The sequence below is a fragment of the Myotis yumanensis genome, unplaced genomic scaffold, assembly GCF_028538775.1.
Source record: "Myotis yumanensis isolate MYYU_CA2020_CCGP unplaced genomic scaffold, mMyoYum1.0.hap1 SCAF_13, whole genome shotgun sequence".
In the NCBI taxonomy this organism is placed as follows: domain Eukaryota; kingdom Metazoa; phylum Chordata; class Mammalia; order Chiroptera; family Vespertilionidae; genus Myotis; species Myotis yumanensis.
In genome coordinates this window covers 33,712,633-33,951,454 of record NW_027223764.1, presented here as the reverse complement: position 1 = coordinate 33,951,454, position 238,822 = coordinate 33,712,633, and the positions used below count along the sequence as shown (strand labels likewise).

Here is a 238,822-nt window from a genome sequence, read left to right as displayed (position 1 = left end):
AGTCAGGAAACTGAAGGCAGGGTTGTTGTCCAGTGCTTTCTCTGGTGCTTAAGACTATTTCTATTGTACCACCTTCAATGTGGCAGTTTTCACTCCAGGGGCATTGGAAAGGCACCGCTTAGCTCAGATACCCTCTGTGATCTTGAGCAATTCTCTTTCCATGTGTGGATGGAATACTAACCCTGCCTTGCAAGGGTATTTGAGTATTCAAGATCATAAATGTAAAAGCATTTGTCCAGTAATGGCAACTACTATTATCTTAATCACAGACAGAATTTTGACCAAGAATTAAAGCATCATGGCCCTAGTTCAACACTGTACAGACACAGCAAACGTATCATTTTAAAGGTTCCTTGTGCTGCAGCAGGAATGCAGCCTGGTTGGATAGTAACGAAAGGAAGGGCTCTGTGAGAGGCAGGAGTCAAAAACATTCCCTCTCTTTAAATGTGCCCCCATTATGATTGTTCTGAAAACATTTTGTCCTAAAGACGTATGTTTCACATTGTTTATAGAGAAATTAAATTGGTTTTTAAAAGAGAGGTCTTTCCATTCTTGATAAGATGAAACTGAACATGTCTACCTTTACCTCCTCCCCCAAAGAGGGAGAAAAAAAGAAATTTACTTTTGTCTTAGAAAATGCATAATGCTTAAGATACCTCATTACTAAGTACATTTTCTTGAATTCTAAAAATGAGCTCTGTGGGCAGGTATAAAATCAGAGGTATACTTATTGCCTGTACTGTAGGGAAGAAACATTTTAAGTACCTTTGTATCCCTTTATTTGTCTAAAATCCTAAACGTCCTGTTGTCATGGAAACACATTCCCTGAGCATCATATATTAGGTATGTTTGTATTCTGTCTAAAGAGATTTCCAGTATTTGTCACACTTGCCAAACACCTATACAAGAAAGCTGATTATGCAGGGTTCAGTTATAATACCAGCATCTGGTATAATTAATCCACTAGACTGAACTGAAATGGAGTTGAAAGAAGGTATTGATAGCTACAGCATGATACGGCGGCGGTGGCGGCGGCGGCGGCGGAAGCGGAGGAGGAGGAGGAGGAGGAGGAGGAGGAGGAGGAGGAGGAGGAGGAGGAGGAGAATGATAAGTGTAAAATCAAAGAGGGAGACTTGGGTAAGAAGCACCACAAAATAAGACTGAATTTTTTCTCTCTCCACTTTTCTAATGCTGATAAGGAAGGGTTATCAGTCGGGGTTCTTAGTTGAAAACAAAGGAAATCTACCTGGCTAACTTGAGCAAGAAGGAGTTTACTGAAAAAAAATGTCAAACAGCTCACAGAATCATGGGAAATGCTGGAGCTCTGGAAAACTGGTAAAAACCAAGAGAAGCTGGGAGGCTAGAATTGGAGCCAAGGTCATGTCACAAGAAAAGCCTGGTTAGGAAGTCCTTACAATGCCAGGGACACTCAATGCCACCACTGCTGGCAGTGGTGTGAACACCAACCAGTCCTTGCTTCACTGTGACACTCAATCTAGATACACCATTCTGGGTGGAATGGTCTTACAGGCTGAGCTCAAGTGGCATCCCTAGTGGCCAGGGGTCAAAAGGACCCAACCTTTTCAATTTCCACAGTTGGAAATGGAACCCCTACCTCCGACCAGACTCACCAAACAGAAGGAGGCTTAGATGTTGGGCAATCTGCCAAATACAAAGGTTCAAGTGCTTTGGTGGGATGAGTCTTAGCCTGAGTCATCAAAAAACCTATGTTCTAGTCCAAGGTTTTGCCTCCCAGAGGTGAAATGACCACAGGAATCCCACCTAACCACCTTGGTGCACAGAGAAGCTAGAGTGACAAAAGATTTTATATTACATATGAAAGCAGAAACGTGTTTGGATTTACTATTTATAAGGCTTTTAAGCATTTATTAAAAGCAGTATAAACAGTTTTAATGAATGGTGGGAATTACCCCCAAAATAGGGAACTATATCTCAAAAAAGGCACAGGAAAGTAGAAGCTACGGTGACAAGCCCAGCCCATTGGCCCTGTATGGTAGATGCAGGAAGGGTGAGCTGTAAAGGCCTGATCTGATGACTTGTTTTCCTGCCCAGTCATACATTCCTCCTTCTAGTGGTAACGTAGTGGTTTCTCTTTAGGAAACTAACCCTACATCATTCAGAGTCTCCTTGGTTTGGGATGGACATTCCCTAACCATCCATCATATGGGCATATGAGCCCAGCCTGGTCAATCACAGGATTCCATTCCCTTGGCTACAGCAATTGATTTGGTGATGAGTCCATAATCCAAACCAGACCAGAGAAACACTATCTAGATTTTTTTTATGTTGTTTTGGTTCTGTATGAGTTGGGTTGGGTTTGTTTTGTTGTGTTTTTAGAACTTTAGAGTTCCTTACCCCTGGAATTACTAAGCTTGTAGGAGATATGCCTAGGGATGCTGGGGACCACCAGATGCAGACCTGCCTGGGATTAAGGCCAACACAGAAGAAAGCAGAACTGAGAGATAGAGAGGTGAGCAGAGGAGAGAAGAGCAAGACTAGGTTCTAATGACATCATTCCAGCACCTGAAGCCAGACATAACCATATACTTTTTAGTAAAATCAGCCAGTATATCCTCTTTATTTTTATTTAAGCTTTTAGGGTGGTTTTCTGTGTCTTCTAATGTAAACAGCCCTGGTTGAAACAGCAGGTGGAGAAATATGTGAGGCAAACCAGTTCCAGTGCAGCCTTATTCCCAACCCCATCAGTTGACCAGTAGTTTAGGAACCTTCTCATCCACGTCCCTCAAGGGACTAACTCATTGAGGAGAAACTATGAGGAAACTTGCAGAATTTTAGCAGCTTGGCCCTGAGCCAGAACCATACTGTTGCTGGTGGATAAAAGTTTCTGGGAACCAGCCATGGAGAACAGAGATACAACACAATTTCTAGAAATCCTGGAGCAAGGACTTCTGACTGCTGCTATTCTGCAGGAATTCAAAGACCAGGCCACCCTTTTCTGCCAGAATAAGGGCAATTACCATAAGAAAGAGAATTCCTAACCCCTGCCACTCTGCAATTAAAGTGGATATTAGGGCTTCTATGAATGGTTGTGCAAGCCAGGCGGTGCTCAATTCCAGGGCACCAAACACATTGCAGTTTTGTGAACAGCACCCCCTGAGGTTGTGCCCTATTCAACCTGCACAGCCATATGCAATCATCCTGGCAGACACTCACTCATTAGTGGGAACATTAGCATCCCTGGATCATATGCACAGAAAGAGTATGCATCTGTGTAAACCACAGAGCAGGGTGAGAGGAAAGAAAAGAAGCCATCTGCAGCAGCTCAGACAACAAGAACTTATAGCATTTCAGTTCTTCAAAAATGAGCCAGCTAAGTGGCCTGTGTGAAACCACCTCTTCCCACTCCTCTGAGCTGAGTATGAGGCAGGATCTATGGCCAAGATAACTCAACAGTCCATCCTGGTCTATGCTCCTTTTCCCAAGGGGACAGAGTTAAGCAAACACTGAATGAAATAGTTGTTTCTCAAGAAGGCACATGGATTTTAAACAAATGTTACTGAGCCCATTTATAGTAAATATAAAATAGGTAGACCTAATTTAAATGTGGGCCACAGTCAGAGTTTTGGGCCTTTTTTTAAATCCTCAGGAATCCATGGTGCCCCTTCCTCTTCCGGATATGGGACATAGTGAAATCAGGTTGAGACAACCTGCTCCTATGTAAGCTCAGATAAGAACAGCCCCACATCTTTCCAAGGCCTGATACTGAGTCCACCTTTCATGGTGAGAACAGTATATCCAATGAGACCTCGATACACATCTTTGTTCTTCATCAATTCCATGTGGGAAGTTAAAGAAATTGTCTCTAGCTCCCCAAAGGAGACCAAAGTCACAAAGACCAAGCAATCAACTTTAAACCACAATAAGAGCAGAATTCTGGTAAGAATGCTATGCTTTTCTTTTTCACTCAGAAAAACTAAAATCAAAACATTTTTCTTAATGTCTTTTGTGAAGCCTCAAAAGATTAAGAAGTCATTTTCTCCCTAACTGTCATCACCATAGGCAGTCTATTTGCACTCCTGGTACAATTCGATGGGAGTTTTCTTTTTTAAAACCAGTGAGAACATCTACTTGTAGCAAATGATCCCTTCGCCTCACTTGCATCTTTTCTAAGTCAAAGAAGCTTTCACCTTGGATGATCCAGCCCTTAGAATTCTGGACTACGTGTTTCTAAGGAGGTACTGTTCCCAAATGAGAACTGCATTTCCAAATGGCAGAGGTCCTTGTCTTCTCTCTGTCTCACTTAGCATGATGAGCTTTTCCAGCCCAACATCAAATATTCTGCTACTTTACATTTGAATAAGTCAAAGCTCTTGGTTCCCTTTAGTATTTCAAAGGTAGGGATTTTGATTAGAAGATCATAGTAAGACCAGATACATTTATTAAGCACCTAAGATGTGCTTTACAGATACTATCTTCAATCTTAGAATAACCCAATAAGGCAGGTAAGATAAGCCACATGGATAATTATTTGGTATTACAGATGAGATTTAAACCCATATCTACCTAAGACTAAAGCCTGGAATCTTAGGCCATTTACTTGCTAGGTCAAGTCAACCACAGAAAAGAAAGGCATCTTTAGCCCTGGCCAGGTAGCTCAGTTGGTTAGAGCATTGCCCCGATACACCAAGGTTGTGGGTTCGATCTCTGGTCAGGGAGCATACAAGAAGCAACCAATGAATGCATAAATAAGTGGAACAACAACTCAATGTTTCTTTCTTTCTCTCTCTCTCAAAAAGTAAATGAAATAAAAAAGTTAAAAAGGAAAAGCATCCTTAGCTCATGGAAAACTGGAACTTTAACCACTTGGCATCACACAAAGCACAGTTCCTATGGTGACTTGTTTGGAGATTCTGATTATACCAAAGAAATGGTGACCATTAGATATATGATGATTATGCATTAAGGCAGTGTTTCTCAACCTTCTGGCCCTTTAAATACAGTTCCTCATGTTGTGACCCAACAATAAAATTATTTTCGTTGCTACTTCATAACTGTAATGTTGCTACTGTTATGAATCGTAATGTAAATATCTGATATGCAGGATGGTCTTAGGCGACCCCTGTGAAAGGGTCTTTTGACCGCCAAAGGGGTCGCGACCCACAGGTTGAGAACCACTGCACTAAGGGATGCGGCTTCACTGGTTTGGTCAGCAAGCCCTGGTGACACTGTTCACAGCAAGGACAGAGAAGAAGGTGACAGCCTATAAACAGATCAACACAGCAACAGGAAAAAGCAGATGCCAGTTTCATGATGGAATCCAGAGGCTGAAGGCAGCCAAGTATACAATATGCAACATAAAACATTAAGTCAAAGAATGAAGCACCTAAGTGGATGCTTGTACGGCCAAATATTTCCTACCCAGAAATAAGAAGCAAGATTTAGATAGCTATAACTGCCTGCCAATGACAAAGCACCTTCTAGAAACCATACTTGTAAGTCTATCATTGTAAGCATGTATAAGTTAATGGGAAATAAAGAATCCTTTATACCTCCAGTTCAAACAAGTTAACATCAGTTTACCAAAAATATCTGGCCAGTTATGGTTCTCATAAAACTTTTAATATAGTGCTAGGAGATAATTAGGTGGGTAGAATAACTGGCATTTTATTACACTGCAGGCAGATTAGTTGAAGTATATTCAAATTTAAGTTGGGCAAAAACTAGACTAAACTGGATTTTAGTTTTTAAACAGTCTTATAGATTTTGGAATACAAACACCATGTCCAATTCTAAATATGAGCTATACAATATTAAGACTTGAGAAAGACGGGTGTCCTAAAATAAAATTAAATCTTGTTCTGTAAAAACATTCAGCTGATTTTATCATCACATAAAAGACAAGGTCTCAGTGAAATAATGAATCTTCTATTTGGGGAAGAAAGCAAAATAAATTATAAGACTATCAAACATATGCTTTTACAAACCACAGGGAAAATATGATCTAGTAAGAGAGATGCATGGGCCTGTAAAGAGTTGAGGAATGGGTGCTCAGGGGATTCATGAACACTCTGAAGTCTTTTGTGTGTTTGTGTATAAGTACAGTTGGTGGTAGAAAAGGGAAGGGAGTTCATAACATCAGATTCTCAAAGGAGTGACCCAAACAAGGGTTATGATTGACTGTAGTAAAGTCTGAAAAAAATTTAAAATCTTGTCAATTACTGGAAGCTACGACTATCTCTGATTAGAGTCCAAAACAAGAGCCAACTAAAATATAAGTACAAAATCTATGAACGCCAACATTCATACGAACAAAAGACCCTTCTGGGGCAATAAAAGAGTCAACTGTATCTGTGGTCCTCAGCAGCATCCAGAGAGCCAATAGTCTATCAGGTCATTGTTTCTCTCTATCCCCCTACAAAGGACCAAGCCCAAAATGTGTAAGATATTTGCTTTGTTTTTCCAACTGCAGGGCCCTAGCTGTTTACAGCAGGTGGAGCCAGTCCAAGCAGCATGCTGGAAAGGGATGGGCTGAGTATTTCATTTTTATAGACCAACTGGCTTCTCAATAATTTATCAACTGTGTGATGGAGAAAAGTAGCAATAAAACATGATTGTACAACTCCACCTTCTTCCAGGATCAAGGAAAGAACTAAAGATAGCTAAAAAAGAAATGACAACACAGTTTTGTGAGCTAAGAATAGGTTCTCCAAAATCGAATGCTGCCCATTTCTTGAATTAAATGTCCTTGAGGATGCTGACTTTGAAACACAGGGGAAATTGCAGCAGAGAGTGTAGCAGAATTGAGCATGTCTGGGAAGTCTATTGAGTAAAATCTTCCTGAGGTAGTCTCTGATAAGAGTCCCTTGTGGGACATTTTATCTGCTATTTCCTGTGAACATATAGAGCTGCATCACATTTTGAGCCCCTTATTCCAAGAAGGATATACCTATTTGTTTGGGTTTCTTGTTTGTTTTCCTTGCTCAAGGAGACAAAAAAGAAATCATGAACATAAGGAGGATGGGGTTTATTTACTAATGGCTATAAGAAAGAAATCCTTAAAAATAGACTGTAAAATAAGAAAATTATGTATCACCAAATGGACCTCACCAGAATCTATTTCTAGGATTGCTCCCATTTACACATTTGTGGCATTTTGTCCCTAAGAATATATCTCATTATAAGATTTTGTTTTTCTTTTTCAGCAAAAATTTGTGGCACTGGGTTCCCTCAACTGTTACATTAAATGGTTAGCTGTGGTCTCTAAACAGCCTCCACACTGCTCCTGAAAATTCAGAAGCCCATCAGAATTCCAGCCTGCACTGAATAACCAGGCTGGAGAATGACTCTCTTTCCTACCTTATCAAAGTTCCAAAAAAGTCCAATGTACACAGGTGGCTATAACATATTCAAAGAACAGCAACAAAGCTAACATTTACATAGAGCTTGATACATAGAGCTTACTATGGGTGCCAGGCACTATTCTAAGCACTTTATCTCTCAAAAATCCTATCTATATAGTGGGTACTGTAATTCCCCATTTTACAGATAAGAAAATTGAGCCATGAGAAGCTTTAATAACTTTACGGAGGTCATACACTTAGGAAGCGGTGTAACTGTGATTTCATTCTATTAATAATCCAATGGTGTACAAGTCATTTTTTAAATATACTTTGAACAAGAAATATGAACCTCAAATAGATCAAATGACTAACCCAAATTCACACAAATAATAAGCGACAGAATTCCAAAATGACATTACAAAAAAAAAAAAAAAGGAAATTACAGGCCAATATCCCTGCTGAAAATCAATGCAAAAATCCTCAACAAAACAAGAGCAAACCAGAGGAACCAAGATGGCGGCATAGGTAAACTTGCTGCCTGAACTTGCTGCCTCGCACAACCACATCAAAACTACAACTAAAAGACAAAACGGATATCATCTAGAACCACAGGAAGGCTGGCTGAGTGGAAGTCCAACAATTAGAGGGAAAGAGAAAAGCGCATCTAGACTGGTAGGAGGTGCAGAGGTGCGGAAGAGCAGAGGTACGGAGGCGCCCGAAACGAGCTGACAACTGGGTACACTGTGGTCTTTTTCAATCAGGAGGGAGATACAAACTCCTGATTGCTCTGAACTCCAGTTCCAGGCGGCGAGACTCTGGGGACCCAGACTCATATGGGGAGAAACTGGATTGTCTGGCATACGGCCAGAACATGAGAGCAGCTTTCTCTCAGAGGTGCTTGCAGCATTCATTATTCCTGCATGGGGCTGTGGAACAGAGACCCAGGGACCTATCCGAAACAGGGCCCACGGGCAACCATTGCTGTTTGCACTGCCCAGTGATTCCCTGAGAACCCGCCCCACCCAATTTACAACCCCACCCAAGCTGTGTGCAGAGGCTTTTGCATAGGAATGGCCTGGCCTTTTGCAATCTAAAACCTAACAAACTGCAGCTTGGTCAAAGAACTCCAGAGCTTCCAAAAGAAGGCCTAAGGCTCGTCAGCAGCTTGCATTGCTTCACAGCTGCACATCATCTGGGCACCTCCAAACTCCAAACAAAGAGAAGGAATCTGCAGATCTCTCTGGGTGGCCTCAGGCAGTGGCTGACTTTGCACCTCCAAGAGCATCCACCTCAGGTGACTGGAGAGGCTGAGCCACTGGGCTCTATAGGACACCTAGCACACAAAACCACTCTACCAACACAGGGAAGCAGCCAAAATGTGGAGACAAAGAAATATGTCACAAATGAAAGAAATGGAGGAAAGCAAACTACTGGATATAGAGTTCAAAACCATGGTTATAAGGTTACTCAAGAATCTTCTAGAAACCTCCAAGAAATTTAGTGAGACCCTCAAGGATATGAAAAAGGACCAACTAGAAATTAACCATACAGTGACTGAAATAAAGAATAATATACAGAGATCCAACAGCAGACTAGAGGATCCCAAGAATCAAGTCAAAGATTTGAAATACGAAGAAGCAAAAAACACCCAACTGGAAAAGCAAAAAGAAAAAAGAATCCAAAAATATGAAGATAGTGTAAGGAGCCTCTGGGACAACTTCAAGTGTACCAATATCCGAATTATGGGGGTGCCAGAAGAAGAGAGAGAGCAAGATATTGAAAACCTATTTGAAGAAATAATGACAGAAAACTTCCCCCACCTGGTGAAAGAAATGGACTTACAGGTCCAAGAAGCGCAGAGAACCCCAAACAAAAGGAATCCAAAGAGGACCACACCAAGACACATCATAATTAAAATGCCAAGGGCAAAAGATAAAGAGAATCTTAAAAGCAGCAAGAGAAAAACAGTTACCTACAAGGGAGTACCCATACGACTGTCAACTGATTTCTCAACAGAAACTATGCAGGCCAGAAGGGAGTGGCAAGAAATATTCAAAGTAATGAATAGCAAGAACCTACAACCAAGATTACTCTACCCAGCAAAGCTATCATTTAGAATTGAAGGTCAGATAAAGAGCTTCACAGATAAGAACAAGCTAAAGGAGTTCATCACTGCCAAACCAGTATTATATGAAATGTTGAGGGGTATTCTTTAAGAAGAGGAAGAAGAAGAAAAAGGTAAAGATAAAAATTATGAACAACAAAGTGACAACAAATACATATCAACAAGTGAATCTAAAAATCAAGTGAATAAAAAATATAATGAACAGAATAAACTGTTGAATATAATAGAATCAGTGGCATAGAAAGGGAGTGGACTGACAATTCTCGGGCGGAAGGGGGTGTAGGGGGTATGGGAAGAGACTGGACAAAAATCGAACACCTATGGACAAGGACAAGGACAAGGGGGGTAAGGACATGGGGTGGGGTGGGAACCGGGTGGAGGGGAGCTATGGGGAGAAAAAAGAGGAACAACTGTAATAATCTGAACAAAGGCTTATTTAAAAAAAAAAAAAAGAGCAAACCAAATTCAGTAGTACATTAAAAAGATCATACACCATGATCAAGTGAGATTAATTCCTGGAATACCAGGTTGACTTGATACACACAAATCAAACAACATAACAGACCACAAAACAAAATGAAGAATAAAAATCATCTATAATAATAAAAGCGTAATATGCTAATTAGGCTGGACAGCTGAACGACCTTCTGGACGTCCTTCCAGATGACCTTGCGGATGAAGCCGGGGCTGCAAGGGCCAAGGCAAGCTGCCGCAGCTGTGAGGACCAAGCCCCGTGCACAAATTTCGTGCATCGGGCCTCTAGTCTATATATATATAAAACCCTAATATGAAAAAGGACCGAACAGCAGAACCAAACAACTGGACAACTGGTCACTATGACATGTGCTGACCACCAGGGGGCGTGCACGGAACATGACGGGCATTGGCAGCAGGCAGCAGAGCGCAGAACATGGTGGGCGTTGGCCATGGGGGGATGGTGGAGCAGGTGAGCAGGAGCACCAGACCAAGGCGGGGTGCCGGTCGCTATCATCAGGGCAAGCCTCTGGTGGTTACTGAAAATTCTTTGCTCCCGCATGCTGCAATCCCACCTGGCGCTCCCACCTGCTGCCAGCACCAGCCCTGCTCGCACCCACAGCCGGCGCCAGAGCTGATGCTCACACCTGCTGCCGGCGCCTGGTGCCAGTCCCGATCTCTCGGCGCCGTCAGTGGGTGCGAGCGGTGGCTGCTGGCCCCGATTGCCCCTGAGAGCTTCTCCAGCTCCCCCTGCTCCTGAGGGGCAATTGGGACAGCAGCTGTCGCTCCCACTCGCTGACGGGGCAGGCCCTGCTTGCACCCACTGCTGGCGCTGGCCCCAGTGGCTCTGCACCATCAGCGGGTGCGAGCGGGGCCAGCGCCATCAGTGCATGGGAGCGGCGGCAGTGGGAGTGGGGTCTGTGGTGGGAGGGGCTGGGCAGGGGGGCAGAGGATGGGCCGAGACCTGCCCCTGTGCCCACCACAGCCTCATGACCCACAGTTCCTTTCAAGGTGCACACATTCGTGCACTGGGCCCCTAGTATGATCATATCAATAGATGCAGAAAAAGCATTAGATAAAATACAGCATCCATTTATGATACAAACTCTCAGCAAAGTGAGGATAGACAGAATATACCTCAACATAATAAAGGCCATGTTTGACAAACACACAGCTAACATTATACTCAACAATGAAAAGCCAAAACTGTTTTCCTTAAGATCAGGAACCAGACAAAGATGTCTGCTTTCACAACTTTTATTCAACAAAGTATTAGAAGTCCTAGCCACAGAAATCAGATAAGGAAAGTAATAAAAGGCATCCAAATTGGAAAGGAAGAAGTAAAATTGTCATTATTTACAGATAACATGATACTATATATAAAGAACCCTAAAAATTCCACCAAAAAACTATTACAATTGATAAATGGATTCAGTAAAGTAGCTGGATACAAAAGTAATATTCAGAAATTGGTTGTATTATTAAACACCAATAGCAAACTATCAGAAAAGAGAAACAAACAAAAAAAAACCACGCCTAGGAATAAATTTAACCAAGGAGGTAAAAGACCTATAACTCAGAACACTATAAGACATTGAAGAAAATAATTGGAAAAAAACACACAAAAATAAATAGAAGCATATACTGTGCTCATAGATAGGAAGAATTAGTATTGTTTAAATGCCCATACTGCCAATGTACTCAAAGCAATCTCTACCAAAATACCAATGGCATTTTTCACAGAACGAGAACAAATACTCCTAAAATTTATATGGAACCACTAAAGATTCCAAATAGCCACAGCAATCTTGAGAAAGAAGAACAAAGTTAGAAGTATCATGCTACCCAATGTCAAACTATACTAAAAGGTCATAATAATCAAAACAGCATAGTACTGGCATAAAAAACAGACACTTAGATCAAAAGAACAGAATAGAAAGCCCAGAAATAAATCCATTCCTATATTGTCAATCTGTGACAAAGGAGGCAAAAATATACAATGTGGTAAAGACAGTCTCTTCAATAAATGATGGTGGAAAAACTGGACAGATACATGCAAAAGAATGAAATTAGACCATTTTTTTACACCATACATAAGAATAAAATAAAAATGGATTAAAAACTCAAATCTAAGACCTGAAACCATAAAACTCCTAGAAACAAACATAGGCAGTAAACTATATACCATGGCCCTTAGTAATATTTTTTATCTCCTTGAGCAAGGAAAACCAAAACAACAAACAAATAGGATTACATCAAGCTCAAAGTTTTAGCACAGAACCCTAGCTGGTTTGGCCCCCGGGTTTGATTTCAGTCAAGGGCACATACGTCAGATGTAGGCTCAATCCTCGGCCCTAGTTGGGGTGCATGCAGGAGGCGACCATTGATGTGTCTCTCTCACATTGATGTTTCTCTCTCTCTCTGTCTCTCCCCCTTACTTCTGCTCTCTCTAAAAAGCAATGGGAAAAATATCCTCCAGTGGGGATTAACAAAAAAATGTTTGAGCACAGCAAAGTAAACCATAAAAAAACGAAAACAACCTTCTGAATAGAAGAAGATATTTGCCATGATACATCTGATAAGGGGTTAATATCCAAAATTTAAACACTCCAATTAAAAAATGGGCAGAGGGCCTGAATACACACATCTCCAAAAAGGACAGATAGCCAATACACATATGAAACGATGCTCAACATCGCTAATCGTCAGAGAAATGCAAATTAAATCCACAATGAGATATTGCCTCACATTTCTCAGAATGGCAATAATCAATGTACCAACAAACAACAAGTGTTGGCAAGGATGTAGAGAAAAGGGAACCCTCATGCACTATTGGTGGGATTACAAATTGGTGCAGCCACTATGGAAAACAGTATAAAGAGTCTTAAAAAAAACAATTAAAAATAGCTCTTCCTGAAAACAGCCTGTGGTTACTTCTGAAAATGATTCACTTGACCAGAATATCCCCCAAATTCATGCAAATCAAGAAGTTTAAATCTTTGTGTTCACTTTACGAACACTCATGGAACTGCCCAGGCCATCAAGGGTATGCATATCCGAAAATCCACCAAGTGTCTGAAGGATGTCACTTACAGAAGCAATGTGTGCCCATTCTGCCATTACTATGGTGGAATTGGTAGGTGTCCCAAGGTCAAATAGTGGGGCTGGACAAAGAGTCAATGGCCCAAAGAGTGCTGAATTTTTGCTGCACTTGCTTAAAAATGTGGAGTAATGCTTAACTGAAGGATTTAGATGTATATTCTCTGGTCATTGAGCACATCCAGGAGTGAAAAAAAACTCCCAAGATCCAGCACAGAAGTTAGAGAGCTCATGGGTGGACTAACCCATACATGAGCTCTCCCTGCCACACTAAGATGATCCTTACTGACAAAGAGCAGATGGTTCCTAAACCAGAAGAGGAGGTTGCACAAAAGAAAATAATATCCCAGAAGAAATTTAAGAAAACAAAAATTTGGGAGTAAATTCAGCATAAAATAAATGCTGATAAAAGTTTTTAAAAATTAAACTTATGACTCAGCAATAAATCCAAAACACTAATTTGAAAAGATATATGTGTCCTTACATTCATTTAGGCATTACGTACAATAGCCATGATACAGAAGCAACCTAAGTATTCATAAATAAACAATTGGATAAAGTAGTACCTATATTCAATGGAATATTACTCAGCCATAAAAAAGAAAAAAATATTGCCATTTGTTCAACATGGATGGGCCTCGAGGGTATTATGCTAAAAGAAATGTGAAACAAAGAAAGACAAATACCATATGATTTCGCTTATATGTGGAATCTGAAAAATAAAATAAACAAACAGAAACAAACTCATAGACACACAGAACGAACTCATAGTTGCCAGATGGGAGGGGACTGGGTGAAAAAGGTGAAGAGATTAAGAAGTACAAACTGGCATTTACAGAACAGCCATGTGGATGTAAAGTACATAGAGAACATAGTCAGTAATACTATAATAGCTGTGTACGGTGGCAAGTGGTTCCTAGACTTATCAGGAGGTGACTTCCTAAGTTATATAAATGTCTAACCACTATGCCACACCTGAACCTAATATAATATTTAATATCACCTGTAATTTAAAAATAAAAAATTTTAAATAGAATAAAGTGAAGATTTTAAAAATAAGCAGCAGTGCCAGAATGAACCCCACGCCAGTCAGTGCTCTTTCCTTGTGCCTTTGTGCAGCTTTAGAAGCATTGAAATCAGTTATGAAACTTCTCACTTTGGTTCTTATTGACTTAGAGGACATCGAAGGCCATACATTCCACAGAAAATAAGGGATCTAGAAATAATCCCTTATTTCTAATAATGTCAGGAGTGAAAATGCTCTCTAGATTTCTTGCTCTCTCCATATGTGAAAGGTTGATACAGAAGATTAATGTGCCGGATTACTTCAAGCTTCACTGGCAAGAGCAAACAGGTTTAAAGGGCTGTATACACTCAAAATACCAACAGCACAGAAAAGCAGTTGAAAATACATATCAATGTCGTGGCAAGAACAAAGGAATTTCAGCTTACTTCACTTAAATTCAGTTAAGGGTGAGATATATTGGCTCGTTGTTTCTAATAAATGAACTGTTTACCTTGGCAAACACCGGAGAAGAACTTGCTTTCTGAAGCACAATGTCATTTGTAAAAAAAAAATGTACTCTCTCTGCATAATAAGGGTATTTGCACTGACTTCAAATGTTTATCATCTTAGAAAACAAAATGTTTTTTGAAAAGTTTTTAGGCTTAAAGTTAGAATTAAAGGAATCCGTGGACAAAGAACTTGCTCTTGGCAGTTCTTTGTGAAGAAGCCACATTTTGCTGTCAGCAGCTCTCCAGTTTACCTACTGTCCCTGCCTCCGGGTGTGTTCCTGGGACTTAGGTGCTAGTCCAAGGATATTCACCATCGTTCCACAGCTATTAACAGTGCCTCCCTGCAAAGTCTAATGTTGTACAACATGAGATTCACTTTTCTCCCTTACGTAGACAGGATGTATTTTTTCTAGGGCAGGGGTGGGCAAACTTTTTGACTCGAGGGCCACAATGGGTTCTTAAACTGGACCGGAGGGCCGGAACAAAAGCATGGATGGAGTGTTTGTGTGAACTAATATAAATTCAAAGTAAACATCATTACATAAAAGGGTATGGTCTTTTTTTTTTTTTTAGTTTTATTCATTTCAAATGGGCCGGATTCGGCCCGCGGGCTGTAGTTTGCCCACGGCTGTTCTAGGGGATAGGTGTGAACCAAAAGAGTGGAAGATATTGCTAAATATCTCCCCAATATCCATTCATCCTTTCTATATTTTTGAAATATAGTGCCCCTGCTCAATAGAGATTACATAGCACATCCTTCCTTGTAACTTGACCATGGCATGCAACTGACCTAAGTACTGGCCTATAGGATGTAAGCAGGAGTGTTGCATTTAACTTCTTAAGACTTCTTCACATTTTAAAAGTTAGTCACTGGCCTTCATTCCTCTTATCCCCGTCCACGGTTGCTGGTAAGGCACCTTCACATATGTGGTGAGGATAAAGCCTCAGAAAATGGCAGAACAACAAAATAGAAGGAGCCTGGGTCTCTGGGTGTCCTCAAGGAACAAAACTGCCTACAAGCCCAGGACCATCTGCCTACCAGTATCACTGTGAGAGAAAAACTTTAATTCTGATTGAACCTCTGTTACTTCGATTCTGAAAAGGAGTCAAACCAATATCTTCAATAGTATAGGCAAGAAGGGAAAGAAAACACAAGAAGTCACACACACACTCACACACACCTCCTCCTCTTGTGTCTCGATTTCTTCATCTATAAAATGAAATAATATCTCTGTTTCAAGTTATTATGAGGATTAAATTAAATAATGTATTTAATGCAGTAAGTAAATATCATAAGGTTTCAAACATGATAACTTAAAAACAAAATTAAAGTCTTCTCACTTGAGGCATTAAGGCTTTTTTTCCCCCTCATATATCCAAGAAAAAAATGTATTTATCAAAGGATTCTGGGAAGATGGTGGATGTTGTCACCCCACCTAGACAACAACTGCACTGGCAGAAGGTGTCTGATATAACCATCTTGGAACTCTGGAGTCTATTGAAGGCTTGCAACTTCCAGGGGGAAGCTTGGTCTGTAAATTGTGGTTAATTTTGGTCAATTTTCGCTTTTAGCACAGTAGCAACTACCCATGTTCTACCCCATGGCAGGAACTAGAATGGATATACAAGACCCTGTTTTCCAATACCAGGGATCTGGGCTCTCATCACTGATTGCTGCTTCTGATAACTAAGGAACAGACAAAAAAAAGTAAGCAACTATTGTTATTGCACCTCTCCCCACTGTTGCAAGCCTCTCTTCCTCCAACTGACATCACTGCCAGGGGATTTAAAGGTTGGCACACTCACAAATAGTAGAAAGCAGGAGTGGCTATACTAATATCAAACAAAATAGATTTTAAATAAAAAAGATCACAGGAGATAAAAACATTAGATAGTACTAAAAGATTCAATACAACAATAAGATATAACAATTACAACGCCTAATAAAATCCATCAAAATATATAAAGCAAAAATTGACAGTATTGCCTTAGCCAGTTTGGTTCAGTGGATTGAGCATTGACCTGAGGACTAAAAGGTCTCAGGTTTGATTCAGGTCAAAGGCATGTGCCTTGGTTGCAGGCTTGATCCCTGGCCCTGGTCAGGGCACATGCAAGAGGTAACCAGTCAATGTGTCTTTCTCACATTAATGTTTCTGTGTGTCTCTCCCCCTCTCTTCCACTCTCTCTAAAAAAAATTTTTTTTTAAGTCAGTGGAAAAATGTCCTTGGGTGAGAATTAACAACAACACAAAAACACTGACAGTATTGGAGAAAAACAGTTATATAATAATAGTTATAGACATCAATACCCAATCTCAATAATGAATTGAACAACCAGACAGATGATAAGGAAACAGAATACTTAAATAACACAATAAGCTACTTGATCTAACAGATGTACACAGAACTCTTTACCCCAAAACAACAGGAAATACATTCTTCTCCAGTGCACGGGATAGCACTATATGTTAGGCCACAGATTAAGTCTCAATAAATTTTAAAAGATAAGACATCATACAAAATATCTACTCCAACTAGAACAGGACGAAGTTAAAAATTAGTAACAGAAGTAAAATTGGAAAATTCACAACACACGCTTAAACAACCAATGGATCAAAGAACAAACAAGAAAGGAAATCAGAATATACTTAGAGATAAACATACTAAAATTTTGCAACTCAGCAAAAGCAATGCTAAGGGGAAATGGTTACATTAAAAAAGCTCTCTTATTACAATGAACAATCTCCAAATGACAACCTAAGTTCAAAAAGTAGCCAAAGAAAGGAAATAAAGATAAGAGCAGAGATAAATGAAGTAGAAAATACAAAATCAACAAAGAAAATCACAGAAATAAAAGCCATTATAAGAGAGTGCTATAAACAACTGTATAACAACAAATTGGATAGCCTAGAGCAGTGGTTGGCAAACTCATTAGTCAACAGAGCCAAATATCAACAGTACAACGATTGAAATTTCTTTTGAGAGCCAAATTTTTTAAACTTAAACTATATAGGTAGGTACATTGTTGTTAACTTAATTAGGGTACTCCTAAGGCTTAGGAAGAGCCACACTCAAGGGGCCAAAGAGCCACATGTGTCTTGCAAGCCGCAGTTTGCCGACCACGGGCCTAAATGAAATGAACAAATTTCTAGAAACACAAAACCTACCTAGATTAAATCACAAAGTAACAAAATATCTACATTGACCTATTACTAGTAAGTAGATTGAATCAATAATCAAAAATCTCCCAACAACAATAAAAGCCCTGAACCTGATGGCTTTACTGGTAAATTGTACCAAACATTTAAAGAACTAATACCAAACCTTTTCAAGCTTTTCTTTAAAAAAAAAAATGAAAAGGAACATGTCCTAACTCATTCTAGGAGGCATTACCCTGATACCAAAGCCCGACAATGATACTACAAACAAACAAAAAACCCTACTGACTAATATCCCTTAAGAACACTGGTTTGGCTCAGTGGATAGAGCATCAGCCTGCGGACTCAAGGGTCCCAGGTCGATTCCGGTCAAGGACATGTACCTTGGTTGCAGACACATCCCCAGTGGGGAGTGTGCAGGAGGCAGCTGATCGATGTTTCTCTCTCATCGATTTTTCTAACTCTCTATCCCTCTCCCTTCCTCTCTGTAAAAAATCAATAAAAAATATTAAAAAAAAAAAAAGAACACTGATGTAAAAACCCTCAAGAAGATACTGGAAAATCTAATTTAGCAGCACATGAAAAGAATTACACAACATAACCAATTGAGACTTATTTCTAGATTGTAAGGATGGTTCAACATATGAAAATTGAACAACATAACACCACATTAACAAAATAAAAAGAAAAAAACACATGATCACCTCTATTGCTGCAGAGAAAGCATTTAACAAAATTCAACAACATCTGTAATAATAAAAGCGTAATATGTTAATTAGACCGGATGTCCTTCTGGACCACCTTCCAGACGAAGCCAGGGCTGCAAGGGAAGCCTGGGTCCCAGGTACCAGAGGGAAGCTGGTGCCAGCAGCCAGGGGAAGGAAGGCCTACTCTTGAATAAATTTCGTGCATCGGGCCTCTACTATTATAATAAAAACACTAAAAAATAAGGTATAGAAAAAAAACTGCCTCAATATAACAAAAGCCATATTTGAAAACCTCACAGCAAACATTATATTTAATAGTGAAAGAAAAGCTCTCACCCTAACATCAGGAGCAAGGCAAGGTTTCACACTTTAGCTATTTCTATTCAACACAGTATTTAAAATTCTTGGCAGAATAATTAAGCAAGAAAAAGAAATAAAAAGCATCCAAATTGGCAATGAAGAAATAAAATGATCTCTCTTTGATGATGATATACTAGTAATCTTACATACCAACAATCCTAATAATTCCACAAAACACTTTTAGAACTAAATAAATGAATTCAGCAAAGTAGCAGGATACAAAGCTAACACAAAAAAATTAGGTATATTTCTATATGCCAACAATGAACAATCTGAAAAGATAATTGCAAAACTAAGTCCACTTCAATAACATCAAAAAGAATACTTATGAATTAATTTAACCAAAAATATAAAAGACTTGTACAATGAAAACTACAAAACACTGCTGAAATAAATTAAAACAAGTAAATGGAAACACATCCCATATTTATGGATTGGAAGAATTAATATTGTTAAGATTTTATACTACCCAAAGCAACCTATAGATTCAATGCAATCTCTATCAAGTCTCAATCACATTTCTTACACAAATAGAAAAACCCGTATTAAAATTCATATGAAATCTCGAAGGACAACTAATAGTAAAAACAATCTTGAAATAGAAGAACAATGCTGCAGAACTCACACCTCCTAATTTCAAAACTTAGTACAAAGCTACAGTAATCAAAACAGTGTTTCTAACAGCATTTTTTCATAAAACAAATATTCTAAAATTTATATGAAACCACAAAAGATACTGAAAGCCAAAGCAATCTTGAGAAAGAAATTTGGGGGGATCACACTCCTTAATTTCAAACTATATTACAAAGCTACAATAATTAAAATAGTATAATATTGGCATAAAAAGGAGACAGATGGATCAATGGAACAGAATAGAGAGCCAAGAAATGAACCCCACATATATAATCAATTTATTTATGACAAAGATCTGAAGAGTATACAATGGGGAAAGAAAGTCTCTTCAATAAATGGTGTTTAAAAAACTGGGCAGCCACATGCAAAAAAATGAAACTGGACCACTATGTTACATCATACACAAAAAGGAACTCAAAATATATTAAAAACTTGAATAGAAGACCTAAAACTAGGGGTCCTCAATCTATGGCTCGTGGGCCACATGCAAATACAAATATTGTATTTGTTCCCGTTTTGCTTTTTTACTTCAAAATAAGATATGTGCAGTGTGCATAGGAATTTGTTCATAGTTTTTTATTAAACTATAGTCCGGCCCTCCAACAGTCTGAGGGACAGTGAACTGGCCCCCTGTTTAAAAAGTTTGAGGACCCCTGCCTAAAACCATAAAACTCCTAGAAGAAAACATAGGCTTGGTAAGTGCCTTGAAATCAGTCTTGAGGATGATTTTTGGGTTCGACACCAAAAGAAAAGGCAACAAAAGCAAAAATAAACATCAAACTAAAAAGCTTCTGCACAGCAAAGAAAACCATCAACAAAATGAAAAGACAGCTTACTGAACAGGAAAAAATATTTGCAAATCATTCACCTGACAAGAAGTTACTATCCAAAAATATATAACAAATTCAGATGATTTATAGCAAAAGAATAGTCTGATGAAACTTGGGCAGAGGATCTAAATAGACATTTTCCTAAAGAAGACATACATATGGCTAACAGTGTTTCCAATGGCATGAAAGGATGCTGCTCATCATTAATCATCAGGGAAATGCAAATCAAAATCACAATGAGGTATCACCTCATACCTTTTAGAATGCCACTATCAAAAAGACAAAAAAAATAACAAGCGTCAGCAAGGATGTAGAGAAAAGGGAACCCTTGTGCATTGTACGTGGAAATGTAAGTTGGCTCAGCCACTATGGATAAATGTATGGAGGGTGCCCTCCAAAATAAAAATAGAACTACCATATGATCCAGCAATTCCATTTCTGGGTATTTATCTGAAGAAAACAAAAACACTAATTTGAAAAATATATATGCACTCCCATGTTATTGCAGCCTTATTTACAATAGCCAAGATACAACCTAAGGAAATAACCTACGCATCCATCAATAGATGAATGAATAAAGAAAATGTAGTATAGGGACTTCGGGTAAGATGGCAGAGAAGGTAAATGCTGTGCTAACATCCTCTGTGACCACATCAAGATTGCAACTAAATTATGGAACGACCTTCATTGAGGACCACCTTAGGAGTAGCTAACAGAATTCCTGTAACTAGGGATATAAAAAAGAAGCACGATGAGATTGGTGCGGGAGGGGGGGTGGGGAGGGGCAGAGAAGTGGAATAGACAGGTCCCACACCCACAGTGTGGCGGTTAAGAAATGGGAGGGATATCTTGGCTGTGGAACCCCCCCTGAGGGGCAATGTGTTCCAGCCCCATACCCAGCTCCCTCACCTGGGACACCAGTGCCTGGAAGAGGAGAGTTCCCATTACATCTGGCTTTGAAAACCAATAGGGGCTGCATCCAAGTGAGATGGAGGGCACCTGGAGTGCCAGGCATTCCTCTTGAGGAGCCCAGGCATGGAATTGCTCACTCACAGACTCACTCAATCTGGCTTCTAGCACAGCAACAGCCACTCAAAAAGATTCAGGGACATCCAGAGAGGAACTGAATTGACTAACTTCAGGACAATGGCGGGAGGGGCAGGGGTCAGGGCAGCTCTTTCCTGGGATGGAAGCACTGGCAGGCACCATTGTTTTTTGTTGAGCCCTCTCCCAACCCAGCTGCCAAGCTCAGGCAGTTGCCAATATGCTCTCCATTAACCCTGGATAACACCATTTGCCCTGCCCTGGTAATTCCCTGAGACACCACCCCAGCCAACTCACGTGCAGAGCACAAGCTGCTACCATGAGCTCTTCCACACAAATAGCCTGTCTTGGCTCACACTGCTGACTTTCCTAAAATCTCTCAAAGGTCAAGAAAACTCAAACAAGCAGCGTCTGGCCTCAGGGTGTCCTGTACCCCTTGCTAAGTGGCCCTAAGCCTTGCACAAGTGGCAACTGGTCTCAATTTGCATTGTATCTCCCAATCAGGATCACAGTGTTGTCTCTCCCAAACATCTCCAAGCCCAGCACAAGCAGCAACAAGCACATCACTTTGTAGCTTGCACCAGGCAGTGCCAATCAGGCACAAATGGTAGCTGAACTTGGCCTGAACTGGAACCCCTCCTCAGAGGATCCAGAACCAACACACCCAAAGGCTGGCTGCAGACCATATCAGAACATCACCCAACCAGCTCCATAAGGGATATACACAAAGGCAGACTCAGCTGCCACCAGAGCCTCACTAAACATGCTTGGTGGTTAGAGCGTTGGCCTGTGCACCAAAGGGTCGTGGGTTTGATTCCCAGTCAAGGGCACAATCCTAGGCCCTCACCCTACCCCCTGCCCTCTAAAATCAAACAATTTTTTAAAAAAAATTTAAGACCTAAAACTATAAAACTCTTAGAAGAAAATATAGGGCAAAAGCTTCACAATATGGACTTAGCAATAATTTTTCAGATATGACACCAAAAGCATAGGCCACAAAAGGAGAAATAGATATATTGAACTTCATGAAAATTTTCAAATTTTGTGCATCAAAAGACAATATGAACAGAATAAAAAGGCAACCCACAGAATAGTAGAAAATATTTTCAAATCATATATCTGCTAAGAGATTAATATCTAGAATATATAAACTACTCCTAAAACTCAACAACAAAACAACCCCATCCAAAAATGGGCAAAGGCCTTCAATAAACCTTTCTGAAAAGAAAATATGAAAATGTCCAATAATCACATGAAAAATGCTCAATAGCACTAATCATTAGGAAAATGCAAATCAAAGCTACAGTGAGATACCACATCACACCTATTACAAGAGCGGGGAGAAACAGAGGGAGAAAGAGAGAGAAAAGAAGGAGGAGGAGGAAAGGTGGAAGAGAAGACGTCGTAGTAGTAGTAGTAGTAGTAGTAGTAGTAGTGGTGTTGGTGAGGATGTGGAGAAATTGGAACCTTTCTGAATTCTTGGTGGGAATACAAAATGGTCCAGCCACTACGTAAACCAGTATGGAGGTTCCTCAAAAAATTAAAACTAGAATTACCATATGGCCCAACAATTCCAGTTTTGGACTTAAACCAAAAACAATGTAATATGTAAATGAAATACTGTTTAGCCCTTAAAAGGAAGGAATTCTGACATATGCTACAACATGGATGAATCTTGAGGACTCCATGCTAAGTGAAATAAACCAGTCACAAAAAGACAAATAATGCATGATTCCATTAATATGAGGTAATTAGATTAGTCAAAATCATACAGACAGAGGTATGGTGCTTCTCCGGGGCTGGTGAAAGTGGGGGAATGTTATTGTTTATTGTGTATAGAGTTTCAGTTTTACAAGATGACAGAATCATAGAGATGGACCGTGGCAATGCTTACACAACATTATGAATGCATTTAATACCACTGAACTGTACATTTAAAAATGCTTAAGATGGTGAATTTTATATCGTGTATTTTACCAAAATAAAACAATTGGGGAAAATATGTTTATCATCTATCCTTTTCTCTTAATTCTCACTGTTGTTGCTTAAGTCCAACCAGTGGTTATTAACAGACTATTCATAGACTGAAACCATGCTGGAGCTATATTTCTTGTTTAATTAGGTACCAATATAAAAGCCAGGAGTCTCCAGATACCATTTTCCACTACCAGGATGTCTTCGAGAAACAGACAATTCCAAGTGTGGGCAGGAAGTTTTAAAAGGTGAGCTGGGACATCATGTCATACAAGACAATAAAGAAGTTATCAAAGACTACTTAGGGTTGTGTCAAATGACAAGGAGCAAACTTAGAGGCTCAGACAGATCAAAAGTGAGATGATTTTATTATCAACAAAAAGAACTATAGTGGATTAAAAACCATCAAATATATTTAATTCTGTGAGTTCATTATCATAATAAAAAAATTAATTGATAGCCATGGAAGATGCCTGGAAACCAACTCATTGTTTTGAAAATGTGTAAGTTAAAGAATCAAGAAATTAGAACCTTCTGCATTCTTGGTGGGAACATAAAATGGTTCAGTCACTCTGGAAAATTGTATGAGGGTTCCTTAAAAATAGAACTACCATATGACCCAACAATTCCACTTGTGGATAAATGCCAAAAAGAACTGAAATTCATCCTGCATCTCCTAAGCAAAGTATACTGCTAAGTAACCAAATAATATCTGAGGGAAATTTTCTTTCTAGAAATATTCTAGCTAATAAATAAAGAGGTTTACACACAGAGACACACACCCAACATACATACATATGTGTAACCAATATAATAAAAAAAAACCCACGATTCTGAACCTCTAAAAAGTAGGTGAACCAAATAGTCAATATGAATGGCTGCTAATAATATACAAAAAAGAGACCATCATGTGTCTCCAAGCATATGGAAGAACACAATACCACCTGAGTAGGTTTGGGAAAAAAAATTGAGCTGAAATCTAATCAAGTTTCTATATCTGACTACCAATTTATAAAAAATACAGAGGAAAGGTGAAAATAAATGACACTTTACAGATGCAATCAGCAAAATGCAAACTCTGAGAAATTTTACTGAACAAACATCCCAGTTTCGTTAACAAAAAATTACAAGAAAATGATTCAATATAATAGTGCAGAATTATCTCCTAACACTCAACAGCACTGGGATTTAAAATACAGACTTTAAGCATCAGAGAGACTTACAGTCATATGCCATTTATCTGCTATTTGCATGGAGAAATTAATTTAACCTCTTTAAGCTTACGTTTCTTTACTTGTAAAATGGTAATACTGATAGTACCTGTCTCATAGGGTTGCTGTGAAGGGAGAATGCACATGAAATATTTAGCTCATTGCCTATCTTATGTTATATTCACAATAAAATAATAATTTATCGTTATTAAGAAATGTATGTTGAATGAAGGCTCATTCAACATACATTTCCTAATGACGCGAGAATTAATCTGCTAAAAATACTGAATGTGAATGAACTATTCTTAGCTAATAATGTCCACCATGTCATCACTCATTATTTATTGGGCAGTAGAGCTGTTGCAGGAGGTACAAGAATGAATAAGCTATGACCTCCACTTTTGTACCTTCGCCTTTTCAAAAAGAAATCATCCATGTCTTACCCCCAAGGAATACAACTAATGAAGGTGTCAAGGCCCACTCCCAGTCTGCTGGGAAGAACTTTTAGTAAGGAGGGCCACCAAATGGCTGCACTTTCATATAGAACCTGATTGCTCCCTGTCATGATCGTTTACTCTGCCTTATGGAAGAATTTCAAAATCACTTAACATTCTTACAGGTACTGGCTACTCCTACCTGGCTCTCTTCTACTCTAGCTACTCCCACCTCTTCCTCTTTTCCATCCACAAGGTTTTTTCTTTTACTCCATATACCTCCTGAGGATCAAAGGCCTAGAACATTCATCTGTATGACTTGGATGAGGAAGAGAATAAACGAGTTTGGCAGAATGTTAAGAGAACAAATACCTCCTCATTAGAGAAAAGACAACTGACCTACTTAAGAGTTGCAATACAAATGACTAATGTAGTACAGTTCCCACCTTATAAACACTTAACTTAAAAATGACTCAGACATACACTACTACCCTACCCCAGCCCCGACCCAGTAAGCTGCTGTTGCCATGGGAACCACTAGAGGCAGGGAGGGGAAAATAAACTAAAGGTTTTAGAGAATCAGGGGTTCAAAATAAAAGGAAAGAAACTGAGCCTGTCTTCCCAAGCATATCTCAAGTTTGTTTGTGGAATTCTGTTTTACTGAAATTCCATATTTATCGAGAGCCCTGGTTAGCAAGCAGAACTTTTTAAAAGGACAACTACTTCTAATGGGAGCTTTTGCAATAATACTCAATTAGGTTCGGGTTAACTTTTCAATAATGATGTAAGAGATTCATTTTTAAAATTTTTTTTAATTTAGTTTTTTATTGTTGATGCTATTGCAAATATCCCCTATCCCCCATGACCCCCCTTGGAGAGATTATCATCAGTGTTTTTATCAGTGACAGAGCTGGCCCTCACTTTGAGCATCCTTGGCACAGCATCCTCAGCCAGAGGCACTCACTCATAAGGATAATTCACAGCCACCACACATATGTAAGACAATGCCAGCCACTGCTAGCACATGTAATTCAACAGACAAGAAGCGCCCTGGAGCTATTGTTCTTTGGGGTCTCTAAGATAGATGACAGAAACCTGGGACAGTCCATAGCAAAGCCTGCCCCTTGGAGGAAGGCCAACACACAAAGAGAAGTTCATCTGAAATATGAATAAAGAAACTGAAGAGGGAAGAGAAGGGGTGAGGTGGAGTGAATGGGGGAGAAAGAGGGTGAACAGAAGAGAGAGGGTGAGCAGGTGAGAGGCAGTGAGTGGGGAGAGAGGGAGAAAGAAGAAGAAAGAGGGGGTGAGGAGGCTGAGGGGAATAAAGGGAAGTGGATTTAGATGAAGTCATTTGAGTTCCTACAAATTGTGTACTTCCTAGTTACCTAAGCTAATACAGTCTCATTATGCTTAATATAATCTGAATATTTTATATTTATTTTTTGTCCCTTACAAACAAGAGTCCCACCTAATATAGCTTCCGGCTCAGATTCACTGATTTATTTCCTGGCTTGTCTCCTCCCTGATCACTCAGCAGGCTTCCACCTGTGCTTCTAGGTGCAGCAGCCCTAACTAGTTGTGTGATCAGGGCCCTCATTTCCCTCACTGTGTTGTTGGATACACCTTGAACAGTACTAAATCTAATTGCAAATATTGTTGAACAGCTTTCTTAAACAGTTGGAGATACATTTGTAAGGGCCACAAAAGGTAGGTCGCAAATATTGACATTTGCAGAATAAATGAAGTTGAACAGTGAAATATTTTGTGTAACCAGTAGGCATTTGTTTATTTCAGGTTTTACTGGGGTTTTTTAAATATATTTTTATTGATTTCAGAGAGGATGGGAGAGGGAGAGAGAAATAGAAATATCAGTGATGAGAGAGAATCATTGATTGGCTGCCTCCTGCATGCCCCACACGGGATCAAGCCTGCAACCTGGGCCAGTTAAAGAATAAGTAACATGGATATAAAGCACAGCACAGGGGATATAGTCAATAGTATTGTAATAACTATGTATGGTGTCAGATGGGTACTGAACTTATAGGAGTGGTCACTTCATAAATTACATAAATGTCTAATCACTATGTTTTATGCCTGAAACTAATATGATATTGTCTATCAACTATAATTTTAAAAGAAAAATTTAAAAGTAATAAAAGCAAATAAATGAAGATCTATGTTAGTCCCTCCCTTCTTTCTCTGGCCTCTACCAGTCTAGAGCTGCTGCAACGTGCCCACTCTGCATTGCCCATACATAAACTCCCCTTTCAAGATCTGGCTTAATATTTGAGATTGGAAAGCCTTACCTTAAAGAAGCTGCACACCACAAGTATTCCTAGCAGCCCAAATTGAGATTTGATTATTGGAACTGCAGCTCAAAGGGTGTTTTTTCCCCCCAATAACCAATTTTATCTTTCATATATATTAACCAAGAAACTACTGAGCAAACAACATTTGAACAAAAGAACTGACTTTCCACCAGAAAGAGAAAAACGTATGGATAAGAATGGCGCATCATTATTCACACATTTTTTTTAACTGAAACACTTTTCCACCGCGCAGCACTTTTCTATGCTCATTTTCCTCCCCTGAAAGTCTGTATCAGTGTCTTCTGTCAACTTTGGTCAAGTGAGGGGCTGGCTCTCCTGAGGTTAAAACAGCCCAATTCTAGTTCTCAGTACAGTCCTCACCCATGAGAAAGAAATTAGACAAACCTTACCTTGAACTGGCATCCAAGGGCTGCTTCCTGAAATCTCCAGCAACTGGGATCAGACCAGCACAGGATGCCTCACCTAAGACAGCAGGTGAGGAGGAGGGGCCAGTTCCAGGCTTTGGCTGCCCTCACTCCCACCTGTGTGATTGCTTCACGAGCCAGCAAGGGCAGGCATTTGATTTCCAGAATGGTCTCCTTGTCTTAAATGAAAAAACAAGTCTGTTATTGTTCTGCAGCTCTGTCCCTAAGACACAGATCTTAATTTTTTAGTTTGGCAAAACATCAACTACAATGAAGTACTTCAGCTACAATGACGTCAGGGAAAAGAGCCCAAAAATGCCATACCTAGAACCTTGTTGGATCTTTCTGATCACAGCTTAAAGAGATAACCCAGGAGGTCTCCTTAACCAGACTCACTTGGGATCATTTAACTTTAAGAAGTAATTCAATGGATAACAAGTTTTGTCTTGTTTTTAAACAACATACAGTCATCAAGAAAGAATTATCACCTGGAGTGCTTGTTAACGGAAGATTCTTTCAGATTCCTTGGGTTCTTTTTCGGTCTGGTAAATTCACTGATCTAAAGCAGGGGTCCTCAAACTACGGCCCGCAGGCCACATGCAAATACAAATATTGTATTTGTTCCCGTTTTGTTTTTTTACTTCAAAATAAGATATATGCAGTATGCATAGGAATTTGTTCATAGTTTTTTTTAAAACTATAGTCCGGCCTTCCAATGGTCTGAGGGACAGTGAACTGGCCCCCTGTTTGAAAAGTTTGAGGACCCCTGATCTAAAGCCACAAAAACTGTGTTTTAACTGAAAGAAATGCCAAAATGTGACATTGGGACTTTAGCACATAGTGAGGAGAGGTTTTAGTGGCAGCCCCTGCCCTCACACCTAGACAGGTTTTCAATTCAATTTATGTAAGGTTAGCCCTGCTTGTTGAGAGCGTTAATTACACAGCTGCCAATGATATGGACCCCTATTGGCTATGTGTAGAAGCGACGAGAGAACAAGAGAGATCCTGGGTCAGTTTTAAACAATAGAAAACCAAAAATTAATTTTGCATCAGTAGGATAAAAATGTGTCTTTCCCAAGCAAAGCAGATGCCCCAGCGGTGCCTGGCCTGCAGTTGCTAGAGGATCTGCTGCTTGTGTCTGGGCCATGTGTGTGGGTGTTAAAGAATCCATATGGTAAGATGCTCATTCCCTGCATTCTAGGCAAACAGCAGGTGGACTGCGTTCCTACTGTCTTTTAACAGGCAAAGCCACTATAAATTCCAGAATTTGGCAAGTAATGTAAGTCCATGGCAAAGGTGGAAGGGCATTGAGGGAGAAATAGACACTTCCACACGATAAAAAATACTATAATGGGGCAATCTCCAAGTAGATAATGTCAAATGTCTTTGTGTTCCTGACTTGAGTTAACTGACTTGTACCTTATATCAAGAGCCATGTAGTTTCTTTATCACATAGAGATTGTACCTCTCTGTTGTTAAAGTTGAGCCAGGAGGCTCAGTGGTATAAGCCAAGTCCCTGTAGACAAGAAGTTGAAGGAGAAAGCCTGTCTCAGTCAACACCTGAAAATTATAGACAAGGTGGGATGGTGAAAAAGTAAGCTGCATTACATGTGAACTGACTTTGGCCTGAGAGGCAGAAGATTATAGCATGGGTTTGAATAAAAAGCTAATATCAAAGGGGTTTTGACCCACTGCCCATTTGGAATCCTGGAATGAGACATCCATGCACGGTACTCTGCCAACCTCTGGCAAGGGGTTAGGGTGGATGGGTTGAGCAAAAGTAGGAGAGGCTCCCTAAGGTCTGTGCATGATGTGCAAAGGATCTAGAAAGTTCCTGTGGCCCTAGTGATGATCTTGGGATCTGGGGAGAGACTGGGAGAACCACTGGACTTTGCAGAGGTCTGGAGGTGGAGAAAGGAGGCCTGCAAGGTCAAGACCTTCAATGGCTGGAGGTCAAGTCAAGTCACCAAGAGACAACAGTGGGTAACACTGCTCACCAAAAGATCAAATGGAACTAGTTTTCCTGAAATGGATGCTGGTGCAGACTAAACAATCCAGTCAGGGCAAGACAAGTTAAGATGCCTCATAAGCTTTTTCCCTACACAGGGAAACCATCTGGGAGATAATAGAAATTATATATATTGATCTCTTCCCCACACCACTTCCTGGCACAGGACTCCTAAAACACTTGTAGTTTCCTAAGTGATAAGAGAACTAGGAGCAACTTTTAATCTAACATTTGGTCTTTGACCCTTGGGATTTCCTAGGTGATAGCAGTACCTTTTGTTCCAAAGAGGTGACTCTGGGTGGGCTTCTAGATGGGAATTGGTCCCCAGAAAGACTTAGCTATGATTAGAAGAGTGGACTTTTAAGCTCCACCCCTCCCATTCTCCAGAATGGGGAGAGGGACTGAAAATGGAGGTAATGATGGATCATGCCTGTGTGATGAAGCCTCCATAAAATCCCAGCAGAAGAGGTTTGGAGAGTTGGTGAACCCAGGAGGTGTCTGGAAAAGGTATGAAGCTCTACACCCCTTCCCACATACCTTGTACTACACATCTTTTCCATGTGAACATTCATCATATCCTTTATCATATCTTACCTAATAATAGGCAAACAAGCAAATTGACTGTGCTTTCGCTATGCCTTAAGCCATGCCCATCAGCCAATCAGAGCGACTATATACAAATTAACCCAACCAAGATGGCAGCCGGCAGCCACAGAGCTGGAGGGAGCAGGAGGCTTGCTTGCTCCAGTGATGGAGGAAGCCAGCCTGCCGCCAGCTCTGAGCTCCACTCAAAAGTAACACATTTTCAATTATAGAAGGTAAATAAACCCCAGATACCTGCTTTCAGCAGGCCATGGCCACACAGCTGGAGTGAGCAGGAGGCTTGCTTGCCCCTGCGATGGAAGAAGCCAAGCTTCCCAGCGGCTGCTGTCTCCTCTCAAGGCAACAAAGTTTCAATTATAGAAGGCAAATAAACCCCAGATACCTGCTTCCAGTCACCGTGGCCATGGAGCTGGAGCAAATAAAAAAAAAAGGAAAGGCTGGGAGCTTCAGTCGCCAGGAGGCTTGGTCAGTCTGAAAACAGCCATCAGCCCTCACCCAGGCTGACCAGACACCCCAGCGGGACCCCCACCCTGATCCGGGACACCCTTCAGGGTAAACCAGCCAGCCCCCACCCGTGCACCAGGCCTCTATCCTATATAATAAAAGGGTAATATGCAAATTGACCCTAACAGCAGAACGACTGGGAATGACTGGTCACTATGACACACACTGACCACCAGGGGGCAGACACTCAATGCAGGAGCTGCCCCCTGGTGGTCAGTGTGCTCCCACAGGAGGAGCTCTGCTCAGCCACAAGCCAGGCTGATGGCTGCCAGTACAGCGGTGGTGGTGGGAGCCTCTCCTGCCTCCTCAGCAGCGCTAAGGATGTCTGACTGCCAGCTTGGGCCCGATCCCCCAGGGAGCAGGCCTAAGCCAGCAGGTGGACATCCTCTGAGGGGTCCCAGACTGCAAGAGGGCGTAGGCCAGGCTTAGGGACCCCCCTGAGTGCACAAATTTTGTGCACCGGACCTCTAGTTCTTTTATAATAATCTAGTAAACAGTAAGTAAACTATTTTCCTGAGTTCTATGAGCTGCTCTAGCAAATTAATGGAACCTAGGGAGGGGGTGGTGAGAACCTCTGATTTATAGCTGAGAGGTCAGAAGCACAGGTGACAACATGGACTTTTGACTGGCATCTGAAGTTGAGGGGAGGGGTCTTGTGGGACTGAGCCCTTAACTTGTGGAATATTCAGGTAGATAGTGTCAGAATTGAGTTCAATTGCAGGACATCCAGCTAGTGTCACAGAGAAGTGCTTGGTGGTGAAAAGCCCCTACATATCTGTTGTCAGAAGTGTTGTGTGATAGTAGTGTAAGAGTAAAAGATACATAGGAGGAAGACTGAGGCTCTCTTTGTACCATCTTTGAGGGAATCATAAGGGAAGAGAACAGCATTATGAAGATGGACTTTAGATTGACTAAATACTTCTTGAAAGTCTTTTAAAACAAAAGGTAGCATAGTTTCTTCCACCCACAAAAGCAGCACTCTGCTGTCCAGCAGGGGGTTGTAAGAAAGATCTCTCGGAGGCAGTAAAGAAACTATATTTCTTTTGCACATCTGGTATCACAACTAACATTTATTGAGTGTTCACTATATGCCAGGTATTAGGCAAAATGTTTTACAACCCTATTTCATTTAATTCTCACTGTGAAATACTAGTATTACCCTCCTTTTACAATTGAAGAAATTGAGACACAGACTTGCTCTGTGGACTGTGGGCCGCTGGGGTGGGTGAAGGATCTCAAGATGGCTGGGCGAAAACTTGCTCTAAAAACCACTGACTGGGTAGCTTTTGGGGAAATCATACCCCAAAACCAGAAGACCATTGCTAACACCCTGAGGAATCAGACCCTCACCTCCAGGTTGGCTACTCTATCTAAGAAACCACCTGCTATTGACTGGGCTTACTTCAAGGCCAATGTAGGGAAGGCCGGCTTAGTAGATGACTTTGAGAAGAAGTTTAATGCCCTGAAGGTTCCTGTGCCAGAGGATAAATACAGTACCATGGTGGATGCTGAAGAAAAAGAAGATGTGAAAAGTTGTGCTGAGTTTGTGTCTCTCTCAAAGACCAGGATTGAGCAATATGAGAAAGAGCTGGAAAAGATGAAGAACGTAATTCCATTTGACCAGATGACCATCGAGGATTTGAATGAAGTCTTCCCAGAAACCAAATCAGACAAAAAGAAGTATTCCTATTGACCTCACAAGCCAATTGAGAATTTATAAACTTGAGTCTGAGAGGAAGCTCTGGTTCTTGTATTATAAATTCTGGATATTAAAAATAATCAGATAGTGGGGGAAAAAAGAAATTGAGGCACAGAAAAATGAAGTAACTTTCTCAAAGTCAGTGATGGGGTGAGGATTGGATCTCAAGCACTGAGATGTAGAACCCATACTCTTATCCTCTATGCTACATGTTCTTAAAACCTTCTTTTTGTGTTATATACAGGGTGTCCCCCCAAAAATGTATACATACTTTAACAGCTGATAGCTCAATTTTGACAATGAAGTGCATTTTAATAAACTCTGCCTTTATAATTATGCATAATGTGTATATACATTTTTGGTGGACACTCTATATTTCAAAGAGTTTCCTACATAGGTCTCTATCACTTGACCAAGAATGTTTTTTGAAATTTTATTTGATTATTAAAGAGAAAAGCTACCAGGAAATTGAGTGTGGAACTTTTATATAAATACTAGAGGCCTGATGCACGAAATTAATGCAAGGGGCTCAGCCCTCACAGCCCTGCTGGCTTCGTCCGGAAGGTCGTCTGGAAGGTCATTCTGCTGTTTGGTCTAATTAGCATATCAGCTCTTTATTATATAGGATAAATTGTGTGTATTTTTGTATACACAGAATTATCTGGAGTGATATTCACCCAAAGATTGAGAATTGCTGGCCCTGGGTAGTAGGATTTGGAATGATTTTTACAATTTTCTTTATTCTTTCCTGTTTAATTAAAATTTTTATAAGATTATGAATTTACTTTATAAGCAGAAAAATACAGTGAGTTTGCATTAGTCAGGACAGAATTGGCTTCAAGCAATAACAAACCCCAAAATCTCAGCCTTAACACATGCAGTTTTTTATTTTGTTTTTTTCTGCTCTGGCCTTGCATCTTTACAAGGAAGCTTTCTTTTGAATGGTAACTCAACAACTGAATCTACTTCTATCTTATAGTTACACTATTTCAACCTTTGGTTTCTAGGGTCACAGAAGTAGGTGATAAAAGAGAATGAAAAATTGACAGCTGCTGTAAAATGCCTCCATGGCCCCACTTTAACTTTAAGGGGTGGGAAATGTGGTTCATTATGCATCCCAGAGAGAACTGGACATAGGCAAACACAAGTAACCACTCTAGCACATGTGATTTCTATTTTAAAGACTATAAAAAAAATTAAAAAGAGCATGTTTTCCAGAGTCAAGCTGCCTGAGTTCATATCCCAGCTTAGACACTTATTGACTATGTGACTTTGAGCAAGTTATTCAACCTCACTGTGCCTCAGTTTACTCATCCTCCAATGAGATTAAAGGGTTGCTGTGCAGATTGCATGAGATTATATGTTGACAAGCACAATAGATTGTTCATAGAGATGACTATGATAACTCCTCCTATCCTTATAACCTTGCCCATTTGCAATGTGATTTTTTTTTCCTCCCATAAAAAGGTAGAGTTTACCTCTCTATTCTTGTGTCTGGGTTGTACTGTGATTTGTTTTGACCAATAGAAGGTGGTGAAAGTACTATGTGGGACTTCCAAGCCTAGAACTCAGTCAGCCTTGCAGCTGCTGCTGTCACCTCTTGGAATTCTGCCATGAAACTCCCACATGAAGAAGCCCAGTCTAGCCTAGTGGAGAATGAGAGGTCAATGGAGGAGAAATAAGCTGTCCCAGTTGAGGCCCCTTAGACCAATCAGCCAGCAACTACCACAATTGCCAGACATATGGGAGGGGACAAGTTAGGCCATCAGAGCTGCCAGATAATTTGCAGCCACATGCATGACCACAGGCAAGAAAAGCAGGAAGACCATCCAGTTGAGTCCAGCCCAAATTGCTGACTCATAGAATCATGAGTAAATAAAATGGTTGTTGTTTTAAACCACTGAGTTAGCACAGTATCTATCTTAGTTTCATTACACTGCTTAGCACAATGTCTAGCATATAAGAATCTATATATATAAAAGCCTAAGTGACGACCCGACAGAAGCTATGACACGCACTGACCACCAGGGAGCAGATACTCAATGCAGGAGCTGCCCCCTGGTGGTCAGTGCACTCCCACAGCCAACCTCCCATGGTCCCTCCCCTTGGCTAGTCGGCCCTGATTGGCCCTGATTGCCAGCCAGGCCGAGAGACCCCACCCATGCACGAATTCGTGCACCAGGCCTCTAGTCCTATATAATAAACAGCTAATATGCAAATTGTTCCCTCAGGAGTTCGACCACTCACTATCATGTGCGCTGACCACCAGGGGGCAGCAGGGAATGAAGGAATGCCCTGGCCGGCCCTGATCGCTGGCCAGGCCTAGGGACCCTACTCATGCACAAATTTCATGCACTGGGCCTCTAGTTATTTAATAAATGTCAAGTGGTGTCATTGCTATTATTTTCATCTCATTTAAAGTTGATAATATTTACATAAGGCAGACAGGGCAAGCATTTCTAATCTTATCTATTCATTTATTTATTTTTAACTGAATTTTTGGGGTGACATGGTAAATAAAATTATGTAAGTTTCAGGTATATAATTCTATAATTCATCATTTGTATATTGTATTGTATGTTCACCACCCCAATCTAATCTCCTTTCATAGGTGATAAAATGAAGGCCTAGAGCTGGTAAATGATTTATCTGATATCACAGAGTCCTTAAGGAATCAACTGAGCATTTAAGACTTGTCTTTGTGAATCATTCTCCAGTGCAGACATATTCTCCACAAATGAATCCCTTCATGAATAGAAACAATGAACCACAGTCAAATATTTGCTTCTACAGTTTTCAAATTACTAATCTCCCATAAAAGTGCAAAATCAGCCTCCCAGTACCCAAGTCTTTCTTGTTGATGATCTTCAGTACCTGCAGTGTCAGGTTGAACTTATGAACTTGAGAAAAAATAAGTAAAGCAATTTATTTTTTTTAATGGCAAAAAAATAGTTTCCTTGGAGCAGATTTTAAAAAGATGTTCTTCTCTTTGAAATCACAAATAAGATTTTCAGGGTATCCCCGTGTTTGACTATTTGGCAAAATGATTTCCAGCACTTAACGTCACCAATGCCACCTTACAAAGCAAGCTAACCACCAGTTCACTCCAGGAGGGGTGGGCCTGTATCACCTGAAAGGAATATTCTTACATAAATAACTGGGCACATTAAGTTGTTTACTGCTTTGGATTATATAGCTAACAAGCACATGCCATATGACTGCAAGCCACCTGTGCTAGCCTGTGGCTACAAGCCACCTGTGACACTTGATTAAAAGCCACCTATGTTGGCACATGCCACTTGGCTACATATAACAAAGCCCCATGCCCTTTTGGGTATGCAGATCTTCCACCTTCCTACTGCCCAAGACTCTGCTTCTGTCCATAGGTTCTCTTGATAAATTCTTTTTTCTTTTTTTAGAGAAAGAGAAAAGAAGGTGAGGAGAAAAAGAGAAAAACATTGATTTGCTGTTCCACTTATTTATGGATTCACTGGTTGCTTCTTATATATGCCCTGACTGGGGATCAAACCTGCCACCTTGGCATATCGAGAGGACTCTCTAACCAACTGAGCTACCTAGCCAGGGCCTCTCTGAATAAATTCTTGATGTAATTCTGGAATTGTCTGCCTCTTTCTTCAGTATCTGGGCCCTGGAAAAAAATTCCCAAAAGACTCAGCAGTAACCAAAATTCCCTGAGAATGAGTCCCATCATTTTAGTGATAGACCCCACTGACCCTTGAATCACAGATATTTACAAGTTCCAAAAGCCACCAGTTCCACACAAACTCCTACAGGCATTTGGGGGGGTGGGGGTGGGTAGGGGCGGGAATATATGTATCTCAGTGATTTTTAAAAGGTTCTTGCTCTCTTAGAGGTGAAGGATGAGTTCTATCCCATTGAGCCAACAGAGATCTGTTTCTTCTGCATGTAAACATTTTTAATCTTACCTCCCCTGAAGTGGGCCTGCAAACAAAAACCAATTCACCTCTTTTCTTCATTCCATCATAAACAAGTCATCAGCAAGTCCAGCTTGATTTTGCCTTCAAATTCTACTTCTCACCAGCTCTCCTGTTACAGCCCCTAGTCTAAGCTATCAGTATCTCTCACTTGAACAAAAATAGCAGCCTCCTAACTGGTCTCCCTGTTTCCATCTCTGAACAACACCGTCCAACAGAACTTTCTGCAATGCTGAGAATGTTCTGCATCTACACCAGTGGTTCTCAACCTGTGGGTTGCGACCCCTTTGGGGGTCGAACGACCCTTTCACAGGGGTCGCCTAAGACCTTCGGAAAACATATAATTACATATTGTTTTTGTGATTAATCACTATGCTTTAATTATGTTCAATTTGTAACAATGAAAATACATCCTGCATATCAGATATTTACATTACGATTCATAACAGTAGCAAAATCACAGTGATGAAGTAGCAACGAAAATAATTTTATGGTTGGGGGTCACCACAACATGAGGAACTGTATTAAAGGGTCGCAGCATTAGAAAGGTTGAGAACCACTGATCTACACTGTCTAATAGGGTTGCCTATTTGAAATGTAGCTATTTGAAATGTGTCTGGTGTAACTGAGGAAGTAAAATTTTAGTTATTTTTCATCAACTTAAATTTGAATACCCCCATGAGGCTAGTGACTACTATATTGAAAAGCACAGATAAAAAAACAAAACAGTCTAATCACATGATTTATCTGTTTAAAATCCTCCACTGCAATTAAAATGAAATATGAAATCCCTGCTTGGCCCACAAGGTCCGGTGCCTCATGGTCTGGCCCCCTAACTACCTTCTCCCCCTAGCTCAGGACACTCCAGCCTCAAAAACCTTCTTCATGTCTCTCAAACACGTCAAGTTCACTTTCTCTGGCATTTTCTGTTCCTTCTTCCATGGATTCTCATATAATGGACTCCTTTTCATTAAGTTTTCTGCTCAAATGTACCTCTTCAGAGAGCCTTCTCTAACCATCATCCATAAAGTTTGCCCTAAATCCTATCACAGTGAACACATTATAAATCACGTTTATAGCATGTATTATAAACAGAAGCTATCTCATGTGTGTATTCGTTCCCATGTATTTGTTTACAGTTTGATTGAGTCCTCCACCAGAGAAAAAGGCCACAGAATGTAGGAATGTGGTTTATTTATCACTATCCTAGTATCTTGAGTGAATCAGGGATCCCTTGAGGTGAGAGTTCAGTGGCAATACCAGTGGTACAACATTTTTTTGAATAGGAGGGTAGTGCCTGTTTTTCTATGATTTAGCATTTACTGAGCACAGGCAACATGTCCTGAAAGAAAATGAACCAGGCTATGGATGATGGGTTTAGAATTACTCTTGGAAGGTACAAACTGTAGAAATCATTTAACCTTTCTTTCTCTTTCTCCAGCAGATTCAGTTTCTTCTTGCTAGTGTCAAAAGAAATAACTTCCAGTGAGTGTGAAGGAAATGATGACGGGTCTTTGAAATTCTCTCATCTCTCTGAACACAGTGAATGTGAATTTTTAAAATCGCGTAAAGATTTTTCATAAAGCTTGTTTTTTCAATCACCAGCCTCTGGGAGGAACTGTGGATTGACTACTTGCTGGGAAAGGTCATCAAGAAGATGTGACTGCTGGGTAGACCCATGAGTTGGACCCCAGGCAACTGGAGGCTCCACAGCCCCTCCCCTGTGCTTGGAATGTGCATCTGTTTGCCTTCCCCACACTAAGCTGCCCAAGGACACATCCTTGAGATAGAAATGTAGTGATGAGACTATCTGGACTGGGTATGTGACTAAATCCTGTTAAGGGCCCCTGTGTACGTGACTGACCCCAGCTAAGGCCTCTATATAAACTTTAAAGATTTGGTCAGTGAATGCGGAAAACTACTCATCTTGCCGCTCTTGGGCCTCTCCCTGCCCCCTCCTATGAGGGCTGGTTTCAGATTACACCTGGGGAGCTCCAGGCCAAGGTTGTGACCCAGCAGGGCTGCCTGAGATAAGGACACCAGAAACTGCCCTGGCTTTCCAGTCAAGCACATGTTGCTTAGTAATGATGAGGAAGTGAGACCCAAAGCTGCATTTTAGCCCCAACCTCAGCAATGACTCAGCTTGAAACTCAGATGTCCTGAAGGATCATCTTTCTTGACCTAACAAACCCAAACTAAAGATGAAGCCAAATAAAACCTAGGCATTTATGATTTTAATCATGTTCTTTCATGTGTCAGTACCTTTAAGGTAGGCTCACACAGAGTGGCCATGAAGCAGGTAAACAGCAAAATCCCTGACTTGCGTAGGCAGTGAGAAATGTCTGAGAGAGTGTCACAGTCAGGACTCCTGTGCAGAGATGGAGACATTTCAAGTCAAAACTTCATTCATTCATTCATTTCCTTCAATAAATGTTTAGGAAGCTCCTGCTATGTGCAATAGAGGAGGCCTGGGGAAACAGAGACAAATACCATGAGGTCTACAGTTTTTGACCTGGGACAATTCCCCACCACCTTTCTAATAACACAGAAACCACAGGGTTGGCCAATCACAGCGCTCCACCCCCTGGCCTCTGCAGAAGCCTTTCCTCCTCAGGCATTTTCCTCTGGGACTAACAGGAAAGACTGTCATTTGCCTCTAGGGACACCATCCTGGAAACCTAATACCACCTCGGCCAAATTATCCATCATGTGGAGGGAAAATGTCTGCAGTAGGAGTGAAGGGAGCCACCATACAGAGCGAAGCAGAGAGAAGGCAGAGAAAGAAGAGGAAAAGATGATGAAGGCAAGGAAAGAGAAGAGGGAGGGGGAAGGGGGTGTAAGAAGGGTAAAAGGGAGACCATTTGGCATTGTTTGCTGTCTGACCCAGTCCTGTCAAACACCAGTATCACGCCACCCTTTTTAAAAAATCAATTTCATGATCCTCAGGCAATAAAGATTGCTCTCCTCCCATGCATACTTTTTCTTTTTGCTTACACTGATTTAAGCTACATGCAATTGAGAATTTAGATGAAATCAAAGAATTTGAGGTCAATTTAGTAGCAGAACAATCACATAAATAATTGCAAAAAAATATGTGATATAGGCATAACTATAATACATAGTCATGGCACAAAAGAGAGAAGAATCAACTCAGCTTGTGTGGTTCCTCGCCCACCAGCCATGGCTTGGTTTATTCATTTTTAGGGCATGTGGCCTTGCACTCAGTAAATGATAAATCATAGGGGAAAAAAGCATGCAGTTGCCCTCTTACTCAAAAAAAGCTTTGTGACACCAGAGTTAAGACTGGAAAGTCATGAATCTGCCAAGCTGAAAAATTAGGGAGAATGCAAATGGAATGATATTAATAAAATAAATAGACCTGTGTTTCATTCAACAGATGTGATTGGTATACTTGTTGTGGTAGATTAAAGACATCCACAAATTCTTTGCTATTCCTGCTAATGAGAGGTGGGGGTGGGACTCCTCTCCCTGGGACTGGCCTTACTGACTTGCCTGAAGAGTAGAAATGATCCTCTGGGAGTCATAGGTCATAAATGGTTGTTGTTTTATGCCACCAAGTTTTCAGTTAATTTGTTATGTAGCAATATATAACAAAAATACTTGACATAGGAGGAGAGTGGATTTCATGTGTTGCAGTTAAGGCTAGGACAAGGCTAGGAGGGCCATGTAAAGAACTTGAATTTTATCTTGTGGGGCCATTAAATATATGCATTGTAAAACAATCATTTTGATGGTATTATGGAGACTGAATTGAAGGGGAACCAATCTACAACTAGGATACCTAGATTACTGCAGTAATTTAGGCAAGAGAGGATGAGGACCTGCCCTAGAACAACAGCAATGGGGATTGAGAGGAAAGAGCAGTTACAGGATACAAGGTGCAGGCAGAAATGGGGTACTAGTTACTGACTGGATGAGAAGTATAAAGGAGAGAGAGACAAGGCTTGGATTATTGAAGTGGCCATTAACCCCATAGGATGAAATGATTTGGCAGGAGTGAGAGTTCAGTGTTTGGCACAATGAACTTGACAATACTGAATGGATATATATATCTACTAGACACTTAACTTGAAACCACAATTAAATGATTACTCATACAATGTTTGGTTTAGCATCTCTCTCTCCCAGCTAGATTTTGAGCACAGACTATTTTTGTCTTATTGACACTAAATAACCAACACCTGACAGTGTGTCTACCATAGCTGACTTTCAATAAATGTTTGTTCATTTAATGAATAAATGGAATGAAGTCCAGCCAGGGACTCGACCACCGTGGGTCTCAATTTTAGCTAAATATTGGAATTATCTGTATAGTTTTCAAAATCAATGATGCCTGGGTGTCCCCTCTTCCCCTAGAGATTCTGATTAAATTGGTCTTAGCTATAGCCTTGACATTAGCCTTGAGTTTTAGAATCCATATCTGGTTTTGATGAGCAGGTCTAGGCATGATCTGTATACAAACAGCTAAGACCTTAAAGTTGTTCCTGTCCCAACAAAAAGGTAAGGTGGAATAAAACTCTTCCTAACATAAAATTATGGACTATAGAACTCTTCCCAATATGAAATGATTTTCCACAGTTTCTGTCCACAAAACATAAAGCAGAGGAGCCCTTACCAGGGATCCAGGAGGCAGCAGCACACATTTTGTCATGTGTCCATTAAAGGATCTAAACCTCCTTAAGTTTCAAAATTACAAAGAATTGTGCACTGGACAATAGAAACAGCATTAGCCAGATCTATAGAAATCATAGAAATATGGTTTGAGACTTCAAACAACACCATAAAAGAAAAAGAAAGAGAACCCACAGACTGAGAGAAAATATTTGCAAAACTCGATAAGGGGCTAGTATCCAGAATACATAAACAAATTTTACAACTCAGTATTTAAAAAAAACAACCTAATTAAAAGTAGGCAAACAGTTTTACTATCATCTATATGGTGATGACTCTTTCATCTGTATATCCAGCCTGGATCTCTCTTTTGAGCTCTGGCCTCCTATGTTGAACCTTGCAGGGCATCTGCAGTAGGATGACCTGTGGGACAATAAATCCTACAAACCCCAAACTGAATTAATTATGGGTCCCCACAAAATTGTCTAAGTCATAATCTTGAGAGTTATCTTCTGCCTTTTTCGTCTCCTATATCTAATCACTGAGTTCTAGTTAATTACTCTTAAGATGATATAATTCTACCCAATGCCCCTGCCTTAATGCAAAAGTTCACCTTTTGTCCTTTTTCTCCTAGTTAACTTCTATTGGTTGATCTCTAAGGTTTTGCTCAGTAGTCATGTCTTCACAAAAGCTTTCCTGAATGTCCCTACCCTACTCCACAAGGTTGAGGAGGTCTCCCTTCTCTGTTTTTCTAGCTACAGTGTGTTATCCTCTATAGCCCTCTTCATATCCTCATAACATAGACTGCTTTTTAAATCCGTCTCCCCTACTAGACTAAAAACTCACTGAAGACAGAGAATTTATTCTATTGTGGGCCTGTATTACATATAGCACCGCAGACCTAGCATATAGTCACTGCTGAACTCAATTTTAAGGAAGACTGGAAATAAAGACCACATTAGTACATGTGAGAGCTTACACATGAAAATTTTCCCAAAGTGTATTCCAAGAAAAACTATTTCCTTGGAGGTGGAGGGAATAAAGCTTCTAAGGTCAAATAAGTTTGGGAAACAGAACATACTATACCTTCCTCTTGAAGATTTGTGAAGATTCACAATGTTTTCTAGCTTATCAACTACTATGAGAAGTCCAGCAACACAGAAGTCTTTTTACATTTTGCTATCTGGTTTCCCAAGCATATTGAGCATGGATGGGGTAATTTGTTGATATTCTGTGGAACTGGTGGTCTGCAGATTTCTTTTAGGGTGGCAGACCTGTTCATCTCTCCCTTTTTTTTTTAAGAAACTACTCCCCTCCTCCTAAATTGGGATGAGCAAACTTTTTCTCTAAAGAGTCAGATAACAAATATTTTAGACTTTTCTGATTACATACATTCTTGTCACATATTCTTTTTTGTTTGCTGGTTTTTGTTTTTGCTTAAAAATGCAAAAAACATTCTTTGCTGAATGGTTGCATAAAAAAATATGTTCCAGAGGGTCATAGCTGCCAACATCTGCCCGGGATCCACATGGTTATCATAGGGGCTACCGCCTTCTTGGCACAGTTGTTTGGTCTAGGGGTGAGTACATAACCCAGTTGGGACAATTAGAATATTTTCCTAGGAAATTAGAATACAGCTAAGAGATATCTGATTGCTCTTTTACTATGAAGAGAGGGAAACCTAAGAATAATTAGAAATAACTTTATCTGGTCTGACATGGGAAAGCCAGACCTTGAAAAGAGATAAGAATGAATGAAGCAACTGAGAAGGAGAAATAAAGAGGATTGCCTGGATATTCCACAGTATCCAGTATTTGTGTCCTGTGTTGCCTGCATTTCATTGTATTGTGCCCTTAGATAGCCTCATAACAAATTCTGTTCTTTCATTTTAAGCTAGAAAGAGGTGGTTTCTGTCACATGCAACCAAAAGAGATCTAACAAATATACTTTGAGAAATTTGAGAAAAGAAAATAGGCAATAGATTTCAAGAGATATTTCTCCAAAGAAGATATGCAAATGGTCAATAAAGCCCCAAAGATGCTCAACATCATTAGTCATTAAGGAAATGCAAATCAAACCACAATATGATAGTACTTCACAAACACTAGAAAGGCTATAATTTAAAACACACACACACAAAATAACAAATGCTGACAAAAAATGTTGAGAAATGAGAATACTCAGATATTGCTAGTGGCAATGTAAAACAGTACAAGTCACTTTTGAAAACAGTTTCACAAAATGTTAAACATGAGCTTCCATATGACTCAGCAATTCCATTCCTAGATATCAACAGAAGAGACACGAATGTCCATACAAAGACTTGTACTTAAATTTGTTCATAGTAGCATTATTCTTAATAGGCAAAAAAGTGGAAACAACCCACATAGCCCTCAACCGGTGAATGGGTATATAAAATGTAATATATATCTGTACAATGGAATAATATTCAGCAATAAAAAGGAAGAGAGTAGATTTTTAAGACAATGAAAATACCCCATATTATAACATATTGATGGCTATACATTATCATACATTTGTTCAAACTCTAGAATGTAAAAACCAAAAGTGAACCCTAAGGTTAACCCTTGGACTTAGTGATTATGTGTCGATGTAGATTCATCCTTGGTAACAAATGTACCATTCTGGTTAGTGATGTTGGTAATGGTAGAGGTTGTGCATTTGTGGGGACAAGAGGTATATGAGAAATCCCTATTTTCTTCTCAATTATGTTGTGAACCTAAACTGCTCTAAAAAATAGTCTTTTAAAAATATATTGTTGATTAGGAGCAGATCCAGAACGATGCATTCTACATGATTCCTTTTTTTTTTTTAAGTTCAGAAACTGTCTAATCTATGCTATTACTAAGGATATTGGTTTCTTGTAAGGAAAGGGTCAAGTTAAGACTGGGACATGAGGGGGTTTCTAGGGTCTAAGTAATTAATGGTCTATTTCTTGATGTGTCTGGTGGTTTTATGGAAGTGTTCACTGTAAAGATATTTTACTGTGCTTAAAATATGCAGTTTTAAAATGCACACTTTTCTGTATATAGGTTCTACTTTTCAATAAAAGTAAAAAATTTATTTTAAAAAGTATAAAAAGGAACTACTAATACATGCTACATTATAAATCAACCTTAAAAACATTATACTCATTGAAAGAAGCCAGACATAAAACACCCCATATTTTATGATTCCATATTTATGAAATGTCTTGAAAAGGCAAATCTATGGAAACAGAAAGTAAATTAGTGGTTACCTAGGCCTGGGGATGGGAATGGGAGTGACTGCAAATGGGCATGAGGATTCTGTCTGGACTGATGGAAATGTTCTAAAATTAGGTTGTGGGATAGTTTCACAACGTTGAGAATATACTAAAAAAATGAACTGTACTCTTTAAATGAGAGAGTTTTAGGGGATGTTAGTTATACTTCAATAAAGCTGTCAAAAATGTAGGTGAAATGGACAAATTCCTTCAAAAACACAACTTATCAAAGCTAATACAAAAAGAAATAAGAAATCTAAATGAAATTACATACCAATGACATTGCATTCTTAAATAAAAACCTTCCTAGTAAAGAAAACAAAATAGCTTCAATGGTGAATTCTTTTGAACATTTAATGAAAACAATAATGCCAATCTTACAAAAAACAAGCAAAACAAAAAAAAACTCTCCCAGAGACCAGAAAAAAGGAGGGAATAGTTTCCAACTCATTTATAAGTTCAGCATAACCGACTTTCCTTCTATTCCTAGATCACTATAGTTCATAAAAAAATGTTAATTATGAAAAATTTTCTGTCTCTATTGAGATGATTACAGTATATGTTTTTTTCTCCTTTAGTTAAAAAGGATGATATATTATGACCAAGTGGAACTTATGCCAGAAATGTAATCTTGAAATAAGCATGAAAAGCACAAATTATATAAGACTGTTAAACTTAAATAAAATTAAGAATTTCTATATAAAAAAGATAAGAAATAACAAGTGCTGACAAGGATGCAGAGAAAAAGGAACGCTTGTGCACTATCAATGGCAATAAAAATTAGTGCAGCCACTATGAAAAATAATATGGAGGTTCCTCAAAAAATAAAAAATAGAATTATCATATGATCTAAAATTTTCAATTTTGGGTATTTATCAAAAGAACACAAACTTGAAAAGATATATGAACCCATCACCCCACCACCACCACCACCACCATGTTCATTGTAGCATTTTTTACAATAGACTAGGTCTGGAAACAACTTAAGTGTCTACAATGGATAAATAAAAAAATATATGGTATACATATTCAATGAGATATTATTCAGCCATCTAAAAAATCCTGTCATTTGGGTCAACCTCAAGGTCATTATGCTAAGTGAAATAAGTCAGAAAGAAAGATAAATTCTATATGATTTTACTTACAGGTGGAATCTAAATTTTAAAAAGAAATTAAAAACAAAAACAAGCTCATAGATACAGCAAACTGATTGGTGGTTGACAGAGGACTGTGGTGGAAATGGGTGAAGGGAGTAAAAAAGTACATTAAATTAATTATTAATTTATTAGTTATTAATTATTAAATAAATAATTCATGATGATGTAATGAACAGCATAGTGACTATAGTTAATAATACTGCATTGCATATTTGAAAGTTGCTAAGAAAAAATCTTAAAAGTTCTCATCACAAGGAAAAAACTTATAACTATGTATGGTGACAGATGTTATCTAGCCTTATTGTGGTAATCATTTCACAATATATTCAAATATCAAGTCATATTATACACATGAAATTAATATAATGTTATATGTCAATTATACCTCAATAAAAACACACACAAAGAATGGAAAGCTATACTAAGGGTGAAAAAACTAGCCCTACTGGAAATCAGTATACCTACATTAATAGGAAACATATAAAAATTTTAAAGATTGCTAGAAATAGATACTGTGCAATGAAAAAAAGTTCAATTAATTAGTAAGATATAATAGTCTCAATACTGTATGCATCTAACATTATAGCTCCAAAATATGTAAAGCAAGAAATGAACACAACTTACAAAAGGATAAACACAACATTATGTTGAGCAGTTTTGACCTGGCAAACTCAACCTTGCCCAGTGATCAAAGTTAACATCACCAGTGATGTCACATTGCTATTCTGAACTCCTGATATGATGTGATGAGATGGGCATTTCAGCTTTGTGGCCTTCCCCGCCAAATCCATAACTACAATCTCACCATGAGAAAAACATCAGACAATCCCAAACTGAGAGACATTCCACAAAATATGTCAAAGTCATCCAAAACATAGAAAGACTAAAAAAACTGCCCTAGCTGATTTGGCTCCATGGATACAGTGTCAGCCTGTGGACTGAATGGTCCTGAGTTCAATTCTGGTCAAGGGCACATGCCTGGGTTATAGGCTCGATCCCCAGCAGGGGGTGTACAGGAGGCAGCCAATCAATGATTCTTTCTCATCAGTGATGTTTCTATCTCTCTCCCCCTCACCCATCCTCTCTGAAATCAATAAAAATATATTAAAAATAAATAAATAAAAAGAAAGACTAAAAAACTGTCACAGAACAGAGGGTACTAGGAGACAGGATGACTAAATGCAATGTAGAATCCTGGATTGGATTCAGAAATAGAAAGAAATGGCATTAGTGGGGAAACTAGTTAAATTCAAATAAAGTCTGGAGTTTAATTCATTGTAATGTATCAATGTTGGTTTCCTAGCTGTGACAAATGTATTATGGTAATGTCAGATGTTAATATTAGGGAAAACTGGGTGAGAGATATATGAAAACTCTGTGTAAAAACTACCTTTGTAACTTTACTGTATATCTAAAACTATTCTAAAATGAAGTTTCTTTAAAAAAAAAAAAAAGAATTGCTGTTCATTAAAAACACCAAGATAAGGAAAGACAAACTCCTGGGAGAAAATATTTGTAATAAATACATCTAATAAATAACTCATTGTAAAAAATATGTATATAAATATATATATATACAAATATATATTTATATTGTATACATATACATATACATACCAGTATAACATCTAGTGGTATACCAAGGATAGGGCAGTAGGAAAGTCTGTCCTGGGTATAAAAATAAAAGGGTGGAGAATGTCAAAGCAATAATAAAACTGACTAAAAATGAGTCTGCACTTTATTACCATGAGCTAGAAATTCTAAACAATATCATAATAAAATACTCATCTAGAAAAAACTATATTTTGTTGGTGTAAGTTAAAGTATGATCCACAGACTTGGAGTAACTGAGCTCTTTCCAAGAATATATGGGGTAAAAATATTTTCATAACAATATATAAAACATGACTGGCTTTCTCACTGTGTTTGGTTATGTGCACTGATGGTCCTGAAACAATGGCGAGTCAACAGCTTGAGTCAGGCAGTGGCACTAATTATACAAGTACATGTTGTATTCTTCACTACCACACACCAAGTTAACAATAACAAAAACCTTAGGAATATCCCTAATGAAACAGTAAATATTTGATTAAATCTTGACCGTTGCGCACCCATCTTTTTATGTGTGTAATGAAATGGAAAATAAAGCACTTCTGCTGTCTCAAGAAGCCCTTTAGAATTACTGAATTGTGAGCTGATCTAGCCATTATTTTAATGGAACACCATTTTCACTGGAAAAACAACTGATAGTTATTCAGCTCTGGTTATTTAGCAGACATGTTCTCAAAAGTGAACAAAGTGAGCCTGGCATTTCAAAGAAAACAGCTTAAGTATTTGCTGCCTCAAATTTGAGCTATTAAACCAGAACTGAATGTTAGAAGCTACTGTGAGCTTACAGACTTTTCTGATGAGATCAGTGATGATATTAACAACTGCAATGTTTCTGCTATTATAAACTGAAATGTGTCAACACTTAGAAAAGCTGAACTAACTCAGGGAAGTAATATTTTCCAAATCAACAATGCATGATGCTACAAAGTCATGCATGAGTTTCATTCAGAATGTAAGATAGGCCAAACAATTTTAATGCAACAGTATGAAAAGTTTATGGTGGTTTCAGAACACATTTTAACTAAACTGTAAAAAACTACTTCTCTGTCAAGTTTTGTTGAAATACCTACAACTATTTAAAGAGGCTATTAAAATACCTCTCTTTTCCATCTACATATTTGTGTGAGGCCAGACTCTTTTCACATACTTTAACTAGAGCAAGATATTGCAACAGATTGAATGCAGAAAGTCGTATGAATCTCCAGCTGCATAAACATAAAACAATGTCACTAAATTATCACTAAATTTTGTTTTGTTTAGAACATTAATTATTTTTATAAATGTCTATTATATATGTTAATATGCAGTGAGTTTAAGTATTTTTAAGATGGAAATTTAATTTAAAATATATATATTTTTCCTCAGTTTTAATTTCTAATAGGTAAGTATTACTAGATATAATATATAAACAAAAGCAAAGAGCTCAGATGCAATGAAGTCCTGAGAATAAAATGTTTGGGCACTGCTGTTATAAGTTTTAGTAACAAATGTACATATTAAACTAGCACCTCTTTATTATTTTCTCTGTAATTAGCATTTTTATCTATATGGACGTTAAGAACTTCACTTCTGCAATGAGCTCACTACACACAGACTCAGCCATATGCATTTAGTTCAGAGAGGAAGTTCTTAACAATTCAGAATCGTTTAAGCTTGCTTCATGAAAAATTCTGTGTCCATCTCCACTATATTACATATTCCTACATTTAAATGGTGAATTCAAAATAAAACAATGGAACAGTGATGTAAAGACACACACACACACACACACACACACACGTTACTTCAACTCCATAATTCTATGTGACCATTTAGAGCATTTGTGTTTTAAATTAAAAACAATGAAACTATGTGAACTGTGAAGTGTAATTTTTTGGTAAGTGAAATATTTTGCTGAATTTTAATAATGTCTATAAAACTGAAATGTAGTATTTTTAAATTGATTGTTATTTTTCACCTAAAGAACAAATCAAGAAAATAATTCTTTTTACTAATTATTACATTATTATTGGAAATAATTTTGTCATGTAGAGGTGGGCTGTGTTAACAAGTGATCCTCTGGTGGTGTCATATACACTAGGTATTCATTACTAACACTACACTGAATAATGAGCTATAGAATACTTTCCTCCCAAGTTCAGCATCAAGGGCTTTTTTTTTAAGTATGACCCTAGCACCTTTATTCATATGTCCTCTTTTGTGTCTGATTTTTATTCCATTCAAAATTACGACTGAGATTCATTCATCTTATTAGATGTATCAGTAGTTCAATCTTCCCAATTTGGTGTCATTTTTCACAAGCCTGATCATGTCAACTCCTAAGTGAAGCCCTAATGATTCCTGATGCAATTAAGTCCTCCATCTGTGGTCTCATGGCATTTTCTAGGTATGTCACTCCACCAGAGTACTTATCACAGTGAAGTTAGTCTATCATCTCTTTTAGCCAGAGAGCTGGGGAGCCCAACTCCTCGTCTAGGGCCTGACATATAATAGGGTCTTATTTATTGTATTAGTCAGGGTACTCCAGAGAAACAGAACCAATAGGAATATATCTTATATATACCTGGAGACACAGGAAAGCTAAAGATGTAGTTCCAGTCTGAGTCGGGAAGCTTCTAAGAAGGAGCAGGAGAACCAATGGAATAGTTCTAGTCCAAATCACAGCAAGCTTAAAACCCAGGAGGGGCCAATGTTTCAATGTAAGTCCTAGGTCAGAAGAAAACTTATGTCCCAGCTTGAAAAGCAATCAAGTAGGAGGAGTTCCCTCTTACTCAGCCTTTTTCTTCTATTCGGGCCTGCAACTGATTGGATGGAGTCTGCTGATGTCAGGGAGAATAATCTGCTTTACTCAGTCTACCAATTCCAATGTTAAACCCAATGAAAAGTACCCTCACAGAAAACCCAGAATAATGTTGAACAAGTATCTGGGCACCCCGTGGCTAAATCAAGTTGACACATAAAATTAACCATCACATTTATTAATGTTTCTCTGTCTGTATTTGGCTTTGCCATCCACATACATGTAAAGATCATACTTATAAAGCAGAAAGAAATCGAGTTAGTGATGGGGTGCAGAGGATTCAAGCTTTACGTGCCATTTAAGAGTTAATTTCTTATCTGAGGAGCTAGGGATAAGTAAGATTCTGATGGGAAGAGATGGGTAGTGGGGGCAGGATCTTACAGACAGAGGAAGCTTCTTCACAGAAGGCTTTTCCCAGTTTGGATTCAGATCACATTTCTAAAGCAAAGACCTTGGCTAAAGAAGGCTCCTGAAATTGTGGCTCATTACTAAACACACAACGTGCTCCCAACCTGGGAGAAATCCAAAAAATTTTCCAGTGCTGGAATATCCACTGTTGTTATCCTCAGGATCAGTCTTGGCTCAGAGTTAGTTACCATAGAGACCATCTAAATCTTATGCTTTTCCTTAGTGATGTCCAAGAAAACCCAGACAGATACCTATTCAGAAGATATTCTAATATATGGCTTTCCACCAACATAGATGACTAGGTCCTTTGTAGAAAACAAGAGCAATGATGTTTATGCAAGAATGTGGAGGCAAGCTTCTAAAAAAAAAAGCATATTTGGATGAGTAACTATAATCATTATTTATATTTTATTTCACTTTTCTGATTTCTAAGTAAAACATGCTTATTTTAGAAAATTTGAAAAATACAATAAAAAGGGAAGAGAAAAAAGGAAACAAAAATCAAACGTTTTTACCTTTTATGGTGGGAAAGAGTATAAAGTAAAACAAGCAAGCCTTTTTTTCTTCCCCTTCAATCTCACCAACCCCATCCCTGAGATAAACACCTTTATCTGTCTGGTCTGGATTGGGCCCTGCTAATTGCTTTCTTGCTAATTCATTTATTGATTCAGCAAAGATTTTCTCAGTGGACACCTTGGGCCAACCTCTATTCTAAACATAGCTGTTTTGTTGGTAAATGAATCTGATATGATCCCTTTTCCCATGGGTTACATGGTAGTAAAAGGAGATCCACAGTGAATCAGTAAACAAATGAATAAATAGAACAATCCAATGAGTAGTAAGTGCTATGCAGAAAATAAGATGGCAATATTAAATCTGAGACTAAACTCTGAAGATAAAATCAGCCCAGGGAAGACTGAGGGAAGATATTGCAAGTACAGAGAAGAACAGAGAAAAGGCATGGTGGAAGTGAGAGAGAGAGAGTTAGGAGATGAGGTTGGAGAGGGAAGCCTCGAATACCTCATGGAGGGCTTGTGGGGAGGGCTTCTGAATGTCAAAAGAGGCTGGCCTTTTAAGTCAAAAGGAAGCCACTGGAGAATTTTAAGTGGGGAGTGATAGGCTCTGAACTATATTTTTTAAAATTTCGCTCTGTGGAGAATATATTTAAAGCAAAAATTCCCAACATGAAGTCCACAGACTCTCCCCAAAAAGTCCATAGCCAGAATTCAGGGAGTTCAGAATTAAGAGCGAAAATTATCTGGCCCAGCTCTTAAAGAAGTAAAAATCTCAAAATTGTTCTATTTTGTCTATCCTCCAATTTCTCTTCCCGAAACATCAAAACAATCCTTTCTAGATGCCAAAGTGCCATGTGGCAGGAGTCTCAACTTGACAAGAAGGTTCTTCCTTTTGCTCTTAAGACAGTGTTTTAAATCTAAACCTTCCTGGAGGCCTACTAACTTCAGAGACTTAGATTCAAACCTGGCCCAATATAAAGTGAGCAGATTGAGAGTGACTTCGGGGTTAGGGTGGGAGAGTCCCCACTCCTTGAACCCAGTACTTCCATAGCCCCCCTCCCCCAACTCATCTCAGATTCTGGTTCCCTGCTGCCTACTGATAAAGGGAAACAGATGTAAATTAAATTAAAAAGCAAACAAACAACAACAAGAAGAAGAAAAAATACACACACCTTGTAATGCAGCAGGAAAATGGTCATGGGAAACACACCTGCAGCAAAAGAAGAAACCAAATGCTTCTTAAAACTGTTTGCTTAGAGGTAGTTCCCAAACATGGGCACTAAATAAAAATACAAATTCTTGTGTTCCACCCCAGACACACTGCCTGGGTTTCTGAAGGTGCACCCTCTGGAGATTATAATGATCAGCCAGTTTGAAAAATACTATAACTAACTGTGGGGGGAAATCCAGAAAACCCCATGGAGCACAATGCTTAGCACCCCCAGACTCAGAAAGCACCAACTTACCCCTTTAACTGCCACACATGGTTTTTGGCTGAAATAATGATAAGCATTTCCACTGGCAGATTGTTAGAAAGGTGACTAGCATATTAATAAACTAAACAATTTATATTCAATAAAACCACGGAGACTACTGACATTGAAAGAGAGAATGACTTAATGTGTCTTCCATTGTACCCTTCAAGATGTAAAATTATTTCTTTTCATGCTGCCAGAACAAATGGACTCCATTTAGTATGGCCGGGGACCATACAATTTATTAAATGACACTTGGAAGCCCTCATCAAAGTGATTAATATGTGTGCACTCAGAGCTCTGAGTACAGTCATTTTTCAGATAGTCTATTGTTCCTACATTTAGAGAACCAACTTGTGTGTGTGAGAGAGAGCTTTGTAGGAGGTCTGTTTTTCACAAGAAATCACAGACTATGAGGGAATTACAGTTGGTGACCTCACCCAGTCTCACGGCTTTAAATGTTATCTATACACTGCTAGCTTCAAGTTTGTATGTCTAGCCCGACCTCTCCCCTGAACCTCAGATTCTTACATCCAACTGTTTACTTGACATCTGCACTTTCTTTAATATGCATCTAAAACTTTGCAGGACTAAAACTGAACTTTGGATCTTCTCCTGCATCCCTCATTCTTTTTCCATCTCAGTTGATAACAATTCCTTTTTTCCAGTTCACAGTCATCCTTGAGTCTTATTTTTCTCCCATTCCACATCCAAAACTATTAACCAACCCTTTCTACTTCCCCTTAATAATATATCCAGAACTGACCACTTCTCAGAACCTTCATTTTAACTATCACAAGCCACCATCCACTCACCCCTAGATAAGTAACTTCTAGCTGGTCCTCTGCTTCTACAACTACCCCTCTTCCATCAACTTTTAACACAGCAGCAGAAGGGTTCTTTTTTTGTTTGTTTAACTTTTATTATGGAAAGTTTAAACAAATACAGAAGAAGGGAGAATAACATAATGAAGCCCTGTATCTATTCATCACCCAACTTCAACAATTTTCAATGCATGGCTATTCCTGTTTCATCTATATGCCAATCTACTTTCTCCCCACTGTAAGGGAATCACTGTTCAAACCCTCCAATGACTTCCTATCTCGTTCTAAATAAAATCCAAAATCCTTTCAGAGGCATACAAGTGTTCCCAGCCTCGCTCGCTCGTTTCTCTGCCCTCACCGTACTCTCTTGCTCCCTCTCTGTCCCATTAGCTCCTTGCTATTTCTCAAACACATCAGGATATTCCTGTCTCAGGGCCTTTGCACTGGATCCCTTTGCCAGGAAGGCACAGGATATTCCCCAGATAGCCACCCTCGCCCCTCCCCCCCACCCCACCCCCCCCACCCCCAGGAAATGTATGTTCCCTCTCTTCCTTCAGGTCTTTTCTTATAGTTTCCCTATAGTCTGGTTTTGCTGACTGCCCACACATGGCAAGATTCAAATACTCCTCTGGCCTTTGAGATCCTATAAACTGGCTGCTGTGAGTTGTAGTTTAAAAGTCTGCACTGTTCACCCCTCAGCTACTCATTTTTCTATAACTGTGTATGCAAACTTCCATTCAGTGAGTTTTACCTAATGAGATGCAACTATCCTCTTTAAAAAGGCATTCTCATCCTTTCTCTTGGATGACTGATATTCTCCCCATTGACTTAGACTGCTGATCAACATATACACTTATTTAAAGAATAAATATGTCCAATCCTTCCTGAAGGTCAAAGCAACTTGTTGGTAGACCATAGTAAGAACTTTGAGTTTTATTCTTAGTGCTGCAGTACAACATGGTAAGAATTCAATAAAGGCTGTTATTAAAATTGATTTTAACAAATAAAATTTGGTTGTACAGTAAGATCTCAACATAATGGATTAATTCAAGTGAGGGGGTGTCCTTTAAAGCAGAAAGTCCGTTATATAATAAAGGAGGTTTTCCAAATGTCTATGTTAAAAAATTGACACATTAGCTAGTTTACCTGTTTCTACTTATGTAGACACATTTGCGTCATTAAAGTTAAGTATGGCTCTGGCCGGTTTGGTTCAGTGGATAGAGCATCGACCTGTGGTCTGAAGGGTCCCAGGTTCGATTCCGGGCAGGGGCATGTGCCTTGGTTGCGGGCATATCCCCAGTGGGAGGTGTGCAGGAGGCGGCTGATCAATGTTTCTCTCTCATCGATGTTTCTGACTCTCTGTCCCTCTCCCTTCCCCTCTGTAAAAAATCAATAAAATATATTTTTTTAAAAAGTTAAGTATGTATGAGAAGTTTAATTTCACAAAAAAGTTTTCTATATGTGTTACAGGGATTTTAAATGAATACTGAATAGGTCTAGTAAATGCCTGCATTCACCAGTCACCACATGTAAACAAATGCGCAGGGGAGGGCGTGGGTAGTCACACCACTCCCCAACAGAACCCATTACCCCATGCTATGCAGCGTGATCATATGCTAATCAATCACTGAACATTGTCTACTGTGGTGACTCTTGGGTTTAAATATGTAGACCATAGCTGTAGATATGTAACATTTATGTTGGCGAAATTACTACAGTGTTTTTTCCAACAAACGGCCTCTTCGCTAAAATTTGTTAAAAATAAGTGATTTAATAACAAAAAATAACCTGTTAATTTAATTATAAGCAAATCTTGGTTAAAAGTATTTAAAATTAACAGGGTGTTAATTTTCACATATAACATACAGACGGGAAAATCTGTCCATTAAATCCGAAGTCCGTTAAGTCGAGGCCCACAAAATCCAGGGTGTACTGTGAATATATTTAATGACACTGCATTACACACTTTCAAATGGTAAGAATGGTAAGTTTTATGCTGTTTGAATTTTACCCCCCAAAAAAGCTTCCCAGGGGTCCCGAATCAGGCACCGCAGGAATTCGGGTTTGGCGGGCAGTGTGCGGCCTCAGGGATGCCCTGGACTCTGACCTCAGCCCTGCGTGTTTATTTACTCTGATAGATTCACTCACGTGGGGACTCACCGCTGTCTGACCTCAGCACCCAGAGGAAGCAGCGGCAGGTCAGCTCTGAGGCACTAGAATCTGCAGGGGGCGCAAGGCCTTCTTCGGTGCCTGCCGTCCTCTGGGCGCAGGGCCTTCTGGGAGCGGTCGCCTAGCTCGCCACGGCGCCTGCGCGCTCTCTGCCCTGCCTCGCTCACTGGTACCCCCCGCGCTGGATGTAGGTTCATGGGTCAATGCTCAATCACTGAGCCACACTGGCCAGGCTGGAGTTAATATGTTTAATAAAATGTGTATCATGAGAGGATTTCAGCAGAGCATATGACAAGGAGTATCATAATATTTATTATTTTGACAAAATGGTAAAATGTGGTTTGGATTGTGGTACACGGCAGCGACTATATAAATCCTTGGTCAAAAAATACTCAGTTAGTGGATGGTTATTAGTTAACACTGACCACTTGCTATGGGCTAGTGCCCGTGGCTGGCAAACTGCAGCTCGCGAGCCACATGCGGCTCTTTGGCCCCTTGAGTGTGGCTCATCCTAAGCCTTAGGAGTACCCTAATTAAGTTAATAACAATGTACCTACCTATATAGTTTAAGTTCAAAAAATTTGGCTCTCAAAAGAAATTTCAATCTTTGTACTGTTGATATTTGGCTCTGTTGACTAATGAGTTTGCCGACCACTGGTAGTCACCAGACTAAATGCTTTACCTGCTTTAACTTCATCTAATCCTCACTGCAACTCTACAGGAATGTTAGCATTCCTTCTCTGTTTTACGAAGGACAAAGCTGGGGCACACACTAGTAAAACAACCCCACAGCCATACACCCAGTAGTAGACAGAGATGGAACTAGAACTCCAGTAAATTCACATCAGTGCACCATTCTTAACCACCACGCATACTGCCTCACAGTAACCTGACCGGAGTACTCCATCCCCAACCACTATCAATTTTTATTAATAATTGGAATGAAGATGTAGATGGCATGCCTATCGAATTTAAACATAATCTAAATTCGATTTAGATTTAAAACATAATCTAGATTCGAGAAAGGAGGCTCTAAAAGATTGGAGGTCAAAGTCAGGATTCAAAATTATTTCAACAAGCTTGTTTGGTGCTAGAACATATAACTGACATTTGCAACTTAATGCAGGGTTTCTCAATGTCACTGCTATTAACATTTTGGGCCACATAACTCTTTGTCGTAAGGAGCTGGCATGTGCTTTCTAAGATGTTTAACAGCATCCCTAGCTTCTGCCTACTAGATAGTAGTTACGACTCCCAGTTGTGATGACAAAAAATATCTCCGAATATTGCCACATGTTACCTGGGAAGTAAAATCACCTTCGGTTGAGAAACAAAGATTTAGTCTTTTGCCACATTTAAAAAAATTAATTCTCATAATTCGGGTAAGAGGTAGGTAGAGTTGAAATGGAAACAAAAGTTATCTGGTTCTGGATGTCATGCTCTCATCAAAATGCAATTAATGAGAAATGAATGCAAATTCCTGCACTTAGAGCCATACAACAGCAAAAACATAAACCCATGATGAAGAATTATGAAAGTTATCACATGTGGGAGAAAACATGTTTTTAAATGAGTAAAGACTCATCTAAATAATGGTAGCAAACATTTGTTGAGGGCTTACAATTTTTCAGATTCTGCTGTGTGCTGTGTATACAAGCTCAATCATCACAGGGATCCCCGTGAAACAGATACTATTATCTATATTTTAGAATATGAGACATTTAAATTTAAGTAGCATATCATACTGGCAGAGGTAACATGACACCTCTATGATTTCAATTCAAGCAGTCTAATTCAAGTCAGTGCTTTTAACTATTAAATAATACGTCACTACAAATACACACACAGGGATCATCAGTATAATGTGGCTAAGAGAAAAATACTAGGTTATAATTGATGTCCAAAACAAGGGAGCTTAGATTAAAAATGGTGGCAGAGTAAGTGGATGCTGCACGGACATGCTCCCAGGAACAAACTGGAATTACAACTAAAATACAGAAAAACTTCTTGAATAGTCCATGGAAAACTCGTAGGAGAGGACCGAAAGTATGGTTAGGTCATTCATAACACACAGATGTCAGCTGGGATTGCACAGGCTCTTAAGAATCTGATCAGATTAGTTTGAATATATAGTCCACATCCCATGGAAGGTTAAAACCCTCCATAAAAGTTTTGTGGATTCCAATGTCTCCAGGCTCCTGTTGTGCCACAACCTGTTTCTACAACAACCCAGATGAGGAACTGAATCCCTTTTTAAGTTCACAAGTCCTACAACCTGTTAAAGAACACAATTCAACCTAGTGAATCTGCACATTTAATTGGCTTTATTAAGTGATTTATGACCTGGGCAGCATCCCATTCGCCAAGTTGAAGGACATTCTGATGGGCTGTACAAAATGGAAGGTTTTTATAGGAAGAAGGGTTTGGAAGGGGAGTTATTAGCAAAAGAAAACAAAGGATTCTTTTTAGACCAAGACATCTTTTTTGAGGAAGGAGGGTAGTAAAGGATCACAAGGGTTTTATCACTCCAATTCCTTTGGTATGGAGCAGATGGAGAGGACTCATGTGACAGATTACTGGTTCTTGACCAGAAAATTTCAGATTAGTTAAAATTGTATTTCTGTTAAAGGTTAAAACTACAATTAAATCAGGTATTAAACCTATGTTTGGCATCGTGGCCTTTAGCACACGTGACACTTTGGGCCTGTGGTTTTCTCTTTAGCACATCTAAATCAAAGCTTTCCAGGATACAGTAAACGTCTTTGAAGTCTGTTACTGAGTACATATGGCAGCAGATTCTAAAATCATGTATTAGATGTGTCGGATCTCTTCAGGCCTAGACCTCTTCGGGGGAGTATGTTTCCTCTCCAAGCTCTCATTCTCACCCTCTCTCTTCTGAACTACAGATAATCCTTCCTTTATTATTCAGAGCAATTCACTTTTCTGAGAGTGCAAGGGTCTCTTGTTTTTCAACTAGAAACTTTGTCTTCATTATATTTGCAATTTTTTCTTTGTTCTTCTTTGGCGGCTAGACCAGTAGTTGTCAATCAAAGGCAATTTTGCCCCCAGGGGACATTTGTAGACAATCTTGTTTGTCACTACTGGGGGTAAAGGGGTGCTGTGTTACTGGCATTTAGTTCATAAAGGCCAGGGATATGCTGCTAAACTAACTGCAATGCACTGGACAGTCCCTATAACAATGAATAATCTGATCCAAAATGTTAATAATTTCAAGATTGAGCAGCCCTGGGCCATTGAAGAACAGTAGCTCCTCCAGAGGAATTCAAAGATGACCATGAAAGAACTTAAAATTGTATCCAATGAGTTATGGCTCGACTGTTTAACATGGAGAAGGAGGCAACAGGAGAACTGCTTTTTAAAATTTGAAGAGAGACAAGGGCCAGACAGATCACTAAGAGAGAGGGTGGTACTTACAGAGTGGCAAGTTTCAAAGGCCATCTGAAAATGAAACGGGCTTCCCTAACCTTTCCATTGTGTATGAAGGACAGGGTGGCCCTTTGGCAAGGATATATAAAGGAGAGTCAAGTCATAAGTTGAGCCATATCAAATTTCTATTCTTTTTTGTCAGAAATGGTCATTATCAGCAATTTCATAGGGCTCAATTTAATGTTATTTAAGATTTCTTCACTCTGGGATTCAGTAAGCTTCAATGATACCTATAGCTTTTCTCAACTCAGAGCTGGCCAGGATGCTCAATATTTCACAAGCTGAACAAGGATCCACAACAAATGGATCATTTGAAGATGACATCTTAGAGTCTTGGGCTTGTCTTTCCTTCGTGTGTATTTATATTGAAATTGTTGAATAATTTTAGCATCTTAGAGAATTCTTTTCCTTCGGTGGGCACCTGCCTGAGATAGCACTCAAAAAACTCTCCCAGCTCAGGCTTCTGGTTCTAAGCAAGGAGCTTGGTTCATAGCATGTGTGATGCTAATAGACTGAATCTTGTACCTCCCTTCCACTTTTCTTCTGGGCTCCTAAGTTCCTACATATTCTTAAGTCTCTAATATGGTTATAAAGGTTGTAATAACATCCAGCTCACTGAAATAAAAATTGAAGTTTTCCCCACCTCACCCATGTTTTAATTATGAAAAAATTTAAATATGCAGAGAAGTTGAAAGAGTAATACAATAATCAGACATATACTTACCATTTTATTCAGCATTTTAAAAAACATGTTGTTGTTAAACATGTATTATATGCACTTTTTTACATATATTTTGCTAAACGATTTGAAAAGAAGTTGCAGACAATGTATCCGTTTACTTCTTAATACTTCAGAGCACAGCTGCTAAAAAATAAGAAATTATCCTAAATAACCGCAATGTTAATATCATATGTAAAAAAAAATTAGCACAATACCCTAGTGTCAAACAACACCCAGTAAAATTAAAAATCTTTCTAATAATTCTAAAAAGTCTTCCATAGCTGGGGTGTTTTTTTTTTTTCAACTTAGGATTCAACCAAGTCCATCCATTGCATTTGGCTCTTGCATATCTTTTGATCTAGTCTAGAATATTGTTCCAATTCTTCGATGGTGTTGAGTATTTTATAAGATCAGGCACTTGTGTTGTAGAATGTTCTACCTTCTCAATTTGATTTATTGTTTCTTGATAGTGTTTTCAGCTTGATCCTTTATCACCTGTATTTGTTATAAACTGGAAATTAGATCTAAAGGCCTCGTTCAATTTGGGCTAAACATTTGTGGCATATATGTGATAAGAAGAAAATTCTGAGATGTCCTAAATTGAATTACAGTGGCTGGAAAATGAGAGAAAGAGACAGAACTGCTAGTCTGATAATGGCAGCTGACCAATGAAAGAAAGACTTCTCACATCCCTGTGTTGCCTGTTGGAAATTCAGATTAATTTCCAGGTGGCTACTTCTGCAGATTATTTTAGCCAGGCACCATCTAACTCTAGGAGCCTCCACTTGTTTATGTGTTGGGCTTTCCTGACTGCTGCCTCAGCTAATCCACAGAAGCCAATAGAACTAGCTCCTTCTTCTCCTTTGCACATACTGGATGTATAAAATTGCTTGGGAGACCCTGGGATGGCTGACATGCTGTCTTTCTACCTAGCCATGCTGCTGGTAGTTTAGGCTCCATGCCCCAAGACCAGTCTTTTGGCTAGCATTTTTTAAAAATATATTTTTACTGATTTCAGAGAGGAAGGAGGACGGGGGAGAGAGAGAGAGAGATAGGAACATCAATGATGAGAGAGAATCATTGATCGGCTGCCTCCCTGTACACCCCACACTGGGGATGGAGCCTGCAACCCAGGCATGTGCCCTGGCCAGGAATCAAACCATGACCTCCTGGTTCATAGGTCAACACTCAACCACTGAGCCATGCAGGCTGGATTTGGATAGCATTTTTTACTCAATAAAACTTCTTTACAAAAAATACTTTAGGAAGTTGAAAATGTTTAGGTTAATATACATATTTATTTCATAGGTGGCATTCATTATACCTGTCATATCACATCCTATCAATATGCACACAATTTCTGTCTATATCACTAATTGTATTTCTAAATTTGTTGACTATGTTATGGTAGTAACTGCCAAGTTGCTTTAGATACATTTCCCCTTTATCTGGGGTAAATGCTTTGGCACCAAGAGAGTATTTTGCTTTTCAACAGCCTTCCACCAAATTATTTAGCACCTACTGATGACCGACCCTTGCCTACATCAATTATTTCATGGGGACAGGGATGAAGAATTCTGACATTCTAACTATATCATCTCATCTACATTTGTTAGCTGATGTTCCTTTGCTAAGGGGCATTGATCCCATTAACTGGGGCTAAACTACATTCCCTCCTAAAAAGGTACAGTAAATACTTAATTCTTCCCCTTTAGTTAAAAAAAAAAAAAAGTTCTTTTAATGGTTGTTACCAAAAAGACAATTTCTACTCTTTGAAATAGAGTAAAAATTCTCAAAAGCAAAAGCAAAAAACTGTTTCTAAAAAAAGGAGAGGAAAACAGAACTTTAATTACCATCAACAAAATGAAATTTATTTCTGTAATTATTATGTCACTACATAGGAATTAAACTGAAAATTCACCATCTTTAACAGTAGTTTCAAAAGGCAATAATTAAGTGGCTAAAAACTCATTATCATATATTAATAACCATTACAAACATTATTTTAAGAATCATATTATAATATCCTTCATTAAAGGAATGAAAAATTAATTGGAAGAAGTGGAGGTTTATTTGCAAAAATGTGAAGTTATTAGACAAAAATTATATTTATTGCCCTTTTATAGTCCAATAAGTTATCTTACTTAAAAAGCCAAATTGCAAACTGTTGTGTGAGAAAATAATATACATATATGAAGATTAAAAAGTGAATTATTACTTCTTTAATAATTAATTGATCACTTCACATAATTTTTTCAAAAATTTAAGTAGGGAAGAATATACTGTCTCTAAAAGTTATTTGGAGTACATTCCAGGGAATGTTATTGGACCTGAAATTATATATCTTTTATAATAATTTTTTTAAAACCTACATACTCGTAAACCAATTTCCTAGTACCATTTGGTATCTTTTCCTGTACTGCCCCATTCCTTCCCAAATTACAGAAATATAAACAAACTGTCATAATAAATTTGCTACTCTAAAAAAATACTATACCCAGCCCTAATCAGTTTGGCTCAGTGGATAGAGTGTCGGCCTACGGACTGAAAGGTCCCGGGATCAAATCTGGTCAAGGGCATGTCCCTTGGTTGTTGGCCAGCTCCCCAATAGGGGGTGTGCAGGAGGCAGCTGATCTATGTTTTTCATTGATGTTTCTAACTTTCTATCCCTCTCCCTTCCTCTCTGTAAAATCAATATAAAATATATTTTAAAAAATAAAATAATACTGTACCGATATTGCCAACATTATGTATGTTTTATCATCTTTCCCCCTGTGAGGGATAGGGAACTCAAGGCCTTTAAAATTTTTCATTAGTAGTTTCTTACACAAAAGAAATATATTCCTAAGTGGTTAATATTCCTGAGAATCTTAGTAAAATTTCTTTTAAAATTGATGACCTTTGGGAGAAGGTAAAGAAAAGAGAAACTAAAGTGCTCACAGTGAACAACCTGGAAAATCAAAGAATAACAGCAATTCACCAGATGTTTTAAGCACCTCTAGAGAATTCCCTTTCAGTTTTAACCTCAAAAGCTAATATCAAAGGCATGTTTGATTCTACCTCATTCTTTTTGACAAACATGTAAAAATTGATCAATGCATATGCACATCAAGAAAATGAGTTGAGGAGAGACCAAGATGGCGGCGTAGGTAAACACCGGAGACCGCTGCCGCAAACAACCATTTCAAAAATACAACTAAAAGACTGAACGGACATCACCCAGAACCACAGGAAAGCTGGCTGAAGAGAGACTCTACAACTAGAAGGAAAGAGAACAGCAAACCGAGGCTCAGAGGAGGCGCAGTGTGGAAAATACAAAGGTACCGAGGTGCGCGCGAAAGCGGGCTGGTGGCTGAGGGCGCGGTTGTCGTTTTCGGTCGGGAGTGAGTCTCAGACTCTGGGCTCCAGATCCGGGCGAGTCTCTAGGGACCCAGACTCAAACGGGAGAAGCGGGATTATCCCGCATCAGTTGGAACCTGAGGGCAGCTTTCTCTCCGAGGTTTGCAGCGGCTGCCGGGGTTCTGAGAAGCAGAGCCTCTGGGAACAGGACTGAGAGCGGCCATAACTGCTCCCTCCGCCCGCCCTGTGGATCCCGCCCCGCCCAAACCCTGCGCACAGCCATTTGCCAATCGCCTCAGGCAAAGGCTGGATTAGCGCCTCCCCAGAAGGCAGACGTTTTCCACACAGCTGTTTCCTGCAGCCAGTCGGCCTGGTGGTCAAATCCCTCTAGTGTTAACTACAACAATTAAGGCTTGGCTAGAACAAGACTGCGCACAAAGACCACAAGGGGGTGCACCAAGAAAGCATAAAAGATGCGGAGACAAAAAAACATGACAGAAATGGAGGATATGGAGCTAAGAATCGCAATTTTGAGGGCTTGCCATAAATTTGTGCAGAGCCTCACGAAAACTAATGAGACCCTCGATGCTACGATAAAGAAATTAGAAAGTAAGCATACACGGACTGAAATAAAGAATATTATACCCAATAGCAGACCAGAGGAGCACAAGAATCAAACCAAAGATTTGACAAAAAACACCCAACTGGAAAAGCAAAATGAAAAAAGAATCCGAAAGTGTGAAGATAGTGTAAGGAGCCTCTGGGACAGTTTCAAGCGTACCAACATCAGAATAATAGGGGTGCCAGAAGATGAAAGACAGCAAGATATTGAAAACCTATTTCAAGAAATAATGGCAGAAAACTTCCCCCACCTGGTGAAAGAAATGGACTTACAGGTCCAAGAAGCGCAGAGAACCCCAAACAAAAGGAATCCAAAGAGGACCACACCAAGACACATCATAATTAAAATGCCAAGAGCAAAAGACAAAGAGAGAATCTTAAAAGCAGCAAGAGAAAGAGACTCAATTACCTACAAGGGAATACCCATACGACTGTCAGCTGATTTCTCAACAGAAACTTTGCAGGCCAGAAGGGAATGGCAAGAAATATTCAAAGTGCTGAATACCAAGAACCTACAACCAAGATTACTTTATCCAGCAAAGCTATCATTCAGAACTGAAGGTCAGATAAAGAGCTTCACAGACAAGGAAAAGCTAAAGGAGTTCATCACCACTAAACCAGTATTATACGAAATACTGAAAGGTATCCTTTAAGAAGAGGAAGAAGAAAAAGGTAAAGATACAAATTGTGAACAACAAACATGCATCTATCAACAAGTGAATCTAAGAATCAAGTGAATAAATAATCTGATGTACAGAATGAACTGGTGATTATAATGAATCAGGGACATAGAAAGGGAATGGACTGACTATTTTTGGGGGGGTAAGGGGAATGGGAGATTCGGGAAGAGACTGGACAAAAATCGTGCACCTATGGATGAGGACAGTGGGTGGGGAGTGAGGGCGGAGGGTGGGGCGGGGAACTGGAAGGAGGGGAGTTATGGGGGGGGGGGGAGAGGAACAAATGTAATCTGAACAATAAAAATTTAATTAAAAAAAAAAAAAAAAAAAGAAAAGAAAATGAGTTGAACTCCAGCTCAGGAACATCTATGGCACACAATCTCTCCTGGAGTACCTGGTAACTCACCAGGCTCCCGTAGTTTTCCACTGTGGTTTTTCATTGCTACTTGAAGGGAAGGTGGAGATATCTTTTACTCCTCTATCAGTTCTGCTTATAACGCTTGTTTTGAACATAAGAATTTATTCCAATGCAATTGATTTATTAGGGAATGATTTAAGCCTAATGCCAATGTTGTGTTTGTTTATGTGCAATTGTGTCTGTGAAACCGCTAGGTGAACATAGAAAACTGCCTTCAACTGAATTGAGCTTTGAAATAGATCCAACATCAGTTTAAGTGGAGGCCATACTTCTCAAGGACCATTCCCAGCCAATGATTGAGTGCGGCAGACATCGAACGCAGGCCATTCCTAGGACACATTGCCTTGGCTTAAGAATTTCCCGTCCTTTGCCCTGCCGGATCAACCCTGGTGCCTCCCGGTGTAACGTGGCGTGGTGTGGTGTGGAGTGGAGTGGACGGCGTGCCTCCTCTTGGGAACTGTTAAGGACCTTACTTGTGGATTTGAAGACTCATTGCCCTAGAACCTCACCCTCATTCTCTTCTGAAATATGGTCTACAAACAACAGCAACAGTCCTGCCAAAGAGATGAAAATCCAATAATTCGAAATTAAGGCAGACTGGATCACAAATACGGTCTGCTTTAAAATCAGGACTGTGATTTACAACACGGAGGAACAGTGTAACGCAGGGAAATTCAACACTCTCCTAAATACCTGGCAGGACTAAGGCGAACCAGGCTGAAGAGTAGAAGAACCGAAAGACCATCACTACTGCAAATTTTTTCTTTTTTTTTTCTTTTTTCGCCTTTTTACTAAGAAACCAATTTTTTTTTCTTTTTCTTCTTTTTCCATCACCTGATTTTACCCTTTCAATTACTACATTTTTATTTTTAACCAGTATTATTACTGCTACCATTTTACCATTTTTTAAAGTGCCATTTTATTTTCTCTTTATTTTCTTTTGGGATTAGTGTTCTTCATTCTATTTTCATCATTCCTTTAGCATTAATTTTCCCTATCTCAATTTCACCTCTTTGCTAAAACCCTCTTCCTCACTTTTCCCCTTTTGGTGTCCTGTTTCTCTTACCCTATTCCTGCTTTAGATTTCCCCAATTCCGTCTTTTTACCCCCTGTCTAATTCCACCCTACTTATATATCCTATTTCCAATCCACTGCTCTAAATCCTTATACACCTATTCTTTATCCTTCTTCACTTTCCAAACATTTTTTTCTCTTATCTTTCTATTGTTTATTTGATTGTTGAATATATTGGGGTTTTTTTTTATTTGTTTGTTTGTTTTGTTTTGTGTTTTTTTCTTTTTCTTTTTTAGGACTGGATGTGAGGTTGTTTTTCTTTTTCTTTTTCTTTTTTTTTTCTGCTGGTTTTTCCCTTCCTTCCCTCTCCCCCCGCCCCCGCACCCCCCCAGTTACTTTTGTGCTTCTGTTTTCCCTTGCCCCTCTTGATATTATTGGTGGTTTGTAGTTTGCATTCATCTCCAGGGATCTGTTGCTGGAATTTGTTGAGATTAGTGGCAGTTCTATTGGAGTTTGCTCCTCATACAAATAGTCTCTTCCTCGCTTCTACTTCATTCTCTCTTTTCGCTCTTTTTTTTTCTTTCCCCCCCTTTTTTCCCAATTCTATTTTTGCACTCCTTTTTTGTTTGTTTTTTTCTTATTTTTCTTTTCTTTTCTCTCTTTTATCTTCTTCTCTTCTTTCTTCCTTATCCCCTAATTCTCTTAATTCAGGTGGTCACCTTTATTTGGGGTTATTAATATCGTGAATATACTTGTGTTCAGTGCCTGGTACGTTGTGCCTTGTTGTGTTGTATTTTGTGCCTTTAAATCAATGCAGCAGATCCAAGCAACAGCAGCCCCCTGATCACCGCAGCCTCCTGATCACCACACCCTCTGTCTGAGGAACAGCAGCTGTACGTGAAGCCTCCCCCCACCAGCCAGAAGAGCCACCACAGCTGTGAACAGCACCCACCAGAGGCGCTGCTGCCAACTGGGAAGCAGCTGCTACTGCAACCGTCCGAGCAGCAACCACAACCCAAGGAGCCCCTGCCACCCAGGGAGCAGCCACTGAACGACTCAACATCTACATATGTCAGCGAGATCAAACATGGGTAGGCAAAGAAAGCCCAAAGGAAAGAAAAGGAGGACTCACCAGAAAAGCAGCTAAGTGATACAGAGGCATGCAACATGACAGAAAAAGAATTCAGAATAAGGGTCCTAGAGTGCATACACCGGACAGAGGAAAAAGTCAACAACTTATTCAAGAAGCAAGAAGAAACAGATGAAAAAATCAACTACTTATGCAAGAAGCAAGAAGAAACAGATGAAAAAATCAATAACTTATGTAAGACCCAACAAGAAATGAAGAGCAATATAGCTGCAATAAAAAACACCATTGAAAGCATCAACAGTAGACTAGGAGAAGCAGAGGACCGAATTAGTGAATTAGAAGACAAGGAAGCAAAACACACCCAAACTGTACTGCAATTGGAGAAAAAAATTAAAAGACAGGAGGAGAGCCTAAGGGAGCTTTGGGACAACATGAAGCGAAACAACATACGAATAATAGGGGTGCCAGAACAAAAGAAAGAGGAACAAGGATTAGAAAACCTATTCGAAGAAATAATAACAGAAAACTTCCCTGAGGTGGGGAAGAAAAAAGTCACACAGCACAGAGAGTCCCAAACAAGGTGAACCCGAAAAGACCCACTCCAAGACACATCATAATTACCATGGCAAGTGTTCAGGACAAAGAGAGAATCTTAAAGGCTGCAAGAGAGAGACGGAAAGTTACATACAAGGGATCTCCCATTAGACTATCAAATGATTTCTCAACAGAAACACATCAGGCCAGAAAAGAATGGACAGAAATTTACAAAGTGATGCAAAGCAAAGGACTGAATCCAAGAATACTCTATACAGCAAGGCTATCATTCAAATTTGAAGGGGAAATAAGAAGCTTCACAGACAAAAAAAGTCTAAGGGAGTTTATCACCACCAAGCCAGCAATGCAAGAAATGCTAAAGGGACTGGTGTAAAAAGAAGAAACAACAAGCTCAGAAAGAAAACAGCCACACACAAAAAAAGAAATGGCTACAAACAAGTACCTTACAATAATAACTTTAAACGTAAACGGACTAAATGCTCCAACCAAAAGACATCGAGTGGCTGAATGGATAAAAAAAATGACCCATATATTTGCTGTATACAAGAGACCCACCTCATTAGAAGGGACTCACACAGACTGAAAGTGAAGGGATGGAAAAATATCTTCCAGGCAAATGGAAAGGAAAAGAAAGCTGGGGAAGCAATAATTATATCGGACAAAATAGACCTCAAAGTGAAGGCCATAACCAGAGATAAGGAAGGCCACTTCATAATACTAAAGGGATCAATACAACAAGAAGATATAACCCTGGTAAACATTTATGCACCCAATGCAGAAGCATCCAAATACATAAAAACACTCCTGGAAGATATCAAAGGAGAGATCGACAACAATACAATCATAGTAGGGGACTTTAATACACCACTGACATCTCTGGATAAATCCTCTAGACCAGGGGTGGGCAAACTTTTTGACTCGAGGGCCACAATGGGTTCTTAAACTGGACCGGAAGGCCGGAACAAAAGCATGGATGGAGTGTTTGTGTGAACTAATATAAATTCAAAGTAAACATCATTACATAAAAGGGTACAGTCTTTTTTTTTTTAGTTTTATTCATTTCAAATGGGCCGGATCCGGCCCGCAGGCCGTAGTTTGCCCATGGCTGCTCTAGACAAACAATCAGCAAAGAAACAGCAACCCTAAATGACTCACTTGATCAGATGGACTTAATTGACATCTTCAGAACACTTCACCCCAAAGCCACGGAATATACATTCTACTCAAGGGCTCATAAGACACATTCAAAAATAGACCACATATTGGGTCACAAACAAAGTCTCCCCAAATTCAAGAAGATTGAAATCATACCAAGCATCTTCTCAGATCACGATGGCATAATATTAGAAATGAACTACAAAAAAAACAACCCAAAATACTCAAACACTTGGAAGCTGAATAGCATGTTATTAAATATTGATTGGGTTACCAATGAGATCAAAGAAGAAATTAAAAGCATCCTGGAAACTAATGACAATGAAAACACAACAATCCAAAACCTATGGGACACAATGAAAGCAGTTCTGAGAGGGAAGTTTATAGCTCTACAGGCCTATCTCAAAAAGCAAGAAAAAATGGTAGTAAATCATCTAACTCTACAACTCAAAGAATTAGAAAGAGAGCAACAAGAAAACCCCAGAGTGAGCAGAAGGAAGGAGATAATAAAGATTAGAGCAGAAATAAATGACATAGAGACCAAAAAGATAATACAGAAAATCAATGAAACCAAGAGCTGGTTCTTTGAAAGGATAAACAAGATTGACAAACCTCTAGCCAGGCTCACCAAGAAGCAAAGAGAGAGGACCCAAATAAACAAAATCAGAAACGATAGAGGCGAAATAACAACAGACCCCACAGAAATACAAATGATTGTTAAAAAATACTATGGACAGCTCTACTCCAACAAACTAGACAACCTGGAGGAAATGGACAAATTCCTAGAAAAATACAACATTCCAAAACTCAATCAGGAAGAATCTAAAAATCTCAATAGGCCAATAATTATGGAAGAAATTGAAGCAGTCATCAAAAAGCTTCCAGCAAACAAAAGCCCAGGACCAGACGGCTTCACTGGGGAGTTTTACCAAACATTCAAGGAAGAACTAAAACCTACTCTCCTCAGACTACTACAAAAAATTCAAGAGGAAGGAACACTTCCAAGCTCATTCTATGAAGCCAGCATCACCCTAATACCAAAACCAGGTAAAGACAACACAATGAAAGAGAATTACAGGCCAACATCCCTCATGAACATAGATGCCAAAATCCTCAACAAAATCTTAGCAAATCGTATCCAGCAGTACATCAGAAAGATCATACACCATGACCAAGTAGGATTTATCCCAGGGATGCAAGGATGGTACAATATACGCAAATCAATAAATGTGATACATCACATAAACAAATTGAAAGAAAAAAACCACATGGTCCTATCAATTGATGCAGAAAAAGCATTTGACAAAATCCAACACCCATTTTTGATAAAAACTCTCATCAAGGTGGGAATAGAAGGATCATACCTCAACATAATAAAAGCCATATATGACAGGCCCACAGCCAACATCATACTCAATGGACAAAAACTAACACCATTTCCCCTAAGAACAGGAACAAGACAGGGATGTCCACTCTCACCACTCCTGTTCAACATAGTCCTGGAAGTATTAGCCATTGCAATTAGACAAGAAGAAGAAATAAAAGGCATCCAAATTGGAAAAGAGGAAGTAAAACTGTCCTTATTTGCAGACGACATGATATTATACATACAAAACCCTAGAGACTCCGTCAAAAAACTACTAGACTTAATACATGAATTTGGCAAAGTAGCAGGATACAAAATTAATGCCAAGAAATCTGAGGCATTTCTATACACCAATAGTGAACTTTCAGAAAGAGAGATTAGAAAAACAATCCCATTTACCATCACACCAAAAAAATTAAGCTACCTAGGAATAAGCTTAACTAAAGAGGTAAAAGACCTCTACTCAGAAAACTACAGGACGTTGAAAAAAGAGATAGAGGAAGACATAAACAGATGGAAGAACATACCGTGTTCATGGATTGGTAGAATCAACATCATTAAAATGTCCATACTACCCAAAGCTATCTATAAATTCAACGCACTTCCCATTAAAATACCAACGGCATACTTCACAGATCTAGAACGAACTCTCCAAAAATTCATCTGGAATTAAAAAAGACCCCCGAATAGCTGCAGCAATACTGAGAAAGAGCAAAGTAGGTGGGATCTCAATACCAGATATCAAGCTGTATTAAAAAGCCACTGTTCTCAAAACTGCCTGGTACTGGCACAAGAACAGACATAGATCAATGGAATAGAATAGAGACCCCAGAAATCGGCCCAAAACAATATGCTCAATTAATATTTGACAAAGGAGGCAAGAACATACAATGGAGCCAAGATAGTCTCTTCAATAAATGGTGTTGGGAAAATTGGACAGATATATGCAAGAAAATGAAACTAGACCACCAACTTATACCATACACAAAAATGAACTCAAAATGGATAAAGGACTTAAATGTACGACAGGAAACCATAAAAATCCTAGAAGAATCCAAAGGCAACAAAATCTCAGACATATGCCAAAACAATTTCTTCACTGATACAGCTCCTAGGGCACTTGAAACTAAAGAGAAAATGAACAAATGGGACTACATCAAAATAAAAAGCTTCTGCACAGCAAAAGAAACCATCAACAAAACAACAAGAAAACCCACTGCGTGGGAAAACATATTTGCCAACGTCATATCTGATAAGGGACTAATCTCTAAAATTTATAGGGAACTCATACAACTTAACAAAAAGAAGATAAACAATCCAATCAAAAAATGGGCAAAGGATCTAAATAGACACCTTTCAAAAGAGGACATTCAGAAAGCCAAGAGACATATGAAAACATGCTCAAAGTCACTAATCATCCGAGAGATGCAAATCAAAACAACAATGAGGTACCATCTCACACCTGTCAGAATGGATATCATCAACAAATCAACAAACGACAAGTGCTGGAGAGGATGTGGAGAAAAAGGAACACTTGTGCACTGCTGATGGGAATGGAGACTGGTGCAGCCACTATGGAAGACAGTATGGAGTTTCCTCAAAAAACTGGAAATGGAACTCCCATTTGACCCCGTGATCCCACTTCTAGGAATAGATCCCAAGAAACCAGAAACACCAATCAGAAAGGATATATGCACCCATATGTTCATAGCAGCACAATTCACCATAGCTAAGATCTGGAAACAGCCTAAGTGCCCATCAGTAGATGAATGGATTAGAAAACTGTGGTACATCTACACGATGGAATACTATGCTGCTGTAAAAAAGAAGGAACTCTTACAATTTGCAACGGCATGGATGGAGCTGGAGAGCATTATGCTAAGTGAAATAAGCCAGTCAATGAAGGAAAAATACCACATGATCTCACTCATTCATGGGTAATAGAGACCATTATAAACTTTTTAACAATAATAGATACAGAGGCAGAGCTGCCTCATACACATTGTCAAACTGCAGTGGGAAGGCCGGGGAGGGTTGGGGGGCAGGAGGGAGGGGGGTAAGAGATCAACCGAAGGACTTGTATGCATGCATATAAGCATACCCAATGGACATAAGACACTGGGGGGTAGGAGAAGCCGGGGTATTGTCAAGGGCAGGGAAAAAAAAGGACACATATGTAATACCCTTTGTAATGCTTTAAGCAATTAAAAAAAAAAAAAAAAAAAGAATTCCCCATTGGCTTTGCTGAACGTTTCTTAAAACCATGCTGAGGTCAAAGACTCAGTAGGATATCCAACCTTCATCCCTCCCTTCCCTTCTCCACAGGGGCTGGACTTTGCATTGCAGTCTGATAGCTCATTTGTAAATGAACGTTTTATTTCTTCCTTTTCAATCCAAATGCCTTTTATTGCGTGTTCTTGCCTAATTGCTCTGCCTACAGCCTCTAATACAATGTTTCTGAGTCAATGTGAGTGAGTTTGTGGGTTGGCTGAAAAGCTCTGCTTCAGGCTTTAGTTTGGCTGTGCTTGTCTGGACTCAGCTGGATTCAGCTGGACTTGGCTATCTCCCAGTTCTAGAGAGATGCTCCAGACTCCAGGATGCAAGTTGGGTTTATGTCCACACCATATGCCTCCACAATTTGTTAGAACTTGCAGCTACCAATGATTGGTGGGTCACAGGAGAGTAAGAGGCTAAGCCGAAATCATGAAAACACCTTTAAAGACTCTGCTCATGTCAATAGGACAGCAAGTACACCCTGCTCATGGAGAAAGAACATTACAAAGAGGTGGATGTATATTTTTATTAGAGGGGAATGAGTACCTGGGACCAATAGGCCCAATAAAAAAAATCTAGGCATACAGGTGGAGTCAGGAATAGGTTAGAGAAAGCATGTTAGATCCATAGATCTCTTTTTCTGCTTATGTATTTTGTATGGGCAGATTTTTTTCAGAATTACTATTTAACAAATTAGTTCATTCATTCATTTGCTCATTTATTCATTCATTCAACAATGAATTTACAGGTTCTATCTGGTAGCTGCCTTCATACAGCTCTCACCTTACAGGTCCTAGGAATGACTCCCTTTTCCCTTCAGGTCTAGGAGTGGTAGGCTCCTGCATCACTCTGTGTGTGCTTCCTTACTCTGTTCACACTTCTGTAGTGTTTTATTAAACTCTCCTCAAATTATCTTCATTTGAGACTGTTTCTTGTTTCTTGCTGGAACAATGACTGATAAATCTGTTAATCATTTCAAAATAGTAATGCCATTGTAAGTACTAAAAATAAGACTTCTCAGTATGAAGTTTCACATTTATGGTACTTCTTTTTGTCCTAAAAATATACCCCTCCAGAAATATCCAGCCAAAATATTGTGATTTATAGTGTGTTACTTTTCTATTCCTGCCAAACCATATTATCACAAATTTAGCAGCTTAAAACAACACACATTATTATCTCATAGTTCTGTAGGTCAGAGTCCAGAAGTTCTCTGCTTCATGTTTCACACGGGCAAACTTAAGATGTTGGCCTGGCTGGACTCTTATCGGAAGGCTCTAGGGAAGACTCCATTTCCAAGTTCACTTAGGTTGTTGCATAAATTAGTTTCTTGTGACTGTAAGATTGAGGTCCCTATTTCTTTGCTGGCTATCAGCATAAGTTCACTGTTAGCTTCTAGAAACCTCTTCCTATTTCATGCACATGGGCCTCTCTATCCCAGTGCCAGCAACAGTATGTTGAATCCTTTTCATGCCTAGGCTCTCTCTGATGTCCCTTTCTGCCAGATCCCTTCTATTTTTTTAAAAAAATATATATTTTATTGATTTTTTACAGAGAGGAAGGGAGAGGGATAGAGAGTTAGAAACATCAATGAGAGAGAAACATCGATCAGCTGCCTCCTGCACATCCCCCACTGGGGATGTGCCCGCAACCCAGGTACATGCCCTTGACCGGAATCGAACCTGGGACCTTTCAGTCCGCAGGCCGACGCTCTATCCACTGAGCCAAACCGGTTAGGGCCAGATCCCTTTTATTTTTGGTCAGAGAAAGTTCTCTGCTCTAAGGACTGTGTGATTAGATTGGACCCACCCAGATAATACAGGATAATTTCCCTGTTATAAGATCCATAATCTGCATTACATATGCAAAGTTCCTTTTGCCATTTTAATGTAACATATTTACAGGTTCCAGGGATTAGAGTGAGGACATCTTGGAAGGGCTGTTGTTCTGCCTCCACATACAGTTTGGCTGTGCTTGTCTGGACTCACCTGGATTCACCCTGATTGGCTAGCTCCCAGCTCTGTACAGAGGCTCCAGACATCACGGTGCAAGTTGGGTGTAGGTCCATCCCCGCATGCCTCCACATTTTCTTTGAACCTGAAGCTGCCAAAGGCTGGTGGTAACTCTTCTCTCTGTGGTTGTGCCACTAACTTGATATATAATTAGGATTATTTCCATTAGTTTAAAGAAGTTTTTTTTTCCAAAATAATTTTAGACTTATAGAGGAGTTGCAAAGACAGTACAGAGGATGCCTATATTCCTTTGTTTGAGTTAGTTTTTCAATTGTAGGAATTCATTTTTTTTAATTAAAACATTTTGTTTTGTTTTTCTAAGTATGCAAAACATTGATGTGGTTCCAAATTCAAAGACTGTATAACCACCTACCTTCTGAGATTTGGCTTTCATACCACTTCACCCTCCTCTTCGTTTTCTTACCCTTATGAAACTATTCTCTTCCTCCCTCTAATCTGCAGACACTCCGAATTGCTGACACATCCCTCAGCCTTTCCTTTTTTTCCCCCCAATATTTTTTTAAAAATTGATTTTTAGAGAGAGAGGAAGGTAGAGGGAGAGAGAGAAACATCAATGCGAGAGCCAAACATCGACCTGCTGCCTTGCACATCCCCCACCAGGGTATGAATCGTGACCCAGGCCTGGGCCCTGACCGGGAATTGATCCAGTGACTTTTCAGTGCCATGGAACAATGCCCAGCCAACTGAGCCAGGGTGTCCCTCAGCCTTTCTTATCTGAGACAATTATTCTTCAAAAGCCCTTCCCTCTTTTCTCTTGTCTTCCATTATGAGAAGGAAAAAGAGAAACACTATGATGAAGTTCAGTGACATCTGCCCAAGTAGAGCAGAGGCTGGCAGAGCATCAGGGGGAACATTCAGGGAACATTTTTAATCACCAACCCATGCCTGACTCTCCTTAAAAATCATTGAATAACAATAAAGTTTATTAAAATTACTTAAACTGACCATATTCTCTATACTGTAAAATACCATTAATAACACAATCCACTATCAGCGTAATAACATTTTGAGGGAATAAAAAAAATACACCCACTTCTGTATTAAGTGAAGACATAGATTATAGGGTGCATCCCAATTCCAAAAGTATTAAAAATGCAATATAAAACCATATCTTCCCTGGCCAATGTGGTTCAGTGGTTGGGCATCGTCCCATGCACTAAAAATGTCGCTGGTTTGAATCCTTGTCAGGGCACATGGCCAGGTTGTGGGCTTGACCCTCAGTAGAGGGCATGCAGGAGAGATTAACCAGGGAATTTATATGCATATATGTATAGCCCACGGACACAGACAATAGTGCAGTGAAGGTCTGGGAGGGGCACATGGGGTGGGGGGAGGTGAAGGGTGTCAATGGGGAGGAAAAAGGGAAGACTTATAATACTTTCAACAATAAAGACAGGTTTTTTTTTAAAGTATCTGAATATACCTCTCACCTCCCTAGAAAGAAAAAGACAACTGTTCTGATTTATTTCCTATAGAATAAAATCCAAATTCCTTCCAGTGGTATAAAAAAACAACAACAACTTCAAATATGGTCTCCATTTACATCTCTAGTTACTTGCTGTTTATAGCTTATGCTCTGCCTCACTAAATTTCTCACTGGTTTTTGGTCTACATCATAAGCTATTTTTCTTAAAAATGCCCTTTCTTACCTTCTCCGCATAACTGTTACGTGTACACTTGCATATACATGTTCACCAAAACCAACATTAAACATTTTTAATAGTGCAAGTGTTGGTCATTATACATGTATAAAATATAAGCTGGAAGGATACACATCTATAATGAGGATGAGGGTAGGAATCAAACTGAGTTAAAAGGAACTTAACCATAAATATTCTGTCTTTTAGAAAAAAAGGAAAATCCCAAAAGAATATGACCAAGTGGCAAAACTTATTAATGTAGAGTGTTGAGAATGTGTTCTTGTGTGTATCTCTTTAAGTTTTCTCTGTAAAAAAAGAAAAGCACATGTTGGCAGGTTGCATTATTTTGAACCACAGTCTTCCAATTTATCAGTTGATGAGCTCAGGCAATTTTCCTAATTTCTTTTAGCCCGAGTTTCCTCATCTTAAAAATGGGGATAATAACAGTACCTATTCTAGTTGGATTTTTGAGAGGATTAAATAAGTTAATAAATATGAAGCAATAAAGCATTTAACCAGTGCCTGACACAGAATAAGCATCTAATAAACATTAGATATTATGTATTGAGACCTGCTTTGTGGCCTAGTTCATTGTCAGTTTTGTTAAATTGTGTGCCTGAATAAAATACTTGTTCTATAATTGTTTGGTGCAGATACACACACACACACACACACACTTAATTAAGTTTGTTAATTGTGTTCAAATCTTTCACATTCTTTTACAAAATTTTTCATTTGCAGTCTTTCAACAAAGAGACGTGCTATGATCACCTTATAATTCTATTAATTTTTAATAAATATATTAAGAGTATATTATTAGGCATATAAAAAATTTAATTGTTATATTTTTATAGTTATTTGTTCCTTTAATTATTAGGTGTCTACTTAAAAAAATCTTATAGAGATTTTGATTTCTTGAGGGGGCTCATTTTAATATGGTTTCTCCAGTTTTCTGTTTGCAAAGGTATTTGCAGATCTTTTCTCATTATTTTACTTTCAAAATTTTTAAGTTTTACTGTTTTATAGTTTTGTAAAAAAACATAGCTGAATTTTTTGTTCCCTTTTTCCCAGTCCCATTATTTCTGTGTTTTTATAGGTAGGTTCAAGTACAGTTATTATCCTTCCTGATATATTTGCACAAATTTCTATAATCTTGTATATGTGTGTGGTTTCTATGAATTCTGATTTTCTCTGATTGTCTTTTCTATTAAGAAATCTATTGTCACCCTATTTGTAGGTACTTGTCTTTTATAGGTAATCCTTGTTTTCTCTTTTCTCTCTAATTTTATATAAGACTAGGGGCCCAGTGCATGAATTTGTACACCTTGAAAGGAACTGTGGGCCTCAAGGCTGCGGTGGGCACAGGGGTGGGTCTCGGCCCATCCTCCGTGCCCCCGCCCAGCCCCTCCCACCATAGCCCCTGGTCCCCTCCTGCCTCCACTGCTCCCATGTGCTGATGGTGCCCACCCCACTTGCACCTGCTGGGGCTGGCACCAGCAGTGGGTGCGAGCGGAGGCTGCTGCCCCGATCTCCCCTCAGGAGCAGGGGGAGGTGGAGAAGCCCTGAGGGGCGATTGGGGACAGCAGCCGCTTGCACCTGCTGATGGTGCTGAGCTATTGGGACTGGTGCCAGGTGCCGGCTGCGGGTGTGAGCGGGGTCGGTGCCTGCAATGTGTGCAAGCAGGGCTGTTGCTGCCAGCGGGTGTGAGTGCAGCTTCTGGCACTGATCGTCCCTCAGGACCAGGGAGAGGTAGAGAAGCCCTGAGGGGTGATCAGGGCTGGAAGCCACCACTCGCACTCACTGATGGCACCAAACGATCGGGGCTGGCTCTGGGCGCTGGCAGGGGGTGCGGGCGTCGGGCGGGACCGCAGCACGTGGGAGTAAAGATTTTCAGTAACCACCAGAGACTCATCCCGATGACAGCAACTGGCACCTGGCCTTGGTCTGGTGCCCCCGCTCACCTGCTCCACCATCCCGCCAACATCTGATGCCTGCCATATTCCGCGCTCTGCCGCCTGCTGCCAACACCTGCCATGTTCCACGTGCGGCCACTGGTGGTCAGTGCACGTCATAGCAAATGGTTGTTTGGTTGTTCGGTTGTTCTGCCATTTGGTCCATTTGCATATTAGGGTTTTATATATATAAATTATATGTATGTATGTATGTATGTATTTATTGCACTTGTTCTTCAGAATTTCTACCAGTATATGTTTGAATTTCTCTGGATATAGCTCTTTTACTTACCCTATTTCATTCTCATTTTACCACCTAAATATTTTCCATCCATATTTTCTATCAGTTATGGGCAGTTCTCCGCCATTATCACTTTAATATTGCCTCTCCATCCTTCCTCTTGATCTTTAATTCCTGATTAGCTATTAGATGTATGTTGGACCTTGGTATTCTAGCCTATAAGTCTCTTATATGCTCTTATATCTTTGTATGTCTCTGTGCTGCATTCTAATTTCCTCTGATCTACCTTCTTCTTTCTAATTCTCTCTTCAGCTGTGTCCAGTTTGCTCATTGGTTTACTCCTTGAGGGTTTTTAACATTTAATCACTTAATAAAATGAAAAACTGCTCAGGTGCCACTTCAGGTGTTCCTAACTCCGTGGTCGGCAAACCAGGGCTCGCGAGCCACATGGGGCTCTTTGGTCCCTTGAGTGTGGCTCTTTCACAAAATACCACGTGCAGGCGCGAACGTACAGTGCGATTGAAACTTCATGGTCCATGCTCAGAAGTGGGTATTTTGTGGAAGAGCCAGTATTTTGTGAAAGAGCCACACTCAAGGGGCAAAAGAGCCGCATGTGGCTCGCGAGCCGCGGTTTGCCGAGCTGCAGTTTGCCGACCACTGTCCTAACTGAAAAAAGACAATGCTAACAAAATAAGAACAGTGATCAGATATGGCCTTTCCATGTTGTTTGGAACAAGACAGAAAAAAACACTCTGTAGTCACATAAATAACTAAAAGAACTCTTAACTGATAAGAATAACTACTGCTTCTATTCCAATAATAACTCCAGCTCTGCTTTAATACTCCTGCCGCTCAGATAAAAATTATCAAGATATTTAATCACCAAATTTCTTCTACTTCTTAACAACACCTGACCTAGAACTGACCCCTGCTTTCTTAAACCTGCTTAGAATCATCCAGTTCAAGCACAAATCCTATAATAAATCTCTCTCACGATTGTGCTAATGTACATTTTCCTTTGCTGTAGCAAGCTAGGTAAAGTTAGATTTTTGATTGCAGGTGTGGCCCTGGTCTTTGGTTAGTGAGTTTTAACTTACTCTATTCTTAAGTTCTTGATGTTCTATTTGGTTCTTTTGTAATTTTGATTGTTCTGCCTTCAATTCTGGCTGCTTTTTTTTTTTTTTTGGTGTTATTTTTTTTTCATATTATGTTTTCAATTCCTTCTTTTGTGGCTCTAGTTATTTTAAACATGCTTAATCTTATCAAATTCAATTATAGCCAATATTTGTCCTAACTAAAGTTCTAGTGATACTGTCCAGTTCTTTATTGTTTGCTAATTTTTGTTCAAGATGGATTATTTCTTTGTGTTTTGTAATTTTCCATTGTAATCCCATTTTCATTTTGACACTGCTTCCAGAGTGAATTTTTGCTTGCTTCTGCCGGTGCACTAGGGATAGTACTATCCCAACACCAACTACTTTTTGTTAGTTACTTTTTTTTTGGTTGGATTTTACAGAGTACAAACACCCTTTTTGAGTATGTTTGGTGACATTTGACAAATGTATACATTTGTGTAACCACCACAGTCAAGATATAGAAAAACTGCATTACCCCAAGAATTTCCATACCATCCCAACTTTTTTTTTAAAACATATTTTATTGATTTTTTACAGAGAGGAAGAGAGAGTGATAGAGAGTCAGAAACATCGATGAGAGAAAAACATCGATCAGCTGCCTCCTGCACACCTCCTACTGGGGATGTGCCGGCAACCAAGGTACATGCCCTTGGCCGGAATCGAACCTGGGACCCTTCAGTCCACAGGCTGATGCTCCATCCACTGAGCCAAACCGGCCTGGGCCCATCCCAACTTTTAAGATATGATGTCATCTTGGGGATTTCTGATCCATGTAGCTAGTATAAATTATATTTGTGAAACTCCTGACTCTGTGAGGCTTAAATCTAAATGATAACTTTTCCAAAAAGAATTTAAAAACACACATCTCTGAATGCAGTTTAAGATAAACAAACAAGCTTCCTTTTTATTTTCCTGTTTGCCAGTTGGAAGACTTCCCCCCTTAGTGCAGCCTTTCAGTATGTGTACATAGCTCTTTGATAGTCTGGCATTTTGTAAGTGTCTTAGTTACATCTTCCTGTCTTGTTTAAGCCCAAGGCCTCAAGTCCTATCCCTGAGGGGCTTAGAACTCAAATATCATGGTTAATAAGGCCCACGGGGCTGCTGCCCCAGTTCCAACTGACAGGTTATTACTCTGGATTATAATGCCCATCCTGCCCCTTCTTGATTCATACATCTTATAAAGTATAACATACACATAGAAAAGTACACAGATCATAAATATATAGCTCTAAACCTTTTCAGAACTGACCCAGACAAAGAAAATGAACATTACTAGAAATTTCCTATCTTTTCCAAACACTATCTCCTCTCAAGGAGAATCATTATTCTGACCTCTAACATTATGGATTAATTTTGCTGATTTTTGAACTTTATATAAATGCAATCATACAGCATATGTCTGGCTTCCTTTGCTTATTATTATGTTTTCGAAGCTTGCTCATGGTGCTCTGTGTTTGTTCATTCTCATTGCTGTATATTATTCCATTGCATGAATATAACAGAATTTATATAGTAGGTGAACATTTGGGTTGTTTCTAGTTTTCCTCTTTGCTTTAGGAGCCTGGGATTTCCCTGCATTTTCTTTCAAGCTCTGCTGTGTATTTAGTAGAATGTAAAAAGCATTTCCTGGTCAGAAATTCTGTATGATCTGTGTCAAGACAAGTTTTAGGTTTTGTAGGCTACTAAATTATACCAGACATGTAGGTCATATGTTTCAGTGTTTGTTGAAATTCTCACTGGATTCTCATCCGATTTACGTTAGCCTTTGATTTGTTTATTTAGACTACATTTGTAGAAGTGGTTTTGATTCAGTGAACTAATGATGAGTAAATGCAAACAGGAAGATAGAGATGAGACATGTAATTAATCCCATAGGCATGATCCTTTGCCTGGATGGGATGCTGCAGATGCAAGGCTGGTTTGACATTCATAGGTGTGAAATATTGAAAATGCATGTTAAAGAAATGGGGTGGTTGCATACAAGCAATGGTAGGAAGTGTGGATGTGGTTGTTTGGGTTCAGGATCTCCTGGCTAGTTGACGATGGGACTAGGAAATGGAACAGAGTCATCCTTGATGGTTCAGTGGGATGTAATCTATGTGTTGCCAGAAGAGCCACCCCGAAGTGGCCTTGCTTTGCCTGCAAAAGTAATTGTTCATTTAGATCGATCAGTGGTTCTCAACTGGGGGCAATTTTGTGCACAGAGGATATTGGTAGTGTCTGGAGACCTTTTTGGTTGGCATGTTGTTGGCATTTGGTGAGTAGAGGCTAGGGATACTGGTAAACAGCCTGAAGGACAGGACAGACCCCCTGCACCCTCCACCCTTTAAGAAAGAATTTTCCAGTCCCAAGTGTCAATAAAGCCAAGGATGAGAAATTCTATACTAGATCTAAGGACTGGACATAACCTCTAAATCAAAAGTGTATTTAAGTAAACATTATCAACTATCTTTCAAGAAATGATAGCAGCACAGTGGCACATTCTTCTGTGATTCTATCCAAATTCTGACAGTCTATGGTATCTACCACATACCTGGCTCACTCCAATTTTTTCCAAAACCGTAATGGTGGGTCCTGCAACCACCAAATCCAGTCGGAGTTTCAATAAAATTACTTGGATTTGACATTAATATAAAAAGATATGTACAGCGATTTATTTAGAACCATTAAAAATTAAACAACAAAATTTCCCTGTGATTCATGGCATTATTTTAATTTTACTATTGAAAGTTCCAAGGCTGTGGAGTACATCAGCTGCACAAATGGCATTAGACAAAGAAAAATGTTGGTGTTGTGTCTTGCAATTAGACTCTAAGATATCCTTTTCCTTTGTGTTACACTTTTATAGCTGAAATTTGGGGCAAAGGTAAATGCCATTGTTTTTCAAATGGCAGTGATTGTCTAAATGTGTCTCTTCTTCCTCCAGGCAGCACACACTACCATTTATTCTTCTGATTCATTTCCCCCAGAAAGCTGAGAAGGAGTTCTATAACGATATTATTGGTTTTTTTTTAAACTAGTGTTTCCATTGTAATGCTATTACTGAACCAATGTTGTGATAAATGGTCTGTTTATAAGGGGACTCACTTTTACAAGAAGTAGAAAATTAGACACGCTTTGGCTTTGCAATAACAATAAAAACCACAGTGAAAAAAAAAATATTCTCCAGTTTATTCCCATCTGTATCAGCAGGGAAGCTTGAGAAGATGGCTTTCCCCCTAAAGTCTCCTAAACACAATTACTGCCTAAAAGTACCAGGTCAAAATGCACTTTTCCTCCAAATCCCGTTCAGGTCCTATACATTCGTAAGCTCACTATAAAGTGGGCCCTTTAAGAAAACCAGGCACTTTAAACCCCACCCCTCTGCTGACTGGAAGCAGTAAGTCCGCCTTTCAGAGGCACTTGGTTGGTGATAAAGCTAAGACACAGCCAGCTCTCCCTCTGCTCTGCCTGGAAGGAATGTTTCTGTTGCAATAAACTCCAAACGTGGAAGCTTTCACATGCTATGGGTTAGGGAACAATAGAAACTTGTGAAGTATGGAAGCCAGATCGGCCCTTAAGATTCGGTCATGGTGCTGAATAAAGTGGAAAGAATGCTTTTAAATCCGTTTCCTCCTGTGGTGCTACTCCCTGCTAGCTTTGCTCTTCCATTTCACCCAGCAAGGGAGTTTTCCAGAAGCCCTTTGCAATTTAAGGAGCTGTACCAGATCCCCAAAAGGAAAAGTTGGGGAGAGAAATAAGTTCCAGTGAAAATTAAACTGGATCACTTCTAACAGAGTTATTTACATTGGCTATACGTTTCTGAAGAGCAAAGTCAACGACCTCCCCCTCCACCACACCAACAGTGACTAAGTTCAGAAGTCCTCTGGCACTAAAATAAAAAAAAAATAACTGGGAGAAATTTGGGGTGTAACCGGTTGGCATTTCTGAGTTCTCTGCTAGAAGCAGCCATCTTGGTAAAAGATGATGTCATTTGGAAGAATTGGAGTTTTAGTTTTTTCAGAGGTAACAGTTTCCATTGGCCACTGAATAACAGCTTAATCATTAGATCAAATTTAGGTTTAAAGCTAAGGAAGGAGTGGGAATTAAAATAATTCCTTTCCACACCTCTTTATCCTTCTTAATATATTATTAACTTTTCCAAAAGTTCAAAGGAATAGAAAAGAAATTGACACCCCCCCCCCCCCCCACCATTTTCTGTTTCCATGTGTTTGTGCTTCCCTTGACTAAGCTTGGATAATAAAACTAGTCTGGTCAGTTTCACTTTCTAATTTTTATACATAAGTGAAAGCTGTTTAGTGTCAACAGTGTAAAGTGTTTAGAATCATCTCACCTGCTGGGTCAATTTCCTACAAGTCTTTCTTTGGGAGGGGAGGGGAGATGAAAGTTTTTATTTTAAATTTCCTACGCTTCAAAATTAGAACCCTGAATTAGACCACATTAGAGTAATTAATCTGTTTTATTTTTCACTTACAAAAGTTTTGTAGGAGTGGCAGGACGAGTGAGGAAAGGTGATGGTTATGGTTCTGTTACATTCCTACTTAATCATCACTATTTGTATAGCAACAATGCTATGTCTGCAGCTGCTTTGGGAAATTGGCACTTAAAGAGATGACTTTCAATCCACAAAAAGTGTTTATCATTTTTTCTTTTCTTTTTGGATTAGATGTTAGTGTTCCAATTCTACTGTGAGGCATGTCCTGGTACTGTTTGCAAGACAAGAAAAGAAAAAGTTGCACCTCATTTATACAATGGAGCGCAGTGTGGTTTGGTAGATTATTAGGAGTGAGGAGGTGGTGTGTCTTCTGCAAATCTTCCTCCACGAGGTTAACCTGTGGCTGGCGGTGTTTCGCGCCGCTCTCCTCCTTGCAGGGGAACTCACTGTTCTTTCAGCGCGACTCAACGCCTCCCCGCCAGGCTCCCTAAGATAAAACTGAAAGGGCTGCGTGGAGGTTTCAAACAGACAGAGGGAGACACGAGCACACCCAGCCGGCGGAAGACGGGGCCGCGACGCGGCAGGGGCCGGCTGACCTCTCCACGTGTCCCCAGCACCTGCAAGGCTAGCGGGGCATTGGGTTTCCTTTTCCCAGGCGCGGGCGCGAGCCCGGAAGAGGCTGGGCGGCCTTGGGCTTAAATCGGGGGGCTCGGAGGCCCGCCCTCGGAACACGTGCGGCCGGCGAGCAGCTGGTGCGGAGGTCGGCTTGGCTTCCTCGCCGCGCCCGCGCCCGCGCGTCCCTGCCCCGCCGGCGGACGCCTGGAGGCGGGCCGTGGCGGCGGCGGCGGGCCGGTCCCGAGCTCTCGGCTAGCCGTGCGGGGCGGCCTCCCGAGCGCGCCGGGCCGGCGGCCGCGAGCCTCAGTGCAGTACTGCCCGAGCCCGGGCGGGGTCTCTGTTCTCTGGCGGAGGCGGTCCCTTGGCAGCGGGAAGCTCCCTCTCTTTCTCTCGCCGCCGCTCCGCGTCTGCGCCCTGGTGCCAGGCGCCCAGCTCGGCGCTCCCCTGCGCTCGCCCCGCGCCCACTCATTCGCAGCCCAGCCTTCGCCGCCGCCGCCGCCTCCCGCTCCTCCTACTTCCCCCAGCCGCCGCGGCCATGGCGGACAGCGCCAGCGAGAGCGACACGGACGGGGCGGGGGGCAACAGCGGCAGCTCGGCCGCCATGCAGTCGTCCTGCTCGTCGACCTCGGGCGGCGGCGGCGGCGGTGGCGGCGGCGGTGGCGGCGGTGGGAAGTCGGGGGGCATTGTCATCTCGCCGTTCCGCCTGGAGGAGCTCACCAACCGCCTGGCCTCGCTGCAGCAGGAGAACAAGGTGCTGAAGATCGAGCTGGAAACCTACAAACTCAAGTGCAAGGCGCTGCAGGAGGAGAACCGCGACCTGCGCAAAGCCAGCGTGACCATCGTGAGTGCCCCCCGGGGGCGCGCCGCAGCGCCAACCTCCGCCCGCCCCGGGAGAGGCAGTGCCAGGACCCGGGCAGCCCCCGGTTCTCCCCGAGGTTCCCGGGGGTCCCGCAGCGAGCACACTCTCGGTCGAGACCTGCCGGCCTCCGGAGGGTGGGGGAGAGGGAGGTGTCCCTTCGGGGCCACGCGGGTCTGTCTTCCCCCGGGGGCCAGGCGCGGCGCGGAGTACGGGAGAAGGCTGCTGGGACAACCCACTCACGTCCCTTTTTCACCCCTGGGGCGGAGGCCCCTCCCGGGCAGAGCTGGAGGCTAGCGGCGTGGCTGGGGGGGCGGGGTGGGACTTTTTCAGGACTAGCGTGCCTGAGGGGTGCTTCCAGAATCCGGGGAGCCCTGCGCTAGGGAAGAGGGAGGAAGCTGGGGCCTGTGTCGGGGGCCTGGCTTGGGGTGCGGGGGTGCGCAGCTGGGCTGGGCACTTGGCTGGCATCTGGACGGCGCTGGCTGGATCGCCGGGGAGGGGGCGGGAGAGAGTGGCCGGGAATCCGGGAAGTGGAGTTTTCTGGCCAGGATCGAGAGGGAAGGGCGGGTACCGGAGCTGATGCTCCTACCTCCGTTGGAAGTCCTTTCCTTGGTGGGGAGGGTGAGGACGGGGGGCGGCAGAGGCGGTGTACAGCCGCGTGAATGCAGCATCTTACCCTGGTCTGCACAGTGAAGGGTATGAAGCTTGGACAGGCTGAAACCAGCGTGAAAGGTAGCGACTCCCTTGCTGAGCAAGATGCACATACGTGTGTTTGTTTCATTGGTGGTGAAGTGCCTGGGGGGTATTTTGCCTTTGAGTCCAGATACTTGACAGGAGAACAGGCTGTCCGTTTAACACCTGGTCTCCGGCGGCTCCCCCGAAGGAGAGGGGTTAAGATTAGGGATATAGACCTCCCTCATAGGCGTCTAGAAAGTCCCCTATAGCTGTGATGAGACAAAACATAACTGGAAAAAGTACACCGAGGGCTCTCACCTAACATCCCTGTCTGCCAGCCACATCATTAACATGCAGAATCCCCATACAGACAACCCTATTGAGATCAAAACAGTTTCCCAGCCAGGAGCAGAGAAGGAAACGTTAAGAAATCAAGGGGGAAAATTGCCATCGCTGCTGCACAATAGCTGACTAGACCAAATCTTCAGATGGAGAATGATACGGATTTGGAGATGGATCAAAGATCACACTGTGGGAATGAAGTGGGGGCAAGTGTAGATGCCCACGTGCCAGGAAAGTCCTCAGTGGAGGAATGAGTGTGTACGTGTGAGTGTGTGTGTGCTCCCCCAACTCTAGGTCATGCATAGGAACTGGACGACGTTCTGAATTAGCCTAGAAAAGCGGGTTTCCACCAAACTTTCAGTGTGATTGGCAGCCTAGATAGAAATTGATTGTAGAAACACTTAGTATGGTCAAATCCAGTCCTCATGAATGGAATTGGAACTGTAAAATTCTTGAATTGCCCCTTTGGTAGGAAGGGGGAGAAATTTCCATAGGCAGCCACTTCCAAGCCTCCTCTGTAGCTTTCTTGGCCAAGAGAGATGTCTGCTGAGTGAGGGTTTGAGAAGAGGGCGAAGTTGGTGGAAGCAGTTTATTTAATGTTTGAGTTAGTAAATGAGAGGGTTAGTCTCTTGGAGAATGTGAACCACGGAAAGTAGTAAAACTTACATGAAACAGAATCTCTAGCCTCTTGCATACAGTGAGCAATTCAGGCTGTTTTTGTTAGTTTGGGAGGGAGAATGGGGGGTGGAGATGCTATGAAAGGGTTATCTGTTTGACACTTGACCATATTATAAGTAGGTCTGTAAGTTGTACACAAGCACATTGGTTTTGCAAGGACAAACATGTTCATTCCTGGTGTATAAAATCAGAGGCCCTCTGAACACTTGGCTTGAAGCGTGTGTGAGGTGGTGGCTTTATTTCTTAGCACTTACCCTCAACTAAAACTGACATCCAACCAGATGTACTTTGTGAAATGTTCTGTGGCCTTATGAGTAAAGTTTAAACATTATTTTAGATGACAGCTTACAAGTACTAGAAGCCTCTCAATTCTTCCTTAATCTCTGATGAATATATTTAGGGAGACAAATAAAAGTGCTTGTGGTTTACCTGGTTCTCGAGTACTTGGCAGGTGTTGTTAAGGCAAAATGCAGCGAAGAGGTTCCTTTAAGCTTTTGAAAGTTTTGTTAACTGAACTAGGGCCCAGAATGTGTGGCTGCATGAAATGGGTCTGTGGATGTAAGGAATCCCTGGTACAACACTGTGTTGTCTTTTTTGTCAAGGTTAAGCCGTACAACCCCTGGCGACTCTAACGTAAACATAGCCCCTGCTGGGAGCTGCCTGGGAAGTTTGTGACAAGACCTAAGATATTCAGTTAAGTGGAGGCCTTGCTAGATTTTTTCACTTAAAATAATTTTAGTTAATTTGAAGTGAAGATGGAACCATAATCCTATTACTTGCCTTCCTGGTTCTTTTTTTAAAAATATATATTTTATTGATTTTTTTACAGAGAGGAAGGGAGAGGGATAGAGAGTTAGAAACATTGATGAGAGAGAAACATCGAACAGCTGCCTCCTGCACACCCGCTACCGGGGATGTGCCCGCAACCAAGGTACATGCCCTTGACTGGTAACGAACCTGGGACCCTTCAGTCCGCAGGCCGACGCTCTATCCACTGAGCCAAACCAGTCAGGGCTGCCTTCCTGGTTCTTATTAGTTCCTCTAGTTACAATAGTAAGTAGCATGTTCATGAGCACAAAGATGTGTATGGATGGTCTTTTCTTTTCCCTGATCAGGAAGGTACATGGCTCATCAGCCTCACCCTGGAGAAGAGGGAGGCGCTTTCTTTTGTGTGTGTGTGTGTTTTAATGGACCTTATTTATTAGAGGAGCTTTGGTTTCCCAGCAGAATTGATTGGAAGGTACAGAGATTTCCCCTGTACTCCTCTCCCTTGCCTCCTCTCCCTCCCGCTATTTCCAACATCCCCCGCCAAAGTGGTACATTTGTTATAATCAGTGAACCAGCACTGACACATCGTAAGCACCCAAAGTCCGTAGTTTACCTTAGGGTTCACTCTTGGTGTTTGTTGTACATTCTGTGGGTTTGGCCAAATATATACTGACATGTATCCGCTAGTATTATACTAGGCAGATATGGTGCCCTAAAAATCCTCCATGCCCTGCCCTTCCATCCTTCCCTAACCCCTGGCAACTGCTGCTCTTTAGACTGTCCCCACAGTTTTGTCTTTCCAGAATGTCATAGAGTTAGAATCATACAGTATTGCAGCCTCTTCAGAATGGCTTCTTTCATCTAGTAACAGACATTTAGGTTTCCTTCATGTCTTTTTATGGCTTGATGGCTCATTTCTTTTTTGCACAGAATAATATTCCATTATCTCAATGTGCTACAGTTTATTTACCCACTTACCTGCTGAAGGACTTTGCTGCTTTCAAATTTTGGCAATGATGAATAAAGCTGCGATAAACACCAGTGTGTTGGTTTTTGTGTGGACAGGAATTTCAGCTCAGTTGGGTAAATAGCAAGGAGCACAGTTACTGGATTGTACGTAAGAGTCCTTTTAATTTTGTTAAAGTGCCAAACTGTCTTTCTGAAGTGGCTGTACTATTTTTGCATTCCCACCAGCAGCGAAAGAGTTCCTGTTGCTCCACATCCTTGACGGCATTTGAAATAGTCAGTGTTGTGCATTTTGAATATTGTAATAGATGTGTAGTGGTATCTCATTGTTGTGCCCTCATTTTTTTTTTTTTTTAAGCCCATAGGCCAATAGAAGCTTGTAACTAATGGGTCATTTCTGTCTCTTTTGTATGTAAGTGCTTATTCTGCTCAAGCTACCCGTTTAGTAAAGGACTGGTTTCATGGGCATGTGTTCTCAGCATTTAGAGGTGAACATCATCTGTGGGGAAGAATCGGATGGATGAGGCCCTTCATGCGTGTCCAGAAGGGCATCTGGGAGTTCGAGCTTGCCCCTAGTGTTTTGTCTGGGAATTAGAGGTGGAATGGAATGTTTTGAGTGATTCTCCTATTTCCCCTAGTAAATCAGGAGTGGAAACAGGCTGCTGATTATAGACCATAACTTCTTCTTTGTAGTGGAGAAAATAAACAAAAAAAAAAAGCTCAGTCACCCTGTTGAGTAGCCTATAGATGTTAGGCTAGATCTATGTGGTTTGTACTGTGGGGGAAAATTGGAGGTTATCTCATTCAGTGCAGTGACGTGTGTCTAGGAGTGGTGGTCTGTGAGAAGGTGAGGAAATGCAATTCTGGGCAGTAATTGGATGGCTTCCAAGTTCTGGACTAGTTGCTGGTATTCTCAGAGTATACCCAGGGCCTCACACCTGGTATGGCTAGTCCTCTCAAGCAGCGGTCACCAACCTTTTGGACCTCACGGAGCACCAGTAGTCCGCGGACCACCGGTTGGCGACGACTGCTCTAAAGAGTATGCTTTTCTAGAACGGTTCAGACCTTCAGCATGTGTTTGCTTTGAAAAGAAAAATCTATACTAATAAAAGGGTAATATGCTAATTAGACTGGGAGACCTTCCGGACAAAGCCATGGTGGCGGGGCAGAGGCAGTTAGGGGCGATCAGGCCAGGAGGGGAGGGCAGTTGTGGGTGATCAGGTTGGCGGGGGGGGCATTTGGGGGCGAGCAGGCCAGCAGGGGGGAGTTGGGGGTGAGCAGGCTGGCGGGGGGGGGGGGCAGTTGGGGGCAAGAAGGCCGGTGGGGGGAGCAGTTGGGGGTGAGCAGGACGGCAGGCAGAGTGGTTAGGGCCAATCAGGCAGGCAGGCGAGTGGTTAGGAGCCAGTGGTCCTGGATTGCGAGAGGGATGTCCGACTGCTGGTTTAGGATCGGGCCTAAACCGGCAGTCGGACATCCACCAAGGGGTCCCAGATTGGAGAGGGTGCAGGCCAGGCTGGGGGACACTCCCCACCCCCCACCCTGCATGAATTTCGTGCACTGGGCCACTAGTCCTATTATAAGTCACTAGTATTTAAATATCTTTCTAACCATAAAATTAGTCCTTCATTATAGAAGTTTGCGGAAATACAAAGGTATTTGAAAGTTACAATAGAAAAACATGTTGGTATGGCATGATTAGAAAAACCTGGCTATTTTGAATATCAACAGTGTAATGATTTCATTAACCAAAAAAAGCCCACCATATAGTTAATGTTTTGGATTTGGGATTACTTATTCTGGAAGCCCAATACACCATTTTCCATTTTTAAGACTTCATTTTGGCAGATTCTCTGAAGATAGGAGATCAACATTGCTCTTATACAAAGGTATATTGTGTATCTTTTTTCTTGTTTGAAAAAATCCTTAGATTTTTGTAGAAACACCCCGCTTTAGACACAACTTTGAAAAAAGTATGACCCGCTAGGTCTAATTGTATGCAAGTTCACTCTTCCTAAAGAGAGGCTATTCTTGGGTTTCTTCTGCAGTTAAAGTTCTTCACATTTGTAGGTTCCTTCTGTGTGTTTCATATAATCTATTTGTATTTGGTTGCCAAAAAACACAGAACCTTAGAGTAGGTGGTGACAGTCTTTTACAGTGTTCTCCTTATTTATTTTGCTGGGTGTGGGGAATAGTTCAAAGAATCACCAGTATCTGGTTTGTGGTAACTCTTGTTCAAGACCAGAGAGACTGGTCTAAAGCAAAAATCTGAAGCAGGCATTGCTCGCTTTAAAACTTTCAGGGGCTCCCCATGGCGCTCTGGATCCCAGTAACCATTCTGGAGGTGTACCTGACTCTGTATGAGCTGGCTGTGCTTACTTTACAGACGCACCCCTCACATTGGAAGCTCTCACTGGGCTTCACGGCTAGTTCCTGGAATTAATTGTAGCAGGTTTCTCTGGCTCCTCTAGGCTGTACCTCGTGCCCTTACTGTTCTTCCTACTTCTCCCCTCGCATTTATCTTGGAAAGCCAAGTAGACCAGCGGTTCTCAACCTGTGGGTCGCGACCCCTTTGGGGGTCGAACGACCCTTTCACAGGGGTCGCCTAAGACCATCGGAAAACACATATATAATTACATACTGTTTTTGTGATTAATCACTATGCTTTAATTATGTTCAATTTGTAACAATGAAAATACATCCTGCATATCAGATATTTATATTACGATTCATAACAGTAGCAAAATTACAGTTATGCAGTTATGAAGTAGCAACGAAAATAATTTTATGGTTGGGGGTCACCACAACATGAGGAACTGTATTAAAGGGTCGCGGCATTAGGAAGGTTGAGAACCGCTGAAGTAGACTGTACTGCTCCTCCCCCGCCCCCCCCCCCCCCCCCCCCGCCCCCGCCAGCAGTGTACACTAACACTGTCTCTTTGCCAGCCACACACTGGGTTTTGTGTCCATTCACTCCCATTCCTCAGTGCCTGGGTGTGGTAGAGTATTTGGGTTGACTCCAGAGGCATTGGGTGATGAGGTGTTTTTGTTCTTTTTTTACTGGGGTGAGGGTGCTGGTTCTGTCTCCTGACCTATGTTCATAAAGTCACTCCCATGCATGTGTCCTCAACTACAGCACGCAAGCACCATCTTCTCCATAACTGGTTGGTTGAATGGATTGGATGGATGAGTGGATACACTGTATACTTAGGGGGACCAGTGAAATCAGTGTATGCCCCAAGCCCCTGCCTTCTAACCATGGGTGATGTAGGCTACCTTGTAGCACATACCCAGGGGCTTGTCTAGATGCTGGTGATACATTTCACCTTTGGAAGGGGACAGTGTCTTCAGGTTCACCTTTCTAAGGGTTTCTGAGTAAAGCTTAGCAGGGGGGGAACGTCCGGCCCGAGGGCTATATAAGGCCCACAAAATCATTTGGTCTGGCCCTGCCAAGGCATTAGGGGCGAGTTAATTAAATGTTTGACCAAATACAGCAGGCTAATTTTGATAATTTTGTGTGGCCCGTGAATGATGTTATAAATATCCAAATGGCCCTTGGCAGAAAAAAGGTTCCCCACCCCTGGCTTAGGGGAAGAAGTGGCTCTGTTGAAAGTGTTAAGATTTGCCACTTCAGTTTTGCCATGGTGACAGATCACTCCAGGCATTTCTTATGATTTTTTTTTTTTTTTAATGTTGAAATGCCCCACAGCCGCCTCTGGGATACAATTATGAACTGTGATAGAGGGGATGTATCCGTGCAAGTACCTGAAGCTCCATTTGAGGGAGTATCTGCAAATAAGATCAGGAGGCTTGCCGACTCCTTGGAGATGTCCACCTGTGGCCTGCAGAGTGGAGTTTGGCAGATTGCTGTGGCGTCACATACAGTGTCCGTGCATGGTTTTGATTTTTTCTTCCTTAAATCAGGCCTCAATAGAGCTAACTGCAATTACAGCTAGAAATGCTAATCTGAGCTTTTAAACTCCCAACCTGGAGGAGCAGAGGAGTAACAATCATCTTCCTTGTTCCCTCCCATACTTTCCCCCTCTGTGGGCAAGGTGTTGCTCTTTGTTTTCAATTACAATGCAGTTGCTTTTAGATAGATTGCATCATTGTCAAAGCCCGGGAAGTGACTGTTCGCAGGTTCAGTGTGTTCCTGCTTGCTGGTGGTTGAAGTTTTCTTGACAGGGAAACTAATGCTCTGGAAAGTATTTCTAATCGTCAGGATCTTGGAGTGGTGTTTACTTGCAGATTCTTCTTAACTTCCCTAAGGTTGTCAACTTTTTTTTTTTTTTATGGCTGTCAAGCTCACAACTGTGAATTTTATCCCAGTGTTCATACCAGTACATTGCAAACTCACTTTGTATAGGTGTTCTTTTCTAGGGAGAAGAATGCTAAAACAGAGGGTTAATAGTTTGATTGATGGTTATCTAGGTTTAACTCACTCCTTCTTGTTGGTTCTTAGATCTTATGCATTGGCGGGGGGGTGGGAGGGGTGGGAGTTAAGTTTAGTGATTAAAATTTATTATAATACTCACATGGTTTAATGCTGGGAAATTTTCTGTGATTTTTTTTTTCTCCCCCTCCCCTTGCCTCCTCAGTAAGGCACAAATTGGTATGTGACAAATACAGCCTGAAATAAGCAGGATTCAACCTACAAGTACTTACGAAGGGCTGACTGTGTGCCAGATCCTCCGAAATATTTGGAAGGAATGTAAGGGCTTCTCCAGCAGCCTACCAAGGACTGCACTTGACTTTCATTCAGCTTGGCCCTGGCTGGGTGCTATAGGGAATACAGAATAGAGGGAACGGCCTCCCTTCTCCTCCAGCATTTTCCAGCCGTGAGAGTCACGAAGGACAGAGATAACCCACATATAAGTGGAAGCAAGAAAGGAAGTTCAGGTATGCTCCTGAAGGGGTGCCCAGGGAGGGCTATTACCTTCCACCTTCCGAAATGAGGCTCGTCTGCTTTATGAATATCTTCAAGGAAAACAATGTATCATATTCACTCAGTTTAATGAGCTTGTAGTTTATTTTGTGAGGCAGAGATAGGGAGAGCTGTTGCTCAATTTGTCTGTGTCGAGGTGGCCTGGGAGGCTTTTGTTTGTTTTTAATTTTCTTTTTTATGTGGTGAGGGATGAAAAGAAAGGCCATTGACGTTTTAATGTCATGATTTACATCTGCCTGCAGATTGAAATGATCTAGGTGGTTTTTCCTCTATTTCTGTCACACTCTGGGCCCCACCCACGTTCCTTTCACAGAATATTGTTGCATGGACCAGAATTTTCTTAAGTCTCCAATCTTCAGTCTGTGAAAGCAAAGACTTCTTATGTTAAAAATTGCCCATACTAATTTATGGGCAATTTTAAATGCCGTGTGTGTGTGTGTGTGTGTGTTTTGTTTTTTTGAAAGCAGTGTTGATTGACAGGATAATCTTCCGGGCATCTGTTCCAGATCAAATCAGCCTTAGGTGCCAGGTGTGTGGCCGGAGTGATCTGGTTAATGCCCTCCAGGGCATCTCAGGGCACTTGGGATCAAATGAGGCCACTCGTGCGGCGGAGCAGAGTTGAGATATTCAGCCAGACATAGGTCATAATTCAAAAAAGTTTTCCATAGAAGGAAAGAGGAAAGCGAAAGAATGAGAGCAACGTGGAGTATGGGTGAGCTAAAGTGAGTTCCTAGAAATCTTGTGCCCGCATTAAGCACTTCACGTGTTGCTGTCATGAGTGAACAGAGTCTTCAGTGTTATCTGCGTTCGGAGACTGAATTAGAAGGGCTAAAATAATCTTGAGAAAAATAATTTTTTTGGTGTGTAGGAAGAGCTTCTAGGCTCATGAAATTGTTTGCATGTAAGTGGTGGTTTTTTTTTTTTTTTCCAGTTGTCCTAAGTAAGATACCAACTCAAATAATAACTTCTATTCTATTGAGGTTTTTTGTTGTTGTTTTTTCGGTTCTTCGTTGGACAGGCCTTAATTTATCTAAACAAAGGCGTTTGCTGAGAGTCAAAACATTGTGTTGCTGCTTCATTTAGTAGCTCCTGATTATAGAAACACTAAAATTTGAGGGGAGAAATCGGCTAGATAATTTAAATATCCCGGCTAACCAAAGAGTACAATTTTTAAGTGTATACGCCATAACGTAGACGTTTGGATTTAGTTAGGTTCAAATCACTACTTGGTAAGGTGCCATGGGTTTTGGAAAGTATATGAACTATGTCACATCATTTTGAAACTTGAATGCATGTAGCTTATTATCGAGAAGTACCTTAGGTCCCAGAGAATAGGGTCAGTGACTTTTTTGGTTGTGATTTAAAAAATTGCGGTAAAGTATACACAAATAAAACGACCATTTTAATCATTTTTTAAGTATACAATTTAGTAGCCTTAAGTACATTCACAGTGTTGGGCAACCATCACCACTATCCAGTTCCAGAAGTTTTTCATCATCCCAACCAGAACCTCTGTCTTGATTCAACAGTATCTCTTCATTTCCCACTGCCTCCCGCCCCTGGTAACTCTATCCCTAGTGATTTAATGTTTTTCTTTTCTGCTCTACAGAAATAGCTACCTGCTTTTTAGTGCTCTGATGTTAAAAGTTAGGAATTTGTACCTAAAGCATTTTATTTTATTTTATTTTATTTTTTTAAAAAATATATTTTATTGATTTTTTACAGAGAGGAAGGGAGAGAGATAGAGAGTTAGAAACATCGATGAGAGAGAAACATCGATCAGCTGCCTCCTGCACATCTCCCACTGGGGATGTGCCCGCAACCAAGGTACATGCCCTTGACCGGAATCGAACCCGGGACCCTTCAGTCCGCAAGCCGACGCTCCATCCACTGAGCCAAACCGGCTTCGGCTACCTAAAGCATTTTAATTAAAGTGCTTTTGATATCTTGCTCCAGCTTAATTTTTTATTGCTTTTTGGCTATCACACATCTGGTTCTTTGCTGTCTTTAGCACACATGTATGGCACCCCAACCCTGGTTTCCTACCTTTTTTTTTTTTTCCTTTCTAATTTGCATTTAGAGTAAGCACCCAGATGTGCAGACCACTGAGAGGCACAATCCACAGTGAGGACTTGTCCTCCTGGAAAGAGAAAGGACTTTTGCCCTAACACCGAATATCTAATGGTTGCTTTTTTTTTTTTTTTTAAAGAAATGTGTTGTGAGCATTTAATTTCCTCTATAGCATTTTGAATATACCTTAATTTAAGAAAGTTTGGAGAAAAGAAAAGCTTGAAGAAGTGAAGAATACTTTTTATTTACCAGCATTGCTCCACTTCCACATTATTTTGTGTTGCTGTGATAACACCAGTGTTTACCCAGTGCCTCCTGTGGGATAGGTTCTATTGGGAGGGGCTTGCATATATCTTCTTATGTAATCTCACCACCATCCTGTGTTACTGATGTTATCCATTAATACAATCTTATAAATTTAGGCCCAGAGAGGTTATGTAACTTGTGGCTGGAATTTGAACCCAGGTCTGGCCTCAGTGCTTAAGCATGAGGCTACACAGCCTGTGAGAAGGTGGGATAGAAATTAATTTATGAGCAGTGTTATCTTTATCTTGTGGGCATTTTCCTCTTAGTTGCTTCTCCACTGTTCTATTCCTTTAGTTAGAGTCATGGCTGCCCTATTACCACAGCAAATTCTCAGGATGCCAGGCCCCAGGGAGGGTTTCCAGGGCAGCAGTCTCCCTGCCTCGGAAAAGAAACAATGATGGGCAGGGTGCCTTCAGTGCCTGGGGGACAGCCTGTGCGCCCCGAGCCGGCTCTGTCTCCCTCCAGTACTGGGCCTTGGTCTCTTCCACCCCTGCCCCTCCCTTCCCAGTGAAGCCCAGTAGGTTGCTCTCTCTGCTTATAGCATAGCCTCTGGGCTCCCATCCCAGTCTGGAACCAGTCTCTTTGGACTACTTATGTTATAACCTCTGTTTAAAAATAGTCCAACCTGCATAGTAATAGTGGATTTTTTTCAAAACACGTATTGATCACCTGCTGAATGCCAGACAGAATGCCACAGGTGAGAACTGGGATGAGACTGCCTGAGGAGCTGGGATCATAGTCAACGAGGGCTCTTTCTCTCCTGAGGTGGTTATCAACCTAACACCTGAAGGATAAGTTGAAGTTAATATAGAGCAGTGGTTCTCAACCTTCTGGCCCTTTAAATACAGTTCCTCATGTTGTGACCCAACCATAACATTATTTTCGTTGCTACTTCATAACTGTAATGTTGCTACTGTTATGAATCATAATGTAAATATCTGATATGCAGGATGGTCTTAGGCAACCCCCGTGAAAGGGTCGTTCGACCACCAAAGGGGTCGCGACCCACAGGTTGAGAACCGCTGACCTAGAGGAAGGTGGGGGTGGAAGTCGTGGCAGGAGGGGGCATGCCTCCCTGACTCAGGCAGGATCTGAATGTGGGAAAGAAATAAAATGGGGAGGAGACCAGGGACCAGGCTCCATCCAGGGGCTAACTACAGAGGAGGGGACAGGGGTTAGGGGAGCAATCGAGTGTAGAGGCACTTTAATGATCCACTCTGGCTGCTTACTGCAGATGTTTTCCTTCTAAACTATTTGAAGACAGAGATTTTGTCATATATCATCCATAAGATGATCTGTCTTATTCCATGATAATGTTGGCTACATACTGCAGTCTTGCTGTGTGCCTGGTAGAGATCTAAACACATTGTGTTTAGGGATTCATTTCTTTGTCACACAACCCTTTGCGGTCTCCACATCACAGATGAAGAAACGAGGCGTAGGAGTCTCAGCAGCCTGTCAGTCACAGGAAGTGTAGGGCAGGATTTGGATGTAGGCAGTGTTGATGGTACCTAGGCTGGTGACTGGAACCGGAAAAGCCTGCCATTGGAAGGGTCATTTGCATTTTTCCGAAGCCTTAACCCAGTAGCTGCTCAGTAAAGTTTGAAGAGTTTATTTTGGGAAGTTCCCAGGTTGACTATTTATAAACTCTTCTAACGGAGTATAACAGTCAGTAAAGTACACAAGCTTTGCACGTGCACATTTATTGAAAAGTGTGCCATAAATTGACAAATGAATGGAATCATCAACCCTGGTGATATACATGTCACCAGCAACCCCCCTCCCCCAAAGCTGCCCTGTGCTCTGTTTCAGGCATTATCTCCCCAAAAGTAACGTTGTTCTGAGTTCTATCACTATAGATTTCATTTTGCTTATTTTTGAACCTCATAGAAGTGGCTTTATTTTTGTGTGTGTGTAGATTCTTAGTTATCCTAGTTCATTTATTAATATTACACAGTACCCATGTTGTTGCATGTAGGAGTAGTTCTTTTTTATTGCTGTGCAGTATTTCACTGCACGGGAGTCTGTGGAGTTGTTCAGTTTTAGCCTCTGCCCCTGAGTAGCCCCACCCCCTCCCCTCAGTGTTGATTGTGGGCATTGGGACGGTGTGAGAGGAGTGTGGCACAGCAGCAGGCATGGGGCCTATAGAACACAGGCTCCAGGTAATTAAGTTCTGGCTACCTTACCAGCCAAGTTATATGGTAATCAGGGTCTTTAAGCCTCAGCAGACTTAACCTGTTAAAACGACAGTTTTGTCCTGGCCAAGTGGCTCACTTGGTTGGAGCGTTGAAAGGTTGCCGGTTTGATTCCCAGTCAGGCACATACCTAGGTTGTGGGTTCGATCCCTAGTTAGGATGGGTACCAGAAGCAACCGATCGATGTTTTTCTCTCACATTGATGTTTCTCTCTCCCTCTCTCTTCCCTCCCTCTCTGCCTTCTTCTATCTTTAAAATCAATAAACACATTAAAAAACAAACCACTACAGTCCTTAGGGTTAATACCAGTCTTGTATCTAACCCACACTTGTTATGAAATCAAATGAGAGAATACACATCAAAGTATTTTGGTTGAGAATTACTCTGTAGGAAATGATATTAAAGATGATCACTAACCAACCCTTTCTATTATTCTTCAAAGTGTATTTTAAAATCAAAACGATTCTTGATTATCCTATAAGATGTTGGCAGCAAAATAAGGTCTAGAAAGCTGAGAGGGGGCGGTGGAGGCAGCAAGCACCAAGTTCTCCGGAGACCTCAGGCTGGGCAGCTCCACAGCCCTGCTCAGGCCCTGCATTCTCTGGCACTTGGGGATGCCTGGGAACTGGGCCGATATCCTAGGGTTTGGTGAGTCAGGATCGAACCAGCCTGTGTGGCCCTGTAAAAGTAATAGGACAGCAGGAGGCAAACATGCTTCCTAAAAGATCCATTTTTTCCCCCTTGTGGGTCGGTTTCAGGGCTCTTTCCATTATTTCTTGAAAAAAAGAGCCAACGTGTGCCTTTTCCAGATTTCCTGTCTTTAGCACTGTGGGCAGCAGCCAGTCGAAGCCCGCTTCTCTGTCGTGTGACTTTTGACACTGTTTCATGGGGGTGTGGATTCCAGAGGGGGTGGACTTGGGTGGCCGAGAACACAAATACCTGCTTAACTGCTGGTCTAGAGAAACCAAAACGTGAACATCTTTGAGATTGGCTGACTTTTGCCCTCTCAGTACCCCAGTGACAGAAGGACAGTCCCACTTGTGAGCCAGGGACAGGTCTGTTTGCCAGTGGACTCCTCAAGTGACCGCTTTAAAAAAAATGTTTTTATTGATTTCAGTGAGAGGAAGGAAGGGAGAGATGGAAGCATCAATGATGAGAGGGAGTCATGGATTGGCTGCCTCCTGCACACCCCCTACTGGGGCTCGAGCCCACAACCCCAGCATGTGCCCTGACTGGGAATCGAACCGTCACCTCCTGGTTCATAGTTCGGTGCTCAACCACGGAGCCACACCAGCTGGGTGTGACCCCTTTTCTTCTTCTTGGCTCTGGACTTCTCTAGTGATGGGAATGGTAGCCTAGGGACTCGCTGAGGGTTGAAAGAACATGCTTCTCACTAGGAGTGTGTTGTGGTTTTGTTGTCCTGGTTTGAAGGCTTTTGGTTTGATGAGAGGCGGGGAAGGAAGACAGTTTGTATAATTCAGGGACTCAGCTGGCATTGTAAAGGTGAAGTAAGCTACCTTGAACCCAGGAATGCCCTTAGCTCTTTGGCTGCCATCTGCCCACCAGGGAGATGAGGCTCTAGCCAAGACTATGAGGAGTCTTTGGTTTCTTGCTGCCTCCCTCCAAATCTTCTTTGAATGCCTTCCCGTTAAACTCTTTTTGTTGTTGTTGTTGGTTCTTACTTGGCCCAGAGTCTTGCTGCTCTGGGTCATTGGTACCTGATGGGTGATGCGATCAGGCAATGCTTTTCCTAAGTCCAGTGTATTCGTTCTCTAGTTCACAAATTCCTCTGGGCTTCACTGCTCACCATTTTTGTTTTTAAGCTTTTAACTTTATGTGTTGCAGATTAGCATTCTCCATTAGGCTACCTGCATGAATTATTCTTCCTTTCAATTTATTCAGTTAACTTCTTTCTGTGTTTTTTTTTTTCCACCCCAGGGTTCTTTGAGAGAACTTGGTATAATGGAGAGAGACTTGGAAACCAGATAGGGTTGCCAGATTCAGTAAACAAAAACACAAACAAACCCATAGGATTTTAAAAAATCTCAGCTCTTCTCCTTCCTCACTCTGCAATCAAGTGACAATTTACTGACCCCAAGGCCACCATGCCTTCTTTTCTATACAAGGACCATGGTATCTCACTTCTCAGGTGCTGGGGAGAAAGGATGTGACTTATGAACGCCCTCAGGACGCATTCAGCATCCTTTTCCAATGATTATAGATTTACGTCTTGTCCATCTTCTTCCTTTCCTCTTTTTCATGAAACCAACCAAGTGTCCTCTCCTCAGTGCGGCTCTTTGGGGTCTGTCTTCTCAGGATGTCGCTGCTTCTTCTTCCTCAAGCTGCTCCCAGTTTGCTTTCATTTTTTCTGCCCTTCTACCACCAACTTCCTGATTTCCCCCTCTCCGAAGGCCGCCTTTGCCTGTATGCCTCAGGTGCCTTCCTGTATCTGGCCACATGCTGCCAGCCCTCTAGTTTCATTTCCCTTTTCCTTCTGAGCGTGAAATGGCACTGGAAGAATGGGGCTTTTAGTCTCTTGGCGTCTGTGGGGCCAGGCAGCAAACACGTACCCTTTTGGAGCCTTGGTTTTCTCCTCATTTCACCGATGAGGCCTGTTTAGAAGTCGGGGATTGCAAACTGGCAGCTGGCATTTGGCCGGCAGGTGAGTGGCTTAGCGCCTGACCTTTGAAAGACCTTTGAAAAGAGAGTCTCAGAAAAGGCACAGACAGACCCTCTGGTTTGTCTTGGGCATCACCTGTCCCTGTGGCTTCTCACCTGTGGCGGCTGTCACATGCTTACTCACTTCCTTCTCTGAGGGGCAATGAGTCTGAGGTCCCGGGAGCTGTGCCACAGGTAGTGACTAATGAAGCCAGTGTGCACGGTTTGAGTTAGCCCTTGAAACAAAAGCACGGGGCACAGTTTTGCAACCTTACAGGCCGAGGTAGAGACAGACGTTAACCTGCCCGGGTCATCCCACTGGTAGGTGCTGGGACCAGGATGTGGCAGCCTGGCTCTAGGAGCCCCTGCTCTTAGCCACTGTGTTGTATCTCTGTGACCACTTGTGGCTGCGAGGTTCTATGGAATTCCTTGTAGGAGTTCCGGATATAGCCCTGTTTTGTGGGTTTGTTTATAAAATGCATAGTCTAAGTCATTGCCCTGTGATGTGGGCATGTGCTCCTGAGTCTTGACTAGTGAGTACATCCTTATAATCAGTTTCCCTTCAGAAGGATTGTTCTTCTGTCCCTTATAGATGTTTCTGAGTGTTTTCTCTTCCTGTGGCTTTTCTCTAACCTTTATGGATGATGAAGTTTCCTTGCTGTTCATTTAACTCAGCAGTTTTGGGGCACCTACAAAGCACCAGCTATGTGCTTCAGATGCCCTTGTAGGAGCAAGGCAGGGTCTGAATAGTAACTGAGTGCCCTGCCCTGGACAAAGGGCACCCCGAGTCTAAAAAGACCTTGGGCTGCCCTGACCAGTTTGGCTCAGTGGCTAGAGCAGGGGTGGGCAAACTTTTTGACTCGAGGGCCACAGTGGGTTCTTAAACTGGACCCGAGGGCCGGAACAAAAGCATGGATGGAGTGTTTGTGTGAACTAATATAAATTCAAAGTAAGCATCATTACATAAAAGGGTACGGTCTTTTTTTTTTTTTTTTTTTTTAGTTTTATTCATTTCAAACGGGCCGGATTCGGCCCGTGGGCCGTAGTTTGTCCACGGCTGGGCTAGAGTGTCAGCCTGTGGACTAAAGAGTCCCAGGTTCGATTCCGGTCAAGGGCATGTACCTTGGTTTCGGGCACATCCCCAGTAGGGGGTGTGCAGGAGGCAGCTGTTCTATGTTTCTAACTCTCTATCCCTCTCCCTTCCTCTCTGTAAAAAATCAATAAAATATATATTAAAAAAAAAAGACCTTGGACCTGCTGTGAAGGAGCTCAGAGGCGGGTAGGAGAGACAGGTGGGAAAGCAGTGACCACGGTTGAAGGAAGATGGTAAGTTGACCAGTCAGGCTTCACACAGGAAAACAGAAATCATGTGGAGTGAGAGGGAGAACTTAATCCAGAGACTTGGTTGTCCCAGGGGTGGATTTGCTGAGAATACAACTCATTGGCAGTGCAGTGAGGCAGCCAGGTGGTTCAAAACAGCAGGACACCACTCCCACACCCCCTCTGACCAGCAAAGGGAGGAGGGCTGTTATCAGAGCCCAGGGGCAGGGTCATCCAGAGAAAGGTGGACCAATGGTGGGCCTTGACACAGGAATGCTGAGGAGGTGGAGAAGAAACGGTAGAAACACACCCGTCCTCCACCCTCCAGGCTCTTGCCAGTACCTCTCATTGGCCAGTCCAGTTGGAACTTAACTGACTTCTGAGAACTGGGAAATGCGACCTGCAGAGGTCACCCTACCTTGCAGCAGGGGAAGGTCAGTGGAGGGATCTCGGGCCAGAGAGACCCAGCACTGGCTCAGGAAGAAATGGCAATGAAATTACTATGCTTGGCTCGGGCGGTCATTGAACATTTCACAGATGACAGAATGTTGGAGGACTTGTAGGTTTTTATTCCCCCAAGAAGATGTGAATGAAGGCCATGCCAGGAAGAAGGAACTGCGTGGACAAAGGAATGGCAGCTTGAAACAGCAGGCTCCACCTCAGCAAGACATGCAGCTCCGAATGGCGGAATTGATACTATCCCTCTTTCTTCTGCCTCAGAAGCCCCTTTCCAAGGATACTTTCTCACCTGTCCACGTTGTCTTTTATGGCTGACTTGAATTTTCTCACAGGGCAAAGCCAGGTGGGGAGTCTGCCCCCTAAATCCTCAACGTGTCATTTAGCAGTGGGAAGCAGCGTGGGGTGCCTCGCCAGTCCCGGGAAGGAGTTCATGGCCAGTGACAGTTACATTTGGTGCCTGGGTCCCAGTGCAGCCAGGGCTCTGATGAGAATGCTCATGCCTTTGGGGGAGAAATAGCTGCTTACCTCAGTGCCTTGGTGACCTTGTCTCCCAGCCCCAAACGTCTGGCTCTTGATCATGCTGTCAGAATACGTGTCTCACATTCCTCTGCTGTGGAATTGGATTTTATGATGAGAGTTTTGTTTAAACTTTTTATTATGGAAATTTGCACACATACACAAAAGGTGAGTGAATGAATGTACAAACGACCCAGCTTTACCAATTATCAACACATGGTTAGTCTTAAAATTGTTTCACCCATAGTTCGTTTTGCATCTCTGATAAGGATTTTACAAGCACCGTTCCATAATCACATCTTAAAAAAATAGTAACATTTTCCCTAGTGAATTTGTGTTTGAAAGGTAACCAGCAAAGTTGTTCTAGAAACAAATAGGGGTTATCCTTGCTTCCCTCTCTGCTTTAAGCCTTTACCCCTGAGACTGCGGGCCCCTGATCTAAATCTCTTCTTTCCCCCTAGTGTGGTTTGGCATCTTTTACCTGCTGCCCTGTTCCTTGGTGCCAGTCCCCTGGGCATCCCAGGCATACTGGTTCTGCCCGCAGGGAGGTGTGCACACTGGCTCACCAGCCCCCGTGATACATAGGGGTATGAATCTCAGGTTGTGCATGTGGGGCAAGAATCGTGGCTTTTATAGTTAGGCCTCAAGGAAATCTGAAGTGAAGTGAGGAATCCTTTGCTTTTAGCTGAGAGGTGTCTGATTGTAACCAGACAAACAATGGGTCCATGAAGCAGAGACAGGGTTGAATCATATATGAGCGTTTATTCCAATACTGCCGGCCGATGGGAGAGCAGCAGGTCATGACGCCACAGAAATCTGCTCTGCACCCCACCATAAGCCAGTTGCTTATATAATAAAAGTACAAAGGAAAAGTAGGCAAAAGGGCAGTTTACAATATGCAAAAGGACTAGGAGTCTTCAAAGGGCTTAGTGATATGCAAGAGCTGGGGTTCCATGGGGGAAATAGCCACAGGGAGTGCCAGATGGGCAGTTACCAGGTAAGCAGGCTGGAGGTCTGCAAAGGCCTGTAGGTATGCAAAAAGGGCTGGGGATCTTCAAAGGGCTGGCGATTCTGGTTTCTGCAACATAGTTGTTCATCTTGCTATGATAACAGGCAGCTCCAAATGGGGAGGAAGGGCTGCATCTTCAGGTCAGCTCCAGCCAGGGTAGAAGTGCCTTCTTTAATCAAAATAAAGCAATCATGGTTAATAGAACATGATTAATAGTTCTTAAAATACTAGCTGGATCCCTAAATTCTATGGCTGCCCCTTTCATGATGGGCACCATGGAGGAAGTATGCCATAGAAGATGGGCTGGCACATAGGGCTTCTAGAAGGTCTGTTGTGTGTGAAGCCGTGCAGGTCTGGAAAACACCAGACAGGAAGCTGTGGGCAGTGTGCGGACGGACGTCTGCCGGACGGGCAGAAGAGGAGCATCTTTGCCCAGAACCCCCAGCTCTGAATTCTGTAGCTCGTGCAGCATCTATAGGATGGTTTCAACATTCCATTTGAGTGTGAAAGCAAGTCTGTGAGGTAGGTAGTGGGAGGCTTGCCTTACTAACGAAGCATCTGGGGCTCAAGTGAAATGCTATTAAATCATTGGCCCGGGAACAGTGTTGGTAGATGGGACAGGTGGGGTTGCAAGGTAGGTGGTCTGACTCCAGGCCAGGGCTCTTTCCACTCTGTCAGCTCCTTGGCAGAGAAGGAGAAAAGGGGTCTAGTAGTTCAACCCTTAGGAACAAAAGGCGGGGTGGGGGGGGGAGGTACTGAATGGAGCGTTGACGGTCATTCATGAAGGAGAATGAGGTGAAAGGTAGCAAGTCTCCTTTTACTAGAAGTTTTCCAAACACTGGCTGGACCCTGTGTGTGTTGTTCCAGTACATGAAGCCCATTCAGTGGAGGCTGGGCAGGAGGACCAAGCCCTTCACTTACAGGAGTCGAGGAAAATAAATGTGGACAGTCCGAGCTGTAGATGTTACCTCTGAGGGACGGTCCAGTTATTTTGCTCTCATTTGCCTGTGCCAGCCAGTGTTTAAAGTGGGCCGCTGAGTTGGGGACTTGCGACATTGGTTATTTTCTAAGCTGTTGCTCTTTGTGGGTATAATTTGACCTCTGACAATAGCCTTTCACCTTTCAGTCTGTGGTTCTGAGACTTTGCTGTCCATCAGAATCACCTGGAGAACTTCAAAAGTCATGATACCTGGGGCCACATCCGTCAGTGTCTGGTGCTAGGCGCCAGGCATGAGCATTTTTTTTTTTTTTTTTATATTCCCAGGTAATTTTTAAGTTGCCTTGACTCAGCCACAAAGTTTGGGAATAAGTGGGCTACACATTTGTGAGTACATATTATTTTCACATGAGGCTTGAGTAAAGTGCTGCCCTTTTGAAAATGTTCTTATTTTCCCGCGCTTTATTGAGATATAATTGACATAAAATATATATAAACAAAGTAATTGACATGTAAAGTTGTGTGAGTTTAAAGTGTACAATGTGTTGATTTGCTAGACTTGTGTGTATTGCAGAATGGTTACTTACCACCATAGCTTTAGGGAACACCTTCGTCACAACACATAATTCCCTAAAGTGTTCTTTCATTTTTTAATTAAATTTTTTGAATAGGAAAAACATGTCATGATATGTTCTCTTCCCTTTTACACAAAAGGTGGTGTAGATGATTCTTTATTCTGTGGTTTTATCTCTCCCACCTAATTATATTTTGGAGATTTTTTGAATAACAGTACATTGATTACTTCCTCATTCTTTTTAACAGTTGCATAGTAATCCATTGTGTGGCTGTCTCTAACCATTGGGCTTCTAAATTGTTTTCAGTCTTTGGTCTCATAAACAATGTTACAGTAAATTGAACATGGATCATTTTGTATGTGGGTGAGTATTATCTAAGGGGATACATTGCATTGGCTAACGATCTCTTAAACCAGTTCCTCAGTCCTCACTTCAATCCTGTGAGGTAGCCAGTAGTGTTATGATCTTCATTTTACAGATGAAGAAACTGAGGCTCAAAGAGGATTGGGTGATGTGCACAAAATCATACCCCAGAGAGTGGCACAACCAGAGTCCACTCTTAGGCAAGTTGACTCCAGAGAATTCCTTCACTTTGAGATACTGCCTTTCTGGGTAAATTCCTAGAAGAGACATTGCTGGGTCAGATGCGCTTTATATATGTAATTTGAATAGATGTTGCCAAATTGCCCTCCATAAGGCTTGTACTCACTTATACCTTCATTAGCAGGTACATATGGGAGAGAGTATGTGTGGCCCCATTTCACACTTTTATCAAACTTGGATTTTGTCAATTCGGTCATTGCAAAGTGGCACCTGGTCTTTGTATTTCTATGGGATGGGTGGATGGGTGAGTAAGCATCTTTTCATATGTTTTGCAAGAGCATTTGTATTTTCTTTTCTGTAAATACCTACTTCATAGTCTTTCTCATTTGTCTATTGGGATGTTGGTCACTCACCCATTTTTTTTCTTACCACTCTATATATTACAGAGACTTGTTCTTTTTTCAAATTTTGAGTTGCAAAAAAATTTCCCACTTGTCACTTATCTTTTGACTTGGCCCTAGGTGGTTTTTTAAGCCACAGTGAAGTTTCTTTATGCTTTCTTAATGTCATTTATAATCTACAGGAAATATTGACATGATGTTATGGTAAACCATACATTGTGTATACTCTTTTGGAAAAAAATGTAGGGCAGACTAATACTGTGTTTTTCTTTAAATGATATGCCGTGCCTTTAAGAGAATTTCAGAATAAATCATAGAAGATGCTAGATATTCTTTTGAATTACATGAAACTGCTTGAATTTATAGCTGAATATTAGAAGCACATCTCTTCGTGTCTTTTTCCTCCTCATCGTTCTCTACAGTATCTCTTTTCCTTCCTTCCTTCCTTCCTTCCTCCCTCCCTCCCTCCCTCCCTCCCTCCCAACCTACCTCCTCACCTCAGGATATTTTTCCGTTAATTTTTAGAGAGAGTGGAAGAGAGAGGGAAAGACAGAGAGAAACATCAGTGTGAGAGAAACACATCAATTGGTTGCCTCCTGCATGAGCCCCGACCCGGGCCCAGGTGGGGGAGGAACCTGCAACCCAGGTACGTGCCCTTGACCAGAAGCGAACCCGGGACCCTTTGGTCCACAGACCGACACTCGATCCACTGAGCCAAACCAGCTAGGACTATATTTCATGTAAGATCTTGAGTTAGGTTAAATCTCTTCTGACAAATTAATTAGTTACTGAATTGTTTGCATTTTGGATACTATTATCATAGCCTTTTCCTCTCTCTAGAACCTTCTTAAGTGGACTTAAGTGTAATTGGCATGATTTCTCCCTCCTGGCTGGTTTCCAACTCTGTTTATCTGGTGGTTTTATTTTACTCTACAGTATTTTCCATTTCCCCTGCTTAAAGATAGGTTTAAAGCTCTGGATCTTAAATTTAATCTTCTTCTGTATTGACCAGTTAGCCAAATGTTTGTTGATCTCAAACCTTTCTGAGGATATTCTATGTACCAGGTACTGTGGTAGGGTCCCTGCCTATTGGAGCTTATATTCTAACGTGGGAGGAGGTGGGGGATAGATATCAGACAACTAATTTCAGGTTACGGAATTGAAATTGTGAAAGCTGTTTCAAAGGATATGCAGATGGTCCTCGGAGGATATGAACAGGGGGAACTGAACTAGTTTGGGGCAGCCAGAGACGGTTTCCCAGCGGTGACATGTGGGCTGCCATCATTCTGAACAATGAACAGAAGTTAACCATGCAGAGGATTGGTAAAAGCATGTTCTGGGCCAAGGGAACAGGCCCTGCAAGGATCTTGAAAGCAACAGAAGCATGGTCAATTTGAGGAACTGAAAGACGAGTGTGGTCAGAGTATGATCTGGATGTGGCCTGAGGAAGGATCTGGAAGTAGGTGGGGCCAGTTTAGACAGGGTTTATAGTCTCTCTTATGCTACTGAGTTTGTGAGTAAGCCCCGAACCTTTAGTAAAATATGCAAGGCGTCCATTTGAAAGGAAGAGACCTTTTCTTTAGCTTTATCTCTTGCTATCGTCAAATTTCTGACCTGAGAGTACCCTAATGTCACTTATTGCTAGTCTTATCCATACTCCCCCCCCCCTCTTCGCCCCCCCCCCCCCCCCCCACACACACACACAAATGATAGACCAGGGAAATCAAATGACTTAAGTCCACTCTGGTAGCAGCATCAGAACTTGAACTTAGGTCTGATATGTAGATTGTTCTTAGTACTCTGCACCTTCCCTTCCCTGAGAAAATGTGTTCTGATGTGTGTTTTTTCCCCCTGGCTTGTATGAAAGGTATAAAAATTAAATCACTTAAGAATTTTGTTGAGTCACATTTATTAAACACAAAAAGGAAAACTGTCTTCTAGAATGTGGGATCTGCTAAGGCCACGGCCAGACCATGCTGCTAATCCTGTAGCTCTGTATACCCTTTTAGTATTTAGAGCCGTGGTTCTCAACCTTCCTAATGCCGCAACCCTTTAATACAGTTCCTCATGTTGTGGTGACCCCCAACCATAAAATTATTTTTGTTGCTACTTCATAACTGTAATTTTGCTACTGTAAACAATATGTAATTATATATGTGTTTTCCGATGGTCTTAGTCGACCCTTGTGAAAGGGTCGTTCGACCCCCAAAGGGGTCGCGACCCACAGGTTGAGAACCGCTGATTTATAGAGCATCTAATTCAAGGGGACATGCTGGCACATGTGCCTTTCAAATTAGGAATAGGTTTTTATTCCAGTGATTATGCCAGTCTAGAACTTTCTTCAGATGAATACACTTGGCCTGCAAATATGGCATTTTAATCCATTCCCTTTTAGTTTTTCTCTGGCATATGTTCTTGCCAATAGTTTTCATGTTTTAAAATCCAAATGTGGCAAAAAGATTTACTGTTTGTTAAGCCTCCTGAATTGGCTGGGGGATTGAAGAAGGAATGAAGATGGGAGGACTGTAGATACACAGTAAATTTATCCAAAATAGATTTCTCCTTTCCTGTTCTAGTGGGATTTTTTTTTTTTTTTTTTTTTGGCATCTCACTGATGTGTCGAGGAGTCCTTTCACCCATACCTGTAATGAGTCAAAGACACTAAACTTCCCCTTATTGGAGCCTGTGCATTTTTGTGTAGTCATCCCTGAAGTATTTCATGTGCACATTTCAGATCTTGGCTGCTTATGTTGGAGATGGAAAGGGAACCATAGGCTTAATTAATTTTCAGAGGAAAAAGTGGATTCACTGGTGATACCAATGAGGTGGGTCAGAGGAGAGGTTAAGGCGAGTGAGGAGGAACAATTGATATTAGAGTCGTAGATAGGCTGGGGTCAGATGTAGGAAAGTTCCCTTCTGCATGGGTCAGGCTCCTAGGGCAGTGAATGGAGAAGAATCAGGTTATCCAGGGTGTGATCTGGGTCTGCAGAGGGCACTGGGAGCCCGAACAGGGTTTGCTTACTTTGTAAGTAGGAGCTCTTTCCAGGTTTCCTGCCCAAGGCTGATACATCTCCATGCATAATGGTGGGTTTAAGTCGGTAGTAAGAAGATGAGCAGGAATATCCTCCTGGCATTTACCCCAGTATGTACTGTGTGTTCTTCCTTTACCCCTTTCCATCATTAAATATTATTAACTGCTCATCTCCTGTCCCCAGGGTTGAGCCCTCTGTTATTCACTTTGCAGAGATCATCTGAGACATATATTTCACTAATACAGAAAGGTTAGGTTAAATATTAAAACTGAAAAATATAAGTAGTTTTTTAATTTTATTTTAGGAAAGGTAGGTTTAAAAATTAAATAATTGACGCATTTGGAATTCAAGCCATATAAACATGAAAGGTAAGTTTTTCTTATCCTTGACCCCAGTTTATCTTCATGGACATAATCACTATTACTAGTGTCTTAGGAAATTTTTAAGTATTTTTCTGGATATATTTTATGCAGGTCCAAGGGTGGGCTTTTTTGTCCCCCTTAAGAAATACACAGAAATGGGAGCACATTGCATATGCTCTTCTGGGTCTTGGTTTTTTCACTTAACGCATCTCCTGGGTTCATTCCTTTCAGTGGGTATAGAACTGCCTCATTTTTCTGAAGGGCCCCCTATGAACTATTCCATGAAATACGGGCACAGTTTTTATTTAACTTCTCTATTGATTGTTTCTAGATTTTGCTTTCTCCAACTAAAGTCACATTAAAAATTCTTAAGAATGTTTAAAACTTAAATCTTAGCAATATTTTGTATTATCCTATATCAGTGATGGCGAACCTATGACACGTGTCTCAGAGGTGACACGCGAACTCATGTTTTTGGTTGATTTTTCTTTGTTAAATGGCATTTAAATATATAAAAAATATCAAAAATATAAGTCTTTGTTTTACTATGGTTGCAAATATCAAAACATTTCTATATGTGACACAGCACCAGAGTTAAGTTAGGGTTTTTCAAAATGCTGACACACTGAGCTCAAAAGGCTCGCCATCACTGTCCTATATAATAAAAGGGTAATATGCAAATTGACCAAACAGAGGAATGACCGGAACACCTGTGGCCCCTCACCCTGGCCGGGCCTGTCCTGGAGCAGGCCCCTAACCCCAACTGGGGGCGGGGCTGGCTGATAAACCGCCAACAGGGCCAGCCAGCCCGCCCCTGATGGCTCCTATCAGGCAGGTCAGCTCGACCCCACCAGTGCACGAATTCGTGCACTGGCCCTCTAGTCTATATGATAAATGTCTATGAGTGGAATTACATTGATGAGAGAGAAACATCATCAATCAGCTGCCTCCTGCATGCCCCCCACAGGGGATTGAACCTGCAACCTGAGCATGTGCCCTGACCGGGAATCAAACCAGCTGCCTCTTGGTTCCTGGGTCAGTGCTCAACCGCTGAGCTACACCAGCCGGGCAAGGAGTATGTGTTTTGTTTTTAAATGTTGTTGTTTATATTCACTTGGGCAGTATTAAGTCATTTTTAATTTATTATCTTCTTTCTCTTCTCCTGTAATTCTTCTTTTTATAAAACCTGGTGTCTGTTTTGGTAGAAACATCTTTAATTCTTTGAGTTTTAAAGGGAATCCTTTTATGATTTTCCTTAGAAGTAACTGCCAGGTTGTTATATCCCCCCCCCCCCCCCGGGAGTTAGTCAACTTTTTTATCATTGAATACTCTTCTTTTGCCTAAATAACTTAGAAGTCAGCAAGAGGACAGATATATATGACTTTTACTATCAAACTCTCCTTTCAGTAAGAATCGTCAAATTGGGAGGTATTGGGAGTGTTTTTGGAGCATCACTAAAGATCTGTCTTTCGCTAGCATGGATCACTTCCTCAAGTCACATAAGAAGGTAGTGGTCTTTATAAAATGATAGGAAATTTGTTCAGAGTTTGGGGCTCTCTGTTGAGGGTTTTGAAATCTGACCACACATTAAACTATCTGGTGTATGTTGTGTACACAGTGGAGAGTTCCATTTTCGTAAAGCAGGCTCTACCTTGATCACCATCAGTTCACATGATAGGAATCTTAGCCCATGTTCTCAAATAGGGGAGTTTTAGAGTAAAGTGGATTTCCTCGTTAAATACATAATGCAGGTAAGTCCAATAAAAGGAAGTAAACTTTTAATATTATGGGTCCAGTTGGACAGGATTTATAATTTGAGTAACCTTTTAATAAAAATTTCTAATTAGATTTTTCCCCCCCTATCATTAACTTGTGCTTACTTGGATTTAGTTGATAGAATAGGGAAGAGCAAAGAGAAGAAAAAGGAAAGCCTGGATTTCTAACTACAGAGTCTCCAGAGGGAGGAGATAGCTACCACTGCTTCTGCTGTCAGTCATGATAGTTGAGTCGCCCACTGCATCTGAGAACATATGAGTTTTGGGACCCTTTCATCTTTTACAAGATATTGATGCCGTCATCTCACTTGGAAGTCAAAAGGGAGACTTTATTTCCCTTCCTAGTTCCCTGTCCCCCCACTTCCAATGTCACATTTCATTGCTGAACTTCAGTGTTTTGCAGAACTGATACTGTTGTAAAGACATGTGCTTTTTAACTCAGACTAGGATTCTGAGGGCCATTGCTAGGACAGAGAAATGAGACCAGAGGTCACAGTGGGCAGTGTATCCAGCTGATTGGTTAACTTGATATGACTCTTCAGAATCCCTGTTACTCACTGTGTTTTGGAGGTAACAATAGATTCCTTATTTTCCTCTTTTTCATACCAAATTAAATATTTTTTCAATTAAAATGTAGACAGATCAGAACAATGAACATCTTTATATGCTCGCCTAAATTCACCAATGTTTAGCATCATACCACTCCCACAGCATACACCTCTTCCACCCGGCCTCCTTCCCTTCCTCTCTTGTCTGTCTGTCTCTGTCCCCTTTTGCCTCACCACCTGACAGTAGGTTTCATTCCTAAGTATTCAGTGTGAATCACCCAGGAACAGAGGCATGTGAGTGAGAATATTTTGAGGCTGCCATCCGCCCTGTCGCACAGTGTCCCTTTATGGGGACTCACAGAAGAAGTTGTTTTCTCAGGTCCTAATACGAAGTAAAGCTCCTCAGTTTTAGGACACCAAAAATGGCCAGGCTGCTAGAAGGACACTCAGAACTAAAATTTCAGAATGCATAGCACCTGTTGATTAGCCTCTGTGTAACTTTTAGCTCTATTTGGCTGTTAGACTTTTTCTCCCCTCTGACTGTCCCTGCCTCCTCCCCCTTTAAATATATTTAAAATCGTGTATATTTATGCAAAGAACAGTGAGTTTTAGAATCAATTTATGTATACAAGTGAGCCCAAAGGGAATCTGAAATTGCAGTGGGCCCTGCGAGAGGAATGGGCCATAATTGTCTCACCTCACTGTGCCCCTTTTGGGACACCAAGACAAAGTAGATGGAATTTCCCCCACCTGAAGCCCCAGTAGTTTGGCTTTTTTCTTTTGAATATGCTGCCTTGATATTCATGTTAAAAACATTCTCATCTGAAGTCTCACAGGACGCGGCACACCCGCGTGCATGCCCACTTCTCGGGGAGGGCCCGAGCCTCTGCCCACTCTGACCTGGTGTGACTTTCCTTGGGGGGGGAGGTATGACATGGGTGCGAAGTGGGCACCCCTTAAGTGGTTACATCTGTGAGAACAAAGCGAAGACAGTAGAAAGGGTGTTGATGGAGTTTTGAGAATGGAGGTGGGTATTGTCTGAAATAGCAGATGGTGGAGATGGCCAGAGGCATGAGCAGCTGGAGGAATCTGGTGAGACCTGCTGGCCGGGACTGGATGACCCAGGTTGGGGAAGGAGGAGATAAAGAGAGTGTGGAAGAGGTCAGTCAGATGCTGATCTGCTCGGTGCCATCTCTTCGGTTCAGGACAGAAATGACAACTGTGCCCCGAGTTGTATAGAGGAGACACTAGGCAGAGACTGGATCGCAGGGCATCCAGATGGTTGGATGAATCACCCTAATGTTCTGTGCGCCAGGCGCCAGGCCATGGACAAGCATTATCTGATGTAACCCTTAAAAGAACCGTAAAATACAAGTAGTTACCCTCAGTTACAGATGCAACGTGGGTCCTGGAGAGGTTAAGCTGTTCTAAATGTGCTACCTCCAGGGTTTCCATTACGTGGAGGCTGCTCTGTGACATGCTATTACTTCACCCTCACCCCTCACCTTCTAAAACTTTTTTTTGAAATGTGATGTACATGATATGCACTTATGCATGCTAATTAACATACAGCTTGATGCACCGTCACAGATGGAGGCGCTTGTATAACATGCCCCCAGATCAAGAAACTGAACGTTACTAACACTGTGGACTCTTGCTTTGTCGCCGACCAGTCATTCCTCCCAGAGGAGCCACTGCCCTGAGTTTGAGCTCTTTTAAACTGGAATCATGCAGGATGCCCTCTTTAGTGTTTAACTTCTTTCTCCCAGCATCATGTCTGTGAGATTCATTTATGTTGTTGATCTCTTCCATTTTGAGATTGGGTTTCAGGACCTAGAGTTCTAGGAAAAACAAACTGTGGGACTACGGAGTTCCCCTTTGGTTTCTTCAAAACTTGTGAATTTGGAAAATGTAGTCTAGGAGGTGTCATGACCTATAGGAGAAAAAGCTACCTGGATTTTCAGAGTCCTTGGAATAAAGGATTCAATATTAACAGAGAAATGCCTTTCAGTATTTTTTAAAAGGATGAAGTAACCCTAACCGGTTTGGCTCAAGATAAGAGCGTCAGCCTGCGGACTGAAGGGTCCCAGGTTCGATTCCAGTCAAGGGCATGTACCTTGGTTGCGGGCACATCCCCAGTAGGAGATGTGCAGGAGTCAGCTGATTGATGTTTCTCTCTCATCGATGTTTCTCTCTATCCCTCTCCCTTCCTCTCTGTAAAAAATCAATAAAATATATATATTTTTAAAAAGGATGAAGTAAAAATCTTGATGCATTCAGTGTCTCTGCCAGGTGCATTTTTTTTTTATAGATGTGATGTGCGTTTGTGCAGTATCCAGGGATCCTGAAAAGTTTGTTTGTAAATGAGGTTAAATTTGGTTTTATCAAAATGTAAGCATACTAGAGGCCCGCTACACAACATTTGTGCACTGGGGCAGAAGTTGGGGGGTCCCTCAGCCTGGCCTGCACCCTCTCGCAGTCTGGGACCCCTTGGGGGATGTCCGCCTGTCGTGGAGGCAGGAGAGGCTCCCACCACCTCCGCTGCGCTCGCCAGCTGTGAGCCCGGCTTCTGGCTGAACGGTGCTCCCCCTGTGGGAGTGCACTGACCACCAGGGGGCAGCTCCTGCGTTGAGCATCTGCCCCCTGGTGGTCAGTGAGTGTCATAGCGACGGGTCATTCCGCTGTTCGGTCGATTTGCATATTAGGGTTTCATTCTATAGGATGTGGGATCTTGATGGGAAAAGAAATTAGAAATTTGCAATGTGAAATTTGTGCCCTTTAGTCAGAGACCACCGGGGACACACTTGTCATTGAACAAGTTGAGTATAATATTGCTCGTTGCAACCAGGGAGAATACTGCCTGGAGTGTAAGAGACTGTTAGAAAGAACCTACTGTAGGATTTGGGTTTTGGTTGGGTAATCTTGAGAGGGTCTACAGAAGTGCAGGTACTCTCTAGATTGGGTGTTTTCAAAAGTGAGGGCAGTCGTGGCTGGCGTGTGCTAAGGGGTCCTCAAACTTTTTAAACAGGGGCCAGTTCACTGTCCCTCAGGCCGCTGGAGGGCCAGACTATAGTTTAAAAAAAAACTATGAACAAATTTCTATGCACACTGCACATATCTTATTTTGAAGTAAAAAAACAAAACGGGAACAAATACAATATTTGTATTGCATGTGGCCCGCGGGCTGTAGTTTGAGGACCCCTGGGTTAGAGCATTGGCCCAAACACCAAAGGGTCAGGGGTTAGATCCCTGATTGGGAGGCAACCAATTGATGTGTCTCTCTCACATTAATGTTTCTCTCTCTCTCTCTCTCTCTCTCTTTCTCTTTCTCTTTCTCTTTCTCTTTCTCTCCCTCCCTCCCCTTCTCTCCTTCCCTTCCACTCTCTGAGAATCAATGAAAAAAATATCCTTGGGGGAGGATTAACAAAGTGAGGGCAGTTTTCTGAGAATCTCAATAAATCCTGCCTGTGGAGAGGGCAGAGTGGAGTCTGAGGAAACTGTAATTGGTAAAGAAGCAGCAGTCACTCATTTCGGCTTGGGTGGGGAGGGTTGGATATTTGGTGGGTTTCCCAGTGATTTTGTTTTGCCTCATTTTGTCATGGTCTCAGAGTGACCTTGTTGGCTGTGGATGTTCTAGGAGATTGTGTCCTGGAGGAGAGCAGCTTGACCTCCTGTGCCAGATTGATTTTGCAGTAACGTTGAGGTCTAGCTGTAAGCATCAAATCAGCTCCTGCATATCAAGGACTGCTGCTTTTTATTTTTAATATATATTTTTATTGATTCCGGAGAGGAAGGGAGAGAAGAGAGAATCCTTGATTGGCTGCCTCCTGCTGGGGATAGAGCCTGCAATCCCAGCATGTGCCCTTGACCAGAATCGAACCCAGGACCCTTCAGTCTACAGGCTGATGCTCTATCCACTCACTGAGCCAAACCAGTTAGGGCTGCTTTTTTTTTTTCTTAAGGAAAATTTCTGGGCTTTTGTTTTTCATAAATCTACACTTTATAATATGGGTGGTCTTTAGTAGACACTTATTTCTTAAGATGCTAAATAAGAATTTGAATAGACAGTGTATGTAGGACGTTATCCTTTTGATCCTTGTTTTCAGGCTTCCTGGTGACTGGGGCTGCCCAGTGTGGACTTGTTTTTAGAGTTTTAGGTAATCTTGGTGAAGTCACATGGTCCTCTGGCAAATGCTTAATCACACTTTGCCCCTTCTCTCCTTACCTGCGGAGTGAGGGTAATTAAAACAGTGACCCAAATTTCTTAATGGCCCCTTGTGATGTAATGGTTAGATCTCAGAACCAGGTGATATCTGCTCATTTATACTGCACCTCCTTCCCACAAGGATTCTGGGTGGCCAAGAGGATGTGTCTTCCCTCTGGGCACTCCATCCGGATCTTCCCTTCCCTTCCCTTTCCCCTTCCCTTCTTCCGTGGCTTGGCCTAAGTGAGCACTCACCGTTGGGATACAACTCCTTGCCCACAAAGAGAAGTTTTCTGAAAGTAGGTCTTCAGTCTAAGAAAATTTCATCAAGGGATGCCCATGGAGCTACTGAAGTACCTCCTTGTGTTTGCTTTTAAAGCAGGGTTTGAGCAGAAGGCTTGCACTTTGGCGAGCCCAGTATTCTGATGGGTTGTGAGTAGTTAGGGGCTTGTGGGTCCATGCTGAGTCACCTGAGGCTCTGACCCTTTCACATGAGCTAGGGATGGGCCTTGACTAGCATGCTTTCCTGATTTTCTTGTGTAACAGAGCATCTAACCTTCTGGTTTCTGGCACCTGCCTTTTGCTACTGGAATGCTTGTGCATGTAGCCTTGTCTATGGGCTGCAGCCGAGTATGAATTCTCATCCGATTTCATGGACAGAATGTGAAACAGGCTGTTGAGGAAGGTGAGTTTTACCTGGCAATATCCTGCCTGACAATATTCAAGAAAAGGAAGGGAAAAGATGAAGAGGAGTGTTCAGATCAGTTGAAAAAGAGCTTCAAACCAATGCAAGTGGGTGAGGGGCGGGGAGGAAGAGAGAGAGGAGCTAGAAAGTAGATATTTTTGTTGGTAGGTAGAGTACTTATTGTGTTCTGAGGCCCTGTCTTATTTTTGTCTAAATATGTGGCCACTTAATCCCATTGAAATTTCATTAACACCCAGATTTAGTTCTTTAACTCTTTTCTGACTGCTTAATCTCTGTGTTCCTGTGTTAACTCTATTTTGATTATTGTGCCTTTATCGGAGGTTTTACTAGGCCATATGACAAGTTCTGACACATTGCTTTCAGAATTGTTATGACTGTTACGGTCCCCATGTCACGTCTCTTAAATCCTGTGGGGATTTTATGTTGGGGAGAATTTCTATCTTACAAATATCCCAACTTATCTATTCATTAAGGTTTATATTTCTTGACTCTAATGCTCTAGTGAAGCTGCTAAAACTGCTTTCCTTCGTCTAGGACTCCATCTTTTTCTTAGGTACCCTGTTCTTGCCATTGTGAGTAGGAATTTTTTTTTTTTTTTTCATTTTACTTTCTCATATATAGGAATGATTTTATTTCGTGTTTTTAATGTGTTGTTTGGCTTCTGGTCACCTTGCTGAACTAAAATTATTGTTGGTTCTCTTGCATTTTTCAGGTGGGTGACACCTGGAATGACAAGTGCGTGTCCCCTTCTTTGTAGCATCTTCCAGTCACCGTAGAATCAGGTCTACTCTCATTTAACCTGACATGCTCAGCTGCTTATACCCAGTAAACAGAGTACTGGTGCAAACAGCATCGGCTCCTCTGCCCTCTTATTCCACGAACGTCTGTAGGCTCTGAGTCAGTCTCCTTTCCTCTGTTGGCTACTGGTGTTTCCTTGTACTTGCCCCCTGGGCATGTTTTTTTGAATTTTATCTGGACAAGAAACTTCTAGGCTCTTCAAATCTCTCTCTCTCTCTCTTTTTTTTTTTTTTTTCTGTCTGCCTGTTCTTCCTTACCCTGAGTGTGTCTCTCCCAGGCCTTACTGGGTTTGGTCACCACAGAGGAGCTGGTCATAGCTGCCCTAGATGAGTGATCTCTGCCAGATTTTAAACATCTGTTTCTGGTAACTCTTTACTGTAAAAACTTTGAAAATCAACAAGATTACCCAGTGGGTGTGAGTGTTTGACTCCCCTGTAAATACGTTCTGCAGGGATGACAGGTCACCCCTCAGGTGTGGGCACACAAGGCCAGTGCCAGGGAGTGGTAATGAGATCAAGAGTTCATCCTGAAGATGTCATCCCTCCCATGAGCTGGGACCCTTGCCAGGGACCCAACCAGAAGCCAGTGCCATCGCCTACCTCCTCTTCCTTGAGCCAAGTAGCCATGAGTTCTGTCACTTTTCATTCACGGCGTCACTCGGATCCTTCGTCCCGGGTCCATTTCCTTCGCCGCCACAGTGGTCATGGGTCACTGGAAAAGCCTTGGTTCTGTCTGCACTCCAGGTGTGGCCAGGGCTGCAGATGCACTCAGAATCTCGCCAAGTCCTCGTGTGTATCCCCCAGGGAGGCTGAGCTCCTTGCACACAAGGCAGTGTCATCATAGCTTCTGGGTCCTGCACAAAGCCTGGCCCAGTGCCCCATATGGGACAAGGTGACAACTGTTTTCCTGACCTGGGCTGGTGGAGCCCAATGCAGTCAGTCACCCTGGCCCTGGAGCCCATCTGCTGGGGTTTGCATCCAGCTCTGCCCCTGTAAACCATGTGGCCTTGGACGCAGTTGCTTTGCCTGTCTCTACCTCATTCTCTTTGTCTGCAAAATGGGCAGCATAGTGGTGGGTAAAGTGCTTAGAAACCTGTGAAGGATGCAGAACAAATTAATCACAAAAATAGGGTAAAAAAAACAAACAAACCAAAAAAAACAGGTTCACTATACAGACATTGTGTTGTCAGTACCACCCTCAGAATGACCTCTGTTGCTCTGAGTTTTGTCTCCTGGTCATTTCTAATGCACCTGAGGGTTGTGAATCGCTTCAGCAGGCAAAAGCAGGATCATGTGGCTCCTAGCCTGTGTTTTCCTATTGATCATAATATTAGGACAGTTTTGTCACTTGTTCTCAGTTATGGGTAATTAGAGAATCTGTTTTCTTTCCTTGCCCAACTTCTGGAGGCTTCCTGTATTCCTTGGCTGGTGGGCCTTCTCTGGTCAAAGCCAGGAATGGCAGCATGGTCCTCAAGTGGCATCACGCTGACCTCCTCTGCCACCTGTTTTCCATTTTAAAGGACCCCTGTGATTACATTGAGCCCACTCAGTTACCCCAGAATAATCTTGTTATTTTAAGGCCAGTTGATTAGCAACCTGAATTCCATCTCAATTTCTCTTTGCCACATAAGTAATATATTTACAAATTCTTGGATTTAGGATGTGGCTTTTTTGGGGGTGGGGGGTGTTGGTATTATTCTGCCGACTCTAGCTTCTTATTATGGACTAGAAGACCGGTGCACTAATTCGTGCACCAGTGGTGTCCCTCGGACTGGCCTGCAGGATCAGGCTGAAACCATCCCTCCAACATCCCCCAAGGGGTCCCGGATTGCAGGCTAGGCTGAGGGACCCCACTGGTGCACAATCAGGGCCAGGGAGGGATGCGGGAGGTTGACCAGCCGGGGATGGGCCACGGGAGGGCTCCAGGGCATGTCCAGCCCATCTCTCTCAGTCCCCATCGGCCAGACCTCAGCAGCAAGTTAACCTACCAGTTGGAGCGTCTGCCCCTTGGTGGTCAATGCACATGATAGCAACTGGTCGACCAGTCGACTGTCTGCCCTCTGATGGTCAGTGCATGTCATAGTGAGTGGTTGAGCAGCCTTAGCATATCATTAGCATATTATGTTTTGATTGGTTGAACGGATGACCAGACATTTAGGCTTTTATTATATGGGATTAATTGGTTGCTTGCATTCATATAGATGGCAATTCCGTGAATGTCTTCATACGTCAATCTCTGTGTATCTCTGGTCAATCCATGGACCAGCTTTCTGTGGTTAGAATATTTCAAAATGATCATTTTAATATGTTTGACAAAGATGTTCAAATTACTGACACTTCAGTCTTGGTTGGGTAGGAGAACAGAAGGCAAGTTTAGTGCCAAAGAGAAATTTTTAGAGCTGGAAGGAAACCAGTTTGTCCCTTTGTAGTATTCCTGTTAGAGTGTAAGGTCCTGTCTCTCATTGTAGCCTTATTCTCTGTGCCTTCTGGCACATGTAGTACATGTTTGCTGGTGTATATTTGCTAGATAAATGAGTAAGGAAATGAGTGTATACACTTAGGACCCACACACGCATGCACGTGCATTTCACCATTAAAGTCCTTCCTTCACTTTGTTTCTGTCCCAATATAAAATCTCAATGGATGTTCTGTCTGAATTACTAACCATGGTTAATTTTGCAGCATTTGGAGTGTGGACAGCTGTTCTGGTTTTAAATGTAATACCGCCTCAACATCATTGAAATGGGGCACATTTATTCTCATATAAAGTGTTTAAGATGGATGGTTTCAACTGTTCTGTCTTTGCTAATGTTAAAGGCTAAATCGTTGTCCTCTGTTTTCTCTTTCTCCTCCCCTCTCCTTTTAACCCTTTTCGGTCCAACCTCGAGGCTGACTCGACAGACCAGGCGCTAAGAGCAGGTCCAACGTCGAGCAATAAGAACGTTAAAAAGTTCAACATTCAATCTCGTTAATTAATTTGGACCAGACTGTTTGAATTCCAAAAATAACATTGGACCGCAAAGGATTAAAAAAAAAAAAAAAAACCAGTTTATTACAAAATCTTCACACATTTATATAGGGTTACTTGGAAATAGGCAGAATAAAAATGGCACAGTCCCTTGTCCATGGGGCCAGGTGTGTTTTCGAATGAAGGTTTTTGGTGGCAAGAATGGGGGTGCATTAGTTTCCTAGGGCTGCCATAACAAAATACTACAGACTGGCTTAGAACAACAGAAATGTATTCCCTCACAGTTCTGGGGGCTGAACATCTGTAGTCAAGGGGTTGGCAGGCCCATGCTCCCTCAGAAGCCTTTAGGGAGGGTCCTCCCGTCTGCCAGCTTCTGGCACTTCCTGACGTCCCTTGACGGGTCTCCGCCTCCGCAGTCACATGGCATCTCCCTGTGCGTCTCTGTTCTCCCTTCTCACAAGGACACTAGACTGTTGGATTAAGGCCTATGCTAATGGCCTCGTCTTAATTTGATTATACCTGCGAAGCTCTTATTTCCAAATTAAGGTCAGAGTTGCAGGTACTTGGGGTTAGGTCTTCAACATATCCTTTGGTTGGGGTTTGGGGGGCGGGGGGCGGAGCGGGGATACAGTTAAATGCAAGGCATAATGGGTTGGGGTATGGAGAGGTAATCCTGAGCGCATGCTACCTGCAACGTCACTTCTCATGGGTTAGAGCAGCAGTCCAGCGAAACGTGCGGACGGTCGCACTAAGTGTGTTAGTCAAGCTGCAAACAGGCTTATATTCATTTCACATCAGGCCTTGCCACCGCATGAACGCAGGTCAGGCTGATGGGCTTCCTGCCAAGTGGTTGCAGCTTGTGGTTTTCAGTCTCTTGGATTTGGGGGTTGTGTTTAAAGGCTTGAGGATGGATGTTAGGTTTTTCACCTTAATTCCTAACAGTGGATTCGTCAGCTTTCTTGGAAGTTCTATCCGGGGAGAGTGACTGCTTATGTACTATCTCATGCTATTACCACCCGCCCCCCCCCCCCCCCCCCCCCCCCCCCCCCCCCCCCACACACACACACGCTTTCCGGGCAGTTGTGCTCTTTGGATGCACAGACCCAGCTCCGGGTATCAAGGAGGTGATGTAGTTTGACCACTATATTCCTGTGTCCAACCAGAATAGAAATTATGCTGAAAGTTAAACCCTTGCTAGAAGTGAAAGCCCTTCTCTTCGTCCTTCCTCACAGAAAAACAGAATCTCTATACATCAACACCCCCCAGATCACAAAGCCAGTCCTCCTCTCGAACCAAAGCGTTGTGATTGGCTTCCATAGAAAGCCGTGGAGAGGCCAAACTCGAGACGCCTTGGGATGAGCCAGCAGACGACGAACGGGAAGTAAAGGCTGCCACTTGCTCACTTGCAACTGCACAGGAAACAGACACAGCTTTGTAGCTGTGAGTGTAGGTCGAAGTTTGCTTAAATCCTCGCGTCTTAACTGCATACCGAAACCCAAGCTTGGGGAATCTGCAGGAAGAGCCTCCGGCTAGTACAGTATCGGACTTTGTTGAAGCACGTTCTTTGTAACAGTTCTTACGGCAGAAAGGATTGGAAACATCTGGAATGTCAGGGAGCTGGTTTGGGCACATCAGTGAGATAGGACATTTGCAACATCAAACATGGTTGGAGGAACATTTAATCACAGAGAAGACTTACACTATAATAAGGGGGGTGAAGGGATACAAGTGTGCCTGTAATGTGAACCAATTTTGTCACATGTATAAGCATCGCGTTTAGAAGGGATGAATAACAACGTTAACAGTGCTTCGCATGATAGACTTTAAAAATGTATAAGTGGAAGTTTTCTATAACAAGGCTATTTTTTAAAATTCACTTCGTCCTCTCCTCCTTCTTAAGTCCCTTGATCCAGAGGCCTTTTACTCTTGGGGAGAGAGTTGTATTCCCTTATATTTAATCATAGAACTATTCTCTTTTACTGCTACGTGTCAACTGGATTTGGGGGATACTTCCTAGCAATTGCTGTTCACAGCAGGGTAAGATTCCCACCACCTCCCGGGGCAGGATGCTGACGTGGGGAGAACAGTGGACGGGGAATAGGGAGAGGTGGGTTCTGCTTCCCACTTCGCTACTGACCACTGTCGTCCCTGGCGTCAGTGTCTGCTGGCGACAGCAGGTTTTTCCTAGAATTCGTCTGGGGGTGTGACTGATTTTGTTTGTTTGTTTGTTTTCAGCGGCTGTGCCATAAAGGATGTTAGGTTATTTCATATTCTACAGAGGGCGAAGCGCAGGCTTAGGGAAGAAGGAAGTTTGCCAAGTCATTTAGGAGTTAACATGAGACCAGGACCAGCGCTGAGGTCCCCGATGGCTGGCGCAGTGTCCTTTCGTCTGCTCTGGTTCACCTCCTGCACTGCTGCTCCTTGCAACCTCTGCGCCCCACCCCTCAGCTGGCCCAATAGTTTATTTTTCTTTTTTCACATGAGTATTAGGTGGTACTAATGCAATCTTGAACTTGGGCTTGGGAATCCTTTGCGGACAAGGAAGCCCCTCCCAGTTGCATGTGTGCGTACAATAAAGGAATGCGTTTTATATGTCCTTATAAATAAATCCTTACTCACAGGAGGTGTGGTAGGTGATGGGAAGGAATCACTATTTCTGAGTGGGGTGGATAGCCACTGGGGGACTTTTCTTATCCTGCAGTTTCTTTATAGACTGGAATTCATATCCTCACTGGTCTGCCTCTTGCAGACCTGCCCCCACCCGTGGTCTCTTAGACATGCCGTTTCTTAGCCTTGCCAGGTACCCCTTAATTCATTCTCTCAAAGAGGAGAGAGGGTGTGGAGAAAAGCTAAATGCCCAGAGCTTGCTGTCATCACACAGGAACAATACGTACGGGCTGTGTGTGCCATCAGGAAACATGTAATCTCCTACTTACAGCGGCAGTGGTAGCAGTAGCAAAAAGTGGCTCCTTTTCAGTTCATAAAAATTGCTTGTCGGTCACCCAAAGCCACTCTATTTGGGAAAGGAAATTACAGGGTGTCCCCTCCCCAAGAAGAGCTGCTTTGTAATGCACAGGCACCATGGGCAGCTCAGATAATGTTGGCTTTAGCAGCAGCAGAGTGGGTCTGGCTTCTGGCGCGTGATGCTGCATCCCTTGGGCGGGGGAGACGTTGAATGGTGGGGAGGGCCATAGGAGGACTGGGAGCTCCGGAGCCAGTCCAAGGTTTAGGTGTGATTCCCAGCCTTGCTACTTAGTAGCTTGAGTCCTTGGGCAAGTTGCTTGACCTCTCTCGGCCCGTTAACCCATGTATGATCTGGGGCTGAAATGTGTGAATTAAATAATCCATAGAGATAATGTGTGGAAGAGATTGCTACAGTTCCATAAATACAATCAATACCTAAACATTGACCGCCATTATCATTTATTATAGGAATGCAATCCATAAAGTTAAGTATCCATTTATAAGTATATATACACATATACATGTGCATGTTTATATAAGCATACACACTAATATAAACTGTGTGTATTTGTATACATTTATGCACTTCATTATTCTGCAGGTTTTGGAGTGCATGTGCCCAGCCATTTCTTTTGTTACTGTGGTGGGTAAAATATTTAGCTTTTTTCCTTCTGTGTAGCTTAATCTCATTTAAAATCTCCAGATTCTTCGGGCTATATTTTCTGCAGCCAAGATCATTTCAAGGCCAATTGCTAAATGTATGTATTAATGTTGTTACTTTCCTTTAGTTGCCGGGAGGATTGTGTTATGTACTCCTGCGGGGGAGGGACAGTGTCTGCGGTGTTCACTGCCATATCCACATAGTGCTTGCCATGCAGGAGATGCTCTGTTGTATGTGTTGAATTAAATTAAAAAAAATTTAATGATGGCAGTGGCTGCTGCTACTTAGCTGTTCTGGTTAAGAACTTAATTATTGGAGGGAAGCAGATGGGGGGAAGCCTCCTGGGAGTAGTGTTGAGGCTCACACCTGCCCCTGTCAGCAGTAGTGGGGACATGTTTAGAAATACAGGGTTCCCGTCATGGGGATGCTGCGAGTTAGGCACATGGTGAATGGTGCGTGGCCAGTATTTGATCGGGAGTACTATTCATTTGCAATCAGTTTAACCTCCAGGGTGAAATTGACTGCCAATGAGTTTATTCTTTGCTCAAATTTTTGTTTTGTCATTTTTAATTTATTTCACGATTTCTGTGGCTTTTGGAATGTAGCTTGCAGAGGGGAGAGTGGAAGGAGAGGTGGACGATTGCCGTCATTTTGGCTGTAGTTGGCCTGCCTGCCTGTTCCACTGAGGTCACTTTACCACACCGCCCCCTATTGATTCTTTGGAGTATGACATTCCTGCCTGACTGGCTTCTCCCTGTGCTGGTGGCAACTGAGGAGTAACCCTCATTTTCCAGGGAGATAGAGCTGTAGACATTTCATATCCCTATTCTCCAGGCTTCATTCACTGCCCCAGTGCCAGGTTTGGACACTTCGGGTTGGTTGGGGATAGGTAGAGGTATAGAGGATGTGGCATTGGCAGCTTTCTTGTGAAAAAAAAAAAAAATGATAAGAGACCTCAATTTTTTAAAAATATTTTTTTATTGATTTCAGAGAGGAAGGGAGAGGGAGAGGGAGATAGAAACATCAATGATGAGAGAGACTCATTGATCAGCTGCCTCCTGCAGATCCCCTAGTGGGGACCAAGCCCGCAACCCAGGCATGTGCCCTTGACCGGAATCAAACCTGGGACCCTTCAGTCCGCAGGCTCATGCTCTGTCCACTGAGCCAAACAAGCTAGGGCGAGACCTCAGTTTTTAAGAACACGTCTTCCAAGAACAATGGGTAACTTCCCCCATGGCCCCAGGAGGTAGTAACTTCATCACCGTGAAGATAATGGATTTACAGTAATCGGTGACGTGACTCTCAAACACTGATGTGGTCGTTTCTCTGGGTTTCTCTCCGTAGATCTCTATCTAGTGTGTGACTCTTGTTCTTACGATGGTGTGTGGCTGGAGACTGTTGGGCACAGATGTTTCTTTTTGCCTGATCTCTTTTTATATATTGCTTATAAGCCCGAGATTACTCATTCTGACGCTGCGGGAGCAGTTCCTGTGTTTATAATTGGGAAAATGGGTTGTGACTCCACTGTGAGACTACATTCTCTAGTGCTGATATCAGGGGAGGAGATGAATGTTTTAGCAGTCTGAATATAGCATATAAGATCAAAAAGAGAAAAGCTTCCGACTGCACTTAATTTGGTCACGAACAAGGCAGGTAGTCCTCCTCCTTGCGCCTGACCTAAAGTATGAACCGTATGCTAGCGTTGCTCCTCTTCCACGCTGACCAGTTATGGGAAAACCTGGAGACATTTTAGGAAATCTGTGCCTTCGGAAAAAGGGAAGAAGCTTTAAAAAGGGAAGTGTCCTGGTTGAGAATGACAGGCACAGTATTTTACTGCTCCTCCCGTTCAGAGATGGGGGCTCTTTGAATCTGTTTCCTACCCTCTATAGATCTGGGATGGTAGAGCTCAGCTGAATCCCCGGCTGATACAGCCTCCGTGAAACAAGCGAGGAACCACTCGTCAATCCATAGGATGATGGCAACTAACATATTGTTGTTTGAAGACTATGCGTTGGGATAGTTTGTTGCATAGCAATCGATAGCTTATAGAATGAACTTCCTTTGGGTAAAAACACTCAGGCAGGGATCCTGTTGTGCCCGCCTATTCTCAAAAAATCATCAGGATTAGGAAGAACGTCTTTCACATTTTAGTATAATTTTGATCAATCTGATTCCTTTCTTCTTAGTCACCAGCTGATAGGACTGCCAGGTGCTCACAGCTCACAGGGAAGGAAGGTAGCCGATTTGGGGGGTGTGATTCATTTTGGGGAAAGGGTTATTTGGGAGTTAATGCTACATAGAGAGTAGTTTGAATATACTATACTGGTGTGCAAAGTGTAGCAATAGAAAAAAAAATAATTCTGAGAGGAAAAATGAGAAAATACCAAAGAAACTTTTGAAAACGGTGCCTTGGATTGGCTCTATACTTAAAGTGGGGGGAAATTTCCCCCTTATCCTACTTGTATAGGTTCTCTCTGCTCTTAGAAGCCAGGTTCAAGCTACTTCTTTTTAGTTAAATCATGACATGAATGAGTTTTTGAAATCTGTCTTTGGGAATTTTCCTACAGTTTATGTTGTTATAATAGAACATGTTATCTTAACAACCAATTTGTAAATTAGAGCATTTATAACTTCAGGGCTTGGATAGGTTGGGGCCTGCGGTTACCATAGTAGACCTGGGGTTTGAAAAATGGACTAGCTACTTTTCTAAATTTATCAAAATATTAGACATAATTATTTTACAAGTCTGTTAATTGTTATAGTGAGTAATGGTCAATTGAGTTTTAGAGGCACAGTATTTTACTGCTCCTTTCATTCAGAGATGGAATGAAAAGCCCTAATTATCACTATATAGTTAATTTTATTATAGATTTGTTTCTAAGTCTGTCTTTTGTTTCTGTTTTTCTAAGTCCATTTCACATTTTTATATTCCCTTTATATTTCTGATATAAATGAAAAACATACTTGTTAGAGAGTGCTTTGCCTGGCCAATGTGGCTCAGTGGTTGAACATCCACCTATGAAGTAGGAGGTCACTGTTCGATTCACAGTTAGGGCACATACCTGGGGGCACACAAGAGGCAGCCAGTCAATGACTCTCTCATCATTGATGTTTCTATCTCTCTCTCCCTCTTCCTTCCTCTCTGAAATCAATCAATACACACACACACACACACACACACACACACACACACACACACATACTAGAGGCCTGGTGCACAAAATTCGAGCACGGGTAGGGTCCCTAGGCCTGGCCGTCGATCCGGACCGATCTGTGGGGCAGCCGGCGGGGCGATCAAGGGGCCCCCGCTGGCACCTGCCTTGGCCGGCCTGGCACCACCAGCTTGCCGGCCCCGCCCCCCACCGCTGGTTGCCTCCCTCTGCGGGGTGACCAGCGGGGTGATGGGGGTCCTGCAGGCTAGGGGCAGCTCCTGTATTGAGAATCTGCCCCCTGGTGGTCAGTGAGTGTCATAGCGACCAGTTGTTCCAATGGTTGTTCCGCCAGGTGGTTGATTTGCATATTAGGCTTTTATTATATAGGATATACATATTTTTTAAAGAGTACATTTTCAGAATTGTATAATCATTACTATAATCTCGGAACATTTTCTCCATTCCAAAATGAAACTGTATTCATTGGCAGTCTCTCCTCATTCTTCTCCCCTCTTGCCTGCTGCTGCATCAGTACCCTCCCCTCAAGCCTTTTGCAACCGAAAATCTTTCTGTCTCTAAATTTGCCTGTTCAGGACATTTCATATAAATGGGATCATATAATATGTGGTCTTTTGCATCGAGTTTCTATCACTTAGCATAATGGTTTTGAAGTTTTATCCAAGTTGTAGCATGTCTTAGTCCTAAGAGGGAAAATGATTTAGCCACCATGGATATATAACCATTGCTTAATAAGTTTATTGTATAATATCTTAAAAATAATGAACAGACCATAAAACACAAGTAAGTTATGAAACATGACAAAACGAACTCCTGGATTCCTACCACTCAACTTCAGAACAAGAATGCTGGTGATACCATCGCATCTACCCAGGAATTTCAGTCCTGTCCTGTTCCCTCACCTCTTATCCTACAAATGAATCCTTATACAGTACATCATTTATTCTGCTTGTTCATTTACTTTAATAAAAATATGTGTACAGCTTCATTTCTCCCCAATCAGTATTATGTTTCTTAGATTCCTTCATGTTGTGTTTAGCTGTGCGTCTTTTGATTTCATTGCTTTTTAATTTTCTGTGTGATTGTATTATTTCTCTTCTGAATAAATATCTGGGTGTTTCCAGTATTTTACTTATTAAGAACAAGAATGCAGTGAATGTTTTTGAACTGCCCCCTTGTACATGTTGAAGGTTTTTCTCAAGGGCATAGACCTATCAGTAGAATTGGTACATAGTAAAGTATGAGAATATTTAATTTTTAAAAATACATACCAAATTCACACTTGTATCTGAATTATAGGCGAATTCTCACTGGTCCACATTAACACTTGGTATTGCCAGACATCTTAACTTTCCCCAGTCTAGGGTGTAGAAAATGGTGATCTTAATTTGCACCTTTTTTATTACTCATGAGTTTGTTAATTATGAAATATTTTAAATTGCCATTTAAATCTTTGGTTTTTTTTATTGGAGGTTATATTTCTCTATAGTGTTTATATATTCTGGATACTACTCATCACTTTGTTACATGTATTGCAAGTTTCCTTCAGTTTGAGGGCTGCCTTTTCACTTTTTTTATGGTCTTTAAATATAAACATTTAGCAACTTCTCAAACAATTTCTCATTGTTCCATATCCAAGCAAGTGATCAGTGGACTTATTTTGAATTGGGTGTGGACCAGTTTGGGTGGTGTTGAATTCAAGTGGTGAGCCGTGTAATCAGAGTTGTGTTCTAGTTACATGTAATAGGACATGCACACAGGTATAGGTTTTGTTCTACTGTAGATGGGTGGTGAAGACTGGTCTTTCACTCTCGCTGGTTTGAGAGGCACTGCAGCTCGATCAAACTTGGTAGCTGTTAGGGATCCTTCTTAACATCAAGATTCTCTGAGTTCTTGTCCTGAAAGTCACCCTTGTTGCTGCTTTCTCTCCTGTCCTGCATCCTGTAACAATGGCCTTGGCCATTGTTAGTATCTGGGGCAGAACAGCACAGTTGTGAGGCCTAATCAGAATTCTGTTCTGTATTTAAGTGATTTGCTGGCAATCCTGAATGTAATACATAATATATTCACTTGTTGACTATTGATTGCTTTTATATAAGATAGTGTGCCATATGTGGAGGAAATAAGCAGACTCAATAGAGAATTATAATCCTCAGGCAGGTAATGGAAGTCATCTCCTAGATTTTCTAATAGAGGAAATGAAAGCATCACCTGCTACCCACCCTTGCAATACCGACACTTAAATGTTAGACAGTGCAGGACAGTTGTTTGTGGTGTTAAACCCATTGGTATGATGGATTTTCCAGCTAATCCTGTAAGAGGTGCCAGTCATCGGTCATGAGTTCTGCTGAACTCTGAGCGTCTCCCGGAACAATCAGTTGTACAGTGGTGCACCTAATAAATGACAGAAAGAACAGGATTTTATATAGTTGCCTGGTTTTGTGTTGTACTAATTTGCTTTTTGTACTAATTTGGTGTTAGATGCTACTTAAAGCTGAGGGGTTAAAATCAATAAATGTGGACTGTAAGTGACTAGTCAACAGAATAGTAAACTTAAATAATTAGAATGATATATTTAAATATATTCATAAATGTAAATAATTTAAATGATAAATAGAGCCTGCATGGATTCATATGCATTAGAGTAACGGTTGCCAACCAGTGGTCCGTGGACCCCTGCTGGTCTGTGAGGTCTGAAAAGGTTGGCGACCGCTGCATTAGAGCTTCAAGATATCTTAGTTGTAGGATTTTATTTATTTTTTTGTATTAAAACAAGTCAGCAATCAACTTAAAAGGAATTTTTTAAAAAAAACAAATGCAACAGTGTTATCTTGGTAGTCACTTGAACTTTCTTGATTATATTCTTTACGCATGGCTGCTATCAAATCCATTTTGCTTATAATTCTTGCTTTGAAAAGCTGTCCTTTTTAAAAAAATAATTAACAGATCATGAATTGCATCATTCCACATAATTTTGGTTTTGGCACTTGGATTTTTTTCTCCTCAGCAGTGAGTGCTACTGTTGAGAGTTTTTGCCTTCTTTCTGTACTAACCCTGGATCTCCAAATGCCACTGATAAAGAACAGAAACACTAGACAATCACATTGGAATTTCCTATCAATTTTGTGCCTTGGTCATAACAGCATCGGTTCAGAACGAACTGTGTTTTTCTTATCTGCAGAAAATTGTGCTCATTTAGAGTATGGTTGCCTAAGTAAGTACTGACTCAGGAGGAAATAATTTTCTCTAATAATTCTTTTGGTGTTTATTTTTTCCAGGGGACCTGGTACATTTCTCCTGTTTCCCCTCTTCCCATGTCTCTTTTGTCCCCCCTCCCTAGCCCCCGTTGTTACATTGGCTTTTTGGTAGGATGGGGAAATAATGATGGAGAAATGTTTTGTACTCTAGGCCTCACATTAGCAGACATTGAGTGTTCACTGCTAAATGAGGAGCAAAATAGCAGACACTAATAAATGAGTAAGATTATACCAAATTCACTCTATTTCTAAACATAGCAAATAGAATCAATCATATTGAACATGAACATACAGTCACAGGTTTTTAAATTTCCTCCAGAGTTTTTAAATCTTCAATCTACAAACATATGCAAAACACTAAGAAAAGGTTTTTCTTGAAAAATGTTCTAATGCTTTTGTTTATTTTCTTTGGAGAGTTTATAGAGTTATATAGTTAATTTTAAAATACAATTTTATTTATTGAGTTATTGAAATAGAATTTTATTTTTGAATTTGGATGTGTTTAGGTATGCTGAGATTTTTAAGCATTTCAGGTAAAAAGGAAAATATATTGCTACAACTAATGAAATTTCATACAGTATAGCCAGTCTGGGGCCCCTTTTGCAAATGGTGCCTGTGGTTTGCTCCTTTGCTTCTGGCTCTTGGCTTCTTGGGGGAGAATAAATTGAAAAGGTAATCTATTTTACGTCTTAGATAAAAAGGCCTGTTTTGGAGTTAGGGAAGAAAAAGCCAGGACTAAGATCAAGATCAAAGTGGATACTTACACCCTGGCCGGTTTTGCTCAGTGGTTGGAGTGACGACAGCCCATGGACCAAAGGTTTTCGGGTTCGATTCCCAGTCAAGGGCATGTACCTGGGTTGCAGTCTCCATCCCCGGATGGGTCACAAGGAATGCAGGAAGCCACCAATCGATGTGTCTCTCTCACATTAGTGTTTCTCTCTCTTCTCCTCCCTCCCTTCCACTCTCTCTAAAAAGTCAATGAAAAATATCCTCAGGTGAAGATTAAAAAAAAAAAAAAGTGGATACTTACTGCTTTTCTGTACTACATGGCTCATACTCTGATAATTAACTTTTACTCATGGTTGTCAGTACCCCTTATCTGTTCTTTTAAAACCAGTCTCCTCTGAGGCTGTAATTAGATACAGCAGCTTGGTGGGGTTTTTTTGTCAGCATTTATGTGTTAATTCCTAACATGATCTGAAACCAATTGGAAACTGGGTGAACTAGGAACCCGAATCCTGTCCTCCCCATGGGTGGTTTTTCTCTGGCTGTTTAGGTGGTTTGGGAGGCAGAGTAACAGCCCTCAGTGAGAATTAAGAAGTGGCAAAAACTTAGTTAAAGGAGACCGTTAATAAACTCCGTTAGGCTCTATTCGCCGCCTTGTTAGATTGGTTTAACCAGCTTCCTCATGTTATTCCTGGGCCCTGAGAGTGGCATTTTTTATTAATGAGCTTTGCCTAGAAATACGTGCCTATTCGAAAGTGGAGAATGATTTTTGTTTGCCAAGGCCTCCGTCTCTCACGACTGGTGACATGTCACTTACTTTGAAAGTCCTTTTAGAGCAGATCTAGCCCTCTTCGTCTCCCTGCCCCCAATTTAAAAAATTTGCTGCTTTCCCTGGTGTTAAAGAAAAACAGTTCAAGTCAAGTTGAAGATCTGATTGGTTCGTTGAAAGATTCACGAATTGGGCAGCGCCCGTCTGGTAAAGAGAAAGGGGGCTCTGAGCAGTTGCATGAAACAGAAGGTTTTTCTGGGCAGAACAAGGGTGGGATGAGGAAGTTGAAGGAGTGGATTATTTCAGGCAGAGTCATCTTCCTGAAGGCTTCGGGTTTTATCAGGCAGATTACAGATTACCTCACCAGCCCGGACCAGGAAAGTTCAGATTGATTGTTTTAAAATTCCATTCCTGGGAGAGGCTGAGACTGCAATTAGGTTAGTACTGAGGTCTTCTTGGTGGGGCTTACCGCAAAGAACTCCATTTTGGGTATTTTGTTTCTTTTTAACCCTGGGAAGAATTGCAAAGGAAACCAGGTATTCTGTGAAATACTGACCCTGTTAATCATCAGAGTTCTTTTTCTTTCTTTCTTTCTTTCTTTCTTTCTTTCTTTCTTTCTTTCTTTCTTTCTTTCTTTCTTTCTTTCTTTTTAAAATATATATTTTATTGATTTTTTTACAGAGAGGAAGGGAGAGGGATATAGAGAGTTAGAAACATCTATGAGAGAGAAACATCAAGTCAGCTGCCTCCTGCTGTGCCTGCAACCAAGGTACATGCCCTTGACCGGAATTGAACCTGGGACCCTTCAGTCCGCAGGCCGACGCTCTATCTATCCACTGAGCCAAACCGTTCAGGGCCAGACTTCTTTTTCTTAATGAAGATATTACTCATATACCATAAAATTCACCCTTTTCAAGTGTGCACTTCGGTGGTTTTTAGTATATTCACAATGTTGTATAAACTCAGCACTGTCTAATTCCAGAAATTTTCCATCACCCCGAGAAGAAACCTTGTATCATTAGCAGTCCTTCCCCGTTCTCCCCCACCCCTACCCTGGCCACCACTAATCTACTTTCTATCAAATGCTCTGCTTTCTATTACACTAAACCTGTTGTCCCTGTGACTTAATGGTTAGATGATATGGGAAGTGGGTGGCAGCTACATGAACAGACGCTTAGGGCCTATCCTCTTGGTTAGCAGAGCCTGTGAGCCTGTGAGTCTGGTTCTCTTTATAGCTTGTGATTAAATTTACCTAAAATATCGAATGTCTGGTGGTAACATGGAAGAAGTTGAGCCTGACTTGATAATGAAATTAATTTGTGGAAAACACCCTTTTGAATTCTAAGTACAAATCACCAAAAAGGCATTAAAGTTCCTCTCTACCTTTTTATTCTGTAACTTGAGAATACTCAGAATTCAAATCATATAGGACTTGGTCAGTCGAAACCAGAAAAACAGGTAGTTTGAACAGATTGTGGACTTGGATATACGTGTCAAATATGCTTTGAATAAATTCTTTGGATTTCTGCCCATTGCACATGTATGAGATCTTGAAGTATATGAGTTTTGAAAATGGCTGGGGATTAATTTAAAGTGGGAGGGGAAACGCCAGTCCCCAGCGGTCTTCCTTGACCATAGTGTCTGGAAGAATAGACATTGAGAAGTGCTGACGAAATATGAAGTGTGTAAGGGAACCCCTGGGGACCTAGGGGACTGCTCAGTGGACGCTCTGGGCTGGGAATAAAAATTTATTAGCTGCGATGTGTTCCTAATTGCTCAACTCTCCTGGATTATCCTAAATGGTTTCTTAAAGAAACGGAGTGCTGGAGCTTCTCCCAAAATTTCCACTTTTTATGTAGCTGTGTTTTTCAGTCTAACTACTGCATGTGGCTCTCTGTTGGAGAATTGCTTGGCAGGCAGTTCCAGAGCCTGGCGTACTTCCTCTGGGCCACTGTGATGGAGAGCAGGAAGGATGGACTCCCAGAAACCATGCCTATTCAAGTGTGGGTGTTGGGGAAGCTAGTGAGTATGGACAGAAATCTAAACCACCAGGGTTGGGAGTGGTTGTCGGACCTTTTACAATAAAAGGTGGTAGTTGCTTAATGCAGGTGCCCTTTTGTGTCCTGCCCTCTGGCTCTCCTGTTATTTTAAGTGACAGATGCTGGACCAGGCTTGGAATTGAGGTAGCTTTCCTTCCCTTGACTTGGCAGATGGAACAGGAATGCATTATTGGGGATTAATGCATCAAAATGCTGCAGTTTAAAAAGTGCTTTGAAATAGAGTGGAGTCCATCTGAAACAAGTATTTCCTTTCTGAAAACATTAATTTCCTTCAAGGGTGGTTGGTTTTTCTGTTTATTCTGTTCAAACATAGATGGGCGGTGCCGGGGGGGGGGGGGGGTGTGGGATTTACAGAAGAATATTTTCAACTCCATTGAATTATGCCTGACTCTGTTTTAATCTCTTTTTAAAATTCAGTAAAGTCTGACCTTCCTTGCCCTCACCTCCAAAAAATTCCCAGTAGGGAAATAGATAAAAAGCAAAACTCCTTTTATCCACCCTTACTCTTCACCCCCTGGATCCCCACTACTTTGCAATAACTACTTTCCAGCTGTTTGGTTTATTTCCTTACAGTAACTACTCAATGAACATGTAATGAATCCGTGTGTGTCTGTAGTGCTTTTTAAATGACACACCCAAACCCTTCCAGTAACACCCTAAAGAGGTGACATAATTTTACTTTTTAAAGTGAGTTGAAATTCTCTGCTGCAGTTAAAAAACAAAGTTGCCTAGATATTGTAATTACAATAAGTTCTCACTTAACCTTGTGGATAGGTTCTTGGAACTGCTGTCAAACAGGTTATTTGATATTCGAAAGAGCTGAGTTCCTACGATCTCATCAACACTATGATGAAACGATCTTGACCCAAATGACATTATGGGAGGAACTGCTGTGTAAACTTGTGAGATGTGGTGACTTGCAAATAGTTATGGATTGATGCACGTACCCCAGAATTGGACTTATCTGCCATGTGAGAAGGCGCTTTCTGTATTCTGGTAATTGACTTGAGATTGCTTTGAAAAACTGCAAAACAATCTTTGTTAATGACTTTGAAATATCACTTTAAGAAGAGGGACCGTGCATAGTACAGGGAGGCCCTTGGGGGTAATAGTAGGATTGCTGCTGAGTTCCTCGGATTTGTGCGTCTTGGGGTGTGTTGGTTCACAGTTAAAAATAGGGCTCTAATTAAAATGGGTGTTCTCGCTGGAAATAACTATATTTCAATTAGTAAATATCCTGTTTCCTTAACTTGTGTTTTTTTTTTTTTTTGTTCCCTTTTAATTTTTTTTTAAACAGCAAGCCAGGGCTGAGCAGGAAGAAGAATTCATCAGTAACACGTTATTCAAGAAAATTCAGGCTTTGCAGAAGGAGAAGGAAACCCTTGCTGTAAATTATGAGAAGGAAGAAGAGTTCCTCACTAATGAGCTCTCCAGAAAATTGTTGCAGGTAAATTATCTATTCTCCCCTCTCATCTCCCCTGCCTGCTGTCCTCTCCAGGAAAAAACGACTTTGATGGAGCAGTTTGCTCAAAACATTTGCTGATGAGCTTGTAGCTAACAGTCTTTGGAGATTAAAAATGCCTGGTAAAGATGGCAGCAGTGTGATACTGAAGACTGTGGTTCCCTAGCTCATCTGCTCAGGGAAGGGAAGCTACTTTACATCAGCATTTCAAGAAACAGCTGAGGAGCCCGAGGCCTCTGCCTGGGAGGGAATGCTATATGCAGTATTTTTGGATATAGGAGGATTAATACCAAATGTGAGATTTCTTTCCCCTTTTATGTTGAATCTGTAATGACTGCATAAACATTTTTGGCAGTCAGAACTAGGTCTTTTGTACTAAAATATGGGGATATAAAGTGAAATGTCCATTTGGGGAAAAAAAAATAAAAGGTCTTCACAATCCATGGTTAAAATGACACACAGTCAGTTGTGTTCAAGTGGGTGTGTGATATGTTACTAAAATATTAAAACTTAAAAAATTATTTGTTTTAAATATTAAAACAACATTAATCATTAATAGTTTGTAAAAGATACCACACAAAACATACAGGAAGGTTTGTGTTTTTTTGTTTGTTTGTTGTTTTTTTTTAGGTCAAAGGTTCTCCCCTCCTTTTTTCTCCCATACTCCCCCCTCGCCTCCCCAACACTTACTAGTGAAGTACAAAAGTAAAATTTGTTTAAGGCAAACATTTTGTGGGCTACTTAGTATGAACTTAAGAATAAGTAGGATAGCCCTGACTGGCTTGGCTCAGTGGATAGAGCAGTGATGGCGAACCTATGACATGCGTGTCAGAGGTGACACGCGAACTCATTTTTTTGGTTGATTTTTCTTTGTTAAATGGCATTTAAATATATAAAATAAATATCAAAAATATAAGTCTTTGTTTTACTATGGTTGCAAATATCAAAAAATTTCTATATGTGACATGGCACCAGAGTTAAGTTAGGGCTTTTCAAAGTGCTGACACACCGAGCTCAAAAGGTTCGCCATTACTGGGATAAAGCATCTACTGCGGACTGAAAGGTCCCAGGTTTGATTCCGGTCAGGGGCATGTGCCTTGGCTGCGGGCACATCCCCAGTGGGGGGTGTGCAGGAGACGGCTGATCGATGTTTCTCTCTCATCGATGTTTCTCTCTCATGGATGTTTCTAGCTCTCTGTCCCTCTCCCTTCCTCCCTGTGGAAAATCAATAAAATATATTTTTTAAGAAAAGAATAAGTAGGATATGGAGTTTTTATTATTTAACACAGCTTATCCAAAATGGTGAGCAGAGATAAAATTATCCCGGGAGGACCACTGTTATCACTCTGTCAGCAGGCTGTGACAGGTAGAAACACGCCCTTATATTTTCTATTTCCTGGCATCACTAAATTTGGTTGACATATATATTTTAGTGAGATGATAATAAAAGGATATTCGAGGCTTTAAAAAAAACTTCCTAATTTTTTTCTTACCATCCAACATAGATTGTCTTATAAGATAAGACCGGAATTCCGCTTTAGAATAGAAACTTTAGTGTTGAAACCGTATATGGTCTAGGCAACTTTTACTCAATCTTTGTTTTATTCTCATTTTTCTACCTGACTACTGAAGAAAGATACCGTTACAGTCTTGCAAAAAAATTTTTTATTTATTTATATGGCCACTGTTGAAATGTGAAGAATAGGGATTCCGAGGCATTCATGTCTGCTAGAGATTTATGGCAGTTTCTCATGGACACATTTTGCTTATTCAGGTGCATTCTGATTTTGAGGAAAAAAAATGAGGGAGAAGGTTAATTTGGCCTTTGACTGCATCACCTTGGTAGCGTTCGATGACTTATTCTTTATGTTGCTTCTAGCACTAAAGGGATGCAATTATAGTCTGTTGTTCTGAGTTTGGTGTGCAATCAGGCATCCTAATTTTTTAACACTCTCAGAAACATTCCTTGTTTTCAACTTTCATGGTTGTTAGTATTTGGAGTCTTTGACCAAAGGACATTATAAAGCCATCAGAACCGATGCAGATCACGCTCCTTCTCTCTGTACTCATCTTCAGTGTGAGTGCTTCTGTAGTGTGTAGTTTCTAATCAGCTTCTCAGTCACTGGTCACGACCCACCCACTTTCCAAGGACATTAAAATAAGATACTAAATAAGAATGAAAACGTAAGAGCTATGTGCCACAGAGAGGGGCATTAGTTATAGTAATACACGTGGCATAAGAAAGTTTGAACTTAAAATGTAAGCTCTGCTCATCCTATAAATAAAGCTATAACCTGGAGAAATATTGTGATTTTTAAAAATAAGTCATATATCTAAAAAAAAATAGTTTTACTTGGTCAGGAGAAAAGAAATGTCATATATTAAAAACTTAAATTTTTTCGAGGGGCATTGAATCTTTCTAAAGAGACTAATGATATATAAATTGAACAACACAATAAACTCTTTTTGCCAGAAGTGATATATCATGTGTAGTACTAGTCTTCATGTGGCCAAGTCTTAACAAAAGGCATAGTATGAAGGTGTGATTCTGTTGCTTGGGGAGCTCTAGGTGGGCCTTTGCTTGTTAGTGATCTAACTTGTAGTATCTGGACAAACGAATAGTCAGCATGTCTCCGAGATGATCTCTCATGAATCCCAGCTTGGTTCTTAGGAGGTACATATATAATAAAATACACATAGCGTAAAATTTGCCATTTCTGAATGTATAATCCAGTGGTATTAAATACATTCACATGGTTGTGCAGCCATCCCAATATTCATCCCAGAACTTCTCCAAACAAACTCTGTACCCATTAATAACTCCTCACTCCCCACTCCTGGTTCTTAGACTTTTCTGGAAAGCAGATGGGTGGCAGGGAGTTTGGGGTTGAGGTCTGGGCCAAGTTCTAGAGCTATGTCTGTTCTGTGGCACCATAGGTGATCTCTCACTTAGACGTTGGGTCTCACTATGTGCCATTTTGTGGTAAAGACCTAAGATGCCCTCTTCTGTTGCTGGCCAGTCGGAGAGATTGCAGGGAAGAAGGGCTGGCGGCCTATGTTGTCCCCCTCACCCACCCCCCTCAGGATGCATTTCCTGTTTTCAGCCCGTCCTTGGTGAAAGGCTCACCGTTTCTGCCACCCAGTGTGGAAGAACCCATCTCCATCTGGAAGACCTTTAGGGTAATCGGTACCGATAGCCCTTCCCACTGTGTAATCACTGTACTGTGGCTCTCTAGGATGGTTGCTTCTGGATAGGACTTTGCTATGAAAAACCTGCTAAGAGCCACCGTACTGCAGGTGTGACTGATAGACACATGCGAACTGATCTGTTCATCGTGAAAGTGTTGAGCATTTTTTCACCCAAAGGCCACTGAGAGGCTGTTTATAGAACAGTTTTGGGTTTGTCATCATGCTTTGGCTCTTGTCTCTCTTAGAGATTAGACATTGCTTTTATGTACATTTCAAAGGAATTCTTTGGGCCTGAGAACAAAATTAGATTATTGCTATGGAGGAGACACCTTCCTTCCCATTGGCTGACTGAGCTGGTATCTAACACCTTTTAAAAACTCTAAGAGGGAGTCTCTTCAAGTGTAGATGAGAGGAAATCTCTTTGCCCTTTTAGAAGATCAAGTTTGGGAGGGAGCTTAAAGCACCTCCGAATATGTTAATGCTCCTGAAATAAACACACACACAAAAGAGACTATGCAGCTTTTCTCCCTTGCTTTTGTATATATCCAGTAGATAGACACAGAATTATATCTTCATTCTGAGAAAACTCTTATCTGAAAAATCTGTATCCTTCAGAGCCCAGACTGGGATTGGTTACCTGAGTGAGAAATTGTCCTATAAAGAACTTTCTTATACTTTTGGTAAATTCAGCACAAGCCTGCATCAGAACTAAATTCTGCCCTGGATATCTTTTTATTTTTTAATTGATTTCAGAGAGGAAAAGAGAGAGAGGGAGAGAGAAACACCAATGATGAGAGAAAATCATTGATCAGCTGCCTCCTGCACGCCCCCTACTGGGGATTGAGCCCACAACCCTGGGCATGTGCCCTTAACTGGAATTGAACCCAGGACCCTTCAGTTCTCAGGCTGATGCTCTATCCATTGAGCCAAACTGCCTAGGGCGTGCCCTGGATATTTTGAAAGAGAGGTTGCAGTTTAATCATAATTTGTAATTAAAATTTATAAGAAATGCTGCCTTAGCAAACTCTTCATCAGAATTTGATTTAGAACATCCATCCTATATAATAAAAGCCTAATATGCAAATAGACTGAACGGTGGAATGACTGGTTGCTATGATGCACACTGACCACCAGGCGGCACACTCTCAATGCAGGAGCTGCCCCCAGCCTGCAGGCCCCAGGCCAGTCAAGGTGGTTGCCAAAGGGGGTGCCCGAACACCTGCCAGTCACCCTGCAGAGGGAGGTGACCAGAGGCGGCGGCAGCGAGGGGCAGGGCTGGCGAGCAGGTGGCGCCAGGCTGGCCAAAGTGGGTGCCAGCAGGGGCCCCCCAATCACCCCGCCAATCGCCCCACAGATCAGCCCTGATTGCCAGCCAGGCCTAGGGACCCTACCCATGCAGGAATTTCATGTACCAGGCCTCTAGTGTTTAAATAAAAAAGTCTAATGTACAGTATAATGAGTGTAGACAACAATGTTGTATTACAACCATCAAACTTGTGAAGAGACTAGATCTTAATTATTCCTACTACAAAAAAAGAAATGCTAATTATGTGATGTGATAGAGGTGGTATCACATCAATGGCCTTTGTATTACAATATATAAATGTATCAAATCAATATGTTGTACACCTTACATTTACACAGTGTTATATGTCAAATATATATATATATTAAGAAGTCTGAAAAGCCATTCTCCAAATGTTACTTGTACTTCTATTTGGGTGCTGAACGGAAAGATGATTCAGGTCCCACACAGGATGGAGTGGGATGCTACAAGATTTCATCACACTACTCAGAATGATATGCAATTTAAAACTTATACATTGCTTATTTCTGGAGTTTTCCACTTAATATTTTTGGACCACAGTTAACTGCAGATAACAATGAGAAGTAAGATTGCAGATAAAGGGGATTACTGTATCTTTTTAAATTTTTAATTTCTTTGTTAATCCTCACCAAAGGATATTTTCCCATTGATTTTTAGAGTGAGTGGAAGGGAGAGGGAGAGACAGCGAGAAACATTGATGTGAGAGAGACACATCAATTGGTTGCCACCTGCATGCACCCTTACCAGGACCGGGGAACCTGCAACCAAGGTACATGCCCTTGACCGGAATCAAACCCAGGACCCTTCATTCCATGGGCCAGTGCTCAATCCACTGAGCCAAACCGGCTAGGGCTTATGTTATTTTCTAATGAGGAAACTTAAAAATTCTGATGCTGGTTTCATTCTTACTTTTTGAAACTTCCTCCTGTGTCACTGACTTTGAGAGCTCAGAGTCTTTCTATGATAGTTGCATCTGTTGTCATGGACAGCAATTCACGGAAACTCCCTGCAGAGTCAGGCTCATTTGCAGGTGATAGGAGATTCTAGACTGCCCAGATAGTTAATAGCGACTGTACATAGAAAGCTTTAATGATTAGTTTAACTGTCTTATCATTCTTGATATGATTCATTCCACTGGCTTAAAACTTTTTCATTTTATTTTATTCCTAATTCCCCTGGCTGTTAACCATCAGTCCCCATTGCCACCTGGAAGACCTGTCATTGCTGAGATTAATTATGGTTTTAGCATGTGTGGATTTTCTCACTTGCTTTTTATGTAAGCCTGATACATCAAGTTCACTTCCTGCTCTCTGGGAAACCCTGTTCAATTGTTGCCTGCACTCTTCTCAACCATACCACTGCCAGAATTAGTGGATACTTTTTTTAAAACCCTGAAACAGGATTGAGAAAAGAAGAGTACTGAGTATTACATATATCTCCGATTCTTTTCAGCCGGATCCAACTTTGAAATTTCAGACCTTAGAATAATAAATAGGTTTGTAGTATTGTAATTTTGATTCTCGTTTGAAATTGGATCTTGTCCTCAGAAAACAATGCCACTATAGCTGTAATAGAAATTATGATACTCGTGTCCTTTTGAGGGGGCACATTCTTATTGATCATGGGAAGTTCTTAAGAGTAAAAGTTCTCTGGGTCTGTTGTTACGTGGCGTGGCTTATTTTTATTACCATTAGCTTGATCCCTGAGGTTAGAATGCCTCCTGGGATTAAAGTAGTTGAAGTTTCCTAGCACGTATGGAAAGATGATATGCAGAAGAAAGGAAGGAAGTTGGGCAGAAACCACTGCTGAAGCTGCCTCTGCCAAGTGATTGATAGCTGAGCAGTTCAGAAAGATATCATGCAGCGCATTATTCTTTCATCTCTGTTAGCACAGGAATAAAACCTGGGGGGAAGAATTTTAACAAGTCCGAAAACCTGCCTGTTTATCTAGACAAAGGCTTACCAAACTTCATTTGCCTTCTCCCTCTCCCCCCTAAATTCCCTAGTAGTTTCTCCTTCCAGTACCATCTTAATGAATTTGGTCTTCTGGAGCGGATGCTTCCCTGACTCCAGGAAGGCTGCGTCTCCGGGTAGCCGGCATGTGTCTGCAGGTATGAGAAGTGAGTGCGGACTCCCAATACTATTCTTCTCCATCATGTACTAGTACACCAGAATCTGAGGCAGCTTTTCCCCCCTCCAAGTTACCCAGGTTATTAAGATGACAACGAAGTGGCTTTGTGCAGGCAGTAAAGTCAGGTCAGGGAGACATGTATGTGTGTAATTCTGTTCATTTCAAGGGCACCTGGGCTAAGACTGTCATTGCATCCATTTAGATGAAAACTTGGTTCTCCCGACGGCAGGGAGAAGAGACCTTGAAATGTCTTCTTCATTAAGGTGGCTAAACCAGTGGTCCTTTTGGTTTTTAGTTTTTTAGGGCTACCATTGCTGGTCAAAAAAAATGCTCTCACCTAATAGCTTAGGAAACAGCTGGGGCTAAATTGTGGGGGTTTTTTATTCCTTTTTTTTTTAAGATGTTGCTTTTCATCCCAAATTATCTGACCCTCAGCTTTGTCTGTTCTTTGTTTCTGTTCATGGAGCAGGGAGTTTATGCATCAAATTCATGATACATCTGCCAAGAGCTCCCGGGATATTTTTAATGCATTTCAAATGCTGCAACCACCAGAGTCCAAATTATAAACCAGAATTTTCCTGTCAGTTGCATGCCAGAAGTTTCTCGGTCCTACATAATGTGTATTATGATTAGAAAGGACGGGACCCTGATGCACTCCTTTATAGTCTTAAGAGATCATTGAGTTTCTTTCAAAGTGTGTGTATGTGTATTGACATTGTGGTTAGATTTGATATACCAGAACGGATTCCCAAAAAATGTAAGGGCAAGAGGAAGGACTTAGAAGCTTCTTATGCCAGCTTCCTGACAATATGTGAGAAAATGCAGGCAGAGAGAAATCAACAGTAAAAGGAAAGTGAAGTAAAAATAATTCGATGAAGCTGGGCATGAGAGGTTGAATTGGAGTAGCGGTGAGCATTTTATTTCTAGTTGAAAAGGTGAGTCTGGGTTATTGAAGGATACGTCCACGTCCTTCAGGAACTAGAAACACTTTTCAAATGCTTTAAAAACTTTGCATTTATAAATGTTGCAATGTTTTGCATTTTTTGGGTCAGTTCATTTTCAAACTATGAATTCTTTCTCTGGGCAAAGCACTCTCTATTCCTTGGAAAAAGAAACAGCTAGTGTGTATGAAATGGATTTTCAGGGCAGTAGGTTAACTCCAGAGCCTAAACGATTTCTTTATCTTATTTGTGGAGCATCATTTTCTAACCTTTCTAACCAGGTTTCTGTGAAGGTATTACTACCTTAAGCAGCATCATACTATTGGAAATCCAGGAAACTCAGACTTAGCCCTTTAGGTATTCTGAGTGGATGGGAAGTCTGATGTTCTAGTGGAGCCATCTGCTCAGAAGTGAAGGCTTGACACTAGTCCTTGGTGTTGACAATACTGACAAGGAAATAACATTTAAAAAATAATTAGTTTTCTGGAAGGACCTAGCTATTTTTCTTCCTTGAAAAAGTTACTTGTGCCTTCCTCTCTAGAAAATGACAGATTTGATAATTCAGACAAACCTCACTGAAGATGAATAAAAGCTAAACAAAATGCTTTGAAATTTTTATTTGAAAGAACTAACAAGATAGTGAAGAACTATTGGTCTGGGGAGGATGGGAATTGAGAGAAGACCCTAGCACTCGGGGTGGCTTTTGTTCTGAGAGCATTTGCTATTCATTAAGAAACAGCTGAGAAACTTGAGTTGTGCTTTTGGTAGTTGTGAGGGGCTGGTGTTACTGAAGTCAGATCTTGCGGCTGGCCAGGGGTGGAAACAAGGATAAATCGCCCCACTTCAAGCTGGAGTCTTGAAGAGCTATGCCTTCAGGATAAGAGCGTACCAGTTTTTCATCATCTGGGGAAGCCAGAGAACATGAAGCTTTGGTTTAGGATTAAGGTAGTTCCAAACTGGATGGTGCCTGGCAAAAGAGAATGGAATTTTCTGGAGGAAGAGACCATCATCTTAGGCCACAAAATTTCAACTGCTTTGTCCAACACACAAGGAGAACAAGGCAGATGGAGATAGGAGATTTCACGAATGATAAACCAGTAGAAAGAATACAACAGAAATGGACTTGACAGATACTTTGGATATTGGATTTATCAGACATTGACTACTGGGCTTATTACATTCAAAGAAATAAAAGCCAAGCTTGAAATCTTTGTTAGGAAACTGAGAACATCACATTTTTTTTTTTTTACATTTAAAAGGTAAGTTAATAACCTATGAATAACAATGGCAATACATTTGAAGTTTTAGATAAAATGGACAAAATTCTTGGAAAAACATAACTTTCTACAACTGAATGAGGAAGAAATAGAAAACAAGTTTCTAACCTGTTAGAGAAATTGAATCATTGATCAACAGACTTCCTAGAAAAAGAATTTCAGACTTAAATGGTTTCACTAAGACATGTACCAAACATTCAAGGATGAAATCATTTTAATCTTCTGTAAACTCTAAAGTTAAAAAAAAAAAGATTCCCCTCTTATTTTAAGGCTAACATAACCATAATGCTCCAACTTAAGTACAGTTCAAGAAAGGCAAATTACAGTGAAATATCAATCTTACATAAAGCAAAAATCTTAAATAAAATACAAGGAAAATGAATTCAACAGCATATTGAAAGGATAATGCATTGTGGCCAGTTGCATTTATATAAGGAATGCAAGGTTAATGGAAAAATGGAAAATTTGTAAGTGTACTTGGCCATATTCACAGACTCAAAAGAAAAAATCATGATCATATTCATACATGGAGCAAAGGGACTTGATAATATGTAATAACTCATGATAAAATCCTAGTGAACTAAGAATAGAAGTTAAATGTATTAGTGTCTGCAAAAAGACTATCAAATATTGTGTTTAATTACGACAGTTTAACAGCTTTCCCTTTAAAGTCAAGAACAAGATAAGGATGCCTGCTGTATTTACTTCTGTTCATCATTATAGTTCGTAGTCAGTAGAGAAAGGCAAGAAAAAGATAAAAGATACAAGGATTGAAAAGGGGAATTAAGACAGCCACTTATTTATGATTGGGTAATTGAAAAATCTTGAACTTACAGGTAATTAATTAGAATTGAATTGGGTTTTTTTCCCACATTAAATGTATTTCTGTATTCAGCAATAACTAGTTCATGTGAAAACTTAAAAGATAGCTTCAAAAACTATGAGAATATATTCAGTGCTGCAGAGAAAAATTAGGACAGTGTAAGGACAGGTAAGGAGCTGTTGAAATTTTAAGTTAGTCATTCAGGTAGTATCAGCAAAATCGTGTGAAGGAGGGAGATAATCATGTGGATTTCTGAGGGAAGAGCATTACAGCCAAAGAGAACAACTTCCTAAAGCCTTGAAGTGGGTGTGAGCAAGACAGGATCAAGGAAGACTTAGAGGTTTTGGCTTCGACAACTAGAATTATGTAAGATGGGAAAGACAGCAAGTGTAGAGCAGACTTGGAGTGAGGAGGTCAGAAGTTTAGTCAAGACGTCTGCACATCCAAGTGGAGATAACAGATAAGCAGCTGGACAGAGGTTCTCAACAGAGAAGCCTGGGCTACACATCCAAATTTGGGAGTGTTTCCTAGAGAAGACAACCAAAGAGATATCATAGGAAGTCACGTAAAGAGAACACAAGGACACACCAGAGCGGGGGAAGATAATTGCAGCATATATAACTGACACAAAACTACAAACCAATAAGAAAACCCAGAAGAAAACGGCAAGAGCTTCCAGCAGGCTCTTCACACAATAAGCAGATAGCCAGTGGTCAGTAAACAAATGAGAAAGCACGCAACCCCATTAGTAATCGGGGAAAGATGAGATTAAGCACAAGACATTACTAGAGAATTCTCATGCACCGCCCTCAGAGAATGGAAACGGTTGCAGCCATGGTGAAAACACTTTGCCATTACCTCACTGTGACCCGGCAGTTCCACTCCTGGATATATTTCATAATGTGTGCACGTGTGCACCAGATGTGGAGCAGAGTGTTCTTTGTGGCATTGTTCATAAGAGTGAAAAACTAGAAATGCCCCACATGCCCATCATTCATAGAGTGGATAGATTGTTTATGCTCACCAGTGGGATTAAGGCGATAAAAACAGAAGTCACAATTACACTCAGGAACATGGGTGAATGAAATCACAAGTTCAGTTAGCAGAAGAAGGTAGGCAAAAAATGCAAAATCAAGCAAAACTAATGTTTAGAAGTAAATAGGCAGTAACATTTCTTTTAAGAAAAAAAGATGCAAGGAAGCAAATACCTGAAGAATCAGTAGTGATTACCGCTAGTTGATGTTGGGCTGTGATCAGGAAGGGACACATGAGGCTTTGGAGGAGCTGGCAATGTTATATTCCTTTATATGGGTGATGGTCACCTGAGGATGCTCTATTCATATACTAATGGTATTGTTTGTAGTTGCCTAGTTGTGTTCATTTTGAGGCTGAATCTAGGAGAAAACAGCTTGTAGGAAGTGGAGATATTATTATTCATCTAATCGGTGTTTGCATAGATAAGTTGTTCTCTAGATGCTCTGGAGTAGAATTGAGTAAGTCCTGGTCAGTGCCCTTCACAGAGCTATAAAGATGATTGAGAATGCGCCCGATGCTCAAGGGTCCCAGCACACATCAGGGGTAAGGGCAAAGGCTTTGAAGCTAGAGACCTAGGCTTTAACCCTAAATCTATTCCTTACCAGGTGTGTGACTTTAGGCAAGTTACCTTACCTCTCTAACCTGTGGTTTCATCCTTTGTAAAGTACAGACGATAGTATCTACCATAGAATATGGCAGTTTAGTGTATTGACGTACATAAAGTGCTTGGTACATAGTAACTAATGCCTTGCAGTGTTGACCGCTTTTAGAAGTAGCTAATAGAAAGGATGTGAAAAACACAATGAACTAGGCATTAAAATACACCAAGTACACTGTGTGCCTGTCACAGCTTAAAGGAGGGGGAGTCTTCCTTGTGCTAGGGTGTGTGGGAAGACACTGGAAGATGTCTTTTGAGCCATCCCCCAGTTTCAGTAAGTTTAAGGAGAGAGAGAGACTCAGGGACGCTAGGCGGAGGGCACAGTGTGACCAGGGGCAGGAAGTGTGCAATAGCTTGCATTAGAGGGGTCCAGTATGACCAGCGGGGCTGGCCATCTGCAAGCCCCTGGACCAGATGAGTCTCCAGAGTGTTGCCAAGCCTGGTGGGTTTCATGTTAAAACCTTGTAAGCTTTGCCTTTGCTGGCCGTTGCTACCACTCCGTGTGCTTAGACCCATTCATTTTTTGTTTGCTAGATGCCTAGACTCTGAAGGCATTTATGTTTACAAACCTTCCTTAGACTGTCGATGGGGCTGGGTGTGAAAATAGCACGAGAAAAGTATGGGAAACTTAATGTGGAGGGACTTGAACGCCATGCTAACGAGTTAAGTCCCGGGGAGCCATGGAAGGGTTTTGAGCAGGGTGTTGAAGTAACGGGGTTTGTCTGCTCAGATGACCTGGGAGATCTGTTAGGAGGCTTTGACTGGCCCAGTGAAGAGGAACCAAAGACCTGAACTAGACTGGGGCACAAGCTCAGAAAGAAGAGGGCGTGTTTGACAGCTGTTACAGAGGCTGACTTAACGGCATTGGGTAACTGAAGCCACCTGAGGTGTTGACTGAGAATAATGGTTCCAGTAACAGAAGGGGGAGGAGGTGGGAATCAGTGTGGGCATGGGAGGCATTAAGTGGTGATGTTCTCTCCGTTTGAGGTGGGAGGCTGACTTTCTGCTCAGGCTGCTCAGTGCAGCAGTTGTGAAAAGTTGGTTTTTGAGAGACTCAGTCTTCCGAGCCTCTTTGAACTCTTCTTCAAAGCTCATGTTAATAACGTGATAATTGTTGACAGTCCAATGACTTAATGCAGTTATTGTCTTATGGTGGCCTTTACGTTGCCTAAAGCAGATGGTTGTGGGACTGTGGTGAGTACACCAGAGAGAAATATGAGTGTTGACGAGTGAAAACAGGGGCCGGGGCATCTTGAGTGTATTTTCAAGTTGCATTGAGGAAGCCGGGTCCTGGGGCTGGTGGCCGGAAGCCTCGCCTCACTTGGCCTGGGCTGGATTAGCAACAAGCCCAGATTTGCAAACACACGTCGCCCAGCCCACCTACATGTGCACCTATGGTGTGTCTCTCAGGTGAACGATTTTCAGTGCCTCTACCTGCTAGAGAGAATTTTGCCCAGAATAAATGTAGTGAAGCGTTCCTGACTCACTTTATAAGAGGACTGGATCACAGAAAGGTCTCCAGAGAGCCTTGGCAAATGATATGACAACAATTACTGAAAACTGAATGGATGCTTACAGTTAGCCTGTTTCAGGTCAAATTAACGCTAGACTTGTATTTTTTAAATGGGCTGGAAATTTTCTTTGGGACTCCACACATGGAATCAGATAAAATAAGAAAATGCTCATGTTTCAGTAGTACTTGGAATTTTACAGATTTAGAGTTATAGCTTTGCCTGTGACTTTTTCAGTTAATGTTGATAAATTTTTCATGCTGATTCCTAAGGAACAAATCTTTCTTTATATAATCCTAATTCCAGTGAAAATGTACTGCGCCTCGATGGATCATCTGTTATGTAATGTGACCTCAGTTTCACAGGGCTGCCTTTTTCGTTAATGTTAGCAATATATTGCACACAGAAGGCTATTCCATAATGTTTGAGATTTACTTTATAAAAAGTGCACTTACAGAAAATTCTGAGTTTGAAAAATAACTTAATATACCTAAGCAAGCATTTTGCTTTAGGTATATTTAAGGCAAACACATGAGCTGTATTTTAAACACATTAATAGAATGTGCTTGACTTTGTACTTCTTAGTTTGAATTCTTTTTGTTCTAGTTCAGGATGTTTTGACCTTCTTGGGAGATTTAAAATTGCTCATAAAAGCATAAGACTTTGATTAGAAATTGAAAATCATGCCTTGAGTTTTATGCCCATATTGAAGATGCTACTCTGAGATGAAACAGGAGTTTATTTCTGATAGTCTTGGGCCAGCCTCAACCAGGCTTCCGTTTAGGGTTTGTGTTTGTAGTGTCATGAGCTACAGCTTTAAAATAGGTGAATTCAGGGTATTGGTTTAAGCCCTATGGGGCCAAATGGTTTGAATTTGCATGGTATCTATTTAAAACACAAACAATTTCTGAATTTTTCTCGTGTAAACTGTAACGAGGCAGACTCCATGGTTATTAGTTTCCTCAAGATTCCTTCCCCCGTCTTGTTCATCTTAACTCTCATCTCGTGGATTTTTGGAGGGGAGGGGGTTGTTTCTGTGTTTCTCTCTGTTTCTCTTTTTATTGCTGGATTCTTTGTTTCAAGGAAGAAGCATATTTTCTGTTCCCAGTGTTCTATGCAGAAACTTTATGCCTTGCTTTTGCATTGCATGTCACCTGAGAGATGGCAGAACACAGCAGGCAGCAAAGCTGTTCGTTTCATCTGTCTTTTGGGGAAGATGAAAACTGAGTTTTTGGCAAACAGATTTCAGGGTGACTTGATATTTTCCAAATGGGTTAGTGTAACCCAGGGACCTAACTTGAGTTCTGGTAACGACAGCTTTACCGTCCAATTTTCCTTGGAGTATAGCTTTTGAGAGTGAAAACCTCTTAAAATGGAGAGCTTTTACAGATTTATTAATCAGATATTGATAGAATTACACCATCTGTCCCAATATGAATATTTTCCAGTAAGCCAATGAGAACCTTCTCTTTTTTAAGATTAATATTGGTGGGGAAGAGATTTTCCAACTTTAGATTGCATCCTTTATTGTGTTAATTTCCCCCAGGACCAAAGCCTAACCTTAATAAAGGATGGGGGGAGGGGGGGGTTTCAAATAAAAATAGCAGCACGTGAGGTAGGGACGACCCCAGTCAGGTCGAAACGGCCCCGGTGTGGTTGGGACAACCCCGGTGAGGTTGAAACGGCCCCCGTGAGGTAGGGACAACCTTGGTCAGGTCGTAACGGCCCCGGTGTGGTAGGGACAGCCCCGGTCAGGTTGAAACAGCCCCGGTGTGGTAGCGACAACCCCAGTCAGGTTGAAACGGCCCTGGTGTGGTAGGGACGACCCCGGTCAGGTTGAAACGGCCCCGGTGTGGTAGGGACGACCCCGGTGAGGTTGAAACGGCCCCCGTGAGGTAGGGACGATCCCGGTGAAGTTGAAACGGCCCCCGTGAGGTAGGGACGGCCCCGGTGAGGTTGAAACGGCCCTGGTGAGGCTCAGACGGCCCTGGTGAGGTTGAGACTACTCCAGTGAGGTTGGGACAAATAAAGGGGACCAGTATGGACTGATGAACAGGGGTAGATACAGAAGCAGAGCAACATTGAACAGAATGTTAAACTACAATGGGGAGCCTGGGGAGGGTTGGGGGGGGATTAAGAGACCAACTGAAGGACTTATATGCATGCATATAAGATTAACCAATGGACACAAGACACGGGGGGGGGCGGGGGGTAGGGGCCGGGGGAATGTCATGGGGGGGAAAAAGGAGACATATGTAATACTCTTTGTAATACTTTAAGAAATAAAAATTATTATTGAAAAAAAAAAAAAAAAAAAAAAAAAAAAAAAATAGCAGCAATTGAAAACATATTGGAGGAAACCACAGCTTTAACAAAAAAGCTTTAGCAAATGATTTAAAGGTTGTAAAGTTCATTTTTCTAAAACCAGTAGATATCATTTAAGCTTAGTGTTGATAAACTATTTTAGGATAAGGATAATACCTCAACTATAGCATAGTATCCACAGATAGATGTCCCCATTTTGCTGTGGGTTTTTTTTTTCTCGTAAGCCATATTTTTCCCATTTGGACCTTTTGTGTCTGAAATGCCAGGAACTCTTCTTGTTCGCTGTCCATTCTTCTTAGTTCTTTTAATTACTGCTTGATCTTGCAGAACCTGAGTTGTAAAGAGCTGGCTAAAAATAGACTTGTCACTGTAAGCACCTCTTCACATCTGCTTTTTTCTGGGTCCCTGCAAGGTTGACCAGCTTTTTTTTTTTTTCTTTATTTGCATATCAAAAACAGTTGGAGGAATAACAGCATCTGTGTAGTCAACATTTCCAGCATTAGAAGATGATGTTGCATTTTAACCTTTTTTTTTCTTTTCACCAAATCTGTGTGTTCAGAGCAGTGGGAATTGTCAGAGGTGGGCAGGGTCAGGTAGCATTTAGAGGCTGATCAGGTCCTGGTGAGCCTGCTGTTGTCCATCGCACCCTCTGCAGGGCTTACAAAGAGGCATGGCACCCCCTGGGCGAGCCTTCGGGGCATCATTTTCTGTGCTTAATCGTTTGACTTGCCAACGCCAAAGGCGCACTAGGCATGAGTGGGTGGAGGAGTCTAGAGTCGACCCGTCTTAGGGGTTTTTTCAGGATCCAGTGTTTGGTGTTCAGAGTGGGGTTTCGGTTCCAGGTTCTACTGCTTTCTAGCTGAATTGCCTTGGTCCAGGAACCTTGTTGTGACATAAAAAGTGGGGTGATCATGCCTGCCTAATGCATGTGAAGGCCTGGGGTACAGTGTCTGTGCAAAGAAATGCATTTGAAGGGAAAACGAGAGAGCAGTGTCATCTTAAACCAAATAAAGCGGGAGTTGCTTCATTGTGTTTCAGTAGCTTCTACTTTACCTCCCCTGGGTTCTGAACGCAGCAGGCCCTTGCGCACTGTTTCTTCCAATCCCTGCCATGGACCAGCAACCCCCCCTCTTGAGAATGTCCAGTGAGCGCACGGTGACTGTTGAAAGCCCCACTTGTCTTGTGTCCACTGGGTTTCTGTTACTCCTTTTTGAAGGTTGGAGTAAATTATTTTTTTGTATTTTCTCTTCCAGCTTATTTAATTGCATAAATAAGAGGCTTTCCCCCTCTTGGTTTTTAAGAAAGATGGTAGGAGGTGTGATGTATGATCTCATTATAGGAAGATAATGAATTATTTTTGCCAAAGCATGTTCCCTAGTACATTGGGAAACAGCATCCAGAATAATTTAGTAAGTATGTGTTGTGATTGTAACATTTATTTCCTCTCTACACGCATTATGTAACTCTGAGTAAACTGTGTAATTCATTTACTGACAGTACAAAATTTCTTTTTTAATTTATTAATTTTTGTGCCTATGGTTCTATGTTAAAAAGTAAGTTTCCTTCCTTCCTCATTCCCTAGCCTCCCAGTTCCTCTCTACAGAGGCAACCACTTACGTTTTTTAAAATTGAAATCCATGTGATCATGGTTTGATGTTCATAATGTATTTGTCCTTTCATCTCTCGGCCTTTGGTTAAGATCGAGTGCCTGTGTGTGTGTGCAGTGTAATTGCTGGTTCTAAGTTAGGGGACCAGCGAGCAGCAGTTACTAGGCACACGTTGGCATATATGAGCAGAGGTGAGCAGCGTCGCTCTTGCGGTGATGTCTCTCCGTGTAACCAGCCTCTGGAGCCGGGGTTTCCACAGCGTCTGTGTGTGTTTCACTTTCCAGTTGCAGCATGAGAAAGCCGAACTGGAACAGCACCTCGAGCAGGAGCAGGAATTCCAGGTCAACAAACTGATGAAGAAAATCAAGAAGCTGGAGAACGATACCATTTCTAAGCAGCTGACCTTAGAGCAGGTAAGCATTGAAAGCTTTCGCCACACATTTCCCCCCTCACGGCACCCGCTGTTCTTTCAAGCCTGAGGGTGCCGTGAGGACTTTCAGGGAAGAACATTTCTCAGCTCTTCTTCCCACGGGGAGACTTCGTTTCTGAAGGAAGCACTGAAGGTCTGCACAGCACCTGCTCCCTCTCACGCACACTTTCTCTTTCTCTAACCGCAGTGAATAAACCTTGAGGAGATGTTGTGTTGTTCTGATTGACAGGCAGGAAATGTTAGGTTCCTATTTGCAAAGGGGGAAGAATGTGTTTTTAACCACAGGATAGTTTCTGTGAAAGTTCCCGAGACAGTGTTGCTTCTATTTCAAGGGTTTTTCAGAACAAACGTTAGCTTTTTTTGTTTGTTTGTTTGTTTTAATTACTAGCAACCATATATGAACTCTGTCTTCTCCCACCTAGATTTGTGGGTTCATATATGGAATCAGAGTCTCAGTTGCACACCTGATTCAGCCACTAACTAGTTGTATGGCCTTGAATTAACTTCATTTCTCTGGCCCACATTTTCCATTTGTAAACAGAGAAGGACAAACTAAATTCAGGAATGCTAAGCTCAGAAAGGTGCAGAAGGAAGACAGAAACGGTGCACAATCCCTTTGTCCATTGCCCTTGGCAGACGTTGGTATTTGGCTGAGCCCTTGCCTGAGGAGTCCAGATTGGCTCTTAGACTCCCGCACGTAGAACTGTGGGCAGCGGTGATTGGTCCACACAGGTTGGTGTGTCAGACAAAGTTACCTGTCAGTCCCTGGCCTACATCCTCCTTCATGCTTTCCCCACTGTAGTGTCCTGAAATTTTATTTCCCCTGAGACAAATAAGAGGCTGATCACAGCGTCTCTTATCTGGTTTCCATGTAAAATTCAGTGTATTGATTAACACCTTCCAGCTCTTTGTAATATGGATCCCGATTGCCAGTTTGATGATTTGTCTAACCCTTTCATGCAAAGTTGTCTGATTTATCCCATCTCTAGGCTCTGTGTGTGTATCTTTCTGTGTATCCATGCTGACTGGTTCTTAAATCACCCTCAGAACCGCACTAGCTTCTTCATTATGCCTGCGAATGAATGGTGATGGGAACGCGAGGTTTGAGAAGTCAGGGTTTGTTTGAAACTTACCTAGCTGACTTTGCATGTTATTCTTGACCCTACCTATATGTCAGAAGTAAGAATGTGACTGGGTTTTCCAAGACGATGAATAATGGCCCTAAAAATATTTTCTCTATCCCTTTCAGATAAAAGGAAAAAAAAGTTCCAGTCCCAAGGTTTTGCTATTTTATACGTATTCAGAGTAATCTATTTTTACCACTTACCTTCAGAATTCAGGTGCAATATCTAAATTTAGAAGGTTCCTCCCCCCCACCCCCTCCCCTCCCCAAGTTTTAAAACATTTTGTTCTAAAGTTCATCTGTTTAATTCTCAGGGTAGGCAACAGCCAGTTAGTTCTATTCAAGTTAAAGCTTTGAAGATTCTTGTTAAGTCCCTGATACACCAAGTACTTGTTAGTGGTACTCGTTAATAAAGAATTAACCAAATGACATTCTCACAGTAGTTGGTACTGCGAGAACTTCACATGGCCATGGCCTTCACAGTGATGGTCAATAATGGAAACGGCTTTGCTCTTGTATTTGTTCACAGGCTCCTAAGGAGATCTTGGGATGAGGGCTGTAACCCCCAGGGTGGCCACAAGGGGGAGGTAGTAGCCTAGTGTCAGAGAGAAGGGCAGTCTCACCCCAGAGTCCCTGAGAGAGGATGGCTTGCTGCACCCCCTTAAGACTCTTTAGTGGTTTCACTAACTGAACCCCTTTAAAATGAGGCCCAAGGCACACATTCTCTCTGAGCTAATGACTTAGTGCATTTTTAGGTAATTTCAGACCTCAACAGTAAAGAGGTGGATTTCCACAACGGAATACGTGCTTTGCTAAGACCTGTACCAGAAATAAACCTCAGATCCCGGATATCAAGTTCCTGTTTTAATTAACATGGAAAAATTGAACCTAATCATAAAACTTCCCCCCCTTTGTTTTGGATATGTTCAGGATGAGTAAATGTTGGAGATTTTACTCTGTATTTTGCTTCGCTATAAATGATTGTAGTCAGTGTTTTGGGGAAATGTTTATTTTTTTCCTTGGGTGAAAATATATTTGTTTTATGTTTCCTGGGATGTGATCTTACCCTCTCTGTGGTCATCTCTTGGGATTATCATCTGTATTATATTATATACAGGATGTCGTAGTCTATGTTATATAATGTATCCTGTATTATGCATTATTACCAGAAGAGCAAAGGCATGTACTATACTATGCTTCATAATGATTAGTGTGTGGTACATGCCTTTGCTCTTCTATCTGACAAATTAAAATTAGAAGCTATTTGAAGGTGATTTTCAAGGTGCCTTATGCCCTACCTGCTTTGCTGGAAGAAGTGTGGATTTGGACAGGTGACTGAGGAGTGGTCTTTTCTATTTTGGAAGGCAGTTCAGTATAGTGTTCAGGGCCTGGGCACAGTGCTTGTAAGAAACCAGGTGTGAACTGTTTCCTCTGCTTAATATCTTATTTCACTTTTTTTTTTATTGTAACATCTTTATTGAGATAAAATCCACATACCATATAAATCACCCATTTAAAATGTATAATCCAGTGGTTTCTAGCATATTCGAAGTTGTATAACGATAATCACAGTTTTAGACCATTTTCATCAGCTCAGAAAGAAACCTTGCACCCTTCAGCTGCTACTGAATCGCCTCTCCCCCTTAAGCAAGAACCACTCCACTATCTGTCTCTATATATTTGCCCATTCTGGAGACTTTATATACATGGAATCATATAGTACATGGTCTGTTGTGATTGTGATTGGCATCTTTCACTTATATAATGTTTTTATCCATGTTGTAGCATGTGTCAGTACTTCATTCCTTTCCTGGCCATATAACGTTCCACTGTATGGACATACCATATTTTGTTTATCCATTCATCATTTGATGTTCATCTGTGTTGTTTCAGCCATTTGGTTTGTAAATAATTCTGCTGTGAACGTTCATATACAGTATTTTGTGGGGGCATCTGTTTTCATTTTTCTTAGATGTATCTCTAGGAGTGGGATTGCTGCGGTGTCTCTGTTTGCCTTTTGCAGGGATTGCTAGACTGTGTTCCAAAGTGGCTGCGCCATACTGATGATGAAGTGGTATCTCCTGGCGGGCTTATAGTTCCCTGGTGGCTAATGATGTTGAGCATCTTTTCAGGTGCTTATTAGCCATTTGTGTATCTTCTTAGAAAAAAAGTCTATTAGAGGTCTTTTTATCATTGAATTCTAAGAGTTCTTTATATTCTAGATACAAGTGCCTTATCAGATATATCATTTCTGTGTGTGTGTTTCACTTTCTTGATCGTGTGCTTTGAAACATGGAAGTTTTCAATTCTGGTGAAATCTAATTTATCTATTTCTTTCTTTTGTTGCTTTTGCTTTTGGTGTCATATTTTGGAATCCTTTGCCAAATCGGAGTTCATGAAGTTTTATCCCTCTGTTTTCTTCTAAGAGTTTTATACTTTTGGCTCTTACATTTAGGTTTTGATCCATTAGAGTTATTAATTTTTATGTATAGTGTGAGGTAGGGGATCCAAATTCATTCTCTTGAGTGTGGCTATCCCGTTGTCCCAGTCAGTTCACTTTTGAGCCTCAGGTTCCTTTTTTTTTTTCTTTTTTTTTTTTTTTTTATTGCTTAAAGCATTACAAAGGATATTACATATGTGACCTTTTTTCCCCCCCACCCTTGACAAGCCCCTGCCCTCCCTTACCCCCCAGTGTCTTATGTCCATTAGTTATGGTTATATGGATGCATACAAGTCCTTCGGTTGATCTCTTACTCCCCTCCCTCCTGTCCCCCAACCCTCCCTGGCCTTCCCACTGCAGTCCGACAATCGGTTTGAGGCAGCTCTGCCACTGTATTTATTATTGTTCAAAAGTTTGTAATGGTCTTAATTATCCATGAAAGAGTGAGATCATGTGGTATTTTTCCTTCATTGACTGGCTTGTTTCACTTAGCATAATGCTCTCCAGTTCCATCCATGCTGTTGCAAATGGTAAGAGTTCCTTCTTTTTAACAGCAGCATAGTATTCCATCGTGTAGATGTACCACTGTTTTCTAATCCATTCATCTACTGATGGGCACTTAGAGCCTCAGGTTCCTTATCTATAAAATGGCGACGGTAGCAAACTTATGTTAGATGCCATGAATGAAAGAGAGTGTAAGGTGATTCACAGAATGCTTCCTGTCTAAGCACTCAACATAAGTTGGATGCTGCTGTTAATTTTTAAATAATCCATATTTTGAACCTAATGGGTTGCATGTGCAGAAGGAATATTGGAAGGCCTTCTACCATGGATTTGTGTTGGCCATAACATGTTTGTTTTAAAGGTATAGCGTGGATTGTAATGGCTTTTAAGTAAGTATGGGGAGCCGATAAAGGGTTAAGCCTAGAACTGACCTGTTGGCAAAGTCACAAACAGGTCTTCCGAGTCTTAAACAACCCAATCCGAGAGGTGGCCGCTGATTTACACGCGGTATCATTTAAAAAAATAAAAAAGGGGGAATTTGCCGGAAGCTGGTCCATCCTTGCTGCTTGACACAGTCGCTGCAGGGAAGAAACATCTGCACAGCATATGTTTCAAGGGACCTGGCATATATGGAATACTGTTCTTAATATGTTTGCTCCCCTCCTTAGTGCTATGTGTTTTAACCAAGGTCACCTCTCCGGGAAAGGTTGTTTCTCCAGGTGTGGATTTTTCCCTAGAGTTAGGGATTAACAGGACTAAGGAAGGGAATCAGTAAAACCCCTTAACTAAGTGCTACGCTTAAACTACATAATCTTTACTTAGGATAAGCTCCTTCAGTTACTTCCTTGTAGCTTAACAGAACAATAGAGTAGTGACCTTGGAATGGAGATAACAAACGCCCTAACCTTTGGAATAGAATAGATAGGATTAAAAACAAATGGTATAAATACAGATGTAACAGGAGAATAAAGAGAGAACCTCGCTATGCTGATCAATTGAATGCTGCCTCTGTGTCATTCCTTCTTCACCGACTCCGTCCACACCTTTGGGAATCCCTGGACCTGCTGGGGCAGGACCTCAACAAGTAGGCACCTGCCCACTCCCTGTTAACAGGGTTTGAGACTCGGTTTGAGACTCTATCTTGGGCTGTTTTTGAAAGTAGGCCCCAATTAACTCACAAGGCAGAAGGCCCTCATTGTAAATTTCTCTCCAAAAGTCAGGCCTTTGGCATGGACACTTAGACCCAGAGTCTGGGATCCTTTCATTCTTCAAGTAGGGAATGTTAAGCTTCATCATCAAGGTCTCTGTGCTATAAATGGTCTGTTCTGTTGGTGTTTTGCAATATATGAATCCATAGGATTTTAGACCTGGAAAACTAAAATCCTATGAATTGGGGAAGGACTATCTTTGTCTCCAGACCCTGGCAGAGACGTGAGACAGTGGGGAAATCATGAGGAAATCCAGAGGCAGGGGCTTCGGGTCTCCTCCCAGGCTTTGGGACAAGTTTCCTGCTCCCTTCGCCTCTGAAAAAGCAGTGGAGGTGGCTTCGTGTGACTTGCCACTTGATGGTAGACTGAGTTGGCTTGTAAGTGGCCTAACCTGCTTACACTGCTTTTTCAGAAATGGAAACCCAGACGGAGAACAAGAGGTTTCCTCAAGTTGCATGGCTAAGGAGTTCTTAATCATTTATTTTAGCTACCTTTTGGGCATTTATTTAGCATTCTGAAAATAATGTAGAAAAGCATGTTCAGAATAATGTGAAAGTATGAGGCCTTTGCTGCACTGATAGTTAGCATTAGTCTAATGAACTGGATTAATCTAGTCAACAGGACATTAGTGCTCCTGGGGGCTTGGAACAAACACTGGTGGTGGCCATGATTTAAAGACTTTTGTTCAAGTATGTGTTCACTGTCAGTCGCTTATTTGGTGTTCACATTTTCCTAGGTAAGAACATTTAGAACTTGGAATATTCTCTATGTCAACAAATCTTGATCTGAATGATTTCTGCCAACTAGGAAGGATTTTTCTTCTCTGGAGAAGGATAACTAGCATTAAGAGGCATGCATTCGTTTATTTATTAAATTAAGTTCAGCCCAGCAGATGTGAGGGCCTTCTGTGCACTTGGCTCAGAAAATTATCTTATGGGAAAGAAGAGAACAGCAGCCAGAAACGGGTGGACTGCGTACTTAACCCTTTATTAGGTAGTACAATAGAAAAATACCGGAATCAGCTAGTGGAGAATTGGCGGTGCAATCCGGCAAACACTTAACGTGACGAGCAGGATTGCCTGCCATGTACCAGACACGCCAGGGTCATTTTCTCAGTTAATCTTGTTATTCGGGGTATGATTTCTTGTCCGAGATGTCCTTTAAAGCACAGATACCCATATCTACAGGTTGGATTTAGAATTGGAATGGTCAATTCACTCATTAGCACCCATTTGTACCGACAGTATTTTAGCCTGTGTAGTTGGGAGATTCTTCTCTAGCTTCAAATCTTCCTCCCATCTGGAGAAGCTGGGTGATCTCAGGCAAGCAGTTGGGTCTCTGCTGTGAAACAGACATAATCCCTAACCTGTAGGCTGGTTGGGAGGATTAATCTTCCATTGTGCCGCTCCTCACTCTCCGTGCGTGTTGCACAGTGGTTGCAGTGTGGACTACACAGCCAGAAATAAGTTTACGTGGCAACCCAGGGCACTGATGTTTTTGTAACTGTATATGTGACTGGGACAAGTTTCATCCAACAACCGTATGTGCTTTGCACTGATTTTCCATTCAACCTTATTTCATGTTTAGCAAAATGTAGGTCACAACTGACTCAACTAATTTCACAATCCAGTAATGGGTTGTGACCTGCAGTTTGAAAAACATGCTCTGATGTGCCCAGTGCTTTCCTGCCCTAGATCTCCATGGACCTGTTTCCTCTGCCTGGGCTACTTTCTCCCTCCCGCTCCCATCCTTGTTCATCTAACTGACGCCCCTCTCCCAGTCACTCAGGGGTCTGCGCTGTAAAGTACTTGCTAACATTCAGTCCTTCTCTTGTAACACTTGGTACACAAATAGTAATTAGCAAACAGTTAAACAAATTGTGTCTTCCCTCTAAATCTCCTGGAAGGTAGAGGTAGGTGTTGACCTCACCACCATATCCCTGGTGACTCACATCTATCTAGTCAGTGCTCCAGAAATTGTAGCTGCTGCCATTAATAATGCAAGATTCCACCTAATGACTGTGGCAGATGACATAGGTTATAAATGTGCATGCATATCAGTTGAGCCTCAAATGTCTCACCACCTTCCTTCACCTGGTTACCTGTTTATGAATCTCTGTGCTCAGATGTCATCTGTGATCCCACCACTTTGACGTCCTCTTTGTCCATGCTACGGTCAGTGTGCCTGTATGGCACATATCCTGCATTAATTCAACACCTTGATTACGTGCCTGCCATCTGCCACAAACTGCTGAGAAAGGTCCCTGGCCTCACGGAGGCTGGTCTAGGGAGGGCAGTGAACCCATGGACAATGACGAGCGATGCTCTGTGCAGTGTTGTGGAGAGGAGCAGCGTTCCTGTTGCAACCCGTTCCCCATACCAGCTGAGGAGGACCTGAAGCTCCTTGGCGCTGGGTTTGATTGTTAATTGATACACACGGGCTGGGTAGAGCGAAGTCCAGCTTGTTTCAGGGAACCAGGGATGTGAGAGGAGACAGGAATGGAAGAGGAGAATGCAGTAAAAAGTGAGTGCAGTTACTGCATGGAATAGAGATGCTGAGAACAGAGAAAATAACCCAGGAAGAAGATTTGAAGTTGAATCCCTTCTCTTTGTTGCCAGACAAGGAAAGAAGGGGCGGGGAGGGGGGTTGGCAGACTTTGAGGGCACAAGCTTGCCTTTATAGTGAGGGTCATGCGGAAGGCTGCCATGGAGCTGCACCAAGGCTCATGCATGCCTCTGCTGGCAGGTGCCCAGTGATTACCTTTAGCCAGCAGACATCAGCCGACGACGCTTGACAAGACTCTGGCTCCCAGGGGCATTTCAGGGGCGACACCCACTGGCCCAATGTCTCTCACCAAGTCGCAGAGGCTGGGGCTTCAAATAATGTCTTGCAATCCTCAGGACAAGGTTTACGTTTTGTTCTCTCTCTCTCTCTCTCTCTCTCTCTCTCTCTCTCTCTCTCTCAAAGGAAGCATGGTATATTTTAAGTTCGATGAGGAAGAAAGGAAAGTTTTAGGTTTCTAGCTTTTAGAACAGGGGTTCTTAGTGAAGGCTACCAGGTGGGCTCTGCCTTACTTGTCTGGAAGTTAATTTTTTCATACCAAACTGACATCATAATCAGTCTCCATACAAGGCAGATGCTACTTATTTTGGTAGCTGCAGCGACCGACTCTAGTGAGTTACACAGATAATCTGCGTGTCCTGGTGACTGAGCTGTGAATTGAGTGGCCAGTGGCTCATGTTCAGATTTGTGTCCTTGGTTGATTTGTTGTTATTGTTGTTGTGGTGGTGGTGGTGGTGCAACAAATTGTTTCTTAAATTCATGGGTAGTGTGACCATACTGGGTTTTCAAGCATTTTATTCATGCTAACAGCTGCCCTTGTAGCCCCTGGCAGTGGGAGAACTCTGTTGTAATAGCTCTGGGCAGCACCTGCTGGTGTCTGTGTGCCTTTTTTGTTTTTGTTTTTTCAAAGAACAACCAAGTTCCTTGAGGTTTCACTTGCATTAAGGGCAGGAAATTTAATGAGCACTATGCTTGCTTTGAAATTAGATTTCAAATACTGATCTCAAATTATGGAAGCCTTGGAATTTTTATTATTAAACATTTGCATTTTAAAATTAATCTATTGCTCTTTCAAGAAACTGGAAAACATAGAAGTACAAAAATGATAAAACATTTCCTAGACTACAAGCCTCCCCAAATAACTGCTATTTATATTTGTCCTTCATTCTCTTCCTCCTCCTCCTCCTCCTCCTCCTCCTCCTCCTCCTCCTCCTCCTCCTTTCTTTAACAGCAGTGTATTATAATTTGCTGCCCTGCTTTTAAATTTTTTTTTTTTGTAAAATGTAATAACCTGTGTGTGCACATTCAGATGAGCTGCATTGGGGGCACAGCCAGACATAATCACAGTCAACCCCAAAGTCCCCTCAGTGGGAATTTGATTGTAGCAAATCCTTGAGGGTGTTTGGGCGACTTGAGAAGCTTGGGTACAAGCTTTCTGCCTACTGTTTGTTTGAAGGGGGAAACGCCTCAGCACAGAGCTGAAAAGTTAGTGGGATTTGGTGCCCGGGAAGTAGGTAAACTAGGGACACTGGGTGGTATCTGAAGCTCCAGCAGGCTCGCTTTGCGGTGGATTTGCTTTGTAATCCAGGAGCTGTTGGGAGGTCATGAAGCTAACCGAGGGTTCCCAACTCCAGACCTTTGAAAGTAGATTCAGCTCTGTCAGGGACACAGACAAGTATCTACGTGATGTGGTTACCACCATCACCACCACCACCACCACCACCTCCCCCTCTCCCAATCCCTAGTATTCCTTCCCTGGACCTCATTTCAGTGAAGTACAGAGACTCACTGTGTTCCATCTTATCAGACTCTATTTTGAAGCATCAGATACCACTTGCCATGTGGATCAATTTGTACAGTACGACATTACACGACGGCCGGGAAAATATTAAACGTGTTTCCTTTGTAAAAAGGAACCTCATCATGATCCGACAGTGTGCATTTCTGGTAAAGCACTGGGGGTGGAGACTGCCTGTTAAGTTGGAGGACATTGGTGTGCTGCATCAAGGGTAATAAAACCCAGAGATACTAAACCCAGACTTCCTAGTTGCTTGTAATTTTGAAATCAACAAAGTCTGTTTCTTTATGACCAAGGTAAGAATTTAGTTGATGATTTAGAAGAGGCATTGCATTCCCCTTTGCTGAACCGTGGCTAGAGAATGAAAGTTAGTCATAAATCTAACAACTCTATGCAAAGAAGTGGGATGGGTATGGTCATGACTAGAAAGAAATGATTTCTTTTATGCAAGAACTTTCATTTTAGATAAAGCACATTAAGAAAAGTTTCCCGAATGTTATTTTGTGAAGGAAGCTTATTTTAGATAATGGACAGATAGTAGCCCCTGATGTAATAGTGTATTTGTAATACACACTATATGACTTCTTTCCAAGCACTTTTCCTTGATGTAGTGAAAGGATGTCCATCCAAGATGCTGAAACCTGCTTTCCATCAATGGTAATTATTTGGTAAAAGAGTCCCCTAGAATTATAAACCTAGTATCACATCTGTTTAACATCGTGATGAAAACTTAAGTCCAGAAACTATATAAATCTGAGTAATTATAAGTGTGGGGAATTCATAAAGGCCTTCATTTTTCAACATCACCGAACTAAAGCAAAATTTATTGAGCTGATAAACTATGAAATAGTGTCATTTTCACATTAATGTTAATGGGATATTAATGTTATCCTGAAGTTATTTTTATAGGAACATAATTTTTTAGAAGAAAACAGTTGTACACTGTGATAAAGAAGTTTCACTCTGGGCAATGTGAGAAATTCTCAGAGTCTTCAGAAAGCTGTCATTTATCCTTTGAGAGTATATGGGCTTATTCTGTATTTTATATATGTAAGTTAACATCCTAAATTAAGGGTTTTACTATTAAATTATATTAGGAAATTGTCATTTTTTTAGGATTAGATGTCTTTAAGTATTTTCTTTTATTAAAGATAGTAAATTTCGCCCTAACTGGTTTGGCTCAGTGGATAGAGCATCAGCCTGCGGACTGAAGGGTCCCAGGTTTGATTCCAGTCAAGGGCATGTACCTTGGTTGTGGGCACATCCCCAGTAGAGGGTGTGCAGGAGGCAGCTGATTGATGTTTCTAACTCTCTCTCCCTTCCTCTCTGTAAAAAATCAATAAAATATATATTTAAAAAATAAATAAATAAATAGTAAATTTCTTTTAAAAAGTGGGTGGGGTAGGAAAAGGTAGGAATATAAATTATCACCAATATAACTTTCATCCAAAAGACAACCCTATTTATCTTGCTGTATAAATAGTTCTTTATGATGTTTTTGTATGTTTTTTCCCTCTATCAGTATATTTCTGAAGTACATAGATAAATTTCTTTTCAATTGTAATTTTTGGCCTCCTAAACTTGAACATAACTATCCTCCCTTTCCTTTTCTCCTATTCTTCACTGACAAACTTCCATTGGCTCTTCCTGTGCTCAGCGCTGTGATGACCTAGAACAGTGGTTCTCAACCTTGGCTGCCCATTAGAATCATCTGGGAATCTTTTTAAAATCCTGACTTCTGGGCCTCATCCTCCAGAAATTCTGTTTCTTTGTTACTAATGTTGTGGCCCCACCCCATAACAAAGAAACAGAATTTCCGGAGGATGAGGCCCAGAAATCAGGATTTTAAAAAAATTCCCAGGTGAGTCTAATGGGCATCCAAGGTTGAGAACCACTGACCTAGAACTTGTTTTTAATTCTGAACCAGCCTCGGCTTGATTAATCCAATAGGTACCTCAGGGGCTCTGTGGTCTAGGAACACCTGTCTTAACTCATCTGTAACACAAATTGGCTGCTTGATTTCTTTAAAAAAATTTTTTTGCCAGAAGGTAAGGGTCAGATGTTTTCTAGCCGAGGAGAATAGCCAGTGCTGAGCACAATCCCACCGATCACCTGAACAGATGCCAGCTGAGGCCGTGTTTAAGGTTTGCCTTACTTGCCTCTGTTGCTTTAATGTGTGAAGGCTTTGCCAGGGACCAAGGACCATCGGGCATTGTTCTAACCCCTTTGTGTCAGTTGCACATGATATATTTCTATAGCTCCCTCATGGATCTTGTTAGTCACTTCTTTCCTGTGTATAGCAGGTCCTCAATTACCATCAGACCTTGATCGTGTTAATGAGATGCCATAGGAACTTAACTCTTGTTTATATCTATTAGCCTGCATTGTTTTGATTAAAGTCACAGAACCAATCAACAACATTGAGTGAGGACTCAATACGTAAAACCTTGATTAGCTCATACGTATTGGCAAAGTAGGATGGAATGAGCTAAGTAAGATCTTTTACTGTCTCTACTAGAAACAAAAACTGTCTTAGCACACTTGGGCTGCTATACCACAGAACACAGACTGGTTTGTAAAGAAGAGGCACTTATTTCTCACAGTTCTGGAGTCCTGAAGTCTGAGATCAGTGCCAGCTTGATGGCGTTCTAGCGAGGGGGCATCTTCAGGGTTGCAGACTGCCTTCTTCTCCTTACGTCCTCACATGAGAGGGAACAGCATGCTGCAAAGTCTCTCTTGACTCTTAGAAAGGTCATTAGAAATCCCATAATGGGGGCCACCCTCATGATATCAACTAAACCTAATTACCTTCCAGAGGCCCCACCTCCAAACCATCACATTGGGGATTTAGGCTTCAACATGAATTGGGGGGGGCACAAACATTCAGTCCATTGCAAAAACTGGGTTCATTTTTCTGACTTTAATTTAGTTGTTTTCTTAATTTTGTGCTTTTTATTTTCCCAGATGATTCTTTTTTTTATGTGTGTGTATATATATATATATAATTGATTTTTTTACAGAGAGGAAGGGAGAGAGATAGAGAGTTAGAAACATCAATGAGAGAAACATCGATCAGCTGCCTCCTGCACATCTCCCACTGGGGATGTGCCCGCAACCCAGGTACATGCCCTTGACCGGAATCGAACCTGGGACCTTTCAGTCCGCAGGCCAACGCTCTATCCACTGAGCCAAACCGGTTTCGGCCCAGATGATTCTGATAAACCTCCACAGTCACCACTCTGGACACCTATGATATGACATAATAAGTTGGTAGGAAATTGGGCTGGACTTTTAATGGCCGTCAGATACTACCTAACCCAGAAGGTTTGGGGAGATTGTTGTACTAATCCCCATCACCCAGTTGTTTTCTTAGGATTTACCTCTTTCTGTTAAAAAAGAAAAAATCTAGCCAACTATGAATTAGGTTAATTTAGGTCCTGGAGAGTACTCTGCCATTTCTCTTTTTAAACATCAGGTCCACTCCTTATAGCATCATCATCCTAAGTGCTTTTTACTTATGTTGTCACAATCTGTGTGCCTGAGTTCAGTTTATATGGTAGCCCTTCCACGGGCTTCCCCCTCTCTTTTATTTTTATTTATTTACTTATTTATTTTATCCTCACTCGAGGATGTGTTTTTTTTTTTATTGATTCTAGAGAGAGAAGGAGGGAGGGAGATAAAGCAAAACATCAGTGTGTGAGAAAAATATCTATTGGTTGCCGTCCATATGCACCCTAACTGGTATCAAACCTGCAACCTGGGTTTGTGCCCTGAGTGGGAATTGAACCCACAACCCTCAGATGCTCAGGATGATGCTCTAACCAACTGAGCCACACCAGCCAGAGCCCTCTCTTTATTATCTCGGATTTGTTGTAATAGGCTGTTTTCCAAAATTATTATTTTTATTAAAAAACTTTTTTGCAATACAGTTGACATACACAGTATATTAGTTTCAGGTGTATAACGTAGTGACTAGACATTTATATAACTTATGAAGTGGTCACCCTGTTAAATCTAGTACCCATCTGACAGCATGCATAGTTATCACAACATTATTGGCTATATTCTCTGTGCTGTACTTTGCATCCCTGTGACTGTTTTTTGTAACTGGCAATTTGTACATCTTAATCTCTTCTCCGCCCCCCCCCCCCCCCCAAATTTGTTTTTCAAGTCAGGTGTTTGGAATATATTTTCTCGTAGAAATGATGATTATATGGTAGTTAGACTAAAACTTTTCAAAGTAGATTGAAAAGGTCCATTAAAACCTTTCAGAATTCTGTGGCTGAGTACCATGGTGAGGCTAACGTTCTCATCAGATGTTCTTGCCAAGCATTCCTTCCCCCCACCTCTCCCTCCGCCCCAGCCAGCGTCATACTTCTCTTTAAGTGGGAAAAGGCTACCGGGAGGCAGAAATCCGATAGTGTGGGGAGCCATCTCTCAGCTGCACCCTCTCTTTTTTGCTGTTTTGGTGGAGGTCAGTATCTGCCCACTGAGAAGACACAGGCAGGAAGAGCTGTGAATTCAGATGAGTTGGCTAAATTTATACACACTAAGTTTATCCATTAAAGGAGCTCTGTATTTATTTTGGGAACATAATAAGAACCCTTGGTCTGAGGTTAATTAACCTGTAATGAGAAGGAGAGCTACTGAAGAGAAGTAGAGACTTTGGCAGTCCATTGAACTGACTTAATTACAAGGCGGCCTTTCAAATGAGTATGTTTACGAATCAGCTATATCCATCGATGCTCCCAGAAAAAGCAGGCAGAAGGGGCTTGGGTTAGCCTGAGAATTTGATGTGTGGCGATAGATGAGCGGATGCCAATTGCATGAACACTGAATAAAAAAAGCAACGGGATATTCTTAGGAAGGGAATAGGGGAGCGCATTACAGATAGAGACCAGCATAGTGAGAGCAATGCGCCACTGGGCTGCTGTTGTGATTCAAGCACGAATTTCTGACTTACCCTGTAAACTTAGCATATACTAGTACTCTCCCAGATTTGAGGGTTGTTCGAGATACGGACAATGTCAGAAGCACCTGAAATCTCCTTCTGCCTGAATTGGCAGAACTGGTGGTGTCTGTATTTGGCTCTAAATGGGTAGGATGTGGAAATAAATGAGCAGGAGATGGAAGGTCAAGTCTGATAAAGAATTTAATGGGCAGTTCATTGTAATCATAAATAATACCATTCCCTCTAACTTCTCTGCCCCTTAATGTCCATCCGAACTCCCCAGAGATGCTGAAAAGTTGAGAGATTTTTAAAGCTGAAAAAACAAGTCCGGAAACCCTGCTCTTTGGGGGCTAAATAATACGGACTCCTTCGGTACTGCCAGCCCGTGTAATGAAACACCCAAGTCTAGGCTGCTGAGCTGGGGCCTCCTGTGTGGCCTACTTCATGGGAATAAATTAGGAGAGCCAGTTGGTAAAGCAGTCCCAAGTTTCACCCCCAGGAAGCCTCAGTTTGCTGAAACGGGCAGTAAATTGATAGCTGGTGCCCGAAGAAGCTGAGATTCATGTCCATTTTCAACCCGTTTATCCTGCTCTCTTCTCTGTGTCCTCATACTCTCAGACTCAGGAAGCTGCTCCTTACGCTGCTACTCCCAAGAATTCTTGGCAAAGGAGGTAGGCTCCCAACCCATAGCATCATTTACCCCAAATCCTACTTTCTCCTTAAGATCCTGTGTTCCTTCAGCTCTAAAATGAAATGGGGGGTTTCGATGATTTGTCTCACTGCTTCTAGCTCTGAGCCAGCCCAGACTGAAGACAGCGGCCGTCTTGAGACTGACACTGATGGAGAATGACAGAATGGGTAGCTTTGAAAGGGCCCTCAGGAACCACGTAGGCCCACCTTCTCCTTTCACAGATGGGGACGTTGAGGCTCACAGCGGGTGAGTACCTGCTAGAGCCACACGTCTAGTAAGTTATCCACAGGCAAAGACAGCTTTGGATGTTCAGAGTTATTGGTTAGCACTATGCATTGATTACTCCAAAATGAAACGTAACTGGACGTAAGTTTCCCTACTACAAAATGATGCCTTACTTGAGTTTTTTCTTGCCTGCCAAGTACTCGCTATAATGCTTTTAGTCAAACACAGGAACAGGGTCCTTCACGGGCAAATGCCTTAGAGTGTTGTTTCTTTTAAAAATGGCCGTGAATCATACTTCAAAGGTTGGCCAAAAATGTGGTCAGCACAGACTCTCACTAAGTTGTATAGGAGTTCTCTGCGGCTTTCCAGGTCTTTTCTCATTGCTTCAGGTAGGAACTGTTTAACATTCTGAGGAGCATGCGTGCATGAGCCTATTCCCAGCTTCACAGCACAAAGTGTGTCTGACTGACTCTGACATCCCACCACCCTTTCTTTACTCCGCTCGTGCAAAGAAAATAATCCTGAAGCTGTATTTTCAGTTGACTCTGTGACCCAGGCGCATTTACCTGTTGGATAAAGTCTACTTTGGTTACTTTAAAAGATTACATTTTGTACATGGTGTTGGTCTCACTTTATTGCATATGCAGGGATCTTTGATCAGTAGGAGCTTGCCTCTGACCTCCTAAGGAAATGTGAAATCTGCCACTGTGGCATTTTTGCAGCTGTGCAATCACAAATAATTTGTTGACTCAGTGATGGAAAAGGTGAATTGGGTTTGGTTGCATGGACAGCATAGGGGCAGTCACATAGCCTTTCTCTCTTTTTAAAGAAACTTCCTGTTAAAATTATTTAATATTTCAAATACATAGACAAGTACAATAATATGATGCAGCACATTCCCTCTACCTGTCCTTGTGAAGTCTACTGATCGTTGCATTTTCTAGCCTTTCTCACTAGCCTTTTTCTTCATATCCTTTTCACCCTCTACCAAATATGTAATTTATTTGTTTCACTTACTATCTTGACGCCTTTAAAATATAACTTCACAAAGGCAGACATCTCTGACTTCTGGGTTCCCTGCTACTTCCTTATTAACCAGTGTCTGGCGTGGATGTCAATATTTTCATATTTCTCAATATTGATTGGTTAAGTGAATTTTCCCCAGTTTGCTTCTTTATATGAAGTAGAATAGTTTGGGGTTCCCTCCACAACTGTATACCTTTCCTCAAATCAAAGTTCCCTTCTTTCCTACCTCCCCGGAGGTAACCAGTACTGTGAATTTGGTGTTTATAATTTTGTGCCTATTTTTATATCTTGGGACATATTTATGTGCACCCATTGACAAATATGGATGTTTGAAGTATTTATATAAATGTTGGTGTAATCTTTAATGTTGAACTACATGCAGGACTGGGGGGTGCAGAATGGGGGTACAAACATTCAGGTAGGTCTTGGTATGACTAGTAAGCAGAACTCCCCCCCGAACTCTCTTAAAGGAAGATTTTCCACGTGCCTTGAATAAATGCTGAAACAAGTGATGTACCAGACAGCAATTACGCTGTAACATCAAAGAATGAACCTGTCTTGGTTTTCTCAAGAGTGTAAGAACTAGATGCATTTAAAGTGTCTGTGCTAGAAAATTGGCCATTTCTTTGCAGTTTCTCCAAGTAAAGGGGTCATAATGGTCCAATCAAGAAATCTAATTATCAAAGTTTAAGTGGCCTGCTATTCTCAGTAAAACTTCTTTTCCTTCCTCTAGTTGAGACGAGAGAAGATTGACCTTGAAAATACTTTGGAGCAAGAACAAGAAGCACTAGTTAATCGTCTCTGGAAAAGAATGGATAAACTTGAAGCTGAAAAGCGGTTTGTTCAGTCTTACTGTTTAATACGGGATTGCGTATGTGGCCAGGGTGCTGTTCTGGGTGTGACTGAAGAATAACAATGGGACCTTTAATTCCATGGTTGATGCACGTCATTTAATTTGTCAAATGAAAAACATGTTGAAAGCTTCCTGACCTCTTTTCATGTTGGTCACCTCTTTACACTTCGCACGCACTGGCACAGTAGAATTTCTTTCCATTTGGTGTCAGAGGCTATGAAGAAGTTAGTCAAGGTGCTATTGTTCACCTTTAAAATGTTCTGAAGGATGGCTATAGTTTCAGTTTCAGCTTTTTTACTTGATTGAGCTGGCTTCCCCAGTTCTTTTCTAAACTGCATAGCATATGTACTACCTTCCTGCAGTTATTATATATTTATAAAATGTACTTCGTTAGGAAGACTGAGATTTTGATAGAAAAATTACCATGTAATTGTCTTAAAACTTGCTGCAAAGAAATGCTCGTACATATTTAAGGTTAGCATTCTTTGCATTAAATGTATGTACATGGATGTGAAATGTCATTCAACGGCAAACATTTCTTGAACCCTCTGTGCAAGGTACTGTCAGGCCCTTATTTCTAAGTGCTGCAGACTTTGGGTGGCTGGAACCAGGCTTGAAGAATAGCGAGGAGTTCTGTATGAGGGATGTAAGGATGGGTGTAGAAAGGGAGTTTCTTGAAAACGTTCATTAATCCACCTTATGAGGACCTTTGTTTGCTAACCAGAGTCCTTTTGCCATAAATATTGTGTTTGGATGAATCCATAAATCATTCTAAGTTCATCTCAAGATTTGCAAAATAGAAACATACCACAGGCTTTAAGAAAAGTGCAAGTAGAGGCACTGTATATCTACAGGGAAATATTCAAGAGGTAGCTGAACCAGCTGCGTCTTGCATTATTGTAGCTGTACTAATAGATGGAATTAGGAAAAAATATTTAACATAATAAATGTAGGGACCATTACAACATTTAACATACTGGTTTGCTCAGCTAGAGCCATTGAGCAATCTCAAAGGTAAAAGTTAAAAACAAAACCCCCCCAGCAACCTATAAAAGGGGACATGGAGGTCTGTTGCCATTCATTCTTCCTTTGCAGAACACAAGCAGTACCAAATTATTGCAGGTTATTGGGTTGAGCAATCTGAAATTAACATTTTATAAGTCAAAAGCTGTTGAATATAACAAATAAGCATTTGATGTGCTTAACGATAATTAGTGGGGAAGGTGGAACTGCCAATTATTAACATAATAATTTTTGTTTTGTTTTGCTTTTAACTTTTTGCCTTAGCTGTGGCCAGAAGCCAAGGGCCTCTCATCAGTTTGCCCTCAGCTTGGTTTTCAGCAGGGAATTTTATACGTTGAGTCTCCTATGTTATGCCACCATCCACAGAGATTGAAAGTGCACAGTTCATAAACCTTCAGCTTTGAGAGAGTGACATTCCGTTAGTATCTCCATGTCCTCAACCAGCATGTCAAACATTTAGTGAGTAGATAACTCTGGAGCCTTCCGCATGCCAGACGTACTACTTAGAACCAAATGTTAGAGATTTTGTTTTTTAGGAATGCTTAATTACCAGTGGCAACTTAAAGGAAGGAAAAGGAGGGTGGGTCCTTCAGCTCTGCCCTTGGACCCGAATACCAGGTCAGGGTGACCAGAAGCTCATGTGAAATGGGCAGAGGAGATCAGCAACCCTGTGAATTGGTTCTGCAATTCATTCATTACAGGAGGTTGCTATTAAAACAAGCCTTCTGGCTAGTATGTTTTGTCTTTCCAAGGCAAACAGTCTTTTATTGTTGGATTTTTTTCTTTTCCATAAAGAATCCTGCAGGAGAAATTAGACCAGCCAGTGTCAGCTCCCCCATCACCTAGAGACATCTCCATGGAGATCGACTCTCCAGAAAACATGATGCGCCACATCCGGTTTTTAAAGAATGAAGTGGAGAGGCTGAAGAAGCAGCTGAGGGCGGCTCAGTTACAGCGTACGTAGCTTCTGGTTTCCCTGTCTTCTGTCTGCAGAATTAATCCACTTACCAAGTACCAAGGGTTTTACTGACATTTACTGTTTGATTTGTGTTAATCAAATTCGTAATGTATTTCATTACCAATACATGTTTATCCTGTCATCTTGGAATACATTATTTTTAAAAAATTATTGTAGTAGGGCCAGGCAGCTAGTTTAGAATACTTCTAAAAAATAATTCAAATAATTTCAGGGTAATATTTTTAACCTTCTCCCCTGCATCCATCTCTAGGATTGCAAGAGACCTCAATATATTTGGGGGGGGGGGGGGGGCAGATATTAGAGTGTTTATCTTCCTTACTGCTAAATTTTAGCCATAGCTAACATTTGTTCATGGTACTTGAATAAGTGCTTTTGAAATTTATATTTATTATTTTGGAAAAGGTGGGAGTGTTGAGTTGGAAGTCAAAGGAACTAAATTTCTGAATACTTGATGAGATCATTGTGCATTTGTGTGGGTTTCTCCTATTTCTGCTTTTAGGTTGTTCCAATTTATTTATTCAAATAGGCAATGTAGTGAAAGGTATGCAGGGGAAAATAAGTCTCTCTCTCTCATTTCTGATCCCCAACCACCCAATTCTGACAATTACCCATTTAAAAAGATTTTTTTAAAGATATGTTTTTATTGATTTCAGAGAGAGGGAGAGAGAGAGAGAGAGAGATAAACATCAATAATGAGAGAGAATCATCAGTTGGCTGCCTCCTGTACACCCACTACTAGGGATAGAGCCTGCAACCGGGAATCGAACCGTGACCTCTTGGTTCATGGGTTGATGCTCAGCCACTGAGCCACACCAGCTGAGTGCAATTACCCATTTTTTATACATTTTTTCCAAGTATATGTGTTTGTATAAACTTTTAAAATACAAATAGTAGTACAATGAATATACTCTTTTGCATCTTTCTATTTTAACTTACTAGATCTTGTAACTTTTCCTTGCCAACTTATAGAAATATCTTATTCCTTTTTTAAAAAAAATATATTTTATTGATTTTTTACAGAGAGGAAGGGAGAGAGATAGAGAGTTAGAAACATCTGTGAGAGAGAAACATCGATCAGGTGCCTCCTGCACATCTCCCACTGGGTACATGCCCTTGACCGGAATCGAACCCGGGACCCTCCAGTCCGCAGGCCGACGCTCTATCCACTGAGCCAAACCGGTTTTGGCGTTATTCCCTTTTTTAAAAGGCAGCTTTAGTATTTGATTATTTGGTGATACCACAGTTTATTTAGCCAGTCGCATACCAATAGATCCTTTTTCCTGGTGATGCCGTAACTGCAATGAACGTCTATACACACATTTGATTACTGTTCAAGAACACCTCCAGGGTAAATTTCAGTGATTTCATCTTTGTTTTCTTTTCTAAAATTCATTGTAAGCTCTCATTCAGTCTGGGATGGTGCATCAAGAACCTTTAAAAAACACAATGTGCTAGTTTCCTATTGCTGCTGTAACAAAAGACCACACACTTAGTAGCTTAGAACAGCACAATTTATTATACAGGAGTGGGCAAAAGTAGGTTTACAGTTGTGAGCTCACAAAACAAAAGTTTATTCTTGTGTTATTTGTTAGTCATTGCATCATTTTCCATACAGACAACTGTAAACCTACTTTTGCCGATGCCTATATTATAGTTCTGGGGTCTGAAGCTCAGAAGAGGTCTCACTGGGCTAAAGTCAGGGTGTCAGCAGGAAAAGGCTTAGAGGGAGAATCCATTCCTTTGCTTTTTCCAGCTGGATGCCTGCAGGCTCTGGCTCATGGCCCCTTAGTTCCATTGGCTTCACTTCCACCTCTGCTTCCGTTGTCACACCTCCTTTTTTACTCTAACTCTGCCTCCCCTTATAACAGTGGTTCTCAACCTTCCGGCCCTTTAAATACAGTTCCTCATGTTGCGACCCAACCATAAAATTATTTTCGTTGCTACTTCATAACTGTAATGTTGCTACTGTTATGAATCGTAATGTAAATACCTGATATGCAGGATGGTCTTAGGCGACCCCTGTGAAAGGGTCGTTTGACTGCCAAAGGGTTCCGACCCACAGGGTGAGAACCACTGTCTTATAAGGAGCTTGTTGAGCCCAGCCAGATAATCCAGGACAAATTCCCATGTCAAAGTTTTTAACTTAATAACATCTGCAAAGTCCCTTTTGCCACATAAGGTCACATATTCCCAGGCTTTAGCAATTAGGATTTGGATATCTTTGGGAGTCCGTTATTCTGTCTAACTTGATACAGGTCTCTAGCCTTCCTCTAGGAGTAGAGCCTGGCCCTCCGTTTTTTTAATGTAGGTAATGCTGACATATACTCTGGGTTGAGAACCACTAAATACATTTCATGAAAACAAGTCAAGGAGTTCTCAAATATTAGTTATTTTAGGATGTTTTTTGAGTTGTTGGTGTGTTGGGCACACAGTGTCCTTTAGCACCTTTCTGAATTCTTTCCAGTGCCATCAGCTTGCATTTTTCTTGCTCATGTATACTTGCCTTGTGTCCCAGACAACATTTTTAGAAGAAATTTGGGAAGAATATTTCATTCCCATTACCTCCATCCTACTGCACTATTTGGTCTTTGAAGAGACTGCAGATACCATCAGAGGCACCCATCAGTGTGAGGACAGAGAAAGCCGAACCGAACAGCCGCAAGTGGCCCTCAGCCGCTCACAAGTGGTTTGGATTGGGTTTAGAGGATGAGTTAATAACTTTTCCTCATCCATCTACCTCACTCATCCTTATCCTCCAAGTCCAATTGTTCTGAACTTGAAGCTCTCTCCCAATAGTTCTCAACTGTGGTTGAACATTGGAATCCTGGGGAGTTTTTAACAGACCAGTGGAGAGTCCTCTTCCTCAAGGTTCTGATTTCATTGATTTGGGTGGGGTCTGGGCATCGGTATTTTCTAACCATAAACTTGAAAGTGAAGGCAGACTGTGAAGGTCACCTTTGGATTATGTGGAAACCACCTCTTTGGACTCTGACTAGAAGTCACTCTCAGTTGACTATCTTGGACTAGATACTGCAAGGTGGCTGAAGATAGGGGGTGCATAAACTGTGGCCCCTACCTGTTAGGGAACTCTGCGTGAAGGAAGGTAAGAGCTGACTTCTGGAAGTAAGTCTAGTCTCTTGAAATCAGGTGTGGCGGTGTGCCAGCAGAGGGCACCCAAGGAATGACATCTCTCTGTGCCTGGGTCAGTAACACCCAGAAGTTTTGGACCTGGTTGGTGTCTTCTCTATGCCTCTGGCTTCCCTGCGTTTTTGTTTGTTTGTTTTAAGTAATAGTTCACTGATTTTTAGCAAGGGAGAGGGAGAGAGAAACATGAATGTGAGGCTGTGACAGCAAATGGCTGCCTCCTGCATGCCCAATACCAGGGATCAAGCCCACAACCCTGGCATGTGCCCTGACCGAGAATCGAACCTGCAACCTTCTGGTGCACTGGACAACACCCAACCAACTGAGCCACACGGGCCAACGCTGGCCTGTTAACTGCTGAACAGCCAGGAAGGCTTCCAGCCATCATTCCTGCTGACTGGCTTTCTTGTCTGTAGATTATTGTTAAGGATTCCCCCTGCTGATTTCCCCAGATGTGAAAGGATTGCCGTTTCCTTTGAAAAACTGTTTCCTCTGAACTGATTATTCTTGAAGTCTCATCAACCCTCAGTTCTGCGAAGCTTTCTTTCCTATTTATGGAAAAGAAAGGCAACTTGCTCTGACAGCGCCCTTCTGGTTCTGGAAACAATAAGTACTTCAAGGGGCCAATCTAATGCTTCCTGGAGCGCTGCTGAGAAACGCTGCGCCCGGGCATATTTGGGATGGAGTAATTTAAATCGTGTATATTAAAAGTGTGCTTTGTAAATATTTTCCCAGCATGCCTTCAATTAAAGGGACTTTTGCAACTGGATGAAGCAGCAGGGTTTTGATTATATTGAGAACAACGGAGGGATCTAGTGTTTAGTGTACATAATAGTGTTCATTAATTTTGGTGTTTTTATTTAAATTTCTAAAATAAGGATGTTCTGTAATGATGATGTCTTAAAAGTCATGGGATATTTATCCTCAAAAGTCATTATTTGCTAAAGTACCAGACCTTCCTAGAGTTGCTTAAAACTGAAACTAATTCGATGGACTTGGGAGTTGAAATAGGGTCTGTTTGTGGCAGAGAAATGGCCAATGTGGCATTCAGCTCCTTCCTTCTTAAGTTTGGAACGGGCTGAAACTATGGAGCAATAACCTGTAGAACTCTCTCAGACGTGATCATGGCCACTTTGACTGGGTAGCTATTTTTCAGAATAGAGAAGTAGATATTACCCCCCCACCCCCTTTTTTTTTTTTTTAGAGGTTTTACTTTTTCCAAACTAATAGCTAAGACAGGGAAAAGGAAGAAGCAGGAAGATGGGTAGACACTGAGTTTTGTGTAAGGTTATTTTGGTTCCTTAGTAACAACAGATTCTGTCTGAGGTAAACCAGAAAAAGATTGGGGAGGTCATGTGATGCCATTTATTGGAATGTGCCAGAATGCTGCCCAGAATAACCTCACAACGATGGGGCTTGCGAACCAGGGACTCAGCAGAAAGAGATTCTAGAGCAGCCATGGGCAAACTACGGCCCACGGGCTGGATCCGGCCCGTTTGAAATGAATAAAACTAAAAAAAAAAAAAAAAAAAAAAAAAAAAAAACCGTACCCTTTTATGTAATGATGTTTATTTTGAATTTATATTAGTTCACACAAACACTCCATCCATGCTTTTGTTCCGGCCCTCCGGTCCAGTTTAAGAATCCATTGTGGCCCTTGAGTCAAAAAGTTTGCCTACCCCTGTTCTAGAGCCTCGTGAAGGTGTCCGTTCTGCATTTCAGGAATCTGGGAGAGAGAATCCCACTAGGTCCAGTGTCTACCGCGGGGCTAGACAGCTCTGGCTGGGAGATGGATGCTGGAGTGGAGACCTCAACAGATAGGGGTGGACAGCAGTAGGTTTACAGTTGTAATACAAGTAAATAATACAGTAATTACTAACTGCTAACTCAAGAATAAACCTTTTCACGTGCCCACCACTGTGAGCCTACGTTTGCCCACCCCTGTATGGCCAGCTCCTCAGGAAGGGGTATTTGTCATAACCAAGGTGCCATCCCAAGAGCTGGGCTGCGTGCAGGTCTTTACCTGCTCTCTGACTCGGGAAGGCTGTGAGTGAGTCACACACACACACAATCACACAATCACAATCAAAATTAATCTTAGTTGAAACATGGAAGTTGTTTACTATGTCAATTTCTATTTTTTAAAAGGGAATTATAACCATTACCCAGCATGCTGTAGCTCACTGGCTCTCAGTGCGCCTCCACCGCAGTGCGCCGTGGGTGTGCTGACAGTGTGAAGGCTCCGTGGGTGACTTGCCACACTGTGTGTGGAGTTGAGGGGCAGCAGAAATGGTGCCCAGAGGGCAACCCGTGGGCTGGTTCTGTTTCCCTGATGGAGCCCCCTCCCCTCGGAGCTCCAGGAATGCAGGAAGCTCTGGTAGCTGCCAAGTCCAGATTTAGCTGCACCTCCACCATTTCCTCCTCCACCTCAGGCCCCTTAGAAGGCAAGGAAGTGGGGGTGAAGATGCCTAAACTCCCAACGCTGCTTTTTGTATTTTTGTCTAAATGCAGATCATCGGTAAACGTTGGTACTCGGGGGTAAACTTTAAATCCAGATTTAAAGTATGAGAGAGCGAGGACTCCTGGCTTAAGACAGTTCTTGTCTATAGCCTAGGAGCTGGACTGCTGGGGTCTTGGTCAAGGTTTATGTGTGAGTGAGTGAGTGCATGGGCCACGTTTTCATTGAGAAATCTGGCTTTTCAGACTCAGAGAAGATGGCGCAGTATCTGGAGGAGGAGCGTCACATGAGGGAAGAGAACCTGCGGCTGCAGAGGAAGCTGCAGAGGGAGATGGAGAGGAGAGAAGCCCTCTGTCGACAGCTCTCCGAGAGCGAGTCCAGCTTGGAAATGGATGACGAAAGGTGTGCACTGGTCTTATGAGCCTTGCTTATTTGTTTGTTTGTTTTTGGTTTATTTTAACAAAGGCTCTAAAAGGTCTCTGTTCACATCCTGTTAGATGTGGAAGGGGATGGCTCTAACATTTATTTGGTGTGATGATGAACACCACTGCATCAAAGTAGATGCTGAGAATGGGGGACATGAAGTGACCATTTTCCTTAAACCCAAAAAGATAGGTGGGGAAATGTCCTTCCCAGAATTATTTGGTAGGGGGAGCAGTGGAGGCAGGGTTATGTGTAGAGAGGCTAGTTCGCATGTGTTGGTAAACGGGTCTAATCCTGGGTTATGTCTGTTTAAAGCCTGGGAGCACTTGAAGCTGTAGATGCAGGTAAGCGAGCCCTGGTACAGCCCGAGGAAACGTACTCACAGGGTGAAAGAATCAGCAGGAGACAGGAGGTTGTTGAAAGCCAGAGGCCTTGCCTTAACATTCTTGGTAACCTTTGAGCCTTTCTGCAGTTACTTTAAAAAAATAATGCACTGCATTTATCTGCTGAAGAGTGTCATCAAGCCCCCCCGATTGTCCCACTGAGAAATGGGCTGAAATAAGAGTCAACCTTTGGTTAACCAGAGAAAGTGGTATCAGCATTTCTCTCTCATCCAGACTTTCCTCTTTCTCCCCGCTACCTCCTCCTTCCCCTTTCCACCCCCAACTCTGGGAGTAAGGTGACTGTGAAGATAAGCAGCACATTCACCTTAGAAAAACTGCTTAGTCAGCAGCAAAACCCAGCAGTTGGGGTATTAGTCTGCCTCAGAACCAGATCATTTCTGCACGGAGATTTCCTGTTCTGGATCAGGGGTGCCCTGGCCTTACTTGGTCGGTATCGCAGTGTGGGAGGTGAGACCGAGCCTCCTCCGGGCCCCTCCACAGGCCAAGGAACCCATGTCTGAGACCAGAGTCTGCTAGTGCTGGGGAAGTCAGAACACACTGCTTGAGAGCATGTGGGCAGTGTTTACACAGCAGCACTCTGCTTTTGTTTCTGTTACTGACTAGATCCAGGGCGCTAACAAGGCTTCGGGCCAAATTGCTGTGGACAGTGGTATTGTCATTTCAAGAAAAGTTTGAGATTTTCCTGTAGTGAAGGTCCATAATTTTATAATTTAAAAAAAGTATAAAAACAGAGTAATGGGGCATCCTAATTAAAGAATCTATGTATATGCTTCCTCGTGTGAATAGAATAAAGAGTATTCGGTCTCAAAAGTTTATATAAAACTATTCTTACCTCTGAATTTCATTGATTTCTTTCTGACAGTGTCCCATTCTCTCTGAAATTCTTATCCTCTGAAAACCATTGGGATTAAAAAACACATCAGCCCTATCAACTACTTTATTAACTACTTTGAGGCACTGAGCAGACTGTCTGTTCACACACACGGGACCCTGTGCTTGATCTTGAGCCAGAGGCGCTCTGGAATTTCCTCCAACTATGGTGACACGACTAAAACTCCTTCAGGCTCCAGATGAACATTTTTTCCCAGAACTGGTATCCACGCCAGAAGATTTGCTTTATCTTTTGCACGTCAGAGTATTTTAGGCAGAGTACAGCTTCCTAATAAAGACATCATCTCCTTTCCCTACCAGGAATTTGGGAGGAAAAAAAATAGACACTTGAGGCTTCTACAAGTGTGTTTATTCCTCAAAAACCAAGAAGCCGTCTTAGCTGCTGGCTGGATGGTAGCATACAAGAAGCCTGTGCCTCCATGGGGGTTGCTCTACAGAGCAGAGAAGAGTCAGTGGTGGGTGTCTAGGTGAGAGGTGTATGTCAGATTCAGCAGCATGGCTTTCTTCCTGTCGAGTAAGCCAGTGTAGCAATGACAGCGCTAAAGTTCCACTCATGAACTGATTGAGTATCAGGGCTGAGATCTTCCCCGGGACACAGACCCCAGCCCGTTCTTTACTTTGGCCGCAAGGCCTGTGGAAGATAACTTACTAGGGCGTCTCTCACACAGTAATTTCTCCTCATCAGCACTCTATCACATCCCAACGTGTGACTTTGTTAAGGAAGGCTTGCCTTGTACACGATCAACATTTGGTTCACAGAAAGATGTATCTTTAAGCTTTAATTTGATCACACAGACCCCAGAGGGCTTGTTTGGGTTTGTTTCAAAGAACAGTTTAAATGTGGCCATTAAAAGACGGACGTCTCTGTAATTCTTGCGACAGTAGAGGTGGAGTCTCGATAGCTGCTGTGTGATGGAGAGAAGCCCGGCCTCTCTGTTGTGTCCTTAGGTCCCCATGCTGAGCTGGGAGCTCCAGATTCCCCAACCCAAGCCCTGGGGAGAGGTTTGCTGAGCAGTGACTGGCAAGAGCCCATGTTCATAGGTGTCTCCTAGCTACAGCATTGCTCTCTACACACTGGGATGTGAACCCCAAGCATTTGCTCATCAGAGCTCTCTTAAGAACTGTTGAAATGCAGGCGGTGCTGATCATCTCCCCCTTCCTCTTAGGTGTTTTAATGAGATGTCTGCACAAGGACTAAGACCTCGCACTGTGTCCAGCCCGATCCCTTACACTCCTTCTCCAAGCTCAAGCAGGCCCATCTCCCCGGGTGAGTACCTGTGCTCGCTGCTTCTGGGACTGATTTCTGGTACGTTACTAGGCATCCCTGAATGTGTTCCCTTTTATCAGATAAAAGTCTTGTAAACAGAGAGAGAGAAGGCGGTCATGTGTTTTTGAGAAACATAAAAACAAATCACTATCAAGACTGAGTCTTAGTTTGTAGTTTTTCTTTAAATCCTCACCTGAGCATATTTTTTCCATTGATTTTCAGAGAGAGAGTAGAAAGGAGGGAGGAGAGAGAGAGAGAGAGAAACATCGACAACGTGAGAAACATCTATTGGTTGCCTCCTGCATATACCCCTATGGGAGGGGCAGGCACGTGCCCTTGACCAGAAATTGAACCTGCAACCTTTGGTCTGCAGGCTGATGCTCTAACCACTGAGAAAACCGGCCAGCGGCCAGGGTTTAGCTTGTAATTTTTAAGTATAAATGTTATAGTGGGAACTGATGTTTCTCTCTCTCTCTTTTTTTTTAATCTAGAAGGAATTTAACTCCCCAAACTGTTTTTAAAAGACTGTCTTTGCGATTTTAAATACTGATGCATTGACAAAACCGTGGGTAGATTTTTAAGATGCATCATAGCACGTCTTCCCCCCCCCCCCCCCCCCCCCCGTTTTTTTTAAGTAGGTTTAAGATTTATTAACTCACTAGCATGGGAACTAATAAGATGGTGATGCTGCTTCAAAGAACACTTTGAGGACCTGGGTATTTATAAATATATATAAGGACGGTGAAAATAGCACATATTTTATGGCTTCTTCATTATGTTCTACCTACATTATCTAATTTTTATTCGCCAAAGTTAACCTAGGCACCATTTTTCCCATGTTAAAACATGGCCAGAAAGTGGTGGGGAAGGGCGTGTCTTGTTGCAAAGCCTATGTTCGGTGTTTATTGATTTCAGAGAGAGGAAGGGAGAGGGCTAGACAGAAACATCGATGAGAGAGAAGCATGGATCAGCTGCTTCCTGCACACCTCCCACTGGGTTCTTTGAGAGCTATTTTCAGTGGATCGAGAGTGGGACTCGGCCCTCGTACCAGGCCATGCAGAAGGAGCTGACTTTGCTCCTCAGAAGCCTCTCCCTCAAAGGCGTGCTTGTCTTCATCTGACCCCGAAAACTCTCCCGGGGTCTCCGGCTCCAGGACCAGCACAGCCTGGGGGCGAGTGGAGGGGAGGAAGGAATGAAAATGTAGCAGCCAAAGGTTGAGTCTTGTGACTGACGTGAAGAGACTGAACTTCTTGTGCTTGCTGCTACACAGATTTTAAACAGGTGGGGGGAAAGTGTGTGTGTGTGTGTGTGTGTGTGTGTGTGTGTGTGTGTGTGTAGTGGGGGGCGTGGAGAAGGAGTGACTGCTTGGAAGGATAATGGCAGTAAAGGTCTTGTGGTTTGGGAAAGTAAACGAGCCTCGTGTTAGGGTGACGTCTCATATTGTCTGTTCTTCAGGTTGGTAAAGGGGACATGCTGCAGCAACGCAGGTAGCTAGAGGGAAAGCGCGAGGTAGGAATGGCTTGGTTTTGCGAGTGTAGGACCCAGCCCAGCTCTGTGATGCTGTGGTTTGTTCATTTTTAAGAGGTGAAATCAAAAGTCCTACAACCAAGCGTGGCTGTGGCGGTGCGCTCACAAATGTCCAGCGTACTGTCTCTGGCATCCAGCAGCATAAAGAGAGGCTGTTTGCAAACAAAAACAACTTTCTGTCTGGATCTGTGTCATGGTCATCGCTCCTGTTCCTGCCCAAAGGATATTTCTGAAACGGTTTCTCCTACTTCCCAGTGGCCTTTATGTCTCTCCCAATGCTTCCCTTCTTAGCTGCTTCTCAATTTTCCCCAAAGAGCATTTGGGTTTCATTACCATGATAAAGGTCTTTATTGCTTTCTCATTTACTGACCTAAAAGGAAGGCATGACTTAGGAAGAAGCAAGATGGAGAGTAGCTTTTATGGTTGGTGGGTAATGCCGATTCATAGTACCTATAGTTTAATGTTCTGTGTATTTAAGCCTAAAGAAATCTTTAGAGGCATGTAATTTCCAGTTCATTAAATATAATGTTGTGGTCATTGAAAGAAAATAATAAAGTCAGACCTTTGTTGGCAACCTTAAACTTCTCTTATAACAAGTGTTCTGAAGAAGATATTCTATGTTCATAATTTTGACTTTCATCACACCTGTCCCTATAGTGTGGGTCTTGCTTGTATAAATAAGCTATTTGGTTTCCCCTTAAACTACACAATAAATAACACCAGGATTTTTTTTCTTTTATCCAGGCTAAGAGAGAATATTTGTATCCTATTTTAAGTTCTGTAATATCAAAGTAGATTTTATCTCCTATTTCGCAGCAGAATTACTCCTATTCTAGTCCATTGCAGTCCTATATATAAGTGCATCAGCAAAACCCGAATTTTCATGTGTTTTTTTCACTTTCTTTTTTACATTTTATATTTATTTATTTTATCTTTATTGTTGAAATTATTATAGATGCCCCCCCCCTCCCCCTCGCTCCTGCCCCCTCCCCAGGCCTTCACCGCACTCTTGTCTGTCCAGGGTTATGCATACTTGCATATAAGGTCTCTGGTTAATCTCTTCCAGAACCCCCACTTCCCTCACTTTGTTTTTTTTGGGAGACTTTGTGGTTCTCAGAGAATCACTTCCTTAATGGAATGACGCTGTTTCTGCAGTTTTTATTTCCACTTTAGGCACGTTGGTTCTTCTCCCTCCCTTACCATTCGACATTGGCAGTCTTGCATTTTCACCAGCTTGTTGAGATATGTTGAATCCTGTTTCACAATTTGAGAGGTAAATTTCCTAGAACTTAGGAAAGATCTCCTTGTTCATTATATGTGGACTTGTATATGTGGATTAGCTATGGGGAGAGTGTTTTTCAGGTCGTCCATTATTTTATACAGACTAAGAGACATTCCCAATTAGTATATTTTCATGTGCCTTCATCAGGGTGAGGAGTAATTAAGTTTCAAAAAGGGTGTGCACCCCACCCACTGCCCACCATGCACACCCACATGGTTTCTAATTCCATTCTCCAGTGATTGCCAGGGTGTGTGCTGAATGAGAAAAGCTAGTTTCAAAGGGTTACATCCTGTGTGATTTTATTTCTATAACATTCTCATTGTGACAGAATCACAGTGCTGGAGAGCAGATTGGTCCTGGCCAGGGGTTAGGATTAAAGGGACTAACTCAAAGGAGTTTCTTGGTGGGTGGTGATGGAGCAATTCTGTGTCCTGGTTGTGGTGACAGTGACCCGAATCTGTACATGTGAAGAAACTACATTGAGCTGTACACATACACACACACACACACACACACACACACACAATACAGTAAAGCCAGATGACATCCAAATAGTTGTCACCTGTATTGGAGCAATGCCAGTTTCCTGGTTTTGATAATGTGCTGTGTTATGTAAGATGTCATTCAGGGAAGCTGGGGGAAGGGTACATGGGAACCCTGTAGTATTTTTATAGCTTCTTGTGAATTATAAACTATTTTAAAATAACTTACAATAAAAAAAGCGAAATCGTTTGAAAAGAGGTTCAAATAGCAGAGAGCTACCAGCTTGCAGAGCTTTTGAGATGGGCCTTCATAAGCTGACACTTCCTAAGCCTTCACTTGGTGCCAGGCACTCTCAGCATTTTGCAATATTAACTCATTTCATCTTCACAACAACCTTGAGAGGTCACACCGATAATCTCATTTTACAGTTGAAGGAGTAAAAGTCCACAGTGGCTCAATGCCGAGTGGCAGAACTAGATGCTGAGGTAATGTGGCAGTCGGCTGTGGAGTCTGGGCTCTTGGCCTCTTCCAGGAGGCTGCGTGAGGTCCTGATTGACCCGGGTGGGGTTGAGGGGTAGGAGGATTAGTTACTAGTGAAGAGAAGCTATCCCAGGCAAAGGGCACAGTATGAACTGAGATATGGGGGTCAGAATCAAGTGATAAATAAGGTCACTGTGGATCTTCACACCTGATGCCCTGGGACCCTGTTCCCCATAGATTCTGATTCGTTTGATTTGGGTTGGTCGAGGGCTTTGATATCCACTGACCGGGAACATCAGGAGATATAGTTTGGAGCCAAATGCATAGGCCAGAGAAGAGAATTATAATAGCCGGAGAAGAGAAGTTTTTTTTTTTTTTTTTGTTTTTTTTTTTTTTTTTGTTTGTTTTTTTTTTTTTAAGAAGAGAAGTTTTTTAAATTTAGATAAACAGTAGGAGTCTTTGAAGATTTTTGATTAGCAGTTTAACATAATAATAAACCTTGTAATACTGGAAAATAAGCTGGGTCTTATTTTTGTTATTATGAATTGAACTCTCTGAGCTTCTCTTGCCTGGGGAGAAGGATCCACTTTTATAGCCTTTCTCTTAAATTTCACTGCTTTCATAAGAAATAGACTTAGAATCATATATTCCCCAAAGCTGTTCAAAGAAAACCTCTTATTCCCGCTCCCGGCGTAAACATCACAGTGAATGGCCACTTAGCTCCCAACGCCTTGTATTTTACCCCCAGCCTCCATTTTGTAAACGTGGGCCGAATATCCACAATCAGAAACGGAAATAGATCAAATAGAAAGCAGCACCTATTGCTAATCAAACCAAGAAATAAAGCAAACCCTTAACAGTGGATGTGGAGGCGCAGCAAGTTCTGGGACAGGACAGCTAAAGGTAGGCTTAGTGCAGTGGTTCCCAAACTTATTTGGCCTACCGCCCCCTTTCCAGAAAAAATATTACTCAGCGCCCCCTGGAAATTAATTTTTTAAAAATTTTAATAGCAATTAAACAGAAAGATATATGCCCCCAAATGCACTTGTGGCCATCACCGCCCCCCTGGATCGCTGCAGCGCCCACCAGGGGCGGTAGCGCCCACTTTGGCAATCACTGGCTTAGTGGCTCCGTGTCGTGGCTACATTTTCCACATGTTGTACAATGTGGGAAAGCTTCCCAAACTGCTTCCGGTTTTGATGTAATTCAGAAAAGAGGCAAACAGAACTCACCACAGAGCTTTGCACCTTCAGGATATTCAATGGAGAAAACACAAGCCCTACCGAGAGTTCATGTTGCTTGGCATCCAACAGCTGATCTTGGAAACACAGTGATTGACAATAGATATTTCTATCCAAACTCCCCAGATTGCTCCTTTGTTTCCATTTTTACTGCATTCATCCATATGGAGCTTGACCTGTGCTAGAGACCCTGGTAGATGCTGGGAACACAAAGATGTAAAGATAGCCACGTTTACGTACTGATAAGTAAGTGATGCTCTGGACCACTGGACCAACAGCACCTAACGAGAAATGGCCAGCACTGCTTGACTGCACGTGGGTGATGACCACGTTAGGAATGTTTGGGAAAAAACAACTGTTAGGACCTCAACCCAGCCCTATCTAATCATGAGGGGAGTCTGGGCATGCACTTTTAAAACACTTTGGAGATAATTCTCAGGTCTTAGGTGGAGACTGTAGAACATTATAGTGCGCTGGGGCTTGTTTCTTCCTTGAATATCAGTTTCTTTGGGGAAACATTGACATATATAGGGCTTTTGTTTTCTTCATTGAGTATCCTGCAGTTGCAAAGTTCTGTGATGGTTTTTGTTTGCCTTACGGCTGATTGCACCTGTGCATGAGCACACACGGTGATTTTGTCTCATTATTTTTCCTGGCAAGAGTTCACTTTGTTTTTTTAATTGGGATAAGAACACTTACCATGAACTCAACCCTTTTAACAAATTTTTAACTGTATATTACACAGTGTTGTACAGCGGATCTCTAAAACTTATTCTTGTATAATTGAAACTTTTGCCCATGGAACGATTTCCTATCTCTTCCTACCTCCAGCCCCTGGCAACCACCTTTCTCCTCTCTACCTCTATGAGTCTGACTTAGATACCTCATATATGTATTTGTCCTTTTGTGACTGGCTTAATGTTAGCACTAGTGGCCCAGTGCATGAAATTTGTGCACAGGGGTGGGGGAGTCCCTCAGTCCGGCCTGCACCCTCTCCAATCTGGGACCCCTCGGGCGATGTCTGAAAGCGGCAGTCGGACATCCCTCTTGCAATCTGGGACCGCTGACTCTTAACTGCTCACCTGCCTGCCTGCCTGATTGCCCCTAACCACTCTGCCTGCTGACCTGCTCACCCCAACTGCCCCCCCCAGCCGGCCTTCTCACCCCCAACTGCCCCCCCCCCCGCTGGCCTGCTTGCCCCCAACTGCCCCCCGCTGCTGGCCTGCTCACCCCCAACTGCCCCCCCTGCTGGCCTGTTCACCCCCAACTGCCCCCCCGCCCCCCCCCCCCCCCCCGCTTGCCCCCAACTGCCCTCCCCTCCTGACCTGCTTGCTCCTAACCGCCTCTACCTCCGTCCCACCACCATGGCTTTGTCCGGAAAGACGTCCGGAAGGTCTCCTGGTATAATTAGCATATTACCCTTTTATTAGTATAGATAATGTCTTCAAGGTTCATTTGTGTTCTCTTTAAAAAGAATTTTCTTTTCAAGGCTGAAGAATATTTCATTGTACATATATATTTTCTTCCTTCACTCATCTATTGATAGGATTTAGGTTGTTTCTATATCTTGGCTACTGTGAATACTGTTGCAGTGAGCATGGTGGCACAAATTGCTTTTCAATATCCTGATTTCATTTCTTTGCATAAGTGCCCAGATGTAGGATGGCTGGGTCAGATGGTAGTGCTATTTTTAATTTTTTGAGGAAATCCATACTGTTTTCCATAGTGGCTGCTCCAATGTACATTCCTGCCAACAGTGTGCGATGGTTCAAAGTTCTCCACATTCCTTGCCAACATTTACATATATATTTTTAAATTTTATTTATCTACCTATGTATTTATTTTTAAAATCTTTATTGTTGAAAGTATTACAACATTGACTCCTTCTAGCTCACTCTGCCCTCCTCCCCTCCCCAGGCCTTCACCACACCATTATCTGTGTCCATGGACTATGCATATATGCATACAAGTTCTTTGGTTGATCTCTTCCCACCTACCTCTGCCTTCCTTCTCTAAGATTTGACAGTCTGTTCCATGCTTCTGTGTCTCCGGATCTATTTTGTTCATCAGTTTATTTTGTTCATTAGATTCCACATATGATTGAGATCATGTGATACTTGTCTTTCTCTGACTGGCTTATTTTGCTTAGCATAATATTCTCTAGGTCCCTCCATGCTGTCTCAAAGGATGAGATCCTTCTTTGCTTACTGTCGCATAGTATAATGGTCATCCTAATAGGTGTAAGGTGATATCTCATTGTGGTTTTGATTTGCATTTCCCTGATGATTAGTGGCATTAAACATCTTTTTATATGCCTATTTGTCATTTGTAGGTCATCTTTGGAGAATAGGCCTTTGCCCGTTTTTTAATTGGGTTATTTACTTATTTGCTATTGAGTTGTAGGAGTTCCTTATATATTTTGGATATTAATTGCGGATCTAACTCATGGTTTGTAAACGTTTTCTCACATTCTGTAGGTCACCCCCATTGATTATATTCTTTGCTGAACAGAAGCTTTTAGTTTGATGTTTATTTTTGCTTTTATGGCTGTGTTTTTTATGTCATATCTGAAAAATTATTGCTGAGACCAATATCAGAAAGCCTTTCCCTGTTTTTTTTTCTTTTAGGAGTGTTACAGTTTCTAGTGTTACATTCAAGTCTTTAATCCATTTCTAGTTGGTTTTTGTGTGTGGTATAACATGAGGGCTAGGGGTCCGGTGTCATTCTTCTGCATGTGGGTATCCAGTTTTTCAAACACCATTGGTTGAAGAGACTACCCTTTCCCCATGGTGAATTCTCAGCGCTCTTGTTGAAGATCATTTGACCATGTATGCATGGGATTATTTCTGGTTCTCTATTCTGTTCCAGGGCTTGACTTTTACATCCCTTGTCACCCAGCAGGCCATTCACTGAGCCCATTGTGCCCCTCACCTATTTTCATTTTTGTGGGTGACTGAGAACTTCTGCACTTTGGAGCCTCCTAGATGGTCAAGGACAACAGATAATTTGAGTTTGAAATAATGCTTACAAGGTCTTGTTATATTTCAGGTCTGTCATATGCAAGTCACACGGTTGGTTTCACGCCACCAACTTCACTGACGAGAGCCGGCATGTCTTACTACAATTCCCCGGGTCTTCATGTGCAGCATATGGGAGCATCCCACGGCATCACAGTGAGTACCACGTGGTGGGAAGCAGCACTTACCCCAGATGGCGGTCTCACTGGTCCTCCTTAGGAGACCAGGATCAATGCCCTTAGACATTCGCCATTCTTCCTCCCTCCCTCCACCAGTTCACCTTAAAAACTACATAGAGACTTCCTAACAGTCTGATACCGAATTCTGGTGTTGACACTAAAATCTATCCCTGAAGCAAAATTTCAACTTCGCTTTCCTTGAAAAATCACCCTTGTGAAACTTACTTTGAACTCTGGCCAATGCCTTGATTGAACTCTGGCCAGCTCCTTGCCATAACCAATTACTGTTAGTTGCCATAATGTCTAGAATATTTATTGTCTGCACCTTCACAGTTCACTGGCCCTCAATATGCTTTCTGAAATTAGCTTTGTTTCTAGTTTCATGCAGAATTTTTCCTCCTGAAATTAGAAGGAACCTCAAGTGCATCTGGTTCAAACCTCACTCAGGGGATCTTTTTTTTTTTAGAACTGGTTATTTAGTTGGCTAATAGAGCAATTGGAAATGTAGCTAATAGGGGTTTGAGAACAAGACTGCATTCAAGGTATTCCCAGTAAGGAAATCTTTAAACAAGAAACTATTCTTCAAGAGCATTAAGGTTTTTCTGAAGCTGTTCTGCTGGTTTGAGGGCTCTATGTAAAAGCAGAAACGTTTTTGGTTTAGCTCAAGCTTTTAGGATATTGAAAACTTTTGTTAGTGCTAATGTAAGGGAGGGTGTGACAGCTCTGCCTTACTTTTAGGACTGATTTATTGAAGGGGGACAAGTCCAATACTTTGGTCAAGGCAAGTTTCATAGTGTTTTTGCTTTTTCATAGGTGTTAGTCATAAACCTGACTTTGTTGGAGTTTTCATTACTAGTTTAGAAATCAGTAGGGATGGACAAGGAAATCGCTGGTCAGCATTTCACTGGCCTCAGCTCTTGAGTCAGGCTGTGGGAAAAATGAGCTGTCTGTCCCTAAACTGACCTACTGCTCCTGTCCTTTCTACAGAGGCCTTCGCCACGGAGAAGCAACAGTCCTGACAAATTCAAACGGCCCACGCCGCCTCCGTCTCCCAACACACAGACCCCGGTCCAGCCGCCTCCGCCCCCACCTCCACCACCCATGCAGCCCGCGGTCCCCTCGGCAGCCACCACGCAGCCCGCCCCTTCGCCACATTCGGTGCACCCCTCCTCCCAGCCTTAATGCATGTGCTTAGTCTGAATCTCATGTTGGGACTCGTACCGTGGAGCCGTCTACTCAATGCCAAAGGCTTCTTCCCCTGGCATATTTGGATCTGACTTATTTGCACTGAGGTTATCTAGGCTTCACTATTAATTGTGTTGTAAATGTTTGTCGGAAACGCAGCCAGTGTTGTGGGTTACAACACTAACCAGACGACTCTTTCCATCAGTGTTTTACTTGAATCGACACGTGCGTCCATTCCTCGGCTGGAACCTCTGCTTTGCGTTGTTCGGTAATTCAGCAGCAGCGTGCCGTTGTTTGCTTGGCCCCAGAGCTTCATTTTCCTGGCTTTTAGGTTTGTAAAATAAAAAGGGGATATCTTTTTTTATATTTTCCCCCCATGAATTTGCAGAAAAATTACTGAGCTGTTCTCACCAACCCCCCCCCCCCCCCTCCCCATTACCAAACATACCAATAGTTCAGCACTACAATTTGGAAATCTAGCTTTCAGCGGAAAATGGAAAGTTGGATGGATCAGTGCCCAAGACTGTTAATAGAGCTTTCTACAGATACCCTTTTTATAGGTTATTTTCAGTGTAGGTCAGCATCCACGTCTCTTGTAAAACAGCCAAAAGTAATGGATCACGTGGCTGTACCTTTTCCACCTACATGGGATGGGTAATTATTGTATATTAAAGTGTGATTCTTTCTTTTTCCTTAATGTTCATCTTCCCAAACTGGCCCCCTCTCACGTGCGTCCATAAATGTTGTCCTCCCACCGTGGTTGCGATGGCTGGTTAGAGCGTGCTGTGTGATTTCTGCTGCAGAAGGCAATGCGATGATAACAAACAACAGCTATTCTCCCTTTCCAGTCTTTATTTGTGTTTCCCTAAAATAGAGTTTGAACAAATATTTTAAAGGTGCGAAATTATTAGAAGATACTATTTGAAATGAATGTTATAGAAATATCTTGGCATAATGGCCACACAGTACTTTATTGCTTGGCAGACAAGAGAAGAGATGTATAGGAAAGTAGCACATTAGTATTGGTGACTGCTTATTTCGCCCAGTATAAGAAGTGCAGTGTGTACAAAGAAGTATATTCTGAATACGTTATCCCCATGCATTTAGCACAAATAAATCGTTGGGTTTCACTTCGAAGTGGAACACTGTGAGTCACTCTTTTCTTAAGACTGCAACATCTTTATTTTTGCTTTTCGGCAGTTACTGTTTTGTACTTTGGTAGTAAAGTGATTTTTACCACCTGTGTTTGCATATTTATATATGCTGTGGACGGAAATACCTTACCTAGAGAATGTATATTTTATGATGAGAATGTGTATCCGTTGGATATAATCAGAGGACTGAAAGTTAATTTATCAGTAATTTTTAAGAGTCCATGTTTTGTGATAACCATCTCTAATAGCTAGCTCTTTATTGAACACACTCCTAAAAATAAGGAACCATGACATTGTAGATATTTAATATTGTACAGTATAGAAACCTTCATTTTTGCCTTTGAATGCATATTTAAGAGTTACAGAAAGAAAAAAAAAGGTCTTGTTGAATAATAGTGTTTGACTAGCATTTTAAGAACTTGAGAGTAAAAGCAACAATAGGATTTTTCACCTCTTCCTGCTTCCACCCACCCCCACCCCCACCCCCAAACGGAGAGCGTCACTCCTCAATTGTTTGGAAGAAATCGTACGTCTATATAAATTTTATTTATAATGTGTGTAATATACATAATCATAGTACAGTTCTCAAATAGGGGGAGAAGTTTGGCATATTATTACTGAGGATTTAGGTTTTTAATATGATCAGACGGGGTCAGCTGAAACCCGAGGATGTCACCAACAGCTCACTGTCCCTCCTGGTACATTGCCATTCCGAGGCATTCGGAGAGTAGGCAAACGACGTTTGCCCTCATGGTACAGTTCTTGGTTTTTCTTAGAGGAGAAATATGGCCTATGTTTACAAGAATCTTCTACAAGATTGTAGTCTTCAGTGCTGTTGGACAGTGTCTTGCACTCAAACGAGGAAGTCCATCATGTAGTGACCTTCCTTCTGCTTCCTGTCAGTGTAGTTATTACCTCCTGAAAGCACAAAAGTCAGAACATCGCCGACTGGAGAATGACAAAGCACTTGGAGTGAGCAAGTAGTTCCTGACCAATGCCTTTAGAGACGAGGTTCTTGACATTCAGACGTCTGCCCAAATGGAGTGCTGGGTCCCCTAGGCTAGTCATTTCATTTCAAACTAGAACACAGCTCCTTCAGACGGCACCTTTTCACCATAAATCTAACTTCCTCTCCCTGCGGACATTCAGAATTGATAGAACAAACACTACTACTTTGAATTTATGCTGTTTCGTGTCTTTTTAAAGTGTTTTGTGACCCCGTGTGGAGCCTGCCGCACTTGGGCAATGCCTGCCAAGGCAGATTCAGAAACCGAGCTCAGAGAGGCAAGAGCCCCCCCACCCATGGGAAGCTGACTCACCTCAGCCGTTTCTCCTCGGGGCTGACCGTGGTTACTGCCATTCCTGTTGCCCACTCGCCCAGGGTAACTCGGGACTGACTCCTGGAAGGCCTTTGTAAAAATCCGTAGCCATCCCGAAGGCCGGCGGGAGCAGTAGTAGCTTCAGTAGCTTCATTTTCCTGTCTTGCTGACAGAGACCCTTGGCTACCACTGTGCTGCTAATAGGATAAGTACTTCATTGCCAGGTTACCATGCCTTTTACGCGAAACCAAATTCGCTTACCTGATACCTGACACTTCTCTGGGCTCTGACCTGCTTTTCTCTCAAGAGCATGCTGGCATTTTAGGCAGAATTCTAGAGGGTTGCAGATGGTGGAAGTATTTAAGGTTTTATTCACCTGGCTCCTTCGTTGATTGAAAGGAGCCTTAAATGCTGAGCTCCTGAGATACTGACCACAACCATGGAATGAATGTGTGACCAGAATGTGGCTTTGACACCAAGTGCTGCTGTCCCTTTGTAATTGGCTTCTGATTTGACCAGAAATAATTGATAATGTGAATTTTTGTTACCTGTTCAATTGTAAGACAATAGAATATGTATCACCCTTTGTTAGGTAGACATGAACTTTTCCTGCACGAAGCCTTGCTTGTAGAGGGTGACCAGTAAAGGCAAGAAAAAAAAGCATAGTAACTTGTGCTTCGAGAGCTCAATATTTTTATCTTTAATCAGTACAGAAGAAATTTCTCTGTGTAACTTGATCTTCTATCTAGTACTTGTCTTTTAGGTAACCAACACTGAAAACTTTGTAGTGATGACTACCAAAGAAATACATAGTAAAACAACCTTTTATTTCCAAATTATTGAAGAGCCAGCCATTGACGCTGCTACATGAGTTCCATGCTCAAGAGCCATTGTAAGAAATGAGGGGTTAATTTTAGGTTTTTGTTTTGTTTCTAGTTTTCTTTATTTCTCTTTAATTTTTTTTAAAATATAAAACATACACACACAGCTGTTAGCATAAAATTATGGGGAGCGTTTTCCAGAATGCTCAGCAGTTGTGGTTAACTGCCAAGCCCTGGTTGCCTCTCGTCAGGCAATTGGAGGAATCCTGTGTTCACGGTGGTGTGGGTGCTGTGTGTGTGTGCACGTGTGCGTGTGTGCATTCATGCCTTAACTCGGGTTACTGCTCAACTTTAGTTCTCGACTTAGTCTGCACCGTCATCTAGATTGTATTGTACATCTCGATCTGAACTTCATCCTGGCAAAAACAAAGCTGCAGGCACAGCAGTTCCAGAATGCATTCCTCCGGAAGCGTATTCGGTCAGGCTGACCCTGAGGCTGCTTTGGACTTTATTTGGAACTGAGCATGGAAAGCAAAGTGGACTGTCAAACAGAAAGACATCAGCAAGGAAGAGTGGAGAGCCAAGTGCTAGCTTGTCTTTTGCCTCTGCACCTCCGTGCACACTGTGTGTTCATGACAGCTGGTCTACAACTTGATGAGGTTGGAGTTCTGGTAATAGTGGCAATCTTGACATTCTCGGTCAGAGTGTAGAGAGATGTAAGACTTCCAATTAATGTCTTATTTACTTCTTTATGTTGATTAGTCTTTGATACATGTGCTGAATCAGAAACCTAAATAAAGATAATTTTTTAAAATGTACCTCGTGAGCCTTAAACCTTATTTCTGTTCTTTGAGTGGGAAAATGAACATTGTTTCCCTGTTGCTTCTGACAGATACCAAATTTAGATTCTAAGTACCAAAGGCTGCCTTAGAAAGTAAACTTAATAAGAGAACACAAAGGGGCTGGTATTGTTCTGTTTCTTTCTTTCTTCTTTTTTTTTTAAATCTTTATGGACATGCTTAGAGAGAGGAAGTGAGAGGGAGAGAGAGAGAAACATCAATCGGTCGCCTTCCATAAGCTCGCCAGCTGCATTTAGTAAGCGCCCAGCAGTTAGCCCTGAGGGGCAAGCGCGGTACTTAGCAGGATGCTGTCTTAGGAGCATAGTCTTCAGGAAACCAGTTGTGATACCATGTTAGGAGTTCAAACGGTTTAACCCTGAGTCCCTTTCTATGTAAAAGTGCTAAATAAATCTTGAGCCAGTCTTGACCGACTCTGGCTTAAGCAGGATTCCACGGTAACTATCATAGTTAATTAAGTGAATTTTAAATTTGGTTACTCATGTGGTGAATTGAAATGACCACCATTTCAAAATGCTTCTCTACTCTTGGCAGCTAGAGTTCAGTGGTAACCAGGAAGTTACCCAGGACCTCAGATTTCCAGTCTTGCTTCCACCCACCAGCTTCGGTTTTCTGGACTGTGTAACAGAGATAGCCATTCTAGTTTCAGGTGGAGTTGCAAGAAAACAGGATTTGCACCAGATGCTTTAACAGCAAATAGGTAAAGTTTAAGCTGCATGAGGACTTGTTTTCCCTTTAATGCCTTTTAGAGCCTGTGTGTTCGTCCACATGTTTCTTCTAAAATTGAAATGGTTGGTTTAGCAAATGTTTTGTGTTTATGTAAAACTAAGTAAATCTGGGTTCTTGTTTTAACAAACACATAAGCTATTTAAGTCAAGGAAATTTTTGGAAATGCAATTGTATTTAGTCACCAATGTCTAATCCAGACCCAAACTTTTAAACCTTTTCTTTAGAATTAGAGGAAAAAGTCAGTGCGTTATGGTTTGTGTCTGATGTTTATGTTGACATGAGAAACTTATTTCCTGTTCCTTAAGTTTTTCTCTTCACTTACATATCACCCCTAATTCTAAATTACATTGGACTAAATATATTTAGATCTTTTTCTAACAATCTTATTTTTAATACCCTACTAATGACAATGCAACTTTCAAGATTACTAGTTATCCCAAAGAGCGATCTTAGTAATTGATCTAAAACATTCTCATTTTAAAAAAGAAAACCAAAGTTAGACAGCCCAGAAGTGAAGCAGGTGATAGAATTAATAGACAAAGATGTGAAAATACCTATAATAAACATTTTCCATGTGTTAAAGAAGGCAGAAGAAAGCACAAACATGTAAGAAAAATGAAAAGTATAAAAAAAGACAAATTGAACTTCTAGAGACAAAAAAAAAATTACAATAGCTGAAATTTAAAGCAACAAAAAACTTGCTTTAAGTCTTTTGTGGATTTAGGTTTGTGCTCTTTAAATGTTCCTAAGGGACTTTAAAAAGGCAACTCCTGAAATTCAAGTTAAGTCTAGTTGACATACTTTTCTCCACCTGCCCCCCCCCCCCCCCCACTGGGGATAGCTCTGCCTGGATTGAACCACTATCGGAAATGGTTAACCTCAGGAACTGACTTACTACTCCTATTAGTTACTTTAATGTTGGGCACGAAGACTCAAGGTATAAGGTAGCCAAGTAGAAAATGTCCATGAGTTCAAGTCCAGTCTGAGTCAAGAGTTTTCTGAGCTTCAGTTTCTTCACCTACAAAATAAGAATGAGAATGGGGTCATTAGGGTCCAATGAACATACTGTTAAAACTTTGTAGAGAGTATTAGGTTCTTTGCATGGTAACTTCTTAACTATTTCCAATATAATTTCATTCATTCCACAAATATTTTTTAAACCTGTATTATGCCAGCCATTGTGTATAGTACCAGGCATGCGGTGGAGGGTAAGAATGCCACCATTCTTCTCTTTTGGAGCTTCCAGTTGACACATGTTGTCAGCATTGTGGCTGTGGAAACAGTGCAGCAGGATCCCTCAGCATTAGGAGAGAGGAGAGGTCAAAGACGTCTTCCAGAGGAAATGATCTTTACGCAGATTCTTGAAAAAGAGGTAAGAATTAAATGAAGAATTATCAGGGGCAGAGGAAACAGCATGTGTGAAACCTGGAGGTCAGAGCACCCCTCCAAGTGATGCTTGGGTTCCCAGAACACAGACTGACACAGGACTTGGTGTGGGAAGCTTGCTTGAGAGATGATGCCAGAAAGTAGAATGAGAAAGTGGAAAAATGAGACAAGACCAGTGAAGGATGTGTTGATGAGCCTGTTAGCATGGTGGGCAACTGGAGTTGTCCCATGGGGTCTCCCCAAGGAATAATTTAGAAGGGGCCTCAGAATTGTACCCCCAGAGGACAGGAATGCTGGGACTTGGATACACAAACTCCTTCACCTATTGGTGGGAAGTGCTCATGGGAGAATGACCCCCACATTCAGATTTTCTGAATTGTGCATGAGGCTTCCTTGAAAGCCTGCAGTAGCAAAGCCAAGGGAAGCCACCCCAAGTTTGATGAGGGACGCTGGCAAGGTGCATGAGTGTTTGGTGAAATTAGGTGGGCCAAGGGGGTGTGATGCATTCCATCAGGTCTGCTATAGGTGGATGGCTTGGGCACTAAATACCTCTCACCATCATTTATTTGGTTTGGCCTGAAGTATTCATGCACACACACAAAAAATTTCCCCCAAGAATGAAAAAAATGTAACATGCTTCATTTCCCTTTTTTTCCTCCCCGAGCTTTATCGAGAAATAATTGACATATAACATTGTGTAAGTTTAACACATACAGTCATATATGTGTATATTGCGAAAGAATTACCATCATAAGGTTAGTTAGCACATCCATCACCTTTGATTTGAAATGGTGATTGTTATTTTTTTAAAACTTCAGATTCTTGATTTTTCTTGAAAAAGAAGATTGCAATAGGGCCTTGCCCCTTCAAGCACGGTGGTCGCTCTGCCCACAAGTGAGTAGAGTGTGATTCCTGCAGGCTTTTGAGTTTGTGAACTGCTAGCGTAGGGTATTTGTGGAATGAGGGAAGATTGACAAGGCTAGAATTTTGAATATGCAGCAGAAAGAGAAAGGAGGGAGGAGAAAGGGCTGAGAGGTGAAAATTAAAGCGCGTTTGGAGGAGGCCTGTCTGGGCAGTTCCTAGCACAAGTCCAGCTAATAATAAAGTGGAATGTTGCTGGGGTCCAATCCCAGCGGGTCCAGGGGTCCCCAAAGGTGTGGACGGAGTCGGCGAAGAAGGAATGACACGAAGACAGCCTTCAGTTGATCAGCAGCCTAGTCAGGACCTCTAGCCAGGATCTCCAGCCAAAGTTCTGGTCAGAGTTCTGGTTAGGAACTGATGAGGATCTGATGTTTATTGTCTTGTTACATCCATATTTGTACCAGCCGATTTTAATCCTGTCAATTTCTATTACAAAGGTTAGGGCGTTTCTTATCTCCATTCCAGGGAGTAAAGATTATGTAGCTTAACTACCCGCCTGGCACTTAATTAAGGGGTTGTATCCCCTCCCTAACCTCAGGGAAAGATCCCCACCTGGGGAAACAACCTTTCTTGGAGAGGTGACCTTGGTTAAAACACATGGCGCTAAAGAGAGCAAACATATTAAGAACAATATGCTATATATGCCAGGTCCCTTGAAACATATGCTGTGCAGATGTTTCTTTCCTGCAGCGACTGTGTCAAGCAGCAAGGATGGACCGGATCCCGGCAAATTCCCCCTTTTTTATTTTTTAAATGATAGCGCATGCAAATCAGCGGCCACCTCTCAGATTGGGCTGTTTAAGACTCGGAAGAAGACTGGCAAGTAATGACAACAAGCATAGCTATAAACATAGTGGATGAAGCACACAAGGAGCCCCGTTCCTTATGAGGTTGCCGGCCTCTTCAGTCAAGAGATTTCAGCTGTCCTCAAGTTGTTGGTTTGGTTGGCCTTGTTGGTCTGGCTAGCGGGCGGCGTCACTGGAGACAGGCTTCCCGACGTGTCAGCGAGTTGAAGGGCTGCATCAAAGGGTCCATCAGGGCCGTGCTTGATGGTGGTGTCAGTGTCCAAGGAGGAGTAAGCTGTGTCCTCTGGGTCAGCTGTTATGGAGGATGGAGGGTAGTAGAGAGAAAAAGAAAAGAAAGCAAAAGAACTACAAGGCATGGAAGTGTTTAGAAAAAAGAGGAAGAAGAAAGGGAAGAAGGCAGCATCCTGCTCCAGCCCTTTCTTTCAGCTGCCCCTTTCCCTGTGGTCCAAGGTAGAAATGGGAAACAAGTCCTGTTGCAGTGAAAGGGAAGCTGCTGTCAGCCAGGTCTCTTATCTAGGTACTGATCTCAGCTGGACCAAGTCTCTTTCTGTTCCCGATCTGAGCTGGGCCAAGTCTCTATTCGTTATCTGGGTCCCTATCTGGGCTGGACATGGGAAGCGAGAAGCAGCCATGGGGGAAGGAGACCTTCCTCAGAAGGGGCGAGTGTTCAAGCCCCTGCACCATTGGGGGGGTGAGGATCTGTGCCCCACCTCTGTTGAACCCCAAGTTCTCTCCTACTGGCCCCTCTGTGACTGTGCCTGTCTTAGGTTGTTCCTCCCTGAGGAATCTTACCCGTCTTTGACTAACCAGCCATGCTCCGGGGCCAAGCAGGGTGATGTGAGGTTCAGTTCTGTCTCCTTGGTAGTCTATGTCCCTCTGGCCTCCATGCCCAGCAACTGCCTTTGGATCCCCTCACCTGCTGGCGGGGTCCTGGCATTGATCACATATCTTGGGGAACCCAGGTTTCTTCTCCAGAGAGAACCCAGCTCACTCCATTGGGCGAGAGACAGATCCATGGTACCAGCCACCGTGACCTCAGCATTAACAGAGAACTCAGGCAACAGCTGTGGGCAATTGGATTGTGAGAAAAGGGTCCCTCTTGACACAAGGGTAAGAGGGACCAATATAGGACAAAGGAGAGTCCCGGGACAGGGCTTTCTCAGCCCAGGATGTCATGCTCTTGGCACAAGACAACTCCATGTATGGGACATATACCAGACACCCCTAGTCACGGCATAAAAGGGAGGTGTCCTTCCTGGAACAGTAGAGTAGGGAGATTCTAGAAAAGGCTGTGTTCAGGAGAGAAGGAGAAAGGCTAAAAAACCAGCAAACAAGTAGTTAGATTTTTTAAAAAAAAAGGAAAAAGGAAAGAAGACGTGGGGCCAAGCTGGGACATATGGAGGCACATGTGATCCTCCTAATGGACAGATTGTTCCAGCTCAGGGCTGCACATCTGCTGCAGACGGGCACTGGTCAGGTGTGCTAGGGTGAGGTGGAAACGGAGGGCGGTGAGACATAAGGTCGGACTAGACGGTCTGGAATCCACACAGGTGAGTCTGCGTCCTGTGGAAATATACAAGCATATCCTCTCCCCCGGGTTAAAAGTACATCAGGTCCCTTCCAGGCTCCTGTAAGCAAGTCTCTCCATTTGACGAGGACTTTAGGTTTAGTTAGATCAGGGTTCCAATGCCTGTACATCGGGGAATTTCCCTCAGAATCTACATTTAGTATATTAATTACAAATAAAGTATGTTGTAGAACATGATGAGGAGAGGAATATTTAAACTCATTTTCTTGTAATTTTTTAATTTGTGTTTTTAAAGTTTGGTGAGCCCTTTCTACTATTGCTTGGCCTTGAGGATTGTAAGGTATTCCTGTAGTATGTGCGATGCCAAATGTAGAGCATAAGTTTTTAAAAGCTCTAGAGGTATAGGCAGGCCCATTGTCTGTTTTAAGTGCCCTTGGTATTCCTAGGTAGGAAAAACATTGGAATAAATGTTGACTTACATCTTTAAAGGCTTCTCCTGTACGTGCAGAAGCAAGGATAACATGAGAAAAGGTATCAGTACAAACATGCACATAGCAAAGTTTGCCAAAAGATGGGACATGAGTAATATCCATCTGCCATAAGTCACAGGGTCTAAGTCCTCTAGGATTAACTCCAGTAGCAGGGCTAGGAAAATGAGTAGGACAATGGCCACAGTCACGCACAATACTTCGAGCAGCTTCTCTAGATATGTGATAATATAGACGGAGAGCAGAAGCATTTTGATGGTGAATGGCATGAGACCGCCGGGCTTCTTCTAGAGCTGTACAAACTACTGGGCGAGTTAGTAGATCCGCCTGATAATTTCCTTCGCTTAAGGGTCCTGGTAGACAGGAATGAGCTCTAATATGTCCAATATAGAAAGCCTTTTCTCGTTTATGAATGTAAGTTTGTAGCTGAGTTAACAAAGAGAAAATGGCTGTTCTTCCTTGTGGAAGAGAGGCGGTCTCAATATGAGGAAATAATTTAACTATATATTGAGAGTCAGTGTACAAGTTAAAGGGAACCTGTTGCAATTGTTCAAAGGCATAAATGACTGCCAAAAGCTCTGTTCTCTGGGCTGACGTCTCTAGGGTTTGTTGAACATGGGTTATTGAGTCAATGATTGTTACTGCCTTACCATTAGAGGAGCCATCTGTGAATACTAAGGAGGCAGGAGGTGATAATGGCTCTTTTGAACATTTAATAGGAAATATAAACGGATGTAGGGAGAGAAATTGCAATATAGGTGATCTTGGCAAATGATGTAAAATTTGTCCTGGGAAGTTACCTATAGCTATTTGCCACTCTTCTTCAAATTGTAATAGTGTGTCTAATTGTTCTCTTTTATAAGGTATTATTATCTCAGTAACTTCTCTTCCAAAGAGTTCGATACTGCGACGTCTACCTTTGATAATGAGAGTGGCCACTAGGGAAGGATAGGATGGTACAATCTTCCTAGGAGTGACAGGTAAATGTATCCATTCTAATGGTCCTTCCTGCCATAAACATCCTGTAGGAGTATATTTAGTGGCTAGAATAATTAAGGCCCAAGATTTGGAATAATCTAGATACTGTAGTTGCTGTTTATTGATGGCCTGTTCTATTTTTGCTATAGCCTTTTCTCCTTCTACAGTTAATTGTCGGGGAGACTTAGGGTTAGAATCTCCCTTTAAAATGTCAAATAGAGGTTTTAAGTCAAGAGTGGTTATTTTTAGATATGACCTGACCCAGTTGATATCACCTAATAGTTTCTGATAATCATTTAATGTGTTTAAATGATCTTTTCTTAATTGTAAAGGCTGATGGGTGATAGTAGAGGTATGTAATATTCTGCCTAAGTAGGAAAAAGAAGGTTCAGTCTGAATCTTTTCTGGGGCTATTTTTAGACCATGTTCTTCTAAAGCAAGGACGGTCTGAGTAAGAATTTCCTGTAAAGTAGCCCGATCTTTATGAGCTAGTAAAATATCATCCATATAATGAATAAGATATAGATCTGAAAATTTCTTTCTAATAACTTGCAATGCCTGATCTACAAACTTTTGACATAATGTAGGACTATTTTTCATCCCTTGTGGGAGAACCTTCCATTGATATCTCTGATAAGGCTGTTTAAAGTTTTCTGATGGTATGCTGAATGCAAATCTTTGACAATCAGATGGGTGAAGAGGTATAGTGAAAAAACAATCCTGTAAGTCAATAACAACAACACAGTACTCCTGTGGAATTGCCACAGGGGAGGGCAATCCAGGTTGTAAGGAGCCCATATCTTCCATGGTGTCATTTATGGCTCTTAGATCTTGCAAAAGTCTCCACTTGCCTGATTTCTTTTTTATTACAAATATAGGTGTGTTCCAGGGACTATTTGATGGCTCTATATGTCCCTCTGCTAATTGCTGATCAATTAATTGTCGGGCTGCTGATATTTTCTCAGATGTTAAGGGCCATTGCTCGACCCATACTGGTTGTGATGATTTCCAGACTATGGGATCAGCAGTCCTATGGGCAATGGCCCCAATTATAAATCCTGTCGAGGAGTGTGAGGTATTACTCTCTTTTCCTAATCCCTTTTCTGGATTAAATCCCATGTGCAGCATCTGTGATGTTACTCTATCACTGGGGCTATATAATAGAACTCCCATTTGAGACAAGATATCTCTTCCCCATAATGTAAAGGGGATAGTCGTAATTACATAGGGACAGAATGTTCCTGAATGTTGATCTTCATCAGCCCAAGTTAAAATCTGAGAACTCTTTTTTACATTAGATGCCTTGCCTAGTCCTACTAGGGAAGTGGAGGTGGTATGCGTGGGCCATGAAGAGGGCCAATCCTTCCCTGCTATGCAGGAAACATCTGCTCCTGTATCCAATATACCTTCAATTGGTTTTCCCTGAATTTGTAAAATTTTTGTAGGTCTAGTAGCATGGATTTCTTGTATCCAAAATGCTGCATCACTAGATCCAAAGCCTCCGGCCCCTCTGGCTTCCTGGGTAACAGCTGTCCCTATTTTATGTATTGGTAACAGGAGTAATGGGCAATTCTCTGGTTGGGCTGAATCTGTATAGTTGTGGTGGGTGGGGAAAGTAAAATCTGTATTTCTCCTGTGTAGTCTGCATCAACAACTCCTGGGATGACTAAGATCCCCTGTAACGAGGTGGAGCTCCGCCCTAATATTAATCCTACAGTTCCCTCAGGCAGCGGCCCAGACACTCCTGTAGGAATGGCTGCTACTGGCGAGTCTGGGGTTAGTATTGCGTGGGTGGTTGAATGGAGGTCCAATCCTGCACTGCCTGGGGTTGCTCTGAAGAGGTCACTGACGGATTGAAATTTGCAGCAGAGGGGTTGAGGGTCGATGCCCCTATTATTGCAGGGGCCTGGGGCCGGCCCCTTCTCAAGTTTCCCAATTGAGGTGATGGGATATAACCTCCTTGGGAGCGATTTGTAGAATTTAAAGGCCGACCATTTTTATGGTATTTCGATCTACATTCCTTTGCCCAATGGAATCCTTTCTGACATCGGGGACAAACGGTTTTTGGAGGATTAATATTATTCCCTGATGTATTTCCAGGCTGTCGAGGAGCTTGCCATCTGGCTTGAGTATTATTATTTCTATTTGGGCATTCTCTGCTAAAGTGCCCAGATAAGCCACAAGAGTAGCAGTTCATATTTCTTTTATTACCTGTATTATTGCTGGCTTGTCCTATGCCCTGTACATATTGAGGGTATGTCTCCCCTTTGAGAGCTGCAGCTATAGCTACACCCTGTATAAATGCTGGACTTACATCAGCACAGTTTTATAAAATCATTTATAGTTCCCGTTCTGCGAATCGGCCTTAATAAAGCCTGACAGGTATTATTAGCATTTTCAAAAGCCAGTTGTTTGATTAGGATATCGGCAGCCTCTTCATTATTGATTACTCTCTTGACTGCCTGTATGAGGCGAGAAAGGAAATCTTGATATGGTTCCTCGAACTTCTGTTTAATCTCTGTAAGGGAGGTTGTTTTTCCTGCTGTATAAGGTAGGGATTTCCAGGCATTTACTGCACAACTGTTTACTTTAATAAGTGCCTCTTTGGGCATATACATTTGCTCCTGAGCCGTGTTAAAATCACCTTCTCCTAATATCATGTCTAGGGTTACTCCTCCTCTGGATTTTTTGCTAGTGGCTACAGCTTTCTTAGCAAGATCGTCATATTCAGTTTTCCATAATAAGTAATTGCCTCCTGAGAGACAGGATTTACAAACCTGTGACCAATCATAAGGAGTCATCCATTTATTGGCTAGGGTTTCTACCAAGGTTAGTGTGTAAGGAGCTAGAGGTCCATATTCAGAGCAGGCCAATTTTAATTCTTTAAGTATTTTGTAAGGTATAGCCTCCCAGGTGGGGCTTTCGTCCTCATCAAACTCATTCTCATATGCAACTGGGAAGCAGAGTGAGAACTCAAGATCTCCATTAGCTTCAGCTTCTCTTATCGCCCTTTGAAATTTAGACATGGAGCTCCTAGGAGCTGCAGGACCTGGTTTAGGCTTCCTTTCTAATTTAGGGAGCCTGTTTTGAATGGGAGGGCCTCTCTCCTCTCTACTGACTGGAAAGGAACAATGATCATGTTTATGATATTTATTCTCCTTCCGATCAGTAGGCATAGCTAAATTGCTCTTAGATTGAGCTGGAGACAATAATGATGTGTCTTCTCTAGGTGGATCCGAGGGACTATTTAAAGTTTGAGAACGTTCAATAGTTTCTGCCTCTGGTGCCAAGATGCCACGAATTAAATTCCAGAGGGGAAAGGCATTTTCCGGGACCTTCTGGTCCTGCGGATGGAAGGTGTGATAATTCATAAATTGCTCTCCTATTTTAGTCCAAGTTGTTAAATTAACAGTTCCATCCTCAGGAACCCATTGACATGCATATTCTATAAAACTTTCTATCTGACTGGGAGTAATCTCAACTCCTCTGCTAGCAAGCAGATGCATTAAAAGATTAACACAGAGTCTTTTTTCTTTAGACTCAGTATGACCCATCTTGTCAATCTAAGTTTTGTACTAATTACCCGCTTACCCTACTTATCCTCTATAGGAGGGGTCTGCAGCACCCTACGGTGCAGTCCTATCTGTCCCAAGTACGTCCCAAGTACGGGGGGACTTACCTTCGTGCCCCACGTTGGGCGCCAGTTGCTGGGGTCCAATCCCAGCGGGTCCAGGGGTCCCCAAAGGTGTGGACGGAGTCGGCGAAGAAGGAATGACACGAAGACAGCCTTCAGTTGATCAGCAGCCTAGTCAGGACCTCTAGCCAGGATCTCCAGCCAAAGTTCTGGTCAGAGTTCTGGTTAGGAACTGATGAGGATCTGATGTTTATTGTCTTGTTACATCCATATTTGTACCAGCCGATTTTAATCCTGTCAATTTCTATTACAAAGGTTAGGGCGTTTCTTATCTCCATTCCAGGGAGTAAAGATTATGTAGCTTAACTACCCGCCTGGCACTTAATTAAGGGGTTGTATCCCCTCCCTAACCTCAGGGAAAGATCCCCACCTGGGGAAACAACCTTTCTTGGAGAGGTGACCTTGGTTAAAACACATGGCGCTAAAGAGAGCAAACATATTAAGAACAATATGCTATATATGCCAGGTCCCTTGAAACATATGCTGTGCAGATGTTTCTTTCCTGCAGCGACTGTGTCAAGCAGCAAGGATGGACCGGCTCTCGGCAGAATGTCGATTCCCTAAACGAGGTGATGGATACCTGAGAGTTTGTTATACTAGTCTCTACTTCTGTATGTTTAACATTTCTATAATATAATTTTTAGAAATGGAGAGGAAGGAATCAAGAGATTTCTAAGAATGGAAAGGAAAAATGGAGTCTTGGGAAGGTCAGTGCTAGAGATGCCACCATTGAAAATTCTAATTTTTGCAAGAAGGCAGCTAAATATACTTTTAAGAATAGTTTCTTGATTTTTAGAGAGAGAGGAAGAGAGAAGAGAGAAACATTGATGTGAAAGCACAACATCGATTGGCTGCACACTCCCCACCATGGATGGAGGCAGCAACCCGGACAGGTGCCCTGACCAGGAATCCAACCAGCAACCTTTTGGTGTACGGGACGACATCCATCCAACCGAGCCACTCCAGGCAGGACAAGGCAGCAATATTTCATATACCTCCCTCCAAAATGAGAGACAGGTGAGAAGTTGTTCTGAACGGAGCATAAATTTATGGGTTTATGAGTTGTTGACTCTGGGTAACTGGATTGGCATGATTGATGCCCTGGTGAAGTTAAACAAGAGAATGTTCTCTTTTTTGTTCCCACCTACACATTTCCACAGGTAATAAGTCTGACATGGTCGGGGCTTCCCTTTCGCTTGAAAAAGGCCACTGATGGCAGCTGTCCTGTGGGGTTCCGATTTTTTTAGCGAAGATGTGATGTTGCTGTCATTACGTTTTGGGTTGACTTTATAGAACTTCAGGACCATAATAGGGTTGGGGTATTTAAAAAGGTACCACAGTAATGAGGCTTCCAAAAGAAACAGTCTACACTTAAGTATGGAATGAGACCCCATTAGTACACATGAGTTTAAAAATGTGATTAGGGAGAGGAAATCATTGGGTTTTATTTTACTTTGACTCAATCTCTTTGTGGAAATCTGAGATTCAACTTTTGGGTTTTTTCTCTGTGGTGGTTGTGCATGATTCAAAATTTAAATGTCCACATGGGTGTGGGAAGCACATTCCTGATGCTCTGAGCTCCATCTCTAAAAGAATCATCACATATTTAATCTTGGCTATGAAACAAAGGGTTCACTAAAAGTAATTAAATAGATGTAGAATGGGGAAAACCTGTAACATTCTCTCCTCTCCTCCTAACTTCTTTTTAAGGGTAAACTTGTTAATTTGACATGGTTCTAGTCTAGGACAGGGACAGTTGAGCTATATAACCAACACAAGTTTGATGACATTCTCCTGGTGCCCATATTTCCAGCCATCTTCCTTTCCTAATCTGAGGAGCTCCCTCTTCCAATTCTAGACCCTCATCTGAAAAGAAGTTCTTAATTCCTTTTATTTCCTTGGTCATAAAAGATACTTTAGACCAGTTCGGCCCAGCCATCAGGAGTTGATTTGCTGAGATGGAAACCGTAGCAGCTTGGAGGGGAAAAGTAGTGATTTCATTTGCAAAGCAATTAAATACCAAGTGATTTTTAAAAAAATATTACTTACTCTCTTACTCTGTGTGCTTTAGGAAAATAAGCGCCTTACATTGACGTTAAGATCCTCAATTGTTAAATAAGTTTTATCACCATTCAGACAAAGTGCAGGTTATTCATGTTAACTGGGCCCATTTTATGCGTTGGAGAGTCTCTTCCAATGTTAGAATAAAAATACCCACATTTCAAACTCAGAGCCAGGTTTGACTTGAAATTCCTATGAGCCTGCACCAAGAGTTACATTTTTCTTTGTTTTTGCACCATAAATGGAATTATCTATAAGCATGTTTGAGCCCGTTTCTATCTCTGAAGGAAAGTTCCGCTTATATATAAACAGGGTGCCAACACTCATCTTATCTCTCCAGGTTAATCAGTTTCTAAGAATTATACTTCTTGAAGATTTACCCTCTGGTCCAATCTGATTACAAGGAGACCAGAGTAAATTCATTTGATAGGTGTGGCTTCTTTTTTTTCTTCTTCGTCAAAACATGCTTTTGTTGTAGCTACTTATCTATATTTTCAGAGGATGGACACTAGGACCTGATTTCAAATACTGGCTCTGACACTGAGGTCCTTGGGTAAACTGCATCCCATTTGGAGTCCATCTCATCTTCCTCGTCGAGTTGTGTGGAATAAATGTGTCACTATATAGAAAGTTCTTACAACAGGGACTTAGAACTCAGGACAAGTTAAGTTCTCAATATATGCGGGCTGTTACTATATATTCCTGCATTCCATGGCTTTACAGCACCAGGACTGTGCTGATGATAGATGTCAAATTAGCTTGTCATATCCCTAAGTTTTTTCTTTGTCAACATTCACTTTCTGAAAATGCAGTTTTACAAAAAGACAATTTCGTTCTTCAAAACCAACCTTTTCTTTTTCTTGGCAGTAGTGGTGAAAAGATGTCAGATTACCTTTCAGAACTTTTCTGTTTTGTCCAATCTGATTTGGAACGCTGTACTTCTGTGTTTCTTCTTATCAAGTTCTCACCTTGAAAAGGTGATGATATATCTGATAGGCTGGGCCAAATGCTCCACCACTTGCTTCTATCAGCTACACAACCTTCCCTCAACTTGCCCAGAAATGGAAACCGGGTGGGGCGGAGACACTGCACAAGAGTTTGATAACTGATCTTTATCACTTCCTCCTTTTTGTCCCCCACATGCCCAAGCCAGTCTCATCTCTTTAAAAGTCCTGGGCTGATTAAGGACAGGAAGTTAATTTCCTGATAAGTGTTATCAAGGACCAAAGGGCAGTTCCTTGGGGGCACGTTGCCAGTTACCTTCATTTGCATAAGCCTTCCTGCAAGAAGCCAGTTATCCTTCCTCCAAGAGTTCCGCAGCCACCCTGGACCCTGTGTAATCCGCTACCAACGAGAATAGACTCTCTCCCACTCCAGCTGCATTTGCAGAGATGTCTGGAGCCTGGCAGGTGAGGAACACTTCCTTCTGCTGCTCCAAGGGCAATTGGAGGGGCCCTGAGCTTGTGAGAAGGGAATGTGTTGCTTCTTGAATTTTATTGTTTGAGGATTTGCTGGGTTTTCTTACTACAGGGACTCTCATTCACACACAGTTATCATCAAGCCAGGTTCTGTCCTATATAATAAAAGCCCAATATGCAAATTGTCCCCTTGACCAAGAGTTCAACCAGGAGTTGGGGGTGGGGAGGAAAGGAGGGAGGAGGAGCCCACTAACTGCCTGTGGCCCCTCTCCTCAGCCAGCCCTGCCCCTGTTTGGCCTCCCCCCCCCCACATTGGGGGTCAGGGTGGGCCAGCCAACCATGGGAAGGGAGGCCCCAGTCGGCGGCCGCTAGGGACCCTACCCATGCATGAATTTCGTGCACTGGGCCTCTAGTTTAATATAAATAAGTCAATAAACAAACAAACATCCAACCAGCTTTTTTAAATGAAATTGGGGAAAAGATGCTTAAAAACAGCTTGAATACACAATTCCATAGAGTGTTTTTCATCTCTCTCCCCCCTTTTTTTTTTACACATGTCCAAGTCTGTGCCTTTTTTATTCATGCCCCCCACCAAGTGTACCCAAAGCAGAAATACCAGGGGCCCCGACTCTGGGTTACACCCTCCAAGTCCCCTACCCCAGACACACTCCTGTGAGGCAGAGATGTATAAAGTGCTGATGTGTGATGATGGTCTGGGGAAGGCCAAAGGGACCAAGAGCCCCACCCCTGGACCCAGGCAGCAGCAGGGGAATTTTCCTCTGGAGGGAGAGCAGGGATAGCCTCAGGTACCCAGAGTGCTCGGGGGAGGCAGGGCCTGCCACCACCAGCCCTGGGGTTGGGGGATTGGGAAACTCCATGCAGTTCCTGGGCTGGAGGGACACAAAAAAGGGAGCCTTCAGCATGTAGCCATAAGAGGGTGGGGATGGGGACAGAGGGTGTTTCTGAACCCTTGTGGAGGGAAAACTGGTGCGAAACGGGGGAGGCCTTGGGTATCTCAGAGAATGGGGTAGCCCCTCTGGTGCTTATTCTTGCAGAGCTGGAGGCCAGCCCGAGTGGCCATCTCCAATACCTCCCACACGCGCATCCTGGGTCTTGGCTGAACACTCAAGGTAGCCACAGGCACTGATCCTGGCCTTCCTCAGATGGAGTGGGCTCCTAATTCACCTTGGCCAGCGCTCTCCTGGTATGCTCGTCTTGCCTCCAGTCCTTCTTGCCCACGAAGATGATAGGCACGTTGGGGCAGGCAGAAAGGCTTCATTCTTCATTCACCTCTGCGATCCCCTTCTCAGGAATGTTTCCCAGAAGGCGCTGTTGATGAGGATGTCATTGTCAGGGTGGGAGGAGGCCGGAGGTGATCATAGTCTTCCTGCCCTGCTGTGTCCCTGCTTGCCCTCGCCTTGGTGTCTACGATGTAGATGTAGTTCTCAGAGGACGGTAGGGACCCGGACCTCGGGGACTGGTCCTTGCAAAGACCATGCGGAGGCAGGTCTTCCCACTGGCCCCTCCCCCACAACCACAGCTTCTTTGGGACCAAAACCACTGGGGCTTCCTCTGCCACCTTCAGCTGTGAGGCTGGGGCCGGAGGCAGAGATTCTGCTTTTCATTTCTAACTCAATGGCAGTGTTAGGCTGCAACACTTTTTTAAAGAAAGGTAAGAAATAAACCTGAGAGATCTGCCTCGAGCAACAAAAATGGGCGCGAGGGCAAAGTATTCAAGTTTGTATAACACTTATGACATGAATGAAAGGGCGAGGACTAGGTCCTCCATCTTGCCCCAGGGTAAGGGCTACACCCTCCATCTTGCCCCAGGGTAAGTGCTCCATCTTACCTTGGCCATGTGCTTGGCAAGGAGCTTCTTCCCGGAAGTCTAAGCCTCTGCTAGCCACACCCAGGAACAAGACACCGACTTGCGCCTGGCCAATCGGCAAGGCCACAGCCCTTTCTCCTCCCCTTACTCCAACCCCCTATAAAACCGCTCTCCACACAGAGTTCTCTCTCTCTCTGCTTCCTGCTGCTGTGTCGGCAAGGTGGGGGAGCCGAGCTAGCTCGAATAAAGACTCTTATGCTTTTGCATCGGACATGGCTGGCTCCCTGATGTGGTTTCTTGGGGATCCTGAAATCTGGGCATAACATGAAAATAAATGGAACAAAAGAAATTTGCCAATGTGAGGTGACTTGAGTTAAGACACGTTATTATTTTGGGTGTGGAAGCCCTAAAAGTTCAAAAGCACCCCCCCCCCCCAACCCCCACTTCCCCACCTCCCTCAGGGCCCGAATTTTCCTTGTTGATCCTTTTTATGAGTTAAGAGCTGTGATGTGAAAGGCGGAAATTTTGCCCCTGGGTAGGACCCATTTCCTGGATTGCAATGGGGTGTGTTGGAAAGTGCACCCACTTGGCCACTGGAGACAGAGTTTCAAGTCTCCCTTGGCCACTTGCTCACTCGCTGTGGCCCTGGGCCAGTTCCTCAGCATCTCTTGGCATTAGGAGTCTAACTCTGAGTCTGATGCATAGAAAGTGCTCACATATTCCTTGTCTTTCTGTATCTTTCCCATCCAAATTTCCTAAACCAGAAATCTGGGGGGCATCCTTAACTGCTTGCAATCTCTTCCCACCCAATTCTAGCCAGGCACTAAATCCTGCCAATTTTGCCTGCTAAAGGCTGCTCAATCCTACTCGTCCCCTCCATTCCTGCCCCAAGTCACTCAGTCCTTATCACTCTTGGGCTGTTCTAGAAAATAGTTTCCAGCTGCTTTTCTGCCCTGACCTGCTCCACTAACCCCAACCCCACAAATCTTTGTAAAGAAAAGCTGACCACATTGAGCCCCTGCTGAGAATAGAAGCATGAGCCCCCAGCTGGCCTATAGGACGAAGTCTTTAATATAATAAAAATAGCAAGCACTTCCCTAGTTCTTACTCTTGTTCTTTTAAATGTCCCCCTCATGTTAACTCAGTCCTTGCAACAACTTTATGTGAGGATGACTGTTAAGATCTTCAGTTTACAAGTGAGGAAACTGAGGCATAGAGAGGTTAAATAACCTGGTGGAGTTAAACTGCTAGGAAGGATGAAACAGAATATTAAAGTTGTGTGTGTGTTTTTTAATGTATTCCTGCTTAATCTCAATTTTATCTCTGGCCATGTCTGCCCTGTTCTTTATCTTTTAGCAATGCAAGCTACATGCAGTTTACCTCCCCTCCCCCCCACCAACTCTTCCCATATTGCTCCTGTTAAGAGCTCTCCCTGGAATGCCTTTCCCTGTTGACTCCTTGGTGAATTTCCACCTCTCTTTTGAACTTGGCCCTGGCATCACCTCGGTCATCAGTCAGTCTTCCCACCTGTTGCCCTTGTGCTCTGTGCACACCTCCAAACATCTGAGGGGCTGCTTTATGTTAGGAATGGGACAGACAGTGGAAACCAAGGTCTAGAAGTGGTCATCAGGATCTTATGTTCATGTGGGGAAAAGAGGCAAAAAAGCATTACAGGAAAGATAAGCAAAGTGCACTCTGGGAGGACACATGTGGGTCAAGGAATCCATACTAGGTTGTAGGGGGAAACCCGCCCAGAGCAGGTAATGTTGAAACTAGGATTTCACTGGTGGAAAAAAATCCACAGTGAGGAACTCAGGGAAGAAAAGTTTGCTAGACAAAAGGAATGGCATTTGCAAGCTCAGTGCCAAGACATGGTAGGTTTGGGGAAATTGTTGAGTGTGTTCATCTATTTCCTTCTCTCTCCTACTTGGCTGAGTTCCTTAAGGTTGTCAAGTCCACCCAGCCTGGCTCAAGGAGGTTTCAGTAGACATCAGACTAAAATTCAAACACTGGAATCTCTGGGTCCCCTCCCTCTCTCCTCATCTGTTAAGGGCAATGTTAGGAGACCACTAAAGTCCTTTGGAATTTCTGAGATTCTATGAATCACATATAAGGAAAAGAAGTCAAGCAGAGGGCCTCATTTTGAGAATTGCCTGAGAGTCCTTGGCTAGTAGTCACATCACTCTAGCATCTGTTTCCTTTGTCGCGTGATATTCCCAAAGAAGGCCACATTCACAGGTTAAGACGTGCACATATATTTTTGAGGGACACAGTTCAACCCACAATAGCTGATGAGTGGTGGACTGTGGTCCTGAACTACTCTCTAGTCATCTGCAGAGTAGAGTGTTTATGCCTTAGGATAAAATTCTTAAATTTTATCTTTAAAAAATTTCTATTTGAGTTATACAATAAACAACATATTTTGCCATAGTATGTGAATAGGTTCTAAAAAGATACGTATATTCAGTGGATACTCAAAAATATTAAATTGACCAGAGTATTAAAATTAGGTTCTATCCTACTCTGCGCACTCTCACCCATCTATTAAACTGGTGGTCGCTGATTTATTATTTTTTCTTTTTGGCAATTACTTCAGCAGAATAACACTCCATTGTGTGAGGTTTGTAGTGAGGGGCTCCCCAGCAGTTAGTTGAAAAAGGGTTTAGTTTGATAAAAGGACTGTTACCAGGCCTGAGCCAGGGCGACAGGCAGCTAGAACCTAAAGAACGCGGCAATTTGATGAGTATTTGTTTACTTCAATTTATATCTTTATATATTTCAATAACTTATATCTTATCATCATTTTTCTTTCAACACTTTGTACAGAGCCAGTGTTTAATATAGTTTAGATCTGAAGTCACACTGTTAGTAGTCCAAACAATTTAATGTCAATTGCTGGGAGTAGTGGAGGTATAAACTTGGACTTTTTTGAAATACGGCTTTTCAAGAGAGGACAACCTCTACAAACCAGTAATCCTGGTCAGGATTACACTCTCTTCTTCAGACTTTGCTTCTGTAGGTTCCCAAGATCCACCTCCCTGCCCCCAACACACACAACCCACACATGCACACACACACACACTGCCACACATGCACACACACACTGCCAGGAATTGTTTTGGGATCCCTAAGGGAGAGAGGCGATATGCTCACAAGTAAATAAATCTCAAAAAAACTGATAATGGGCACTTGAAAATCCATTGGTTCATATATATTTTTAAATGGGGGAAATCAGTGTAAACAGAAAAAAGTATATAAATTTGAGAAGATAATCGTATGTCCCCGAGAAAGCCTTTCTCAGAAGAACAGAGGATAGTATTACATTAAATGAGTCGCGTCATTTTACAAGAGAGTTGAACAGGAAGGATATTTTTGTTAGTTGGTTGGTGAATTCTTTAAGAGTGTTTGACATAGGCTGTAGTGATTGTGAAAGGGCTGACCCCTTCCTCATGGGGTATTTGAGCTCCCGCGTGGGCCTAAGTATAGTTTTGTCATAATTTATCCCACCTGTGTCTGTCAATTCCTTCCCGCTTGCCTCCTCCCGTAATGGTCTGGCTCATGTTTCTTCATAAAGCTCTAGGCCAGTTATTAATAACAGCCCAGTGACTCTCCTGATCCACCTAAGAGCATATGGTGTTTTTCACAAAAGAGAGCGATCATCTCCTCAACTTTGGACTTCGCTCCCTAACCCCTGAACAGTAAGTTTTGTGTTTTGTTTTTTTTAAAAAAAAAATGTAGCATTTTAAAATGTTGATATAGGAGGAAAGTTTAGTCTGACTTTTCTGTTTCTGGCAGAGAGAGAATATAGTACGTTAAAACTTAGATTCATGAAGCCTATTTCCCTCCCTGCATTTCAGCATCTCTCCAACTTTTATAAAGCTGAATAGCAGATAAATTAATGTATTAGAATTCTAGTCTTTCCATTTCCTTCTAGCTAAATAAAGGCAGGAGGAGAAGCAAGGGATTAATGGTATTTAAATGACTTGAACCAGCCTTGTGGCTATGCTTGATATTCCTGTCTCCCCCGTGTTTCCTCTCCAAACAGAGCATTTCCCTGATTTCAAAGAGAAATTTCACACGTGGAAAGTATCACAGGGGAGTGTTGAACAGGAGAGTGTTGGACAGGGTCTTGTCATTTTTCTATGTGTGAGATTTGGATCAGAGAGGGCACCTGTCTTGTGCCACGGGTTCAACGCCTTCTTGTTATTTTAACCAAAGGCTTTGTCTTTGAAGCCGTTCTTAATGGTTGCTTCGGAGAGCCCTGCAAAGTAGGTCACTGTGTTTTCTGTCTGGAAAGGAGGCCCCAGCTGCCCAGAACTGCCGGTGCCCAGCTCGGTCCTCATGGGCAGAGATGAAACCTGACTCTCCAGTACTTCTGCAGGACTACAAACCAATACAACTTTCGGCTTTGGTTACTTGTGTTCAGTTCCCTTGAAATGTGCGTCAGGAGCCTAGATCAAATGTATAAGGGAGGCATTACAGTAAACTGGAAGGAGGCAGATGCCCGCCTGGTATTGAGCCCTGGCATGGACCATTCACAGATAGTGTGACCTTACCCAAGAAGCCAGCCTCTCTGCCTCATTTCCTTGTTTGTAAAATAGCAGTCATCACCTGTTTTACAGAGTAGTGGGGTTTACTCATAATGAAAGTAAGTGGCCAAGTATGGTAACATTATTTAGGAAATCCCCCATTTGAATTTTTTCTGATTCTTCTTTTTTCAATTAAATTTTTTATTCTTTTTAAATTTACAGTTGATATACACTATTATATTAGTTTCAGATGGGCAACCCCATGACTAGACATTTATATGACTTATGAAGTGGTTACCCCAATAAATCCAGGACCTGAATTTTCTGTCATCTCATTTGTTTCACATTTAAACCTAGAACCTTCCATGTGGTATTTGATGGGACACATTAATCTAAGCTATCCTATATAATAAAAGCCTAATATGCAAATTGACCGAATGGTGGAACAACCAGTCACTATGATGTGCACTGACCACCAGGGGGCAGACGCTCAACACAGGAGCTGCTCCCAGCCCACAGGCCCTAGGCCAGCCAAGGCAAGTGCCAGTGGAGGGCTTCCCTCGCCATCGCCCCACCAGTTGCCCCACAGATCAGCCCAGATTGCCGGCTAGGCCTAGGGACCCTACCTGTGCATGATTTTCATGCACCAGGCCTCTAGTAGAGACAATAATTAGCTTTTACTGCTTTTAGTAACTTCATCTTCAGGATGGTGTGTGTAGGCTGTGTGAATGCTGAGGACAGGAGCCTTGAAGGGTTGTGTATGGTTAGCAGTTCAGAACATCAGGCTACAGCTAAGATCAGCGATGGTGAGGAACCTTGCAAAATAATTTCAAAGCATAAGCTATTGTTTGATAAACTTACCTGCTCAACTCTAACCAGCATTCTAAAATTTGTCTCTTGGTTATGGTTAAGGTTGGCTGTCTTGCTAGGTTTGATTCTAAGTCTGGATGAGACAGAAAGGAGGGTTGTCTCAGGGAATACCCGCTTGTCCAAGTGTCACCCTGTAACTCAGGAGATAGGGGGAGCTTTTGTTTTCCTCTATAAGCTTTCCTTCCGCAATCTTTTATTTAATTCCTACAGTGTGCAAAACATGGTGCTAACTTAGCAATGGGCCAATAAGCTCTAACTGTAGAAGATAGAAGACATTTCATGATACAAATCAGAGTGAGCTTGTTCCATGATACACGAGAAGTACGGACAGGATGCTGTCAGTATTCCACAGGGCCTTCACACCCAAAACTAGCATTATTGCTCAGACTTCCCCTTGGAAGGCTGTACATTCTTGGAAAACAATTCAGTGATTTACTTGGGCTCACCTCCTATGTAATGAGCTTGTAAGGCACAGAAAAACGGCACCTTAAAGTCATACCCTATCCTCCCCGACCCACATTGTTTTAAATTGAGCACGTATTTTGTTCCAAGTTTTATGCTAAATGCTGGGAAAATAACTCTGCCTAAAAAGAAGTCACGGACTTTCATTAACTGGAAATTGGGTTCCCCGACCTAGTCATCTATCCTCTCAGCTAAATTGGACTCCAACGAACATTTAGCTAGCATCAGATATCACGCCTGTACCTCCATGAATAAAAAATCACTACCAATGCGTTTATGCAGAGGAGTGTATGTTGCTGGCCAAGAAGATAGCTTAAGAGATTTTGGCAAATGCTTTTTAGAACTCAAACAGGTCCGGAGATTCTCTCCTGTCCTCCACTCACCAACTCCAAACCTGTGATGACACTTGTTTGGATGTATGAATCCTGAAGACAAAAAACAAACACCCCCCGTCCCACTTCTCATTCCACAGAGGATGGGGCTTGGATGGCACTGCTGTGTTGGGGTTTCCTGCTGAAGCCTGGGGGGACAGGGGCCCAGCCAGGGCCTGGGCAGCTCACTGGCCTTGCAAGAGTCCACTACAGCTGTCATTCATGGACAGGGTTGGGGAACTTGGCAGGAAGTTTGAAAACATTTTGATTCTTTTGGTTCTAGAATATTTCTTAATGTTAAGTGCCTGTAGCTGAATAATTTATGTCTTCTTAGGGGCAATGTCCAATCTCCTGTTGGGGCAGGAATCTCAGCCTTCAGAGTCTTGGTAGTGGATGGTTGAGAGGAGATGTTTGTTCATGTGTAGAAAAATAGTTCATTTTAGGGTTAAAATAGTTACTTAAAACATTGGAGACATGGTTGTAGATGGCTCAGAAAGGCCCAGACTGGATAGGTGTTGACATAGAAAGAAGGCATGGGAGGTACAGTTGAAGAGAAAAGAAGTAGAGGGGTTCCACCCAGGTGTGGGGCCCCCTGTCCATCTGGAGTACCAGGTTTTCCTCTTGTCCACCTGATCACTCACCTCTCTGAACTGTACTTGAGCTGCCATATTTCTGATTCTGCTGCTTCTTCATACCAACCACTATTTTATCCTGTGTCAGGCATGTTGGGCTCTTGTCTTAACTTTTTCCAGTCCTGAGATACTGCAGAGGCTAAGGCTTTGGAGCCAAACAGACCTCCATTCAAATCCCTGGTTATCCCTGGTGTGTGATCTTGTTACCTAATCTCTCTGGAAATAGGAGTGTTAATAACTCACCTCACAAGGTTTTATGAGATTAGAGGCAAAGTATGTATAGGCCCTTCTTAACTGTAGTTATGAATAAAATCCTTTCAACCCCCTGGAAGACAGGCATTATCTCTGTTCTCCAGATGGGGTAGCTGGTGGGGTTAAATGCCTGGTCCAAGGCTACAGAGCTAATACCAGCCAGAACCAGGATCTAAAACCAGTTCCATCTGGCCCCAAGACCTTTGCTCGCTCCCCACTCCACTGACCATGTGTGACAAAGCCCAAGTTGTTTTCAGTTGAAGTCCAATTTGTCAAGTTCTGTGCCTAGTGAGTCTGCCCGGCCAAGTTTTCTAGTTTTCACTTGTGACCACCTTTATTCTGGACTCTTTGGTCTCACCTTGGCCTGAATCAAAGAAGTTGGGAGGTGATGAAGGTAGACTATCTCCAAATAGTTACATCTCATGAAACGCAGAATCCAATTTATCAGAAATTTTGAAAAATTGCTGAGGCAGTTATGTTAGTAGCTCTGAAGGAAAGTAACGGTGACCTCAGACAAGTTGCTGTACTTCTCATTTGTCACATGAGAAGTTTACAAAATTTCACATGTCTTTTCCAGTGCCAACATTTCTGTAATATTTCAGACCCTTCACCACTGTTGGGTTGTTTTTTTTTTTTAGCTGGAAAGAGAAAAATTTCCTTGAAGTCCTATTTTAATTAGGAAACAAGGTACAACAATCATGCCTGCAATCGTTTAAGTATAAAGCCACATGCCATTTATTATGATTCTCATTCAAGCTTTCTCTCATGCAAGGCACATATGATTGATGAATTAATTTTTCAGATGTACATTACACTTCCTTTCTCACATAACTCAGCTTTGGGAGAATCAAATGAAGCTTAATTAGTTCAGAAAATGCAACTTGAACTCAATTTTAGAAATTTACAGAACAAACAAAATCCACTTACTATTAAAAAGGCCCAACTTTTCATTTAAGTTCTGAATGACTCAAATTTCAGGATTTCATGTCTCCTGCCCTGCCACACAGCACCCATTTCAGGAGTCTTAAGGGGACAAATCTTCATTATACCATAGAAACGGTAGCCATCCCAACAGGACACTCCTATCCTAAAACCCGTAGGGCCAGTGCCAAATTTTTGTTGCCTTCCAACAACTTGACTTGGTTTCCTAATTACAAGAAGAAGAAGAAAAAAACCCCACAGAAGTGAAAACATCAACAAGACATAATTACCATATGATTCTGAAGTTTCTAAAAGATCCTTTATTGAATATAACTTTTATGGGAAAGAGACCTTTTCCATATGGAGACATATTGAAAACACCCAACTTTGAGATTTTATTTTTAAAATATTTGCTGGGAAAAGTAGACTTAATATACAGGGGTGGGCAAAAGTAGGTTGAATTACCAGCCATCATTATGTAAAAGATAAATCATAAGTAAGGATATGAAATAATAACTAATAATGACAAACTATACAATAATAAATAACAATACAAGAATAAACTGTTTTGCATATTAACAGCTGTAAACCTACTTTTTCTCACTCTTATATGTGTTTTTCTTGCTGTAATGATAATTTGAACAACATGCACTTTCAGTTTTCCAAGAAAGCTTCTACTTTCCATGCAGTTATTATGAGGTACTGGGGTCCAGGATGGGTAAGTAAGGCCCTCCCCACTTCCTAGGAGGAAGACAGCAACTACCAATGGGGTGGTACGTGCAAGCAACCACAATACAGTATCATGAGCTACAAAATGTTACAGACAAGTGAGCAATAAATTCTACCTGAGGAAGTTAGGATGGATCACAGAGGAGGTAACATTGGGTTTCAAAGGATAAGTAGGTGTTTGATAATTTTGCATGTTTAGGTGCTTAAAAGTACCTGAAAAGGATGATTCATTCAAAGGGTACCATCTACAAGGTAATGTGCTAAATGACAATGAATAATAATAGTCACCATCTCTTATTCAGTATTTACGTGTTAGGCACCACTATTATCTTATTTAATTCTCACACGACCCTAAGAAGCAGGTACTGTTATTATCGCCCCATTTTATAGACATGTTGAGGCACGAAGAGTTAATGTAACTTGTCCAAGGTCTCATGGCAAGTGGCAGATCTGAGTCAAGCCCTATCCATCTAATTCCAGACCCATCTCTCAACCGCCATGTCCTAAAAGCATTCTTGTTATTTCTCTGTCCAGCTAATAATGAGGAGGTCAAGGGGAGAAACTTGTCAGTTATAAGTTGATCAGTGGGAAGGTAATGAACTAATTAATAAACAAGAATGAAATCACAGCAGGTAGTAAAAGCTGGTGAAAAATAGATTAAAAAGAAAAACTGTACTTTCAGCTACCCTGGTTGCTAGTGGTGGTTTGTGAATGTTCCATTTACAAAGAACAGATTGTTTTGACGTGAATAATCTGACAACAGCTGTTGTAAAGATATTCTGGCAAAACCAGAGTCATCAGGCCCGGAGAATAACTGCAAGACTGTCCACCCCACTATTCAACCAGTGGTTCACTTTTGCAAAGAGCCGGGATCAAAGAAAGAGAGTGGCCGTTAATAATTACATGTGGATATTTCCATTTCAGTACAGTCAGTTTCCATTGGAATACAGATCTTTTCAAACGGGACTTTTAATTGGAAAACATTAATAAATCCATGTAGTTGAAAGAGGGTGGCATCTGGGGACTGGGGAAGTTAGTAGTATCCAGGCTCCAACTTGGAATAATGAGTAGCCTGGGTGGCTGTTCCATGTCCTGATAGAGCATAGCATGGCCTGGCACATGGCCTCAACAAAGAGTCATTATTATACTTAAGGGACCTGGTAAGCAAAAATGGACAGATTTCAATTATGTGTCATTTTTTTTAACATATGTCTCTGGGGAACTTCTGTCAATATTATCTTGACTATTAGATATTAATGGAAACAAGTAGGATAAGCACATTTTTGTCAAAAAGGAAAATATTTTTGAAATGTGACTCATGTTTAAGATTATAAACTTGAACCCAATGAAAAGTGTTTTTCTTTTAGTTGAAAAAGACTTTACAAAGTATGTTCTGTTCTTTGTCTTGACCAAGAATCCACACTTAATATGGGGAATAATAGAAGAGAATTTGAGAAAGGGGTGATGTCTTAGTGCAGTGGTTCTCAACCTGTGGGTCGCCTAAGACTATCCTGCAGATCAGATATTTACATTATGATTCATAACAGTAGCAACATTACAGTTATGAAGTAGCAACAAAAATAATTTTTTGGTTGGGTCACAACATGAAGAACTGTATTTAAAGGGCCAGAAGGTTGAGAACCACTGTCTTAGTGGAAATAATTAGTAGGAATAATACTATATAATAACAGCCTAATATGCTAAGTGTCCGGTTGTCCATTCAATCAATCAAAGCACAATATGCTAATGATATGCTAAGGCCGCTCAACCACTTGCTATGACATGCACTGACCACCAGGAGGCACGCCCTGGAGCCCTCCCACAACCTCTCCCCTTGGCCAGCCCCACCTCCAATCAGCCCCCAACACCCCGATAGGGGGCAGGGCCGCCAGCCAACCGCCCGCGGCCCCTCTCCTGGACCCTACCTGTGCACGAATTGGTGCACTGGGCCTCTAGTTTTATATAATAGATGAGATTGTTGTTTTGCATTGTTTTGTTTTTGCCAGGGGACCTAGCCATTTAACTAACACACTCTTCTTCTGAAAGAAAGGAAGAAAGAAAGAAAGAAAGAAAGAAAGAAAGAAAGAAAGAAAGAAAGAAATATATATATTAGAGAGGAAGAGAAAGATAGAAACATCAATGATGAGAGGGAATCATTGATCAGCTGCCTCCTGCACAACCCCCACTGGGGATTGAGCCTGCAACCAGGGCATATGCCCTGACCAGGAATCGAACCATGACCTCCTGGTTGATAGGTAGATGCTTAACCTCTGAGCCATGCAGGCTGGGCTCCAACACATTCTTCTTATGGTTTCAGGAGTCAGAGTTGATTTTAGAAACCCTATTTTATATAAAAATATGATTGTAAAGGTTTTAATCAAGACCCTACAAGCTGATGTCAGGGTGAAGAACAGAGAATACAATGAAGTTTAACTCCCAGAGACCAAAGGTTGCTGCTACTCTCTGTTTGTCTAACTTACTTTGTGGGATACCACTGTTCAACCACTCAATAAACAATGAACAGTTCAATTTGAATTAGATTATTTGGAATCTTGATGGAATCAAAAGAAAAAATAAAGATAAGTTTTAAAAACTAGATAAGAGAGTACTCATTTTATTTTCATTACAACATTCTATAAAATAATAAATTTATTCCCGGTATCTTCTGGAAATAGGAGAGAAAAAAGGTAGGTAGAGGCATACAAATGGGAAGGGAAATTATTTGCAATCATCTGAAATTATGAAGTATATCTGGCCCAAAACAACCTACAATGTCTTATATTAGAAATTGCAGGTGATATTATATTTTATCTGTTATTTTTAAATACTGTGATTCAAGATAAGACCGAGGTCTTGAGCTAGTCACACTATATATGTTCTAGGATACTTCACTTGTTTCAAATTTATTTATATTTTTGGTGTATGCTTTATTCAATAACAAAATTTTTCCCTAAAATATGCTGCTGTTAAATAGTTTTCTCCCAAAAGAATGTCCCTGCAATCTCAGAGTAGAAACACTTGGTTACTAAGCTTCTAGCTAATGTAAATCGACGTACTGAGATCCTCCTCACTTGACCCACAGTAGAATCTGAGTGTGTTTGTGAACTTGTGATGATACTAATTTGTGTCCTTCCAATGATTTAGATCTATAAACAGATCTGACATCATGGAGAAGAACCAAACAGGAATCAAACACATTCCTGTTTCTCATGAGTATTTTGAACGAGACAAGAACATGTTGTTTAGCAAAAGAGTGCATTTATTACAGAAGACGAGGATATCGTCATGGGTTAAATGACTGGTTTGACAGAAATAAAATCAGGTTATATTACTTTTAAATATATAAGGAAGAAAGAAGATTAATTTCTTTAGTTTTCTAAAGTTATATAAGCAACATTGTTTTATTTATTATTTTGTTGTTGATCCTCACCTGAGGATATTTTTTTCCATTGCTTTTCAGATAGAGTGAAAGGGAGGGAGGGAAAAGAGAGAGAGAGATGAGACACATTGACTGGTTGCCCTCCCCATGCACCCAGACCAGGAGTGGGGAGCGAACCCAAAACCCACATACTACCCTTGATGGGGAATCCAACCTGCCACCCTTTGATGCACAGGCCCACACTCTAACCGCTGAGCACACGGACCAGAGCTAAGCAACATTATTTTAAATGAAAAATATGAGAAATGAAAAAAGCAAAAACAGAAAAAAAACACACAGTCATTCCACCCAAACTTGACTGTTATGACCACCATTCACATTTGTAGGTTATTTCTGTTTTATTTTTTAGATATTTCTATTGTAAAGTCTCACATACATACAGAAAATGAAACTTTCATTTAGAGTTGAATAAGTAGTTAAAAAGTGATTGCCAATGTAACCACACCCAGGACAAGAAATGAACCATTGCTGGAAGTCCCCATCTTTGCCTTTCCCTTCACTTACCATCACCATCCTGAATTTGTGGTAGCCAATGCCTTGCTTTTCTGGACAAATTTGCCACTACACTGTTGCCACCCATATATGCAGCACTTAACTGCATTTTTTTTTTAAATTTAAAAAGTTTTCATTATAATTCACATATACTATTGTATTAGTTTCAGATGTGATTCAACACAATAAATCGAGTAACACCTGTCACTGTACATAGTGATTACAATATTAATGACTATATTCCTTATGCATTATGTTCCCATGACTTATTTTATAATTGGAAGTGTGTACTTTTAAATCGCCTTCCCCTTTTCTGCCTATCTCCCTGTACCTCTCCCCTCTGGAAACCATCAGTTTGTTCTCTTATTTTGTTTCTGAAACCATGTACTTTTAATTCTGTTTTTTCTGCTTTACATGATTATACTTACACTGTGTATTTTATTTTAGGCCCAGCTTTTAAAAATTTTCGAATTATGCTTTTAAAAAGCAACTCTGTTTTTGCATGTAGCTGTAGCTCATTATTGTTAAAAAAAATCCATTATATGAATCTATCTATCATCTACTAATGAGCATTTGGGGTGAAGATATTATAAATAATGTTTGGATATGTTTCCTGGTATGGATAGCCATACATTTCTTCAGGGTACATACGTAAGATTGTGCTGGGGGCGTCATAGGTATTGGTTTGAATCATCTTTAAATGTTTTAATAATTTTCTAAGCTGTGCTTCTATTATTTCATATAATAATCATCATTTTATTAGACAAAAAAATCTTCCATTTGTGACTGAATTTCATGGCCTGGTTTTTTGTAGTAAATTCACTCCTCCACTTTCTAATTTACTCATAAAAATGATAAAAATCTTAAAACTTATAGAATTTATAGCAGACAATTTCCTGAGTTATGTTCTGTTACATTGGCAAAGAAGTTTGTTGTCATGGTAGATATTGAAGCAAAAATATTTTAAATAATTTTAGGAATTTTTTATTGAGTTATATTTAACATGCAACATTGTACTTGATACATTTATATTGTAATATGATTGCCATACAAGCATTATCCAACATCTCTGTTGGATCACGTAATTGTCATTTCTTCTAGAGTTGGAAATAACTAAATCAAGTCTCTTAAAAGGTTTAATGTTCATAATAGTGTTGTATTTTTTTTGTTTGGTCTGTAATCACTGTGCTATGTATTAGGTCTTCAGGATTTATTTATCTACTAGTTACAAGTATGTACACTATACAACATTTCTCCCATTCTTTCCACCCCCCACCTCCGGAAGAATGTTGTTTTAAAAAGTATCATGAATGTTTGCCCTGCCAGGAAAATTCTAGAATTCGATTTAACTCTTCTGTTAAAGGTGCAGTTTTTAGCTACACAATTGTGTGATAAAATGAAATTAAAGGGTCATATTTTCAAAAGTCCATCCTTCAACATCTTCCTGACTTCTCTGAGAGTAATTTTAGAGTTTCTCTATGCAGGCTCCCCGCCCCTCAGCTTCATACACTAGCTCACGATCCAATAAAACCTTTTAATGTGCTTTGACCCAGGATCCAAGGTTGCTAAGAGACCACCTGTGCTGAATGCACTTTGTTCTAGCAAGAGCAGACCGAGAGGAAACCAAAGAGCCGTGTCATCTGCCACAACCTGGGATTGAGTCAGGTGAGAAATGGATTTCTACTTTTCAGTCTTAACCAGTTGTTTTGTCTTTCCCTCACTTCCTATTTGAGTCCCTCTCTTACTGTTGTTGGAGGAAATTGAAGGTACCCTTCAGGGCACAAACAAAGGAAACAATCTGGCGGCTGAGTTTATAGGAGAGAAAGCCAGTTTGCAAGCCCTGTGTCATTCTTCCCCTTGTTTCCGTAGCGTAGGCAAAGTGTTGGATGTGGGGGAAATCCTAGGTGTTTACTTGGCTAGTCATTGCTGTGTAATTTGGGGCACACTATTTCTTCCTTTAGGAATGAGGCTATTTATTACAGAAATTAATCAAGATTGCTAAAAGTGGGAGATGATGACACTTGCAGAAATCTCATCTACCTTCCCCTCTTTTTCTCCTCTCTTAAAACTCAACCTGCATTTTTGTTTTTGAGTGAAAATAGCACTAACCCAAACTCGCCGCTTTTTAAGAGTACTGATGTTCATTTCAAGTTGAGTGTCTATAAGAAACTTTGATGTAAGCATCTGAAAATTCCTTATTTGACCTTGCATTCCTGAAAAAGGAGTTAACCCTAACCGTAACCCTAACCTCCCTACCTGACTGACATTTGGTAAAATGCTCCAACAGTATGTTAACCCGACCACAAATTAACACTTTTACAAATTCTATTATACTTTTTAAAATCCCAGCTATTTTTAAACTGTTTGATTAACACTGAAATGTGGAGGAAATTAAGTGATTGATATCATATTAAATGACCAGAATATGAGTCAGAGGATCTTGAGGGGAAAAAAATCAAGATAATGAAAAAGACCTTTTGTTTGATTTTTTATTTTGTTGATCCTCACCTGAGGATATTTTTTCCATTGATTTTCTAGAGAGAGTGGAAGAGAGGAAGGGAAGATGAAAGAGAGAGAGACAGAGAGAGAGAAAGACATCAATGTGAGAGAGACAATTGATAGGCTGCTTCCCGCACATGCCCTGACTGCGCCCTACCCACGGAGGAGGTAGAACCTGCAACCCAGGTACATACTTTTGGGAATTGAAACTGAGACCCTTTGGTTCTCATTTGATGGTCCAACTACTGAGCAACACTGGCCAGAGCTTGGTGTTTCATTTTTTTTTTTTTAACTAAAAAGAAATGTTTTTACCTGCCTTTTTCCATGTTTTCAAATTTTCATTTCCTGGTAATACCTACTATATTATGGGTTGGAAGAATGACAGTTTCACCGATATCATTGTAAAATAATGTAAATGACTTAGCAGATAAGACTTTATAAATACTGATAACATAAAAAAAGAAGTTATTTTGATAGTTCCTTGAGCTGTTTAGTTTCTTTTTAAAAATTAAATATATTTTTATTGATTTCAGAGAGGAAGGGAGAGGGAGAGAGAGATAGAAACTTCAATGATGAGAGAGAATCATTGATTGGCTGCCTCCTGCACACCTTTCACTGGGATTGAGCCTGCAACCCAGGCATATGCTCCGAATGGGAATCAAAATGTGACCTCCTGGTTCATAGGTCCATGCTCAACTACTGAGCCACACGGGCTGGGCTAGTTTCTTTTTTAAAACATTTACTTTTCAATTATAGTTGACATATAATATTAGTTTTATGTATACAGGAGGGATTAGACATTTATATACGTTACAAAGAGGTTGAGCTGTTTCTTTGAGAAAGAGAGGCAAGTTTGGGATATAGAAAAATCTATGATTATGACATAAAGTACCCAAAATGAGTGCATGAAAAATATTTTAATTCATTAAGGAGTAAAACACTTTAGTTCTTTGGGTGGTTACAAATACGCCGAGTCATGCCTAAAAGATGATTCCTCATCACTATTTTTTTACAGTGCAAATATTAGACTTAGTTTTTAAAAAAATCAGAATTATAAATGTGTTCAATTAAGGCTACCTCTCTCTTTTTTCCTCTAGGAAGCAGGATCATTCTGGATATGACATCTAGAAACTGGATATTAATTTCTACTACTACCCCCACAAGTCTGGAAGATGAAATTGTGGGAACAATTCTAAAAATTTTGTTTGTTATCTTTGTTGACTTAATGTCTATTATTTATGTTGTTGTAACTTCTTAGAAAGTTGACTTCTCTTTATAAGTAAATTTCATATTGAATTCCTGTGAATAAAAATTTGTAGTTTAATGTGTTGAGTGATTTTTAATTTGATGACATCTCTGGTTCTTCTAGAAGCCAACAGGATGATAGTACAATGAAAACACAGTTGGTATTGTTTAGTACTTTATGATTTATAAAGCAGTCCCATAAACTAAAGTGGAATTTTTCCCTCCAAAATCTACACTACTGAGTTATAAGATTTTCTGATTTTTTAACACAATTGTTATGTGGTAAATTGACTAAAATTTGTGGGTGTAATTATGAATGAAGTTGATTTTTTAAGGCTGCATGCCTATGTGACATTTTATATGGTTCTATTTTTAACACACGAAGTTTAATATACAATAATCTTTTCATAGGATATACCAATAATGTTTACATATTATAAACACATTTCATCTGTGTGTAGGTGGCAGTATGTCATTTAATGTAAGGCTCACAGTAATTGTAGAAGCTAAATGTTTATTATTTCCATGTTATAGATGAAGAAACTGAATCTTGGAAGAAATATGCAAGCTTGAGAGCATTACTAGGAAGTGGCAGAACCAGGTCTTGGGCCTTCAAAGACAAATAATAATAAGACAAGTTTGGTAAAAAGCAATCTGTAGAGCTCAACTTTTTTTCACAATAATGTTTTATTCAAGACCTTATGGCTGTATTTTAGTATATTAGTCCCTGCTTACCTGTGGGGAATATGTTCTAAGACCCTCAGTGGATACCTGAAACCTCAAATAGTACTGAACCTATATATTCTTGGTTTTTTTTGTTGTTGTTGTTGTTTTTTTTGTTTTAATACATATGTTGTTGTCTTCGGAAACAGCACCACACTGGTGGGATCAGACTGGACCTGGGTTCAGCAACCTCAATACTTGAGTTCTGGTTAGGAAAGAATTCAGAATCAAGACTCAAACTATAAGTGAACATTTACTTAGAAAATCACAGAGGTAGAAATAATGTGTAGAAGAGATGGGCTTAGGAAAAAAATTATAGAGGTAAAGGAAAGGGCCCTTGGAGCTTGGAAGTGAGGAAGGTAATGGTGACTCACCTGGCGGGGGGAGGGGTTAGGAGGGGGAAAGGGATATGCACCTGCATGCTCCCAAGAAGGAGAGCACACTGGGTCCCCCGTCCTAAGGGTTTTAAGGTGGAGATTTTAGGGGAGGTCCCAGGGGAAGATCTCAATACACTATTCAGCAGCTTTCCAGGTGTGTCCTTTCAGGGTCTAGGTTTCCACTGTTTGGTCAGAGCCAGGGCAGGGGGTCATTATCCAATGCAGCTGGTCCTGAGGTCAGCCTTGGTGTTGCTTGTCTGGTTTTGCTGCTTTCTGGGCCTAGAGCTGAAATACAACAGAGGGGTGGAAGTTATCTTTAGGGAGGAAAGGTCAGGGGGTCTAAATGGCATGACCTTCCAGTGATATGCTAGGGGAGGAAAGGTCACCTGGGGATGAAGTCCTGCCCTACAGTTGTCCTTTGCTAGGTACCTGGGGCTTTCTACCCTGGTGACGTTCTATACCTAGCCCATCCTTGCTCTGCCCAAGTCTGTCTACCGCATATATATACCTATGATAAATAAGGCACAGTAAGAGATTAACACAATACCAAATAATAAAATAGAATGATTGTAACAATATACTATAATAAATGCTATGCAAATGTGGCCCATCTCTCTCTCTTTCAAAATAGCTTACTGTACTGTACCAACCCTTTCACTTAAAGCAGGGGTGGGGAATCTTTTCCTGCCAAGGGTCATTTGGGTATTTATAACATCATTTAAGGGCCATATAAAATTATCAATTTAAAAATTAGCCTACATTAACTCATAAGCTGTGTCATTATCCTATCCTATATAATAAAAGCATAATATGCAAATTGACTGAACAGCAGAACAACTGGTCCGCAGTGGGCGGAAGGGGGGGGGGGGGGGGACCGGCGAGCAGGCGGCGCCAGGCCAGCCAAGGCACGTGCCAGTGGGCAGAGGGAGGGGATGGCTATCTGGGGGCATTGGCAACCAGCAGCAGCAGAAGGGCGATTCGGGGAGGCGGGGCCGGCTGCTCATATCCCCTGACCTGTCTGCCTGATTGCCTCCTGCAGAGGGAGGCCAGACTGAGGGTCCAACTAAGCCATCAGTTGGACATCCCCTGAGGGCTCCCAGACTGGGAGAGGGCGCAGGCCAGACTGAGGGACCCTCCCCCCAAGTGCATGAATTTTCGTGCACCAGGCCTCTAGTAGTTTCCACAAGTTTATGTTGAGGAATGAGCTGTCTTGGAAAATATTGTTTTGTTAATTAAAAAACCTTGCTAGAAAAAAAAAAGCTTGCTATATTTGGTCAAAGATTTAATTAACTCATCCCTAATGCCTTGGCAGGGCCAGACCAAATGATTTCTCGGATCTTATATGGCCAGCAAGCCGGACATTCCCCACCCCTGACTTAAAGGAAGCATTTTAAGTAAAAACTTCTCTTTGGCATATTCAAATTGCCAGCATCACTTCCTTGCCTCTTGGGGCCATTATTAAGTATAATAAGGGTTAAAGGAACACTAGCACTGGGATACTCCAATGGTCAGGCTGGTAACCGAGATGCTTACGATTGACCAATGGTGAGTGTACACAGCGTGGATGTGCTGGACAAAGGATGCTTCACGTCTGGTGCAGGACCACTTGAGAATTCATCACGCTGTCCAGAACAGTGTGCAATTTAAAACTTGTGAATTCTTTGCTTCTGTAATTTTCAATTTAATATTTTTGGGCCGCGGGAGGTAGACCCCTTGTCATTGAAACAGCAGAAAGTGAAACCATGGTTAAGGGGGGACTACTGTATTGCTACTATTTAGTTTTATTCCACATTTTAAAATATTTTGTAATAAGCAAGATTCTTTACCCTTTTCTCATACCCAATTGGACAATGCATTCTCTTCCCCTGTTTTCTTGATTCCTCATTTTCTGACAATGTTAAAATATAACTGTTGAACACCTGCTTTTTAAGCTTTTGAAAAACACTGTCCTTTTGACTTTTTGACTTTCTACATCGGATGCACATACTCCACAAAACTCTGTTTTCTTCCATGTGATGATCTTCTCAGATTTTGCCCAATCATTAATGCAAGGTTTCATAAGAGACCTAATGAAGTGTGAAAGGAATCTGGGACCTTTGCGACTTATTACTTAACAGACTCTTACTGAACCTTTCAGTGGGGTTGGATATTTAACCTTAAGCCAAAGAGAGTCAAACTATTTGAGCATTTGTTGTAACAGAAAGTCTCAATTTTTCTACACTATATTGTTGGATCTTTCCTTTTGAATAAATAGTCACCCCCTGTTGATGTGATGTATTTCTCCCCAATTCCCTCTATTTGGGATTTGTTGGAACCTTTTATCAGGCTACTGACAAGAGAGTAAAGTCACTCCCATCTTCAAGCAATTGTTTCTTTTCCCTGCGTGCTTGCTGGCAGTACACAATGTGGTTAGAAGCATCGACTTTGAAGCCACACTGCCTGGGTCCAGATCTTGGCTTTCTTTCTTATAGTTTAATAGCCCTATGTCTCTCCTTCCATACCTATGAAACAAGTGCCTATGTCACAGGTGTGTAGAGAGGATAAAAATGAGATGATCTGTGTAGAGTGCTTAGCACAGCTCTTGGCATTTGGAAAACCTGCAACCCATGGGGGATTGGTGTTGTCAGCATCCTTGGGTGGAAGCAGAGGCGAGGCGACTCCTTTCATGCTGTGTGCGGAGTGTTATCGAGCCTCGATTGCCCTGCTTGCTCTACACTTCCCCCTTACCCTTAGAATGGCCTCACAACCACCCATTCTATTGGCCCCAAAGTGTGATTCTATTGCGCTGGACCCCACCTTCGTTCTGTGAGACATCTGTAGGTCTAAATTGAATGACCCTGCAAAGCTTCTTCTGGTTATGTTATTTTGGGACCTGGCAATGATATTATAATATGACTTAAGACAACAAATGATACTTGATAAATGCTCTTTTTCAATAAGCAATGAGAGTCTTAATATTCAAGTGTTGTGGCTTTGTAATTGAAAATAGGTTGCTTTTCCTTCATTCCTCAAAAAATATTCGTTCAGTTCCTTTTTGCCAGGCATGGTGCTGGACAATCAGGTTAAAATAGTGAACAAACCATAGTTCCTGCTCTTGTGGAGTTCATGATCTAGTTGTGGGTAGGGGGTGGGGAATGAATGACTACCCAAATGATACAACTGCATTTGAGGAAGTATCAGGAGGGACATGCTTGGGGTGTTATGAGGGTATGGAGAAGGATATTCTACCAGTAACAGCAATTCCTGGGAGCTTGTTAGACATGAAGAATGCTAGTTTCCCCCAGACACACTGAATTCAGAAATGCATTGTAATCAGATCCCCAGTGATTCATATGCATGCTACAGCCTGAGGAGCACCGATGTGAAGGGAAGCTCACGGGACTAAGTGTTCCTTCCAACTGGCTACTGAGCAGCTATGTGACCTCTGGGCAAGTTGCTTAACCTCTTTGGGTCTCATACTCCTGCTGTGATAGAACAAAGTAGAACCAAGAAAAAAACTAAAACAGCATTAATACTACTCACTTTGCATATCACACTGAAATACTGTGAATATGAAATGGACTGGACTGAAACTTACATGAAAATGTACAACAGAAAGGAGTTACTGTAAATCTAAGCTGTTGTTACAAATATTGAGAAGACAGAGTAGCTCTGTGAGGTGAGGGACCTGTGACTACCTTTAGTAGAATTGGAAATGAATTGTTTTCATAAATGGCAACACAATTCTGGCATGTCTGTATCATATGCAGCCTGGATTAGGTAACACATTTTTCATTGGGTGGCTTTCTGTATAGGAGAACTCAATGTTCACATGCATAGACATGCATAGAACTTAATGTCCACATGCCCTGTTATCACCAATGCGGCAACTGAACTGGATGGTGTTTCTTAACTTCCCACTAATAGCTATGCATTATCTAGCCATGCCTGAGTTCAGGGATCTACAGTCTATTAATTAAGGTCTTGGTATCCACTCAAGCGGCCTTGCAACCTTCCCAGCTCTGTGGTCCCTTAAAGAGATACTGCATTTGAGAAGAGAGGTCAAAAAGTGCCGGCTAGAATCCTTATTTTTAATGGCAATACCTCATCGGAGTGCACTGTGCTAAGTGTTTTGCATAGACTATGTAACTTAGTCATGTAGAGAGCAACCCATGTAGAGGTGCAAGCTCAGAGGAATTGAATAAAATGCTCAAGTTCACACAGGACACCCTGACTGTGGTGACACAGTTAAGAAGTGAGAGAACTAAGACACTCCACTCAAAACCATCTGCCTCTAGAACCCTGTTATTAACCATTCCGTTACTCTGCCTCATATCAAGCCACAGAAGTTAATTACCACTGGCTCCTCATTTGGAAGGCAAGGAGTTTGCACTACAATGAAGCATCTTAATCCTATACTCAGGGATTCGTGAATAAACTGAAACCTAGCTCTGAGACATGATGGAGAAGAACTGCTTCAGTAGAACCTGGGGTCACAGTTAGAGAGAGGATCTTAAAAGTGTGGTGTTTGTGTGACCCGCAGACCAGGTTGCTGTTCTGGGTTGCTCTCTACATGACTGTTATTTGCTGACCTTACTGGGAGCAGGCCTACTAACTGAGCAAGCTGAGGGCGAGTTGCCATGTAGGCCGTTCTGGGATCAGTAATGAGCCCAGGCTTATTTATAAACCCACAGCAAAGGGCCCTGAGCTCACTCTGCCATCTGACTTGGGACCTTGGTGAGGGAAGATTAAAGCAAGACCACAGGAGTCCTTGGTGGCCAACTGGGTTTCCCGTCTGAGCCATGTGCCCTTTCCACCAGGAGTTGGCTGCAGACTATTCTTGGAGGGTCAGTGTCCCTAGATTCCTATACAAGGTGTGATCTTCAAGTATAGAGACTGACCTTTTGGATGTTGTTTATAAAGTTTATTATGACTTATACCATGCAGATAATTTGCTCAATAAATATTTATCAAGTACTCACCGCCTATCTGATAGTGTTGTAGGCCTAGGGAAATACTGTGGTTCCTGTTCACATGGAACTTTCTTTCTGATGGGGAAGGTAGACAACAAACTGATAAACACATAAAAATTTCAGATAGTGCTAGGTGCTTTGTCAAAAATGAAACAGAGCAACAAGAGAAGGGTTTCTGTAGGGAAGAAGGTTTTAGCTAGGAGGGACTAATAAACTTTTCCTGAGAAGATGACATTGGAATAGAGGCTTGATTGATGAGGAGTCAGTGAGGTAGAGACCTGAGAGAAGAATGAGGACTTCAGATGCAGAGAATAGCAGGTGCAAAGGCCCTGCTATTGCAAAACATTGGGAAGTGCAGTGTGACTACAGCTTAGTAGACATGGGAGTTAATTTTTCAGGATTGATACAAGTCAGCTTCTATGCAATTTCTCTGACATTTGTCCCAGCACCTAGGTGGTTAGGGAAACTGTCATGGCAGAATATGAAAAGAATATGAGGACTTCTGGTTCAATGGAAGGAAATGACCATGATTATAATTGTTCATGATGTTGTGAGTTAATTGAGCTTTCATTTGGTGGGTGCCATAATCCAAGTATTTGTACTGTGGGTCATACCACTCTAGATTTAGAATGAAATGATTTTTCTCTGAACACAGAGTGATGGCTTTGGTTGTGGATAGCAGAACTGCTGGCATGCCTCTGTCTGAGTCAGCTGTGCCTCTGGTGTTTGATTGATATTTGCTTGTTGCTGCCAAAGGATCTGGCCCCTTCCTTCTAAGGCAGTGGTTCTCTGTTATGGAGTGGGGCCACAACATTAGTAACAAAGAAACAGAATTTCCGGAGGATGAGGCCCAGAAACCAGCATTTTAAAAAGATTCCCAGGTGATTCTAATGTGCAGTCAAGGTTGAGAACCACTGCTTTAACCTAATAATCAACCCCGATTCCTCTTGGTTACAAAAGGCCTGTTTCCATTGAAACTTCAGCATTTACTTTGCAGGCACCACTACTCACTATACTGGTTGTGAATAGGTTTCCCACTTTTTGTTTCTATTGCATATGTCCACCCATCAATGACTTTATTATCCAAATCACAGGTCAGAAAACTTGAGTCTAACCAAATAATTTTGTATTATTTCCAGCTGCAAAAAGAAAATATCTTGGAGCTATATTTTAGATTTGGAGTGTTTTAAATATTTTTTATGTTTTATTGGAACAAAGAGATATAATATTTTGAAATTTGGGCTATTGTAGAGGATACTGCAGTATGAGGCATACATCCCTAATTTCCAGCAATTTTGTTTTTTGTTTTTAAAATATTTTATTGATTTTTTTACAGAGAGGAAGGGAGAGGGATAAAGAGTTAGAAACATCAATGAGAGAGAAACATCAATCAGCTGCCTCCTGCACACTCCCTACTGGGGTTGTACCCGCAACCAAGGTACATGCCCTTGACCAGAATCGAACCTGGGACCCTTGAGTCCGCAGGCTGACGCTCTATCCACTGAGCCAAACCGGTTAGGGCTCCAGCAATTGTTTATAAGCTCTTAGGGGTAACCTGGAAGCCATCCCAAACCTTTCTTTTTACTAATCCCCATATCCATCAGATGCATGGTACTTCTTAAGCTCTCAAATTGGTCCCCTTATCTTTTAATAATTAAAAAATATTTTTATTGATTTCAGAGAGGAACGAAGAGGGAGAGAGAGAAACATCAATGATGAGAGAGAACCATTGCTAGGCTGCCTTGTGCACATCCCCCACCAGGAATGGAGCCCGCAACCTGGGCATGTGCCCTGACTGAGAATTGAACCATGACCTCCTGGTTTATAGCTCGACACTCAACCACTGAGCCACACCGGCTGGGCTATCTTTTAATAATGTTATAGGTTTTATATTTTACAAATTTTTTTGCCTCAGCTATCAAATCAACCTTCTAATTAATTTCCCTTCCAGTCCATCCTCCAATGTGGTTTGTAAGAGTGGCCATTTTGAAACACAATCCCAACGGTGCCATCCCATTATTAGAATCCTTCAGTGATTCCTCTTTGCTTTCTGAGTAAAGCCTTCATATGGAGACGAGAACTCCCATGGCCTATCCCACTGTAGAGGACATTTATTGTGTTTTGTTTAGTCAGCATCCCAATTTGCTTCTGGAGAATTACCTGTTCCCCAATGAGTACTCTCAAAGTGTCTCGTCTTCCCCTAACTGAGAGATGGTTATATTGCCCATGTCAAGCCAGTCACACTGTTTCTTCTGGGACTTTGAATTTATGGAACATGCTTGACTTTACATTTTCCCATCAAGAGTATATTTTTCCCTTGGCTGGCTTGGCTCAGTGGTTGAGTGTCAATTATGAACCAAGAGATCATGGTTCAATTCCTGGTCAGGGCACATGCCTGGGTTGCAGGCTTGATCCCTAGTGCAGGAGGTAGCCAATCAATGATTCTCTCTCATCATTGATGCTTCTATCTCTCTCTCCCTATCCATTTTCTAAACTATACTCAACAAAACAAAGTTGCTGCAAGTTGCATAGATCTATGGTGATCATATTTAAAAACAAATATTTACTTGCTGAAACCATAGGGCACAATGTTTGAACTGTCCACAAATTTTAGACTGTATAGAGCCTGAACATATAGAGTAGAGGTCATGCTTTTTCTACTTCATCATGTAAAGCAACTGAAGAATTAAATGATCTATTGCAGCAAAAATAGATTACTGACAGTTTGAGCCTGCATTTATTCACTCGCTCATTTGGTCATTCATTGTGCTCTAGGGAACAGTAATGAACAGGACAGACCTGCTATCTATTCTCAGGAGTTTATAGTTTCTCTGTGCAAATAGACAATGAACACATTACAGATGCTGTGAGTCCTATACAAGAAAATATATTGGCTGCTTTGGAAACGGGTACACATAAAGGTGTAGGTTGGTTTTGGTCATGGCCTTGAAACTGTGTAATGCAAGTCAGAAAGATGAGAACTAGAAAGTGTATATATATGTACACACACACACACACACACACACAGAGGACATGCACATTCTTTGTAATTTTATATTCTTATTTCCACTCTCATGGGAAAATACTAGTTGAGTGGAAAATACTAGCATGGTTCTCTGTAGCTTGAATGCCTGAATTTGAACCCCAGCCTACTCCTCATTAACTGTGTGATGGGGGGCAAATTATTCAACTTCTCTCTAGTTCCTTTTCATAATTGGAAAAATGTCGATGATAATAACAGCACTTACTTTGTAGGTTTATTGTGAGCCTTAGATGGTCAGTCCTCTCAGTGTTAACTCTTACCGGCCTTGAATCATTTTTCTAAGGTAGAGTGAGAAGGGCAGAGCCAGACCTTCAGAAGGGCCTAGAAGGGCCTGAATCCTTCTCCATGACTTGTTGATTGAGTGACTCAGCAAGCAGCTTATTGTCTCTGAACTCTAGTTTCCTCATCTGTAAAATGGAGGTAGCACTATTTAACCACGTAAGATTGCTTTGAGGGATAAATGAAATAGCATGGCTCTTAGCAATTACCAGGCACTCAAAGACTAGCATTTATCCCTCTCACCCCCTCCTCCCCAAATTAAAATCACTTGAGCTAGAGACTATGATGAATGTCAAGGTAAGAAAAGACGAAACAATATTCTAGAGAATTGCAAGTAAAATATGTATGGCATGTAATAATAACAAAGGTCATTTTTAACATTTGAGAATTGGTCCTTTCAACAAAAACTCTACAAACACCAGAGGGAAAGATTTATCCACTGCTATTATTTTCTGATCTTTTATCTGTTCGAGTGCGAATGAATGAAATGGAATTAATAGAATGATTTTTAGATCTCTCTCTGAGTTAACTACTATAAAAACTCTAAATTAGATTTTCTTTACTTATTTTTATTTCAAAGTGTAGGGCCTATACAGCTATGCTGTCATTCATAAACAGGGGAAGAACACTGGGTACAAAAGGGAAGAAATCTACCCTGGTATAATAATCCAGGAAGGGCCAAAACCGGTTTGGCTCAGTGGATGGAGCGTCGGCCTGCGGACTGGGGGGTCCCGGGTTCGATTCCGGTCAAGGGCGTGTGCGTTGGTTGCGGGCACACCCCCAGTGGGAGATGTGCAGGAGGCAGCTGGTCGATGTTTCTCTCTCATCGATGTTTCTAACCCTCTGTCCCTCTCTCTTCCTCTCTGTAAAAAATCAATAAAATATATTTAAAAAAAATAATAATAATCCAGGAAGGAAAGTCTGGTCAGACAGGCAGGTGCTGCACCAGCAACTCAGGTGCTGTGCTAATGTCCCACCCTCCTCTGACCAACCCATGCCTTCCTCTGCCCTTGGTTTCTGCTGCGTTGAGGACTGCAGAGCAATTTCAGGTTTATTTCCCCATCTTATTCGCTGAAAGATTGGGGCAATAAATCGTCTAAGAAGGGGAGACCTTCTTAAAGGCTTAGACTATTTCACCCATCACAAACTTCTTAATAAATGCTTCATCATAATAATACAAGGTAAAGAACAAGCTACTTTGTTTTTTTTTCTTTAAATGCTTTCCCTCGAGTTTCTTCCTTCCCAAGGGGAGTTCATTTAAATCCAGGTCATTTAAATGGCCAGCCTTTTTCTCTCACTTCATCCTGTTGAAAGTACATCGACGTCCGGGCTCAAGAGAGACCCAAAGGGCAGCGGCTGCACAGAGCTATAAAGCCAGCAATATTGAACTTATCTGCCCCTCACCTTGCAAGCAGCTCTTGCATCCTCATGTCACTGGGGGGTAAAAACTCTGGATGGTAGGGAGACAGTTTTAGTCTTGTCTCTGCCAACCTGCTTCCCACCCCCTCTCCACCCTGGGGGGTGATCAGGAGAACATCCCTAGCTTCTCTGGGTCAAATTCCATTCATAGGTAAAGCATCAGGGTTGGGTTAGATTGCTGAGTTCTCTTGCATGGCTACATGCTCTGCTGAGGTGTGACTGAACAATGAACCTTCACAAGGGGTAGGGGCAGTTTTCACATTCCAGCCTGGCAGCGATTCCCAAAGCCAAGTGGCCAATGGCCCCAGAGCCTGCTCCCATGCCCCCGAAGTTCTCCAGGCTTCCCTCTGCCCACTTCATTCATCACACTGAGTCTGGACCCCCAGGCATTTGAGTTTTTGACCTCTGGGATCTAGTCTTATGCTAACATTGGCCCATGCTGTGTGTAAGGGAAACCTCATTTTCAGTTCTTAGTTGATAGGCGTGGACTGGCCCCAACAGACATGGAGTGCTGGCCATATACTCTCTTTAAAAGAAATCTGTGGAGATTTGGTGGAGATGAGAACAGGTACATAGCAACTTCAGAAACTAATTGGTGAACACAAACATTTTCGAGCAGGGTTTCCTTGTCTCCCAATATAATTCCATATACATTGATTGGTTTGATTAACTACCAAGAGGACATTTGTTCTGACGATTAGGGGGTATCTGAATCAAAGAAAAAACTTTCTAAAATATCTTTTATTGACACACATAGAGAAAAGGACACAAATCAACAATGTATAGATCAGTGATTCTCAACCTTAGCTGCACATTAGAATCACCTGGGAATCTTTTTAAAATGCTGATTTCTGGGCCCCATCCTCCGGAAATTCTGTTTCTTTGTTACTAATGTTGTGGCCCCATCCCATAACAAAGAAACAGAATTTCCAGAGGATGAGGCCCAGAAATCAGGATTTTAAAAAGATTCCCGGGTGATTCTAATGTGCAGCCAAGGTTGAGAACCACTGGTATAGATCAATGCATTATTACAAAGTGAGCACCCTTGTGTAACCACACCACTTGAGTAGCCATTGTGTTCAAAAAATAGAACATGATGAGAAACCCTATTGTATCCCTTCTCCTAAGAAATAAATGTTTGTTGTTAACAGAATCATCTTTTCATTTTTTTTTCTTTTCAGAGAGTATTCCTGGGACCACCTCCCTTTTCGTCTTACTGTTACTTAAATGTCCTCCCTAATCTTTCTCCCTCCGACAACAAAAAATGTCAGCTAGCACTGGCCATTCTCTTCCCCATAGCCTGGTAGGAAGGAATGGTGTGGGACAAAG

At 41.6% G+C, this 238,822-nt stretch overlaps 2 protein-coding genes and 1 pseudogene across 4 annotated transcripts; all 3 read left to right on the top strand.

The window, feature by feature from the left end:
- Positions 1–31,958: 31,958 nt before the first annotated feature.
- Positions 31,959–32,427, top strand: LOC139021516 (ATP synthase subunit d, mitochondrial pseudogene; annotated as a pseudogene).
- A 51,973-nt stretch (positions 32,428–84,400) lies between these two features.
- CCDC6 (coiled-coil domain containing 6) lies at positions 84,401–194,383 on the top strand. Of its 2 annotated transcripts, XM_070432803.1 has the most exons (9): positions 84,409–84,818; positions 135,490–135,639; positions 152,762–152,890; positions 170,169–170,272; positions 172,107–172,267; positions 178,138–178,294; positions 180,777–180,877; positions 188,939–189,063; positions 190,074–194,383. In XM_070432803.1, exons 1-9 carry the CDS (start codon positions 84,513–84,515, stop codon positions 190,266–190,268), a joined length of 1,428 nt encoding a protein of 475 aa, XP_070288904.1. In that variant the 5' UTR covers positions 84,409–84,512; the 3' UTR covers positions 190,269–194,383. The 2 variants fall into 2 exon arrangements, with proteins under 2 accessions (XP_070288905.1, XP_070288904.1); XM_070432804.1 differs by lacking the exon at positions 152,762–152,890 and having other exon boundaries at positions 84,401–84,818.
- Positions 194,384–213,857: 19,474 nt separating this feature from the next.
- Positions 213,858–226,765, top strand: MRLN (myoregulin). 2 transcript variants are annotated; one of them, XM_070431903.1, is made up of 3 exons: positions 213,858–213,957; positions 224,510–224,621; positions 226,553–226,765. In XM_070431903.1, exons 2-3 carry the CDS (start codon positions 224,543–224,545, stop codon positions 226,711–226,713), a joined length of 240 nt encoding a protein of 79 aa, XP_070288004.1. In that variant the 5' UTR covers positions 213,858–213,957; positions 224,510–224,542; the 3' UTR covers positions 226,714–226,765. The 2 variants fall into 2 exon arrangements, with proteins under 2 accessions (XP_070288004.1, XP_070288005.1); XM_070431904.1 differs by lacking the exon at positions 213,858–213,957 and adding an exon at positions 225,495–225,641 and having other exon boundaries at positions 224,549–224,621.
- Positions 226,766–238,822: the final 12,057 nt, after the last annotated feature.

Coding starts and splice junctions, on each gene's coding strand:
- CCDC6 (XM_070432803.1), top strand. CDS start 84,513: ATGGCGGACAGCGCCAGCGAGAGCGACACGGACGGGGCGGGGGGCAAC. Junction 152,891..170,168: donor AGCAGCTGACCTTAGAGCAG/GTAAGCATTGAA, acceptor TCCTTCCTCTAG/TTGAGACGAGAGAAGATTGA. Junction 189,064..190,073: donor GAGCATCCCACGGCATCACA/GTGAGTACCACG, acceptor TCCTTTCTACAG/AGGCCTTCGCCACGGAGAAG.
- MRLN (XM_070431903.1), top strand. CDS start 224,543: ATGCACTTTGTTCTAGCAAGAGCAGACCGAGAGGAAACCAAAGAGCCG. Junction 224,622..226,552: donor ACAACCTGGGATTGAGTCAG/GTGAGAAATGGA, acceptor TTTTTCCTCTAG/GAAGCAGGATCATTCTGGAT.